The following is a 243,793-nucleotide window of genomic DNA, read 5'->3' as shown; positions in this document are numbered from 1 at the left end:
ACGTCTGGATTTGTAGGGTCATCTGCACACAGTAAGAACGCAATAGCCAGGTTTGTTTTTCTGCATTAATATCAAACGACTGAGGAAATGTACTGCGTCACCAATAATCACAGAGCCATAGAATCATTTCGTTTGGAACACGACTTTAGGACCATCAAGTTCAACCATTAACCCAGCACTGTCAAGTCCACCACTAAGCCATGTAAATCACTGTAAGGCTCCTTACAGGCAGTAGTGAGAAATACACTTTGAGGATGCAGTTCATCTGATCCCTGCTTTGCAGAAAGCCATCTTTAGTAGAAAATCCAAAGGCACCCCCTTTTTTCAACCCTAACAGCAAGAGCTTCCCAGAAGCGCACAACCTGCTGTGCTCAAGTGTGCAGGGTGATGTATCTGTATTTTTCATGTGTTCCCTGTTTGAAAGCCTTAAGAGGCTTGTTCCCACATTTTAATGTATCCAAACTGAAGCCAGTCATGTCAGCGATTTACATTTCTAAGAGCACACATATTAACTGTCCTTGCAAGCTAGGACAGGTAATTTCATTAAAGGTGGCAGAATAAAGGATAATCATCTCAGCTGCTGCATGGCAATAACTTGGAACAAATTTTTTCGATATGAATGCAAGAAAATACTGGTTTAAGTGCTTTCCCTGCAGCTTTGAATGACAATGAGATGGAGAGACTCTGAAACAGACGCATAACTTGAACTGCAAGCAGCAACTGATAAGGAAACTGGGGCAGAGGGAATGACTCAGTTGGCTGTGGTGCAGTCACAAATCCACATGGGGCTCTGGAAATGTTCATCCGTGCCAGTGATAATGCACCAACCACAGAGATGCTTATGACAGTCAGAGAAATTTGGAGAGCAGTAATGAAAAATAACCAACGCAATAAACCACTGGGAACTTCAGAGTCAAAGGGCACAAAGGACAACGTTTTGAAAATAAAAGGAAGAAAAGGGACTGAGAAGATCTTTGATCTAAAGGCTTCTTCCTGCAGGTTTTATCTCTCCAGACACAAAAATACAAGGCTTATGTCTATTCCCTTAAGAACTGAACAGCGTGTCAAAGAGGAAAGAAAGGGAGAGAAAGACTTCCAGTATAACATTTAATCATCTTAGAAATGCATACATGAATGTGACAAAGAGAAAAAATGCATATATCTTAAAAATCAATATGTAAAAGAAATCTAACCAAACAGAAAAAAATAAAAAAGTGCATTAATGTGTGCAGTGACTTGGACAGAATAGGATAGATAAATATACACTGCCAGCTGATCTCCTTTTGTAAGATAACTATTTCATATTTCTTTTTTCATCTAAGTAGCCCCTAATCCTGACAGATGACAAACCAATTCTTGCTTGTCCTGTTTTGGGGCTTCATGGAAGTATTTTTCATTCTCTCTTCTTTTTGATGGCTTTTCTCAATGTATTTGCTGTATACATAAAACAGGTCTTTAGGGACCCGTTATAGAAAGCAGCATTGAAACTAACTTCATTCTCGCATCTCATTTCACAGTTCTAGTGGCAATCACGTATTGCTCCCTACAGGGAAGGGGTGACTCTTAAATTGTGTCTAAGACCTTACTCAGAAAATCAGAAACCCTAACTCGGTTCCATTGCATCTCTGTCAGGGGCAGCAAAGATAGAGGCTGAAACCTTACCTGTCCCCTAGCTGATCTGACACCACCACCCAAACCAACGTACATTAGGTGTCAGGAACTCATATGGAAGCACAAGAAATGGAGAAATGTTGTGGGTCCTTCAAACTCCAGAAACCACACCCCTGCTCTTGGGATCAGACTAGAGGATCGTATTTCTTCACTAGCTACACATGTTCCCTAACACTGTCTGCTCTGCCATCATGGAAATTCAAGCTTGTCTTTGCATGCTTTGTCTCAGGTTTTCGGCAGCCACACACCTACAAGTTTCTCTCAGACCTGCTTAAACTAAGAGAGGCTTGAGGGTGTGGCTGGAGAGATTGGGCTGGAGTGACCGAGTGGGGCACTTCATGGGTCATTAGCTCCTGCAGCTAATTGGGAGCTAATGGGGTCTGGTGACCCCCAACCAAAGCCCTCTCCTACATGGTGTGTCCCCCACACATGCTACTGGCCTGTACCTGAGGATATGGTAACTGAGATTTAGCTCTGCAGAGCCTCACATGTGCTAAAACTCCCAAAAAAGATAGACTGGATCAAGCTGGGTGAGCTGAGAAAGTTCTTCAGTGTGTTCTGGCACCCTGAGAGCAAATACTGAGAGCTGCAGGACTTCCCTTCAGAGCAGAATTTAACCAAAACCCTGCAGAGAATGCAAGGTACATCCTTCCTCATCTGTGTGCTGAATGGAGGGAGTTCTGGCCCCCTCCCATTTCCTTAGCAGGAAGCAGCAGCAGGTTGGCCAGTGTATATCATGGATATACATGTGTATTTGTTTATGTATATATTATCACTCGTACCACTAGTCCAAATTCAACCTTGAAAAAATTCAACTGACCCTATGTGTTCTGCCTAACAGCTAGCGAATGACTGTGGAGCTAGGTCATTCCAGGGCACTGAGGGTTTCCCATCTGCAAGAGATGGTGATCTCACTGCACCTCTGGCTCTGCACTGGCCTTGCCTCCTCTTCAAAAGCAACATATAGAGGTTCAGAGAGACAAAGTGTTGACTGCATTCTCAGCGCTATTTAGGTGAGTAATGCTGCAGGCAGGTACTTAGTGGGGTGTCCAGGTGCATTTCTGTGGAGTTTATTCCTCCACCCACCTGGCTCTCATCCTTCCCAAAAGCACGTTTCAGGGCTCTGAGGCACTCATGGGCTATAACAACACTGAGCAGCCCCACCAGCCCTGGGCACCCACCTGAACTACACTCCTCTGCCACCTGGCTGGACCTGCTCCAAGCCCAGGTTGCAAACACATTAAAAAGAGCTGATTTTGATACAGCTCAAGAACTGTAGGGTGACCCTGCCAGACCCTTTCGGGCAGGGGATACCCCAGACATCACCTCTCTGCACCTGGTGCTTTGCAGAGGGAAGAGTTGCTCCAGCTCTCATACTCTATTTCTAGGCAGGCAGCATCTCCTGAGTCACCCTTGACCTAGGTCTGCTTCCCTGACTTACGTGTTGTGCACAACCTGATGGAAGCATTTATAATCAAATGCTTTCCTTTGGGACCGGTCTGATTTGTTTTTTACCTTCCATTAATATCATTTATGCACTTGCTAAGATTAAAAGGCAACATCAAGTGCTCCTTCGCTCCTGTACCAAGACAGCTTTAGGTCTTACCGTGTCAGGGACTTGGAAGTAATATAAAATCTGCTTGGCAAAAGGAAAGGATTTGCTATCTGATTTGAGTGGGAAGAAGAAAGATTTCACGCTGGTCTGGGGAGGGGCCAGCAGGGGGAGGGGTGTCACCTTCTCAGGTGGCCTCTAATTCAAATCTCTCATTTCTCTGACCAGACTGCAGATTTTAAAAGCTTTGGGGTTTTTTGTCTTCAATTGGTTTAAGAGCTTGACTAATGTATACGGTACAGTGCAAAGCAGCTCTGTGTTACACATGCAGTTATCTCACTGCTCTTTCCACAGGCTAAAATGAAAGAAAATAGCTCAGCTGATTACTGGCTTCAGCTACATGCTTTGCAGGTTTACATGCCTGGGAGCAGCTTGGGATCTATCTCTGTGCTTTATAAGTGCCGTTGTTTAGCTTTGTGCTTTGCAATAGATATAAAGCAGAAACCATTCCCAAGACCTCTCTGCTAGGAAGGTTTTCCTTGCCTATTATTAGCACTCTGCTTTTGCAGAAAATGCTCATGAGCCAATATGCAGAGTTCTAAAGGACTTCAAAGTGTCATTGGGAACCAAGTGATATGTGTGTTAAAAAGGGTTTAATGGAGCTGCAGTCGCTGTAGCAGTGTCTTTTTATAGCAAGTTTTTACAGCGTTAAGAAAAACATCCTGCAGATTTCAGTAGGATTGGCATATGGATAAGGTACTTTGCACTATGATTTTTGTTTATTTGCTACTAAAAAAAAAGAAAAAAGAAAACCAGCATTGCTAGCTATAGGGAGAATAATAAGCAGAAACAGTTCTGCAAAACTCAGGCAACAGTTATTACCTTCATTTTGGGTTTAATTATTTTTTATATTTTTCAAAGAAAAGCATATATTTGAAAATAAATGGCTTAGCTTAAAGAATGGAGATAGAGAGTGATTTATATTCACATTGAAGATTTTATAGTCTTTTTTTTTTTTTTTTTTTCCCCAGAGCCACTGGATTATATTATCGTTAGCACAAGGCAAATCCTCCTTATCAAAGTTGAGGCAAACTTTCTGGGACTGTCTTCAGAAGGTCATAGGGGAGGCTCCCAAGGAAGGAAGTGGTTTGCAAAAAACACATTAAATACTGAAGCAGGTCTGATCCATGTGTGATCGTGTTGGTCTGCAGGAATTGGCTGGGAATCACTGATTTTAATACATCCTCTAGTTTCCTTTTTACAACACTATTTGTAAGTCTCTTTTAGTTATTCCTGGGAAGCATGTGGGGAATACTTGATGAGACAGGCTCCTCATTGTCCTTTAGCAACCCATGTCAATGGCCTGCCCACTTCTGAAAGAGACAGACAGGGAATGGAAAGGAAAGATGAGTACCCATTGCCCACTGTGAGGGGGAGAGACTTGCGCTGGTTTATACAAAAAGGCAGAGGTGGAGGTGGGACACAGCTTTGTCCCTCCGGTGCCTCAGTCCTAGATCACCTCCTTGTAGCCATCCTTGCATCCACAGTGCCTGGGATGTAGCTGTTTGGACTTGTTCCACCTCTGAAGTCATGTCGTTTAAACATGTTTTACTCTCTGCTTTTGCTTCAGGCTGGGGAACGACTGGTTTATGCCTTGTCTGAGGGATTAAAAAAAACAGAGCCAGGGAAACCTTTAGTTGTTGTGACTGCAAAAGCAGGAACAGCTCAGGATTTCTCAAGGCGTACAGGCAGCTGGGGGCTGCAAGCGAATGTGCTCAAAGCTGATGGGAACGGGGGTTCAGCTCCCAGTGCTGCCTTCACACTGGCAGCTGTCCCCCATCCCTGTGGCTCGGTCCCAGCACAACTAAAGCCCTGGCAAAACCCCAGCACGGCAGCCCCGTCCCTCCTGCCCCTGCGGCTCCATCTTGAGCAGCTTCTTTCATTTTTCACACTCAATCCTCCTGAACGGAAACCCTGGTCAGAAATTGTACAGAAGCAGCTCAAGAGATTTTTTTTTTTTCTTTTCTGCGGAAGAGGGCAGAGGAGCAACGGCGCAGGGGGGAAGGGTTTGTGGAGTTGGTTTTTTTTTTTTCCCCTTTTTGCAACACTAGTTTTTCAGGGGAGTGTCTTGTGTTATTAATGCTGAGTGGCTCCGGCAGCTGCTGTGGTTCAAGGTCGTTAGTCATCTACTGCTACTGCAGGAGACACGGGAGCGCTGAGCCAGAGCTGTTCATCCAACCCTCTTGGTCCTCCCAGGCCAGCAGGTTGGGAAGAGCTGCACATGGGGCAGCGGGGTCGCGTGGGGGTGTGGAGAGCAGCCTGGGGCCACAGGGGCATCCTCCCAGCCTGGTCACAGTGTGCCCAGGTCTGTGGGACCTGCTGGGTTTAATGGGTGGCAGGGCCTGATAGGGGCTGAGGGGTTGGGAGAGCACCTGCAATGTGCGAGTGTGGGATCCTCCATGCACCCCATGAGAGGGCAGACATCTCTGTCCCCGCCTGGGAATCTGTCCCTGCATTACTTACAGCTGCACAGGCACGCCAGTCTCCTTTCTCCTCAAGCTGCACGGATGCAGGATACTCCCTCAGAGTTAAGGAAATATAGGTCCACATGCACCCTTCCCTCCTTATTTCTTCTTTCTTTTCTTCTTTAGGATGAAGGGGTCTAGGCAAACATGCCTTAATTTATTCTGCATCCTCTGGCTCTTGCTTCTGCTGAAGGCTGCTTCTTCCTCCCCTCTGCCCCGTGGAAAAGACCCACGACCCCCTTCGCTCCCCTTTGGGCTGTACAAAGGACACACCTGTGTTGGTATGTATCCAGGTTTTGTTTGCCTGCTGGACTAGTTCATTCCTTACTCCACTGGTGAGCTGAGAGTTGCTATTCACATCATAAATTGCTTCTTTATCTATTTCAACAGCTGTACTGCAAAATGCTTGTAGTCTTTGGTGAAACAGTCACTGAAGATTTTGCAAGGCCATCATGGGATCTGGAATTATTTTATGATTCTGTTTTTGACTGCTGCTTCCCAAAGTTCATGTTTTTGCTCTGTAGGGAATGGCATCTGAAAAGTTGGCTTTGATGTCGGTAGGTGTGGGATCAGGAAATAGGATGTTAGGAGGTCCTAGTGTTTCTTAGGGTTCACAATGCATTTTGCTTAACTGGCAGGAAGGTTCCCTTCAGGCTTGCCCAGGGTCTACTCATTGATTTCAGTGACTGGAAAACTGTTCTTAAGGATGGTCAGTCCATACTGGGGCCAGAGAAACTTTGTGGTCTGGATGATCGTGTCTGGATAGCCGGGTTGCAAAGGCTGCTTCCTCACATTTCCTTTCCTTTTTGTGAGCACACACGTCTGCATGACCCATACAGAAGTGGGGCAAGTTGGCAACCCCCTTCTCACGTGACTTCAGTGACTGTGGTGATCCCCACAGTACCTATAGCTGGGGATAGGTATCCTGCAGTCTCAGCTGGCTAAGTGATTCCCAGAGCAAGACTGGTAACACTGGAATCAGTGTAGACTGTGGATATCTCTGCACCAGAAATGCCCTTGGCATTACAATCCATATACCTAGGGAGATGTGGTAGGTTATATTTTTTAAGTGTGCAAATGGGTATGTCTTATGCATTACAGTCATATGCTTTATTTTGTCATCAGGGGGACTTGTTGATCTTACAGGCCTTTTTCAGCCTTAAAATTCTGCAGTTCTTCTAGCTTCCCAAGGCACCTTTGTGCTGGAAACATAAACCCTGTCACTGCTCTCCATCCTTCAGAAGGAAATAATTCTTTTCACTATGGCTCAGGGAATAGAGTTAGAAATAATAATCCTAAACTTGCTAAAAGCAGTTTTTTGCCCCACTTCTGAGCCACCCACAGTGCCCCTGACAGTTTTGGTGGGGCAGGGTGAATAGAAAGCAGAGTAGAGTCAGGGTGGTGAGGTGGTTCAGCCACCAGCCAGAACGTGAGAACAAGAGGTGAAAAACAGAAATGGCTGTGAGGCTGTCCTTGTTTGGGCTGGGAGCCATGCAGGCGGTGACCGAGCAGCTGCCAGAGCTAGGGGGAAGTGGTGTTGTTTAGTAGTGAGCTCTTAAGGCAATAACAGTTTTGATGGCACAGGAAAGGCAGTGATCATGCTCATCTGTGGGATTTTTACACTGGTGGTTTTTGGATGTCAGGTTGTGAGCATTGTCTGTCCTTTCCATCCTGTTGACCCAGAAAACTTTTAAATACCACATATTGCATTGAAGTTGCCTTGTGCAAGAGAACTTGTCCTTTTTTTCCTTCCTAAAGGGGGGGGAGCTGTACTAGCCCCATTGCTGGGACCACTGAGCATCTCTTTTTTCAGGGAGGAGACGAGAAAACCACTGCCTCCCACACCAGTTTCTCTTTCTGAGGTGTCCCTTCAGCTAAAAACATCCTTGTGAGCTTGACTCAGGACCAAAACAGACTGTGCCCATCTCTGTAAACCACAAGATAAAAATGAAGTGTGGATAGTGCTAAAAGGGGCATGAGCCAGGCCTGTCAGGGAGGGCTGTTGGCTGCTACCCCAGATGGCCAACTCTGGGCTTTTGCTGATTAGCTGCTCTTTCTACTAACTCTTGAAAATACTGTGTCCCTTCCTTTTCTCAAGCAGAAAGGGAACGCACAGAGGAATTGGTGGTTGCACTTGCCATGGCTTGGAGCAGGGGTAATGTCAGCTCTTGCATCTGATTTGGTGACCAGCCCTTTCAGGAGCACATCCTCCTAAAACTCAACCCCAGACTCTTAGTTGGCTTACCATCTGAGAAGGTAATGAGAAAGAGATATGAGTACTTCTGTGTCTTCTTGGCCTTACAGATCAAGGACAAGATGATTTCTTAGAATCAGAGAGAATAATAGAATAGTTTGGGTTGGAGGGCACATTAAAGTTCCTGTAGTTCATCCCCCCTAACATGGGCAGGGAAGCTTCCATTGCATCAGCTTGCTCAGAGCTCCATCCAACCTGGCCTTGAATAGTGGCAGGAATGGGGCATCCACAGCTTCTCTGAGCAACCTGTTCCAGTGCCTTCTCACCGTCACAGTGAAGAATTTCTTCCTTAAATCTTACCTAATTTTTAATGTGAGAAATTCCCATTGCTAAATGCATAGGAGATTTTCTTGAAGAAATGGGTTTTTTTCATGCAAGTTTGAATGTGTGGTCAGGTGTCTAATCTTTCAAAGTTATCTGCCTCACTTTTCTGAGGGAAATGAGGTGGCTACACACTGAATTTCTGATCACTCCTGTGTACCACCTGCTTGACTGAGATTGCTATGTTAGTAGCCAAATCCAGTCAGAAAGTGAATGCTCTTTCAGTAACAAAACCAAGAAAATATTTCCCATTAAGCCTTTCCACTGAAAGTATCACACTTCTTGAAGAAATACATGGAAATAATATGACAGGAGAGCAAAGTGCAGCTCTGGTACCTCTGTTAAATGTGCTACAACTTGGTTGCTTCCTCCTTCTGTTCCCCTTGCTTGCAACACTCCCTGGGTAGGCACCACCATCTGCCCCAGTATATTCCAGTCGTACTGGCAAAGAAGTTGGGTAATTCAAGGGGCTTCCCTGCCCTTAGCAGATCCTGGAAAATGTATTTTGGGTAGGCACCTATGTGCCAATATGGCATAGGGCTGGAGGAGAGGAGGGTGTGCCTCCAGTGAGATTTAGACAGAAGTTTTAATCACCCTTCCTAACTGTAGAAAAAATCACATCATTTTTTCTCCGTTTTCCTGAAAAATGTGGCTGCTTCATTCAGAGAAACTCTTTTCATAATTGACTTGGTGTAGAAACAAAACAACTGGAGTGTTGCAACCTAAAATGGGGTTTAATACTACTTCATTTTAGAGTTACGGCAAAGAGGGGGAAAAGCACCCAGTATTAACCCTCCCAACCACAGGATCAGATGTATACCTAAGCAATTCCTCACTAAGATAACTGGTCTGTAGCAGTACCTAACCACAGCCAGGTAAATGGTCTTTCTTTGGCCTTGTCACAAGAAAAACTTTCCCGACATCTGACAGTCCTTTTTCTCCATCAGTATTTCCTGTCTCCCCAGGCTGGTAAAATGCCACCCTTTTTGAATTCTGTGAAATCAGCTCAGGCCCTTCCTTTGGGCCTTCTGCACTCTTTGCATGTGATATATTCTTCTGGTTTTTCCTTATGGTAGGTGAAAGGGCTTTTGCAAGTTTTCCTACATGCAAAAGCCCACTAAGCTGTTTTTCCTCCTGCAAAGGCAGTGAGGTTTTGTTCTGTGCCCTGGTTTGGGAGCTGGATGCTGGGTCTGGCTTTCCTTTCTGGGTTTGTTACTCATGGGCAGTTTGGCTTAAGGGATTTTTTCAGGATGAGACCTGGAAATCCCTTTGCTGAGTGCAGCCTGACTGTTTCAGTGCGGCATTCTGAGAAGGAGATGCGGTGTACTTTTCTCTCAAAAATTAAGCATGAATGAATCCCTCATATACTCAGGTCTTTACTTTCCCAGCTGTTAAATGAGGAAAATGCTGCCTGTTTCATGGGGCAAGCAAAGTTTTACTTAAGTTAATGTTAAGGTACCCAAAGACAGTACAGCAAAACTGCTAAACTGTTGACACTGGTGTTAATGTTTCATCATTTTTCTACTGATTTTGAAAGCTTTCATTCAATTCCACCCTGAATTACAACAGAGCCCTTTAAGGGTTTTTGCAAATTGCTCTGTTCTCTAGCAAAGGTGACTTCATCCAGAGGTACCTGACGCAACCTCAGGAAAGGCAGAAGCTGCCCTGGAGGATGCAGAAAGTCGGGGAGACACTGAAAGGCAGAAGGGAACTTCTGTATTCATCTCACTTCAATATAGCAAGAAAAGGAATTTGGGGAATGGTAGATTAGTCAGTTAAACATCAAATCCTACAAAAATCCTGCAACAGTTAAAACTTTTTAAAAACAACTTTCAAAAGTAGCGTCAGATCAACCTAATTTTCTTTGCCAATGGGATAATGCCATGTAGACATGGAATAAGAAGTAGATATTATAGCTGGGCTTTCGTAAGTCTTTTAGCACCACCTCAGCACTAATCTTATGGTTGAGAGATGTGTGACATTGATTAAGCTTCTACAGGGCAGAACAAAACGGATGGGTAGTCTTGTTCAGAGAGTAATTACAAGTGTCTCATTCACTACGCAAATGGATGTACAAAATCATATATTTCTTGGACTTCTCTTTTGAACATACTATCATTCCATATTTTCTCTAGCCAGGATAATGAAATTTGTGCTATTAAATTAGCAGTTCTTGTAAAGCTGAAATTGTTTGCAAGTGAAATGGAGGGAAGAAATAAATTCAAAACAATCTTGACAACTTGGAATACTTGCATCTGAAAAGGTAATTTCAATATGGGAATATTGAAGGCACTTCAGCAGAAATAGTCAATGACACACACAGCAGATGAGGAACAATGGGCTGGGTAGCATCCCTAGGGGAGATCATCCGGGCTTGTAGTGGCACAGTGATGGCTTGCTGTCACAAAGCGCGCACATGCGGCACGCGCCGAGATGTGCGAACAGAAGTTAGCGTGCAAGACATGTGAAGCAACCTGTTACCTTTCTCAGCATTGACAAAGCCTCAGAGGGATTTCTGACTTCCCTTTTGGGGCTGTGCATCAAGAGTGATGCAGAGTGACAGGAGGTTTCAGAGAAAAACAAGCATAAGCTATAAAGAAAGAGTGAATAAATTAGAGTTAACTAGTCTAGAGAAGAAAAACTTGAGAAAAGACATATCTGTCCTTGAAAATATTAAAGGCGTGATCCATTCTCCAGGTTCATAAGAGCTATGGCAAGAAGTAACAGAAATGGGCACCAGTGGGGACATTCAGGTTAGGAGGAGGATTTTCTTATGACAATGATAAGTGAGCACAGTAATCTGTTCCTGAGAAATCTGTAGAAGACCTCATCAGAGATCTTTACAAACTGTGTCTGCCCTGTCCCTTCAGAACAGCCTAGATGGTATAGATCGTCTGCTAGGGCAGAGGTTGTGTAAGAGGACATACTCCAGGCCAGCATTTCGGGAGTTCTGTGCTGTGACTGCAAGAGCAGCATTTGCAAAGAGCAGCATTTATTTATTCCCCCCCCCCCCCCCCGCAGCAGACTGCTGTGCTCTATTGGCGATTAACTTTGGTTGCCCTTTATGGAACGAGGCGATTAGTCAGGGAGCCCTCAATAGGGCCGGACAGCAGCACTCTCCATCTTCTCTGCAAGTAAGCAGTAATCCTGTGGGTCAGCAGCCAGGGAAGCAAATTTCCCCATCTTTGTGCTCAATATAATGCCATTCTCAGCAACCTTTGCGGGTCACCACCTCCCTTCAGCCGGGAGCACACAATTCCTAGTGTATGAAGGAGCATGTTTTCGAAACATATTTCCAGCTCTGATTGCATTAAAGAACGGGTGTTTCTGAGCTACTGGCAGCATAAAATGCTGACCTTTACCTGTGTTGATTTGCGTGATAGTCATTGTCCTCAACAGTTTGCCTCTGTCTAGCTGTGCATGAGTGCAGGGATGAAATATGCCCTGTGGAGTGGCAGCAGGACGGGTGGCGTTCGGAGTTCCCGATAACTTCACACAATGGAACATGCCAAATGGGGTTGGAGGCTTCTAACAACTGCGCTCAGACAAAGTGGCTGTGCACATATTGTCTGGGGGGGCACCATGACAGAACGTATAATTTACAGCTCAGTGAGTTCTGTAAAAAAGCCATGCCCAATATCAGTGTAGCACCACAATGTATTTTACTCTAAAAGGTTGGGAATCGACTTTGATTACAGCAAAGTCAATTCCAAGCCACAGCAGCTCTGCTCACTTCACCAACATTGCTCCATTTAATCAGCAACAAAGTTTGACCTGATGATCAGCAATAAATACTAAATTTGACCATAACATTTTTCCTGTGATTATACTTTTGCTAGAATAAACACAGGCATGGGAATAGTACAGTAGAGATACCAGGGAAACTATTCAGCAGCTTTTCGGCAACTGATGGTAAAAATTTCTTTTCCAAAATCACCCCAAGTCTTAGTGAAAGCCTATGACTGTAAAAGGTATATATCTGTTGATCACAATAAAAAGATGTGCTCAGCATGCAAACACGTCCACATCTATGTGTGTGTAAATACACAGTCACATCCATGTGCATTTGTAGACATGGGTAGTCTTGTACATGTTACATTACTGATGGTTCTGTTGAGTATAATGATCTTATTTTATTGATTGTCTATTTGGATGCTGATTGCCACGTGTGGGCCTCTCACTCTTGTTCATGTGTTAACCCTGTAGAGATCTTCTGCTTATGTTTGAGGCAATCACTTTTACTGCTCTTAGGAACTGTATATCTGAAAAAAAGTTTCTCACATTCAGAATCCTAAAATGGTGAAGCCTTTGCAACAAGGATGAAGTTATTCACTTACATTAACTGCCCCTGACAGCATTTGGGCTTCAGTAAATTTTCAATACCCTTTCCTGGTTTTGGAAAGAGAAATGTGTTAATGTCACACATAAATACGCAGGGGGTTTTTTCCCTCTTAATTAATACAGAAAACATTTCTATTGGAAATGCCTGGGGTTATAGATTTTGTTAAATAGGGCTCTTTCAAGTGTAATGAAGGACACACTAGGGATACATTTGGCTGGCAGGTATGGATACCAGAGTCTTCCACTAGATGGAAAAAACTGAATTTTCTGTACTGTCATAGCTGTATCAGAGTCCTTGTTGGATGTCTTAATGAAATAAAAATGAATGATTGGGGCTCTGAATTAGGGGGCCTAAGGTGGCCCACTGCTTTTGCATGAGCAACAGAAATCATAACTGGTATTCCAGGAATTTGTTACAAATTCACTCAAAATGCTGCTATATTGATATTAATATTTTAAAAATGTCTTTAGCCACTATACTATGTGCAATTTAATGCCCAGTGACAGGTTTGTTAATAGTGTACCATTTAGTGTTTCCAAGATATTTCATAAGACTTAGCAAATTAAGGATGAAAGGATCTTGTATATGCCAACATATTTGAATATGGCTACCTATAATTGTATTCCATCACTTCAGTATCTCTGCAAAATACCTTAATACTGTAAATGAGATAGGAAACAAAGTCTGAATTAAAAGACTTTATCACTCAGATGCATTTCCAAATTACCTTTCAAAGCAACAAATCCTCTGGCTATATATGGGAAGATAACTGTCCTTACTTTGTATAAATGGTTATGTCATTTGAGCTGAATATTTCCGTGCTGGAATGAAATCTTGAGGTTGTTAAGGGCTGTTATTTGAAAGTATCAGCTCAGTAATGAGAAGCAGTGCAGGAAGGAAATATGGATATTGAGCACTGTTAGGAAAGGAATATATAGTGAGTGAGATGCTGGAACAGGTTGCTCAGAGAAATTGTGGCTGCCCCCATCCCTGGCAGTGTTCAAGGCCGAGTGGGATGGGGCTTTGAGCAACCTGGTGCAGTGGAAGGTGTCCATGCCCATGACAGGGGGCTTGGAACAAGATGATCTTTTAAGTCCCTCTCAACCTAAACCATTCTATGATTATATGAAAAAGAAAATATTCTCTGTGTTGTAACTTTGCATAGCCATGGTCTGCCTGCACCTAGAATACCCACATGGATGTCCCCATCTCAGAGGAGAAAGCCTTATTTCTTATTAGCACCCCATGTGAATGAGGAATGTCTTGTTGCAGGTTGAACTGGAACTGGATAAGATTAGTTTGGAAAGAGGTGTTTTTATGCCAGAACAACTGTATCAGCACAAAGCAATATCATCTTTTGTAGACAGGTTCTTGGGTCTTCCCACCTTTAGGCTTTAAGAGATGCCTTTGGAGCTTAGGATCATCTATAAATGGAAGAAGCAAAGACTGTTTTGGGAAAGCCTTCATCTTCTGTATAAAGCCAGGAATGTGATAAATGGCTTCTTGTGTGCAGAGCCTTGCTACAGCAGACAGATTTTTAGGCAGAGGTTTGCCATATCACCAAGCAAGGCACCAGTTCCTGCTCCATCAGGAGCGAGCAGAGTGGCCGCAGAGTAGCCACAGCCTGGCCAGCAGGGTTTTTATTGGTGTCCAAGGCCACTTTTTTGGACTTATGTCTTCCTTGTACTCTGTGGGTACATATACTTTATGACTGGAGGGGTGAGAAAGAAATTCATCATGCAGAGACATGAGCAAAGGATGGCAAAGGAGGATGTGCCAGGTGCCAGAAAACCTATTTAACAGAGTTTTACTCAGACAAATGTACCTACAAATCTGAAACTTAGGGAGGCAGCTTTCACTATCCAGATACTTTTTGACATCCCTAGGTAGAATTCTAATTATAGATCCTTTCAAACTTGTGTGGCAGAAGTGGATTAAGTTAAATAGTCTGCTCAAACTGCCAGAGGCTTCACAGCTAAGCACTGAATTCCTCTAGTTCTGATTTTATTAATGGGGTATGATTTTTTTTTTCCTGGGCTTGTTGGAAATGGCATTTTTTTTTATTACACACTACTTTCAAATACATGGAGAGAAGTATTTCCTGATGTATGAGTTTTCACCTTACTGCACCGAGCAAAATGGTTATGGTCTTGTCTTATCTCTTCAGAAATTAATAGCAGATGGGACAAACCATCGCTAAAAGCAACAGGCATTTATTAATACAAGAGTCTAGTTTCTAATGCCTAGTGAGTATTATAATGCCAATGAATTTCTTTCAGAGAAAACATCCTTCAGCCTGTCAAGGTATTGAAACCTATTATTGAAGTGAGACAGCAGAATCAACGTACTGAAAGTTGTTTCTAAAGAAAATCATGTGCAACTGTAAAAAAAGAAAAAAAATAAAAATTGAGCTTTATTTAATGATTAAGCCTATTTACATTGCCTTATATGTGCCCAGCTCATGATGAGAAATAAATCACATCTAAATATCTGGTAAATTAAAAGCAAGCAATAGTTGCTAATGACTGGCCAGATCTGGACGTGCTTTTCTACTGATGCTATAGTACTAAAAAGTTTATATTCTTGCACATGTCATAAGTAATTAAAGCAGTGAGATTTTTACAGTCAAAGATGTCTGATTTCCCCCTGTCCTTTTTAGCTAACTAATTATTTTCCATTTTTAGCCAGTGGAATTAAGACCTATTAAAAACTAGGATAACTGGTCAGCATTTCTTTTCCTGCCACTCAATCCAGAGGAAGATGATAAAAAGAGAGCAGGTTTGTAGTATAAGCAAGGATAGTCTGAGTTAACTTAAATTTATAGACACTCATCTCTTGAAGGTTTACCTATAGCCCAACACCAGAGATAGGTTCTCCTAGAGGATGAACCTGAATTACTGGGGAGGCATGTTTCCATGAAAAAGACACGGAGCTTAGGTAGATCAGGCTCCCTCTACCACTCTGAGTCCCCTTAGGACATTCCTCATCCCTCCTCGCAGGGTTCAACCTTTTTCATGAGTATTTTAGAATCTCCAGCCCAAAAACTGCTCCTGATGACATCAGCCTAAATGAAAGGCTTTGAGGCCAGCAGAATGCACACATAAGCAGGCATCCACCAGGGCACAGCTCACAGCAGCAGACCACAAGGAGTAAGGACAGGTTGACCAAGGGCAACTGATAAAAGCCCAGGTAGATGGGGAAGACAGAGAGCAGATCAGCCAATGGCACGTGTTCGTGGGATGTGTTCCTGGTGTGCACCCTTCCTACCAGAGGGCAGGGAGACGCTCCAAATTCAGGTCCAGAGATTTCAGCTGTGGTGCCTGAGGAACAGCAGATCCTTTTGAAAATCAGCCAAGACTTTGTCTATCAAGTTGTCCCATGGAGCGTGGCAATTCATGTGGAATAACTGCATTTGGATAACCAAGGTGTGGTCTGCAAGTGGCCAAGGTGGGAAGGGTGTAATAGCACGAGCAGAAACATCCTCTCTGTGAGAGTGAAGATGAGTTTATGAGAGCAAACATTTTGAAGTTCAGCTCTGTGTGTTTTTCCCAAGTAGTCAGGCTGTTGTTACTGTTATTTATATTCATATAGCATCTAGTAGCCTGAGGTACTGCATTAAGTACTGCTCAGACTCAGCGTTGGCTCCATTCATCCTCACGTGAAGCAGATTTGCCTTTGGGCCTGGTTCAATAGACGAAAAGGTGTCTATCTGACTTAATCAACACAAAAAATTTTCTTTTAATTGCTGTGAGACTGCTCCTTGAGTGGGGATACCTGCATGGTTGTGTTTGTGATTAAGAATTCTGTTTCTGTTTGGCAGAGCTGAACCAAAAATAGTTTTGGGTTTTTTTTCTCACTCCCTCTGTGGTACTTTGACAAACATGAAAGAGCAACTTACATCTTCAGTGAAGACTGTCTGTTGTATAACAGAGAAAAGGGAAATATCAATGGTATTTTTATCCTCGGCCCAACTTCTTGGATTTTGAGCTGTTTGTCCATAGTCCCTTTTTATTGCAGCCCCTGGCTGCAGGTGCAGGAGCACTGAGTTACACAGCACAGGCAAAATGAGCAACACTTCTCTCTGCTGCAGTAGGTGACACTGTCAACTCCAACCTAAACAATTCTATGATTCTGTAGATTCCTCAAGCTCATGATGCAAAAGAATGAGAGGTAAAACAACAAAAGCTGTGCACCTTGGAAAATATCAAAGGGCTAGCTTCTCCCTGTCTCTCTGCTTGGACTCCTTTTGTCTTTCTGACTTCTAGACAGCAAGATTGATAGATGAACATCTGACCTTGATAAGAGTAGAAAGGAAAGCACAGAAAGACTGTGTGGTTTTGTGGTTAAGTCATCATTTAGGTAATTTAATTTTTCTGAGCCTCCATCCTCATGAATAAAACAGACATAGAAGTCAGGGCAAGGGTAGTTCCTGTTGTCTGTAGGTTGTTCATGTATGTTAATAATGCAGCCTTATAAGAACTAAGTTACGTAATGCTGTAGATGTGTTATGATGTGTTTTCAGAATGTGCACTGCCATCTCAGTGCTACAGGATGGAGTCAGTCCAGCAAGGCTATTCCCACACTACCCTGGCAAAGGAGCCAGGGTCTGGTTTCTGTTCCTGAGGCCAGTGCAGGGCATGACTTGCACTAAAATAGCTGAAGTCTCTTGCATTCTTTAACTTCCACCCCTATCACTGTGGGAGTGCTGGATGTCTTATCCCTGGAAACATTTGAGATTGGGTTGAACAGGGCTCTGAGCAACCTCATCTAGGTGAAGATGGCCCTCCTCACTGCAGAGGGCTTGGACTGGAAAGGTCCCTTCCAATCCAAACTATTTCATGATGAGGCTGTGCTAAGGTTAAACCTGGGCCAGATGGCCCCTGGCCTGTTCTTTGAGACCAAGACCTGAACGTGCTATACCCTTCATCTTGGATGTCCCCCTTGCTTTTAGTTTGGCTCTCTATTATTAAACTTTTTTTTATTTTCAGCTATTAAGTTTTTAATTAGCTATTAATTCCTGGGACTAGTTAGCCTCTGGCTATTTGGGTAGTTGGGGAGGGGGGCAGGAAAGAAGGAATGTCTTGCTTCAGGGTTTTTCTTGGTCACATCTGTCTCCATTTATTCTTCAATTCTTTTAGGCTGACTGGAGGTAATGGTTCTTAGTATGCTTCATAAATCATTCTGCAGAGGATCTAGAGTGAGCCTTTTATTTAATAAGTATGTAGAAATGGACTTTTATCCCTGTAAAAGAGGTGACAAATTCACTGTAATTTCCACTGGATTACTGTATTTAGATAGAAGAAGTAATAGAAAACTCAAAAATATTGGTCTTATAGCAAGTTCCAGTTGCCCTACCTTCTCTTTTACTTGCCATAGAAGCATCAAAGTTATTTATGTTGAAGAACAGCACTTTGATTTAATAGCACATAGGTAAGGGTTCTTGGAAGGAATTTATAAGCTCACTTTGAAGAGTTTTGACAGTCTGAAAACCTGAACATTAATGTTCTTGAGCTTTGGAAAAAGATGAGTCTGCAGCCACATCAAATTACTGCAGTTCACCTCCATTTCTAGACTCTGCTAGAGCAAGTCTGTGAGACGAGATTTCTTGCATAGGAGAGGAAACACAGTTCAGTTACAGGGATTTCAAAGAGAAGTCTTTATTCAGGCTGCTGGAAATTGGCATCCTGGCTCCTTGTCTCCTGTCTGCCTGGGATACCTGCCTCTCTTGCACAGGTTCTGAGTCTAGGCAGTGATCTCACTCTGGCTAAGAGGTCTGACTACAGTGGGCAGACTTTGCATCACCGAAGATGTATTCCTCATAAAATTGTGAAGCCACTGCAGAGAAAGCACAATGCAGACCTGCAGCAATTTCAAATTGACTTGAAATGAATGCTCATTGTGGATTTTGAATGACTGTTCCATGGGGATCACATTGAATCTATTCAATCCCCAAAACAGCAGGAAACATGCTGCACATCTCAAGAAACTTCACTAGCCATGTTCACACCCAGATTAGTGATGAGAAATAACCAGAATTGTAGGTCATAGGAAGTGGTTTCTTTCCAACCACAGAAGCAGAGCAGAATGAACTGTGAAGACATTTTGGTTTTAACAAATGTGTAGCTGGGTTCAGCACCCCTGTGTGTGCTGAGCATTGCTGGGCTTCAGAGGAAGGTCTGTGAAGAAATGATGCAATGGATGCTCTGTCATGGTCAGCACATGTCAGTGGTGTGACATCTCTTCTGAAGGCAGTCACAAACATTTGGTTTCCTGTCTGAGCAGCTTTTGTGGAGAGATGTAAAAGTCCTGTCAAGTACAGACCTGTGCCTTTTTTCTTGTGAGATAAAACGACAGAGCAGGCGACCAAGCAGGCAGTTGTAACATTGGCTATCCCCTCAACTCCTCAATTTTCAACCGTGAAAGAATGGCGTCATTTTTCCAGGAGCATCATACAGTGCTGTAAAAGCCAGGCTGTTCTGTGTGCTCCTCTGGAATCAGCATCCTCTCTGTAATAACTTACAGGGTATGAATGAAGACAGAAATTAATTGATATTTTTTCCCCTTGAACACCTATCTGCCATGGAATACCTCAAAAAAATGAAATGCCCAAAGATGCCAGAAGTACTTCTGTGGTGCAGGGCACTTCCTCACATTTCACAGATAATGTTATTCCCTCTTTTTGGTTTCTTGTTTGCTTGAAGGATGCGTGCTTGTGGTGTCTGTCATCGAACAGCTTGCACAGTGGCACAACAGTACAGTAAAAGCAGCCGTGGAGAGACTGTGTGACTACATACCTGGTAAGTACCAAATAATACGCCATCTGTCGTGTTGGTGCTGATGTATTTCTCTGTTAATCAAAAACTCTCATATGAAGTCTGAGAAAACTTCATCCACCTCTCAAAGGTGTGTAGCTGGGAGATAGCAAGTGGCTATTTACAGGAAAGTCAGTGGCATGTCTTCACTTAGATTCAGAGCTGGGATTTCGTTCCAAACTTAGAGTGAATGGGGCTGTATTAAGCCCTGCACACATGTGAGCACCAACACATGCAGACCAGTTCCCTTCCTTTCTCTCCCCTTTGTGTCTTTGTTAGCAGCTTGAGAATAGATTCACTGTATGCCCCACTGCTCCTCCTTCTTGGCAATATGGGTCTTTATAGCAACGGTGAAGATGAAAATGTTTTCAGCAGGTATAGGAGCTGCTATTGTAAAATTTTCAAAATGAGATGAGGCTGACAGGTGTAAGATGTGAGCATTTGGTGTGCACAGAAAAGCCATTGAAATGTAACTGGTGATACAAATTTCAAAAGCAACAGCTATTCAATACAAATATATGTAAGACTCCCCTTTTTCTGCCCCTTATTTTATCTACCCAAAGGAGCTTGGAGCTCCACATGCACACCCCTAAATAGAGAACAGTTTGAATGCCAGAATAGCTTTGTGCCTCACAGACCAATCCTATAACTATTTAAGTTACTAGATCTCATATTCCTGATATCTTTTTGACGTTATTAATGTAAAAATATGGCTTAGAATTCTTCATTAAAATGTCATTTTTATATGATTTCACAAATTGTATCTCTGAGAAACCATCTCACTCTGTAGACCCTAGTTTCACAGAAGATATGTATAGAATATTAATTCCTTCCTTTCCAAGGGAGGATTTCCCAGTGCAGAATGGGGCAGGGAGCTAATTGCTAGGATTCATTCATTGATAGAAGACATTTATCTGATTTCTATTCCATAAGTCATATCCTCAGTGTTTTAAATTACAGGCACACAACCATGAAGTTGCAATTAGAAGCACTGATCCTGCTATTAAAATACAATTTTCTTCTTTAAATTATGACATGCTAGCTCTGCGTTCATGATTCACTCAGTGGACCTTGTTCTTCTGACATGTCAAGATATTTCTTTTCAGCTGCCATTCTTTACACACATAAAATCCTATTATCCCTTTAGTTGAATCTGTATAATCCAGTTACCTTCTGAGATGCATGGATATACCCAGTAGAAAAAAAAATGACCCTGAACTTGAAAGGAGTGAAAAATCCTATGGATTGTGTGGGAGCTACAGTGTAACCCGATTTATCCTCTCCTGGGAGGTGAACACTGCAGCCCAGCAGGAATCAGCAGCTTCTTCTTGCTGCTTTAAAGAGTAGAAAAGCTTTGGATGCTCGTGAGGAGCAAACCTACTAAAGCAGGTCATGCATTTCACCTGGAGAAACAATTTCATTATTATGCACATGCCTACAATCGATAACAAGAATAACAGCAACAAATTAATGGCAGCAGGGCTTTTCCTAAGGCATAAAAAGGAGTAGAAACTCCAAAAACCCCAGAAAGTGGGATTTTTTGAGGGCCTCCTATAATTCTGATTACAGTCAAGTCAGGTTTGGATCAAGCCTTCTGTAAAGTTATGTGATGTTCAAGAACAAAAAATGCTTAGAGAAAAAGAGAGAAAATTTCGGTACCTGTCGGTCCCACTCAATCTCACAGGCTGTGTAGAAAACAGAACCACATCCTCATTTATATGGAAATACTTGCAATGTATATGATTCAAGAGACATGGCAAATAAACCTATGAGAATAAGAACAGTAATGGCATGAGTGAGGAAGGCTCTTGAGCAGATAGAAAGGCCAGGTCCAGGGGAAGGGACAGTATTTACAGCGTAAGAGATGTTGTTAGCAAGAATTTATGTTTACCTGGATAATGACTGTCTGCTTGATGACACAGAGGTGTCTGATACCCAAAATGTGCTTTGGGAACCTCTGCCTCTGGCTTTGCCTCTGAGTCATGCTCTGCTTCTGTGTTGACCACTGCTGTGTAAACACCTTAGAGCTCAAGTGCAAATGGCAACATGATAATAGCATCTTTTTTGCAAATATTTGTCCTCTGGGATTCAGCCAGAGTTTGTGTTTCCAGGACTATGAAGCTATAGAGAAAAACCTTCTGGACTTGCTTCTACCTGAAGCAAGTCATACGATATATTTTCTCTAATTTTTCCAGCATTTAGTTTTGTTTAAGCTCTTTTCTTGCCCCTGAACACTCATAGTTATTTCTGTTTCTCTTCCCCTCTTTTCTGACTTACATTTCTTCCTAACAGAGATTTCTCTCTGCAATATCCTCTCTTTGTGTGTGTTAGCAGAGCTGGAGATTTGTGAACACATGAATGCAGGCTGGCTCCAATGGCAAGTCCTGTAAATCCTTTCTGTGGCTTTGGTCTTGGTGTTTTCTTGAAAGCCAAAGTCTGAATGGCATCTGAATCTTTCAAGAAGATTTTATGTGCTCAGTGATAATTTAACATTATTACTATTCTTTTTCCCTCCCATCATTTTTTACACTGTGTGGTAATTACACATTAAGCTTCCTATATGCATAAGGAAATCCGTGTGACCAGCAAAACACCTATATCAGCTTTCCAGAGCTGATGGGCAGCCAAATTCTCCTCTCTTCTCAGACACCAGGAAAGGTTGCAGCAGCCAACTGGCTCCTCCAGAGCCAGAAATGTTGTAGAAACCAACTGGTTTGGGAAAATCATAAGGAGATCATCACCTGCAATGCACTGGGGAGGTGTTGGGGAAGCCAGCCACCTTTGCCTGCAGGTTACTATAGGGAGCCAGGTACTGCACTGGCAAGCCTCATCAGAGGGTGTTCTAATCAGCAGAGATGCCAAACACAGGATTATTGATGTCTGCGACATCTTTCATTTTAGGTGAACAAGAATAAAATCTAATTCTAGTCAGGAGACCAATTTTTATTTGCAGATTGCTTCTAAAGAGCCAATAGTAAGGAGTTATGTGGCAAAGGAGGCAAAGAAATGAAGCTAATAACTTGATTGAAATAAAACACTTGTCATGGGATAAGAAAAATCAGCTACTGTAATTACAGAAGTTGCCTGCAACAGCATGAGTAGGAGGGTGTTGGGAAAACTCTCTTAATTCCCTGATATGCCTTCCTGGTGCCAGTCCTCCTTTCTCAGGTGCAGGTTGCCAGCCAAGATGCCAGCAGTCCTGGCAGGAGAGCAGCTGTGGGAGGAGGAGCACACCCATGCCTACCAATGGAGTCACTGCCACGAGGGTTTGTACCCTCCACGCAGCAGAACTACCCACCCTGTATGTAGTAGCCCCCCAGCCCTGGGCATATCCAGCCTGATGCTGGTTAAAATGGAATAGTCAGCCCAAAGTTGGAGGGGAAGTGACTGCTTTGGGTGTTTCCATGGCTTTTCTCCGGGAAAGATGAAGGATGAGAATACTCTGTGCTTTCTTCCTCAAGTACAGATCTGTCTGGGTAATGGAGGTGCAAGAGAATATGACAGCTCTAAGGAATTTGAGGAGCTGCAAGTTTGTTGTTGTCACGGCACTTGTGTGAACCTGTCTCTTATGACATTTCACAGCACCACCCCTGCTGGAGCAAGGCCTGACACCTTCTTTGCAGGATATGTGCATGGTTAACCAGCTCTAGTCTGTTCAGGCCAATAAACAGGCAGTTTTCCTTCATAGGAACTGTCACATCATTGCCCTGCTTGTATTCAACCCCCCCAGTCTTTCCCTCAGTGTCTTTGCTCAGGCACATGGATCACCTGTTTTTTTACAACAGTACCTTAAAGAAATCACTGATGAACTGTTGTATCGAGGACATGTTTCATACATATTAAGGAAATCACCTGAGCCAGCATCCCAAAAAAGCACATGGCTGTAGACTGTGAAAGGAAGCCAAATGAAAGGTGTCAACTATTTCTTTGAATGCAATTACTCCTGCACAACTCGTGCTCTACACAAAACATATTCTCTTAACTCCACAAGCCCCCAGATGCTCCCAGACAGTTCTAGGAGTAGAATCAAGCCCAACATCACTTTCTGTTCTTTGATATATGTGTTTGTTTTCTTTTTTCTTTGAAACCTACTGAGATGTTTGTTTAAACTGCTTAGAAGATGCTGTGGCATGCACAATTTCTTTTGACTTTTCCATTATGCTATATTCAGAAAAATTAACAAAATCTAGTTATTTTTTTTAATCATGTAACTTACCTAAAGCCAGAAGGGTTTTAGACAAGATTAGAAATTCAGGTTTTCCCATTCTCTGGTACTACACTGAGGTCAGAGATTCACATGCTTTCCCCTAAGGTAAATCAGCATTCACCTTAATGAGCCTAATGCTGCTGTATTTTGAGTGCTGTAAAACAAGTTTCACCATGCTCAATTACTTAAAATAAAAAACTATGTTTTCTAGAAAAACTGCAAGGTTTCTGTTACGTGCTTGCTGAACTTTATGGACCACACATAGCTGAACTGTAAGTATTGCTGTGTCCTCTCAAATTTTTGCTTTGTTTGCTGTTGATATGTACAGATATGCTATCAGGTTGAAGTGGAGGGATTTCACTCCTAAAATCACATTATTTTTAAAGCAGAGATGCTTCAAAGTGATTCTGGTTTGGCATTTGGCACAGCTATTCCTGAGTGATTAAACACAGGCTGCCACTGGTAACCATCTTGATATTCCATTTAAATCTCAGATCAGGCCCACCTGATGCAATTACCTTTTGAAATTCAGCTCATTTGACTGAGGGAGGAATTTGAATAACCCGTGTGTGAGAGACAGGTTCTATAAAATCACACTCTTGTTGCTTGGCTGTTGCTTTCCATTCTACCTTTAATCAGGCTTTCTAATTGTCAGCCCCTACATGCTCTCAGCCCCGACCTTGATGTGCACTCTTGGGGAAGCCTACTATTTAATCTAAGTGATTAAAAAAAAAAAATGTAGGTCATTTTATTCCTCTTTGAAAGTTCTTAGTTTAATTAACAGAGCTTTTACTAGACCTTCTTCTTCCCCAGGGCTTTTATTTTTGTTTTTAAAACTAGCCAAGGGACTGCAAAGTGCTTACAGGGCTAAGAAGTGATATAATGAAACATTTTAATTTAATTCCTGATTAGCCCAGAGGTATGTCCCAAAAAGAAAGAAACAATCCTAGCACTTATGCTTGGTGGTTAAAGGCTAAGAATCTTTGAAGGATTTCTGGTTATTTTGTTGAGTTAATGATTGAACATTCATATGTGCCAACTTGCATATGCATTAACTTTAACCTTTAAATCTTTGTCAGGCTTATGATTGATTAAAAAACCAGAATAGTTATAATGCATTTGATTCAGGTGCTGTATGTAAAGCACAGTCCTTTTTCATCATCCTGGGTTCCAATTTTAAATGCTGAGTAGGATGTCATGGCAGAAAATCATTAGAACCCAATGCAGTCCTGAGCAGCGGTTATGGGCCACGGTGAAGTGAGCTGAGATTATTGTGTGGTGTTGGGAAGATTTAGTTTCCCATGGAAATAGCTTCTACTTTCAAGAGCCCAGAAAAACATAATAGTCTTTGTTTATGCACCATTTCATTCAGCATAGACAGGGAAATGAATGCCGATGTGGTTTGCCATTCCTTGAGGCTGTGTAAACAGGATCCAGGACAACCGCTTTGTCATCTCTACTCTCCTCCAAAGGTGAGTTGGTTTCCCACTTTTCTTAAAACTACTGATTGTGGAATGTCCTTCAAGCTGGAACTGAGCAGTTCAGAGGCTTCCACAGCACATGCATTGTCTAGGAAATAAATTTCAACATTTAGAGCACGGACACTCCTAGAAAATATCTGTTTGAACAAAAGGTGCCTAACACATATTAGCTGTGTGGACCATCATCAACTGGGTTGAGGAAGCGTGGGAGTCACAGGGCCAAATTCTCAAGTACCAGTCTGGGTCAGAGAAGAAGAGTAGGGAAAAAAAAATACCCCTTTCTTCAGACTTTATTGGTCAGCAGTACGATAACCCCAAAGCAGATACTCAGCTGAGGTTCATCTATGCCACCACGTTACCACAGCGCGACAAGTGATCCCCGCATTGCCTGATCTGCTGTGAAAGCCTGCGTGGGCATAAGTTACCTGCTGCAAATGCAGGGCTATTTGACTTAGATTAGTCTGCAGTGCAAGAGGTTTAAGCTAATGTGCATTATCTTTTGCCACAGGCTGAAAACATATTTAATTACCACTGTTTCTTTGATATGCAGTTACTTGCTACAACACTTGCATGTCCTTGATTACACATCCTAGACCTTTGCTATACTCAAACATATACATATCTGCATAGGTGTCTAAATGTGCTGTTTGTTTTGGGATTCTTTTGGTTGTGAGTAATTTTTTCCTTCCCGGCCATCATGTATCTCCAGTCACACTAAAACCCGTGAGTGTGGGGGTTGTTTGGCAGTGTTGAAAAGCAAGCCATTCACTTCAGCATCTATTTTTGGAAACCTTTTTCTCTGCATCTGGATGGAGAAAGGCATGTTTGATTTCTGAAAGTCTGCATGAGATGTTTCACACAGGGTCTAGTCCGGCAATCATTGAAATCGGGTAATCTTTTTATGGGCTTCAATGGCCTGCGGTCCGTATCCAAGATGGATTTAGTTCTGCCAATATTAAGGTCTGGAGAAACACCTGCCTTCCAAGAATGACAGTAATGCTTGGTTTATAGCAGGTGTGAGTCTATGCTCCAGGATACGTCAACACAGAGATCTATCTATGGGTGTGCAGCTACACAGGGGTGAAAGAAGATGAGTGCAAGCAGCAGAGGGGGTCCACACTAACTCAACCAGAATATTGCCTAAACTTAATCAAACAGGTGTCCAAACGTCGTCAAACAGGTTTCATCAAAATCCCCCATCTTGAACTGGGTGTCAGAAGTGCAAGGCACCTCTTGAAGTCAAAGGGGATGCAGGCAATGAACTGCACTTAAAGAGAGGGATGGATTCTCCATGGCTGCACAGGGAGTTAGGTGTCTGGAGAGAGGGGCTGTTTAAATCAAGGTGGCTCCCTTGAAGAAATTAGAGCACCTGTGTTGAAATGCTCGGTTGATCAGACAGAGGGGAAAGGATGCCACTCGTGGGTTGCTGCCACATCTTTGTGAGCTCTTACCTATCTCCCAGATCAGGCGTAGAACCAAGGTGTTGACTCCTTCCACCTCCAGCGACAGCTTCAGTGAGTGCACTGTCCACAAGGAAAACAGCTGAATGTGCTGGAGTTTTGGGTTGGGCTTTTTGACAAAATTTGGAATCTTTTTTGCGTGGCCTGGAGACTGTCTGAGTGAGTGGTTCAAGCAAACCCTCTTCCCTTCCAAATGGTACTTAAATCCCTTTCTGTCAAGGCTTTTGTTTCTCATCAGGAGTAAGGGAACTCTACCAACAAAACAATTTTTTTACACTGACTCTGCCCTTCCTTTTGGCTTGCCTCGTGCCCTGAGAGAGCATGAGGAGATGGGAGGAGAAGAGCAGTGCTTAGAATTCATGCTCAAGTGGCTGATAAATTGCCCACAGTAACTCTGTGACAAGCCAGACTGAGTAAAAATGAATTATGGGTGAAAAAAATTAATATACAATCAGAGACACAGGTGCATAAAATGCAGTTTACCTCACATTTGCTTCTTTAGTTTGTAATTTGATCGATCACTTCGGTTTTATGAGTCTGCAAATGTTGGCGCAGTCCCCTGCTGAGTGTTTGAACAAGACTCTAATACTAATGACTGTTCTGTTCAACTCTATTGATTTTCAGGTACTTCACTTATTCATTTAGACTTTTGGATGCCCATTTTCCCAGAATTAGTATCATATTTGTACTGGCAAAGGGAATGAAAGAAATAGCATTACCTGTCCTTGGAAGGCAGTATAATGTCAAAGGTTTTAATTGCCTTTAAGGTGGAATATATCAACGTGTATCTGCTTTTTTCACCATTAGTTTATTTTTTTCTGTTTGTGCAATGTTGCTTTAGTGAGGTTGTTGTGTTTTGAGGGAGGAAGAGCCCCTGCTTCAGAGGCCTTTCAAACTATCTACTTAATAGAGACACTGCAATCCATTTAAATAATACGTGCATCATTTTACATACTTCCCTGGTCTCTGACAAATTAGCCCAAATTATTATTTTTTTTTGCCAAGCTGCCTGGAGCTATTAGCACTCCATGATTATTCTGGAAGACTTTGCTCTAATTATGAATAAAAAATGTTACTCCGTTCTCGTGGAGCTCAGTGCTCTCAGCATAGAGCTGGAGGACATCCAGCCTGGGCAAGGGCAGCCCCCTGTTGCTGGGGCTTGGCCAAGGTGGGCTGCTCTGCTGGGAGGCAGTTTCAGGAGCAGACCTCTGATGTTGCTGGGGAAGATTGGAAGGGGCCCTTGCAGCTCCTGGATCACCGGCATGACTGTGTGAAATTATGTCCCTTGTAATGGGTCCTGTGAGCCCCTTCTTGCCACCAGTGGCTTGTAGAGCAGAGCAGAGGTTCTCCTCTGCCCTTTAGTATGAGGGTGGCAACACTGGGGACTCCTTCAAGTAATGAGACAAACTAATAGGGCACATCAAAAGTGAAGGCTTACTAAAGCTGGCTGAAAACTGGACGGTATCTGAAGCTGCTGTAATATGCTTTGTGGTTTAAGCCACATCAACAGCAGATATTCTAATATGGGCTGCAGCATCACTGCAAAACACTGACAGGAGTACAGGCATCCAAGATAGCTGGTTTAGGATGACAGGATAATGTTTTAGCCAAAATGTTTATCAGCTCATATGTTGGAGGACTTTCTGCACTAGGTTGTGTAATGCAGGGATGTTCCTCTAGTGAGTGAAAAGGGCTGAAATAGGGTGACGGGTTTTAGGCACTGCCTACCAACTTTCCTTTCTGGCCCTGGGAACAAATAGATTTGCAGAAGATTAATATCAGCTTGTCTCTAGATTGTTTTAAGCCAGCTGGCCTGTTTGGTTAAATGGCAATACTTTAATTGATTTTTTTGGAGCTAGAATAATGGCTCGACGTCAGCACTGTGGTCATGCTCTAGCAATGACTAAAACAGTCTGTGTTGGAAGCAGTTTGTAGTCCTTCTTTATGCCTTTCAGGGTGCCTATTCTGCTTCCCATCACTTTTCTGCTCCAGATTATCAGAGACCTTTTGGCTGCATATTTTGGCTTAATCTCCATCAATAGGATTTTCGTGGAAGCCATTTTACATCAGTAAAAATATACATATTTATGTTCTTACCATTTTATCTTGCCAGAATAAGCATCACTGCCACAGGCATTCTTGCTCATTCATGTACTCTCTATCAGGTCTTTTCACTAACTTTGTAGAAAGCAGAAGCCACATCCTTCATGGACATTACTGTGGCCAGCATGCTGTTTGACAAAGTAGGAGCCAACCAATTCTGCGTAGAAAAAAGAAATCTTTTGGGGTTTAGTAAAATAAAAATACTCCTGCTGTTTTCTCTCATTTGTCTTTCTCTGTAAAAATGTGAGCTTCTTCCTGGGAGGTGAGACAGAACCAAACTCCAGGGTGGGAGTACTTCTGCGTTCCTGATTAAGAGCAGGTTTCCAGTCAAAGGTAGACCTTGTGACTGGGACCTGTTTCCTTCTTTTGAGACCACAAGCTGTGAAACAAGCATCTGGGAGGCAGACTAGGTCCTGTGGAGCAAGATGCCCTCCTTTTAGCCTTTGTTTTTGGAAACCCGTAAGATCTGCTGAAGTGTCAGTTTTTTCTGCTGCAGCCAGAACAAAGCCCTGAAGAAACTACTTATAGACAGGTAAGAGCAGAAGGCACATTTTGAGCACTAGTTCCTCCTCTTTTACTTGTTTCTCTGCATTTCCTCTGCTCCACTTCACTGGCAGAAAATAAAATAAAATAAAATAAACCCTACCTAAATTGAAAACGCAAACAACCCCAAAAAGTCAAATCGCACAACCCCAACATTCCACCACATAAATCCAAGGGAAATAGGGTGGCATAGGGTTTGCAGGGTAGTGTGTGCAGCTGTGCCATGCCAATGTAGAGGCTGTCTCAGGCAGAAGGACCCTTGAAAACAAGTATTGGGTGACCCACGGGCACAGAGATATTTGGTGTGGGAGGGTGGCAGACGTAACTGTGAGGACAAGGAAGTGTTGCTCGTGAACAAATCCCACTTTTATCTGTACTATTAGACAAGCTTTGCAGAATTTTGCTATCTTGGTACTCTTGGTTAAAGGATGATGACAATGAGTTAGAAGGGAAACTTGAAATGTTTTGTAAATATCCGGTCTCCTGGGAAAAAGCTGGCTAACAAGGATGATAAATGAGAGAGAGTTGGTTCGTGCATTTGTTTACAATGAGAAATACATCTGTTTGCCAAAAAATAAATCATTACTGGGAATGCATGGTCTCTGTGGAGAACACTGAAAGAAAGCAGTGAATGAAAAAGCAGTGATGCCCCACCCTCAGCCCCATCCATGGTTGGATATCTTGTGCGCACAGGGCAGCAGGGCTGCTCTAGTTGGGGTGGATGGTGCTGGCTGCTCCCCAGGAACTCATCCATCAGATGCTGAACCCTCCTTGGTGGTGTTCTCATGCTGTGAGAAAAAGAGGAGGCTCCTTGCTAGCCAAGATGCAGCAGGAGAGGTTGTATGGGCAGTATGGCCTTCGGTGGCAGGCTTGACGTGCTGGTGTCAGCCAGGGATTGCAGGTGACCCGTGAAACCAGGAGTGTTTTCTTCCCCATGGATGTTTCAGCTGCCAGTCTTCCGCAGCCCAGCCTGGAGTCTTGGCTGAAGTAAATTGTGAAGTGAGAGAAGGTATCAACTGTAGTGCTTCAGAGAGAGGATTTTCTACATGTAAGGCCAATCCAGCCTTTCCTCGCTTTTTTTCTGCGCTCCGAGTGCAATATTCCTGTAGCTGTTTCTCATGGGCTGCTGCATTTCTCATGTGCTGCTGCTGTGAACAAGAAAGGTCTCTCCTACCCTGCCCAGCAGAAAAGGATTGATAAGTCCTACCTCTCTGGGAATTTTCCTTCTATTATACTCAATTTCAAGCCATTTTTCACATCTGCCTGTCAAGTAATTTTATTGCAGAAATGACAGCAGCTGGTATTGTACAACACAACTATGGCAAATGTAAGATGCATGATTGGTTTTGGGGACAGCAGATGCCCAGGGGGAAGAAACTAGAAAACAATGTCTTGGCTCATTGCTAGCTTCTCTCATCTATTTGTCACATACCCTGATTTTTAGAAGATTATAGACACCATGAATTAAACATATACCTATATTAATGTGACACATATACTAAATCCCAGCAACTTAGAAGTCTGTGTTGCTTGCTGCTCATGCTTGTTCGTCTGTATCCCTTTGTGTTGTTCACCATAAATTTTTGACCCTTGGAAATCATGGTTAATTAATTTGCTTTGATCACTTCCTAAATCAATTATAATGACATGCTAAGTTTTATCCCCAGCACAAAAATGTTGGCAATGATTACTTTAAATAAAAATTAAATCTGCTTTAATATTCTAAGCTGGCATGCTGCTGTTCAGTAAGGTGCCATCACACGAGGGACTTTTTTTTTTTTCCAAATGCTATAATAATAGCACTTGCTGAAGCATACCTATTTTCCCCCTTGCTGAGTTCCTGTAGCTCTATCCAGATAAATACATATAAATTTGTGCTGACTTTACCTCAGAGCCCTCAGACCCAGTTGATGTTAGGCTGGCAGTAATGTCCTTAGGCTGGGCTGGAGGAGGGACTGATAGCAGGTCATTTTCAGACAGAACAGTTTGTCCCCACTAACAATTTTGAGCAGAAACCAGGTGGTGACATGTTTGTGATAGTCTAGATTTTTTTTTTTTTCCCATTTGAACCATTTTCAAAAATAATTTATTTTTATATCCTTTTTTATTTTAGGGTTGGGGTTTTTTTGCCAGTTCTCAAAGCCTACAGAACATAAGTAGTTATTCCTGTTGAAAGAGAGCAAACAGGCAGTGCTGTCAACCTTCCTCATGCTGAAGGGAAGGACAGAGGTCATCACATAAGTACTTCCTCACAGATATGGCTGTTTTCAAAAGTGGCCTAATAAATGCAGCACAACATATGGGAATTGTCATCACTGAGATACAAGAATATTGTCCTGAATTGAAAATGGAGCAGCAGGAGGGAGCACATTGGTGTTACGCTGACCCTCCCAGACTCCTCTGACTGTCTCTTCTCTTTTTTTTTTTCCTAAATTGAAGTTGTGAGAACTTCCTTTCTTACGGAAAAATGTGGCCAAATTTAGAAAGTGCTGTTCATCAGAGTTGGTAAATAGTTGTTAAATATTTCAGACTGCATGAGCATATCTGGGGCATCTCCTCATCTCCATGACTGGGAAGAGTCCTTGTGGCAGGAGGAGCAGTGTGATCTTTCTGGGCTGTGATACAAGACAAATTTCTTAAGGCCGAGGTCAACACTTAATAGCACGGTGCAGAAACATCCCCTGCCTGTTGCCTATGCCTCAACATTTAGGCAGGCAGCACCCAGGGCTGTGGATCTCATGGGCCGCAAAAATGTATTTGTTGAGGTTTTTGCAATGGCAGAGCCTTGAGCAAGGCCTGGAGAGCAGGGCCATGGCAGTGTTTGGCAGTTCCTGGCCATGGCAAAGCAGCCATCAGGGTGCACTTGACCACAGCCTTGCTGCAGCACACATGGCACATCTGTCCTCCTGCTGCCAGCAGAGCTGGTCCTTGGCTGTCCCTCACACTCGTGGATGGTGCCCCTTGCACAAAATTTCCCCTGCTCCTTTAAAGAGCTTGTGTGCAAAGGGATTTCAGGAATTTTTTGTGTATCACTAGTAGCTGACTTATTTGTAACCTGTGGCCTTATGATGGCCAACCTGATGATGCCTCTCCAAGATCTTTTCTTGGAATAGTTCTCCTACTCTTTCTTTCTACATAGGTATAAATATCCACGTTATGGAGGTATCCCAAAATGCCTCTTCAGCACAAGTTGGTATGCACCCAACAGAAAAACTATCTTGCCACTGTCAGCAAGAGCTTGGCCTCCAGGGCAGGTATTTCCAGAATAAAAAGCTAACCTTCCTAGATCCTAAGCAGGAGATTTTCCTTCCAAACTATTCCCTGCTTTGTACCTCCCTGCATGCCAGGTTCCCCTGCTGGGAAGAACCTCAGCTGAGTATAACCCTTATCCATGCAAGACCAAATATTTCCACTGTACCCTTCCACAGCAAGTCAGACTGACATTACATGAGTTATACCCTCTTTTAGTCTTCTAATGGATGAGCTTTCCTTCAGGAGGAGTCACTAGAGAAGTATGTCCTCTGCAGCTCAGGCTGTGCAGTCAGGATATGAATTTCAGCTGATCTGGACTTTTCCTTGGAAAATAAATGATGCCCTGGAGCAAAATAAATGAACTCTTGCAACTGGAGTTTCATAGAAGGTGACTGGATAATTGATTGTTAGTCCAATAAAAAGTAACTGATGAGGAGTATGTGGACTCATACATCATGTCTGTGCTGTGACTGATATTAAAAGAGAAAAAAAATGGTAGGAAATGGGGAGAAAAGTTGGTAGGATACTGTGAGGCTGATTTGGTTGTTTTTCATTTTGTTCTTGCTCTCCTAGGTGGGACTAAATACTGCAATAAGAAAAGCAAAAAGAATTATGAAGACTTCCAAGGACCTGGTAAGAAATAGATGGCATTAGAGTGTTTTACGCTGTACTGGCATTTTATCAGGAATGAGTCCTTGTTTGTTTTATCTGACTGTGAATCCTCCTGATCAGCATTGAACTGAATGCTGACTCACTCCCACTTGATACAGGATCTGCTCTATCAGGTGACACTGGAAGAAGGAGAGGGAGAAATAGAGAAAAAATATGAAAGTATGGGGAGGGCATTAAAAAAAAAAAATGAAAAATGCAGCTACCTTGTAGCTGTATGTAGGTGGGTGCCTCATGAGCTGACCCACTGCCTCAGAGCAGAGTGACTGCTTTGGGGCTGTCTGAAACTCAAGCAACGGCCTGCATGCAAATTCTGCGTGTTTTTCCTGTATTTGTGAGATGCTGCCTTTGCCTCTAAAATTTGAAAACTTGGATTTGAAATCTTTCTGCCTCCAGCAGTTTTTGGATTTGTAGAGGATCTCTGAAGAGTAGCAGAGAAGGGAAGGGCAGCTTTTATTCTGCTAGGTTCACTTAGGTGAGTCAGTGCAGTCCTTGTTTTCAGGCACTTAATGCAGAGGAAAGGCTTTAACTGTTTATGAAGAAATTCTTGATATTGCTTCTCCCTGAATCCTTACTATGATGCTGCTCACAAAAGGGAAAATTGAGGTGCCTGATTAGCCTTTGGGCAATTGCTAAATTGCCATGCCAGGGAAATAAACAAAGCACTAGAGAGATGGGCCTCAGCCCCACAGATCCCTGCAACCAGTAGGATCTCTTATTCATTTTCCTTCCTATTCGGTGCTGTGCTACTGATGGCCTGAAATTTCTGCTCAAATACATGAAATTTTTATTCCTCTTTCCCAGGAGCAAGTCCCTGTGTTAACACCTGTAACAAGATGCTCTGAGTCAAGCAGGTCCTCTCTGTGAGGCGGAGATGGGGCGCAGGCACGGGGCTGGAGAGGGACCAGTGTGGGGAGGCTGCCCCTTGGGACACAATTCCTTTGCTTCCTTGCACATACTGTACCCTTGGCATATTGGGCTGAGTTCCACACATGGCCAGCCACATCCCAGTTTCTTGTGGGTGCTACACCCTTGCAGGCTCTCCTGGGTAGGGTGCCATGGCGGGCATCATTTGCTGGGTGCAATAGGCTCTCCTATTTTGCCTCTGCTCTCCCGTGTCCTCAAAGCTGCTCAATGCCCCAATAGCTCTCTCAATCTCCATTGACCCTTGGCCCTTTCCTACTCCTAGCTGCCCATTTACCAGCAGGAAGGACAAGCAGACTGGAAGCAGAAAGGTCACAGTTGCATTTCAGTGTATTTTTTATTATTTTATATTCCTGCACAACGCAAAGTCAGCTCAAATTAAAACATGTATCATATGCTTGCTCAGGCCTCTCCTGCAATTATTCCTAGTGTGCTTCCTGTAATGACCCTGGATGAAACTTAATTTCAACCTGGAAAGTTGAAAATAACAACATTTCTAGAGGCATTACTTCAGCTTGCAATTTCCCCTTCACCCAGACTGAAGTTATTTTCAGATCCAGAAAAACAACACAGTAAGAAACACAAAGGAGAATCTCTAGGAGGGAGCCCAGTGAGAATCATACTTGTATAAGCCATGTATCCCAGAGCAGCAGTGTGTGATGAAATAGTAAGGAAATCACCTGCCCAGTCTCAAGGCTCCAAATCATGGTGTGTTACCTGCACAGGCAGATACATGTCAGTGAGAGTGGAGGTGCTCTAACTGCTTGGGGAGAAGGTTACCTGGCTGAATGTGTGGGTGAGGATCCAGAAACACCCCATCGGTGGTAGCACATCCCTGCTTCCATGTCAGTGAAGAAAGAAAAACATTCATCTGGCCTCTTTCATGCTCTGGCTCATGCTAGACCAAAACATCAAATTAGATCTGTTCTTTCTTCCCATATCTGCTCTTTTCATTGCTTTTGCTCCATTGCATGTTTGGGGAAAGCCTTCTGAAGTTCTTGCAAGTTAACTGTCCCCATCTTGGCTTGGCAGCTGTGTGTGACTGTGCATAAAAAAAGAAATGTGATTATGGCTGTTGTAATGAGAATGGGAGATCCATCTGGATCCCAGGATTTCACATTTACTTGGAATTTCTTAGGATCATTGTGAGTTTGGGAAAAAGAAAAGGTATTCACCAGGTACAGAGATGCGGTGAAAGCGACTACAACTCCAAAAAATTCTAATAAAAGTCTCCATTCATTAAAAGGAGTGAGCCATCTGTAAGGCACTGGCTTAAACCAAACACCAACAAGCATTAGGGGCTCATTGTTATTCTTTTTAGCAACACCAATTAAAATAATTACAGAAATGTCATTAGGGAATGTTAACAGGCAATTAATAGGATATTAGTGTTATCAATCTCTGTGAGCACCTCTAGCATTAACTTTTCTTGTGGGTGGAGAAGATACTAAGGGGCAATAGTGATTAGAGTTCTGGCTGTAACATTTAATGAGAACAGGCATGATTTGGACAATCCTGTTGTGTCTGTGAGGTCCCTGCAAGTCACAGCCTGGCAGTGGGACAAGTGGGAAGCCATGGAGCGAGCCCAAACGGAATTAACAGGCAGATGAGGGCATAAGCTGATCTCCTGCCCACCCACCCATGTTATACAGGGGCAAGTAGGCCATCTTCTCACAACAACTCATGCTGCAATCATAGCCTGTCTCTGCTGGGAAGGACACAAAAGTGCCTGCTCACACAAAGATTCCCTCTTTTTTTATACCTGTATTCCTTTTGAGAGTAGCCCAGGACACCCTCAAAGAGCAGATGAGCCACTCTCCTGCACAACCCCAAACAGAGCTAAAGCAGCACCTCCAGATCCCACTGTCCCACCTGCTGCAGGAATATGTAGGCTGGGGAGCCAGAGGCTGCTGGGCTTTGGAATGCTGCTGCAGCTGGTCTTCAGCAACACCCACACCACTGCCAGGCCATCATCATGCAACCGTTCCTACCAAAGTCAGGAAGTCTTTGGGACTGCAGAATAATCTTTCTTTGAAACCAACAGAGATCCAGTCAGCAAAAATCCTCGAATGACTAGCTGAGCAAAAGGCAGGAAAGATTTTATTAAGCTTACAGCAAAGGGTAAGCTTTTAGTGCAGTCTGTGAGCAGAATAAAAGGAGGTTTTATTTATGTATTTATTTCTTGCAAGCCCTGTAGTTTGTCTTTCTGATGCGGTTTTGGCTCCAGGTGCCTTAACTTCAGAGGCTTTGCATACTGTGACTTAGGCTGAAGTGAAAAGCTGACAGCTCAGATGAAGACCCAGCAAATCTTAGCCTGGTGGAAGGCCTAAAGAGCCTCTGGTGCTTCTGTTGGCAGGATTAGTCCTACAGGATGGGGGGGGGGGGGGGGGCAGGGGTGGGGAAGTGATTTCTTTCCTCTTTCCAGGAAGTGTAAATAGGTTTGCAAATCTCTTTGAGAAAAGCTGGTGTCTTGTCTGTGCACCTCTCACACTCTCTTCCCACCTGACCACACACAAAGAGCAAAAAGGGGGCCTGTGTCCCAGCCATGCTGCAGGACACAGCCCCAAGGCAGCCAACAGGTTGAATACAGAGGTGCAGAGGGATGGGGAAGAGCACAGGGCAACTGGAGGTGCAGCAGTGGGACCAAGTTGGCCTTTCAGCCTTAAGGAAAGGCTCTACTCCCCAGCTGCTTTTGGCTATTTCTCTGCACTTCTGTGGTTGTGTTCTGGTTTCTCCTTTCATTTCACCAGTACCTCCTCTCCTTCCAAGCCAGTGTGGCTAAAGCTTTGTCATTTGAGTGTGTTGGACAGAGCTGAAGAAAGTTAATTGGTGGCTTTTTTTCAGATTTCTTGTCTCCCTGATGTTCCTTTTTCTTTTGTCCTTGATTTCACTTTTGCGTCCCTTAGAAAGTGCACTGTTACAGCTCTACCTCCACTGCAGATCTATCCTCCTCTGTTTCAGGGATGGCTGAAAAGGGTACCACTCCTTTTCATCTTCATCTTGCTGCTTGGTCACTTCAGCCACCAGCACAAACGTTGGCTACAGTCTTTGTACTATGTGTTCTGTCCCCTCTCCACTACCCCAGTCCTCCTCTCCACACTGAGATCCTGGCTGTGGCATATTGCTGTGCCTAACCTCCTGCTCTGGGCAGCGGGAGACCCTTATCTCCATCTCCCCTTGATATCTGTCCAAGCAAACACCTTCCCTGGAGCTGCAAGGCAATGCCCTATGCTCCTTGACCTCACTGCCTTGCTGTGCTGCCTCAAAGTTCTCCTTTGTCACTCAGAGCTTTATACACTGGGGTTATGAACCCACGTGGTGTGTAATAACTTTCCATTGGCCTCTCCTGAGCTGTACCCAAACTTTACCTTCTGTTTCCCGTTGGGCATGGATTGTAATATCATTAGGTTGAGGACTACCTTACTCTTTTTTTTCTGTGTATATAAAGTATGTAACACAAGGCAGTTGGTCCAAGGACAGTGCTGTGTCTGTATAAACAGTTACCCTTCTTTGCATAAAGTTATGAGTGTGCCCATCTGCTCCTCTTCTCCATATTTACATGGTAAGTGTAGCCTCAGTGAATACAGCCAGTGAGGCTGTGCACCAGTTAGCCCTCTGCAGTGAGAGACCACTTGAGCACCCTCAGTGTTTCAAGACCAACTGAACTTACAGTGAAGCCACATGAGCAGCATGTTTGTGGGATTAATTGCCAGTGCAACACAATTCATTAGGAAGGTCTCTCCCAGCTGCTGAAGCTTCCTGGCTACCTGGAACATCAACTGGATTGGCCCATGACTATGGGCTACTAATGTTGAGAGAGTTTTTCTAGCAGCAGCTGTCTTCTACATCTTACAGGTTTGGCCAAGATAAAATCTAGATTTCCAGGTAGAAATCTCATTTAATAAAACCAAAGGAATTCTATGCACAGTCTGGATCCTCCCATTTCTTCTCTTCTTGGAGTTGTTCCTGACATTTGGCATGTAGAAACCGGACTCATGGCTCACAGTGTGTGGCTTTCACTAGTTTTGCACTGTGTCAAATGCCACCACGCCTATCGAACATGAGAACAGTAATTTTTACAAAGAATGAAAAAAAAATTGTTTGCATGAGAGAAGACAGCTTTACAGGAACCTTTTCCTTCCTTTTTGGGTTTTACAGGTCTTTGTAAACAAGAAAAATTGGTTTGTAAAATGCTTAGCCTTAATCCTTGACTGCTGTGTCACATCTAAATCCAAGGATGCATGTAGCATCCTTGTTGTCATCACTGGAGCTTTTTTATGTTTCTAGGCAGAAAATACATGGTTTAGCTCTGTAATTCACTGACACTGAATATCCCAAGCTACTCTACCTCTGTGAACTAATGCATCCATCTATTTTTATTTTTCTTCCTCTCCAGAAAATCTTCATGGGGTTCTCAAGTGTATGTGCATTTCCTCTTCTGGCTGACCTGTGTGAGAAGATTAAACAGTATGTATAAATTTTCAGTCCTTAACCAGAAACAGAACATGGTACATTTGCTTCCTTCAAAAGTCATCCTTAGCCAGCAGAGCTTCCCATACTTTACTTATGTTGGTTTCCTTTATAAAACCACTGTCTAAGTAGTACAGAGGGAGCTTTCACAGAGTTCAGGTAAGATTCCTTACAGAGATCCTTGTGGTTCCTTTAGTGCTTAAAACATTTGCTTAATTTTAGCACATCCCAGAGGTCAAATACGTGACACACTCACAGATGTGGCATCCCCAAGAGGAAGCCACCTTTCTCCTGAGATTTTCTGAGCCCAAGAAACTTCTCCATTTCATTTGTTCACCCAATTGCAGTGCCCATGGCTCAGCGCAGGAAGGCCACCAGCACCTGCATAACTCTGTGAGGAACCTGAATTTAGTATCAGTTGTGAAGCACAGAATAGTCCTGAGATGTTTCAGAAAGTCAGGCAGATGGCATCCAGGAAAAACTTCTCATGACAGTGCTGACTTTGAGTCAGTTTCTGAGAAAGGCCAAGGCCATGAGCTGGGGTATTACTTGTAATGTATATTTATCAATGTACTCCAATGACTTGGAGGAATACTCAAGGAAGTCTAAGAATAAATCAGGATTATCAGCTGTATATTTGACTGATTCAGCTGCCAAGACTAACTTGCTCACCTATTTCTGCTCATTTAATTGAAACTGCAAATATCAGGAATTTATTTGGAATGGGTTGATCAATATGAAAAATCTTGCAAGTATCTTTTGAAATGTTAGTCAGGACACATAAGCTGAGTTTGAGCCCTGCGAGTTCAGGCAGTGGAAGTGGGAATAAAATTGTATGTCATATGTTGGATTGCATGTGTTCAACTCATCTCTTCTGATCTCTCCCTCATGCACTCTGTCTCTCTCACTGTCTTTGCTTTTTTACTTTCCTCTTTCTGTAGCTACAAAAAAAAAAAAAAATATATATATATATATAAAAATAACTTTTGCCACAGATTTGATGTGTAGTTTGGTTTAGAGACTGCAGGTTTGACATTGAAGCCATACAGGAGTCCATCAGCCTCACCTCCGGAGCTCAATCAGCAGCTATTGAAATACAGGATTTGCTCTTTTGGGCAGGATCACTTTGCTGAAGTACAAGCACAGAGCTACAACTGAATATGGAGCAGTGAATATCATGCCAGTTATGACCTATTCTGTATGCTGCACTGTGGTTTTTACTTTTTGAATAGATTCCCTTTCATATCTAACACTATGGTTTTTGTTTTTGCTTTTTACAGTGTTCTAAGAAATAAACTGCCTTTTGAAGATTTTGATGGAGATAAATTTAGTACTTTCCCAGTAAGCAAAGCCTTTCCTTTGGTACAGTAATCCCTTGATAATGAGGATGTCTCTGGGATTCCTCCTACTTTCTGCAAAGCCTTATCCATTCATGTGAAAATAGGTATAGGAATAAAGTGAATGGAGGGGTTTTTGTCATAAAATGTCCCATTTCTTCCTGGATGAAAAAGCAATCATTCATGTGTGCCACCTGGGGAGATGCTCACATAAAGCTGTGCTCCCTGCAGAAGCAAATTGCTCTGCTGCTGAGTGGTTTGTTTACTGACTTAATAAGAGCTGAAGTAAAGTCATATTAAAAAAAAAAAAAAATAAAAACTTGTCTTATTTCTGCACCAAAGTATGCTAGGTGTCACTTACTAAAGCTTAGCAAAGGGACTCTGGAATACAACCTGTTTACTGGGTTTTATTCCTACACCTTGAGTTAGATATTTTAGATATTTTAAATTAAAAGTGCAAGAGTAAGAATGACTGTTCTATCTGCTGTTTCTCCTGGCCTTTAGACACTGAGGGGCTATCACTGGCGAGGCAGAGACTGCGATGACAAAAACATCACCGTGTACCCTGGCAGGCGGTAAGGATTTTAATTCTTTTAAGGGCTTCCTAATAATTGTGGCTTTGAGAAGAATGAGCTCCAGATTTTGCTTTGACCATACTCTTAGACAGCGCATCACTGCTTGTTGCTTGATTTCACTGTGAGTGAGACCAGAGGGATTGACCAAGACCAGGGATGGGGCTCATTTGCAGGGGTGGTGCACACATTTCTTTCCTTTCTCTGAAGCATCTGCAGCTAAAATTGGTCAGACAGACCAGAGGTGGAGAGGGAAACCATGCCAATGACTAAAAGGATGAGTTTCATTCAGCAACTTCCAGTATTACCTTTAAATTAATATTGCATTTTGCATTTGCATTTTGCTAGGAAAAATTGCCTCTCCTAGATCCAAAGGGGGAAAACCCCCACCCTTCCATGCAGAAAGGAATTTCAAATTCCTTTTTATTCTTAGTGAAAAATGGCACTAGGGCTCTGATTTCCTGACTTTTTTGGTGACATTGTTTATCCTTTTGTGTCTCTGTTTTAGTCCTGATAATTGGGATGCAAAAAGTGACTCTAACTGCAATGGCATATGGGTAGGTAAATGAAGTTGCACCTTCCTGATTTCTGCTTCTCTTTTGTCCTCTCTGGTCTTTGATTTAGTCTACAAAGGTTTCTTTTTTTTTTATTCTGGTTTTATTAGCTGATATTAACAATTTGTTTATTGATGCTTATGGTTGTTTAAATTATAGCTTATATGATTAATTTAAATGTACATATACTTACTAAAATAATGTGATGGAAAACTTCATTATTATGATGCAGTGCCTCCTGCAGGCAAGCATTCAAGAATAACTAAATTCTCAGCCTCTGTTTTGTACTACCATTCTTCAGGTGCTAGATAGATGTTATTATCTGCCCCTTCTCTTCTTCGACAGGGTGTAGATCCAAAAGATGGAATTCCCTATGAGGAGAAATTCTGCAAAGGTAAATCATTAGAGTCAATACAAGAAACCATGTGTCTTATGTATTAATTTTACAGATATTTCAACATTTGCACAGTCATTCACAAGGCAAGGAAAAGACAACAGGCTTTACAACGTCATGAGAAAGGCAAAATTATTGGATTTTTTAATCTTCAGGATGGGCAAAGATGAAACTTGAAAAACACAGGCTGCTGGTAATTTCCTGCTAGACGTCAGCTCAGTAATGAAGCTGAATACATAGATCAGGAACAGCAGCAAACAGAGATGTCACCTCTGCATTTTCTCTGGTGCTTGAAGACTGACCCAGAGTAATGGCCTTGGGATTTAGGGAAGCAGTTTAACATCTGCATTTGTCCAATTTTACCTCTTCCCATAAACACGTACATTTTTTCCAGAGAAGACTTTAAAGGGGTGAAGTGATGGCATCAGCTGATCTCCCTGACCACGATGTGGGTGGCTTCCTGTGTGTCCACATTGCACAAATAAAAATCTCACAAAGCAGCCATGACTGCAGCTGCCACTCACCTCACCTTACTCTGAAATCAGTATCCTGGGGATGAACCATTGCCTGGCAAGGCTCCTCAACATTTTTAGATGAAAGGCAATCTACAAATGTTAAGCGACATTAATTATAAACCAGACAGATTGTTCTAGCAGAAATACTCATATGAGTAGCACATCAACCACCCAGTTCTAAGAAGCTTTGTGCAATTTTCTGAGTAATCCGATTTCCCTGAATGTTTAAGTACTTTTTAATGCATAATCTATGGATAGTAAAAATAAACACTGTCTGCACAGCAGAACCTCTGCTGAAATAACACACCGTTGGAATACAACCAGGATACTTTTCCGATTAGCAAGACCTCCCCCTGGTTTTCTTGCCCAGGCCCCAGTTGTTTCTCTAGGGTTGTTGGCAAATGTCTGATAGATGGTTTTTGCTGCAGAAAATCCTATTGTAGTGTCTGAACATTGAAGCCAGGTGAAGAGAGGTGTAGTCAGTCACCCTGGGACTCCATCAGCTGCCACTGCTGTTCCTCTTTAAGTGCTCTCCAAGCTCAGTTTCAGTTTGCTCTTTCTGCCCATGTGACTAACAAAATGCATCCATCAGGTGCAGACTCGAAAGGGGTTGTGCTCTTGGGAGACTCGGCCGGCGCTCACTTCCACATCCCTCCCGAGTGGATGACCGTCACACAGATGTCAGCGGTGAGGAATCACGTTCAGGTTGCCAAAACCACTGATTGCCATTTGCTTTCTCTGCTGTGCTGCAGGTTGCCAAGGGGAAACAAGTGCAAAATGCTTCATTGCACTGGAATTTGTAGTTATGGTCTCATGTGTCAGTCCCCTCCTGCACCTGCTCCTACGAAGATAAAAAAGCACAGCCCTGTGCTACTGCTGCTCCTCCGACATCTGTGCAATTGGGTCAGGGAAGAGTTTGGCTGCAGTGTCCCAGTGCTGTGCCAGAGACACAAACCAGGACATCTGGCTTTCCGTGCACGTGCCTGCAGCTGAAGGAGACCCGTGCTGTCTGTAGGATCAGACCTGCCATTAGCAGACTGGTTGGGATGGCTCCTTGCTGTGAGAGTGTTTGCAGAAGTGACCCTGCTGACAGTCAGGGAACTTCTGCTTTAGGAATTTGGCTTTGAAATGACATGCCCTGGATTGTTTTCCCTCCTCCTGTGGCATATGTGAAATAGGTCTCATAACTCCAGTGTTCAGGATTTGAGGCTTGTTGAACAAATGCATCCGCAGGTATTTGAGGGTCATCCAAGTATTTACAATAGATTTGTCCTTAAGGGAAGAGTTCCTGTGACCGTAAAATATCACTGCCACACCGATGTCTATCCTTGGGTAGTATCCCAGCACTTCCTATTTTCAAACAAGAAAATGCACCTGACTGTGAGCTATACTGAACCTGGTGCAGGTCACTGGCATGTAATGAAATAACTGGGAGGAAAAGATCGTTCCAGCAAACTGCAATTATGGGGGTGGAGATAAATGCGCAGGTATGCTCCTGACCTTCATTGTCACTCCCTAGCGAGGGAGGACTGTACCTTGTCCTTCTCTGCACAAGGGTCTGTTGCACAGGGGTGAGCAGATAGATCATCATGGCCCACCTTTCCTGGTGAAAACCTGCTACTCCTCCACTGGTGTCTGTAGAATAAGGTTACGGACATTTTCTGGAGAAAAATTCTTTTTCCAGAATGTTAGTAGTTGCAGCGCTGTGGGAGGTCTGAGAGTTTCATGGGTTTTTTCCACTTTTGCTCCCAGAGCTGATTTAAATGTTGCAGATTAGCTACTGTTTTTCTTTGTTAAATGCTTATGAGCAACAATTAGAAGAATGACACTGATGACAGAACTGATGAAGAACATAATAAATTAGCACTAATGATAATTGAGATTATCTCATCTAATAAAGATGATCATAATACTGATAGAGATAATGATTCTGGCAGTAACACTGGTAGTAAAGCCATGTAAGCAAGACCAGTTTTAGACTGTGTCAGCATTTTATTATCACTGTAATGAAGATTTAGAAAGGATTTCTCTTGCTTGAAGCTTGCTGGTCAAGGTCTGGTAATAGCATGCCAGGCACAAGCTTCAAGGTTGGAAGCTGGAGTGCAGACTACAAAAGTGAGTTTTGGAAGCTCTCTGTTACTGTCTGATGAGTGTACAGCAGCTTGCATGGGAAGGGAACTGGTGCTCTCTGTGTAAGGCCCAAAAAATATATGTGAGGTTTGGGATAGGAAAGAGCATGTTTTTTCCTAGGACTATTTGCAAGCTTTCCTACCAACCTGGCAAAAATAGTTAAATATTAATGCAGACACATAGAGAGCTCAGTTGTATAAAAACTATTACCTGTGATTAAACTCGAGCAAAAGTAAAAAGTTATTTAATTTGGAGCTCGCCATGAGTGAGAAAGTTGTCACCTGAGCACGAAAGTTCTAGCAAAACCATTTCTGAACCAATTCAGACTTTATCACTGGCTCTGCCTCTTGCTTGTCCTCTAGGTCTTGCTTTCTCTGTGGAGAATGTCAGTAGCAGCAATTTAACTCCCTTGGGGTTGCGCAGGTGCAATACTCTTGTCTCTTGTGTTGTATTAAATGCCACTGGCAAATATCCTTCATCTCTAGGCTTAATTAACAAATTAACTGGCTTCAATTATTTTTCAGTGCAAGGCTTCCCTCGACGAGAATTTTTAAGCACATCCAGGGATGGTTTTGTGACCAGAGAGAGTGCAGAGGGTCTTTGTCCTAATCTTACAGAAAACATCTTTAATCTGTGACCACAGCAGGAATTTGAAGTTAGGCCTTGGAAAGGAGAGGATAAGGCATCAGCTTTGTGTTCCTGTTATTCCTTTGTGCTTTCTAACTCAAGACACTTTGCTTTGATTCTGTCAAAATTTCTTTGATAAGACACATAAAAATATTAGTTTGTCAAATGGTTTTATCCACAGTCAATAGTAGAGTAAGTTCAGAGCTTTAATTTCCATTTCAATAGACTCTCAGACCTCTACATGGATTTCCAAATAGCACTTCCTTGCCCCTGTCCAGATTTTTTATCGTGTACCGCAAAAAAGTTGTGTGCCTGTTAATTTAGGTTTATTCAGTGTATTATTTTATTATATTAATGTTTTTCTATATTTTTACATATCCACTTTATATGCTTTCTGTATTTCACATGTTTCTTATTTATCTTTATCCTTTTTTGTGTTTACATATACAAGTGTAAAGTAAAATTTACACTTGGTAACAATGCTGTGGGCCCATCTGCTAATCAGCACCACATTAGTGGCAGCTGTTAATTTAAAGCTAATTAGGTGCAGAAAAAATTTTTCAGGAAAGATGCTGAGTATTTCGTTAAGAGGTTCTGCAGAATGGTTGTTTTCCCTGATTTTGCTGCACATAGTGTACCATGCAAAGGAGAGGTTACGATGAGTAAGGGAAGAAAGAGAATGTGAATGAGGAATTCACTTCAGGATGTTGTTTGGGTAGCTGAATATTCAACACCAGGGTGACAAGATGGATATTTGGGCTGAACAACTTTGGAATTTGTATGTCCATGCCATTGACTTGAAGAGCATTGTTGGGAAGATGTTTTACCTTGGATTTTGGATTTTCTGGTCTAATTAGGAACTCACTGCCCTCTTAGCTTTGCCCTGTGAGGATCATAACCCCCAGTGTAATCCAGTGCAGGGGGACATGCTTCTGTGATACATCTCATGTCATATGGGATGCATCAAGTTGCATCACTCAGTTTTTCCAAATCAGGTCTTCTAGGCGTGCTCTGTATCAGACAGGGCACTCTTGTTTTACAGCGCTGTTTCCAAAGCCTTTACCTAGGAGCCACTCACATATACAGTTACCATCCTTCTCAGAGTATGTTCTTCCCACAAAGAGTATATGGAGACATTACTGCATGTGGAAAATACCCCTTATGAGGTGGACAGATCTTTGAAAACTGCAGCTCAGGCGTGTTATTTCTCCAGTTGAAACAAACAATCAAACACAGAAAACAACAAAAAACCCCACCACTCTTTCCTGTGTAGGGGAAGTCACAGGTACCTTACACAAAGAGAATTATACATCTGTAAAAAGGGGTCGAGTCAACTATACTTTGGCTTTCTGGTCATCAGTTGCTTTTGAGTTTGTCAGACTTTTCTTTTAAAAGTTTCAGCAAGAATAGAGCTGAATGTTCATTCCTTTAACCTGGAAATTTGGACACTAAAAATGAAGCGTAAAGCAGTAAACATGCACTTTATAAGGTTTAGCAAAGCAGAAGAAATACTGGGGAGTTTTTTGAGGTAGATGGTTTTTGCAGAAAGCTAATATTGAAAACACTGGTATGTCTAGCAATGGATATTGTGCTCCTGCTGCTCTGTCCATCTGCTTACAATTGACTTCCAAATAGCTACTAATTACAGCATTTTTCTGTTGTATGTCTGGAATAGAAGCAACTTTTATATCTCATTTTAGAGACATTTTTATTTTGAGGTAAAAGCACTATATTTATAAATGTGATGGAAATAATACCCTTTAGAAAGATGCATTTTAAAACTCTTGGATCTCTATTTTGTTGCTCATTGAAGAGAAAAATAAATCCTACATTTATCCATAGTCCAGTAAATACCTAATTGCCCGAAAACTCAAGGGTTTCTCAGGTATCATTAAAGTAACTGTTTTGTATTATTTATTTCTTGTTAGCAGAATTCAGAATTTCTTTAAGTATGGATTCAGGATATCCCGAACACTTATCCCACTGACTTCTTTTTTTTTTGCACTAGAAGAAAACCAAGAGTTTGATGTGTGAAATTCTTGTTAAAAACATTATCTAGCATTCCTCCAAGTCCAGTGAAACGCAGGCAGGTTTCTCCAAGCTAGTATTGTGATGACTAAGATACTGCATTTTGTGGGAAATAGGTAATAATTTTGCTAATTTCAAACCTCTGTCCATTGAAGATTTACAGAGCAGAAATGCAGTTCGTGCTTTTTAAAATGATAGGCTGTGCTTTTCTCAAGAGCTGTAAGGTTTGCTTATTTGTATACTTACAGAATAAGAAAGTTGTCTGTGGTACTTAATACTCTCACCAGGATTTGAACAGCACTAAAGTCATTATAAAAAGAAATACCCAACTTTCCTTCAAACTAAGGTATACATCAATGATTTCAGGATTTCCAGGACTGGCATTTCTAAAGATTTGTGTGAGTGTTAGGTTTCCAGTGCGCTTTTGTATTCTGATTTTGAAAATCTCTTGCCATAGCAACCCTGAACCTTCTTTCACTTAAGCACAGCTTGGCATGTGTGCGTTTAGCATCAGCCATGGCTTTGGCTGCTCCCTGCTTCAAGGTAGGACACATCTATGAGGGGAGGACATTTATTGAAATGAGACCCATCTAAAGCATTTGAGACTAAAATACAGCATTTGAAGCTAAGTTGGAATAATTTTCTACTGATTCTCTGCTAAAATCTGGCACGTGGGCTGAAGTAGGTTTCTCAGCCAGAATAGTCTAGAGAATGGTATTTAAACAAGGCTGTGCTCAAGAGAGTTTTATGCTAAAAGTCAACACAGTTTCACCTCTAGTGTGGGACACATTTGCATCTGAGACTAAGGAACACACAGTCTGTTAGGCTGTACTTTCCAAACTACATCAATGCAGAATTTAAGGTTCAGCATTATTCTGAATTTTCCATTAACTACTCATCTTCACCCTTTGAACCTGAAATATCTTCAAAAGCCTGGCCCTTGAGTGCTTTGTTGGAACAGTGTCAATGCTAAATGTATATACAGTTTTCAAATGCAGCTATAATTTTGGGCTCAAATGTTCCTCTTCAAATCAATTTGCAACTCAGGTTCTGGAAAATTCATATTTAAGCCAAGCTTGCGGGGGAAAAAAAACCCAAACAGTTAAAAATTATTGGGACTTGTCCAATGAAGATATTGTTTTGGAGTGCCAATGGGAAATAATGAGAGAACTGGTCATAAAACGATTTGTTTTAAAAATATTAAATCATTTTTATCTCTTTTTATGCACTTATATATGTGTGACTCATAAGAGATCATGTCTACAGGGTTTTTTTCCATGCTAAGTGACTGTTTCTGTCACCTTTAATACAAACCTACAAGGGGGGAAATATTGCAAATGGCCAAGCCATGCTGTTACCCTCCACTTCTGCTCATAGCTGTGCCCTTGGATTAAGTGCTTGTTTGCACACAAAACTAACAGATTTGAAGAAGGCAGATTTGAAGGTTCTCTCCAGCCCTAAAAAATAGATATTTTTTCTGTGTATATGTATGTACACATACACACAAGGACACATGTATGTACGTGAGAGAGAGAGAGAGAACAATCTGAAAGATAATTAAGACAGGCCCATTTTCGTCTTGGTAACTAAAGCAGATCTACTGTTAAGTGGGTCAAATGTGCTGTTACATGCTTTAAACTGGCATCTGCTGTGCATTAGACTGCTCAGAGCGTGGCTTCAGGATTTGTTTCCCCCACAACCCCCCCTTTATTTGCCTTTCCTCCCCTTTCTCTTCATCTCCCTCCATCCTCTTACAGCCAAAACTCTTAGACATATACTCAACCAATATACTCAAGTGTAGCTCCCATTCACCTAAACAATAATTTTCTGGGAATTAGAACTTGGTGGGGAGCACAAGATTTAGCTCTACTGTAGCTCCTCAGTTACTCTGACCCTCCTGGATAAAGAATTACCCACCTGCTTGTTGTTTATAGCAGTGAGGTCTTAAGGAAACCCCACAATTTCTTGAAGAGAAAATGAAGCTAATAAATTATATGGATTAAACCAGCCTGTAAGTTCTCTGATTTTATGTTTTGACCTTCTTTTGGTTATTACCTTTTTCATCAGCAGTTTTTCCTCTTTACGAGCACACTGGATTTATACATTTGTCTTTGCAAGCGTATCCCAGACTAGGAGAAGCTGGAAATTTACTCCATGTTCTTGTCCTCCTGAGGTGACACAATTTATCAAGGCTGTTTTCCTAACCTTCCATGATTTTTGGGACATTCAGAAAACAAAGTGGAACAGGACAGGGCACTGTGTTTTGAATGTGCAGCATGGCTTGCATCTGTAGAGAGGCTTTCACAGGGGCAATCACTTTAAAAAAGTGTTAGGGACTAATATCAGCAAAAGAGAGAAGGGCAAAAGATGCATGTATTTGCACAGGAAGGTTATGTCAGATGGTGTGTTTTCCTCCTTCGTCCCTGCCGTGCTCAGAGGCCTTTCTGACTCTGTTGCTGTAGTACCGTCCCCAAAATTTACAGTGAGGAGCAGGCAGAGGTTTTCAGGGCATTGGATATTCCCAGCTCATCCTGCTGTAGAGGGCAGGGGAGCTTTGAGAGAATTTGACATTATGCATTTACCATATTCTCTGGGGACATCAGGCTGTCATCTGTGCCCAAGGCTGACCCACCTTTGGGCAGGTCAGATGCTGGAGCAATCAGCTCCTGCCTTGGTGGTCTGCACCTGCAGTACATGCTTACATCAGGAGGATCTTTGGACTCTTTCAGGAAAAAAGGGTGCCAGGACCTGCAATTCAGATATCTCCTCTGCTTTTGCTTCCTCCATCTCTTCATATGCCTGTCTTACAAGAGTCAACTTTTTAAGTATATGCATACATAATTACCACTACTAGCTGTAGTTACAACTGCTGCTGTCTGGCTAATGCTCTGGCTAAGAAGTGTTCAAATTTGCTAAGAGGATTTTATGTCTGTGAGGGTGAAACTGTGTTGATTTAAAAACTTCTCTTTCAGAAATCATTTGCTAATCTTCCCATGGCTTTCAGTGACGAGCTTGACTGGCCCCAGTTCTCAGAGATCACTGGATTTCTGAATTCCACCATCGGGTAAGCCAACAGACAGGGTGGCCAAGTCATAGCGAGTCTCTAGGTCTCTCAGAGCACAGCAAGAAAAAACCAAAACCATGCTTGAAAGGAAAGAGAAAAATACTATTCAGCTCTGCATGTGCTCTTTCCAAAACCAAGATCAGCACTGAATCTAGGGTTTTTAAAATATACTGTAAATATATAAGCAAGTCTTCCTGAAATGCAGGGTAGATTTTAGAACTGATCAAACTGTAATTTAGAAGGAGAAAAACCCCAAAGAAATAAAAAATAAACAATTTTTTTTACAAAATTCAGGGGAAGGAGAGCATTGCTGAAACTAACAAAAATCAGCCTTTCTCTTTTCTTTTTTTTTTTTTTTTTAATCTTCCTCTCTCCCTCATGTTTCTTTTTGCTGCTGAAACAGTGGAATAAAGGGTATCCCCATGGTTATTTCGTAGTGTTCCCTACTGGGGGGAAATCTTTCTTCTCCCCCTCCCACACCTCTTTTTTTTATTTAACACATTTAGAGGGAAATAGCAAAAGGAGAACTTGAAAGAGTCTGTGACCTAATTTGCTGTGTTAGTTTGGCTCATGTGGATGGGGAAGGATGCAGGGATAGATGGGAAAAAAAGTATGTCTCCTGCCAGAAGGGAAGGAAAATAAAGTCCAAACACAAAACATCTTGAAATGCCTGCAATTCTAACTGTGAAGTTTAAAAAAAATCTTTTTATTAATCATCTCTCTGGCCAGCATTAAGAGGCCTTTGAATCCTGCAAGAGCCATAGGATACAATCATCAACCAGTGCCTGGTCTGACCTAAGTTTCAGATAATTTTTATTTTTTATGTCTAAGATAGGTCAGGCATACAGCTGAATGCCAAACCAAGCATGGGTCAAGCCTGAAGAGGCTTTCTACCAGCAGAATTTAAAAGTTGGCAGAATACATTTTTTTCCAGGAACAATACCTGTTGCACCATATACTTGGACTTTCGTTTCCCTTTTTTCTCCCTGTGCAAAATCCAGGCTCTCAGCCTCAGCTACATTCACACAGTATCTGCTTTAAGGCAGTTTGCTTCTTGACAAGCCAACAGGAAAGATCTATGCAGCCTTCTGTATCAGAGCCATAGCAAAACTGACCTTTAAAATCTGCTAAAATGCCCAGCCACTCAGTACACAGCATTAGTCTGGGCTCCAAAGAAACTGAGGCTCACAAGTGATCAGAGCTCAGAACTGCCCCTGAAGTTGTCAGTGATAAGCCTTGGTCCAGTGTTCAGTTTTTAATCTCTTCCACACCTGGAAGAAAAACAAACAAACAAACAACTGCAACTCAGATAGAAATGACTGTGTACTTTTGGCTGGGAGCTTGGTCTTCTCATCACCCTTTGGGCTGTTATCCTTTTCATTTTCTTTTTCATTTTTCTCAGCAGTGCAAAATAAAGGAGAGAACTAATAACAGTCAAACAAAACCTGTTTTCAGATTAATCTGTCCAAGATTTATGATGTTGGGAAACAATTGCCCTGCCAATGTTTCTTCTCTTTTACTTACTGTTCCATAACAACCAATTGAAAAGTCAATTTGTGAACGACCAACAGAATTGTTTTGATAAATGATGTACAACAAAAAGGTTTTTAAACACCTTATCTGAAAGACCAGGATAAAGGCATTGTTCCTGGATGGAACAATGTCAAAGAAACTCTTCATCGATTTATAGTTTCTAAGAAGATATCTTTGCTTTATTTAAGGCCACCCTGTTTGAGATTAAAAAGATTTATGACCACAAAAAAAGAGAGATGGTGAAATAGTAGCATATACATAACTGGGGTACTGAGTTTATGAGAGACAAGAACATACTTCATTTTTAATATCAGCTGTATTTTCATCATTATCATACGAGTTTAGCAGTTTGTATTTTCTCAATTTATTTCAGAGGCTGGACAGACTCTCTGTATCTACGTTTACGCAAGAGAAATCGCTGTAATCACAGAGACTTGCAGAACATTTCCCAAAATGGTATGTTACATTTTTAGAACTTTTTTATTATTATTTTTAACATTACCAATGCTGATAATTGATGCTGCATTAATGAATATCTGTCAGGAACAATGCAACACCTTCTTAGTTGCATGCATTTCTTATGGACAAATAGAGAACAGCACTTACTCAACTCAGCACCTTCTCTTCTGGCTCTGAGCAGGGAGGTGTGTGGCTTCATCCCTTTTACCTATGTACTAAGAATTTCCACTGAATTAAAACCAGTGTACTCCACTGTAACTCTGTGGAGGTTTTCTTGACCATGGCCAAAAGGGAAGATTTAGAGGGATGTCACTAGTGGTGACGGAGATAAAAGGGCTGCCCTTCGTCTCCTCCAGAGGCTGTGGCATGGTCCCTGCTTGCTTGCACAGCCCTGCTCTGTACTCCTGCAGGGAATCCTGGGGGGGCCCTACACTGCACCCGATGGTAGCACAGGGCACTCACTGAGCTGCCACACCAGCTGCCAGAGTGGGCACAAAGCGGCCATCAGTCTCACAGCAAGGGTGCCCATGACATCCTGAGACATCCTTTGGGGACCAGCAAGCAGAGATCCTCCTGAAAAACTGAGGAGGTCGGTGGTGCTGGCATCTTAATGTGCTCTGAGAACCAATTTTTAATAAGTAATCAAAGACATAAACAAAACTTAACACTGTTGGGTTTTGATTAATTAATTTTGTGGGGCTGGCACACATCATCTTTCTATGAAAAAGCATTATATATATATCTATAAAGGATGCACATAAATATATGGCAGATCTGATCTACCTAGAATTAAGGAAAGTGTCTTGCATGGTACCCCAGTGTGCAGTGAAGAAGAGGAAGATTAATACAAGAAATAAGAAGTGCATAGAGGAGCAACTAAGCAGGGAAGAGCAGTGAGTTTGAGAGCAAAGGCGTGTCCCTCCTGCGTCTCTCCTGAGGCTAATGCTGCTTAACATTTGGAATGGTGACCTTAGAGCAAAGACCAAGGTACATGCTTGATGGCTTCTGTGAATGATGCAAAATTGCAAAGTATTAACCATCCTGGAGCGGGACACATCCTTACACAGGAATAATTTAGATGAACTTGGGAACAACAGTGGCAGGAATTGCAGCAAATACCGTTGTACAAAACATGCATGACAGAAGTAATGATGAGACTTCTCTGTAAACTAGTGGCCCACCAGCCAGACGTGGTGGAGGGACAGAGGCTTTGGGGTGCAAAGAGAAATTCCAAGACAGCATCAAGACTGCAGGGTAGAAGTGGAAAGAGGCCAAGGAAGTTGCAAGATGCATCATGCATGACATTTTCTCTAGAGACAGGGAGACAGTCCTTTCTGATACAAGTCCTGATAAGACCTCAGATTTTGGTCCCATTTGTCTAGAGAGGGCTGACCTTGATGGGGATACAGGGAAAGGTTTTGGGGAGGATTAGGGCAATGGAGACTTCTGAAGGGATGATAAGACATGTTGACATTTGAACAAAGCAAAAATTAAAGGGTATTATCATTTTGAATTCTTTTGAGGCATAAACATCACAGAAGTGGAAGAATAGTTCTGGTACAAAAACATGGGTTTTCATTAATCTTACTTCTGCTTGGAGGGAAATTTTTTTTTAAAAATTTCACTATCAAGGAGTGAAAACCTAGAATAATCCTTAAACCAGAGGAATGAAGGCAAACAAGAAATCCTGAGTTGTCAGAGGGGTTGTGTGAAGGGGTAACAGTAGTCTTCCTTATAAATTGAGGTTTATGATGTTAGCTTTTGTGTCTTGGATTAGTTCATGTCCCCAACAGCATGTTTAAAAGATACTTGATTATGCTGTGATTATCCCTTTTTGTTTCTATTGTATTTAATTATGCTTCTATTGTATTTAAATATGCTTCAGAAGCTTGGGAAGATTTCTTTTCCTCTGGTAGAAAATTTGGCTATATGGGATGCTCTTCCTTTCCAGCAGATGGTTCATGTTGGCTACAAGTGAGGAGCACTGCTGCCTCTAGCGCTACTTAGAAACTTATTAAATGTTTGGAATTTCCTGAAAAATTTAGGAGCAGAATGGATCTGCCCCAGCCCTCCACCTCCAACAAACAGATACATATAAACATCTCTAAGGCAGGTGCCAAGAGGACAGTGCTGCACTGGTTTTGGTGGTGCCCAGTGACAGGATGAGGAGCAATGGCCATAAGATAAAATTCAAGAAGTTTCACCTCAACCTGAGGAAGAACTTTCCACTGAGGGTGGCAGAGCACTGAACAGGCTGCCCAGGGATGTTGTGGAGTGTCCCTCTCTGGAGACATTCCAAACCCACCTGGACATGTTCCTGTGCTCAAAGTGACCCTGCCTTGGCAGGGGGATTGGACCAAATGATCTCTTGAAGTGCCTCCCAACCCTAACAATTCTGGGATTCTGTGAGTCTGTGGTCTTACCAGGCAGAAGAGGTTGCACACACAGGTAGCATGATGCTCACTTCCAGGCTTAGGTGGGCATTTTCACCTTAAAAATTGCATTCTGGTGCCAGCACCAATGCCACTGGCAATGCCTCTCACATGCATTCCTCCTTCCTGTGGCACACGTGGTGTTCCTGAAGCTTTGAGGCTTCTGTGAAAGTGTTTTACAATATCTTTGGTGCCATCAGTCAGGTGCTTCCGACTTTCTTGCCTGTAACTTGCAGGGCACTAGAGTTGATGGTTCCCATCATTGCAGTCCCCCAGGTGGGCTTTCTGGTGAGAGAGAATTAAAAAAGGCCGAACTAGATGGTCAAGGATGACTAGTTGTCAATGGTTCTTCTCATTTATATCCAAATTGTCTCAGTACCTGATACCCTAATTATCTTGTTCTTCTTTTTTTACATTAATGGGAATGTGTCTTGGGGTGACTTTATGATGTATATCCCACATTGCTGCCCTATGCCCAGAAATTAATTTTTGTGCCGTTTTATGCCTTTAAACTGGGCCTGAGAGGGGGAAGGAAAACCTGAGAAAAACTTTCTCAAAGCATTTTGCAGCTTGTTCAAGGTCACACAGAGATAGCAACTTTTTTTCCCAGCTGCAGCAGGGGAGTGAGGAAGCACCCGGCTTGCTGTTTTCCAGTCAGCTTTTGGCCAGTTGTTTCAGTTTCTTTTATTCTGGAGAGAAACTGAGAGTTGAACTTTTTCCCTTCCCTGGAATTTCGGATTTTCTCCCTTTTTCTACTGGACTGCTTCAATATCAGAACACATCGGGAGGACTTTCCACCAAGTACAGAGGGCCTGGCCCTGGGCCAAGCCCCAGCTCTGAGGAGACCAAAGGGAGGACTTTTAACACTTACCCAGGTTTTTTCTCCACAGTGAGAGATTTTATTATTTAGCATTATTTTCCTTTTCCCGTGTGTTTGTCAAATAAATAGTTCTTATCTCTTTCACTTTCCTTTGAGGAAAATTTATTCTTTCCCAAACCTGGTGAGGGGAGGGTTGGTGACCTGCCTTCTCTCAGAGGATATATTTCTAAATTTGGCAAACCAGTACAGAGTGGTACTTCATGTGCTTCCTTTTTCCAATTCCCTCATAGATTTTTGTATAACCTCTCACTGCGTGCATCATTCATTTTTCTCTCCACGTATCTCCTTTCCACTTACACTACAGACACCTGTAGGATATGAAAAGAGGTGAGCCTGTGTCAGGGCAAAAGACTCTGCAGAAAATTAAGAAGTGAATTTAAAAAGGGAAAAATTACTAGTGAGAGAAGAATCTCAGGATATCTTCTCTAAATCGTCGCTCTGACACTACATTTTAAAGGTTCACTTTTATTGCCTCATTTGGTGTAATAGTTTCCCAGAATGGGAGGATTTAAGAAGCCACCCTCAGTGTCAGTAAAGCACACAGCTGGCCACCAGCCTGACCTAACCCCACCTGGGACAACTAAACCTTCCTCTGAAAATGATGCTTCATAGCCCCACATGAGTGCAAGGAAAGGATGCTGATCTGGTGTGGGAGGTGTGCAGCCAAGACCTAGAGCCCAGGGATGGCAAGCCAAGCCAATGTTCCTGTCCAGCTGTCCTGCAAAAGCACCAGCACTGTGTCAGACTCAGCACAAAGGGACATTCCCCCACTGCCCTTCTTAGGATATGCATCTTCACCATGGAGAAACGCTTCCCCAGCCTCCATGCTTACAGGAGTTCTGCCTTCCCTTTCTTAAGAAATCCCATTATCCTCTGGAGGTGGTGGACCCTTCCCTCACAACTGGAAGCAAATTGATTTCTCAACCAAAACTGAAAAAACCCCACTGGTCTGAGAATGTTTGGAAAGCAACAGAGAGAGAGAGGCAGGAAAGATCCAGGGATAGATTCCAGGACATTCAACAGTGTAAAGATAACTGTTCTGCTTCACCTCTTTTTCTCTCTTGAATGTTTTCACCACAGATTGCATCCTGTATCACAAAAGCTTCCTTGAAGATTCAATTTACCCATGAAAACTGTTTCCTAGAAAACCCCTTCATTTTCTTGATGTTTTGATTTGTAACTGTGCTAATGCTTTCCACAGAGCTGATTATAACTACCTATGCTTTTGGAGGTAATACATACCCAAGAACAGCTTATTGCCTTTTTCGCAAATACTTTTTAATTTCTAGAGGTCCCACTAGTTTATTTAGGCTGAAACTGCAGCCGCAGTCCAGGGGGCCTTGTGGCAGAATGGCTTAAACAGAGGGTGTTCAGTTCTAGCTGAAGAAGGGCTATTAAACAGAAAAAAACCAAACTTCTGGTAGCTATGTTCCAAGTCATATTTTCTAAGGTTTTTGTGGGGCTCTTATCCTGCTGAAAAGAGCTTCTCAGTAGAAGGCCTGGATTTTTCAATGGATCAGCAACCCCCAGGAGAGAAGCAGCAGATAGATGCACTCATTTTTAAAGTGGAAGAACTGGATTATTTAAAACATAAAGGATTCCTTGATATATGCGGTTGGCATCTCTGTGAGTGGTAATAACAAAGGCATCACTATTAAAATGCAAAGTGTATTATTGCTACCTTAGGGGTTTATCTCTTAGATCTCTTCCCCCATACCAATCCAGCAGGGATTTAATGATGTTCTGTCCACAAGTTTCCCCCCAAGAGCTGCAGGGAGGACAGGATTTACACCTCAAAGCAAGCTTCAGAGGCACAATGCAGAAAAGAGAAGAGAGAGTACCAGGGAAGAGTTGATCTGAGAATAGGAGGAGGATAAAACAAGAGGAGAAAGAATGAAAAAAGAGAGAGAAAAAATACTGCAAAGTAAGAGCAAGTACTACCTGTAGGATCTGCTTCTCTGAAGTTTGTTTCTGTACCTTGCTATGAGGTGAGCTTCTTGCAATCACAGCCCTAGTCTCATCTTGAACGAAGCATAAAGACTTTTTTGGCTCCTTGTTTGTTATGCCTCTTGTACTGCAGGTGATGGAGTTTGATTTTTGCGCTGGGGATGGTTGGGATCAATGTGCATAGCCTTTAAAGACCTGGTAGTAACTTTAATGCATAAAAACTTTACTAAATGGGAATACTCTTCTGATTCAAAGCATAAATGAAATATTACAGATGTTCACAGATGTTTAGGTGTAGCCAGCTCCTCTCCTCAAGGAGGAAAGGTTTTCGTCCAACCTTTTGGGTGAATCGCTATTGAAATGCAGAGCTTCTTGGGAGAACTGCAGCTGGCCTAATACTACTTTTTCTAAGTCTGACACTTGTGGGGAGAGCAATGAAGGAACCCAAACACTGGTGTCTACAGCTATTTAAGGTGCTTTGTGGTATCTTTCCCACCTCCAGCTGCCTCTCCAGAAGTGCACAATCTCTCACGCATCTTGTGATGTATCTGCCAGCCCTGCTGCAGCTGTCTTGGATACTCTGGGATGTCAAAAATGGCACTTGTGCCTATGTTTAGGACCTGAACCAGTCCCAATGTGGTATAGCTGTGAGACACTTACTCTCTCAGAAGAGTGAGAACAGTTCTCTTTGCAATTTATAGGGAAAGTTAAAATAGACCAACTGTTGACAAGTCAGGTTGGCTGGTTTACAGGAGACTACTACGTTCAACAGATGGGAAGAAGCTGCCAGATCTGGATTAAAAGCCAGATCCAAACAACCCTGCACTTCAAAGTATTTGATTTTCTACAGTCTGAAGTGTGGGACTCTTAAGAAAGCAGCAGGTCCCTGGATATAGCTTTACTTCTTAGTGCCAACACCTAAAAAGGTTACAGAGATGAATTGTTGCTCCTTTTTCACTTTTAGTGCTTCTACATTCTTGGAAATACGCAATGAAGTTTGGGTTTGCATTCAGGATTTTTTTGTCACTCTAACAATGCTGTACTATTTCTCTTGTTCCTCCTATGTGTGATCAGGTGGTTCTTCAGGAAACCTCCTCTCATTAATAAAAAGGTGAGTGTTTAATGGGATTCAAGACCTAACTTGAAGTACATAAGCACTGATGGAGTTCTACTTCTTTGACAGAAACAAGCAAAGCACTGTGAGGAATTTATTATCCATGAGTATTCTAAAATGCCCAGCTTCCCTTGACCAGCATGCTCTGAAGTGCTGGCTGTTTCTTCTCTGGTATAAACATCATTAAACGGAAGAAAAACTGGTTTTGAGTGTGGGTATCACCATCTCCAGGGCCTTGAACTTGGCTCAGTTAAGCCAGGGGACCATTTCCAGTGATTTTAGGGAAGAGACTAAGCCTTTCTGTAAATCTGTTCGTTGGGTCCCCTTAACTGCATGTAGCAGTGTAGATAGACATGGGCAGGTCCACTGTAATTTCCGTATGGGTATAACTGAGTAGCTGCTGGGTAGTGAGAGCAGCAGCTCTCCTTTTCAGATGAATTTGGGTGGGTTGTGATCATCTGGATTTGATTTAGTTTGCTTGACACTGATGTAGTTCACGTCCTAAAGGATTTATTTGTCTCTCCTCCAGAAAAAGTAATAATGAATCCTTGCCCTCTAGCACTGAGGTTCAAACTACATCCTGATTTGATCTTGAGTTCAATTCTACACATAGACTTAGCTGTCAGCCAAACCTAGTCTTCCTCTCCCATCTCTGATTTAAAAATTTCCATCTTGATTCATGTCTTTGCCCCAATTGATTTGGCTTCTGAATAACACAAAGAAAATAGAAAGCTAGCAGGAAAAACAGTGAAATAGACAAGTTCATGAGCAGCAAAAGGGAGAAATGAAAAAACTTTATTTAAGACACTTTACTAAAGTATAGAACTAGAGTGAAAAAAACCCAACCACCCAACAACAAAAAAAAACCCTCTCCCAAACATAAGAGCATAGTCTTTTGGGCATTGGCCATATCCAACCAGGATACTTCCAAATGTGATCTCACAAAAGCACAGTGTTCAATTCAGAGACTGAGAGTGTATTTCCCCATTAACATGGCTCCATATTTATCTTTTAGTTTGGCCAGAAACCAGCTGTTGGACAATCCAGCCATAGTTATCTATGCTACAATTGGGAATGATGTCTGCAATGGGTAAGGTGTAAACTAAATGAATGTTTATAGTAGCATAAATTTGACTTCTTTAGAATACTGCTGACTGCCTGGACATTTGTGTCTCACTGCTTTGCACTCTTCCATGGTGGCATTTTTCTTTGCTATTGGTCTTTATTTCTTAATTTTCTGCTGAAAATACTTGTTTCTTTACCTCTATTTGTCATAGGCACCTACCAATCCTCATTTGGACCTTGCCTTTCTTTCTTTCTTTTATAAGCCAGTCATAAAATGACCAATGGTATGTCTGAAGTAATTATTTCTAACTTAGCAAAGGAAATGAATAATAACAACAGGAGGGGGGGAAAAAAGTGTTTAAAAGCATGTATATCTGTCTTACCCAGTGTGCCACCTCCTGTCAGGAGGGTGAGCGTGACTGGTTTATCATTTCTGAGGAGTGACAAAATAATCCCCTGTAAAGGTCCGTTTTCACCCTGCCTCTGCTGCCTGCAGTCTTTGCTGTGCTCTCCTGACAAGGTGTTTTGTCTTTCTGGCTTTACTCACATCATAAGCTCTGCAGGAGAATGAACTGAAGCTTTCAAAACTAATAGTTGCGGTATTACATTAGCAATGCTCACAGGGACACCAAGAGTTCACTGGTTGGATGCTTCCCTTCCTCCTGGTAGTGGGAAGGCAGAAAACACCTTGCAACCAGGCCAGTGCACAGCACATCCATACTGCAGTTTTGGTTTTGCAGGAGGTCTGAGTGCTAGTGCAACATTATTTTCACCATGTTCAGTCTTCATCTTTTCTTGTACGTGGAAGAAATCAATCTGACTTACATACACAGAGACTTACACAGAGACTTACTTTGACAAATTCTGCACACTCAGCTAAGTTTCCTTCCAACGATTTTGAAAATTCTCACCTGCAGGTTGTATAATGAAGTTAGAGCTATTATGCAGGCTGTCAGACGTGGCCATGAAAATGGCCAAGGTTTGGTATCATAAAACTGCTTAAAAGGCAATTCATGGGTTGAAACTCTGCTTGACAGGGGTTGTGCTCCAGATGAGGATGTCCAAAGAGCCAGGCAGAGCTTTTCTTGGCACTGCAGCACCTGGGAGCCTTCAGCTGGGGCAGAAGTGGGACCACAGGAGCACCTTTTAGATGCTTTCCTGGCATCACCAGCGCCCTAGCCACAGGCAGGCAGCATGCAGAGATCACCTCCCGTGAAACCTCCACCCTCTGGTGCTTGTGCTCTCTCTGCTCCCCTGCCCAAAACTGCCAAATCTGCCCTCAGCATCCTGCTCCTGTTAGGGGAAAGATGCACAAATCCTCAAAAGCAATGCTACCATGCTCTGACAGAGTGGGAAAAGCAGTCACAGGCCTCCTGGTACTCGCTGACAAGACTGTCCTGGGGATCTGTTTACTGGGAAGCTAATGGAGATATCGTTGCATCCATTGCCAGGATGATAAAGCCCCTACTTCCCCCTCCACAAAAAATTAAAAATCCACCTTCGCTGAAGTCCATGCCTCCTGCCATGGAGACTTTCAAGGTGTCTTCTCGCAGGCTTGGCCCAGGCTCTGTTGTGCACATATTTCAATTCTGCTGTGTCACTGCCTTTGCTAAAAGCACCTCTTTTTCCTTTGTTTTATTCCTCATTCTGCAGGTTATTCCTTTTGCTTATCCTGTATCTAACACTGCTTTCTACTCTTGTCTGAAGTAAAAAGAAATTTTCAGAAATGTAAACCATTTTGACCTTGCCTCACCCATTTGTTTATTCCAAAACCTGCCAGAACAGTATTTAATACTTGTTTGAAACTCTGATATCTTTTTATCCTAGCATCCGCTATCGAGCAGAGAGACTTTTGTCTGCTCAAATTCTCGCTGCTGTTTTCTGTCTGTTTTCTTCCAAAACATTCACAGCATCAAAAGAGGCTATCAGGCTGTACTGATCCCTGTGACTCCTGCAAGGAAAGATGCTGCAGCTTCTGTAGCATCGTGCTGTTTCCATTGAGGGGGCTGGACAGCAGAGAGAGATTTTTTTCAGTGTCCTGTCACTATGTAGCTGCCCTGGCTCTGATGTACCTACAGAGGTTACAGAGGATGCAGAGCATCTGATGGGCTTGACTTCAAACCTAGGGCTTGGCAAATAAAAACCCCTTCAAGGACAGCTTTAAACTGCAGCAGTACAGCCTTCCTGGCCTTATTCTGCATTTTGGCTTCAAAAGAGGGCATAGTGCTGAGCATACTGTAGACACAGCTCTTCCCAAAGCACTGTTAAAATGTGAGTATTTCATCCCATGCGAAGAGTGGGGCAATGAGTAATGTGGATGTTTGTAGAGGGGAAAGATAGTGAAATTGGCAGCCTGTGTTACAGATTTCCAGTGGTCTCCACACCGTGGTGTCCAAACAGGGGGGTTAGAAAAATAAAGACAGATGGCAATGGTATCTCTCAGTCCACCAAGGTGTGAATGTGGGATACAGAAATCTAGAACAAAAAAAAAAGATCAGACAAGAAAATAATGAGCACCAGAAGTCTCAAATGCTGTACAATTACTGCAAATACTAATTGCATTTGGTGTATGGCACTGCTTCTCCAGCCTCTCCTTCACAGGTCTGCACTTACGGCATCTGCAACAAACAGCAAGGTGACAGCAGCAAAGCAGGCTGAGCAGGCACCCACCATGAAAGGACCTTGTACAAAGTGGCATCAGTGCCAGCAAGAGCATAATGCTCCTTTATTGTAAGACTGTCAGCACCAAAGAGCTGCTGCACCCTCAGGCCCTGAAAACAGTGTGTGAGCAGGCAACATTTCTAGCCCTCATGCCCTGGGCATACCAGCCTTACGCAGCAAGCCCAGGGGAATGAGGTGAGGGTACCACAACGGACCCTGGTGCTCACCCAGACACCTTGGAGTCTTTATGGCAGAGCCAAAATAGAATGTGCCTACAAGGTTGCTTTCTTCTCATTTGGTTTTAATTTCGTAGCCTGGCAAAGAAAGGAAATTTGAAGAAATAAACTAACATATCTGCATAACTTCAATACCATATGACAAGAGAAAGTGGAATTATGAATGTCATATTAATTTTGGTTTATACTGACATGTTTACTTGTGGTAGAGGCCTTACATCAGACCGGTATTTTGATATCAAGTGCTACAACACCTGTAGGCGAAATGAAGTAATTTCAGAGCAAATCCACAGTCTTATCTCAAAAGTAGCTTGACTGGGTGGCTGTCACAAGGATAAACCATAATCTTAATGCTGTTTTTCAGTTCTCCCTACTAGGAAGTCTCAAATACTTCAGCAGCACATACTGCATTAAGATAAATTTCTGGGCCCAGGAAACTCACCCAATTATTATTTTGTGTGCAAAATGCAGCTCACTGAAGAATCCCAAATCCTTCTAAGGGAACATGCTTCTCCCACACAGGACTCAGCACCCACTCCCCCCCTCTGAACCCAAGCATTTCTAACGCCTTGAGACAGAACAACAATGCCTTGGAAAGCTCCTGCTTCTATGGTGTTCACTGACAAGGAATCTGACCCAATTCACCAGCAGCTGGCTCAGCACTGCAAGCATCAAGTTTGCCCTTCTCTTACCCCTGGGAAGCCAAGAAAGAGATGAAAGGACTTTCCTAAGGAAAGGGCCTGGATGGAGCCTTCTGGCTGCTAAAGTGATTGCTTTTCTACAAGCAAAGAGAACAAGCAAGAGGAAAAAATGTGGGAACCACTAAAACAGTGAGGCTGGTCATTAGTGCAACCTTCCTGGTTGGAAGGACATCCCCTGTCTTACTTCTTAATCTTTCTCTCTTTACGCCTTCATCAGCTGAGCCACACCACCAAGATGGAAGGAAAACTGTCACAAGACCTTGCTTCCCAAGGTGGATGGATCCTCTCTTGTTGGGATGGGACTGCCTTCTGAGGGCTGTGTTCCCCACCTTGCTGTCAGCCCCTTTTGGGCGCGGGCACCATGAGAGTGCGGCAATAGGTCTCAGGCGCGAGAGCACGTGGACACTTTTTCTGTAATAAAGTGGTTGCTATAATAATGTAACTAGAACATTGTTCTCCAGGCAGCCTGGGGTGGTTTTGCTTGTTTGTTTTCCTTATATAAATTGAAATGTATTTCAACTTTAGGATTTCATTTCCCCCCACACTCCTGTGGCATTTACAGCTAAATACAAGAGGGGAAGGATAAACCCGAGCTGGGGAATCTGGCTTGAAGGGGTGCACGCCTGACAGTGAGTCACAAAATGTGGGCATTCAGTCCATGTGGAACACTGACACAGCTCCTGTACCCCAATGGACTATTTTAATCTTAGATATCGCCTCTCTCTAGGCTCACATGTTTGTCCAGACCCCTCTCCTGCCCTCCTGCAGAGCTCTGGTAAGAGGTGTAGGACATGTGAGAGACAAAGCTACCTTAGATATTCCTACCTTGCATAATCAAAGAGCATGTTGAATATAAGCTGTGCGCAGGAACCCATGGGGAAAGAAGTCCTACTTTCACCCAGCTGTGATGAGGGATTTGCTTTGCATCACTTCTTTGCTTGCTTTCTCTCTTGTGCTTCTTCCTCGCTTATTGAACAATAACTGGTTTGTTTTGGTTTTTCACCTAGACCCCCCCAAGTTTTCTTGCTTTTACTGTCTCTTCTTCCCCTGTCTCACTGGGGAGGAAGGGAAGGAAGGGAAGCAGATGAGCAGCTGTGTGATGCTTAGCTGCCCACTGGAGTTAGGTGTCCACTGTATAAAAAAGGGATGCATCTGTCTGTTGTAGCAGAGAGATGGGGCACACTGAGGGAGGGAGGTTTTTATATCACGTCTGATTTTGGCAATGACAAGTGAGAGACATCACAACGTTTTTCTAAGGTTTCATTCAGTTGACTTAATGTGGAAAAGCAGCAAACAGAGAAAGTGACACTGTTTCAGGTGCCTTTTTGGGGACACAGTATTCTTGACACCATGTCCTTTTGGCGTCCTCTTCTTTAGGGAACGTGACACGCTGGCCCACATGACCACACCCAAAGAAATGCTCTCCAATGTGGTGCAAGCTCTGCGATACCTGGACTCCCATCTTCCAAATGGCAGCCATGTGATTTTAACAGGCTTGGTAGATGGTCGCTTCCTCTGGGATAACCTGCATGACAGATACCATCCTCTAGGTAAATATGAGGTGTTGTGGGGTTCCTCCTGGTTATCTACCCATTCATGTTGCCTTCTCTCCCTAAAAAATCTACAAATCTATTAATGATTTCAAGCAAACCTGACAGAGTAGAGGAGATCTGAGAGATATGAGCCATATATTGGCTGTGCTGCAGAAGTAGGAATGACACCTCTTACCATCCCCAGTGCAGGACAGGTCAGACCCCTATTCTGCGTGGTTCCCCCACCAGCTCTACCCACCCAGCTCCAAACCCAGGCTCAACACATGTTGTGGTGGTGTAAACAAGCTGTTCTACCCCAGTTTTGGCCCAAAATTGTGGCCAACCTACTTGCACTTCATCCTGATTGTTGTTATAGGTGGAGTTGGACATTTAGTTGACACTCACTAATGGATGTTGACACTCACTAGTGGATGTTGTGGTAAAACTGGATGTGGACCAAGGCAGAAGATTAAGTCAGGGGGTTGTAAAAGACTGTTTTTATATTAGAGAAATTAATTTTCTGACAGTGCTGGGTGCCTGGCACCTCCTTCACTACCTGTGTGTGATGATTGCAACCTCACACCGTGTGCAGGCATGTTTTTGGGCATTCCCTAAGAGTGTAGTTACTGTAAAGTGCTTTGGGGCATTTTTTTCAGAGATTTGGAGGCTATCTGTGGGTGCCTGTCATCTCAGGGTGTGAATGACATGATACCTCTGACCATTAACAGATCACTTACTCCTCGATTTTCTAGACCAAAAGCATGCACTTATTTGTATTTTAGTAAAGGAATCTCTTTTGCATCTGACAAGGAGGAAGTTGTTGTCATAATAGTTCGCACCAGCATAGAGAGAGAGAAGCTAAATCACATTAAAATGGTAGATTACAGCTTCAGATGATTTTGGCAACCACCAGTAACCCAGCTTGCAGCACACCCTGTGCTGTATTTTCCCAGTGTTCCCTAGGGATTACCAATGAGCCCACATCTTCCCCATTTCCACTCCTATATTTTTCCTTCATAACCACTATACTAGTAACAGTGAAAAAAAAAAAGAAAAAAAGAGAAAAATCTTGCCCCTTTCAGGGCAGGGGGAACCTGTGATAATTAATTTTTAGTCACATAAACCCATTTCTTCCCCTGAATGTTTATCACAGCGACAGTTCCTCTAACTGGGTATCTAATTATCAGAAACAACACGTAGCCAAATCAGGAGTGATTAACTATAGGATCAGTTGGAAAAATTTCAGAGGGGTAATTTGCCTTGGAGGGACCCAATTAATCCTAAGCAACACGTTTTGCAGCAAGGGATCCCTTCTGGCACATCCTCCGACAGGCTGTGAGTAGGATTCCCCATTTGGCTGCCGGTCAGCCATGACCAGACATCAGTCTGGCTTTCTGCCAGATCCCTGGGCCCCACAACAGCCCATCCCAGGGCCTGATGCTTCAGGCTACAGGAATCTGGAACATCCAGATATCCAGAAGTGACGCTAGATCTTTGAACCCCCCACCTTTTGCTTCCTGGGCAGCTGGAACTGCTGCTGGGAGATGAGCAGCTGTGTGAAAGGCAGGAAGCACATCTGTATCAGGGAGCCACTGCAAAGCAACCTGAGAAGCCCTTTTAACTTGGGAGAGATTATACTTTGCAGTTCCTAAAAACAACAGTAAGAAATTCCTATTTCAGAACTGCAAAAATATCAAAGCCTGATGGGATGATCAGTGTACTACAAACAATAAAATAGCTGATACAAAAAAATGTGGCCATTTAATTCCCATCTTAGTTGTAGTTACCAAAGAAGCAAGAAGATTGAGAAAATGGGTAATTTTCTCAGCAAGTCAAGCTATTGCATAGTACAGTGAATTTTAGGGAATGTTAGCTGGATGTTTGACTTGGTGCATGAATTTCCTCACCCACACAAGCATATCCACCTCCCTCTATGACAGCAAAATTGTTTCTCCCTTTTAAGGCCAACCTCTGTGAGGTAAATGCAAAACTCAGACTGTATACAGGCACCCTTCAACTTTGCAAACCCTGCATTTCTTTGGCGGGTGAGAGACATGTTAATGGGAAAATATCAGTCACACACTTTGGAGGTTGGCATAGGCTGTGATGACTAACCCCACATGTGAGACAAATCACCTATGAAAGGCAGGAGAGGGCTGTTGGAGAAGCACGTGTGGGGCTGTGCACACTGTGGGGACATGGGCACCTCAGCAGCAAGGATGCCTTGGTGCTGCCACCTCTATTGCACCCCAGCTCTGGTGGTGGGAGGGTACCCTGGGGTTAGAGGGTGTGGTGGGGCTCCTGGGGTGCCTCTTCCCACTCAGGGGTGTAAGGCATGGGAATGCACAGATGTGCAGAATGAAGTCACATTTGGCCATCGGGCACATGAAATTCCGCTCTCTGTGCTTTGCAGGACAGCTGAACAAGGATGTCACGTACAGTCAACTCTACTCGTTCCTCGACTGCCTCCAGGTAAGGTCTGCAGCTGTAGCTTAGGAGCTCCCCATTCATCTTGGCCCACTGCTAAAGCCCCTCTCCTCATGCCTGCCCAGGTGAGCCCCTGCAGCGGCTGGCTGACCCCCAATGAAACCCTCAGGAATCTGACCTCGGAGGTAAGTCTCAATGGGGCTGCTGTGGGATCGCCCCAGTACACCGGCACTCTGCCCTGTGCCTGAGGAGAGAAGCCCAATTGCCTCAAAGGCAAGATGCCAGCACAGGTTTTTTTCTTTCCAAAGGCAAGGAGAAAATGTGGAAATATCCACAGCAATCCTTTCAAATGCTTCTCAGGCTCTGGGAGGCAGCATGCTCAAGTTAAGGGATTTGTGAAGGTATTCCTGTTACAACCTCTCAGCTACCCAAATTTATGCTCAAGGGATGTGATCTCCCCAAGACAAAACTGTTCAGGTTCTTGTTCTTTAAGAAGAAAATGTACCTGATAAGAAAGGCTTTTGAATCAAGCGAGCTGTTGGTATGACAAGCCAGCTGCATAGACTTTTCTGGCTGCGGGAGCAGATCCTGAGAGCAAGAGCCTTACCCTGTTCTCATTTGGGATTTGTGCTAATCTTCCTCTGACACATTTCTGTGGACTTAATCACCAGATGGTGCGACCAGGGAGTATCCAGGCTCAGTGCAGGAATGGGAACAGACAGAAAAGAGATGTCTTAAAACTGACCCTAAAAATCTGGCTGCAGAAGTAAATGACACATAATACCAGCCACTTATTTTCTTATGGTACAAGCTGATTTTTAATCCCAGAAGTCCCCTGCAGCCATGTAAAAGAGCCAGTAACCAACTATTATCAAAGGTCTCATCTCTGTGTATGGTTGTATTAATGTTTGCATTCACTAAACAAAAAAATATGGCCTTAATTTCACCAAAGCTTACATTTTATGCACTGTCCCTCTTGACTTCAGAGAAGGCCATTAAGCACATTCCTAAACCTTTGCAGGGTTGCAGCTTATGTATTCATACCAACAATACAGAACAGAGAGTACATGTAACGTCTGTCCATGAACAATGCATATGTCTTCAGGGTATGAATTAATCATTCTGAGTCCTTGTCTGAAACTAATTGTCTGTGTTATTATCCAAACTGCACAATTTATTTAGGAGATCCTGATCTCTGTTATGGCTGCAGAAATTACACTGGATGTATCAGGCAGACACTCAATGGTGGTAATTTACTCTTCTGAAAGTAAGGGCGGAATTTGGTCTGCATAGATAAGCATTATCACCTACAACGTAGTAGTGGGAAGGATAATAGGAAAAGAGGACATTTCTCTTGTAGAAAAGTTTTTCATTTCTTTAAGAGGAATGAAAATTACTGGGCTCCAAAAGCAAGAAACTTAGAATATTTATATAAGTGTAAGGACACTACTGAAAGAGGTCTCCAGTCAAATAAGCATATGCTGTATCAAACTTACGAAATCAGCTGAGGCCTCAGCGCAACCTGCGAGGATGAGCTGGGTAGTCCAAAGGCTGGTAGTGCTCATGCAAGTCCACGTTCTGATGAAGGGCTCCAGTTCACCTTCTGTCCCCCATCTGACAGAGCAACATTATCTTTCAAACTACTGCCTCTGTATCAGTGATAAAAGCTGGATCCGTGTAAAGCAACATGAATAGCAATGAATAGTCATTATATCGCTTGATTTTTGCAGAGAGCATTACAGCTTTCCAATGTCCTGAAAGAAATAGCAAGATCTGAGAAATTTGTCAACTTTGATATTTTCTACATGGATTTCCCACTGAGAAAAAGTAAGTTGTTTTTTACCCTGTCTTTCTCACAAAGCACTTACTCAAGTGCTGGGCTGCTGCTATGCTCCTCATATTTTGGCTCTGTACCAGGAGAAGGGCAGTATAGTCAGCCAGCCTAGGTGACCCTGCAGTCAGGGCTGTGGCCAAGGAGGAGGGATCCTTAATGCCAGTTTCTCCTAGCTTCCATGGCTGGGGTAACCAGGGATATTTCCTGAGACAAGATCCCATCACCCCTTGGGAACAACAGCCTCCCCGCTGGTCCCAGCTGCCGGCACCCACAAGCCCAGTAATGCACAGTACAGTGGCCACTTTCTCTTGGGTAGCAAGGTGACAGGGACAATAGATGTGCTTTTGCTAAGAAGGCCTCCTGCTTGTCCACTGCAGCTTTTCAGGCTGATGTAGAAAAAAAAGAAATCTCAAACCTATCCTGGTCTGTAAGATTTGGTTTTGGTTTTGAACATTGCTTTTCTAGCGGGTCATCTGGGCTGGAGATGCATACCTGCAGTGGTCAAAGTGGTCTTCGTGAGATGTAGTTTACTTCGTCACTGACTGGGCTTCATGCAGCCTCCTCTGGGCTGAGCAGTGCCTTGGGAAGGAGATCTTTCAGCAGCCATTTTCCTGCCTCAATAACACAGCTCCACTCTCACTGTTCCCAAAGTAGAAGCACCTCTCCCAGGAATAGCTGGCTTCTTTCCTATGTTTCTTTAAACACCTACATACTACTGTAACTTTTGACTTGAAAAGCTTACAAAACCTGTCCTTCTGTGATCTTTAGTGACATTAGGTAAGCACATTACCTAAATCACTTTCTTCTGCAACTGACACTTAAAAATAAATTAAAACATCCTGGAAACTTTTGTCATTACCTATGAGAGTGAGCAGACATAGTCCCTGTTGGGCTGGGGACAGACACCTGTCCCTGAATCCATCTCAGCTCTGTTTGCCTTGCAAGATGCACAGGGGTCCAGCTTGAGGCAACACCCAGCATCAGCTTGGATTCTTCACATGGAGAACCACACTTTTTCTTTTTAAAAATAGGGATCAGCATGAGATGAGGGATTGATTTTGGCAATGTATTTCAAGTAGTTAGATAGTGATGGGAAAGTAGGAAAACAGCTTTATATTTCTATATCCAGCCTGAATCTCCAGTGTTACAACTTGTCTCTCTCTCTCCTGTTGTGCGCTGCTGTGAAGAGAGTGGCCCCATCCTCATTGTCTTCCCACAGGCTCTTCCCCGGAATGGACCATCCCTGTCTCTCAACCTCCCTTCATGGGGCCAGAGCTCCAGCCCTGGCCACACTGGGGCCTCTCCAAAATAGCCTGAATGTTTACATTCAAAAAATAGTGTATAATAATTAAGGATAAAGCTTTATCTGCATTTCCTTGTTTTTATATTCACATAGAGAGGTAGTTCCATGTTGGTCCTTATTGAAAAATTTTATCTGGGGACTGTATTTTAAATCCGAGCATGCAGGCATCTAAATCCAAAGCCACGAGGGGACAGAAGCACCCTGTCAATACTTTAAAGTGTACTTCTCTAACACTTCTCCCCATTAGTGCTTGGCTGTCCTTGAAACCATGAAGCTGCCATCTCATTTTGCAGCCAAATCCTATCGAAATTCACAAACTTATTTTATCCTACATGACCCAATTCCAGAAGCTGGTTCTGGGTCTCATGAAGACCATATGGAGGAGGAGGAGGTAAAGAAATGAGGATGGGAGAGGCAGCCTTTCTGTCCAAAAGTTTCTGTCAGAGAGGTGGGCTCCACTGTCAAGCTCATTCTCATAGCACAGAGTTTCAGGGTGTCCAAGCCTCCTGGCAGCTTTTGCCTCAGCTACTTAATATTTAACAAGTCATTAGGACTTGGAATGAACTACCTGCTGGGTAGGCAAATTACTTTAATAAGTTAAATTACTAACTTTAGTTAATTTATTTGCTTTCACAAAAGGAAACATCTTAATATAATTTGCTGTTCTTGATTACATCGCATTAAATAAATGAAGTAAACAAAATCACACATGCATATACAAACATCAGCTTTGAAAGACACTTTGCAAAATTTCCTGCAGCCCTGGAGGCAAGGATTCGAACAAGCCGTCAGGAAAGCTGTCAGATCGCAAGTGTGCTCAAAAGCCAGCTAAGGCTACTGACCCACTTTTCTGGTCTCTTTCTGAAGCAAGCAGCAAATCCTCCCCGAAACTCTCCAGACATCAAATATTTAGCAGTGGTTAAACACTGTGATGAGTACATTGATTTCAGGCTGACCTGGGCATATTTATGTACATAGCAGCTCCCAGCTTTTTCCCAGTAAAATTTGAGCATATTAGCATTTATTCTAGGTTCAGATGGACACTCAAGCCCACATGTTGACCTTGACTGAAGAAATTAGTGGTTCCTTTATGAAGCAGTGCAATAAAGAGGAGGATAGGGGTTGCTTGTTATGCCTTTTCCTTGGTGTGGATAGAAGCAAGCTCTGGTGTCGTCCAGACAAGGCAACAGGCATTTCTAAGACAGACTCTGGACATACTCAGTTGGTGGTTATTTGCTCCACTATTCTAGGATTTTTTGAGGTCAGGTATAACAGTGTAAATTAACCTATCTTGATACAAATTTTACTTATCTTACTTACTCCTCTGCTATTTCTGGCACTGGAACAGTAGTCTCTCTACAAAGTAAAGCACAGTATACAGCCTCATACTCCATGTAGGATATCATCTACAAGGAGTTAGGTGAGTTCACTGTGCATCTATATGCGCACTGTATGGAGTAATCTAAGGTAAATATGTGTTGTCCCCAACATACTGTAAATTTGAAACAAACCTACAAGCCCCGTGTCTTGAAACAGGTTTTGGGCGCTGTCTGAAGCATCACAAGTGGGTTTTTATAGTCAAAGCAGGAATATCACCTCTTTGTGAATGAGAGTTAGCGTGGGGACCCAGACAGCACTTTTTGACACAATAACCAGGGTCCAAAAAACAGCAGTGAGCCCAGATCAAACTGTGGTGCTTGAATGGAGAACATTTTCCTCCTGACAGGATGCTTGCATAATGCTATTAAGAATTCTCAACCTGTCATTATAAAAGGAATTATTGAATTTACAGTCTGTTAATGCCATATCCACTAGTCCCATGTTTGATCACTCCACAGCCCTTTTTGAAGAGAGAAAGCTTTTTGCTTCTCTAATGGCTCCAGGGCTTACAGCACAGCATCATTTGCATTGAATGTCACGCTTATGCAATTCAAAAGGTTATTTTGTTGGAGTTGAAAAAGACCACTCAGAAGATAAGTAATCAAAAATGACAGTCTGTTCATGCAGACTTCAGCCCATGTGAATATTCTGTTACCATCTCTTTCCCTAAAAAGCACTGTTTTCTTCATCTCTATTTTTTCTTTTGCACTGCTGAAGATGCAACTAACATGGGAAATGCAAAAGTATTAAATCAGTATTAAATAATTTACAGCCTTACTTGCTACAGCATCCATCTTAGTTGGGAAGGAAAGTGAATTGTTTTACGATCATTTATGTTCAAAGCGCTTCCTTGCATAAATATAGCAGAGGAAAAAAATAACAATAAAGGCTTAAATACTGCCCCAAGGAGAGGGGATTGTACACACTATTGGCTCTGACAACTTTATGTGAATTATCATAATCTTCACGCAGAGCTGTTGTGTGCTTAAAAATACCAGCGATGCTTTGAGGAGGAGGGGGGTACATCTCTGGGTGGGCATCTCCGTGCTCACTGGTTGGTGATAACCCCTCTGCCTGTGCTCTTTGCAGCAGCTGAGGAGTGGCGCAAGATGGGAGGTGAGCCCTGGCAGCTGATCGAACCAGTTGATGGCTTCCACCCCAGCCAGGTAAAACCCAGCCCCAGGAGATGGGTGGGAGCAGGCGGGATGTGGGAGCAGGTGGGATGCTGGTGCCCGTTACTGCCCCTGGCACCCAGCTGGCATGCCACAGGCATGCAGGTTTGGGGAATCTGTCTTTTTTAAAAGAGAGAGAGTCATAGAATCATTTAGGTTGGAAAGATCTCTAAGATCATGGAGGCCAACCATTAACCTAACACTGCCAAGTCCACCAGTAAACCCTGTCCCTAAACAGCACATGTACAAGCCTGTTAAATACCTCCAGGGACAGTGATGCACCCATTTCCATTGGCAGCCTCTTCCAAGGCTTGGCAACCCTTTTTATTTCCCTGAAATAATTTTTCCTAATATCCAATCTATACCCTCTCTGGTGCAGTTTGAGGCCATTTCCTCATATCCTATTAATTGTTTCATGGGAGAAGAAACCAACCCCCACCTCATCACAACCTCTGATGATTTGTTAGATGATAGCATAAGAAGAATATTATTGTAGAGAGCACTAAGATCTCCCCTCAGTGTCCTTTTCTCCAGGCTAAAAAACTTCTTTTCCCTCAGCTGCTGCTCAATAAGTCTTGTGCTCCAGACTCTTCTCCAGCTCCATTGCTCTTCTCTGGACAAGCTTCAGGACCTCAATGTCTTTTTTGTAGAGAGGGGCCCAAAACTGAATACAGGATTCAAGGTGCAGCCTCACAGTTGCTGAGTACAGGATGACGGTCACTGTCCTGGCCCTGCTGGCCACACCATTGCTGATACAAGCCAAGGTGCCTTCTTAGGCCAGTCTAAATGACAGCTGTATCCCCAGAGCTGATATCTCCATTTCTGATGGCTGCACTCTGCTCTGACTCCTGCAAGGTCTTCTGCCTTTTCCCCTTACTGACCAGTATCGTGGCCAAACAGGTCTTAATGCGCAAAAACTGATCCTCACCACTTAGGCTGGCCAGCTGCCTGCCCAAACACCCGTGGGAGTTGTGCAGGATCAGGACAGTAAGGCAGCACTGCAAAAACCAGACAGGTCTCCTCCAGCCCTGCCCTTGCCCTGCAGCCTCTGAGGCTGCAGGTTTCCCTGTCACAGTCTGGAACAAAGATTCCTTTTTGAAGTTATACATTTAAATTGCTTATGCTCAGCAGCTACATATTATTACGTTTTCACTTGCTTGCTTGGCCTCCTAGAACAGGTGGCAGGAGAAGGTTTACAGTCTGCTTATTACAGAAATAAATAAAAGAAGGAGAAGCAGCTGCTCCACTGTAAGTCCTTGCTTGGGTTCAATAATCTAGTGTAAGCTTGCCTGGTTCCCACCATGCTCACTTCAAATTAGTTTTTTTCTGACCCTATAAAAAATGTGGAGAGAGCATGTTCTGCAGTCAGCTGCAAGCAAAACCAGTTTTCTATACACCACCTGCAGGTTTCAAACACATGTGCAGAGGAAAGCAGCAGTCAGTCTCCTTTGCAAGCAAACCCCACCACACTGCCCAGCCACTGGCAGTGCCACTTGGTAGCTCCAGATCATGGGAGGATTTTATGGGCCAGTTTTATGTTGTGAGCTAATGCCCTGCATGTGTTGACCCCCACAGCCCCATCTCCATATAACCCAATGTGAGGCCGCTTTCCACACCGGGAAAGAGCAGTCAGTGGAGAAGCACTTCAATGGGAGCGAGTTGCAAGCACTGATGGATTCCAGCACTGCAGCAGCTTCTCCATTGACTGTGCTTCAGTTCAGATAGGGGAGACCTGCCGGGAGAACTCCAAAGGCAAAATAGATGCTTTAGGTGCTATCTTTTACACCCATGTTAGTCACTCGGGCCAATACAGTGCCTTGCTTAGCCATGCCAAATTAAAAGATCCTCCTGTTTGAAGAGGGACTCCTTCATAGCAGAAATTCCTGCCTGTCTACCACACAAGTACCAGGAGACAGCTGCGTGAAAGTATGAACTCACAGCCTGGGGATGTGGAGAAAGTGTGCCTTGATTTTTGGCTGCAGGCCTTTCGCAAGGAAGCAATTAGAGAAAACTCAGCAAATGAAATGAGAGTGAAAACAGTGACAAAACAAACCCCATTCCCACCTCTGCCATCTGGGGAAACTGTGCAATATGAAGTCTGGAGTGCAATGGAAACTTTTGCATTATTTTCTTGGCATTATTTTCCTGTCATTATTTTCCTGTCTTTCCCTGAGGCTGGCCTTAGGTTTCTTATAACCCCCAGGACCAGGCCACAAAGGGAGCCAGGCTTGCCATATCACAGCTTTTCATCCAGCCTCCTGCCCACATCCTGTATCCCACCAGCAGCTGCAAGGTAGCACAGAGTTGAAGGCAGCAAATGTTTATCTTAACAGAATCCTTCCTTATCCAAAAGAAAATTACAAAAGGACACCGAAGGACAGCTGCAAACCCTACTTGCAGCCCCCAGAGTGCTGAGCTCCAGGATCCAGTCAAGCACTGCCATATTTCACTCCCTCTGGACCTGGCATCCTGCAGTGGTTATGATCTCTCCCTCCTGCTGTTAGGATGACGTTAATGCTTTTATAGGTACATTCTCCCTTACAGCCAAGGTGCCAGCTGTAGATATGCCTCACTTCAAGTGAGTTATTGTCCTCCTAGGATTTATTAATTAGCCTTATCCAAACATCCACCATTTTAAATCCATTTTTCTTTTCCTGTTGGAGTGGAGAAGTCCGTTATCAACATACCACTATTTGGAGTGAGACGCAGCACTCTGCCCCAAAAGAGTGACTCCTTTAGTAAATAGAAGGGGAAGTGTGGGCAGAGAACTGCTATTTTAGAGTATGCTTAAGGAAGATGATAAATAATTCACTCACTCCTCATACAAGTTTTATTTAAAGTTTTGCTTTCTCCTGACATGAATGCCTCTGGCCAGGTATGGTTTTTGTAGCAAATAGAGCTGCCTAGCGGGAGAGGATTGATTCCATGCAGCTTGTCAAGTGGACAGAGGCTCTTTCTTCCATCCCTGCAGCTATTCCCCCCACCTCAAAGGCATCTTGATAAATACAACAGATAAGATACCTAGCCAGGGCATTTCTGCTGAATTTTCCCTCTGTAGATCTTGAAGCACCTGACAAATACTGCCAAATTTTTGAATTGAGCAGCACTCCAAGGAAAGCATAAACACCTTAGCTCTTGCCTTCAATGCAGAGAAATTTTGAAGTTTGGGATGAAGGAACCACTCTCTGTGCCCCTTTCACCCCAAGGGTGAGCTGGCAAGTGTGATCACTAGGTGACCCCTAATCACTGTGGTACAGCAATGGGCAGGATAAGCTGGTGTCCACTGTAAGCCCCCAAATTTCACCTGCTGTTTATCCACTGTCTCTTTAATTAAAAAAAAAAAGGTTGTCCGCTGGTATAAACATGGCAGAAGCAGGTGTCAGTGTGTATATCCAGGAGTCCAGAGGTCCAGACATTCTGGAGGGGTGTGGGAGGGAATTGAACCTTTCTAACTGAAGCTTGCATACGTTGCAAGGAGAAGGAAAAGAGAAAAGAAAAAAGGCCACACTCACCCTGTGCCATCAGAGCTAGTGCAGTTTTTCATGCATTGCAGAAAGGTTAGGCAGGCAGGAAAAACTAGCCCACAGTCCCTACTCCAGGCAATATTTTATATTTAAAAATCTTGAAAGATGGGATAAACACCAAGTCCTAATTTGTTTCACTGTGCCCAGAACCACATTCCCTTCCTGTAAATTTCTTGTGAGGAAAGGGGTTTCCTGCATGTTTTTTTTTAAGTTTCGAAACAGGAGGGTGGAAACAAAACACTCATAATTGGCGTAACTGCATTCCACTAAAGTTTCAAAGTTAAAATTTGCCTCCATAAAGTGTTTTCCAAAACATGCAGCGCAGGATGGAGGCAGAAGAAATTCACGCTATTTACTTTTGACACTTAAAATCAAAGTGATTCACTCAGTCCTCCCAAGTTTCCTCTAGAGCTGTTTTTGAGACACCATTCCCCAAAGTTCAGCTTGGTTGTCCTTGGGAAAAAATCTGTCTCTCTCTTCCCAGTGACTATAGAGGGAGCCCAGGGAATTTCTTCAGCATCTCCTCCTTACTACAAAATTTCACTGCAAATCTTTATGAATGCCAGATGGCTTCAAGGACACCACTTCCCTCTAGAACAGTCGATTGCTTTGTTTGGATGACAGGGCCATGCATTTCAACAGGATCCTGCATAAATGGCTTCCTTTCTTGCTTTTATGAAGGTATCAGGGAGAATGCAAAAGCCCTGAGCATCACAAACTGGAACCTGAGACGCTTGGAAGATTCTTAATGTTTATATACAGGCAGGAAAGCACAGCTTGAGTGTGATTAGCTTCTCCCTTTTTCTTCCTTAAGTCATAGCAAAGCACATCCCAGGCAGAAATAAAGAGGAAAAGATGAAGTGACGCATATCAGATGAGTTGGGTATTTACACTTTGCTGAGAATCATGCCTATCACCTGTTTGCTGAAGACAAGGAAAACAGCCAGAAGCTGCTGAAATAACACAGCCACCTCCCAGTTGCAGTCACCCAGAGCACTGGGAGGAATGGATAATATCTCCTTTTAAAAACTTGCTTAGGGGTTGCCATCTTCACAACAACAAAAAAATAATTGCAAAGCTCATAAAAATTATAGCGCGTCTCAAAGCACAAGAATTTTGGAATTTAAAAAAGACCTGCAAGAAAGCAATTTCCAGAATCACAAACCCTTCTCTGTGCTAAACTACTCATCCAGAATAAATTATTGAAATCATTGGGACATCAAGAAACTATGCGTGGACAGAATCTAATTCAGATAAAAATATAGGGTAGTTTAAGTACATATACCCTAAATTACAGTTCAGCATTAGTCTGAACACTGTAGAGCATATGTCCAGTGATACCTTTGCAAAGGGTGCACCATGCAAAGACAGTAGGGTTTTTTAAACCAACCACCCAACCAGCCAATTAATCAACACCACCCATCCTGCTAAAACCCGTGGAAGGTGTAGGGAAGTTTATGAAGGAGGTCTGGAGACTAGCATGCCAACATGGACCACTCTGACAGGGATGGGTCTCAGCCTCCTGGCTGCCATAGGGTGTCCCAGAATAACATGTTTAGTCACAATACAAACTACAACCAGGAGAAAACCCTCTATTGCACAAATCTCTACTACCCCTCTCTCCTGCCCGTTCCTCCATTAGCTTAACAAGACTTTGAGTGACCAGAGTCTAAGAGCTTCCACCCCACAAATGCTTCTCTTTGTATGTGAGCCCTTAAAAAGAAGAAAGATTTTGTCTTCCAGGCCATCACTACAGCTTCTTTTAAAGCACAGGATTAAAAAAGCAGCACATAAAAATTCCCGAAAGGCTCCAGTATCTTCCCAAACTCTGAAACAACAGTATTCAAGTAGTTTGATTCCATAAACCCCCCTCGGCCCTTAAAAGCAACCAAAAAAAAAGCTTTTGTTAGCCTTATTTAATCCTCATAATTGCAGTCAATATCAGTGTGTTGAAAAGTTTGAGTTGAAAAGAAAGTTCCCATATAGGCCAAATATAACCGCAGGTCAGGAGTATAACAAAAATGCCTAGCAGGGTGTGAAAACTTGGATAAGGGAGAGTCAGGCTTTTCTCTCTGTCCCTTTCTGCTACCACTGATGTTTTTCGCCCTGCCAGTACAGCAGATAGGATTTCTCTTTGGCACATAACTTCTAGGGCAAAAACCTTTGTGAAAGCTGGAGTGAGACTGCTATTGAGGAGAAAAGCTATTCTACCATTTCTACAGGTCTCATGGGAAAAAACTCTGAAGACAACCCAGTAGCAGGTGCAAACTTAGAGCATCAGACACAGTTAGTTATGAAACTAGAAATAATTGGGCCTCTTTTTCCTCATCACCTGTGGTTTCCTCCCAGGAGAGCACAGAGAACATTTATTAGAAGTACCAAAAGCATTTGGGAGCATGAATTCCTTTGGACTTGCAAGAGCTTTATGCATTATACCCAAGCGGTGCTTTTGACATACTTTCAAAATGTTTCATGGGAGAAAAAAAATAAAAATCAGATTTCAGGGCCTTTGCATAGCAGTTTATGCACTAGACACCATAGGCATCTGGAAGTGGTTGGAGACAGACTATCATTATTAGACAAATGACGGGAGGTGCAGACATATGGCCCTAATACTATTTTTACTCTCAGAAGGATTTTGCCCTGGTCAAGCAGCTGGAATGTTTTTTTTCCTTTGGTTGTAGGCTACAGTCCATCCCATGGTTATACTGGGCAGTCCTTATGGTGGGGTCTTCTAAACTCTGGCATGAAATGACTGTATTGTAGAGGCACAAGGAATTGATAGCATTTGTGGTTTGCAGATTGCTGCAGCCCTTGGAACAGGCATTACCTGGCAGAAGGCACTACACGAGTGGCCTCAAGTGCTTGGCAAGGAGAATCCATTCAATGACCAGATTGAAGCCATATTCAAAGACCAAGGTGGACACTGACTTCCAAACTGCCGGAGCCCTCACGCAATTTATGGTGGCACTTCCACGAGTCAAGATGATTAAAGACACAAAAAAAAGGGCGGAGGGAAGTTATCAGAGCCAGTAGCAGCGGACATAACACAAGAGCATTCTTTCCAGTTTGTATCTCACCTGCACAAGTAGGCTATGCTTTTTCTGTGGAGCTACAAAAATAAAAATCAGAGGATAGCTGCCAGCTAGACCATTTGTTTGAAAATCTGTATTTCTTTTATCCGTATTTAGCAAACTCCTACCTCTAGCTAATTGTTTTTCCTTCTGCAGAACATTTCTAGGCTTTCTACTTGTACTGTTTCAACAGTTAATCTGATCCCAAAAGGAGAGGAGGGGACCCCAAACTCATTATGTTGCTATAAATTGTGTGTATGTAATTGCCTTGACTGTCAATACATTATTTAGCTGCTATTTGCTTATTAAAGTGTGCCAGGAATAACAAGGCACTACAGTTTTGATGTGCTTGGCAGCATCAGCACAGGCTGACTGAGCACAGGTTCTCTTCCCCCATTAATAAGATATTAAGTTGACAACACTTCATGTATTCAAAGCAGGTTGCTTTTTCAATCTGTAATGTATCTTTCCTTTTTTGCTTCCCGAGGAATACAATATGCCCAGTCCTATGTCTTTTACAGGCATGGCTGAGGGAATCACTGAAAATACTGGGCAGCCCGTACTTCACAGGCAGACTTGAAGATGGAGAATTACTGTGTTTTTTCACGAGCTTATCCCATGCTCTTAGAAAAATAAATAAATATTTAAAAATTATAGACAGCTCTACCCTACTTGCAACCTTACTGGTGATGGAGGGATCAGAGAGCATAAAAAGGCATTAATTACGGGCAGAAGAGATCTGGTAAATAGCAAGCATTGATATGACATGACTAAAACCCACCCCGGCAGCCCAAAGCTCAAGTAGAGTCACTCTGCCCCTTGTTCTGAGCACAGCCCTTGCACAAGGCTGTGTCACACATGAGGCAGCTCTTGGGCTGTGGTCCAAACCCAAGGAGAGGGCCTGGCTGTAGGACATGCAGCCACTCAGCATTTTGAACAGGCAGGGGATGACTTGGCTAATACTATTTTGATTGAAGCATGTATCCTTTCTTTCCTAAATCCTGTGCCTTTTTTAGAGCACAGTCTTTTATTAAGATATTAAGATAGAAATTAAGATAGAAATTCCTATGGGATGACTGCTAACACTTAAGTAAATATTAAGTCACCTACTTTAGGAAACCAACAGGGAATACATTCCTTAATTGAATGATACTTGTTAATAAGGCCCCAATTCATTCAAGGCATTTAGATGTTACCAAAATATCCAGTCTCCCAAGAAATATATTTTCAACTCCAGAGAGGCATGCCTGGGGAAGACTATTTAGCATTAGAAGGAAAAGGAAATCTCCCTGCTTCCTCTAGAAATTCTCTTCAAACAAAATAATATTCCATGTCCCCTGGCCAGGTAAAACACCTATTTTTTTATTACCTATTCAGGACTCTTATCTTTCATTAAATACAACACAAGAACAGAAACAAGTGCATCCACATGTTTTTACTACAGACCAAGTACAGCACAGGCAATAATTACAGAATATCAGATTATTTCCTCTACATCAACATACAGAAGCATAGCAATTAAAAGGGGGGAGAGAGTCATGTTTAGAAGCCTAATTTTCAAGGCAATTTCATTGCAAATTATTGTATTTCATTTGAGGTTGGGATTTAATAACACCAATTAGGAGTTTTACAAAGTAGTAAAACTGAAAATCTCCTCAGCTAAAATAAGCTTCATTGCCTAAAGCAAAGCATTTTTCTCTTACAGACTTTCTTACTAGTAAACTTCTTGAATTTGTGAACAATGGGATAAAATGATTTCTTAAAAAATTAGAACAACTTTTCAAAGACAACCTGAAACCTCCATAGCTGAATCCCAAAGCAAAACTCCCAAGTGTTCTCAGTAGAATTCCTCCATGCTAGATAAAGGGCCCCTGAGAAACACCAAGGAATGGGTTTGCCCCTGCTTGAAGGCACACTACCCAAAGCACGTGCCCTCATGCCTCAAGGTGAGCTCTGCAGCTCCAAACCAGGCTGCATGCAGAAACCTGATTTGTAACTAATGCAGTAACTATCAACCTGCAAAGAAAGATGAATTTCAGGACTATTAAGCCATCAGCTTTTACAACCACTAAATCTCTCTATTATTTCAAATGCAAAAAACAGCTGAAGATCTGCACCCCCACCATCAATCACTTACCCATACCACACTAAAAATACATGTCCTATATTTAAAAAATGCTGCAGAAAAAGCTTACTTATGCTAAAGCAGAGACAAAGTATGAATTCTAGTCTATTCCATTAGGTTAACTGTCTCCTGGTGCTTGGAGTGGTTGAAGGTGACAAATGCATGGGGAAAAGAGAAACAGAACGTTTCTCTTGGAAAGCTAATTATAATTCCATGCAATTCAAACTTAATAGCAGTATGTATTTCTAGAAGGAATGGTCTGTCAAGGTCTTTTCTGGGGAGAGTCAGAGCATGTGAAGATAGGAGGGATTATGTCACTAGCTGGGTCCAGCACTCTGCACATGGGAAGGTTCTCTTGATGTTACTCTGCAAACAGTTTTTACAAAACTTAAAGCTTTGCATGAAATCAGACAGTAGGAACTCTTTTTGAGGTATAGAACATCTAAAGTGACCTGAAGCTATTTGAATTCACACAGTCTGGCCTCTTCACAAAGGATCTGCTTCAAACATGGAAAAACTATGTCACCATTGTTGCAAACTCCTTCACTGCAAAGCCCTAAAAGAGCTGAGGAACATGGGAGGGGAGGAGGTGGCACCCAGCAGTGCCAGCCAGAAAAGCCATACATGCAGGCTTCCTGCTGAGCTTGCATCCCATGCTTCTGCTGGCTGCAGGAGCCCATGTCCTCACCACTCACAGCTTGTGCCCAGAACTCACCACACAGGTCAGCTTTTCTAACTTAACAACACCTGTTATACCTTTCCTTTATGAAGGGAACTTCATCTTGGGCAGTGAAAAACACAGACTGGTTTCTACAAGAGATAATAGCGCAATTAGCCTAAATAAAAATGTTCACTTGAATATCACCCAGTTCTGTTTGTAACATCTTTCTATGGACTCCTTTCATAATTCAAAATTTAATGACTTTTAACATCCACTTGGAAGTTTAGGAAGACAGCCTACCACACATCCACTGATGAAATTTGCTCTTGCACTGTCCCTGTTGCATTATTCTGCTGCCATGTCACTGTCACCAAAAAAAAAAAAAACCAAAAAAAACCCAAAACAAAACAAAAACAAAACAAAAACAAAAAAAAAAAACAACAAAAAAACAAACGAACCATCTCTCCTCTTCATATTTGAAGAGCTGCTGCACACGAACAATCTGGCCTCCCACTACAAAATTCAGTGCTAGCTACATGGAAGGCTTCACACACCATCAAGTGAAATTTTGGGATACCTGTACAGAATAGAATCCTTCCTTAAATACTGTGTGGAGTCCAGCTTTTCTTCAGCCTACAGACTAGTATCTCAAATGCATAGATAACATTATGAAAAAAGCAGGAAGGGTTTTATTTTTTATTTTAAATGAATAAAATAAATCTCAATACATAGTTTGGAAATATTTAAAGACATCAGAAAAGAAAACAAGACTTAAAAGCAAGTACAAAAGGGGTAGGATGAAAACAGTATAAGCTAACAGAATTTAGTGTTTCAAGTGTGAATATGTAAGAGTAATAGCAACCCTAAGTATTCCACTACTGCATTTCTAGTGAAGTAATGAGCTGGTATTTCAATATGCTCAATGAAAAGCTGTGAAATCTGCAAGTTTTAACTGAGAAATGTTGCCATTTTCATGATGGGTCTCTGAAGTACTGTTTTTATATGCATTTGTGGACACGTCTATCAAGGGGAGGAAGACCCATTCTTTCAGCCAGAGGAGTATTAGTTGGTACATAGCAGCTTTGTAAAGTCTTCTTATTAAACAAAACAAAAAAAAGGCACTTTTACAACCTATTAACCTATTCCTGGTTCTCAAATAGAGAATTCCAGCTTGTAAAAACCACAAGTCCCAGGAAATACTGATGTATACAACCCTAAACCTAAATTTTTCTGTTTGATTATTTTTTAGATAACAGTCCTAACAAAAATACTCAAGACCTTCCATTTCTATCAAAGTGCAATATACTGCATACGTAATTCCCCACCTGCAAATCACATAGTGTACATGCCATGCACCTATCCATACTAGTTTGTATGAGAAATTGCAAAAGTAGTATGAATATGTTGTGCATTTTGTTCTGACCACAAAGATGCTGTGTAAGCAGAAATATCTATACTGAATGTTGTAGAATAAAATTGACTAGTTACTTTTATGCCTGATCATTAAAAAAGAACCCCAACAAATGCTACAACATTAAATCTTGTGCTTCAGCAGCATCCTTGTTAGAGTATTTTGAGCTATTGTTTCTTTCAGGGAGCTGAGTTATCTAAAAAGCTTGTCTTTCACTAGCTAGTGCCTCCCTTACTGCCCTGAAGTGTGATTTCCTGCAATAATTTAGTTGTTTAAAGGAGAGAATGTAGCTAGCTAGAAGACTTCCAAAAAAGGAGTTATATAAATATTTAGCACATTTAGAAACAAATAATTGCTTCCTACCATACTCAAAACTAGAAAGTAAAAAGGTTTTAAAATTTTTTTAAGTGAAATAAAAATACTGCATAACATAGTCCTGTATAATGTTAAATACTCTCTCAAATTTAAAGCATAAGTGACCCAGAGGACTTCCCACATTTTCATTTCAATGCTTTCCTTGCGTAGTTCCCTTCCAGAGTTTAAAGCTTTCCAGTAGGTTTGTAGCAGGCATCAGGCTGCCACATGCGAAGGTCGACAAGGACTTGGTTGAGTTTTTGCATCCAAAGGTTACGCTCATCTTTAGTATCAGCAGACAGCCAGTTCCTAGAAGGCAAGGAACCCCATGGATTATTCTCCATCTCCAATTAGTTATTGTGATAAATCTCAAGCTGATCAACCATAGAAGCCCAAACAGCAGGGTTAAAAATGAAGTCAAACATTCCACAATCCTGCTACCAAGCCACGTGGCATTTCTACTTCTAGAAAGCAGTTTGGACTAAAAGTGAACAAAACAGTTCAAGTGCCACCCCAAAATCTTAGCATTTAAATGATCTCTGCATCATTATGACAAAGCTGTAAAGCTCTTACGTTACTAAAGCTATCACAGGAGGTAAAATACCCTTTCCCCACATGTCCCATAGCCTCCCACAACCTCCATGATTTTATGCACTCACTTTGTAACACAGAGTGTGTCTCTACATTGGCTGACAAGAGTCTCTCGGTCATCTTCTCTCTGAGGTCTGACAGTTATTAGTTCAAAAGTGTTGGGCCGAGCACAGAATTCCCTGTTGGCAGGTTCAATCTGATGATTAGTGCAGTTAGCCAAGTTTATCCGGCCCAAAGGATGCTGAAAGTGAGATCAGTTCATCAGTCAAGAACACTGCAATCAAGAGTCATTCTGAACAACATATGCTTGGACAGCTTTGACAATATTAAGTGAACGCACCTTCCCTTGGTCAGTTATTCCATGCAAAAGGATAACATATGTGCAGCTGTAAGAAATTTATTTAAAAAACCTTCCACAATTTAAAGTAATCATGGCCTTATGCAGATATTTACAAGCTACATCTATCTCTGCATGATGGAACAGATATAGTAGGGGTGAGGGGATGCATTTATTAAGTTTAATATTTCTGTAGATCACAAAAATACAGCTGGACCCTTTCTCAGAACAATAGTGAAACAAGTTAAGAAGATTTGCAAGAACAGAATCTGGAAAACAAACCAAAGCTTCTTCCTTGCAGACAAAAGCAGAATAGGAACCTTCTTCTTGCTTAACTTAACTTTTTTTTACTATCTTCTCTTACAGTAGGCAGAGATTTTTCCCTCTCTCCTGGCAGGGAGAGAAAGTACATTGATATATTTTGGCAATGTCAACTATCAGCATATGGTCTTCCTCTGTTAGCAGGGAAGAAACTAAACTCAGGCATCTGGATTGGCATAGAAGACCCAAAAGGACCAGAGTTTGCTGTGGAGTTTGGGAAAGAAAGTTCTGCCAATAAACAAGAAAGTGTTTAATGGTAAATAACTTCAGTGAGTCTGAAAAACCCTCTTGAAAGCAGTCTTTAAAAGAACCTGGGAACATTTTAGTACACTGCCGGAACACACTAAGGAGACAAGAAGGTTCACCTCAGTGACAGATGAACCTCTGATTTGTCCCATTAGCCCAACAAGAACTTAGGTTTCTGTGAGAACCACTTAAGCAGCACCAGTTCCAGCTACAATGTGGAGCAGCAAGAAGAAAATTACTTCAAATAAGATAGTCCATAATTACAGCTATGCTTCTGCAATATACAAGGATTGCCCACTCTAACTCTTTACCATACTAAGTGTTAGTCATCATTTTGTCTCAAACTTAAGGCAACTAGATAAGTCTGCTTATTAAGCTGGACAAGTCCAATCAATTTCAATTAAATAATTAGTGATTTGATGAGCACAATAGAAAACCTTAAGACTAAAGGGGAAATTAAATATGGATCTTCCATCACTTTTCCCCCTTTCCCACTAGACAGGGCAGTCAGTTTCTTAGTGTGCCCCGATTTAGGTCAGATTTATGAAGACGAGTCCCCTCCATTCCCCAAGGAAGCTTTATGAGCTTGAATCCCATGCTTTACCAGTTTTAAGCCTACACATTACAGTCCTTAAAAATGAACAGCTATTTGTGTAGGGTACAATAGAACTTTAGACTTAAGCTTTATAAAACAGCATTACCTTTCGTTTTTCATCATCTGGGTATGTCCAATAGGAGATACAATTTCCAGACAGCACACACCAGCGCCTATGCCATGCTCCAAACCCACTGACATCTTCAAACATAGTCTTAAAAAAAAAAAAAAAAAAAATTAAATGGGGTAATATTGGACCTTGAGCTTGGTCTGTACTTGACTATTTTTCTACCAGAACGGTTCTGTAAGCACAATCCTTCATAGGGCTAAAGGAAAGAGAAGGAAAAAAAAATTGTACTGGGAGAGGCTTCTAAGGACAGTATATTTATTTTCCAGATGGCATAGAAAATGAGCTCACACTATCATTCTCAGGTTTGCAGCCTTTTGCTAAAAGGCACCTATCACTGTTATTTAAAATGACCAGATTTTCATGTTGATGGTGGCAAGCATTCCCATTATTTTAAGATAAAGAAGGATTATTTATAGTATATACAGTATGAATGGTTCACAAAACATGTTCAAATAACAATTTATTATTATTAGATATTTGAGTAATTTTTGACTTACAAATCAGGATTAAAAAACCTGCAGCTATCCAAGAGGCCACACTCTGGAGAGTCCAGTCAGTTCAAAGGAAATTAGAAATTGATTTTCAAATGTTTGTGTTGGCAGTTCTTTTATTGGATGCTGGATTTTGTCAATTTCAAGGCCCATTTCCTTAGTACTGGAATGGACAGTTTAGTATCTGACTTCTATTCCTGATACCTCTTGAACTTGTACAGAACTTTTTTTCCAATTAATGTGTGTATTGTGATTCTCACTCTTCACAATTCAGATTATAATTTTCAATGGTGCAGAGAGTTTCCAAACCCTTACTCTGAACAAATTCAGTATGCAAGTACACCATTCTTCAGGTTTTACATATTGTGTAGTAGAAGAAAATATGGACTTTCTCAAACTAGTACAGAGAAACATGGGACAGCAAATACCATAAGCATGTGAAATGTTTGCATCTAATGAAATCTGTTCAACTTCAATTATGTAAAGGGAAAGGAGACATAAAACAGTGTTTGAAAAGAGCCTAAAAAAATCGTGATTTCTGGAAACACCAAATAACAGCAAACGTTAATGCTTCATTTTTGTAGCACATTTACTGCCATCTTGTGGACATTTCAACACTTCCAGCTCTTAGGCCCAAGTATAAGCTGCATTTTCTAGGCGCAGTTTTAGAGAGAACTGCCAAGATGTTTCTCAAAAAAAAAAATTACTGTTGCTTCTTCTTCATTTCGAAAGGCTGTGAACACAGTGGAAAAAACCCAATCTTTTGTTTTTATTAGACACACAAAGAGTTCTGTAACATTTTCTGCCATAGAAATTAAAATCTCATCCAACACCACAGATTTTAACAAGAGAAGGTTAACTGAAGTTCAAAATAACAAATAAATAGGTGCTTAAAAGAGAGATACACAAATTCTTAAAGGTAACTTTAACGTAGATATGTTTAGAGTATAGACTAAGAGACATTTGTGGTCTGGTTCAGAGATTTAAAAAAAAAAAAAAAAAAAATCAAGCCAGTTTTAAGCTTCAAACACAGGTCTGACATTAAAACATTACCACATTTAATAGGACCTGTAATTTCCAAGGCAGGAGTTTGAAGTGAATACAGTGAATACCTTACCAAGAACCCTTTCTCCTCCACCGAAGAGTCCACTTGGCATTTCAACTTCAAATATATATGACCTTCCAAAGGAGACAAAAAGGGAACCTGCAAAAAGTAAAACAATAATTTAATTTTGACACCTCTCAACTCAGTCTTACCAGTTCAAGCAAGCCACCTGCACCAAGATGTTAGCACTGTCTTGATCTTAGGATCTTCAGCTGGAAAGAAGCAGTCAGACTCAAGCGAGACAGTAATAATCACTTTTTGCTTCAAGTTCATTTAGAAGCTTTCCAAGAATTATTTATTAGTTTGCTCAGGACATATGCATAAACATGCACTCTAGCTATAAAAACAGGCACTCCAAGCATGGTTAGAAACAACAGAAGGCACCAGTCCACACCCTTCAAGCTTCTGCCTCAGTTTGATACCAAGTTGTTTGGAAAATATCAACGTGAGCTTAAACAGGAATGGTACTTGGATACCATAAGCATTTTTGGCAGATACTGATGTAGGAGTGCCTACTCAGATAAATCTTTGTATAAAAGAAAACCTAGAAAGCAGAAAAGTAATGAAAACAGTTCTTAACTGGCACTCAAGGTGTTAAAGACATGTGTTAAGTAATTTCTAACAGAAAAGGTTCCAAGTCCTATCTTCTGCCACTGGAAAAAGAAAATAGTAGATAACTACTGTACCAGAGGTCAGTTAAACAGTTATTTGATAGTCAAGAGTTTTGAGGAAGAGCATACAACAAGGTCTAGCCTTTGAGCTTCCCCCAGTCCCTCCACACTTAATGCCTCATTACCTTGACTACCCCCATGAAACCACATCCCTTCTTTTTTTCCCACCTCAAAGAAACTGAGGCAAACTGCTAATTCAACAAGCAAATGATGACCTGCAGGGCATTCTACATACAATATTTTTTTTAAAATTTGAATAAGCAACACTGTTAAGAATCTTGAAAAGAAATTGACAAAAAGTCAGAAACATTGGTCTTTTGTATTACTAGAAAAACCAGGAAGGTCAATGATGCTACTCAAATACAAATAAAGAACTGTTTGCCAGGGAATAGGCAAAGGCATGTGTACACAGTAACAAAATAGCTTTCAGAACCGTGGAATCAGTGCCAATCAAATGGAACTAAATTTTGCTAGTAGTTACAATGAACAGGAGTAACCCTCAAATTAAAAGTGCTCCTTTCTGTGGGCCTCAGTGAATCCTGCAGAGCACCAAAATAGGTGTTGTGGTTAGAAATTGATCACCTTTGAATTGCCAGCTTCCTGCAGCTTCCTCCCAGACATAAATACACATGCACAGGTAGGCGATCAAATAACTTTTACATGTTAGATGTACTCAACTAACTCAGCATGCATGGCTTGCTCCTGTACTCAACAGGAACTGTATAGCACTGAAAAATTCTAAGCATCGGGTAGGAGTCTCCATGACCACTTGAGAAGTAAAAAATAGTAAAACACTTCCACATAACAAAAATAAAGAATCCAGAACTGATGCAGCTTATCAGCAAAGACAGCTATTACCCTACATGCTACACACCAGGGAACAATACCATATGATCCTAGCAAAGCACAGTAAAACCCATTTGTGAATGAGGGCCTCAAGGACATCTGGCCATTCCCCACTTCAAGTTTATGGGTTTTGCATCCCCTTAAAGCTTTAAGTCAGAAAAGGAAGAATCCAGTTTATGAATTATCAAGTTTACCAGTGAAGAACTATGTGACAGGCAAAGCAAAGAGGTTGTTTAACAAACACAACACAGTTTTGCAGAGCCTACACCATTACTAATTACTAAAGCTATGTACTATGAGGAGGTGCTATGTGTACCCTCAAAACACCCTCCTGTATACATAATGACAAAATATTGAGTTCTAGTTAACAATACATCTCTTTCAAAGGCTTAAAGGTGATGGAAAGAAAGCAATTTGACAAATATCCAGCTAGATGAAGAAAAAACTAAAGCCCATGACTAGGCTATCTTACATTCTGGTGTGGTCATTCAGGTGCTTACCACAGAAAGACAGCTAAACTGTCATCCAATATTATTTGTAAAGGTACTCAAGATAACTCAAGAATTTGAAAAACTGGTTTCTTAGGAGACTTTTGATTAAAAATAGGAGATGATAGGTACTAAAATTATCGCTTGCCTAATTTTGAGAGACAACATGAAAATTCATCTAAAACACTTTCTTCTGCAGGACACAAACTATCAATTAGATGTAACTATTTTAGAGTTTAAGGACAAAATATTTCTGTTAAGGATGTAAATCCACATAGTTTCTAAAGCCAAAACCATATACACCAAAATATTTTAAGTGAACATCTGTGAACCAATAAGGACCTCACATTTTGACATTTTTAGTATTTTCAAAACTTTTTGCTTAAAAAACCAAATGTCTTGATACATCTTGTCAGAACAAGGTTTCAATAGAATAAGAAGCAAGATTATTTAGGTCCTGAGAGATTTTAATTTTCTTCAGCAGCAACAAGTTGAGTTAAACCAACATTTAGGCTGCCAGACATTTTTCTCTGGTTCTCTATCAGCACAGCAGCCGGTTCTATGTTCTGTGCAGTTCATCAAGAAGCTGGCTCAAATTTCCTGGCTAGAGATCTTTAAGAGACACAACAATTTGTTTTGAAGCAATAAACACCCTCCTCTAATGATCTAGGAAAACAAGAGACACATGTTAGTTAAGGAAAAACCCTAGGCAATGTAAATAACTGAGTTCTAGCAGCATGCTTATTATTGTGAAAGACAAGGGGTAGAATTCTGGAAGTCTGAAAGGCTCCTAACTTCTTGTGTTTAGTTAGTAAATCATTGTAGGCATTTTCTTAGAAGAATAAAAAAAAAAAAACTGCAAAAAGGCCAGACAGACACGAGCAACATGCACTAGGAAGCAGGTTCCTATTTTAAGTTATAAACTAAAGGATCATAGCAACCTTGTCCTGGAACATATAGCCAAACAGTTCTTTTTCCTCCCCTTCAAAATTTATCTAGGGAAAAAAGAAACATGCTCAATGCAATTAGTGTAAAGTTATGGTCTACAAGAAAAGGACACAGTTACACATGAGTATATTTTGGTCCTTTTTACCCTGAATTTTAACAGTACACATAAAAGAGAGGAATGAAACTAAAAAAAAACCACTGTGGCATGAGTTTGCTCCATATTAGAAATGCTTGAAGCAAGTTAAAAAGCAGCTGTTTGGTACAGCCATAGGCCAAGTCAAAACTGAAATTTTACTGAGGTAGTAATTTAACAAAAAAACCCAAAAAGTTACTAATAAGAATTCCCCTTTTTGCCTGATAACTGTAAGACTGCACCTGCAAAAAATTAACCAAGTAATAGTTTCCCTGGAATTCTTTTTGAACATTGTGCTTTTGCTACGTTACACTAGTCCAGTCCAGTGTCCTGTCATACAGTGTAAGCTAATGAAGTCCAAACCTAAAACGCTGAATATAATGCGAAAGCTGATTCCATTAACTCCAAGAACAAGGGGTTTCCAATAAGGAAGCTAAACATAGATTTCTAGGTATCATTCTGGGTAAGAGGAACATTTTTGCCAAAGCACCAAAGCTGCTACTTCTGAAATTCACATCGTCATAACAACAGTGCAATTTAACTATTAAGTTCTGCCAGCTGTTTCAGTAAAGGAATCTGCTTCTATCTACAAAAAGTAAAACTTCTAAAAAGCAAGTTGGGATTATTGGGATATTTTGTTTTAAGGCTTATACACAAACAACTAGTTCTTGTTTTCTCATCTCTCATCAGAAGCTGTAATTGCAATAACATTATCATCACAATAAGACTTGATTAGCCAAAAAAAAGAAAGTTACACTTACACTGCTGTTTGGGTAGCTAAAGCTGTGATTTAGTACCATAAACTGTAGTAACATTTGAATTAATTTAAGTTAGCTTAGGATAGCTGCTGGCACAAACACCTACTAAAATAGATTTTAGGTAATAGATATTACAAGGTACAAGATTACAGTGAATGTAAGAATGGATTTTTTTAAACTTCTCATAGCAAAAGCCAATAAACATTCTGTTTATACAAGGAACAAATTGTATAAAACTCAATAATAAAAAAAAACCTCTCTCTAAGAAAAATTGAGATAATTTGTTTCTACAAATTTAATTGGGAAATGAAAGGAAAACCTCATATTCCTAAATATATTCAAATGGCAATTTTTAGGTCAGTTAACTGCAGAAAACTTCAAATACTTCATTATCATTAAAACACACTTTAGTGATAACTGCAAGACTAGGAGCAACAATATGAAGACCACATACAGAGATGCCAACTGCATACATCAATTTTTTGTCAGTGAAAGCAAATCAATAATCAAATTCCTTCATTATCTTTGCATAACCATACCTTATTATTGAGCTAAGAAATGAAAGAGCATCAGGCATAATAATGTACATCTCTGTTGTATCTCACAAATGTATAATATCATATGAATTAAATGTAAAAGTAACAACTATGCAAAAAGTTTAAGTGCCTATATAAATATCTATAAACCTATACGTGTTTCATTTCTAGGATGGTACTTTCACCTGAAAAGTAAACCCAGACTCATTTATTTTTCTAGTAGTATGCAGTTACATTTGTATTAGTAACCAATAATTTCTATTACCTTGTCCAGTGCAAATTTGGTATTTCCTACAGAAGACAGTGATAACTTGTGGGATCCAACAAGGATGAAATTAGTACTGCGTATGGCATTTGGGCCACCTGGACTTGCCATGGCTGTGGAGAAAAGTTGAAGTGAGGTTGTAACAAAACACACAATCAGGATGCTGCAAGGCTTTAAAAAAGTACTTTATTTGCACTACTGTATGCATGCCCTACTCAGTACTCCAGGAGAGGCACTCTTTGCACAGCAGCCCAGCAGCACATTCAGAGACAATCTTGATACACACCATTCCTCCTCAGCAGATCTTTTCTTTCAGAAACAAGCTTTGAAAATATCCACAAAGGAGAAAACAAAGCATTTTACCTCTCAGGGGGATGGAGAGCATGCTGAGGCACACTACAAAGCACACATGCCCTGCAGTAGGAATGTGACTTTTCAATCTCGTAATGTCTTTTCAAGTGACACACTGCAATCTTCCAGAAATTGTACGCCTTTTCTTTGCGCTTACATCAACAGAAACACACACTATAGTTCAGGTTCAGGAATCTTACCAGTTGCAGCAGCATGGTAGACATTCCAGATTTAGTTCATGAGCTCCTAATTGCTGCAATTTCTGCTAAAGCTAGCTCAAGTATGCATACTTTAGTCAGAGATGTGTATAACATTTTTATATACTTAGAAAAACACTCAAAGATGCTGTCCTTCCCCATCAACAGTCAAATATAGAAACAAATTTAGTGTTTATTACTCACAAATTGTTGTATGTTACAAGTATTATTTATTGAGATACTAGTTTTGACAGCAAGTGTAGATTATTCATCCTGACATAAGATGTTTAGACTTTACTTACCTGGAGTAAGAAGGTTGCTTTTCTAAAAAGAGAGAGAAATAAAAGCTTAGTGAAAAAGTACTTCTGACAGTTTCTACAGAAGACAAAGCTAAGGTAGAAAGAAACTAGATTTGAAGTACTTTTAAAAATCCAACCAAATAGAAAAAAAAAATCAAAAAGAAAGTCCAAATAAATGTACAGTAACTGCATACTTTTGGCATTACATGTGTAACAGAGCTGTTTCTTGAGCTGATGACAGAAAATTTTGGCAGAAAACTGGACAATTTATGGAGTCTTACGTAAGGGATAGAAAGAACCTATTATGGGCACAGCCTTAATCCGTGTGAGAATACAGCCTTTGGAAGGGATCATAGTCAGATCTTGTTACAATATTACATTCATACTTACTGAGGTAATAGATGTTAATAATCTCTTTGGAGTAATAACCTACAAAAGAATACAAGAGGATAAATGCATTTGCTACTGAACTTGTCCACCACCTTAGCGTGAAAACTAGACAGTGAAACTACTGAAGGTTTATCTAAAATTTTGAATGGGTACTCATGGTGTTGAGTAAGTCTTGGGTTTTGACCGGATGTAATATAGCTCAGTGGAAGAAATGCTGCATATCAAAGAGATAATTACTGCAGAAAAGTTAAAGCATGCATTACCTTAGGATGAGCAGAATATTTTAAAAAAACCTATCTTGGTAGGCCTTTTTACCTATATAATGGGATTTCAAAGTTACATTTACTTACTAAAGGTAAGAGTTAACAATAAAAGTATGGGTATGTTCAATATACTGCTATTATATGTTGTTATTTTCAAATTAAAATCTCAAAGTTTAAATGAGACTATATTAAACATGAATTAGAATTATGTGCTCATCTCTTCTTGACGCTGAAAGACAAGTCTAAGCAGCTTGTCGAAAAGCAGATACAGGATGCCATTGGCAAACCTATAGCCTCATATCAGCAACTTACCTACAGTAGCACAAAACCATTCCATTTCAAGTAAAAGTTCCTTTAAACTACAGCACAGGAGGGAAGTAAGCCCTGGATTTGAAACTTTTATTAGAGAATGGGTGGAAGCTTTCACTATGGGAGGCTTTCATTGTGCCAAATCAAAGAATAAAGAAATTTCCTATTTCTGCTTGCAGACATGGGATTTAAGTACTCATTCCAACTGTTTTGAAAGACACTCAAGTTTCTTGTTTTTACTAAGTGACCGATATCTTGTCAAGGAGGAAATCAGACCTGAAGCCATTAATTCACTGTGTGCTCTAGCTATTAGAATGAAAAGAAGAAAAATACACACACCCTCTCCCCAAAAAAACCCAAAACAAACAAACCACCACAAAAAACCCAAACCACCTCCAGAAAGGCTTGTTTAGGGAAACATATCCTTAATAAAGCACAAACACTTGACATGTACACCCTTGTTAAAACAATGTTTGCTTTAAAAAGCAAGTGTCTAGGGCTTTTACTTAGTACTGGGGAGAAAGAGGAGTTTTTAGTCAATCAATAAAACCTTTAAGAAAAATCAAACTCGAGGGTAGGGCATAGTTTAAACTGGCGTAGTTTAAATGAAGTAGAGAAAACGGGCAATAAATCACTATTGGAGGCCCCACACCTAGTAAAATAAAGGTCTGCAAAGCATAGCATGTTGGAGAACTAGTAAGACTTCTCCTTCCTCTCCAATATATTTCAGATTCAACCAAGTGCTGCAAGTCCAATCTACTAATTCCTATAGGTCTCCATAATCCATCTGTCATTGCAGATGTTCCAAGAAGGGAGTAAAAGGAAGCAACAGATTGTCTAAGACTATTAGTCAGTTTTCCTAGTGCACCTTCTGTTGAAACAGCACACTGATTTTCAGGTTTCATTTACCTTAGATTTATTTGTCTTTTTCCTTTTATCCGTGCTTGTAACTTCTTTTCTCTGCACCTGTAAGGCAAAAAGGTATAAGAAAGTACAGCACATCATTCTCCCTTACACCTCCTCTTGACAGGAATTGATACATACCCAACTGTAAACTTCTATATTTATTTCAAAGTCATTTGACACATCATGCCTAAAAGGGATGAAATGAAAACAAGTTAAACTGAAGCAAAAAGGCTTTTGTTTTGGTTTGTGGCAGGGTTTTGGGGTTTTTTTATTTGTTTGTTTTGGTTGGTTTCGTTGGGTTTTAAGTTACTCTTTACTTCTTCCCTCCTTTTACTCCTTATAACTGTCCAAGGAGCAAGAAGGTTTTAGTGTATTACTATTTAAAAATACTTTCCAGAACTCAGAGAAGAAAAGGGGATGGGAGGACAAGGGGAGATAAAGTGCATCTACCATTTCTCAGATTGCACCCTTCAGCACACTGCTGGCACATGCTTCTAGAGACAGATTGGGTTTTTTGAGTAAATTTCTTTAAGTGAAAATTCCAGTTCAACTGAACTTTAAAAAGGGAGTTTGTTTATTTATTTTGAAGCCTTACTAACAAACAGCCATTTGAACTTAAAATACCTATTTAGCTGACATATGAGCATTGAAGTTATAATTGTAAGAGCACTGTTTTTCCAGATACCAAAACCAAATAGCTATATAAAATGTTAGTTGCTGCAAAAGAGAAAAACACATCTCAGGCACAGCAATCCATCTGTCATTGCAGGTGTTCCAGAAAAGAACAAAAGGTAGAAAAAACAAGAGCTAAAATAGCTGATGGATGGTAGAATAAGTCTAGGTTGCTCTTCTGAGAGAAGTGCCTTCCAGCTATTTTTTGAAGAAGGAAATAGCTATACCACAAAATCTCTCCAAACTTTTTTGCAGAATATGACATTCTTATGACTAAGACGTTAAACATTTTTATGCATGCTCCACCAGCAGAGTTCAAACTGGTTCAAAAGAGTTTCTTTATACTTACATAGTAAACGTTGTAGTAAAAGTAAGAGCATCTCCATTCAGAGAGCTGGCAGTACTTGCTAATGGAGTTGCAACCATGTTTTCTGCTCCAGATCTCAGTATTATTACATAATAGTAATTTCCCGCTTCTGTAAGTACACATCAGATTATCTGGTTAGCCAGAGGACTCCAAGTATCTAAAAAAAATCACCAAGTACTGCATTGCTATTAAGCACATCTGTTTCACCCCACTTAAAACATTTAGTTACAGTCAAGACTTGCTTATAAAATTACTCTTAAAACATTTTAATTTTCTTTATGCTACTAGCATAGCTGGCAAAATTGTCTCCATGGGATTCACAGCAACTGCTTTACTGCCTGGGGCATCTCAAGCCGGACCTACACGAACCAGTGCGTGAAAAGGGAGAGGAAGGACTTGCAGTCAGATCCAGCAGACAATCTTAGTTCTTTATACTCCTTAGGTCTGCCAGCTTAACCACACATCAGCTTTCACTGAAACACTGAAAAATTAGTCAGAAGCAGATGAACTGAATGTCATAGCTAAATTTTCATTACTCCTAGATTCCTGAGAACATCAACACAGAAGACAAAAAAAAAAAAAAAAAAAAAAAAAAAAAAAAACACCCACACAAAACCCAAGGAGAATGAACCAGAAATATATGTTGGGAGAATGAGGAAGGAGAAGAGAAATAAAGCTCGTTTGATAGTTTTACCTGGCTTTTGAACTGTACCACATACAAAGTCTGCTTTTAGAGGTAGACGCATTTCTGAAATGGAAACAGATCCCCTGGAGGGAGCAAATTCAGCAGATGTAGAAGCAGCTTTATTTCTTTTGTTATGTGGTCCCTCACTCTTCAGTTTATTCAATTCTTCCAATAAAGCAGTTCTCTTCTCAGCTGCATGAAGAAATTAATTATAGTTCAACAGAAAAAAAAGTACTGAACAATTTTTTTTCTGCCGTAAGTATGTAAAATGCAACTTAAATGTTAATCATTTTACAGCATAGTAGGAATATTACAGTCAAGAAAGATACTAAAAATGTCCTCTTGCCTATAAAAAGAGCTGAGACAAAACAGATGCTATCCTGTTCTTTTTTCCAGGTGAAGAACTATTAAAAAATGTCCACAATGTAACACAATAAATGCATGGGGAAGAAATTATGAACACTGTTGAAATGTTCATTACAAAGAATTGAACTTAGAATTGAGTACAAAAACCTACTTGCGAAGAGAAGAAGTCTCTCTGCTTCTGCTTCTTCTTGTGACCCTTTTCCATGTTCCTCATCAAAACAGCAGTTCAGAGCTTGACTGGCTTGATAAATCACTGTCTGTTGCATGTTGATCTCGTTGTTCAACTCCTAGAGTAAACCAGTAGTAAAAACACTTAACAAGAAGAGAGATTTAGTGTTGCATTCAAACAAGGAAATGCCTCCAGATGAGCATTTTTGGGGTCAATGCTTCAGAAGAAAATCAGATCCTTTAGATATCAAACTACAAAAACCTTGCAGTTTACTGTTACTTCAGCAAAAGAACATTGCAGCAGAAATTTTCTGATCTCAGAGGTATGGTGAAGAGAGAAAGACTAATATTTTATGTTCCATATCCAGTCTAGTCTTCCCTTCACCAGGGGAAGCAGCAGCTAACCAGAAATTCAGCAATATAGATGAACAAAGCACCAGTAAAGATCAGAGTATTACCTACTGAAAGATGTAGTTACAAATTCTACCTAATTCAAAGGCAGTAAGTGATAAGACACAGATTCTGTCTCCTTCTCAAAATAATGGCTTGTTCTCTCCAGACTTAATCTATAACACTAATCTTTTAAGAGAAGCATTACCTGTTCAAATTATGCATTATCATTCCCTACCACTACATAGTTATGTGAAACAACCTAATTTTGCAGTTCTAAGCAGTATGTTAATGTCCTGGACATTTACAGGGGCAATTAAATTTGGAAACAGTAGATAAGAAAAAGGATTTTAAGAGGCATATTATATACCTGCATTTTCTTTTTGATATTGACTTGATCAGATGGGCCTACCACTACATAGTTATGTGAAACAACCTAATTTTGCAGTTCTAAGCAGTATGTTAATGTACTGGACATTCACAGGGGCAATTAAATTTGGAAACAGTAGATAAGAAAAAGGATTTTAAGAGGCATATTATATACCTGCATTTTCTTTTTGATATTGACTTGATCAGATGGGCCATTTCTTCTCATTTCTAGTTTGGCAGCAACATCTTCTTTGCGAACAATGATTTGCTTTATTGAAGGACGAGCAGTTTCCTTAAATCTTTGGGATCTGTACGCATCGACACTTTTAAAAAAGGAAACCCCACAAAATGTTTCACAGGAGTGCCAAGCTTTTTTTTAATATATTCATGGATATGTATTACATATTGATGTTTTCCAACTTGCCAAAATGGCTTTAAAGAAAGCATTCTATGAGCTGATTTTAAGCAACATAAAAGACTACACAGTTCTTGATAAAAACTGAGATCTTGCAAAACAAGCTTAATTTGTAGTCTGAGTTTTGTAATTTGAGCAGTATGCATCATTAGATGAGTTAAAAAAGCCAGTGTCATAACTTGTACACAGAACCAGGGGCAGGGGGTTATATTTATTACCTATAAGGAAGGTTGCGATCTTCTGACATAGAGCCAATACTATCTCCAGATTCTGCCCTGGGAACTCTAGCCCTTTGGAACTTCTCAGACTTCAGACTTACATCACTGATACTGCTACCTTCCCCAGTTGACTTAGAAGGAGAGCCAAAGGCCTGAGGAAAAGAAAACATTGTGTTACAGATATCTGTTCACATTATTATTTGTTTTCTCTCTCCTTTACTTGTTCTGCACATAAACAGTAAATTTGCTTAATACTAGTTAACAGATGATATTTTACGAATATGGATATAGAGCAAGTTCATTTATTTATCTTAAGGACACCAACAGATTATTGAATTCGATGAGATGCCACCTTTAGTTTCCACATCAGTAGTTACATAAGTACTTCTCTTCAGATTTTTCATCTGTGGTCAACTCCATTGAATGCATGGATACCACTGCAAATCCAGTACTAGTAACAGATTTGATTTAGCAGAAGACCACTTGTTAAGCAGAGAATCCAATATGCTACACTGTTTTCAGAGAAAAATAATTTTGCCTCATTATGCTTTCATTAGCAAAATATAATTTGTAACTTTTTTTAGCCCACATATCCTAATACTACAAAATATCACTGCTCACAAGCAAATTGTACCTCTCTGTGTGATAAACAAGCCCTTCCCCACCCTCCTAATAATTCTCACCTCTGAACCAACAGATTCCACTAGAGGGGTTAACAGAGACATCGATGAAATATTCAGTGATTCTTCCTGCTCATCCTCATCACTTTCACCTTCCAGGCTCATGCTCATTTCTTTCTTCAGCTTTTCTATGTCTGGACCATCCTCTTGAAGAATTTCAAAAATCTCATTTATCACTTTTGAGCTATTCATCTCATCATCCACACGCATTTTGCCTTCATATACTTCATCTGAAGGGTGACATTTTTAAATATATTAGTAGCATCAAGACTCCCATTAAACAAACAGAAAAGCAAACTCGTTTTGCTTTTCAAGCAACCTTGATTAAAAAGCACTTCTTATAGTCGGGCATATAGAACCCCAAAGTACACTTCTGTGGCTATTTTAATATACTATTTTTACATATACTGCATAATCAATGTAGTAAGAGAATAAAAAGATGCACCTTTTAGGCAAATTTCAACCTTTTCATTTCAAATGCATCTGAAGCTTAACTGCAAGTCCAACAGCAGAGCAGTCATTTCTGTCCTTTCCCAATGAACTTTTAATATCAACTTTTTAATATTCCTTGATGACTTGAACATCAAGAGAGAAGGGTTATGTATGATAAAAGAACTTTCCTGATTTGTTTTATATAAACCTCATTACAAAACACATGGGGATCAGCATAGGGATGGTGAATTCATTATTCATACTTGAAGGATATCAACACTGTCCTAGACAAGTGGCAACAGAGACCTAAGTCATTAATACTCATCTACTCAATACAAACCTTTTGGTTTCTCATCAAGTTGTTCAAGTTTTGAGACAGACATCGCTTTTACAGGGCTCTTTGACTCAGCAATCTTCAGAGGACTGGGTTTATCAGCCTCTTCACATTTAGAAGTATCTAAGGGTTTTATAAAGAAAAGAAGTATTATGTCTAGCCTTTAAATTTTATTTTAGTTACTGAATTTTAGAAGTTTTACTAACAAAAAGACCAAGAGATTAAATATTCCAGTTAGCCACACATAAAAAAAACCCCATTAGAATACCCTCCACAACGTGTACATCTAGACTTCTATCTTATAATCAGAATCTTTATATATCTTTATATCTGAAACTTATACCACAAGAAATGATGCTGAGACCATAGTGGAGTGCAGCCACTCAAAAGCAAAAAGGGAGAATTTTAAAAAGACAAACAAAAAAAAATCCACTACACAGAAACCACTGCATGCAAACCCAATTATTCTAGAAGGACATTTGATAGACCTTACAAGTAAACAGGCTACCAAGAGTGTTAACTAAGTTCACACCTGTTTCACAGAGTTGAAGATTCTTCCACTCAGTAAACACCAGAAAGGATGTCAGGAGCACCTCAAAATTCTTTTCATGTGTCCTACCATAATAATTAATATCATAAAGGGATACTGACAAGGGAAATGTTCCCTCCACTAGATTCTTGTGGAAATTTGGATACTCAGGTACAGAATAGACAAAATCTGTAACTGATAATTGTCATTCACTTCCCTACACTTAACCTCCAATAAAGTTTGAAACACAGGTATACCCATTAAAAACCAAAGAGAATCTTGCCTTGCCATCCTTCCAAGTGGTATAGGAGTGCAGAGTACTACTATCATATGAGAAGACTTAGATAAGACAATCAGTAACCAAAGGAGGGTCCAGTTCCACACGTCGGTGTTACTGACCTTTTTCTCTGCTCATGAATATCTAGTGCAGTGCTCCAGTACAGCACTAGTCACAGGCAAACTGAGACTCACCTGAAGACTCCACACTGGGAGACTTTGCTGGCCTGTCACCTGCTGGTGTGTCTTCTGATGATGCAAGAGCAGAGGCATCTGAGCCAGGAGGATGTTTTGGACTAGTCTGAGATTGGCTTTCCTGGCAAGAATAAAAACAGAATGCATTCAGGTGGTAATGTTCAAAGTGACTAAAAAAAAAACCACCAGAAAAAAACCACATTTTAATACCTGCTAGGAAAAAGAGGTTGCCTATCCAGTATCCTATTTATTTATCTAAGATATTTAGCTGAAGTAGTAAATATTAAATGCTTGCATGAGGAGCTCTTTTGCTTTTGCAGTTATAGAACATAAAAACCCCCACACTTAATATTGTCAAGAAGTAAATAAATCAATTGGCTCAACGCAGTATCACTTGTCTTAGTTAATTCTACAAGAGGTAAAAAAATCTAGTAATTCTTTAATAATCATACAAATCACTTGACAAGTCATCTTGTGCACCCCAGGCATTCCCAAAGCATAGGTTTTTATCTCTTATGTACATTTCCACATCTAACCCTGTGTTCAGAACATGTTAAAGCAATCCAGACTATCTTATCTTGATTAATGAGGTAACACATTACCATTTTAGCTTCTGGAAGCTTCCTCTTTGAACTGTCACTTTTCTCTGCACTCCACAGATTGCCCCTATCAAATCGGCCACGAAGGCATGCAAGTTCTCGTTCACGTTCCTAAGGAAATGAAGGGAAATGGGAGAAAACCTGACAGCTTTAAGATGCGACAAAATTTCAGATTCTTCAGGTAGGTGCAGAACAGTAATAACCTTCCCCAAGCTTATAAGTTAGCTATGAATGTAACAACTCATACCTGTTTAAGTTGAAGGGCTAAACTGGCAGTAGAGGAATTTTCATTTTGTTTGAGAAGCCTCTCCTGGATTGTCCTTGTATTTGGGGTAACAATGGGTGTTCTGCACCCCGGAGTATTCGTAGCAGGGCTGCGTGCACTACGCTCTTCACAGCACTCCCCAAAGCGTTCCAGGAAGGGCTTAATTCCTGATCCCCCTACAAGAACAATTGTTTTGCCTTGAAAGAAACTCTCAAAAATAATCACTGCAACTTTGTATCCTGACAAAGGTTCCCAGAGAAGCAATTAAGCTGTCTCCTTTATAGCTCTTACTCCATTATACTTAATACAAACTGAACCTGAAGTGCAAATCATAACACTGATATTAATAAAACAGTAAATCAGAGCAAGAAGATGTCTGTCTCTTACTACAGTCCACATGTAACACACCAGTTATTTAAACTGATTTGCCTTTTCCAAATTTCCTCCACAACCAGCCCCACTTGTATCTCTCATGAAAATAAGCGATCTTGTATATGAGGCAGATATATTGTTTGGCATCCACCCTACTTGATTAAGCTTGTCTTTTATTGTCACCATATCTAAAGATGAACACTTGCTTTTCTGGCCATCACTTCAAAGAGTTCAAGCTGTTAGTCCAGATTTCTGACATAATAAGCGGTTGAATTTAAAACTGGGGATGTTCACTTGTTTTGACATCAGTGCTACCACTGAAAATAAAGACACCACAAAGTTAGAGCACCTATGTGGCACCAAGCTTTGATTTCTTCTAAATATGCTGGCTCTTAACATTATATTGAATGGATACATACAGTATCCAACAATCTGAAATAAACTTTGAAAAATTTCAGTTTACATGTTAGGCTGCTTTTGCTCTTAAGAGTTACTAAAACCATGTCCAAGAAAATGTCCCCTGCAAAATACAGAAGCTGTACAACTTACAACAATTATCACAGAACTCATCAGCATTTTATTCAAGTTACAGCTGGAAATAGGTATTATCTGGTATGGTACCTTAAATTCTTAAATATGTAGTTTTCAACACAGAACACATAGGCCTAATTTGAATGAATATTTACTGAAGCTGAAAAACAGCCTACCTGGTGTTGTGGGTTTACCCTTAGGTTCAAGTTGCACATGTGTTCCTTTGACTGGCTCTGCTTTGGACTGAACTGGTTGAGGCAAAGCTGACTTTGCTGTTTGCTGTTTATCTTCAGTTTTCCGAGGACTGCAGAGATTCTCTGTTGGCAGTTGTTGTACTTCAGATTCTTTAGAACAGGAAGCAGTGACTCTTGAGGATTGTGGTAAAAATTTGTTTGGATCCTCAACAAGGGAAAAAGGAAAAAAAAAAAAAAAAAAAAAAAAGAGACTTACATTCTTATTTTCTCAAGAGGAAAAAGGATGAAAGCACTCTGCATATCATACTATCACCTAATACATCTATTCCTTCAACAAAAGAAAAAGCCAGGTGTTAAGCTTTTAATAGATTTTTTTTATCCAGTATTTCAAATTGTTTCAGCATTTGATTCCAGGTGCTCTTGCCAGCTATTTCAGGTATATTCCCACATTTCTCTAAACATGAATGCACATGGCAGATACTGTCATTGCAGAAATGGCATAAATTGAACAATAGGTGTCTGGTACTAGTAATTTCATCATTCTGATTAAGTCTTTGTACAGCAATAATATTTACGATTTCAGACAATCAACTACATGAAGTTACAGAGTGAAAGCCAGTATCTCTGTAACAAGTCCCCCTTCTGATGGTCAAGAGCAGCAATCAAGTACATTGACACTGACAAAACACATAAGTACTCTCATCTTTAAGTCTCAATAAAAGGAATGCTAAGCTGTTTCATATCTGCTATTAAAAAAGGGCATGTGGGATTGCAATAAAGCAGAAGTTGTAAATAGACTAAGATGACTCACACCAAATCTTTAGATCCAGATTAAACAGTTATGTGCTAACATTCGTCCGCCCCAATACAATACTCAAATCAATTTTTAATCAGCAACTAAATCAGACACTCACCGCTCTCTTTGAGTTTGCTGGTTTATTAATAGAAGCCTCAACAAGCCTTTGAGAACAGGATGCAGCTTCCTGCTTTACACTGCTACTATTGATTCTAGCAGATGCTCCACTTGTAGTGGACAATTTGGATAAACAAGTAGTGCCAGGCTGTTCTTGTGCATTGTTTTGCTTTGCAGATGGATGACTTAGGTCATCTTCCCAGGAACCAATAGTAGCAGCAAGGTTAGCTAAACGGCCTCTTCTCCCAATAGGGGTTTCACTTGTCAGGGCATTAGATCTCTGCTTAGGTGGAGAAACAGACAGATCTTTTGACTGGAGAGGAGACAGAGGAACACATTCAGAGGGATCTGAAAAAAAGGAAAGCACATTTGTTTCGCTAACAAAATACATTGAGATATATTTGCGTCTTTTGCATTGTACTATATATTGAGTTTATCAACAATTAGATGTTCCTGCCATCAGCAGAATCAAACTACTATCCCTGGAGGCATTGAGACTAATCAAATTAAACATTTTTAATCAAGCAGTTTACTAGTTTTATGTCACTGTTGTGAGGAGCAAGGCATCAGACTAGTAGAGGAAAAAAAAGTTTAAAATTAAGCTGTAGACAACAGCTTCAATATTTCATGCCTGCCTTAGTGTTGTCTTAGAACTCTTTATGAAAACATTAACCTTCACACACACACAATTATCTTATTCTAGCCAACATAATCATCAATAAACACTGAGAGACACCAGTGGTGCTTAACAAGTGAAACATACCCTCACTATCCCAGCAGCGCCGCTGTTCTGCCAACTTCTGCATACGTGTTTTGACTGAAGGGGCTGCAGAAGTTTCTGACTTGGTGTTTGGTTTTACTTTCTCAAGAGGTTGGACCAATGAAGCTCTGTTAGAAGTAGTTTCATGTGATTCTGAAGTCATCTGAGGAGAATCATGGCTTGTGGAACTTGAAAGAACTGGTTGTATGTTCTCCGAACTAGAGGCCTGAGTCTCTGTATCATTTGAGCAGAGCCTCTTTGATGGTGATGGCTTTGTATCTGGTTTTACTGGATGGGTCAAGAGTATTCAAGCAAATTAGTATTCAAAAAATCTAAAATATTTTCCCGACAATACAAAACTGTAGTGCAAATAAAGTTGTGGTTTATGAATACCCTAATACGCTTCCCAAAAAAATGCCCTTCCCAAATCTACCAAGCACAAGGCACTCTCTTTGGCACTACACAATTATTTCTAAATAGCTTACTAATGACTTGGCACACCTGCTCTCAGGTCCAGCTAAACACGAGCTAGTCCTAGTGGCCAGGTAACTGCATCCATCACTGTTTAGTTTAAGATAAATGCTCAGTGGTTTCACTTTCCCTTTGGAAAGAAAATGGGACTTCTATCAAGACAATCTTTATTAAATATGTTGCAAAATACCTTCATCACCAGGAAGAGGTGTCTGGTTACCAGTGTCTGCCAAAGGCTCTCTGGCTCTCTTGGTCTGCATTGTGGGTCTCGCCCCCATCTTGGGCCGCTCCGCCATTTTCCTCTGCAGGTTCTCTCGCCTGGCACGGGTTCTTTCGAGGAGTTTCTGAGTGATCAATAAGTCATGTGTTACCACAGACTGCAGTGTGTTAACTAGTAATGGCTCAGAGTAAAAGACGGTGGAATTCTGTTTAGCATATATAGCTGGTAGGTTCCAAATTTCAGTCATTAAATCAACTATTGTCTCCAACTAGCTTGGCTCTGAAAGAAAATCAGGCTAGAGAGACACAAGCAATGGCAAAATTAAAGAGGAGGGGCTCCTATAGACCCCAAAGTCATCAGAAATGTTTGAAAGTAATTTTTTTTTTATCCTGAATCACCATATGACAGTCTTGATCTGTCAAGTCTTGCTAGTAGGGTTTTCTGACACATTGCTAAAGCATCTGGTCAAGTCACCTGACTGGCACTAGCCCTGTAACAAAATAAACAGCATTGAAGCAATTGTCAAGAGGTCGTAAAAAAGTTCAACAAATAAATGCATGGCAGTCAATATTTAAAAAAAAAAAAAATTGTTATTACACCCCCTAAATCAAAAGGTGAATTTCTTTGCCTCAAGCCTAAATTTTAAGAATAGACTGATGATATAGCTAGCTATATTATGATAAATAGCCTGTTTATTAAGCTATCTCTATGCAGAAAAACATATAAAGAGATACTAATAAAGCTATATAAAAACATTCTTTTTCATTTGCTGCCCACTGGAAATTTGAGTACTCTGATTATATTCAATACAAAATAGCTGTTTTAGTAAATGTTCCACACTAGTACAAAATGATTCCTTCCAGTATTCAAGTTTAAAATAGGCTGTGGTTTGTTTGTTTGTTTTAAATATAGCACTTGTAAGTCATTATCACATAGTTTGATCACACCTAAAGGATACTTAATTACTCTTTTGATCGAGGTTTTAAGGTCCTTTGAGACAAGAAATTGTGAGATTGAACTAATGGCCATTAAAGGGAAGCATATAAACTGCACTTGTTTGGTGGCACATAAATTATTGTGAGAACTGTGCCAGCTATTATCTGTCCTGTTGCACAGCAATTAAATACACATTTCACATTTTTAACTGTCTAAGGCTGAAGTGTTAAACAATGTTCCATTGTAGGGCAACACAGGACAAACAGAATGTCAATCTCAACAGTTTTTTTGTGAAAGCAAATCTCAGCTTTGCTAACTTTCACAGAAGAGAAGGAATTTGGAAAAAAAAAAAATCCCAAACCACACTGCATAAAATGCTATGAGTGCCTTCAATGCAGGTTCCATGTTAGTTGTGTTCCCAAGTCAGCTTTCCTTATTTCCAAAATGCAGAACTACAAAGCACACATAATACCCACATTAAAAAAAAAATCCCAAAGGCAAGTTAAATTAACAGTTCTTGCAAAAAGTTGACCATATCTTAGAACAGTATTCCTACAGTTCTATTCAAATAGAGTCACATTCCTTTCTGTTTTGTTAGTTGAGCAAAATAGAGTTTCAGTTGTTACAAATGAGATGTCACTTCCCAAGAATGCACGCCTCTGTTGTTCAGCTCCGGCTCCTATTGGCTTCTTGCATCTCGAATTTTCCATGCAACTGCCATTATTCCAACGGTGCTGTTAACACACGATGAGTAAGCCACACTCCACAACTAGAGGATTATTTTCCAAGTTCATCAACAGGGTAATCTCTCCAAGTACATTCTCCAACTGTTCTAATGACAAAGTTTCAGAGTATCATAGAAGTCTAAAATCCTAGAATATCCTGAGTTGGAAGGGACCCACTAGAAGTCCAGCTCCTGACCCTGCACAGAACAGCCCCAAGAACCACATGAAGTGCGTGAGAGCATTACCTACTTTATTACATCAAGGAATCTGAAGACTACTAAGTCAAAATCAGAGGATCACTGTGTTACAAAAGCACTTTTTAAAAATCAGAAAAAAACTTCAAATGTTAATGGACCACCTCAGTTTTACAAAAGTATGTTTTAAAGTACATATTCGAGAAGACACTCAGGCCCATATATGATTACAAGAATTTGTTCTAATTACCCTGCTTTACTAGCCGGATAGAGCAAAGGGAGCAATTGAAGGAACAGTTAACTTCAAACCTCACATTTGCAAATTTTCCCCAAACAACTGCATAGCTTATTTCTCTTTGCTCATCCCCCATGCTAGGGAACCATACTTGCCTCTAAGAATGGTAAAAACTACTTCAAAGTACAAAATAACCTAGACTACTTCTAACAAACCCTTCTGTGCAAGAAAGGTGAGTTACAAAATCAGCTATAAAGTCACAATCAGCATGTTCCTTGCGATCCTGAAAAAGCACCCACTGCACCATCTCCTCTGTGCAATCTGAATTAATAATTTGGTTGAAATTCAGAAGGTTATTAGCTTTTTCTTGCAAGATTAACCAAAAGAAACATTATTTCAGAACTCATTTGAAAGCATCCCACTGAATCTTACAGAAAGATTTATTTGAGCTTAAATTCACTGAGACACAGACAAAATTTGCTATGCCAAAGGGATCAGCATACACTGAATTAACAGTATGCTTCATCCAATTAAGGCTCAAATTACACTGTTTTACATAATCAACAGTTACAATGACTCACCAGGTCCCTGCAAGTAATAGAGCATGGTAATTTGTAGACAAAGATTATCTGAAAACAGTTAAACTAAGGCAAGATTATATTAAAAGAAAAAAAAATAGCAACACAAACCACAGAACATAAATAGGTGGTAAAAGGCTTTCTTTTCACAGAACTTTGGGGAAAGTGACTAAACTTCAATACTAGGACACTAACATTGGTCAGAACTTTACACAACAGTGGAATGTCCTCCACCGCAGAAGTATTCTTGATAAGGTGACTTTTTATGCACACTGCAATACCGGCTAGCACTTGAATGAAGTTTACTCTGGGGAGCGGCCTCACAGTTGGTCATTTTCAAAGCATTTCAAAGTTAGCTTATGTACAAGAAGGGCGTGTAGAGGTTGGAATATCTCCCAGTATGCAAAACCATTTTAAACTTGATTCAGTAGCCTGAACTTGAAGTTTATTTAAGACATGCTGGATCATGTCACTCACTACCAACTAAGGAAGAAGGTTTTAGATGTTTACACTTAGCAAAACTTTACATGGGGGTAGGGTAGAACTGCCTTGGCATAACACTTTTAGTAAATCTATTCAGATGAACACCTTACGTTCATCTTTTTAAAATCAGATCTGTGCAGTCACCTTTTTTGGGCATTCAAATTAGTTGAAGCATGTCAGTTTGATAAACAGATTGTTTAAAAGGGGAGGAGAGAGTATTTAATCACTGTATCTGATTTGAATTTTTTTTTTTTTACGTAGTTCAGGTTTTATTTACGCAGGCTGTGGATTGAAGGCCCTTGTTACTATGACATTTCTCAAAGCCGTCACAAGACAGCTTTAAAACTTTATACCTCTGACATGAAATCAGAAGTATAAAGCACAGCATCTTTAAGAAACCTTCAACCTTCAGACAGATTCAAGGTGATCAATTCCTCATTTTGCTACAATTTTGCATCTGTATAACTTAAGCACACACACAGCCAATGCACCCTAACAACTGATGGGCTTTTAAAAAAAAAAAAAAAAAAAAAAAAAGAGGAACTGTGCCTACCAACGAATATGACCAGTCGCAGGTGGCAACAGTGCCAAATAGGACGCATTTTTTTATCAGATGGTCTCCGCTTTGGGCAGACTTATGATCCGACCTTTAGGTATGGCAGGCACAGAGTGCGTCAACAGCGCTCCCATCTGCTCCCGGGGTCCCTCCCGTGCCCGCTGAAAATCTTATCTGCCAGACGCGCATGAAAGGCAGACGCCCGCCTTGGGAAGGGCCTCTCCTCCGCAAGCCCTTGCGCGAATCACCCATGCTCTGTCCTCTCCCGGCAGAATCTGACAGCGCCCGGGCGACTCCGGGAGAGGAGGCACCGGCAGGAGCAAGGCGGGGCGGGGCAGCGAGGGTCTCCCCGCTGCCGGGAAAGAGGGTCGCTGCAAGCCCGCAAATCCCCCCGCGAGCGAGGACGAGGGTGGCTGACAGCGCTCAGCCAGGAGCAACTATCCCGCCCGGAGAGCGCGGTGCAAGGAGCAGCTCCCTTCCCTTCGGACCCCAACCGGCTCCCTTCCCTGCGGTCCCCGACACTGACAACTCGCCGCCTCCCCAGCTGACGACCCAGGAGCGGAGCCGAGCCGAGCCGAGCCGAGCCGGGCCGGGCCGGGCCATGCCCTCACCTCAGTGAAGGGGTCCATCGCGGTGCCGCCGTTGCCGCCGCTCGCGCAGGGTCCGCTCGCCAAGGCCGCCCACGAAGAGCCGAACCCCCGCCCCAACCGCTACCGGGATTTGAATTTCAGCGCCCGCCGCGCGCGGGCACGACGGGAAGAGGGGGCGGTGCGCGCACGCGGGCGCTGATTGACAGGAGCACCGCCCAATCCGGCCCGCCCGCCCGCGCGGGGGGACCTGAGGGGCTGGCGGCGGCCGGAAGGGCGGGCGATCCCGCTTCCCTGGGCGTGGGGTCGCGGCTGGTCCCGCGGGCTGCGTCCCCGCGTTCTGCGTCTGACCCTGTGTGCGGGCCTGCCGCCCAGGGCTTCCTTGTGTTGCGTGCCCGGAGTCCATCCAGCCGTGGCTGCTCTGCCACGGAATTCGTTTGGAAAAGACTTCCGAGATCATCGAGCGCAACCTGTGACCGAACACCACTCTGTCGACCAGGCCATGGCACTGAGTGACACTTCCAGTCTTTCCGTAAACACCTCCAGGGACGGGGACTCCACCGACTCCCCCACCTCCCCGGGCAGCACATTCCGATATCTAATCATTCATTCTGTGAAAAGATTCCTCCTAATGTCCAACCTAAACCTCCGTTGGCACAGCTTAAAGACTATGTCCTCTTGTCCTCACCTTCCGTACTGGCAGTCCCTCTTCTAAAGAAAAGGCTTTCACCTGTTTTACAGGCAAGTAGAGCAATAGTGTCCAGTTGACCACACATCTTGGTGCAGCTGCTCAGTAGGAGTGTGCCCTGAGCCTGGAAGATGAATTTTTCACGTGGCATTGACATGGAGGTGTCAGTGGAAAACATGATTTTTATGTGACACAGTAAATGGAGAGGATACTTACCCAGTGCAGCTGTGAAACTTACTGGTCCTTCTCATGGTTTTTGAGTTTCTCTTCGTACTACAGCCGGTGGGTCTCAGGAAACCTCACCCACCACTTCCTACAGCTGTCCCTTGCACCATTTCACTGGCAGACCTTTCTCAGCGGAGAATTAGCAGAGACCCACTGGTTGATGAGGTTCACACCTTGCTATCCGTGCACCATCCCAAACTCCCTTCCCATACATGTTTTGAGCATAATCACAAATACAGCTTGGTTTTTTTCATATCTGCCATTCCCCTTGGGAGGCTGCTATAGGTTTGACTGCCCCAGTGAATAAACCTTGTCAAATTTCCAGTCTATCCATATGTATTGAGACCCCTTTATACTTTTTTGCTTGTATGCAAAAAGTGTTCATTACCTTGCATGAATGCCTTTCTTCACCAGTGCTGTGCTTCTTGCCTCTTTGATTGTTTATATGCAGCAGTCTTTTTGTCCAGCCTTTACTTTGCCTTGCTAAACAACACTCTTCTAACTGTCCCTCATTAAAAAATCCTTCCAATGTCTTATTTACAAACAGCATGGCATCAGTGCGCAGCGGAATCTAAAACTACAATATCAAATAATACTTTTCTGAAGAAATCTTCAATATTAGACACTCTGGCAAACAAACATCTCTGCACTGTTCTCAGGTAAACATGGGTTGGAGCAGTCTGAGGTCCAGCGTCAGAACTTGCTCACACACCAGGCAGAAAACTGGGACTTACCAGATGGGACTTGTCACTCATTCATAATCTATGAACCAGCCTGTTCAGTGGTAAGAAGGAACAGGCTTTATTTCCTTCAGGAAAAACCAGGTTTAGCTATCACTGGTAAACAACAGAAACATTCCTTTAATGGAGCAGTAGAGAATCAGTGCACGAAAACACCAGAAGACAAAATAGCCAATATGGAGCTCAAAGTCCTTGGCAGAAAATACATAGAATTACCATTAGATCCTTTCTTTCTCGTACTATCTCAAAGGAAGAAAAGTCATGCACAATTTGAGCCCTTTTAATAATACCAAATTACTGCAATTGAAACGTGCTTTCTGCTTTACATGTGAGTCTGTGGGATTTATATGGTGCAGCTCCATCTGTCCTTGGTGCATTTCCAAATGTGGCTTGGTGCATTTCCATTGCTGGTGTCTTTCAAATGACACAGTGTAGCACATGATGCTCAGCCTGGGGGCCGACAGAGTGGGGGCGGCTGCTCTGTTTGTGTACATAATGATGTGCACATAATACTGACATGTGCTAATCATTGTTAAAAAAGAGGAAAATAGTGATGTTTATTCTGTGCAATATATTTCTTGGAAAATATATTTCTCTACAGTTTACTCTGAAAAATGAAATGGAGACTCCTAGGAGTGTATAACTGCTTAAATCAATGCAGTATATATGTGACAAATGTCCTTTCCTTTTGCTCTCTACAGAGCCAATAAATTCTTCATCATTTCAATCCAGATTCATTGAGGTCCTGCTAGAAATAAATTGAATACTTAGTTTCTCATCTTGTCAAGGAGTTATGTCTGTCTTCCAGGAAACCAGTGGACAGTAAATGTATCCCTTTTATCACTCTAAGAAGCCAAAGAAAGTCAGTCATTTTCAAGAATTGTGCTATAGAAATGAGGTTTGTTGTCTGCCTAGTGGTGGGGGTACAGCCCTTAGCAATGGAATTTTCAGTTGGAGTTACATGTTTTTTAAATAAATGACTAAAACTATTTCTACAGCAACTTATGGGGAAAAAGAAATCCACTGATCTTTCGCAATGTGAAGGCATGAAGAAAAAGACGGAAAGAAAAGTATGCCAGGTGAAACCAGCAGAACAATGAGCCACCTCTGCCTGTTTAACAGCTTTATATTTTATGTCAGACTTTTGCATTCAAAAATTATGAATCACGCCCTTCACTGTCTCCTCCCCTCACGTGATATGGTTTAAGATGTCTTCTTGCCAGGCATAAGCTAATGAAAACAATTCTTTCTGTAACAAGAAGTAACACAATACGAAGCACTTTGGGAACAATTTTTGCTGGCTTGCAGTTTTCATGGGAGAACTTGTGCACTGCAGCCAGTCTTTTTTTTTTTTTTTTTTAACATGGCAAGAAGAACGTTTTTACTTTCCCAAATTTTCCTTCAAAAATTGTAATGCATATTGACTGTTTTCAGGGGTGTATTTCCATTTCAGAAGGCTACAGATGTTTGCACTAGCACTTTAATAAGAGTGGAGCACTTTTTAACTAGTAGGCAGAACACATGCCAGAGTGTTTTTATCTCTAGCTTCCTTATAATACCAGTACAATCAGAAATCTAAAATATTGACACTGAAAATGCTAATCCCAGTATAGCTCACTGTGTAGCTCCATTCTGTAATCCTTAGAGAATATTTCCTAAAACTTCCTTTCTGCTGAGAAACTGAATTCACAATTCTGATTCCAAAGGAAAGACGAGCAAGATGCTTCCTTTGATGCACAGAAAAATCCTGTCAATTAGAGAAAATTACTACTTTCCGTCTTCTAATTTCCTTTTATTCGCTGTTTAATAACTCAAAATGAAAGTCGATGCTCACCTATCTTGTCCTTGCAAGCAGATTCAATCTGTAGCATTGTAATACAGTGCATTAGAGTAGTGTAATATTCCTTGGTGTGTAAATTTACTTTCAGGAAGTGTTTTTTGCCAGAAAAAATCCACTCTTCCACTAATCAGCTGGAGAGCTGTCATGATTCTGATAGCCATTTCCCACCTAGTAGTAGGATTGCATGGCAATCCACAGAGAGGAGAAGCAAATGTGTGGCCTAGCACACTGTGCTGTGCATCAGAATTTCTGGACTATAGTCCCGTTAGAATTAATTCTTCCCCATGACTTCAAACAAAGGTGAAAGAACCTTGGGGAAGAGACAAGGAGACAGCCCTTGCAGAGCTTCTTGAAGACATCTCTTTCCCCTGGCCCACCTTCTTTTTTGCCTCCAGTGGATCCTGAAGGATGTGTGGTACAGGTTGGACTCTGTGTCTTCGTTATGTCTAAGTTGAAGTCAGGCTGTAAGAAATTCCCCTCTTCACAGGCCCCTCAGCAGGACCCCTGTAATAAGGGAATCCTGCACTACAGAAGAGCAGTACGAATATAATATCCATCCTTTCAGTGATTCTGAAATGAAGAGCAAATTGTGCTCTCAAATCCTCTTGAATATCCCAGCATGCCAGAGAGCTGGCCTGGAAAAGGCAATTTCACCTCCAAAGAGCGAATAGAAGGGCTGATCCATAGTCTGGCAAAACGCTGCAGTTTGGATTAATCTGTATTTTCTATTACAAATGTTTCATAATCAAAAACATTTTGATGGGCAGCATTTAGGATATGTTCTCTAAGCCAAGTCAAAGGTGATTATACTGCTTTTGTCAGCTCCTATGATAATCACAGAGGCAATTTAGGCTGACATTATCCAGTAAAGGAATATATTTACGTCAGGAACAAGACAGGTTTCATGAGTGAGTAACCCAATGTGTGACATGGATTTAAATTAGCAATGCTCAGACCACAAGTCTCTCTCCTAATAGTCTGAATATAGGAAATTCATAACCAGCTCACCCAGCCTAAAACAATGCAAGACCCCATAGCCGTTACAGTGTAATTTTACCTGGGACTGTGTTTTCCATTACCAAAAGGATTCATTCATTACTCTGCCTTGACAAGTGTATTTGGGGGAAAAATCCTTTGATGTGGACACTTGCTGAGGGAAAATATTACAGAAGCTCTCATATGAAGAGCAACTGAAGGAAAAATCGCACAAAAATCAAAGCTGTAGGGAAAAGCAAAAACATTAGAGGTTAATGGTTGAACTCGATGATCGTAGAGGTCTTTTCCCACCTTAATGATTCTATGATTATGGGGAGAAAGAAGTAAAACAAGATGAGTGAAAAATAGCAAATAACAAGGGATGATAAGAAAGAAACAGAAGAAAAGAAAGAAGATACATTAAAATTGAGAAGTAGTGAAACAAGGAATGAGACAAACATATTTCGTTAACAACAAAGTTGTCAAATGGACTCAGTTTCAGAAAAAGATCTCTGGGTGGTTGAACTCTGCTTTTTTACAAGGTTGTGGGAGTTAAGAAATATTTGCATGTCATGCACTCTCAAAAGATTTATTGTCTTCAGTCAGTATAATATTGCATTTGTATTGCTAAATCACAGAAAGTTTCTCACGACTGTTCATTTAGGTCTCCTAACTGATTTACACAGGAGAAGGAGAATGAGACTTCCTTCTTTTGTCTCAAGGTAAAATACCCCCTTTTCTTTATCCCTATGGTACAGATGTACCATTTGCTGACATAAAAATTCTGAACTGAAGCAAAGGACGTGAGAGTACTTAAGTGCCACGATGTTAATTTAGACCAGGATGTCTCAGTACCTGAGACTTGCTTGCAACTGCAGCATAGTGCAAATGGAGTAATCACATAATCACATCAGCAGTTTCACCAGCCAAATTGTATCACATTTTATATTCTTGAAATAATTTTCTGAACAATGGAAAAATTAGGAGATTCTTGTTAAGAAACCATTTTTCACTAAAAAAAAAAGTGTTCTATCAGCTCTAGCTTTTTTTAAGACTCAATAGGCTATAAGTTTAACAGGTGATAATTTTCTGACCTCTTTCCATCTTATTTTAAATAAATAAATGAAACTACAGGACACACATAAAAATAAATTATTTATAAGGAAGGCCAAGAATGTTACCTACAAAATCACCTGAAAGTTTTTAAAACCAAAATAGGTGCTTCAAATTAAGTGTATCCTATATGCTTTGCTCAATAGGGAAAGATCTAAGGATATGAAGTGGGTTTTACATGAGTTCACGGTAGTTTTTTTCACTTTCTATGTCAGTTCTTTAGAAAAAAACAGCCATAAAGTATCATGAAATCCTTTCTGCAAAAGTAGCATGTTTACACTAGAGGGTGCTACTTGGACAGGATTTTAGGCTGCTCAGTGTCTTGCTTTGGAAATCTCTTTTTCAACATTTGGAAAAAAAATGCATATCTGAAATAAGAAACAGATGTTTCTACTGAAATTTAAATAAAGGTAATTGAAATGATATTTTCCACACACATACTCATGAGGGACACTGGTCCCTTAGCTTCAGTACAAACTACATATATAATTACACTGAGGATGTGTTAGAGATGAGTAAGTATCCTTAATATTTCAATCTGCTTTTGCTTAACAAACTGCTATGACACAGAAAATAGGCTTACTAATGGAATATAAAAATAAGACCATGGCTCTTCGTTAATGAGAGGGACAGAAGCATCTGGTGGAATAAAACCTGAATTAGCAGTCTATAGTACAAACACAGTGTCACTGAATGCCTGGGTGTGATACAACGAAGGGTTGCCTCACCTTACAATAAAGCATGAAAGAAGATGAAGGGCATGGAAATGGCCAAGAGGTTAATTTAAATAATTCTTCTTTCATTCTTCCCGTGGTGATGAGAATTGTGAGAACTCTGAACACGTCTCTCTACATCTCCAGGGCCTTTGGCTGCCTCAAGCCAGAGCCCACATGGAGATGGTGCAGATCTTGGGCCATGGAGAGAGCTGCTGCTCCCTAACAGCTGTTTGCAAGCAGCTTGGTATGGGCAGCTTGTCTTCTTATATGTCTAATCTAAAAATCTCTTGAATTTGGCAGATCTGTAAGAAGGTAAGACAGTGTTTGCCGTGCACTGTCCCCATCTCAGAGATGCTGCAGCTCCAACTCTAGGACTCTACTAACACCATGATAAAGTGGTAGCCAGGGACTCTCCAAAAACAGGCAGAAGATGAAGGTGAATAAAGTCTGAAAATATCTCTGGTTTGGCTTATGCTTCTCCCCAACACTATTAAACCCTATTTCCATTGGCTGAACTTGTCACTGATACCACTTGGAAGGTGTTATTCCTCATGGAGTAAATAAAATATCCTCAGCTGTTTTACAGTCCCATTTAACATCACAAACTATGTGGGAATCTGCAAAGTAAGGCTCAGTAGCAGTGCCAGGCATGTACTTGGAAACTGGAAAAAGAGAGTGAGTTTATACCCTGGGTTCTGCCCCCCACTGAGTCTGTGGTTCTCCTTAAAAACAGAGTTTACCAGAAGACCATCTTCTCCAGATCAGGAAATGTCCCTTCTGGTCTACAAAATCTTCAGATCCTCAGATCCTGTCCTAAGTGTGAGAATCTGGATGTCCCATGAAATGAAATGCTTTGATGAAGAAGTACATCATGACTCTTTCCACAGCTACTGGGTCATTGCCCACTGATGTCAGCTATGAAGGGTCCCCTGCTACCAGCACTGGAGCTCCTGCTGTGGGAGAGTGCTGGGCCCAGCGTGCAGCTGAGAGCTGTCCCCGAAACTCCCTGTACTCACACTTACTACTGCACAACTTGCTTCTTCTAAAAAGCTGCTAAGGCAGTGTTTTGTGGGTTTTGGATATCCCCTTCTCATTTTATAAGTGTTGTATAGCTTGGACTAGCAAAAAATAGGATCAAATAAACAAAGTGGAAGAGGAAAAGATAAGGAAATGAATGGCAATAGAGAGAGGAACATTGTGCTTTTTTCAGGTTGTTTAAGGAAAGAGTGAACTGCTCACCTGATCAGCCAAAAAGGACAATGCATTACTAGGAAAACTGCTTTTCAACTGAAATTATCCCAGCACCACAAAAGAGTTGGCGAACTTCAAAAGGCACAAAGTACAAATGTTTAATACATTGTCATTTTGGTGCCATTTGTGGTTTAACTGCAGCCAGCAACCAAGCCCCATGCAGCTGGTTGCTCACTCCCCACCAGCAGGATCAGGGAGAGAATGAGAAGTGTAAAAGCTAGAAAAACTTGTGGGTTGAGATAAAGGCAGCATAATAGCAAAAGCAAAAGCTGCACACACAAGCAAAGCAAAACAAGGGAATAATTCAGTGCTTCCCATGGGTAGGCAGGTGTTCAGCCATCTCCAGCATCACACCTAAGAGTGACTTGGTAAGACAAACATCCCTCCAAACATCCCCCCATTCCTCCTTCTTCCCCCCACTTTATGCACTCAGCATGATGTCAGGTGGTCTGGAATGTCCCTTTGGTCAGTTTGGGTCACCTGTCCTGGCTGTGTCTCCTCCCAGCCTCCCACACACCCTGAACTTCCTGGCCAGCATGGCAGTAGGAAAAGCAGAAAAGGCCTTGGCTCTGCGTGAGCCCTGCTCAGCAATAACAAAACCTCTCTGTATTATCAACGCTGTGTTCAGCACAAATCCAAAATACAGCCCCACACCAGCCACTGTGAAGAACATTAACTCTACCCCAGCCAAAACCAGCACAGGGGCAAATTGTCTTGTGCTGCCTGTGCTGCCTGATACCTGGTATTTGTGTTGCCACAGCAAGGTACCTCTGATTCATCTGCTGGTGTTTGCAGTTCGGCAGGCAGCTTTTGCTCGGGCTGACTGCCAGTCCTGCCTGCCGCTGCCAAAGGCAACACCCTGCCTTTCTCAGAAGGACCCCTGTAGTGACAAGGCATTGCTGCAGAAGTGGACAGATGGCTAGAGGAGGAAAGGTCAAGAGGGGTGAGTTGGTCCATCAGTCCATACTGAAGGAGGTGCATGCTTTACTGTGACTATTATATTTTTATAGCCCACTTCTCTGCCATAGGAAAGCAGCCTCTTTTTCATTAGTAGGTATAAGTGCATTTGTGAGTATACAATAGATGCCCATATTTCTTTCCTCATATGGTAGCAGACAACAGTCAGCTGCACTCGTAGGTTGACGTCGCAAGGATCTTACGTTGCTTTCACTTCTCTGCCCTTTACTGCAAAGTTTGCCTATGTTTTGTTTGCCCTTGTTGGGTTGAGTGTATGGTCTTGAGCCTCCACAGCATAAAGCGTGAACAAATTCAGTGGATAAATCAATCTGAATACTGGAGCTCTATCAAGTTGTGCATCTTAAAATAGCAGTCCCATTGAATAAGTCTATGAGTAAGCAGCTCCCACAAGCATGTGCTGCATTTGCTGTGTACTAGGAGTGTAGGACCCAGCTGGAATCAGAAGGCAATGTCAGACATTTCTGAAGGAGTTTCTAGAAAGAATACATCTGGAAGGACGGTCAGTTGGAGTCACTTGATCAATGAAATTGTTTGGTCAGGAGATACTCAGCCAGCTAAGAGTCATTAAGCAGGGAGAGAAGGCTGACCTTGCCACTCTGAAGGGCCTGAAGCTGTGCCAAATTATGCGGAGTTAGTTAAGGACTCTCATTCTCAGCTTTCATAGCTCATCAGTGATTCTTTGCTGTCATAGGGAAGTAGCAGAAAGATGGTGTGAATATGAGGGAGGAACCAAATAAAACTGATGTTAAAACAAGTGTGCGTGTGTATATATATATATACACACACATTTAAAATCCAAATGCACATATACACATATATAGTTATATATGCATCTATACATATGCATTTATATATGCATGTATGTGTTGGAATTTTGCAGTGTTAGCTTCTGAGTGATACAGAGATCAATAAAATGTGTCACTGCTCTTCCAGACTGTACACATTGCAGAGCTTATTGGTGCTAATATTCCTATAAAGATACTCCTCTGCATGCAAGACATTGGAGTATTTTTAACTGGATGAATATAAAATTAACTCTGAAGGTATGACCAGGTAAATCTGAAATTATCTCTGGAAGTAATGTTACATTAAAGCTGAAATACAAGATGCGTGTCACCTTCAATTCTGGCTCCTTACAATAGATACAGATCCATTTGGACTGTGAAACTGTGTCATTTAAACTCTATTCCACAGTGTAGCTCATCTAAACATCACAATTTGTCCCTATGTTCCCTCATCTTGCTACAATGTGATCAGTGCCAGCTTCACTGATAGCCTCCAGGAAATTTTTCATGACAGAGTAGCTTTACTTTTTCCCCCGCTGTCCTTCCAGACAGACTTGCAAGCTAAGAAGTCTTTGAGGTCAGAACTGCTAGAGGTACACTATAGATACAGATAGATAGATAGATAGATAGAGATATAGAGATATAAATATAGATAAAAATAATTTTTTATAAATATATGTGTATGTGTAGCATTTTTGTCATGAGATACTCAGTAATGTTTTTCTCAACTGACCTCTCCATGTCACGCTTTTAATCAACAAAAGTGACAAAGTTTGCCCAGAGACAAAGCAGAAAGCAGGGACAGGTGGTCTTTTAGCATCCCTCCTCTGTGCCTTCTGCTGCTATTGCTTTTGGCATCCTCTTGCTACAGCCAGGAGCTAGTATGACCTAAAAAAACCTTCACACCATCCTGCAAAGGAAAAAGGCTAGCAGGGGAAGAAAAAAAAGCAAAGTGGAGGCAGCAGATTCAGGGGTCACTGAGTGCCCAAGCACTCAGGGAAAAAGGACTCTTGGACACCAGGGAGAAGCAGGCAGGAGATGAAAGAGATGGAGAGAAGGCATTCACTGGATGGAGCAAGGAGAGGGGGTAGATGTGTAAAATACATAAAAATATCTGTATAGTTACTGATTTCATTGCTATGGCTTCCAAAGAATAGCATCTCTAGAAGGAGAATCAGGGTCTATGCAGCAAAACCACTGGGAAGTTATGGTAAAATGGTACATTGACTTTATATTTTAGCAGTCGTCTATCATTTCTTCATCAGCTGTGCTGATTATTTGCAGTGCTTGAACCAATTCACTGGTTTTGAGGTTTTTTTCTGTAATTGCCATGTATCACAAGCAAACTCTAACCCATTAGGGATAGCTTTGTCTCTCTAAATTTAAAAGTGATTATTCAGTTCCTGCAATTTGAGATTTGGAGACAAGCCTACAAGTTCCAGATGCTACATTGTTAGCAAAATAGTTTAGAGGCTATTTTAGGTTAAACTTGGACATGTTGACAGAGTATATATCTTCTCGGTTCTTCAAATAATTTAAGTTAAAAGGGACATCAAATTTGTCAGCTAGGTAGAAGTGTGTTTCAGCACTGGCTCCTCATTAGCCGACTGAGAAAAATGACACCTCAGTCTTTTCATAGCTGGTCTTAAGAGTACCTGGTTTTGACTGTTTGTGAGGCAGTAGAAAATAAAATGAAAGTATTTGCTTTAAACCCTTATTTTTGTTTTTTAATTATTGCCTGTGAAGAATGATATGAAGCTCAGTAAAATTTTTCCAGCTAGGACACAGAAAGGGGTTCCCTAAATTATCAACAAGTTGTGATCTGTAGAACTTCCTCCACTGCTACTTGATGATACAGCCAGATCTTATTGGACAGTGCTATGGAGGGAGTCTTTGTGTAGAGACATTGCAGATATGGATTTATTGATGGGAGGGAAGGTGGCAGATATTTAAGATACTCAACTAAAGCAGCACACAACTTCCCTGCTCTCCGCTCCCTGGGAGATCACTACGCTCACATGATCTATGTTAAGCACTATTGTGCTGGTAAGTCACTTTCAATTAAATTGCTCACTCCAATAAGAGTTGGCTGTTTAAAAAAAGTAAATGCATCATTAACACAGTAAAAAGCTTTGATGTGTAATCCGACTTCAGTAATGCCCTTAAATCTGCATGAAGAGTACAGAATCTTCCTACACCGTGCCTACATCAATGGCTTACACAGCCATGATTGCTAAGATAAAATAATTTGTTCCTATTTGGTGTTCAATTTTAAAATGCACAGATTGTATTTCAAGGAGTGAAAGGTTTCACAAGCAAAGCAACAGATTGCACAACAAGTAAGGCGACAGGAGGGTGTAATATAAAGTCTGTCTTCTACTTTGAATTCTATTTACTACTTATCAATGTATGATAACCATCAGTTATCGCCCTAAACCGTTGCCCTGATGCAATTCCTCTTTTTCCATGGGATACCCCCGAGCATGAGACCCATCTCCCAGGGTGGCACATATCCTGCTAAGCACCCTTTGTCCCATGCAGTCTTTCCTCTGCTTGCCACAGATCCAGCAGATAATTACCAATCACACCAACTATTACCAATTGCAGCGATGATGGTAGCTGATAATTATCAGAGGACTGCAACGCTGCACTATGCGTGAGTTATGCTCGCTAGACTCCTGCAAATGCTGGCGCTATAGCCTCTCCGATGCTGCTGACACCTGGGGCCAGCCGTGCCGGTGGGATACGGCGGGCTGATGCTCCCTGCTGGCGTCAGCGGGGTGGCGCCCCGGGACACGGGCCGCTGCACTACAGATCCCAGGGTGCAGCGCCCCCCCGCCCCGCCCCCGCCAGCGCTCGGGCCGCGCGGAGCCCGCCGGAACTTGTAGTCTGCAGCGGCGGGCGAGCGGGCGGGGGCTCTGCCGGCGCGGCTCCCGCCTGCCGGCCCGGGGCCAGCCGCGCTCCCCGGATCCGCCGAGGCGGCGACGCGGGCACATCCCGCGGCGCCGGGCGCTGCCTCCCTGCCGCCTCCCCTCAGGGCTCCCCGCCCAGGAGCCCGCCGCGCAGGGGGCAGCCGGCGGGGCAGAGCGGCGGCGCTGCCGGGCGGAGCACCATGCTGGAGTCCATCTGTGTCACCGGTGAGTACCGGGAGCGGGGGAGGCGCGGTCCCCGCGGCGCCCGGGGCAGCCGGCGGGCCGCCAGCTCTTCTCTGCCGAGCGGGGAAGCATCGCCCGAGCGGCGCCGCGGGTGTCGGTGGGGTGTCACCTGGTCCCTGGGGACGAGGGTAGGGGCTCCACACCTGCCTGGCTCCAGGAGCGGGAGCCCCCCCGGTGAATATAAGGAGTGAGCGTGTTACCTGCTGACCCAGACCCTGCCCCGGGACACTGGGGAGTGCGGAGGTGACACCCGCTCCGCCGGAGCGAGGGACAGACCATGCAAGGAAGAATGCTAATAAAACTATTGCTGATTATATCTGGTGTCTTATACGCTTTGGCTCTACCCGTTGTTGTGTCCTCAGAGAAGTTAACAAATCCTTATAGTATGCGTGTATAAAAACCTTTATTATGACTATATAACGATGATATAGACAGGTGCCACACAAAACCGCTCCCCTCCGTGCTGTGTACATGTGGAATGCAGGAAAACCTACAATACAGTTGCTGCTTCAAAACAGATGTTCTCCTTGTTTAAATTTGACATCCTTTCATGTGTCATTACTTCAGCTGCTCAAGCCAATGTTACTTTGCCATGGGGAAATCTATCTACAAGCAATCTGCTGGAGGTGTCTTAGTGTGCCCTCGTTCAGTACCCTTGCAATCATAACTAAGATCTCTTACAGCTACTCTTTCTCTGCATAATTGATATGCTGTTCCATCTGGGCATGGATATGACTAGAGTGTTACTTCTGATAATGGAAACAGAAATACAGTTCATGGGATTGATCAGAGCATCCTTGGAGATGTGCAATAGCTACTGCAATCTTAAAGGATGAGATTTCATGAAAGATAGTTATTTTGAGTCAATATCCCTCCATCAAATATTCCTGACTGTGCCTGTGCTGCAGTAGAACAAGCCAGAGATCTGTTTGGATGAGAGTTTCGTCCTGTGCAAGTCTGCCTATAAATCAGTGTTCTGTGCTTATATCCTGAGTTTATTAAATCAGTGGGAGTTTGTTGCTTGATTTCATTAGAGCCAAGTCTTCACTTTTACTGATTATTACTGTGCCCATGTAATTTAATTTGAAGGACCCGAATTTGGAGTCAGTTACATAATACTGTATTTCAATATAGTAGAAGCAAACATGCAGGAAACTGTTCACAAGTCAGTCCATACTTTTTTTTTTTTAAAGGTAGAAAGAGTCCATCTCAAATAGCATTGTCATTTTAAAGAAGAAAATCCAAACTGCCAATCAGTCCTATAAAGTCCAGAGCTACTTACAAACCCCGGCAGCTAATGAATCAGATATACAAGTTGGCTGATAGGCTGAAACCTGCCCTTGGTTTTGAAGCTCAGAATTAAAAGCTGAATGACAGATAACACCTTTAAAGGAGGAAAGTAAATAGGTGGATATTTTTTGTGGAAAAAAAAAAGTCTTAGGTTAAATGTAGAAGTTCCCAATATACAGGGAAATAACTAAGTTAATAACTAAGATGTTTGTGAAAATAGAAAGTAACTCAGTGTCAGTGTTTTTACAAAACTCATTGCCTAATTCTACTGTTAAACCATTTTCAGTCATTATAGACAGAGCTTCCAGTACATTCTAGTTCAGGTGGCCTGACAGCTTCTGTTCAAAACTGGAGTGCTTTTAAACTTTAAAGGTGTTTGCAGCGGTGAGGAAATAGAGGATAGGACTCTGGTCAGATTATGTTATGCCACAAATATAAGCCTGTAGTGTTTGAGAGGCAGTGGAACATTACAGGTTTATGTTGCCTGCTTTTTTTCAGAATATTCTTTCTATAGCCCTCTGCACACACAAACCATACAGTCTAGAGCTCATAAACTACAAAGTGTTGTGAGTCTATTCTAATTGTCTGAATATTGGAGATAAATATTTCTTTGTAATGTAATTGTACCTTTGCACAGTGTGTCAAAGGAGGAATCTTACTTGTCACATCTGTGTAGTTCTTTCTCATCTCTCAGTTTCAGACTTAACTATTGCTTGTAGATAGATCACATACATTATTTGCCTTCTTATAAATTTGAAAATTCAAGTCAGCCTTGAAATAATTTCTGATTTTGAGCAAAAAGAAACTCAACCATATTCTAGCATGGTAATGGTAATCTGAAAAACAAAAGTAGTGGCTCAGACCATTACATTCCTAGGACAGGAGAAAGTCCTCCATGAAAATGTTTGCTAAGCTCCTTAGTCACACGTGCAGTTTGGAAAGGATTTGTTCATTGTGCATATATTACCTGAGTGACAGCTGCTCGGAAACTGCAGGAGCTGTCTGCTAGTTTAGAGTAAGGCTAGCCAGACAGAGAGATTTGTGCCCACAAATACCTGTCATTAACCTCATTCCACCTATGGAACAGGTATTTAGGAAGCTGTTTGGATAGTTGCTGCCCTGTAGCCTAGAGGAAGGTACTTATACAACACTCTCCAAAGTCTAGAAAAATGCATACACTGGGACTTTACCACGCGTATTATTGACTTATTAGCTCAATCCATCAGTTTCTAAAGGATGGAGACCAATAATCTGGCTCCTGAATATAACATAAAATCTAACATTTTTTCTAACAAATAATCTCTGACAAGATTAGGCAGTGTCTGCAATAGTGCAAGGTTCAAGGCTAGTGACTGGGATGCAATTTATACATGTGAAGTGTTTCATTAGTGCAGAATCATAATGAGATTTGTGGTTCCCACGTATTCACTGTTAGCAGTCTTGGACTCCATCCCTTTTCCAGTACTGCTGTGTCTCTGGAATAGCTACCTGTATATAAATGGAAGTTACAGGTAAAACTCCTCTTTTTGCAAAATCAAGCCTGTGGTATTTTGAATTGTTCTGTGACATGTAATACACTTGTGTCTGCAGGATGGAGTAAGTCCAGTACTGCCAGCTACAACTGATATCTTGACAAGGATGGGATTTTGGCTAGGGCACAACCTGCTGTCTTGTGAGATTCTTTAGACTCACAGGGGTGGTTGCCCTGCCAGCCCACCTTATGGGATAACAGGAGCTGAACACCATGGCTCTAAAGAGGGGTAGAGCCCCTCTTGGCCCAAGACAGACCAAATTGCCATTAACAGGAGGGTTTCCTGTTCTTTGGTACCCTAATTGTGACAAAAGGGGGACAAGCAGCCCTTCTGTCCCCTCCTTGCTTATGTCTACATCACCTTGCGCTGCAAATGTGGCAGATTGTTTCATGTAATACTTCACCGATGTCTCTAGGACCATGTTTTTATTAATGTGTTGTTGCAGAAAGGAACAAGATATAAATAAATGGAAGTAAACACGATGGAGAATCTTTAGGAAGAGACTGCATTAGTTTTGTTGTGGTTTTTCAGGGTTTTTTTAATTGCTGAAGGACTTGTGGCTTTCTGACTGTTGAGCGTCTGGAGGCAAGAACAATGAAAAGAATCTTTGTACATAAATTACATGAGGGAGGTTCTCAAAGGTAACTGGAGCCCTGGGCATATGTTCTTTGGCAGTTTTCTACTGCAAAACCAGAAATAAGTAAAGTCAGCAAATTCAGATTTGTACTTCTCAGAACACGTGTAACACCTGTGGATGAGATACAAAAGATAAAACCTCTGGGATCTGTAGCGTGATATCTGTATCCTGGTATGGAGGATGGTGTTACGTCATAGCATGGTGGTTTTCACTTTGCCTTTTTCATATCTTTTAGAAGTAATCTCCAGTCATCTGTTCAATGGTATCCAGAATTTAAAAGCTGGAAATCACTGCTAAGCAATCCAAGCAATTAATCCGGGTTGATAATCCATTACAACTGGCAACTTTTTAGCAGCATGGCATCTCAGTACTTTTTGAAATACTGAAGCAGCTTTTCAGGAGGTGCAATGAATTTGTTTTATATTCAGAATATTAGACCTCTTTTTCAATCACCAGGCATTGCTAATAATTGGAAACTCTTGGACATAGTAAGTCAAATTTGCTAGAAGACAGTATATTCCTAGTTTAGTTGATGCTGTCTGATTTACAGATGTGAGTTTAAAATATGTTATAGCTTAAACAAATGTTCTAGAGAAAGAACTTTAAATTTGGTGCTTTGCAACATAATTTGACAGTCTCAAATATTATTTTCTAATTTATTTCGTAATGATATTCAGAAGACTTTTACAAAATTTTAGAACAGCAGTTATATGACTTCTGTGAAAACTGCTTTGTTATCTATTATAATATTTCAGATTTGCTGGATTACCTGTTGATTCTAGGTTTCCAGCACAAATAGGCATGGAACGGTATCCTTTAATCAGAAGAAAATTAAGGACAGCAACACTTAGTTTGGCAGCTGAAAAATCACTTTGCTACAAGATTGCACTCGTAAAGTAACTACAGATTGGGGACAACTATTTTTGATACCAGCCATGTGCATGTAAAACCTGCCAGTGCATGTTCAGCACTCAACCACCATTTGTGACACTTCCAGCAGAATTCTGACTTACAACGTTGAGCAATTGTCTACATATAAATGCATTTATTACTGGCCGACTGTACCTCTTAGCTCTGACAGCTTGCTGTCATGAGTTTTTGGTATTAGATTGACACAAGCATTGGGGGAGGGAATAGGTGGTTTAAGGTCATTTTGAGTTGTTTCCTTGAATTCAGTTTCCATTTTTTTCTTTTCTATTTGTCACTTCATAGATACATGTGTGGTATTAGTTCAAATTATTCCATTATAGCAGCAATTTAAGGCTTCTATATTCTTTGTGGCTTTTAGAAGTTGATTAGTTGGAGAAGGTTGTGTTGGAGAAGGTGAAGTGTAAATGCCTCTAGTGTGATGTTATTTCTTTGTCTATATTTTAAGAAGTAGCTGTATAATTTCCAATTTCAGTTTTGTCTACCTAAGCAAAGTCATGTGCTCAGAAATTGAATATGTGTTCAAACATTCTGGAAACCTTAGTTTTCATTTACCCTTCTTAAAAGTAAGGATTCACATACTGTAATAGTTGATACAAGTCTGAAGTCAATCTCAAATACTTGCCAAGAAATATGAGAGTGGTCATCCTATTCTGTTGTCCAAAAAATGTATCTCTCTTATGTATTTAGTTTGATGTTGTTCTCCTTGTGATGGGGAGCTGTGGTTTCTCACCACGACAGCTCATGGGAAAGCAAGATAAGCCATGTAGGCAGGTTGTCATGTATGTGATGAGAATGATCTGACAGAATTTGAACAGGAATGCCAAGGAGCACGTTCTGTGCCAAGCATAGAAAGGGGATTTACAAACTTACCATGGAAGAAAACTGAGTTTCCACAGGATACACATGCTTTAGTGAAAGAGAATAATCTAATGCTTCTATCTCTCTTCTTTCCAGTGGAGGAAACACTCAGGCTGCAGATCACCCTTCATATGTTCATGCAAATAGGACCTCTAATCTGTTTTTAGGACAGGGTGTTCGGAAGAACTGAAGAGCACAGGTTGACATGGAACTGACAGAGGTCCAACAGCATGAAATGCGTTGGCATAGTGCTTATGTCGGGAGCAAACCCTAATTTTACTGTGAAAATAAAGCTGGAATTAAGCCACTGTGGATTTTTTCCCTGCCTTGGAGGCATTTTAATGATCTCTTGCTAGTGTTCCATTCAGAGTATAATTACTGTATGTAAAGCAATTACTGCTCAGCTATGTATAACTGTGGGATGATGCTCAAATGCCTTTTGCAGGCTTTAATCATGCTCCAGCCACATCTCCTCTTCCACAAATCCTTTTGTTTTAGGTACAGAAATAGGAAACATTTCTCCGTGACACGATATATTTGTACCTGTAGTCTCAGCTCACCTACTGTTCTAGGAGGAACTGGCTGTCAAGAGGAGGGGATGGTCAGAACCAGTGAAGCGCGGTCACGTCTCTCTAACAAGCCAGCACAAATGTTAAATGCAGTTTTAATCCTCAATGACTTTTCCGTGCAGCTCCTCTGCAACAGGGACCAGTCTCCCCCGAAGGCTATGCCAGGGGTCAGAGCAAGAAAGGAGGGTTCACTCATTAAAGAAACTTTGTTTGCTTTTTGCATTCATTTTAGTTTACAGTGTTTCTTCTAAAGTGGTTTTTTTTAAAGCCAGCAGTTACTGTAGAACAACTTTGATTAGATGAAATAACCAGTGTTGTCTTAAGGCTTTTCAGGAGTGTAACTAGCTGATCTCTCTTCTCTCTCCTCTTCAAACACAGCTTACTGTCTGTTTTAAGACTGAACACGTGAAACCGAAGTCTTTTAAACATATATTACTATCCATACGCTGTTGTAAATTGTTCACTGTGGCTGGCCCTTTCCAATGTTCTCACCCTTTTCTGAGAGTAAATTCTGTGAATCAGATTTTGCAGATGAGATCACACCAGACTGCTTGTATTGCAGCACAGATCCCTGTGGGACTTCACTGTAAACACTGCTCACATGCTCCTATACAGTTTCCCATGTTTTAAGTTATTCTTTATGCATACAGAAAGCCTTCCGTGCATGATAAAGATCAATCAGCTCAAAACTATACATTTTCTAATGTAGCAGTAAATGTTCGTGAAGCCCTGCAGAGTCTTTTTTTAAACAACTTAGTTCTTAGCTGCCAGCAATGTAGTTGTGCATGGAGATGCAAGCATAAAATATTTGTATAGCTGGACCTTACAAGTCCTCCCAGTCTAGTTGTTCAGAAGTGATATACACACTCAGTTCTCCCCTATGCCTAGAAGTCAAGATTAGTGTAATGTGACTGCAGTTAAGACATTTTGTGTTTCCTTTATGTTGCAGCTTTGAGTCCTTAAGATTAGTATCCCTGTGAAAATCAAGTTTGTCCTCATTTTTTTTCTTTTTTTCCCCCTAAATGCAGAAAAACTTCACTGGCCTAAGACAGAGCTTTCTAGGAAATCACTCCTGAGTCTGGAAGTTCATAAGCTGAACATTAATAATGAAAACAGCCTCCAGCATCCACCTTCTGGGATCCTTAAGGACATTTTCACAACAGGAACCAGTAGCTACAACGTCCTTCTGCAGAGCAAAGAGGAGAAGAAACACCACACACAAAAGCAGTCATCCGCCCACCACAAGAAACACAGGAAAACCACCCGGTGTTCGTCCACCTCGCGGGGCAGCGAGCACCGCAGAATCAAGGTGCCGCTGCCCTTGCTGGGCGGAGGGTGGTGCTGCCCCGGCCGGCAGCCGCCCCTCCTGGTCACTGGCCCCGGGGCCACCAGCGTGAGGCTTGCCGGCGGCGCCTCGGCCGCAGGGAGCGCCGCGGGGCTGCCCCCGCGGCCCAGAAGTCGAACTAAAAAGCATTCTAATCTGACAAAGCCAAAGCAATCCCAGTCCTCAAAAAGCCACGGGAAGGAAGGCGATGCCTCTGGCCAAAAACTCTGCTTGCTGACTGCAATCAAGCCCTCCAATGTGGAGAAAGAGAAGGTTAAATTTTTCAACTCAGATTTCACGTACAATCCTCAATTTCAGTATGAAAACCCTGCTCTGCCAAATGTGTTAGCTAAGCACAGCCATGCATCTGACAGATTCCTTAAGCAGGTATAGTTACTTCTTTTTCTCCCTCCTTTTCCACTGATTATTTTTTCCTATACCTACATGATATTTGGCTTTGTTTATAGCAAGTAATTCCTCCTTATCATTCTCCCCTGCTGTTTTAAAAATGCATCAAAGATGAGAATGCACTAGTAGAACTGAAATAAAATCATTCATTCTCCCCTGCTGTTTTAAAAATGCATCAAAGATGAGAATGCACTAGTAGAACTGAAATAAAATCTTTTTTATTAAAAAAATTTAAGCTTTCCTAAAATTTCCTAAAATTTACAGGATTTCAAAGGCATGGTTCCTTCTAAATGGGTTTACATGAAGCATAATTTAAATCAAGAAAGCTTTTTAGGCAATGAAGCAGAGTCCAGTACAGGAAAAATACAGTGCCTAAACAGGCAGAGGAAAAAGGCAGCACAGAAATCCTGCCAGTCCTCTAGGTGATGCAGGGATTGGGAGGGGATAGCAATTATTTGAGGTCATCGTTATTGAATAAGCATATGTTGATGTTCCTTGTTTTAATCAACTTTGAAAGGGTATTTGAATATACATTAGACTCAATCAAGCAACAGCCAAATTCCATTCCAGAGAGAGGTAAATTTTAAGAAGACAATTTTGGTTTTTCACAACATGCAGCCATACTGATAATATAGCTACAGACATTCCCAGTCTGTGTAACTGCCTTGGCTTCCTGTCTGAGTTACAAAAAAACCTCAACAGTGACAAAAGCCTTACTTTCAACTTTGACCTAAGTGACAAAACCCAGTGCTTACCTATATAGTAGCAGAAGCAGTATTCTTCCCACTTTTGCTATTTTTAAATGGTTTAGAGGATTTTTTGTTTTAGAATGGTTTCAATCTTATTTAAGTTTGACAAGCTTTTCTAAACAGAGAACTCTGCTTTTCTAAACTCTCATGTTTTCAAGTGGTACTTAACTTGGGAAGACATCTTGCCTTTACATGAGTTTGACTTCTTTGTGATATGAATATTTCACTTAAAACTAAAATTCCTGGCAGAAAAGATATGTGAATTAAAAGGACTAGGGATTTTAAGAACTGATTCCTGACTTGTAAGCAGACTAACTTTTTTTCTTTTTCTAAATCCAAGAATGCACAGAAGAGTTATTGCCCATTACTTCATTGTATCGATACTCTCCGTTTTCACATTGAAAATATCTGTATATTTTAACAACTCAGCTTCTGGGTTTTCATTAAAAATTTATTTTCTTTATGAGAAAAGAGAACAGCTGTTCTATTCTTAAAATATTCTTCCATACTTTTAAACAACGAACTAAATTGTAATGACATCAAGTAAAACTGCTCCTTGACTAGAGCTTTTTAATAGGCTTTCCTTTGATTTTTTTAGCAATATTAGCAACATAGATGACAGCAAATCAACAGCTACTTATTTGACAAGCCAAATTTAATACACATGATCCCTTTCAGTGTGGGCTAGCAGAGCCTTAAAAGTCCTTTTATGCATGATGATTTTCTGGAGCAAGGCTGTCTTTGGTTTACCCTTCTTTTAACAAAAACCCCTAAGACTAAATACTGAATATTTTAATAATGAATGATTCCTTAATATTATTCTGATTTGTAACTCTACCTTTTTTTCCTGTCCATAAAAAGTATGGGAAAAATAAAGGCTTTGTAACAACTTTATAAAAGGCAATAAAGGATTTAATATTCAATGAAGTATGGTATTTCTGACGATTAACAAGGAAGATGTAAATTGTTTCACAAGACTTAGTTTGAGTCACTAGAAAAGCATGTATTCAAAGTTTAGCTCCTAAAAATACCAAACAAAAATACCTTGCACTTAAAAATGCCCAAACCAGCAGCTTTAACACAGCTCCAAGCCCAGCAGGTGTCACTCTCTCTCTTTTATCTACAACTAGCTTTAGAAATTTTCATCTCCACGCAAATTTGAATTTAATTTCATGCAAATTTACTATCCAGAAAAAGCAGCATTAATCAAAATTTTAATCAGCAAGTATTGTAGGAGCACTTGCTTTTTCTTCGTTTCTGGTTTTTTTTCCACAAGGATTTTACTTGTCAGAAGAAACACGTAGGTATCTTAAAGGAAGTTAAGTTCAGAAAGGATGACTGCAGTTGCAAAAAAAGTACTCACAGTATCAAGAGCTGGGTCTGCAGTAAAAAAACCACAACTGTGTGTAGTCATCCTTTTTGCTACAAAAAGGATCAATTCAGTTTTGTTGGGGTTTTTTGAAACATTTTTGGCTTCTGTTTATTGCTCCACTTATTTTAGAAAGCCTTGGTATCTGTGAACAGAATTATTCCTATTTTTTTCTACAAAAGGTGCTCATGGCAACTGACGCTTGCTCTTTTAGGAGTAAAAAGCTGTAAACCCAGCTCTTACTGACTGAACCCACCATTTTTATAGGGGGCTTTTAGGATGCTTAAGTGAAATGAGCTCAAAACCTGACATTTCAGAATTTTAGAGAATTTTTCAGTCATGTCAAAAATATTTTTACCCACAGCTGTGCATAGCCTGCTAGGACATTAAAACAGATTGTGTTTACTTATTACCCTTTCTGCATTTGTGCATGTCTGTGAAATTGGTTAATATAGTGTTACTGAAATATGTCTGGAAGACAAACCACACTCTGCCCCATTTATTTATTTTTTTAAAGGCAAAGAGCAATGAGGGTTTGCAAACCACTAACTCAGCAATGCTGCAGTGGGGAACACACAGGTTTGTGAGCACCCACTTTACCCCATGCTTCTACTTAACTCAAAGCTTTTAAACCTTGGGCACAGTCCAACACTTTTATTGACTGACTTTTCACAGACATAGAGAAAACATTTTTGAGTTATTCATACATTTGAAAAATGCTAATTTTAGTGTCTTTCTTCTCGTACTTTACTCTGTTTGTTTCTCTCTTTCTACTTTGTGATATTTTCTTCATAATAAGGTTTTTCATGAGTCACACAATATGTGCCTTTAGGGAAATAAACTTGAGAATAGAAAGAAGCATGCAGATTTGCACTTTTCACATTGATTAACGTTATCTGATATTACCGAAGTTAATTCTCTTATCACCGTGTTTCAAGGTCACTGCAGCAACTGTGTGCTCTAAAAGTTTTCTGGCTCAAACTACTTGTCCTTCACTTCAGTTTCTTAACACTCAAAGTGTTTGTTATTTTTACTCAGATGCTAGAGGTGGCAATACTTGCTTAGAAGTAGTTGTTCCCAGTGTTTGCAGACCAGATGAACTTAGCAGTTTCAATTTGCTGAACCAAATCAGCAAGTTGCAATTTTAGGTAACCTGTTTCTTTGAATTGTACAAGGCAGCAAGAATTCTATTTCTACATATGTTAAAAAAAAACCCAACAAAAAACCCCCAACCATTTTGTTGAATGAGTGATCCCCCCATGAAAGAGTTATACATCCTCTTCCCTTGTACTCACAAGAGTATAGCAGTTTTGGCTTAATAAATTAACCAGTTATGCCACATTGCAAGTGTTTGTGTGACACCTTTTAAGGCAGTAATACAAGTAGCCTACAATTAGCAAATTTATCAGATGTTGGGAAGGAATTTAGGTGGAGCTGGAGGGCTAAACAACATGGGATTCAACACTGAGTAATCCCTTGCTGTGTCTAAGTGATGTCACAGTTTAGGCATGTGGAAGATTCAAGAACATGACACTGTCTGTAAAAACCACTTAATTGTAAACCACTTCATTCTCCACTAGCAACAAATTCCCTTCTTAACCAGGATTTATAGATAGGGTGTGCTAATACATAACACAAAGCATATCAGGCCATCCAAGTGGCATAAGTTCACAGGGTCTGACACAAACTTCTCTCTTCCCCTAGAGGAGACTATAGATCACTTCTCGTGGTACCACAGTAGGAAGATAGGTTTCAGAACACAGTCTTGTACAAAATCCCAGTGAGTATTAATTTTTAATTCTTTACAAAGTCATTCAAAAATTTTTAATTAAAAATATTTCTACCAGCTCTAAATTACTTTAAAGTGATCTTTGTACCACTAAGAACAAGCATGCAAAAGAAAAGCCCCTACAAACACTGAATAAAACTCAAAATACTACAGCCTGAGTAGACTAGCCTCAAAAATCTGCACTTATCTTCCTCCCTTCATTCCTCTTGACCCAAACAGCCACCATTTTATGGCTGTTGATTAAACTATCAAGCTCAGTCTTGTACTTCTTAGTGTTCTTCTTACCTAATGATGCACCCTGGACACTTCTTCCCCTCCAGCAGATAAGTTATGCAGGAAGAAGACCAATGGTGTGCATCTGCCTTGTCTGTCTTACAAATCTCAGCAGAGACTGAAACCCTTTTGCAGCAGAGCTGCTTCTGAATGTATGAGCTGACTGAAATAGGGGGCTGACTCCTAGATCACTGAGCCCCTTCTCTGACTTGCTTGCCTCTTCTCTGACTTGCTTGCCTCACACTACTCAGGAGAAGTCTCATCAGTACATATTTCTACAATAATTCTCAAGTAACTGAGCTGTGTTGCTGACCATGGGTGACTTGGGATTCAGAGACCTGCTTGGCTGTAAATAATTTGTTTTAAAAAGCCAACACCACCATAACCTAAACCAGTCAATGAAACAGGCTTGCCTTGTTCTTGTTAGCGCTTCTGAGTTATTGCTTTCTTGAGCATCAGGGGAGTTTGCTGTGCAGGGGGGCTTGTCTTGGGACTGCTACTTCTTCTGGCACTCTTTAGTAGTGATCAGAGGGATAGGCAGACCTTTAGGTAAGATTGAAAAGAACAGGAATTATTACTCCTAACCTGTAACCTGGTACAGCCACATAGTTCTTCTTTTCTTCCATTTTTTTACCTGTTGCTGAAGAGTTTCCAGTTTAGCTTTAGGAACTGCAGCAGTACCAGTGTTCTGCTGGCCTGGAGGCTGGAAAATAAGCTCACAGTTGGATGCTGCACTAGGCAGCAGCTGGCATGCTGGTCTGGATTTTCCCCTTTCCCATCAAGTTCTTGCAACACCTGACTGAGTCATCTCACCTTGGAGACAGGTGCAGAACCCCAAAATGAGGGCTTGGTGTTGTAGTCAGTGCCTGGAAACCAAACATTTCCCAAATCTTTTCCCCCCAGGGACCACTCCCAACTGGGATGGTTGTGGCAGTAAGTGTCAACACCAGGAACGTCACCGGGGATGGGGCTCCTCTCAGTGCCAGGGCCATCTGCCACTCCCCAGAGATTTGTGTGTGAGAGATGGCTCTCCCTGTTGTTTCAGTGCTTCCAGAGCCACACCTGCCCACTTGGAAGGAATTTTTGGGACGTTTTTCTGTTTCACTTGAAACAGAGTCAAGAGAAAAGGTGATAGGGGTGAGCACCCTTCTTAGTAATTTCTGAATATCTGTTCAGCAATGAGGAGGCTTAAACTTAATGGCTTTCTCAGTATGCAGGAGTTCAAACTTGCAACACCTATCTGGATGTGGCTGGAATGCCAGGATATGGGTTACCTAGCATGGCACATAAAGAAGTTTCCCCTTGAAGCTGTGAACTCTATCAGGTTGAAGTAGGAGAGGCCAGAGTGGGTATGTACTTTTTCAGGAGGTCCTATGTCTGAAAACCTGCTGCTTGTATTGTGCTGTTGATTCAAGTGTCTCACAGCATTTTAGGGAAATCCTGAACAGCCCAGGAAGGTGCCTACAGGCAGGCAGGAAGAGCTAGAACTTGGGTCTCCACTCCAGGGAGTTTGCTGCTACAGCCAGCCAAGCAGGAGGTTTGATGTGTACTCAGTGCTTGTTTTCTCACTGTTTTTTGTGATGAGATGGTTTTAGAAAACACCTGCACTCCAGCTAAGATAGGAGAGTCCTCTGGGATTTCATTTCGAATGAACTTAGGCATCCTAGAATTTGAGTGGGTACTTAGTGTTTAATCTTATAGACTTAATGGAAATTTAATATCAGCAAGTTGTGAAGACAAATTTCATGCTAGAAGATTGATTGAGAGATTACTTTTTCCAGAGTGAACAAATAAAGTTATTTATTTGTTCATAGAAACCTGATATACCAAACAACTAGTAGGTAACATAAATATCTTAAGGATCTGGCACCTGGCAAAGGAAACTGAAGAACTGTTACCATGAATTGTTCAGGCTGCTGGCTGAGGATAAAATTCCTGGGAAAGGGGTAGGAATATTTAGGTTATGGGCATCATGCTAAGCTTTGCACCTACAAGGGACTTCTTCTAGCAGCAATACATAAGAGAATCATTGATACCAGTCTATTTATTTCATGAAATAGGCCTTCATTTTGGGGGGTTATAAAGAACTACTGTAGTTTAAATGAAAAGTTTAAATGAAAGTTCTGTAAATAAAGTTCCTGCTCTCTCTCCTCCTTTCTGACACAGACACCCATGGTACAAGGGATACATTGTAAGGAGACATTTTTGGTAGAAGTATTATCATTAAAAATATTGTTACACATCTGCTTAATCATAGTTCATGAATCATGTTCCTAAATTAGAAAATGCCAAGAAATTAAGCAAGATGACAGTAATAGTTGATCTTTTTCAAATTATTTGGAAAAACATAAAAAGAAACATGCTGTCAAACTGCAAATGTCCTGGAGACCTGTTATGTCTGTTTTACAAGGCAGTTGTGCAACATTGCCAAAATTAAAGAGAAAATTGGTACTATTTCACTAGACTGATAATCATCTAATCATCACACTGGTGTATGTGGGTCTAAGATGAGTTGATCTGAACCTTTTTTCAGTACTTTGGCATTAATGTACGTCTGAAGATGGTATAAATTCATTGCAGAGTGTGTCAGCATGTATTAAATGAGTACAGCCTGATAGTGACTGCCAATGAGTTAAGAAAAAAGGATTTTAAACTGAAAAAAAAAAGGATTGAGAGGAGAGAAAGAATACACATGCCAGTCTGACATGGGGATCTTAGTGCGTTATTTGCTGTGCTTTTTCATTTCATAGTCCATTAATATTATGAAGCGGACATTGCAGAAATACGGAAGCTACGAAAAATTTGAACAGGCCACTGGAGGCAGCTTGCTGACCAAAAGTCGCATCTGGAATCATGTCAGGAAATACATGGTGAAAGAAGGCTGTCTTGGTGAGGTAAGGCATGCACTGCATCAGGGAAGAAACGCTTATGTAGACCTTAGACACTACACATGGATGGACCCAAGAGACCCTCTGGGAGGCCTTTCCTCCCTAATTCCAAGAATTTTCCTTACATCATGCTTTTCTCATGGCTATGCCCAGTCTAATATTTGAACAATTGAAACGACACAAATTCATTGTAAATGCTTCAGTCATCTCTCTGAGCCTGTTTCCTGATTCATATATGCTTGTTCTTAAATTCGCTTCTTTTGGGAGTACCCGAGAACGACACCCTTCCTTCCCTCCTTTTTTCAGCTACTTGGAGACCAGCACATTTCCATTTATTCATCAGTTCTGCCATCCGTTCTCCTGTATCAAATTATTTACACCAAAGGAAAGAGTTAAGAAAAGGCCAAAAAAAATAAGCAGCAGCCCAAGAGAGTGATTTATAAGAAGCAACACAAATGAAAGTGACATAAGTGAATAAAAATGTCTGAAAGAGGTTGGCTTGTTGAGTTCATTTGAGTGCTGTTTTTTCCTGGCTTTAACCATCTAATTTTTTAGAGCCCTGTGAAAAAAACTTATTTTCTATATTCAGGATTTTAAAAGACCAGTTTGATGAAGTTACATGACATTGCTTGGAAAAGTCAGATGAAATTGAATGTATAAAAAAGGGATTGATCCAAATGAAATCACCAGATGACAAAGACTTGGATGAGATCACTGGCAGTAAGCAAGAGGAGTCTGGAATCATGAAATAAAAATTAATTTCCCAGAAACTAGGTTTAATTGGTAAACATAATATTATTAGGAGAAACTGCTAAACTCATCACACATTTTTGCAAGACTATGATTTGACACTTGATAACCAGACTTTACCTGTGTTTCTAAGAGTGGGATTAATAAACTACAGTTTAGAGCAAGCAGAAAAAATTTCTATGTTTGGTGTGCTTCTATGTTTCCTGTGCTTCTATCTCCCTCTTCATTTTTGGCTTGGTTTGACTTCATGGAAGCTGGATCCTACACCCTCATCCAGCAGCCCATGTCCTTCTTAATGAAATGCTTTATTTTTCTGTGAAAATAGGGTTAATACAGGATAGTCTAAAATATGAAAATACTCTCTCCAGCTGAAGGGGTTTTAATAAAGCTAAGTGGCACCTGCCCTTTAAATCTAAATGCTTTGGGATTTACCTATTTTTCTTGCCTCTTAAATACAAGTTTTAGGGGACTGACCATTTGCTCTTGAACTTAAAGCTGAATGGTCAGTTTTGAATACAGGGAAGTGTTGTATTCATACCTTTGATCCCTGGGTCCTTTTTTTTGGATCTAAAAAAAGTGATCTTTCTTTTAAGTACTCTCCCTTGTACTCTACTGAGCAGTACTGTTTCTTTAGGCTTTACATGAAGAGGGTGCTTAATCTTCAAGAAAGAGAGTTTCACTTTTCCCTCTCAGTCACTGGTTTAAAAAGGGCTTTTTGAAGATAAAATATATCAATATGCATTAGTTTCCTTCTCTCCCAGTTTTTGTTTTGATTACCAATTTTCCAAGAGAGAACAGGAAAGCAAGTGCTATATTGTTGTATAGAATGAAACAATACCAGTATTTCAATAATCTTACTAAGTCTGCATCATGTAACAGGAAAAAAGTACACAGTGCTTCCCCCTCTCATTCAAGTGGATTTAAAATTGCAACTGAAATGGTTTCAGACAGCTAATTATATAGATGCCTAGTCAATTCATGTGTGCTTACCTAGTATTTTTCTGTTCTCAGTAATACTAAGATAATTCAACCCAGTTCAAGAACTGTAATTTTCTCTAATTTATTCTGCATGCAATTGCTCCCTGCCCTCTGAGTCTAGTCAGTGTTGCCATATTAAATTTTTGAGTCTTATGTTGGTCTGGCTTCACCCTCAGCCCACCCCACTGAGGTCTGAGGTTCTGTCTGTAGCACAGGTGAGTAGGATAAACTCAGCCAGCAGAGTCCCTCAAGTGATTGCTGATCGCAAGACAGAGTTATGGAGGGCAAGGGACCAAAGAGAAGTGAAATAATGGAAGGGCCAGAGGAAAAAGCAGGAACAGGAACGAGAAGAGAGCTCCTTCAGCTCTACCTGAACTCTCTCCTCTTCAGATTGTGGTCCATCTCACGGAGGACCTGCTGTCGCGAGCCTCCATGACCGTGGTGAACGGCCGCCCCACTCTCACTATCAATGTCTCCACTGCGCGAGAGCACTGGCTGGAGGGGATGCTGAGACACGAAATTGGTATGAGCACGACATCCCTTCTGCAGGCAAAGGGGAGTACTTGCATGCATTGTTACTTATTTCACAGTGATGGGCCAGGCACTGGACAGATACTGAAAGAGGGAACATCCCTATCCAAAGAACTCGTGCTGGAGGTGTGCTAAAGGGAAGGAGAAACCTTTTTATTACTGCAGCATGCAGTAAAAGGATTCCTAGGGTTCATGTACATTAGCATTTTAGGCCAGAGCAAGCTTTTGAAGTAAGCCTACCAGCTAGTCCCACTTACTGCACTGAGGTTCCCATGCCAAAGGAATCTTAGAGCAAGCAAAGAGTAATCCTTTCAGATGATGCTAGCCCAGAGGTTCTGCTCCAGGGCATACCTTCTGTGCTGTCACTGCTCAGGGACGTTTTGCTCACGAGAGCAATTTTTTTTTTTAACTACTCTGGAGTTAAAAAAAACCAAAAGAGGAAACAAAAATAGTGTGACCATTCAACTTTGGCTCCAGCCATGTCACTTTGCAAACCTGCTCCTGTCACGCTGCACTGCTTGCAAATGTAGGCATGCTTTAGCTATGAAGAATTTATCCAGTGATCCCTAAACTGAGATGTAAAATTGCTTTGGTTTTGCATTACACAAGGCTGGCCCAGCCCTGTGGAAAATTTCTACAAATTTTTCAGTGCATCTGTTTTAATGAAACACGTAAAAAATGGATAAACTTGGCTAGTGCCTGAATATTAACTGAAGAATAAGCCTTGCAATTGCCTAGAACTACTGTTAATCCCATTGTAAGGGACACAGCATCTTCCAAGGCTGCAGTAGTGCTGTTTAATCACCTTCAGGAGGCAACATTTCTGCCCTTTGACTTTGCTTTTCCTTCCTTCTGTTCCCTACTATGCCTATCCTATGCCAGAGACAATTCAGCTTGTAAGACACTTCTGAAAATTCCTTTCCACAGATTTAGAAAGTCAAGTTCTCCTGATAGTTGCATTCCTTAGGCATTTTCAAGAATTTCACTTGCAGTCAGCAGGTGAATATTTGCATGGTGTAAATATCTCTGTCAAAATTCTCTGTTGTAGACAAGGCTAAAGTTGTCACTTTCCCCAGTGCCCAGTCCTGCCAGCTCAGTGTTCTGAAATGGGTATCTCCTTATATATTTTATATTTTTTGTTAATCATTGGATGCTACTGTTCTAGGTGCCAAATTCCTTTTATTTTTTTTTTCAGGAACTCACTACTTTCGGGGTTTTAACAACAACAGCCAGCCTTGGTGCAACCGGAATGGTCGTAGAAAACACGGGTTAAAACCAATCAACCCTACAGAAGAGGGGCTAGCGAGCATTCACAGCGTCCTGTTCCGCAAAGACCCTTTTCTTTGGAGAGCTGCCCTGCTCTACTACACAGTGTACCAGGCCAGCCAAATGTCCTTCAGTCAGCTTTTCCAGGACGTGGGGAAATTTGTCAAGGACCCCAATACTAGGTGGGATTACTGCGTACGGGCCAAGAGAGGGTGGACTGACACTTCACAACCAGGTGAGTTCCCTATTTGTCTCCTCTGGTTCTGTACTTCAGGGAGGCTTTCAGAACACGCACAGAGCTCCTTAATCATGTCACACGGTAAAACCTTTGCCAAAGGGAGAAATGAGACTGCACACTTTCTGAAACGGGGTCTCAGGAAAATAAGGCTGAAAATGCTCATGAGTGAGACCTTCAAGCTGAATCAGTAAAGGATTCTTTTTTTTAGTGGAAGTGGAATGTAAATGCAAAACTTTGAAAAAATCCATATTCACAGTTTGACCTGCTTTCTACAGATGTAATGTTGCCTGTGGTTATTCACAGGCACTATCTTCTGTGTTTGGTTTCTTTTACTGGCTAGTGGGTTTTGTCTTCTAGCTAGTTTTTGGAAAGGTTTTCAAAGTCAGGGATATAAATATCTAGTTTTTAAAAATAAAATTGTTCTGCTCTTAATGGCTTCTGAGACCATGCCTTGACCAAACAGTGATAGAGTGCAACGTTTCTCCATTCCTTTCAGGCTGTTTCAATAAGGACCAGGTGTACTTGGATGGCATCCTCCGAATCCTGAGATACAGGGAGTCCATTGATTTCCATCTTCTGACAGCTCTTGGAAAGGTGACTGAACTCATTATTCCCAAGGGTACAGTTTTATTATTTCAGCAAGCCTGCCTGTAACAACCTATGAGTCATTGTGCTTGGTTTTACTTTGATCTAGAATTCTCTGCTCTGTATAGCACCTTCAATTACATTGTGCAAGTTGCAAGTATTTTGAAGTCCTAAAAATTTCTACCAGCTTGTCCTCATTCTTCACTTATCAGATTAAGATTTATGGTCATATTTCTCAGACTTTCCTCCCTTTATGGGTTACTACCTGACTTGAAGCACAACAGACTGCCTTGGCCAAACAAGACAGGTACTAGATAAGGTGGTGGTCCTACGAGAAAACAAAATGAACTATTTGACATTAATGCATCCCCCTTTCACCACAAAGAGTATTTCATCTCAAAGTTCTCTCACTGATGGCAGGTGTTTTTCAAAAATGAGGGTTTTTTTCCCCCAGAATAATGGTATTTCTACATTCACCGAACATATTTTCGGTCCATTCTAACTGTCATGGCTTGTTTGTTCTCCAAATCATCCTTAGAAGTGCAGAAATTTTGTCACACTTCCTGAACCAAATCCTTGGGTTGCTAAGCTTTCACAGTTCATAAAGCAGGATTCATACTCACATAAACAGGGAGCCAAATTGACAGTGAGCTTGAATTTAGAGCTGGTATACCAACATTTCTGCCTACTTAGCAATCAATGGGTGATAAAGGGAAGTGGCATATTATGATAGGGGGTTTTGGTCCACATTTAAGTTTTCCCTTTACTGTCAAAAACATCCTTGTTGATAAGCAAGAGCTACTTAGGTAACTGAACCAAGTCAGGAAGCTTTGAAAATAAAATCACACTGTCAAATAAGCCTGCAACTTTCTCTCTGAAGTTTCCTTTTGCTTTAAGCTTGCTTAACTCCACACACACACTGTTCCTTTGCTGCTTTATGCCTGTCTCTCTTCAGGGAGTCTGCAGGATTGTCAGGCCACTTGAAAAACATACTAAGTCATTCCTCATAAAATTACAGATTGCACTATGATCCACATTGCATGGCTCCCACATTAGGGGGTCTACAAGCAATTTATTTCTAGCAGCATGATAATTTATAAGTGCTTGACTTTACAACTTCTAAAATCAAGGGATCTTAAAATGTATTCTGAATGTTTTTGCTTCAGACATCTGCAGTCAAGCTGGAAATTTGTGTATCAGAACAGTGTCAGCTCTCAGCATCACAGATTAGCTGAGGTCTGCAGAGACCCCTCAGCATCATCCAGTCCAACTTCCATGCTTAAGCAGTGTCAGCTAGAGCAGTTTGCCCTGGACCACGTCCATCTGGGCTTTGAATATCTCCACTGATGGTGACTCCACAATCCCTCTGTGTGGCCTGTGCCAGTGTTTTTCCACCCTCACTGTACAAAAGTGTTTTGTGTTCAGATGGAATTTTGTGCATTTTAACAGGAGCCCATTGCCTCTTGCCCTGTCAGTATGCGCTGGTGAGAAGAGCCCCATTCCCATGCCGTCAGGTGTTTATACACACTGACAAGATTCCCATGAGCTTTCTTTTCTCCAGGCTAAACAGTTCCAGCTCTCTCAGCCTTTCCTCACAGGAGAGATGCTCCAGTGCCTTAATCATCTTAGTGACCCTTCACTGGGCCCGCTCCAATATCTCCCTATAGTCTCATGAAAGAGACAAGTATAAAACTTGCACTGGGATCCAGCCTAGTGGTTTATCACCACTTTAAATGGGGGATTTATTTGTTTTTTTTAGGGTGGAATAGGAGGATCAGGTTGTTCCAAAGGGAGTATTAAGCTTCGCTGGCACGTCCTCCAGGTCATGCCTTCCTGTTGCTTCTGACATTACTTACAGTGTAGAAGAGTGTGGTGTGGATACATGCAAGCTGTTCAACCTACCTAGAAGTGACTAAGGAAAACACTTGAAATGTGAGAAAAGATGCTTCTTAAAAGGAGCAGTTCTAAAACTTCACAGGAAATAATCAAATGTGGGAAGCACTGCAGAACATCCATGTGGTGACTGCATGCAAGTAATACTGAAGAGAAACAGAATGCAGATATTGGGTGCACTTCAGTACAGCATAACTACCGTAGTTTTATAAAGTAAAGCAGCGCAATACCACCCACTATTGTGTTTCCCAAGAAACATATGAGCACAAGTAAGCCTGTTTTAGCCTCAGAGTTTTTTATCTAGTGCAATGACTATTTACATGTGGTAAAGAAAACAACCCATTTCCACAATAGGATGAGATTATGTTTTTGATCTCCTCAGGATGTCAACTTTGGTCATTGTTTACCAATTGCAAGGACTGGGGAAACGCATCCCGTTGAAACCATACCTCAGATTACAGATATATGTTTCTTGTTTGCAGCAGGAACAGAAACCTCTGAGCATAAATATGAGGGGGGAAGGATCCTTTTTCTTTCTTTAGGGAGGAAAAGAGGTAGAATTTAATTGCATGTGATGCTATGTCTCCAGACTGAAAGGAGATGATTTGGTTTTGTACAGCTCCTCTGTATCCACTTCTAAGTAAGTTAATTAGGTGTAAAGCCACATGATTTCAATCAGCAGTAGCTTAGTGACTTGAATAAGCCTAGGCATAGGTGTATATTTGTTTCTTAATTGGGTGCATCTTGTCCTTGCAACTAGAAAAGCACACTTGTGTACGCAGATGCAAATTGATTTTCTTTGTGGACTTTGCTCCAATTATCATCGCTGAGATACGCACCTGTCTCTATGGATCAGGTTTAGCATCTGGATTTTTACACTGTCCTGTCTTTCCAGAAAGCCCTTCCAGGACCCTTGCACATTGGTGAATCCTTCATGTGCACTTTAAATGCTGCTGAATAGAAACCATCACCTGCCAAGAGGGCAGGCTGCCTCCAGGGAAGCCAGACTGTGCAGGGCTCAGCTCCTTAGAAGAAACATGGGTCAAAAAGGTTGGAAGGAGCAGGCTCCACTCAAGCCACCTGGCACAAACCTCCTGTGAAGAAATAGAACGTGCCAGTTAATAAGCACAGCAAGGCTGGTGGGCTTTGCCAGTGCATATGCTGCTGTCTGCAGGGTGCCCAGAACACACAGCTTGGAGACAAAGTGACAACCACACAAATTTCATCACACTGGACAGCTGCCCAAGGAGTCCTGTTCTGTGCTTCCATGGCAGCTTGTGCCGAGCCAAAGCATTCATCCTTTCTGGACTATCATTCATGAGCTACTGCAATTAGAAGTCCTAGCTTTTAGAATCATAAGACTATGAAGATAAAAATATCCATTTTCCTTAGAAAAAAAAGCTATCAGGTCCTGTAATAGCTGGAAAATGAGAGTTCAGCACCCATACCCAGAGGGCTCTGGTGCCATGAGGCAAACCCCGTCTCCAGCCTGCTACTGAATGGGGAAAACAAAAAAAACCCCTAAAATTGGGATGCTTAGGTATTGTTCATGTAGTTAGTTAGTAGAGATGCATTTTCATTTAGCTGTGCATAAGCACATTTACTAGTGAAAATGAAACAGCAGAGTTCAGGTCAGCTGGCACTATGCATTTCCCAAAGTCTGCTTCCTGTGCCATGCCTATTCTGCACTCCCTTTCTAGTTCCTTAGTCTTTTGCACAGTGTTGTTTCTATTCTCGTGTAAATCTTTCTGCCTTGTTGAGAAGACATTCCAGGACTTACATGTGCTCCATTCTTTCCTTCTCTATTCCTGCAGCTGCTGTAGATGATTCTCATTCACATTCCTACAAGTCTGTTTACTGAGGGAATCAAAAGCACAATCAGGAATTATGAAGGCATTTGCTAAAATTACACTTTTTTTGCATCTTTCACTGAAGCAGACAGTTGCTCATGTTTTGAAAGGCTTCTCCAAGATTTTAAATTTCCCTGCTCTGAAATATTTCCTCATTTACAGGAGAGAATTTATAGCAGCAGCAGAGAAGCAACGGGACTGTACTGCTAAATTGACCCGTGTCCTTCCTTACAGATCTCATATGAGGATGTGGATCGCCTGAAAGGATTAGCTGTGATTGAAAACATGAGGGTGCCACACTTCTTGCAAGACCATGCCCGGTACATGGAACACTTGAAAAAGATCATGGAAGTCAATGAGCTGACTGATGAGGAGCTCCAGGATCTCATAAATTAACAGTATTAGACCACTATTCACTTACTGTGCAACAATGTAGAGCTGAACTTCCCAGAGCTTGCAAGAAGGGACTTATGAGAGATGGGAGGGAAGAGTGGCCAGAATATGTGGAATTCAGAAAAAGCCCCTTTATGTCCTTCTGCATTGTGATTGTATACTGATTATTTTTAAAAGGGATTGTGCATTTTTGTAAAATTTGGCTTAGAAATTCCTCTGCAGTGATTTGTCCAATCATCTACTCTGTTTTGTATGCTTGGTATAGTGCTGAGTGCTGTCTCTTGTAATATACTGCCTTTTCCCACCCAGGTTCAGAGCTGGAGGAAAGGGGACAGAGGAGAAATTCCCCCTTAGTTCACTTTTGTTTGCCTTATCTTTGGTCATAGCTGTCACGGTTCATAGCAATAGAACTGGGGTAGATTATGTTGCATTGCTGTCTGCATAACTTTCCCATTTAGTCATCATTGCAATGAAAACAGAAAGTTTAAAAACAGTGCACAGAAGCAGGTCTTTGTGCCACAGCATCAAAGTCCATAATGTTACAAAAAGTTTCAGGGGTTTTTTTAAGGAGAGAATTATCATTTAAAAAAAAGAGAAAAAAAGTTAGGGGTTGCTGTTTTAATGACTGTAAACAGGTAGCAAAGCTTTCCCCTTCATTCCCATGAATTACACCATTCCACGTCTTTATGTGTATAGTACATGTTTCAGGAAGCTGAATTCTGGGAATGGCCTCCCTCCTTTGAGAGCAAGCATAGTCTGTCTAGGAAATTCAACATGGCAGCGTTTTGGAAGGAGGATTGAGCAAAACTGTGATTTCATGACCTATGGTTCAAAATAAATTCAGGAACACAGGGCCATGATCCAGCACAGCAGGCAACACTCACTTCTTCGTTGGGTCGCCTGAGCCTACAGAGGACCAGGTCACATTTTTGAGCAGTACCCCCACATTACAGCAAGCTTGAGCTTGCAGAGCTCATTTCAGAAACAAGATGTGACTGGGGGAGAGAAGACGACTCTCAAGTGCCCTATTCCTGTGTTCCAACAGAAGTGCTGCACCACTCTGAACCATCTTTACCTCTGTTCTAACTACTGGTGCTATATCCAAGACAAAGGAGAGAAAGCTCCTTACAGCAAGGAGCTTTCTCTAGTCACATGATGAATAATTTAGATGATGCAGGAGGACTTACTACATAAACTACATTTTCTGATTCTGGAGTATTAAGGAATTGTTGAGGCAAAGTATTTAAGTATTCTGACAAACGGTTTTGTTTTAGTAGACAGCATTTTACTAGGGCTCCTCTGAACTCCTGGGAAGCAGCTGTGGTTGGAGAGGCTGGGCAGGAACTAGTGGGAGCCTTTGGACAGGGCTTCTGCCCCTTCTTACCCTGCTGCTTTGCCCACTGGTAACAGGCCTGGCATAGGATAAGGTGAGTAGATGGAGCCAAGGCTTCCTCCACGCCATGTTTGCATGGACCTGAGCCACAGTATCCCCCCTCCCCTTATCCTGTTCTTTAATGAAACAAATGGAACCTTGTCTTACACCCAGGACATTACCAGACATTACAGTAAAATCCTGAGAACACATTTTCTGATCCATAGGAAAATCTGTGAGGAAAAACTGATGGTTGGCTAAGAAGTCTGAAGGTTTACGAATAATCCCATAAAAGCAGCTGCCTTTCAGATACTATTGCAGGTTGTTTGCAGTGGCTGGCTGATTGCTGCGAAAAAGAAAATGCATTCAACAAGCATAATTTACTAAATTTAGTTATTTTCAAGGCAGGGACTGAGAACTGCTTGCAGCAGCCTTAATTTTGTGTTGTCAGTATTGTTCAGGAGCTGAAAGCCTTTCAGCCTCTGTATGCTGTTTTCTCTCCTTCCCTCCTTCAGGCTGTCTAGTTTGATCACTGGGGACTTTGCCTGCCCAGCTTTGTTTTAGAGGTGTGCAGAGTACACACGGTGTTGCAGCAGCCTGACAGGAACCATTTGCAGTCAGTCATGCACACACATGCTCCAGGTTTTGGCTCCTTTGCCAGAAACAGCAAGAAAGCCACATGTGACTGAAGTCAAGCCAAGGATTACAGTCAAAAGCTGTCTTTGGAGTTAACTGGGCAGGGATCGTTTGAACTACACCATGGAAAAATCTGGCTCACTTTGCTGACCCTGGGGTATGCAAAAGGGACAGTCCTTGAAGAAAGGAACAGTTTTGGACTGATTTTATTCTGACAGGAGAGATCCCTGCCTTTCTCCCATGACTTCTACATAAGCAAAGTGGTTTTCCTCCTCCCACAGCAGTAGCATCTTATAATCTAAATGCACGCCCGTAATGTGTCCGCAAAACCAGGAGGCTGTGCCAGTCACTCTTTTACCACAAAATGCCATGCCTACAGGCCTGACTCTTTTACCACTCTGTAGCCCTAAACACTACTACAGGCCTTTTTGCTTCATTTGAAGACCTGCATCACCTTTTTTGCAAAGCAGTAGGTGCCATTAAACTTCCATTCTTCATTATTCTAGAAGTAGATTTGCCTGGTGCAAAGTTTGGAGTCTGGAAGTGGTCAGGATCAATATGTAGCAATAGGCGAAGCTATCAGCTTCTGTTTTTGGCATCAGACACGTCATTCCTCCTTCGTAAAAGTGTTTCAAATTTTGAAGTGTAGTTTTGTAAATTTTCCTGAATTTTTGTTTTTCACTGTGAAGAGGCTGGTTACTGAGTTGTGATACTGAAGTTCTGTGATAGAGTGTGTGAACAGCAGTGGTGAGCAGTGGTGAGCTCACATCACTGCACAGTTTCATGGTGTCAGTGCTGTGTTGGCAGCCCTTCCTGGCTGGCTGGCTTGGTTGCTTTGCTGTGTATCTATGTCTTGCTATGTTATTCCTATACAGAAACCTGGTCAGCATTGGAAAAGCCTCCCCGTTTCACCAGACCAATTTTGAAAGGCATTTTATACAACTTTTACAAATAAAGACAAAATAATGACAGATGAGAGTACTGAAGCGTTACATCCTGTTGTGTGAGGGGGTTACTCTCTCCAATGGCCTCGGCTCTACAGCAACTTGGACATGCTATGTTGTGTACAGAAGAGGTGCCTTTCTGACTGTTTTCAAAAACATCACTTAGGGTTGGAGTCACAAAGTGTCTATTGAAGTCTTACACTGGGTATGGCTCTCCCTGCTCAGTCAGAAGGCCTGGCTGCTCATGAGGAAATTATCTTCCTTTTTTCTAGGATATGGTCTGAGGCAGCGTTGGACCCTCTTTGCTGCGATGCAACTCTCAGCACCATCCATGCAGGAAATGGCAACTCCAAGTGTTCCACTTTAACACTTTAACCCACCCCCCCAAACCCCCTCTCCCCTGCTGCTTCATTCCAGCACTCCCCTCTCACTTTATAAAATGTGCTTACTTATCTCCAGGGAGTCCCATCGGCTCAGCTCCCTCATGCATAAGTAAGGATAACATTTAAGGGTTGTAGGTTCTTTTTAATGGAAATATTTTGGAAGTCAATTGCTGATTTGCCTTGCAAGACTGCTAAGTATTATCACACCATATTCCCCTTCCCTTCCTACAAAGCTTGGAAAACACAGCCTGAAATCTGTTCCCTTCATAGGCTCCCAGATTACCACCATTCTCCCTTGCATCCCAGATACCCCTTCTACAGTATCAGCAGGGTGAAACACAACACTCACCCATCACTGAGCAGGTGTATTTCAGTACTGAATAAATCTCACATTTGTCACAGGTGATCTGCAGGACCAATGCAGCTCTGAAAGCTTTTTTGCAGCACTTGCAAAAAAGTGCCAGGCTTATGAAGCTGGATGCCCTGCCAGCAGTTCCAGGAGCAACTTAAGCACCAAGGTTCTCTGAAAGGAGGGAAAGATGGAAATCATTTATGCTGGAAACCAGGATGGAAATCTGGCAACCCAGGAGTCGGAATGGAAGGTGAGTGAGACCTTATCTAAGCCAAGAGAAAGGCAAAAGGAAACAGCTGGAACAATTCTTTTCTTTGGGTTTGTTTGGGGTTTTTTTGTCCTTTATTTATTTTGTTGGTTTTTTTCAAGGTAATAGTCATTTAAAAGTGTCTTAATTTTCATAATATATTAACAAAAAATTTAATTAGAGGGTTTTTTCAGTATGCTGTTTAAAATGAGTTTGTCTGTCTTTAAGATACAGAAGGGAGAATCTATTTTGGCTTTGCTGACCAATTATGGACTTCTCACAGTCTATTTTAGATTAAATCCAGAAAATCTGGATATTGAATTTTAAACCTATTCCTTTACATTGATTCAATTACAGGAAGATGTCATCAGGATTACCTTCAAGGCATAGCCTTACCCTTCCCATAAAAGTTGTCTAAATTTTTTTATGCTGCTGCTGAAATATTTTGTATCTTCCCCAATCACACGGTGTCTCTGAGAGACTTTAAACATCTTTTCCTGAGGTGTCTATGGACATGCAGGGTGAAGTACAGCATTATTTCAGCTTTAGATAGTGAAGAAACTGAGGCTGAAGTTGGAACTGCACTGGCTACAGCGTGAAGAAGGAAAGAGCAGAGGTAGAGACCACACAGACAGGGCTCTCATGAATGAGCAGGGTCAGCTGGTATAGACATGGTTTTGAAAAGAAAAAATTCCTGAAAAAAATACCTAAAAAAATCAGTGGCGAGAGAGATGCAGATGGTGGCACAGGAGGGGCTGGCATGAGGCCACGGTACTCCTGCCATCCCACAGGGTCAGAGGGCGGTGGACACCTCCCACAGGGACCTTCTCCACTGGATCTGTGTGATTCCACTGCACAGCTAACTCCAATACAGCAAAGCTGGGCTCATTCAGGCATCCAACAGTGCCCTGAAACTGGCACTTGGAAGGTCTCACATTTATAGTTTAGGGCCCAGTTTCCATCCTGTGGCAGATTCCGAGCAAGGGAACTGTCAGGCTGTTTTCTTCAGGTTACTGGCTTATTTCTGTCCTGTTTGACTTTTGTCCTGGTCTCTAGCACTCATCCATCAGATGGCTTTTTTTAAATCCTAGTCCTTCACATCCCTTTTTATCTAAGGAATATATTCACTACTCTCTCATGAGTCTCTGAGCCTAGAAAGTAAATTCACTCCCACCCACTGAAAAAATCTGCAGGTGATCTGTAAGTCAACCTCTTCTTCCTCTCCTCCTGGCAGTATTTTAAAGCTAAGGTCCCCTGTATTTTTGATCTTATTTTACAGCTTTCAGCCAAGAAGCTTTTCCAGATATGGGCAAGATATGTCACCAGACACACAGGACCACGTGGAGAAGCCTCCAGCAGTGATTCACTCCTGCATCCGTTGTCTCATCTCCATCCCTCCTCATTTCCCAGCCTCTCTACCCCACACTCCTCCAGCTCTCAGCACCCTTGGTCAGTAAAAGGAACAACAGTCCTCCAGTTGAAGGAATCAGGTTAAGGTTTCTCCAAAGGAGGGTGTGGAAGAGTACCAAGGTGCCCAGCTAGGCACGTATGTGAGTGACCTTCGTGGGAGCCTGCTGAGAACTTCAGGCAGTAGGAATGGGGGAGATAAAGTGAGCACCCAGCTGCAAGGCAGCCCCTCTTGCCTACAGAGTGACAAGGGAGTAAGGAGGTCTGAAGGAAGAGCTTCCATGAAGGCCACTCCCTAAAAACTGGTGGGAAAATGCTCTGAGAGCCTGGTGCTGGTAGTACCCCTTGTGTTTTCACACAAAGTTTGAGCAATGTTGCAGTTCACGTCTGTGCACATTCCATTTTTTTTCTTTTTAAATGAGGCCTTTCACATAGCTGATATTTGGACATCCCTCAGGCTGGGAACATCACATCATGCCAGGTTATGAGATGGCCAGATGGATGGGTCATCAAAGGGTCATCCAGCAACATATTTCCTAAGTGTACATGTAACCTGTTGGTACTTTAGAGTAAATCCTTTTAGCTACTTCGATTTTACAAAGGAGCTTTTTTACTTCCAGATATGGAGGTAAAAGTTACTTAAGGCTTAAAAACCTAAAAAAAAGGTAAGCAGACAAGGGCTCTGTCTACGATTGTGGTCATGTCCTGCTGTGTGGCATGTGGGATACAACCCAGAACTGCTGAGTGGCAACAGTGAGAGCTGTGCAGTCTGCTGGCACGGCCCTCCCATCACCCTGAGAGCAGCCAACTCACAGGATCCCGCTGCTGCATCTCTTCTGGGGATGAAAAAAGCTGCTGCAGGCTGTTTCCCACAAGAGCCCTGATTCACAGTCAGTATGACTCCTCGCATGGGGGAGAATTTTGCATTTTGCTTAGGAAAAACAAAGAACATAAGCCTCCTATAAAGTTTTTCCCATCTAGAAACTCTGTACAAAAGTGTGAAAGTCAGAGGCCAGGAGATGCCTGCATGCCTTTGCCTTGCTTCCTGCAGCTAAGGAAAAGCTCAGAACCTAAACATGGGACATTTCCACCCAATTTCTGAGTGCTTAAATTTATGACCTGTTGTGCTCCCAGGGAACAGCAGCTGCTGTCCCAGGAGCTCTGCTTCCCATCACATCTGGCTCCTGCCCATGGCCAGCATGCTCCTTCAATACACCATTTTCAAGAACCAAAAATCAACTTGATCTCAGAAGGCAGCACTTAGAGGTCCAGGAAAACCTTGAACTCCCCTGGACTGACCCTTTTCTGTCATTTTCTAAGAATGCTGAGCACTGACTCCCATGAGGGCTCATAAGTGCCACAACCAAGGCTGATTAGCTTGTACAGTCAAGCCTCCACCCCTGCCTGCTGCATCAGGGTTTATCAACCTACTGCTGCCACAACCTGGTTCTTGGAAGTTCATCTCCAGGACAGTTATTTACTTGTGTTTGCTCCTCAGAGGTTTTTAGCAACTCTCCAAACTCCCTTATATCATACCTCCATTTTCTTAGATGGCTTGCAACACTGCAGTGCAACAACACTGCAAAGTCAAGTGACCAAATGGTCACTTGCCATGGAAGTTCTTTTAAGAAGCCCACAGCACAAAGCAGAGGCTTTTCCATAAAGCAAATGGGTCAGAGCAAATAGGAAAGGAGAATAATTTGGCTGAGAATAATTTAAAAGCTTTCATTGTGAGGAGCCAAGGGGCTAAACGCTAGACATGGCCACCTCAGCCTTGGTGAACTGGGTGCTGCTTTAAGCTTTTTCCAGAAGATGCTAAAAGGTAGAAACTCAAACATGTCCTTCCAGGAGCCACCCCTGCTGCCAGAAGGACCAGTGAGCTCCCTGCAGAAGCCACCACTGTGAGGTTTGACCAACCACAGCCACCGCAGGGACCATGTGCTGTGCATCAGCTGTCACCGTGTCCCTGGTCAGGCGAGGTCTGGGGCTGGCATGTGTCAGCAGGAGACAAGAGGCAGCACTTTGTTGTAAGGAAGTGGCCAAGGCTCCATGTGCAGTGGGCAGGAAAAATCCCCAAAAACCTTCACTTTGCACAGGCCTTACAAAAAATTAAACCTGGACCAAATCAGTCTGTAGCCATTGGTGAATGAAGCAGGACCCTGCCTCACAAAATTTGGGCTCCTGAAGGGACCCCAAGATGTGTAAGGTGTATCCAGCCTTCTGTAAGAAAGGCTCGCTGCTTCTGTACCCCCTCAGTTGCTGCCTTCCTTGGCACTGCCTGGGCATTAAAGTTCCAGCAAGCTGGGCCAGCAGAGCTTCCACTAGGAGCATCTTGAAATAAAATTGCTGTTCAGGTTTACTCCCGCAGGGGCAGCAGGAGCACAGCCACCACTTCAGCTTTTGAACAACCATGTTCAAACAACAGATGTTCTTGGGAACTCCAAAATCCATCAGACTCACAACCATCTCATCCTCCTACAAGGATACCACAAAGAGCAAACAAAGCAAGCTTTTTAAAACCAGTGAGACCACAGTGAGGCACTGCTGATAGCCAACATGAAGTAACCAGGCACATACCTCATACAGATGCTCTGTGCGAGGCAGAATTCCACCTATAGGCATCCAATTCCTCTATCTTCCTCACATCTTATCCCAAGGCATCTTTTTATCCACCAAGTAATAACCTTTTCAGAGCTCTCCACTGGGCTGAGGAACCTCTGAGCTACAGACTAGCCTCATTAACTTTCCCTACAGCTCCCACATGGGCTATGAAGGAGGCTCAGCTCATTTCCCACACCAGCAGTCCCTGTTAACACACAACTCATCAGCCAAAGCAAGGGCCCCTGCTGCAGCTGTGAGCACTATCACCTGCACAGGGGGCTGCTGGTGCTTCTCTAGGCTTTGGTGCCTCTGCACATACATCCACAGCAGAATAAATGCAATCTGGCCTTTCCAAGTTTTACTTCTAGAGCTATAAAATAATTACAGCCTCCAAACGTATTAGTAGCAGAGAAACACTAGCTGGTACAAGAGAGTGAGTGTGCTCTTGGGAATTTTACTGCCCCTCACCTCATGTAATATTCATTTGACTAAGGCAATTCTACTGCATCTTTGCCTAGATTTTGCAGTTATCCAGTGAGAGTTTCTTGGGGAATCTGGTGCTGGTCAAATTAAAAGAGGGCACCAAAATTGTGCCTGTTTGAAAAGGACAAAGCTGCAGCAAGGATCCAGAATGAAAGCTGGAGCCAAGATCTTCTGCTAGTTTCTTTAATTATCAGAGATAAATACCTGCACCTCCCATTTTCAACAGGGAATGTTGAGCAACTACAGATACATTTTTGATCTGATGCTCTGAGTTCTTAGTTATTCACTTAACCTCTTGAAACATCCATGAAGTCTCCCTGAGTCTGAGAGTCACTCCAGGCTATGCCAGCTTTTTCTGGGTTTAGTTTTGCATACTGACAGAAAAGCTGTTCAACTGCGTGTGTTTGCATGGAAATTTATTTAGTTGTTGAAAAATTAGTTATTTTTGAGTCGTTAGAAATGAGGTGATATCTGAGAAAGTTAAAATAATAAAAATACTGCAAGAATATGATACTGTTTTACTCTAAAACCCTCAGTTACAACATCTCCTTTGGTGTGGCATTGCTGTCAAGAGTAGTGAGCCATGCCACAGAATTTTCTTTTCCACTCAGCAGCAGAATGTGTGGTCATCTGCAGCCTGGAGCAGCAGGTGCTGGGTGAGTGGGCAGCTCAGCACCTTTCACACTCGAGCTGCTTCTTTTGCAGACGCTGAAGTCCTGATACGTTTCCCTTCTAGGTCACTGGTTATTAATTTCTGCATGAAAAAACTCATGTAGGTGGCAATTTCAATGCTCCATTCCCAGTGCTGCCGTGGTAGGGTGCTGCCTGAATTGCTCCCACCCAGGACACGCACAGAACCCAAACCCCCTTGGCAGCAGCCCCCATCCCTGCCATAGGCATGGTGACCACACGCTGTACTGTTGTGGTGAGAGAATCAGGCTTATGCAGCAGTGAGGCTCAGGAAAAGGATGCCTGGTCTGCCAGAGGGGGAAACTGACAGCCCCTAAAAAAGTCAATGGGCAGAGGTTGGTCCATCATGTGGGCCAGCCCCTGCAGTGATCACATGAAAATGGGCTCATCTATAGACCTCCCACTGATGCACAGCCCATTTCTCCCCGATGCAGAGCCCTGCGCAGAACACCAGCTCCTAGACAAAGACCCGTGGCTACATCTCACTGATGCCAGCTGCAGGGCCAGAGGACAAGGGCTGTTCCTGGGAAATCCCCAAAAGGGAGCAAGGCAAAGGGTACTGGAGAAATGGACCAGGCTATGCAGAGGGACAAGTTGGTGGTTTCCCAGCTCCTGAAAACTATTGTGTGGGAAGAAAACCCAACACTGAACGTTGCACCTAACAAAAAGACAAAGCCAAGCTCCAGGAAGCTCTTCTGGGGCACAATGACCCTGTCAGGAGCATAAGGAAGGAGGAAGGAAAGGATGAGAGGTGCCTATAAGGGGCTATGGAGGAATGATGTCTCTCCAGGCTGGGGCAGAGGGACCACTCAGGTCTCACTGCAGCTCACATAGGGACCAGCTCCAGCAGTTTTTACAAGTGTTGAATAGCATTTGCAATTTGCCAAGAATGTCCACCTTGTCCCTCTTTTTGGGGCCTCTCTTATTACCTCAATTTACAAAGAGGCAAAGGAAAATAACCATCACCTCCCCCTCACAGCAAAACCCTGCTCAGCTGCATTTTAGCAACAACCCTGTACAGTATTAAAAGTACACTTTATTTTCTGTACAATTCTCATCCAAATCTCCAGGTGTGGAAATGTCCACTGTGTCCCTGGAAAAAGTTGCAGATTGTTCTGCTGCCATGAGATTCCATCCAGAACTGTCCAGGAGGGGCACAAAGCCAGGACCACCAAAATCATATGCTGATGCTTTCTAGGTGCAGGGAAGAGAGCAGGAAGGAGGGAGAGGGGAAGGCAGTCCTGCTCTGCCATGGAGTCGTGAGCGACCAGAGCCTTCCCTGGGTGGCAGAAGAGGCACCCTCAAATTCACGTCATCGTTCGTGCTTAGTGTGGGAGTCGTTGCGTTCAACCGTCACCCCGTTCCCATTCCGCGTCACCTCCTTCCTGTTCCAGTCCTTTTCCAGGTAAAATTCAGCAAGCACAGGGCAGTGCTCTGAAGCCACCCCACCCCAGGACCAGTTATCGGGGATCCATGGGTTTGTAAGCCCTTCTCGCACGACAGCCCAGTGGCCTGCATCAAAGAGAATCACAGGGAAAAAGGTTGAGTGATACTGCCCAAACCGGACACACGACGCCAACCCAACTACAGGTTACACAGCCTCGCTCAAGCAACCCTACCTGTGAAGACCTTTTTCAAGCTCCGGCTGATCCAGATGTTATCCAGCGACTTGGACCCTTGTGGGTTCTTTGTGCTGATGTTGGTGAATGTGCTGGAAGGGACCAGGTGGTGGAACTTCTCCTTCCTCAGGATGTCATGGTCGCTGCTGTCTGGGGCCTGGTTAAAATCTCCAAGGATTATTACATCTTTTTCTCCTAGAAAACAGAAAAATAGAAAAGAATGGGAAGAATGGACATCCATCACTGAAGTACAAGAGGATAAATGGAAAGAGGAAAAATACAAATACTGAGTAACAAAAGTGATGGTACTCTGAACTCCTGAAAGAAATACTATTCAAAGCCTTTTTCACTGAGTAAATACTCATGGCCATTCTCCTCATGACAATAAAACCAGCCAGTACACATCTGACGCTTGTTTTTAAATATTATTTATCACAGAGTCATAGAATCATAGAAAATGTTGAGCTGGAAGGGACCCATAAGGATCATCAGTCCAACTCCTGGTCCTGCACAAGGCACCCCAAGAGTCACACACGCCATGTGCCTGAGAGTGTTGTCCACACGCTTCTTGAAACCTGTCAGGCTCAGTGCTGTGACCACTTCCCTGGGGAGCCTGTTCCAGTGCCCAACCACCCTCTGGGTGAGGAACCTCTTCCTAATACCCAACCTAAACCTCCTCTGAACTCAGCTTCGTGCCATTCCCCTCAGGTCCCGTCACTGGTCACGAAAAAATGAAGAGATCGGTACCTGCCCCTTCTCTTCCCCTCTTGAGGGTGTTGAAGACCACAATGAGGTTTCCCTCAGTCCCCTCCAGGCTGAACAGATCAAGTGACCTCATCTGCTTCTTCATATGGCTTCTCCTCCAGATCCTTCGTCATCCTCATGGCCCTCCTTTGGACACTCTCTAACATCTTAATGTACTTTTTGTATTGTGGCACCCAAAACTGCAGACAATACTCAAGGTGAGGCTGCCCCAGTGCAGAGCAGAGCAGGACAATCCCTTCCCTGGCTTGCAATGCTGTGCCCAAGGCCCCGCAGGACACGCTTGGCCCTCCTGGCTGCCAGGGCACTGCTGATTCACATTCAGCTTGCCATCAACCAGGAGCCACAGGTCTCTTTCCACAATGCTGCTCTCCGGCCCCTCATTCCCCAGTCTATGCACACAATCAAGACTGACCTATCCCAGGTGCAGGATTTGGCACTTGCCCTTATTAAAACTTTATATGATTGGTAACTTCCCACATCTCTAATATGTCGAGGTGTCTGCAGGACCTGTCTGCCCTCTAGGGAGTTGACAGATCCCCATGATTTAGTGTTGTCTTCAAACTTACTTAGTATTCCTTCAAGTCCCACATCCAAGACATTACTGAAGATGTTGAAGAGAACTGGGCCAAAGATGGAGCCCTGCAGAACCCCACTAGTGACCAGATGCCAGCCTGATGTCACCCCATTCACTGTGATTTTTGTGCCTGATCTGTGAACTGGTCGCTCACCCATCACGTAATGTGGTTGTCCAGCTGTGTGCTGGGCATTTTGTCCAGAAGGATGAGTCAGAGACAATATCAAAAGCTTTACTAAAGTCCAAATATTGGTGTCTTTTCCCTGCTATTCCCTAATAGTGACAAACTTAAAGACAAGCATTTGTAGTCTCAGAGGTTTTTAGAAATCTGTGCCTTTTTAAGATTTTTTTTTCTTTTTTTTTCTACAAGAAACACCTATTGGCTTTCACCTATGCTGACATTTTTTAAAACAGATTTTCTGTAAGAGTCAAGGACACTTTTGTGAGGAACCCAGGAAGACGCAGCCTTATGCTGGTATATACCACAGTCCCAAAAGTGCAGTGCTCATTCTAACCTCTGTATTTAAGAAATCCCAAGGAACAGGACCAAGGAGCAGACTGCAAGCCTGATGGCAGAAGATGAGTTGAGAAACCACGCGGACACTCCCTGACTACAGCAACTTTGTTTTGCCTGGCTGTCTGAAGGGATACTGCTCAACTTGGATCAGAAAATGACTTCAGTTACAATTTGTTTCCAACCCTAATGAATGAGGACAGAGACTCTGGACCCTAATTTCATATCCCCAACGTGTGCTCTCCTAGCCCCACAGATGTGGATGCAGACATGCCAGCTGTGCCCTGGGATAAGAGGACAAAGCACATGCCTCAGTGCCCATCTCAAACCACTGCCAGAAATATCTGAGAAGACAGCTGAAGAATGCTGACAGCTGCCCAGAGATGCTGCCACGTCACTACTTGGCACTGGAGAAGGAGAAGGATGGTGAAAGGAGGCACAAATGCACAAAAAAAATTATCCCAAAGCTGCCTTCAGAAAAGTGAACTATGAAGAGCCTATAAGCTTTTTCTTTCCTGGGATTGAAGTGTGAGAGGGGATGAGGTGGACAGATGGCATCCTCTGCCATACTTGGTGCTCTGGGTATACCTCCTCATTTTTTGCTGTTGCTGTAGAAGTCGCTATCCAGGAGAGGGAGCACAAGCTCAACGAAATCTACTCCTGTCTTGCATTGCAAGAAAGATGAATTGGGAAGGGGCAAGAGAGCAAGTGAGACTGAGGGCATATGACTTACTTCAAAACATGGTGCTTGCTAAGATGCAGAGGGGCAATGAATTCGTTTATTTGTGGTTTCTCTACCCTTTGTAGGACACAAATCATATTGTAAATAATGTGAAGTTTAAATATTCTTCCATAAAGCATTCATGATAGCAGTCTTCCCACCTTTGAAGGAAAAAAACCACCTGAATCTGAACCTGAGTTATTTTAAGCTCCATCAGAACCCAAAAAGAAAAGCCAGTTCTTGTCTAATGGGATGACCCTGCCTGCTGTGAGCTGGTGGTTTTGTGTGCATCTCATGACAAAGATCTCTTGCAAGATCTCTTGCTTGGCAAGACCAGGAAGCCTGAAATTTAACTTTGGTCCTTCAGTGCTAACACTTGCTAAATGGCCCAGGCACCACCTGGCTCCTTCCATGCTTTCATCTCCACCCTATATGGGAAAAGGCCATTACAGAAACCTCTGGAGCACATCCTTGGTGTTTAAAAATGACAGAGAGGCCAGGATCTTAACAGCAGCATCTTGATTATGCACAAAATCTATTCTATTTTATCCTGAACTACTCATGCTTCCTTAGCAAATCCTCAAGCCTATCTCCTGTACATGAAAAGTCTATGAAAAAACCCCACCATACTTACAAATGAAAATTTTAACTGACTGAAAATTTTAACCTTTCCATTCTGGACAGATTAGAAATAGCAGAGGATAAAAGACCCAGCACTTGGATGTGTGCCTGGAAGGAGGTAAGATGAGTCCCTGCCCAGGGAGGGAATCACTATATTCTTCACTCATTTAAACTTTTGCATGCAGAATAACAAAGCATAAAATCAAAGTGTAAAGTTGATAGACAGAATAGGCTGGAGCATGTTAAAGAAGCTGAAACCCAATTTGCCATTGGGGAGAGAAAGGAGTGTTTTTAGTTCCCCTCTGACAGGAGCTTCTAGGGTTCCTCCGACTGCAACAGAGTGGGAATACATCAGGCAGCCCTGTGCTAAGCAAGGAAGAGCAAGCAAACAGTTCTCTAGACAACCACCAACTTTATTTCCCCTTGTCCTGGCTCACTCTCAGCCCTGCTCCCACCTCTGCCAGCTCCTGCAACAACAACATCATGCACGTCATGCACTGCAGTTTCGTGTCTTGTCTGCCTCCCAAGACCCTGACAGACATCCAGCCGTGCAAGGGCAGGAAGCGAACCCGCCTGGATCCTGCCTGTCTAACTGGACACCCCTGGGCCTCCCAGCAGAGGCAGGGAGCAGAGCTGCCCACAGCAGCTGCAGCTCTCAGGGGTCTCGTGGATGAGCCCCAATGGCTCTCAGCCAAACTTAGCAAAAGTTCTGGAAGAAATGCCCTTACTCATAGTAAGGAATGATAACTGATCAAAAACTGCAGTCATGATTCCCATAGTCACAATCAGATGGAGGGAAAAACAGTAAATGAAGACAATGCTACTGGTGCTGTGCTGTGATTTTCCTCCTTTGGAGAAAATGAATTTAAGACTGGCAGGGCTTGATTCTCCTTTTCCCTAGGAGCCAGAGGCTCCTCAGCTGATGCAATCTGGTCCTCCTCCTCCTCAACAGACAGAGCAGCAGGAGCTCTCTTACCAACCAATCTTCTGCTGCAAAGGTCCCTGACACAGACTGTACTGTCCACAAGGACCCAGAGCCTCCATGTGTTAGGACATGGTGGCAAAGGACATGCTGGCAAAGCCCACAGCAGCCAGGCATGTGTCCCATTCATGACCTCTCAGCAGTGCTCCTACACACATTCACACCCTCTGGGCCCAAAGCAACCGTGTCCTTGTCAATGGAAAACTCCTCAGGTGAAAAAACAGTCTGGTCTGTTTGCAAATGCATCTTCAAATTCACTGAAGCACCAGTGAATTTTGGCAGTGCCTGTGGGTGGCTCTTGGCCAGCAAAGCAAAGCAGAGCCGTAACTCAGCCCTGTGCCGCAGTGGCTGAGCTCTGGTGTGCCAAGGCAATCAGCTGAGGGACTGATAGTGCCTGCAGAAAGTCTGCAGTGTTGAAATCTGCCTCTCTGCAGGAACCAGGAAACCCTCCTTTGCTTCATGGCAGGCCAAGGGGACATCTGTAGGACACACTCTGATTTTCCCATGCCCTGGATAATTTACCTCATGAATTAAGCAGACTCTTAAACACCCAAATCCTTCCTGGACAGAGTGACACACATATGATGAGAAGGATGTGATGTTACATTGGCTGCTAAGAGGATTCCTTACCATTTCTCAGAAGTCTTGTAAGCCCAGTGCCTGATGCATGGATAACCCATGGAATATGGCCAAGCCACATGGGACAAGGTATCACAGAATCACAGAATGGTTTGGGTTGGAAGGGACCTTTAAAGACCATCTAGTTCGAACCCCCCTGCCGTGGCCAGGGACACCTTACATTAAACCAGGTCACTTGAAGCCCCATCCAACTCGGCATTGAATACTGCAAGGGAGGAGCATCCACAGCTCCTCTGGGAAACCTGTACCAGTGCTTCACTACCCTCACAATAAAAAATATCTTCCTAATACCTAATCTGAACCTACCCTCTTTCAGTTTAAGGCCATTCCCCCTTGTTCCATCACTACATGTCCTTGTAAAAAGTCCCTCTTCAGCTTTCTTGTAGGCCCCCTTCAGGTGCTAGAAGACTGCAGTAAGATATTCCCTAAGTCTTCTCTTCTTCAGACTGAACAACCCCAGCTACCTTAGCCTTTCTTCACAGGAGAGGTGCTCTAGCCCTCTGATCATCTTCACAGACCATCTGTGGACTTGATCCAACAGGTCCATGTCCTTCCTATGTTGGGGATCCCAGAGCTGGATGCAGTTCTCCAGGTGGGGTCACTTGGGAGCAGATTAGAGAGACAGAATCCCCGCCCTCACCCTGCTGGCCACCCTGCTTTTGATGCAGCCCAGGATGAGGCTGACTTTCTGGGCTGCAAGTGCACATGGCTGGGTCATGTGCAGCTTTTCATCCACCAGCACTTGCAAATTCTTTTCCTCAGGACTCTCTCAATCCATCCAGCACCCTGGTCCCTGGATCCATCCACTAGCAGGGCATCCAGAATAACATCTGTGTGTTGCCCATGGACACCACACTGCAGACAAACTGGTGGAGTTCTTGAGAGAAGACAGAAGGGCTGCTGCAAAGAGTTGGCTATGAGCAGCCAACAGCAACTGTGTCTCTCCAGTACTAATGAAAGAAAAAAAGAGAGGGAAAAAGGAACCAGGACTACCAATCTAATGGGAGAAATGTGGGGTACTATGCCCTGTGTTACAGGAGGCTGTGGGTGGTAAACAATATTCCTCAAATGCTCACATGCCTCTTGGTAAGAATAAAAGGTAATAGAACAGGCATCTGTTAGCAAAATAAGAAGAGAAACTCAAATTTACTGCAGTACCCACAGACAAATCAGTCCTTACTGCCCATATTTTGTGGACTGATTTGGAAGAAATTGAAGGATGCTGGTAATTTTAAGCATGAAACTCCTTTTCAGGTAATTCAGTACTTCAAAGTCACATGTGTGCACTACCATTTGCTTAGGAGACCACACCTGCACCCCACAAGTTTGGAGGAATCTGAATTTCTTCTTTTGTGAAAGACTAAGCCAAGAACAAGCATGCTCCAGTAACGTGCCTGCCATATGAAAATTAAAACATGAAATAAAGAGAACACCAACAGTCTAAATTTAGATGCAGTGGAAGTGCAACTCAGTTGACTTCAGAAGAGCTACACATTTATCCCATGTTTCAGTTCAGCCTTTGGGGATTAAACAAATGATCCTTTTGTTTATCTTCATCCTTTCCAATTTTAAAGTACATGGACAAACACTTAAATCAGTAGCTCTTAAAATAGCTCTGACTGGCTTCTGCAACTCAAAAGGAACAACAACAGAACACGCAGAAAAACTGCAAATACCTCTTGAGTTATACAAGAGGGATATTAATGCTTCCAAGTGATCAACCTTGCTGAACTGGGCCAAGTTGAAAACCATCACATGTAAAACCTTGCAACCCTTTCACATCTTTCTTAAGTGGTAAATGAAGGGCTAGATTTTTCTGTTCCTTTAACAAGAGCAGCAACATTTAGAATCTAAAATGCTTTGTTCTGCTTCACAGGAAATTGACCGTAATTTGCAGGCTTCAAAGTAAGAAGCAAATTCATAGGAATGAAGTAAAGAAATCCAGCTGCCTACTACATTGCTCAGGCTCAGGTCTAAATTCTGGTGTCATTTCATCCCAGTGTAAAGCCAGAGCAACTTATTTGAAATCAACAAAACTATTCTGCATATTACATCCACGTACTAAGGCAGGATTTGGTCTCTTTTCTCATTAGCAATCATCTGCAGATTTGCATTGGGTTTTCCAAAGAGCTTCCAATTATCAAAAAATTAAATATATAGAACCTGTTTCTCTTGGAAGAAAAAAAATAATTAAGCTTTGCTCTGATATCAGGTAGGTGTTAGTTCCACAAAACACTTAAAATAGGTTCTCAGCTCTGGTGACTTTTCTTTCCTTTGGCAGAACTTGCTGTTACAGTAGCATAGAATCAGAAGGAACTTAATTTGAAAAAATGGTGTCAAAGCCAGTAGGATCTCCTGTGCTGTTTGTGTTAATTAGGAAAGACTGTAAAACAATGAGCGAGGGAAAAGCACATTTGTCACGCTATGCATTGCACAAATATGAGTAAAGACAATTGTGAGGGGATATTTCTGAAATGCTCACTGAGACTAATTTTACTCTTTTAAAAATTCCTTTGGATTAGATTGTGTGCATGTGATAGCTGGCAGGAACACCCCTGCCCTACCTTTCAGAGTCTCCTGCAAAGTCTGTGCACAGGCTGCCAGTTTGTGGCTGTCGTGGTTCTTCCCAGTATTGTCTCCTGCCGAGGGGGGCAAGGCCAGGTGAAGGTTAACCACAGTTAGATCATTCATTCCAACCTGGGGGAGCAAGGAGGAGAAATCAATGCCATGCATGCAGGGAATGGAAGGTCACAATGCAAAACCACGTGCCAGTTCCCAGTACTTTCAGCAGTACATCTGGGGCAGTAGGACTCACACAGCTGTGTATGTGGTGTGTCTTGGTATGTCTCCATGTGGGGAGGAAGAGGAAGAAGGCATTTTGCAGCTTTGTTTGCAATAACCTGATAACCTCTCAGTTCTGGGGAAACTGGTTTGCATTAGCAAACAGCTTCCTTTCACCACAGCTGCAGAAAGAAGTCAGCTGCTTATGAAAATTAGTTTATGCAAAACCAGTTGTTAATAAGCTACAAATAATGTCATGGTCATTACAGGGGCTAATTACTACTGCCTTGTGATTAGCCCCAGCTCGTTACAGAGACTAACCAAGAAACTTAATGTACCTTGAAAGGAGCTGTTGGCTCCCTGCAATCTCCTGTTTACCTTCTGGGAATCACTTGGACCTAATTGTATAATCAATTAATTACTAATACTTTATTCATTAATAATTATTTGATTAATGTTTCTCTCAAAGCATTACCAGAGATGTCAAGTTCCCCAAACTGGACCCCTTCATCACAGCCTGTGTGGAGATGGGCTCTCTCTGCTCATATGTTTGCTCCAGCATATGCCCAAGAACTGGTTCCAAAAGTGATGATGTTCTTTTAAATAGGTTTGGCCCCAGTGAAAAAGCTTTAAAATGGAAACTCTGAAGTGTGACAGCAACATAAGATAGGCCAGCCCAAGTCTCACTGGAGCACTGTGCCTCATACACACACTCATATACTCATAGATATATATCTGTAAAATCCATCTCCATTCTCCCTGCACTTATCCCTCTTTGTGGCACTGACAAGAATCCCAGCCCTGTGGCCTGGAGGCTGCTGGGTACACACCTCACCCTTGCTGTGTTAATTTGGCAAAAGCCAAACAAGGTGACTGGTGACTTCTGTCACACTCTCAATGGCTGTGAATGCTATTGAGAATCCACTGACCCTCAGGTTTTCAAATATTCCCTTGCACCAGGGTTTGCTCCCACGGGAGCAAGGGAAAGGACTGACTGTGATGAACTACCACATGTATTAAGGTGCATTAAGCACCTATCCATAACCAAGCCATGGGACAGCGATGAGGTGGGTCAGAGGCTCATGGAAATTTTTATCTCCTAGAAGGCGGTATCTCTTTTCATCTTAGCCAAATTCTTTTTAGTAAAAGTTCTGCAAGGCTGGACTGGTGCAGTGGCAGTTACCTTGAAATGTGCAAGATACGGATGAGGATATGAGTGCCTCCCGTTGCCATTAGTCTGTGCAGTCTCCTGTGATGAGGCATCTTTCAGCTCAATGCCAGCTGTTGTATCCCAGAGGAAACCAGAATATTCAACTCCCTGGAATTAAAAAAGAAAAAGAGAAATGCCAGTCATAAGATCGTAAAAACAAAACTTTCTGCCCAAATGTAGCCCCATATCTATACCTATATCTATATCTATATCTATATCTAGGCATGGTGCCTGCTGAGGGCAGGAAGCCCAATTGGCTGTGCCCAAGCATAAAGGAGAAACAGCTTCCTGGGCTATCAGTGGAAGATACAGAGGACAAGTGGAAAGACTTCTTCATCTCACCCCTGCCAAGACTCCCATCAGATGTGGGAGTAATGCTTCCTGGGAAGCTCCACTGGCTTCACTGAAGAGTGAGTGTGCCAAGCTGAAACACACATCACTCTGCTACTCCCAGCCCCTCACACCTGCACACTGGCTATTTGATACCCAGTTAAATCCAGCACTGCTCCAGTCAAGCCAAGGATTTAATAATCTGTTTCATCTCCTACAGGCAGAACATGTACAAGACCACTGCAGGGTGAAGGATGCTGCCTCTCGTGTGCGTGTTTGGGTGACGTGGTCCTCCCTTCCTCCTGCTCCAGGCACAGCATTGGATACCTCTGAGCATGGTCAGTAATGAGGTAGTTCTTTACCCCCACAATTAATTGTCTAACCATGAGCTTGGTGCCTTGAGGTCTCACTGGGTGACTGCTAGGGCTTGCAGTGGATGATGCTGTGCACAGTTGTTCATTCTCCCCAGGCTTGACACCATCTCACAGACTTTTTTCACCCACAACCTAAAAATATCCAGGCCCCTTCAGCCTCTTGGTGTGAAATCTGGTCTAGACCTCTCAGCCCTGTCAATTTCTCTGTTTCTTTTCCAGCTGGAATGTTTCATGCTCAGCTCTCTGCTCCTTTCAGCTCTGCTTCTGTGATCCTGAATGAGCTTTTTTTTGATTACTTCATGATGTGGAATTGGCATTTTCAGAAAGCTGTCTACGCTGGTCGCACCAGCAGCAGTATCTAATTCAAAGCCTGTCAGCCTCTTCTCCCATCACCCAGACACCATTTTCCTTGGCATCATTCAAACCCACTTCCCATAGCAAATCATACTTAAATCCATTGCAAGGAATAGTTTTCTCCATTTCAGCTGCAATAAAAAAGTGTTAACTGCTCCGCTGACTTCCCAAGAGCCTTGAAAGGATTAAGGTTGGTTAAAATTCTTTGGTAGCTCCTTTGATAACTCTCCTTTAAAATACTGACAAAATTATTCCACCAGTAAGGAGCCTAAGGTCTGAAAACTCCTACAGGAAAAGATTTGGAAGAATAAAACTGCTGTCAACAGCTGTTGGCTATTTCCAGGCTCCAGACTTCATACCAGCATGGTGGTCAAAAGTCATTGCCTGGTTGGAATGCTCAGAATGCATGGAAGCACAAGCTGGAAGCACCATCCACCATTTTGTGTTATTTAGCCCTACAGAGCATCCCGAAATCAGCTTGTGCCAAAGATGCTGTATTCTTGGGGTTACACTGTGTTAACCTCATGCATTTGTGTACATGGTGCCCAAACCTGACGGACTCACTAACTACCCCCAGGAATAGAAGAGACTTCTTGGCTTAGTGGAGGGTTCTCCAGCAGAGCCAGATTCCTGTTAAAGCAGCTAGAAGGAAGAGTCAAGTAGATAAAATTTCTATTCTTAGTTTGGCTGCACATTTCTCCCATAATTTTGAGAACCACTTGTCCTTACATCCCTATCTGTAAAACGAGGTGGAAGATCATTTTTATTTACTCAGCCTGTATTCAAAGCTGCCATTGTTATCTCTGGAAGTATAGCTCAAGAAAGAACTGACTAAAGACTCTGAATTTAACATAGGAACTCTGAGACATTTATTAATAATTCTTGGTAAAAAAAAAAAAAGGGGCAAGAACAACTTTGACAACTTTGCACAACTATTTATATTCAGTGTTTTAATGATCTGGCCTAACAAGAGATCCCAAAGGAAAACTCCAGCCAGGAATACAAACGTCCTGAAGGGCATTTGCACTCTGCACTGCAATTAAGTGTGAATTGTATTAAACTTTAGACACATTCAGACACTCTGTATCTTTCCAGACCCTTCTTGACCTTTGGTGTCTGTCTAGCTAGAGTACAATCCTTGTGCTGCTCAGGTGGTGGGTTTTGGTTTGTTTGGGTTTCTTTTTCCCTCATTCTTGGGTTTTTCTCAGAAGGGCAATAAAAGGAGGTGCACCTCCCAAAACATCAGTCCAAAACCAGTTAACAGTCATGCAACATGATTTGGAAAAGTCAAAATAAAGAAATGTGGATTCTAAGCAGCAGGACACAACTGCAGCCACATATTTAGTTACAACAGTGCTCAGAATAGATCATACTGGATCAATAAATTGTTAAAGACTGCCCCAGTACTGACAGGCACCACTTGGTACATGAGAGGTCTCAGATCCTGCTTCTACCCACAACAACGTCCACACTGCAATAACTGCACCACGAGAATGACCCTGTTCAGCAACAACAGGCTTGAGCTAGACGAGGACACTGTTCTGAAAACTCATTAGCACACTTAAGGGTGAAAAAGAGAGATTTCCCTTGGGAGAAACTGCTTTTGGGCACTGTTAGTGATGTCCAGCCCAGTGCAGCCCTACCTTGAATATTGTCAAGGGTAGCAGGTGCAGCTGTCACCACCGTAATAAATCAGTACCTCCCTGCAGTACATATATATATTTATATATATTTCCAGAGCAGAAGATGCTGCAGGGAAAAGCACACTGCAGCACGGTGCAGATTTCAGATGGAGTCCACAGCATTTCAAACACCTGTGCCGGGGACTCTGGGGAACACACAAGGTAAACTCTTCCAGGTGAGGATGGCAAGCTGCACAGCTCCTCTGCAGGCTCTTCACTTGCAAATGAGCAAAATGGGGAGCCCTCCCAAATGCCAGCCAGTGCAGCACCAGGGAGCAAGCTCAGGTGACTAGCACAAAAAATGTCAAAAGTACTGCAGCCTGAGAGGGGAAAAACTGAGGACTCTTTCCTTGTCAAAATGCGTGGCTTTTCATCTATATACCTGTACTGCTTTTATCCACTTCCCCCAAATACACACACACCAAATACGCACACACATCTTCCTCCTTGCAAGTGTGACACAATTCTTCCAAAACATAAGTCATATTAAAAGCTATAGGAACAGTCAGCTTAAAAAACAAGAAATGCAAACCTTGCCAGAAAGGATTTGCAAAAAGTGTTGCCTTAAACATTCAAAATATGTCCTTGGTTAGAAGGGGTAAAAAAAAGCAAAGCCAAAGTTCAGACTTGGGGATTAACGTACCTTGTGTAGCTGGCCTGAGGGTTTTTCGGAAACGACACCCTTCCAACATCCTCTAGGGCCCTTCCACTTGCGGATGTTTGGCAGCGTCGGCTGGTTCAGCTCCATACAAAACTAGAGAGAGAGGAAAGGGGAAAAAAATAACATCAGCTTGTAGGGATTTAAAAAAATTGCAAAATAAAGTGTGTAGTAAAGCACTGGTAAGAGGCACAGTGGAGCACAGCCTGTGCTCTCTGCCTTCCCTGAAGGTTCACAAATGAGGTGGTCTGAGCCACATCCCAGACTGACTCACCCCTGACTTGAAGATAAATAAAAACTAAAATAACTCAGTGCAAATGCTTCAAGTAGAACATTTCTCCCTCAGACCCTGTTCTTTTCCTCCAGACCTACTTGTTTGATTGGAAAGGGGTTTTCTCTCTGCAGTCTCCAAAGATGCTGACTGCACCATATCCCACCCCTGCCGGGGGCTTCACAAACAGCTGCCGAATCCTCCTGCAGGCAGGAGGCCCCAGTAGTGTGGCTGGTCCCACTCCAACGACACAGCCACTGGCACAACATGAGAGGAAGGGTGTAGGCCAAGCCCAATAGCTGGAGTTTAGGGGTTAAGTCTCCTCTGACTTTATGCCAGGGACACATACTTGATTTCCTCCGTGCATGAAGGAAGCAGCTGCACACTTGCACGCAGTTCTAGCACGTCCTTCTCATGCTTCCCAGAGGTGCTCTTCTTCCTGGTCACTGCTGAACAGCCACAGCACTTGGACACCATTATGTGTCCAAGCACATGGTCAGAGCTAGAGAGGCTGCATCCTAATGCCCAGCAGCTCAGGGATACCAGAACTGTGGACACTGTGGAGAGCCCCTGAGTCTGCCTGTTTAACACCTTGAGATTGAAATAAAAGTAAATAAATGACAAAAACCACCCTCGAAAATCTGGAATCTGAAACTCCTTGGTGAGGACAATATGGAACACTTTTTGTCAGGGGTTTCAAAATCAGGCTCAACAGGAGCTAGAGTCCTTTGCAAGACTGATGTCAGCTCCAGGCAGGCTCTGGCTGGACAGGCAGCAGTTGGGCACCCTGGTTGTGGCAGAGGTTCTGACTGCAGAGAAAGGGGCTAGTAAGAAGTCATCCCTGTGAAAGAGCAACAGGGACTTCCACCATGCATCATTTTCTTCTGATACTGGAGAAACTGGGTTGAAATGCAGAGGCTTTCACAGTGAAGAAAGATCCTCGGACAAAATCTTGGATCCAGAACACCCCTCCAGATCAAGCAGGAATTCAACAAAGGATTTTCAAGGCAAACAATAACCTCATGTGCACAGTGACTCTTTGCAGTGGGACGTGCCTAACATGGTTTGAAGAGCTATAGAGCTACATGGATATAAATATTTCCTACATGGATATCAGTAAAATGATAGGATAGTTATTCTCATGTTTATTTTATCTTTTGATTCAGAAATTAAAGTCAAATCCTGATCTTTCACTGACTCCCTCGTCTGCAAGTTCAGCATGCTGCAGGCTGAAGCTGTAAGCATTGATTCTCAGATACACACAACCCAGGCAGCCTTATTTGCCTCAGAAAACCAAGAGTCATTTTGGCCACACACCTGAAGCGAAAACGCTTGGCACAGCTTTTAGAACAGAGGTCGGCTGGGCGTTCTTATTCAAGATGCCACATTAACATACCACATTGTTGCCCATTATGTACCTCCAGGCAGTGCTGGGGCTGGGCTGATTTACAGAACAAGGAGGCAGGTAGGGTGTTTGCACAGCCTGGGAACGCAGCTCTGCTCTCAGCTGATCACCAGGTGCTACCCTAGCTAATATGATAAATCACGGTGGCAATAATTACCCACTTCTGATGCCATTCTGAAGTCTTCAAACAGAGGGGATTTGGTCAGTGAGTTTTCTAACACTTAAATTGCTTAAATCAGAAAAACAAAGATATTGTTGAAATTAGGAGTTCAACTGTAACCTGACAGAAAACTTATCTCTAGGTTGCAGCTGCCTGGAAAGTCCAGCCAGCACAAAGCATATGACAGGACTGAATAAATCCTACAGAAACCATCACTTTATTAAAAAGAGCATCTGCAGTCGACTAGTTTGAATAGTTTGTTTCCTTCAAATTGATTTTTTTTTAAGGCCTTGATTTGACTTCGTGCAAACAAAAAGACGACAAATAAGATTACACGGTTTGTTCAGAAAAAAAAGCCCATTCTGGGTACGGCTGCAGCTATGGAGAACTTGGCCTACAGCAGCTGATTTCAATCTGAACTCATTTTCCAAGGCTTACAGGCACACATATTTTGAAGCTGTGACAGCATACTTGCTGGGGTCATGTTTTTTTGCTGAAGTGAGAATGGCATTTTTCAAATCATTTTGTTCTGCCCACAAAACCCAACGTCAACCAACATTACACTTTCCCTCATGCAGCAAAAATACACAGACAAGCTCCTAGTCCACACTGGGAATGAAAAAAAATGCCTTTCCTCTTCTGCAAAGCTAAGTTAGAACTATGCCAACCCCTTTGAGAAGCAGTTCTTCAAGTGGTAAAGAAAAATCAAAATTAAAATCTCAATCAAAACAACTTATTTTCTTCCCCAAAAGAAGTCCTCCTAAGGAAAAAAGCTCTAGTTTTGTTTTTCTCTAGAGCCTTTCAGGCTGCAGGTTTCCTGAAATTCAATCAGCTTCTTCATTACAACCTACACATACCAAGTCAAAGCTCACACACACACCGTGAGACCAACAGCACCAGGGCTTATTTACACAGATGCCCTGTGGTCTCTCTTCTAGCTGGGTGCTGGTTTTTGTGGGATAGGCAGTGCTCCCAGGGAGCAGGAACATGGCAGCACCAGGCTCCAAGGCATACTCCAAACAAAGAGCAGCCTGTGCTTGTGAGGGGTCACCTTGTGCCAGGTAACTACCTGCCCACTGGATTCAATGATATTAAAGGTCTTCCCCAACTAAAAATGAGTATGCAGTTCTGTGACTGACCTCATTTGGCATGCAAGGCACCAAAAAGAGCCACTACCCCAGGAACTGGGACAAGCCCTGTCGAATTTGCTGATCAGCAACACGTCATTTTCCCAAGAAGGGAGGATCAAAAGATGCAATTGCTCTTTGTCCACCCTGATAAAGGGCTGGCACCTGTCCCTCCCTGCCTGTCCAGAAGCAGAGACAGGTACTTATGACTGACTTTGGAAAAGAAGAGAGGGCAGCTGGAAGAAGCTGGAGAAATGCACATTTAAGGAGTGACTGGAGAAGTTAAGGCAAGGGGCCTTGGACTAATTTGGGAGCAGGGAAAAAAACATGCTGGGCTGGCACATGCCGGAGACTGTAAGGGAGTTACAGTTTTCCTAACACACCTACCTGCCTCCCCAGGGTACTCCAAGCACTGCAAGAACATCTAATTTGTGCGTGAAGTTCGATCTCCTCCAGAGCAGTAACTCTGCCCACCAGCAGAGCTGCCAGAGAGCACTCTGCAGTTCTGCACACAAGCAGCTCCCATCATCTCTTTGTCAGGATGCCCTGTTTACTCTGTGTTTTATTTTGGGGTGCTATTTCTGCAGCCAGCCCCGGTTTTGCAGCAGGGTCATCCCTCCCAGATGATGACACCATTCCATGCTGAACATCTTGGTTTGCCAAGTGTTACACTCCTAATACCATCTCTGGGGACCACCCTGAGCCAGTGACCTCCCTCATGGTGAACACCTTTTGCTCAAAAAGAAGACGGGCTACTCCTAAACCCCAAGGAAACTAAATGTGAGCCAGGAAAACAATGCCTTCGGGTTTCATAAATTACATGTTTCTTATTAGCCAAGGGATTGGTCTTTGGAGGATACCTTTGTTTCAGACCTGGAGTCAGAGCAGAGGCTGTGAGAAGTGCAAGGGGAGAAAGAGCAGTGAGGAGGAGATTCCAGGGTGAGCCTGTTGTTGTGGCGTGGTACATCTAGGCACAGTAATCATCACCTGAACTTCAGAAAGGCACTCAAAACAAATGGCCATTTTGGTTAATTACCACAGATGCTGCCAGGCCAAAGGGGCACTGCAGTTGAGGTGAACAACTACATGCTTCATCAAAGCAAAGGTGATCTTCGTTCCCCTTAATGGAGAAGAGAGATGAGAGCAAGAGAATAAATATTCCCTTTCTAGACGTCACATATACACATTTACTTTTCTTTTAATAAGCACTAGAGGGAGCAGCTTTAGTGAGTACTAGAGATGAGTAAGAAACTTTATAAATTCCTTATCATCTCTGCTATGTGGAGGTGTCATATTAGCAAAGATTTGTCTTTCCGTGGGGAAAGATACTTGGACTTTAAGGTAAGGGCTGTTTTGTACTAAAGAACATCTCCCAGTATTGGACTTGGTGCATCTGGGAAGAGTAAACAGAGGAACTCTAAGATAGACCTTGTAAATTAAGCCGTGGCACTTGAGGAGAAGGCCCAAAACACTCCTCAATAAAAATCCCATCCTGAAACATGATGTAATATATTTCAGATAGAAGATACAACACAGTTGACAGTGGCTTCATGAGACCATCTGGCACTGCTCATTTTTAATCCATCCCTATGTACTGTATAAATTAAAAATTAAATTCACATTATCCTTTCTTTATTCATCCAACTGGACTGTACTTTTATTTCGAATTGAAAAAGCAGACTTGAACACCCATAATCCAAATCCAATCTACCATAGGACACAGCTACAGTTGGTGCACCCTAATGAAGCCTGACCCAGAAAGCCAGGAGCAGAAACACTGCAAATATTTCCAAGAATTTGAAATCAACACCTTTGGTTTTTGAGCAAAATTTTGATTTGACTTCCAGAAGAAGAATGTTTTGTTAGATCATGTTTGTGAGGAGGAAAAGCAGAGTTGGGGGATGAAGAGACTTGGGAGTGCTGTATTTTATTGTACTGGCTAGTGAGGTAGGTATAGGGAAAGGTCAGAGGCTTCAGGATTGTTGTCCTGGTGCAGGCACACGTGACAGTGCAAGGCAAGTCAAGAGGGGATCAAAGACACAGCAGGGCCAGGAGGCTCAGCACACTTTTGCAGCTGGGTAACACTGAATGCACTTCCCACAGGCTGGAGTAACTCAGGAAGGGGATACATAGGAGCATCAGGTGTTTCAGTGACATCTGGATTCTCCTATAACCAAATGTAAAATCATGGAAGGAAGGGTTATTATGGTTAAAGCCTGAAACTGAGACTCATCACTGGATCTCATTTCCCACTGACAAAAATGTTGTCTCAGGCCTCCATTGCTTGTTTGCCTTTCTCTCAAGCATATCCCTTTCCTGTTTGCAACACAGTTGAAAAACACACACACAAGAAGGAGATGCATCCCCTGCTGTGGGGGGTGCATTCACCAACTCCATTCCACATAAGTAGCATGTGAAAACTGGGGTGACCCTACGTTAAGTTATAACATCTTTCACATGCCCATTCAACTAGTCCCTTTCAGGAAGGCTTCAATAAAGACTGCATAATCTTTACTGCTTGTGTTGTTCATGTATTGATATTAGGCAAAGGCAGATGGGGGTCTGAAAGGCAGGTAATTATAAGTTTTCAAAGGAGAGCAACCCCCCTTCAGGGAATCACTTTCAGTCCTAGCCATATGTATGTATTTGTGATAGAAAACATTTTCTATTTCTCCATGTTGTACAAAATTCTACAATGATGTTACAGCTGAGAAAAAATAATTTTACAATATTTAAAAGTTTGGGAGAAAAATTCTAGGACAAAGAAGAAAAAAAAAAAAAAAGAATCAATTCACTGAACAGGCAAAGGCCATAGATTGACACCTGGAAAACTTATCTTCCCCTTTGGCCATGCCAGCATGTCCTATTTGTACTGGGTCATTGAGACCTGGGGCGATACCTTCCTGTCCTTTCTGTACTGGTTTGTTGTTCCTAGAACTAAACCAAAACATCCAGATTCATGACCAAATAAATTCTTGCTACCCTCCACATTCTTCACAAACATTATCTAATTCACCCTTCAAGAAGCTCTATATACTCATTGTGAGAGGTGAAAGCAAGGCAGAGCCCTTCAGCACAGACAAATATTAATCCCTTAACTTTCTTCAGAAATAATACAGGACCCACAGGCACAGTCACCACCTCTACATACCTTTGTGTGCTATGGACATGCAAAGATCATTTGTTGGGATAATGTGCAAATTGGGGTCCCAAAGCTTGGACCCTCTGAAGGCACCTATGGCTTCTTCCTCAACTCAAGAAGGACTCAATTTTTCCTGGAAAATGTGCTGCTTCTGCTTCTTAAAGAACACACCAGTCATTCAGACACCCACAGAGGAAGGATTTCTTTCCTCTGAAGATCAGATTCTCACTCAGCTCCTGAATGACAGCTCCAGACACTATGTTATGGACCACAGAGCAAACGCTTACCATACTGCAGCCTCACCCCCCTTAGCCTTGTGGTGACCTGAATTCCCAGCTTTGCTGCAAAAGCCACTTCTAAGCTTTGTACTTTTAAAAAAGGAAACTTCCAGGACTGAGCTTCTCAAAGGAGATAGGATGAGGAAGGATCATTTTTCAAGCCCATCTATACACAGGCTAGAAACTAAGTGGTCCAGTCCCTCTGCCTGCTTCAGAGGTGGGTAATTCCATGTCTGCAGAGAGGCACTGCTCAGCAAAGTGTCAGAGGAGCCTGTAATTTAAGACACCCCGGGGTTAGGCAGCAGCTAAATGATGCCTGGCAGGATTGGAAAGTTTTTCAAACTGAAGGCATTGTTTCCCACATCAGGTATCTGAGCCCCTTCATGAGCTTGACTCTCTTTTGAACCAGCCCATGGATGTGGATCCAGCTGGACACGTGCCCCTCTCCTGCCGCTGCTGTGTTCAATGTACCCATTGTACTGCGGGAATGGGCGGGAAATAATTGTGCTGATAAGCTTAACATTATCTCAGTTATCAAAAGTGTGTGACGGTTTGTTTCCTATATGAACTTGTTGGAATCAAATCTTTTTTTTTTTTTTTTCTTAAGTCAGGCTTTACAGGATCCACTGGGAAGTGGTAGGAGCCTAAGTGTGCACTCCCAAGTTACTTGCTTTCCCTTTTGAGTACTTATTTTGGAAAAGCTTAGCAGTGAATTATTACACTGCCCTCCCAGAAGAATTATAGCTCACCACAACCACCCAAATGCTTAATTTTCTGTAATATCTAAGAGGAAATTACTGTCTTAATCTTTGAATGTATGATTAAAAAAACAGATTGTAGCCCATAAACCCAGTTCTTTGGTTGCCTTTAAACACTGTGTTCCCAGGACAACAACGCAGATCATTCACTGGCCTGTTCTCCTACCTTCATCCGAAACAAAGGTGATTATTTATACAAACAACGTCTTCTTATAGATCTTCAAAAGGAAGACACAGAAGAACCTTTGGTGCAGAGCAGCAAAACAACAACTGAAAGAGGCAATACAATAACTCCACTAACACATTTTTAGTGCTGGGGGCACTAGTGAAGAATTATGGGATGTTCAGCTGCCTATTGTCAAAATTGAATACTCACTATGTTTCATCCAGTTTGCCATTTAATGGGAAGGTGTCTACATAGGTGCTTGGTAGAAATCTATGCTGCCCTTTCCCTATGGAAGAGGACAGCTGTATCTACCAGGCCTCCATGTAGAACATTAGTGGGCTCTTAATTTTTAATGTTCCCATTCACAAGCTGAGCTTGTTCCTTGTACTTCATGGGACAGACTCATTTGGCAGAAGACACTTCCTGACTACTTCTTTCCGTACTCCTAAAGACTTTTTTTATTTTAAACATAATTCAGAAATTAAGGCTCAAGAGGTCATCAAGGATGGTCACAAATTTATTCCTGAAGTCTTTTCAAGACAATGTTTTATACTTCATAAATAGGCACTATAATCATTAACAGCTATAATGACATGCCAAGGGGACTGACATGATATAAAGAAGAATAAAAAGAAGCCCTGGTGACTATGAGGACATCTTTTTTATAAAGCTGGTTTTATGAGAGTTGAGTGTTTGAGTTCTTGCACTATGCTGTCATAAAACAGTACCCAGCTCAACTGAGTAGCTGTGCTAAAATCACAGAATCACAAATTTCATCAACATCCATGCAGCAGTTGTTTGGAGACCTAAACTATGTGTTAATTTGGACTGGATATCAGGTACTGGGCAACCAGGAGTCAATGGCTTCCTAGGAACATCTTTTTTTTGGTTTTGTTTGTGTGGGTTTTGGGTGTTTGTTGGTTGTGGGGTTTTTGTGGGGTTTTGTTGGGGGTTTTTTTGTTTGTTTGTTTGGGAGGTTTTTTTGGGTTTTGTTAGGGGGTTGGGCTTTGGTTTTTTATGCTTAATCCTGGGTCGATTATTTTCCCAGGAATCGATTTCTGAGGTGCGGTGTAAAATGACACCACTGTGAGTACAACCTTACTCACCCAGTAACTACCAGGAGCGCAGGAGGTGACAACGAGTTTATCAGAACCTAGACCTTAATATAGAAAGCAAATAGAAAACCATCCAATGAAACATGAGATACAAAAGTGATATGAAACAGTATCTTATTCACTGATCAAAATCACCCCAAACAAACTGGCCAGTAAGCTATATTGATTTGCCATCATCTCAATCTCCTGATTCACACACCAGCTTCAGCCAGAGGAAAAGAGGAGGGGGGAAAATGTGCCAATACAAAAGAAGAACAAATAAAACTGAAAGAGAACAGGGAAATCACAATATTTGAATGTTATTAATCAAGGAAAGCTGCTTAAGCATGTAAAATAACTAGGTCTCCCTCCATTCTCCTGATAAAACTTCACTAATTTCTAGAGGTAATAGTAAGTGAGTTGGGTGTTTTGTGGCTTCATTTCTTTCCTACTGTTAGTGTTACTGTTTTCCCCAACTGATTTACATCTCTGCTTAGAGCAAGCATTCTTTCCCATGGTAAGAAGACAAAAACAAGGAAGAAAGAAACATCTAATATGACTCACAACCATTGCCAGCCTCAAATATTTATTCTTCCTTCAGGCATTGATTACACCACCCTACAGAACACTGTGCCACCTTCTGTAAAGTTATTTAAATCTGTCTCACCTCCTAGTTTCTTTTACCTTTTTTTAATGCTTATTATCTGGAGGATCTCTTCCAGGCTGCTAGCACTAGGCCATGTTATCTTACCTTTAAAAAAAAAAAAAATCTCATACTTCTTTTTTTTTTTTCCATAGCTCTAGCCCTTAATTTAAAGAGCCCAATTTGACACCGATTCCTCTCTGAAACAGCTCATTCTTTATTTATAAGTTTGCCTGATTAACAATAGATGTTTTTCTGCCCATACTTACTAGCATGACCTCCACAGAGTCTACAGGACTGTCCTTGAACCCTGACCAAAGTTCTGCTCTAATAGATGCCATGGATTCTGGCTTCCCATAGAGAGCACATGCATTACTATCAAAAATTATTTGGTATGACACTAAAACACCCTTGCTGCTTTGTCAATATATTAAAAAGGAAAAAAAATGCAACAAAACCAAACAACACTCTTCCCCAAATTGCTGATTATTTAAAACTGTTCCTGTTCTTTGAACTTGCTTTGCCTTCTACCATCTTTCAGAAGAAATCCAGGAAAAAGGACTGATTAGGTCCCCTCTTACTTCTACCATCCACAACCAAATCTTAACACATGCCAGCACTTGTAAACACGTATTTTCTGTTTCTCCCTGCTCTGGAAGTGAAGAGAATGGCTTCACTATTGGGTGAATTTGGCTTATGTTCAGAGATAAGACCAGACAATTTACAAGAAGTGCCAAGCTATTGTAACAAGGAATCTCCATACCACCACTGCTCAGAAAGGCAGAGCAGTGCTCTAGGGAAGAAGAGGGCACCTGTGGCGGTGCACCTCATAAAGGGCAGCATTTTAGAGAATTTGTGTTCTCTGTAGCTCCCTGTGGTGTCTGTAGCATGGCTTCTAGTGTTTTGTTTATTGAAGTCCACTGATCATCACAGAAGAGAAAACTACAGAGAAAAAAAAAAATCCAGCCAAGATCAAAGACACCAGAAATCCTAGTAGATGAAAGCCTGTGCTTCCAATGCTGCTGACCATGTGATGACAGTTCGCAGCTGAGGGGCCTGGAAAAGACAAAGTGGTCATAGGTCCTCCTGCAGAGAGCTACTGAAATCATCATGGACCTGGCTAGAACTGTAAGGTCCACCAATACATGTCCTTAAACTTCCAGCCATCTAGATCCCTTCTAGAGGACAAAAAGGAGGAAAATATGAAAGGCCAGAAGCAAACACAGTACAACTGCAGTGTTCCTAAGACAATTTAGTAGATAGGATAATACCAAAAAAGCCTCCCATTCAGTAAGAAATGTTACATCACTTGCAGCTCCACTCAGCCAAAAATTATTCCTTCCCAATTACACCTATTCTTCCCTTCACTCTGAGACTTCATGACCCCATGGGATGAAGTCTGAAAAAATGAATACTTTGTATTCCTGAGTATTACCTGCACTTAGGTAAACAAGCAACACAAGGGAGAGAGGGGGAAATACAGGGAAGGTGTGGGAAAGCAAAAGGGTAAAGTAATGGGGATTAAGGTGAGAAAAAGAATTAAAGCAAAATCAGTGGGATGATTTGGAATAATCTCCTTTTACTCTAAGTGGTCAATCATTAACTCCATGGTGGCTTTGAAGGAAGAGGGCAGGAGGACCTACATCAGCTGATGGACTATGCAGAAGTCCATCCCATAGCTCAGAGACTTGACTCCACCTATCCTCTAGAAATGGGGAGCAGAAAAATAAGGCACTGACAGGGCTGAAAGAAACTGATCAAATGTTCTGACTGAGTCAGTGGCCAAGCTGACATCTCCTTTTCCTGATCTCTGAAAGCAAGACTGCTGTTTCCTTATCTGACTCTAGAGGACATCCAAATGTACTTGATTTTCAAAGGGGCCAACTGCCTTCTGGAAAGGATAGGTTTAAGAACAGGCAGTAAATACAACTCCTTTACAGCAACTAATTCATTCATTGCAAATCGCCTTATGATCTTTTTTAACCAACAGCCCAAAGCAAGATTGCAAGATGGGGCTCACACTGTACAGAAGGATTATGGCAATTAAAAATATGCACACAAAGACTCAGTCCTGAACTAACTGCATTTCTGGGATACACATCTGCTACATTTAAAAAATAAAATCACATCAAATGCACACACAACCACATTTGTATCCATGCAAGCAATATGCAATGTGCCTATGCTTACCCCTGCAAATGAAAAACAGCACCTCTCTTTCAAACACTGAAAAGCTCCTAGGGATAACCTTTCACAAATAAACAACCTGCTCTGCTCGGAGAGGGATTTTATAAAGAACAGAGATTACAATGGGCTTAATCATGATTAAACACTGATCTGGCTCAATCTACTCAAAAGCAGACAAAAGATAAATAAAAACCTCCAGCAGATGCATTTCATACTGGAAATTCTGGAACCACAATTGACGTCATACTTTTAATGTTCTGATAATATCTGGAGGAAACAGTACACTGGATCAAGAAAACAAAAGCAAATTTTTAGTTAAAATTCTCTGTGTGCTGTGTAGAAAGAAGGTGGCTACAGCAGGGAACACACAGGGCAGCTCAGCATTTTACAAACCTGTTTTTGACTGCAGCTGAAATTGCACCAGCAGAGCGATGCCACAAAAAAGAAATGAGCACTCCCTTTTGCCCTCATCTCCTGTGTCTTACTCTGCAAAACTGTGCAACAGTAGTCACTGAATTTCTCCTCAGACAAAAGCTACTTCTGATCAATGGCAGGCATGTTAAATTTCTTTCAGTAAAATAACGCCACCTCATCATTATCATCCCAGTTGTGCTTCACTGATTCCTCATGCACAGTGTGAAAAGCCTGTGTGATGGAAAGGGGCTGTATTTAGCAACTATCTCCCAAATACAGACATCTGGTCTTTCCTATGGGTGAGGAAATCTGGGAAACTGATTCCACATCATGGGAGACAACTCTAGCTGTTAGTACTGCTGAGGGAGGTGGGAAAAGTCAAAACATGAGCACAGATTGTAGAGATTGTTTGCTTACAGTGCTAAGCTTTCCATTTAATGCAACAAGGTAAATATGAGGAAAGATAAATAGCTCTTTATATGGGGTGGGGGGAATCTACCTGGAGGAGTAGGCTGATCAGAGTTTTCTCATTCTATCATCTCCATCAGAAATTCCCAACGGAGGACCAAGTAAGGTTAGGCCAGCAGACAGGAGAGATCCCTTCCTGTACTGGCAAGGTACATCGCCGCCTGTCCTCATGTCCAGAGAATGTACTCTGTGCTTCAGAGGCACCACGTGAAAGACTTGAAATCCCTCTTGATTTGTGACCTCCAAAATTTCTCCAGTGAAGGTGAAAATCTCCACATCGACAGTGCAAGCCTACTGATAATTACTTTGTTCTTTTCACTTTCTTTTCACTGACCTCTTGGACATAGCTCACATAAATTTGCCATCACTGTTACAGGGAGACCTTAACAGTGAAACTTATGTTACTTACACTGATTTTGAGGCTGCAAGTTATCATCAACTTCAAGAACATCATCTCTACACAAAATCAAAATTCTCACCCCAATTCCTATTGTCCTTCAGCCCACCTAGTGTGTCTCATGGCAATCTAAATATATCTCTTCCAACTTCAGGCAGAATAACCATCACTTTGCAGATGAATTCCACACTTAACAAACTACAGATCAGAATCACAGATTTGCATTTCTCAGATGAGAAGCCAACAAACTTCTCTGTCTATGGAGTCAAGTGGACAGTACTTTGTCATCCTGGGTAACAGCAGATACATTTACTTTTTAATACACAAATAGCAAAATAATGGGCTACTGTTGCTTGTTCACAAAGCAGGCTTACCCTATAAAAAGCTGTCAGGGGATTATTAAATTGTACAAATTATTTAGCTTTCCTCTATAACCCACCTCTGAAGGAGAAATGAGCTCAAGAGCCCCTGTTAACACCTGAAAGATGCAGGAGGAAACACTTAGAATGCCAAGAATATTTTTATTTTTCTTGTAAGATGGATGACTCTTCCTGCACAATTTACTGGCGTCAAGTACGAATAAGAACAATTGCTTTGGTGTACATGCTTGCCTATGGAAAAGGACTACGAATTTAAATGCTAAAACAGTAACCAATGTGAAATGTCACCTGGCTAGGCAGTTCAACCTAATTACTTACATAGATTTATTTTTAAACTATAAAAACAGCATGTTCCTTGGGAGAATTATTTTTTCCCCTTCCCCAAATAAATACAATTAACATTTGCCAAGTAGAATTCTTCTTCTGCAATTAAGGACTTGCCAAAATTAGATAAAGTAAAGTACTCAAAAAACACACTGGGGCAAGAGTGGCGCTGGGAGTCTCTCCGAGAGCTGTGCTCCTGGAAGAGGAAGAGATGTTTCATACAGGACTCAGCACCAACAAGCCTGCGTGCCTGTGATACTTCTTTCTAAAGCCTGAGTGGCCTTGAACCCTTGTGGGGACGAGGCTGGCATGACTGGAAGCCCTCCCATGGCATCTCTCCATCTGCGTTCTTCCTGCCCTCGGCAAATGCCAGCAGCCCTTCTGAAGGGAAGGCATGTAAGTAACACAATCCCACAGCAGCAGGGCAAGCTCAGCAAGGGGACAGGGGGAAGCAAACACAACAGTTTGAAGGCTCAAGATAGGACAAAATACAGGTAAGCACGGGCTTGGTTTTAAGCCGCCTGTAAGAGCGCTCACGTGGAGCCTGTGCTGGAATGGGTCTGATTTGCTGTGGCCAAAACAAACGCAAACAAGCCCACCTCTGACCCAGAATTTTCTCCAGGTAAAAGCTCTTGTTGTTCTTATGTGACCTGGTTCACTGAGATAAATTATTTTCCCATTCCTCCTAACACCAGCAAGCATGGTGCTGCGGCTCAGCTCCACATGCAGCACCCTGTCTGTGGTGCTTACAGGACGTGGAACCTCAGAAAAACAAACCAGCTCATTAGCAGCATCTGCGGGTCAGTCAAGCTTGTCCCAATCCAGGACGGGCTGTAATTAAACCCTGCCAATCATCCCTTCTGTCTTGGCAACCCCAGGCATAAATGCTGCCAAGTGTGGTAGATCTTTGGCTTAAAGGGCCATTTAGGCCCAATTTGCCAAAACACTGGGGTTTAGGAAATTAAGCAAATAGAGTCTTTGCACAGCACAAAGCTTTGCAAAGTGTGTTCAGATCTTTCTCAATAGCCAAGGTGGGAGAAACATTTAAAGACACTTAAATACCTAAGATAGAATGGCATGAAATGCTTTTGCAGAAAGCAAGACCCCAACAGTTCAAGCAAGTTCTCTCAGCCTGCTCCAACAGTCCACTGCCTTCATGTGCCTCACCTCACATTCTGCCTGTGTTATTTATGGCCAGAATAATTTTATGACACCGTCTCGAGGCCCTGGTTCTCAAGAGACTCGCTACACACGCACTCGACTTCAATGTGGTTTGATTTCATAGAGCCAATCTGCAGCCCCTAAGTCTGTTCGGGGGGGCACTGCTGTTCAGCAGGCAGCTGCTGCTCACTCTGGGATTCTATGCAAGTATCAAAAATGTGTAAGAACACTTTGAAAGCTGGGCATCAAATTTTAGAAAGTTTCCAAAGTTCAAAACCATCTATGAAAGACTGAAAAGTGCCCTATAGGAAAAACAGTTCTAGGTTAGCATGTCCACAGATGCTTTAAAGAAAATTTCCCCTCAAGAACCAGAAAAACCCGTCTTAGAATAAATATTAAAATATTATCATTTAATAATATTCTGTATTCCTGCGGTATAATGATGATAAATAATGGCTTAAGAATACAAAACTCAGCACAGTGTTCTTAAAACCTGAGTCTGCAAGCAGGCTGGACAAGGGAAGTCTGTGGGTTTCTTTCCCCTCCTGTACTTAAAAAATAAAGACAGCAAATTTCTTTGAACTTACATCATTCAAGCCCGTTATTTTCCATAGGGCTAAACTGGCCTTTTAAATTCTTTAAGCTTGGCATTGTATGAAAGCAGATATCAAATATTCAGAGAGCTCAATTTAGAAAGATCATTTTTCTGAGGCTGAGCCTTTCTGAAGAGCTTCCTGCAGCTCTCCAGACAATGCCTCAAACAGCCACTCCCACCAGGCTGAGGTCACTTAACCTTGCCAGGCCATGTTTTTGGAGGCATCAGGCCAAAGGGAGGTACGGGTCCATTGGAAAGTTGGGAAATGTACAGGGTGTGAGGTGCCAGAGAATCCGACTGCTGCAAACGATGAAAATTTGCTAATATTAACCTGTTTTGCACAATGAGTGCTTGAGAGCCACGTTCACTTGTGAAAAACTACAGTGTCACCCGTGTGGTCCTTTGTCACTGCCTTTCATCAAAATCTACTTCTTCATGTCAAAATCCGAGTTCACAAAAGCCAGTGAAGAGATGCCCCGTGAGAATTAACTGGGGTGTACAGAGAGCCTCTGTGAAATGCATCTCCAGTCAGTGGCAAAGCTCAAGGCTGAAGCACCCACTGCTGCTATATTTCGTTTTACGCACTGTTTCTAGAGTACCCAGCAGATGCAGCCTGAACACAGAACTGCAGGACCTTCTCCTTCACATGTTCAAGGCAGGAGAAGGTTTGCTCCTTCCTCCCCAAGCCTTGCCACACCACTCGTAGCTACAGAGGGGCTGCTTGGGTCAGCACCAGCTCAGTGCCTGCGCTAAGACAGTGGCTTTTCCAACAGGGATTCAAATTCAGTTGTTTTATTTGCACCCTAACAAGTCTCTCATGCTGCCTCACAGCTGGATCCTTGCTCTTGTAGGTGAATGAGTTAGTGTAGGAAGTGAAGGGAAGCCACTGGTCCCAGCAGGGGCACTGGGAGTCCAGTCCTACCTGCCAGGTCAGAAGAATCATAAAGCAAAAGAAATACAAAATTTGGTTATTCATTCAGAAGAAGGCCATAACAGAATGGTCTGGGTTGGAAGGGGGCTTAAAAGATCATCCAGTTCCAACCCATCTGCCATGGTGCCAGGGACACCTTTCACTAGACCAGGTGGCTCAGAGCCCCATCCAACCTGGCCTTGAACACTTCCAAGGATGAGGCATCCACAGCTCTGAGGAACCTGTTCAAGTGTCTTCTCACCCTTGCGGTAAAGAATTTCTTCCATATATCTGACCTAACCCTGCTGTGCCTGCAATATCCTTGGCTAAAGAGCAACACTGGATTTTATTATTTACTGCTTATTATTAAGCATTGCTTACCCCAAGCTTGCTGTAAAATCAGAAAACACCAAAAGAACATGGTCAGCTTAGACAAAACATTGACCCTCTGCCTTCCTGCACTATGGAGCTAGGAAGATGTCCTATTTTATGCCACATGGTTTTCCATGAAGTTAGGAAGCACAACTAACACAGAGGGCTTTAAGAGCTTAAACACGTTACAATAGTTGCATTAGATGTATTTTAAATACCTTTTCCAGTGCTTCTCTGTCAGCCAGCTCCTGCACAGCCAAAAGCTTGATACTGTAAGAAAAAACAGAGAGAAAAAGAGAACTAATCACTCCACTGCAAGCATTACAGAAATCGAAGTAAGAGCAGAATTGAAACTCTCTTTTTATCTTCTTTCTTGACAAAATAAATACAAGAAATGCTCAGGATAAAACACACCAAAGCGAGAGAGACAGTGTCATTTTGTTTGCTTTGAATTAGTCATCACAAGCAGATTTTTTGGTTTCCAAATTACAAGCACATCTGAATTTGTCTTACAGAGAAACTGCATTAATCATTACTTTTGTAATATCCCAAGTTAACACCAAAGGATCTTCTGAATGACAAACACAGAAGAATATTCTAGACATTTCTATCAGTTGTAGTCAGCTTTGTTCCTCAGTGTCAACAGGTTTCTACGAGTCCCAAAACAGCCATTCCCATGGATTTACAATGTTATATATGAGGTGCAGTAATTAAGACAACCCAGCTCAAGAAATTTGAGGGAGAGATGACAGAAATGTGCACCACTGTTTAAAAGTGGGGTAGAAAGATAATCCACAATTATTATTCTTGTAATGCCCTTTACTACTCAGTCCCAAATTTCTTCACCTGCTGAATCTTTCTTCTGCACACTGAATTTCATTCACTTCAACAAGGTTATGAGAGTTACTCAAGCAGGATTCTACACCTGTATTGCAACTCCACATGCTCACTTCCCTTACCCATCTTAAACCTAGTCACTTAATGTATTATCCTTGGACTCCAGAGGATAATTTCCTTTACCCAGGGATACGAAAACATTTGCATGGCAGAAGAAGAATCAAATGATGCATATAAATATTGTTTAAGTTATTCTCACCACCCTGCACACAGACACAGTAAAAATCCAGTATAGTTAAAAGCTCATAGTCAAGAAGGTGTGAATAGTCCACACAGAAGTCTGCCAAAGGATATAACACAAAAAGGTTTATTAGCCTTTCAGAACCTCAGAGCAATATTGCATAACTCTTGAACATCCACCGGCACCTTATATGCTAATTATGTACATCCATCCTGCAACAGCAGCTGGCAAAGCACAGCTGTAGTCCTGTCCTTCTATGGCATTCCACTGCAGGTATTCACAGCCTAATCCCTAAACACCAATGTGCCTTCACTTTAATGGACTTCTAGCTTTCAGTGTCTTCAAGGCATCATAAAAAGCCTATATCCAATGAATTATAAAATAGCCACAGACAATACATTTCTAGTCTGTAGAGACTATTACTACTAAGACAGAGAGGGTGGAGATGGTTCAGAAAACAGTGGGATAATCAGGAAAATGAAAAAGGTATTCCATTAAAGCCCAACCACTATGGTAGCAGGGGACATGTGATTTGGTGTTAGGGTTTGGTAAACACACTAGGCTGCACACAAGCATTCAGCTGAACTGGAAGGCACTGAGGGAAAGTACAAAACCAACAATACCAAGGTATTTTTAATCATAATTTTCCTTGTAATTCAGCCAGCATGCAAAATAAAGATGGGATGGGCAACAAGCAAAGAAGGCACCTCCATTTAAAAAACACTGAAATACTGTGTCCAACTCAGAAGGAGCCTCAGCTGATGCACCTTGGAGAAGAATGTCCAACAACCCAGGCAGTATCAATGCAGCCACAGTCAAGACCTGTCTCTGAATTCAGGAGCCACCTCTTCATTTTGGATGACTCACTTCTGTTGCAGTGCACTTGAGAAAAACACGGGACGGGTGAGAGGGAGGTAGGCTAACACACACACGGATGCATTCAGGCTGCCCACAGCCAGCTGGGCTGCTGCACGGGGGACTTCAAGTCTGCGTGTACATGGGCTGCAGGTATGCAAATTACTTTTGTCTTTTTCTTTTTGAAGCTAGAGACTTTTTGATTACTTAATCAAATAAATCAAGGCTGCAGATGCTTCAAACAATTGACTGATTTATTTCTAGAACATTATTTGTGAATTATCTGACACTCAATAGCTGCAGAAGAAAGATGCAGACTGCCCCAAAAGCAAGTACCACTTTCACTAAAGATCATCATCTCACTGTAAAAACCTTCCTTCCTTCCTTCCCATTTATACCTGTAAAGCCCCACAAGAAGTTTTTCAACTGGTGTGTGTTTATTTAAAACAAGTAATACAGTTACACAGAAGCAAGTAACAAAACAGGAAGCAGGAATCATTTATTTTATTTCATTATATTATGGAAATGCTGTACCCTTGTTCAGAGGTGAAGAATCCATACAAAGGGTTTACATCTTGCAGAGATACTGCATACGCAGGGTCAGAATCAAATCTCATTTCAAAGTTGCTACATGATTTGCAGCAACACTGGTTTGATTCCTGGAGAGAAAAAGACTTCCTCTGCTCTTACAAATTGAGATATCAATGTTTGCCCGGTATTTTACTCTTTTCTCCTCAGGTGACACCTGAAAATACCTCAGGTATTTTTTCTTGGTTAAGAGGAATCCACAAGTGCAAGTATCAGCCTTTATACAACCAGCTGCAAGATCCTTCTTTCCTCAAAGCACCATCACAGATGCTGTCTCTGTCCACGGGATTACAGTCCATTACCTGGAAAACTGTTCTTAATAACCAATTATTTACTGCTATTTCTTCTAGCAGTTCCAAGTAACATTAGTATGTGCTACTTGATGCAATGTCAGCCTGGAAATGCAGCTTCTTTCAAGGCTGCTGCTTTGGGCATTTGATGCTTCAAAAAGAAATGAGGCTGCTTATTTAGGCACTACATCAGCAATCTTAAAACCACTAAGAGCAGCTCATAACTTCATTTGCTGTTTGTAGCTTTTGTGTTCACCAAGGATTTCAGAGTAGATGGGAATACAGTCAGTAACTGAGGGGAGGAGTAGGGGGGAAGTAAGTCTCCAATAAAAAAAATCTCAAATTAAATGCAAATAGAGTTACCAAAAGCCAATGCTGGAGCACAAGCTCTTGCAGTCTACAATACAACACTTAAGTATCCTGTTTATATATACCCTTGGCATTATTTCTTTCATCTTCACCCGTGTTGTGCAAACACTAACTCATGAATAAAGTCATAGAAAAATCCTATTTCCCCAAGAAACCTTATGGCTCCTGAAGAGGTTGCTCTAACCTATCAGCTTTAAAATATACTGGTTAAGAAAGCTGTAATATGAGTAACCATACTGAAAATGGCTCTGCTCGAATCTGAAACTCTATTAAAAATACTCACTGACTGAATTACTTACATGATCTATTTAAACAAAGCTATTGAAATTAATATCCTGGCACCCCAGGCACACTCAAAATACTTGAAAACATGCAGTGATCAGGATGAAGGACTCTCCTCCAGCAATGAAAATACGCAAACATGATGTGCTGTCAAGGAAACACATGACTCCCTCTCTTTTTGGCCATGGGTGACGCACAGCATTCTCCTCTAAGGGAATTCCTTTTGGTTTCCAGAAGATTAGTCACAGTGCTGAGCAAACGCCTATAGCTACAGCACATTTCTACACCTCAGGGTATCATTGCAATCCTTTCCTCAAAGTCTTCCTACTTAAAAACAAGTAGCATTGGGTTTCTCTTTCTAATCCCACATACCCAGGAGTAATTTAAATCTTTGGCAGTCTTTTGCAACACTGTGAACTTGCAGATAGGTCCCTTGCTGGCTGGTGCATTCCTGTTCACCATGAGCCATCACGACCGCGGTTAATTCGCGCTGAGCTTCACTTCCCAGCTTGAATTCACGTTGCCCACAAAATCCCATCTACTCTTGCAGTGGGGAATGTTGGGGTTTTCCTAAGAACCACTAGAGGGTCATCTGCCTGCAAACCAGTGAACCTATGGCTCTGCAGCAAGGCACATGGGATAGACCGAGACTGCCACACAAGGCAGATCCCAGATCCATCCATGGAGAATGCACCTGAGGTCTTCACCTGAGGAAGAGAAGCTGCTTCCTCCAAAACTAGCTTGAAGGGTGCTTTAGGGGTAGAAAGGTTTTTAGAATTACAGTCAGTTTCTGGACCACCCCTGCACAGAACTAGAACTGCAGCCACTGTGGACACAGGTCACCTGGCTGCCATGAGCAAGAGAGCATTGATGAGCACAGTGACCTCTCTGCTGAGCTGAGCACAGCATGGAACTGAGGCTTCCATTCAGTGCAGAACCCGGCAATTTTGAGGAAAAGGGAAAGAGGAGAAAGTGAAGAAAATGTAAAGCATTAAGTTCAGCAACCAGAGACTCAGTGAAGTGTTTAAGCCAAGGCTTGGCCTCACAACGGTGTCCTACAAAAGCTCAATTACATACCTTTGCTCGAGGCCTGAGTTTTTCCAAAAACCTCATACTTTCTACCAGCCAGCACATAAGCCTGAAGTTAACAACATTGAGAAATGCCATTTGACTTCTCTTGCTTTTCTGCCTCCTTCTTCAGCATACAGCTATACCAAATCTTGCTTCAGCTAGACTCAAAGACATTATTATGAATAGCCCATGCAAAAACCACTCAATCTCAAACTTGTCATTTCAAGCAGCATTAAATAATTCCTTTCTCCCTCCCTTTAGTCCACAAACTCTTCCTCTTTGTTCTTGAGATAAGATCCCACAAACATATTATGGCCCACAGGAAAGTGTTATGGATCACTTACATATCTAAGAGTAGAGCGTGAGTGCGTGTAACTGAAGTGCTTAATGACAGACGCACGTGTGACTTAGTTAACAAAAAGAACAGGACAAAACCACTTGGGCCACCAAATTTGTACACCAAAACTGTATTTGCAAATCTGTCCAAACAGCCTTACTCATAAATCTATTCTGCTCTAAGAGATGGGCACAAAACATGAGAGTTGGACTAAAAAAGGAAAAAAAAAAAAAATGCAGCTGAGCTGTGCTAGTAGTACCTGGGAGGGAGCACTCCCCATCAGCTGCCTGCTGTCGCTATCCCTCATCTTGGTTTCCAGCTCTGCTGCTGAAATCAATGCTCATCACCCTTCACACTGCAGCCCCTCTTTTTCCTTTGGCATTTGCTGGATGACAGAGTGAGTAACAATAAGGATGGGGAAGCTACCCACACGTGTATGTGTTCCCTGTGAGGGCTGTGGTGGTCCCTGTGCCTCAGCTGTCAACAGCCTGAGGGTAAGGGCTGTGATTAACTGTTTTCTAATTGTTTTAAGTATAGCCAGATGCTTAGGCATCAAGCACATGCTGCTTTGGGAAATACATGGAGAGTGGGGAAAGGTAACAGCCCAAAAATGACAAACGTGGAAAAACCCAGATCTTGTGGCTTAAACAAATGTGGGAAGACGTGGTGGGGGGTGGTGTGTATGGGGAGGAGGGGGTGTGGGGGGGGGAGTGTTGTTTGGCTGTTTAACTATAGAGCTGCTGCTGGAGTTGTCCCTTGCTGCTAATGCCTAATGGGACCCAAGACTTCTCTTTCTGGCTCTGTCTGCCGCTGTGATGATTACCTTGCACAAGAGTAGGTGAAAGAACAGCAGGCTCCCACCAATAGCATGGCAAACTGTTTAACACACTGAGATGATGGGGCACCAAGTCTGAGCATCCTGGGGCTGCAAAGGGATCTGTGCCACTCCTTTTTTGGGGCTGCCCACACTGACCAGGGCAATGGATCACCTAAGTGGGGTGCCTTTATAGTGAAGGAGCAACCTTTAAGACTCTCATCAATGCATGCACTGTAAAAAAACCATTTTTGCTGGCATATTCCATTTACAAAGTTGTCTTTCCCCCTCAAGACCCTGTTCACTCACACCCCCATAAAAATAAAAGCAGCAGGAGGAAAGAAAAGCAAGCTCAATGACTTTCAGCCTTGCACACTTCCTCCATTTAGCCCTATGAAGCTGGATGAAGAAAAAAAACCCCAGTTTCTCCTTTTCCAATAAAAGCATCTGCATCTTCTCAATCACTCCTCAAATGGAAGGAAAATCGGTGTCCACTGCCACATCTTAACAGCTGCTGGAAGCTACCAGAGAGTTTATGCAGTAAGCTGATGGGCTTGGATGGGAACACCATGCCATATTGCTTTGGGACTATCTGCCAGCTAATGACACAACAAAATGCATCGGAAGATTCTCAGGAAAAAATGTTATCTACAGTAAGAAGAAATTATGATAAAATCAAGGAGCTGCATTTCCTACATATTAAATGTATTTATATCTATCTATACATAGATAGATATAGATACACATAAAACAGATCATATCTGTGTTATATATAATTTTAAAACATTCATACATATACACAACTACATATAGATTAATTTATTTAGGGCTACTTTTTTTGCAGCTTCCTCATTGAAGAATGTCCGCTTTCATCCCAATGTCTAGTCATTGCTCATTTGCCTGCAGCATGGTCTGAAACCAAAAAGGAGATCAAGGCACCGCAGCTGGAAAGGGAACCAAGAGTAAATGGAAGGAGCAGGGAAGCTGAAATCCATCAAGCAAATTGGCAATGTAGTGCAGGCCACACAAACACTCCCACCCTGATGTTTGCATTCATGGATCCTATTACATTATGTGAGTGATTGAAGTATTTGTCATGGGGAGAAAGGAAACTGTAATGGAACTAGAAGAGGGAAAACATGAATTATGGATGGTTACTACTGAGAGCTGAAGGGGGAGAACAGCAGCATTGCAAGGCAGGAGGCAATTGAAATAGTTCATTTCTTTCCTTTCCTATTTCAGTGGTTCCCTGGGTTCAGGGATGCTCTCTACTTGCTGTCCTCTGTCCTAAACTTGTAGCAAAGCCATCATTTTGCAGGACCTGTGAACTTTGCACTGAGGATCTGATTTATGTTCAGCTGATGCTGTGGTTTCAGTGCAGCTGTATCATTGCAGGAACAGAACGATGATTCATAAACTCTGGGCATTGCATATTGCCAATGCACGAGAGCAAAACCAAAAAGGTTGCAAGACCAGCAGACTTCTTCCTAGAATTCTGGAAGGGAATAAAACATGCTCACAATGACCCAAACCACAACCAACTGCAGAAATCATGTGAATGCCCATGTATAATGAGACCTGGAAGCCTTGTTGACCACCTCCTTGGAAACACCCAACCCAAGCTATTTCCAAATGGATGAAATCCATGCTGCTGTGCATACAGACTTTCACTACATCAGTAAGCAGAGCAGGTCACACTCAGCAAAATTAAGAGGGGAACTGCTCAAAACTCACAGAATCTCTGTGATGCTAAGGAAACATCACTCTTGTCCATCTTCCCAGAAAAGGTGTCTCCTGAGCTGTGAGGCAGTGATGCTTTTTCAGGACACTTGTCCAAATTCTGGGGGGTTCTATAGTAGACAGGGGGTTAGGAGCAACAGGGAGGCATCCTATTTACCTCTTTCTCCACACAGAGGATCAGATCTTGGGCATAACTCCTTCCTTTTTTTAGGTAAGGGGGAAGAAGACAGGACATCATTTCTACTTGTATAAAGTCTCTCTGAAGATTCCTGCAAACTTTTACACTAGAGGAAGTCACACAGGGCTCATCCTTTGGATGCATGCAACACACACATAAATACTGTCCTTTCTTTCATTATTAGGTTCATGAATCTGCATTTGAGGTACAGAGTACTGAAGACTCAAGCACAGTGCTAACTGTACTTATTAGAAACTCTTGACTAAGTTAGAGCCCATCCTATGGCCTTTTCTTTTGATATCCTGCTATTATTTTTCACTGTCCTTCTCCAATTCTGTCTGTGCAAACTGGTGCAATGCCAAGAGAGTGGCAGCGTTTAGAAAAGTAAAAAAGTCAGGGAAGACTTCCAAGGTCCTGAGAAGCAATGCTGGTTATTAAGGGCTGGGATATACTGCACTTGATTGAACAGAATCAAAGCTGATTCCTGAGAGGCAAAGGTTAATTAGGCAAATGGCTCAAAAGGATCAATCTGTTCCAACCCATTATTTGTTGATATTTTTTTTTTCATTTTAAAAGAGAGTTTAAAATAGACTAGGCAGCTGAAAGTATGTCCCAAATTCCCAAACGCATGAGATGAAACCACAAAAGGCCTGGGACTGCCAGTAACATATTGACTCCAGAGTAGTAGTCTAATGAATAAAGAAGCAATAAATCAAATACCTATATTAAATTATACTGAACACAGCAATCTTGTCGATACATAAATATTAACAGCGACCAGGTACACGCAGGGGCAATGCAGCCAAACTCCCAAAGTCATTCAAAACTGACGGTGACAGTCCAGCAGGCTTCTCTGTCACCACTTCCACCTCCATCTTCACTGATTGCTCCTGTGACAAACACTTCACTACATGATAATTCAGGCAACAGAAGCGAGTACTACTGCAAGTGGTACGTGTGTGTATATGTGTGTTATATTTATGCACAAAAAATTACACCAGTTGTTGCAACTCACTTCTGACAGACGGCAAACCAAAATCAGTTGCCTGTATTAAAAAAAAAGAGGGGGGGAGCTGGCTTTGAGTTTAATTCATATAATGAGAAAATGCATTTTTCTTCCTCGGTATTTAATTTCTTACTATATTTATCTAAGAGCAATAATGTCTTCATTCAAACCAGTTCACCTTATGCTCAGTGGTTTTGAAGTTGGGCAAAACCCTCTGTATATGTCCACAGTAGTATAATTTTATTTTTTAGTTTTTCAAAAGAAGCCTGTTCCTCTGCAGGAAGAGAAAGACTCACGGAGAATGTTGTGTTTGTGACAACATTGATTTCTTCTGAGTCATTAAAACTGGACATGAGCAACATTTAACTTGCACTGAATTATTCAAATCTGTCCAACAAGGGAGGAGACCAAGACTGAAAACAAAAATTTAGAAGGTCATAAAAATCAAAGGTGACTTAGAGCTTCCAAATACAGGCATTATGTTATAGTGTACGCAGTCTCTGCCATTTGGCTCTTTTTCTGGATTTTCTGAATCACTCCCTGCTGGGGTAGAGTCTTAGTTCCAGAAACAGCACCTTCTCCCACCCAATCCTGCCCTACTGCAGCAGTGGAAAAACTGAGTAGTTGCTAGTTAAATTAAATGGATATGCTTGGGAAAGGGCACACCACCACACTACCATTCTGCCATGAATTACAAAGCTACCAGCAAAATTATGGGGCCTTGGGAGGCAAAGTGGTTAACAGGGACTCTACTTAAAAAATGTACCTCTGTGTCCCTGCAAAATAAAATGTGACTTGAAATAGCCTGCTTCCCTTTCTCCATTAGGAATGTGAACCATATGCTATCAAGCCCTTATGTGAAAGCTTGTCATGGCCCCTTATTCAGCCTCAGAAACTTAAGGCAGTATTACTCTGTCATACATGCACAGCCTCGTCTCAGAGAAATGAATTTACACAGATAAAATAATTACAAAGGAATACAGTGAAAGTCAGTTTGTTTTGTAAAATACTCGCTCAAGAGCAATGCTGAAGTTTTATGGTAGTACAACCACGATCAGCTGGTGACATCTGAGCACCACCAAGACTTAGCCTGGTGTTGTGCAAAGAGCATTGAAGCTTCCTGGCTGAATCTGGATGTAGAACTCTGAAGTTTTTTACAGCACACTTAAGAAAGAGATTGACCCTCAAGGGCTGGCTCCTACTTCGAAGAGGCTGGCAGAGCGCCACAGCCATTGTGCATTTCATATGAGCATCTTTTGCAGAAGACTTCGTGCCAAACTGGAATTGTTTAAGTGATGGAGGACGCTAAATACCAGGTATTAAAATAGAAGAACGTGCACAAGAAATGCTCCAAGAGACACTATGAAATCACTGAGGAGAGGCACTGTGATGGGGGAAAAGGAGCACTACAGAAACCAAGAGCAGTGCTTTGGTCAAGTGCACTTTTCTCCATGGCTCTTTCATGAGCAGCTTATGTTGTCTTACAAATTTAAGGACATTTTGACAAAAAGGCTATAATGAAGTGCATCATTATAACAGGTAGAAAACAAAGCAGAAACTATATTAGCAGACGGCCTGTATTTTAAGGACTTCCCACTCTGTGGCCAAAAGCCAGCCTACTCGTATTCCTGGAGTGGAGCTTGGGAAGCTGGTGACAAGACCTTGACACCACTGCTCTGCAGGGGCAAGGGGCAGGCATCCAAAAACTTTGTCAAGGTGACTGAGACCTTGCTGCCATGAGAGGGGGAAAGTGTGAGTTTAACAAGATAACACTCACGCATTACTACTCCAACAAAAGTCTCCAGTGCAGGCCTAGCCGAATACTATTGAGCCTGCATGTCAACAGAGTGGAGCATCAGTCAGCACAGTCATGTGCTGCTCCACGCACAGGAATGGCGTCAGGACCCCCCGCCAACAACTGGGTTGCTCTCTTTACAGCATCTATCCCATATGGTAAAGGGAAGGTCACAATAGATGAGAATTCCTCAAAACTGTCACTCAGCTTGCCCACTTGAAGGTTACTGAAAACAGAACAACCCAAGCTTTGAATGAATATGAACATTCATCCTCCAAAAACTGAGGTCAATTGCACAATCCAAAACACGCAGTGAAGAAATGGAAAACTGTGAAAAGAAGCAGGCCAGAGAGAGCAAAGGCACATAACTCAAGTTCTGCATATCAGTGAAGATGACACTCCTCTGTCTTGCATGCTCCCAAGTCTTTAAATGTCAGAAAAGCCACAGAAGACAACTTAGCCTTCTCGCAGTCTTCACCACTATTTACAAGTGGCGTTGATGTCAAGCCATGAAGAATTTTGTTTACACTGATGCAACACTCTCAGATTGCCAGAAATGCAAAGAATATTGTAGTCAGAAAACAACAGTCAGCCAGTTCTGAGGTTGCATCTGCAAGAGCCCACAGAAAGCACAAATTGGGTAAGAAAATTACCTGTTAAATAAGGGTAAGAAGTTAAAAGCCTTTTTTCCAAGAGCTAATTACAAAAGTATCCTATCAGCTTGTTCTACAACATCACATGATATTGCGTTAGAAAAGGGAATTTGGCTTAGGGGGCATTTGAAGTGCCATCTATACAACTTTAACCCAAATAACAGACCAGATGGTCTTTCTATCAGTCCAATTGTTTTGTACTTCAATAATGACTTTGAAGTGTGCTGAGGGTTACATGAAGCTTAAGCCTCCAGTTAGCCAAAAGCCACAACTGCATATAGCCTTTGCTCTGAGTATCAGAGTAACACAGAAAGGTTTTGATTTAAACCTCCACGGGATGCATCACATAACTGTAACTCTAATCCAGGAGCAAATGTAATCTGTCCTCAGTTCTCAAAGTCAGAAAAACTGGCTGAGTCGACGCTCTCCCAGCCAACAGCTGTCCTCAAACCAGCCTCTGCTCAGTTTGCTGGCAGAGATACACCAAGCAGAAGGGACAGACCACTCAAAAAGGAAGTATAAGCAACATAAACATGCAGCCAAGCAGACTGGCCTATTTCCACAGGCTGCTACCATTCCCTTTTGCTACTGCATCCCAGGAAATTCCTTGAGACTGTGTGTGGCAAAGAGAAGAATCCTCTACCAACCAAATCCTGTGTGCTTGTCTCTAGCAGTACTACAGTACCACAAACACAGAACATTGGTCAAAAGAGACCAAATTTGATGCAGCAGTGTCCTCAACATGGGGCTATCATGAGGTCAGCTGTAGCTTCATCCAGCTGAGTCTCGCAAGCCTCTACAACACTACGACACTATGACCTTGGGATAACATCTTCCAGTGCTGCACCAGCTTCTGAGTGAGGACGCTTCTTAAAATGTCTGTTACGAAGACCCCAAATGAACCAACTGCCCACTTGTACTAAAGCAGGGGGTTATTTTACCTGCACTGCTGGGCTATGGGCTTCTATTTGAGCTTCACAGGGCTTTGTTGACACAGCTGAGTTTCTTCAGGATCTTCTGGATTCAAGGGCTACCATCTGCCACAGTGGCCACTCCCTCAAATTACACACTGTTATAGAGCATATTAATTTATTACTCATCATAAAGGATAATTATCCTGTGTGGCAAATATATACTGCCACAATGGTCTTTGTTGGCAAAGGAAGAGGCTTATCTGCCTAGATACAGGGGTCAAGTAATGTTTTCTTTTCCCTCCCCCAACAGCAGCTTGTGCCAGATTCCTTGCAGGATGGAGCAAGACACACAGTAAAGAAGGCAAAGGGCTTCTCCGCTTTCCCTGCTGCTCTCATCTCACGTAATGGGATGCCACCACTGTCCATATAAGCATCTCACCTGGTGGTTCCCAGGCTTTCTGGGCTGCAGCCTGCTGTCAAGATTGAAGCTGCCCTCCACAGCAGATGACACGCTGTTGTGAAATATTTGACCAAAAGATACACAAAAGGGATGTCTCATCAACAATGAGACCACAGTCAAATCAGTCGCACCTCAGGAATGAGGTCGGTGAAAAGGAACTAATCCTTTATTTGAGCTTCTGCCTAGGTCTTAAACTCTGTGTAATTTTCTGGCATGGGTTTATTAATGTGCCATGTTAAAAATTTCCTTGAAGAAAGCACAGCAGAAGGTTTTTCCCCTTGTTCTATAATGTGCTTAGAAAATAGCACAGTTGAGTTACTTTACATGCTCTTATCACAGCAGCCTCTTTGTTCTAGTATCTTATGACTTTGAGATCAGGACAAACTTCATAGTTAAGGAGTCTTATTAAAGTGATCTATTTCTCCTACAGAAGCGGAAAAATCTTAAGTTTCTGTCACAGCAGTTATCACTGAGAATTTTAAACTGTGGAATACTTGGATATGTGGAACAGCAAGTTTCAAACCAAGGGTGTTATATGGGTACACACACAGAAGCTCGTATCGCCTGCAATAACTGGTACTGTCACAAAAGCAGATCTTTTGGTCAATGTCTGCAGAAACACTGCATACAGCAGCCTGCCTAGTCAATGCTTCCCTGCAGCTGAGGACAGTGCACAGGAGCACGACAGCTCATAGTTTCTCCTCAGTCCTAAGGAAAAGCCATGTGCTACAGAAGCTCAAGAAGAATGCCATCAAAGTGGAGCCTCCTGAAACTCCAGGTGAATGGGCAGAACAGCAACAAAGACAGGACCCCATGTAATTTCTAGAGCAATTCCTGCAATTTCAAGGGCATGAGTCGTGACTTTATGGCAAATAGAACCACTGCATTTGACAGAGAATTTCAAAAAAAAAGCAAACAAATGAGCATTAGTGTCAGTCTCCAAGTGCTCAGATTTGAGAAGGAGTAGTGCAGCACAGCTGAACAAGGTCAGGCAGAGCAGCATCATGCTGAAACACAACAGCACTGCTCCCAGTGCCAGCACCATGACCATGCTGGCCACATCCACCCTCCTGGGGTGGTCGTATGGCAGGGTTCTGTCTCCCTCAATGGGCAGCAGGACTGACCAAATGCCAGAGGTGACCCAGGAAACCTCTCCCCACACCATGTTCCTACCACACAGCAGCTCTCCTGCCTGTGTAATTTAAAGCTAATGTCTTCATACACCATTCCCTGTGGACTTACCCTGCTTTACAGAGGCAGCAGGTGGTGATGCCCCAAGCAGCCAGGGCATAGTCTGGCTGTCTCTTGCAACTGCAGACAACGTGGTCTGAGCAGTCACCACTCCTGCTCAGTGAGCTGTATTCAGCAGCTGTTTAAGTGAAGCCAATTTACTTGGCAGACAAGAAGCTCCCAGATTAACCTGGATCAGCTCTGGATGCTGAGGAAGAGTAACAAGCAGCTAGCAGGAGATCTCAGGAACACGTGCTGCCTCTTCAGGGATCAGAATGTGCCTGAAGCCACAGAGAAGTGATGGCAGTCATCCAGCATCGTGTCAGAGATGGAGGTGGGACAGACCCAGAGTGGCTACAGTTCCCAGCCATAGGCTACTCCACTTAGACCACCTCACTTTTTAGGAAGTTCCCCATGTAGACATTTTACAGTGCAGGGAAGCATACACATTATATAAGTGCTAATTATATAGTGCACAGGGCTCCTACTTCCGACTTAAGGACAGCATTAATAATTAATAATAATAATTCATTACTTCAGCATTTACTCTTCGCTGTTTGGATCATTCCCCTGATTTTTGTAGTAGCCCCCCTTCCTCCTCCCCTCCCCCCCCCCCCATTTAGTCAAATAGCTCCTAGCTATAATTTTGATTACAAATTGCAAGCACTGGTTTGTGGAGGATTAATTATGGAGGTGGAGGCAGAGGAAAAACCTGGAGGATGACAAGCAGTAGTTTAGAAGCACAGGACAGCAACAGGAAGCGTCAGAGTCTTCTCAGCAAGGCCCTGTTAAGCAACAGAAGTCCTCGGCTGTCTCTTTCTCAAAGGGCATCAAATAAATCCCCAAACACCGAACAGCTGCAGCTTAATCTTAAATGGCCATATGCTATTTAAAAAATAAGCCAAAATAAACAAAAATTCAAACCAAAAGCAGAGCACCTAAGAAACCACAAAGGCTGGGAGGATGGAAAGGGTCATTAATTTTATTTTAAAGCTCTCAATAAACACTGATGCCTGCAAATTGTCACAACTGCTGCAGTACACAGCCAGTGTGCAGCTATGTAACCAGTTACTATAGAAAGTTGTAGAAATTACTATTACATAAATTGCAGAGGACTGCATCCAGGGAGGAATTCTATTTAATCAGCCTGCTAGTATCCACGAAGAAAAAAAGGACAGATTTAAGGTCTAAAGAAAGGAGGACTTGTCATATCTGCTTTACCAGATGCATAATAGTGGACAACGAACACGATTCTGCTGTGTCAGCTCTGTCACCAAAGGTTTTTCTTTAGAGAGGGTACAGATAAACTTAAAAGCAAAATCCCGAATCCTTCTAATTTTAAAAGACTGTGAGCTTGTTGGGGATTTAAAAAAAAAAAGAAATCTTTTTAAAGCTCTTCAAAGAGCCATGGAAAGGAGATTTTGTTAAACACATGATTCTCAGCATCTTCTTATTTGTGCTACACAGCGTACGAAGGGCAAAGATTTAAGGTGCTCTGCCTGTGAGTAGATGCAGCCTGCCACGAGCTGCAGCAGCGTGCATTCCCTGAACTGAAGTAACCCTGCACAGGCAGGGATCCAGCCAGACATCTTAGGGGTTACTAGGATTCATATTGAAAGAGGAGAAACACTGACTCTCACTCTCTCTCTCACTCATAAAAATTGCCAAAGGCAGATGTCTCCACGTGCTTAAATTCAGTCGGATAGTATATGGCTGGGATTGCGTTGCCACAGGATTGAATAAGAGGAAGTTCTCTTATCTCCCCTGGTTAAGCAAAAACAACATGTCTTTTCTGCTTTAGAGAGAAAAGAGAAAAATAGCACACACACCACACAGCCTCTGTACTACTGTACAGGCAAGAAGTTCCTGATGTTATGCAAGTCCTAGCAGTGTAAGAAAGGTTATTAGCGTTTACTGAACTTTTAATAGGGTATAACTCTAGCATACCTGCACAGCATCAGAAAGGTGATTTCATTCCTTTTCCTGTTTATTGCTCCATGACTGAAGGCTCAGAAAGGAGAAGGGATTTGGAGGCAGAAGCCATTTACCAATTCCCCTTTCCATTCACCTTGGCTAAGAATTCCAGTTTTTTGCAGATGTGCAGCACACGTTAAGGGTACTGAAGCTTCCAGACACATTAATCACTTCAGTGGGACAGATTCTGGTTTGCAGTCCAGGTGGCCAGGATAACCAGCAAGAAGGAAAGCCTCCACATGTTCTCCTGATGAAGGTGAGTCCATGGAACAGGACCTTGGAAGGCACAGTCCCCCCATCGCGTTGGCTCCTCTCATGCATGGTGCCAATTAGGCACCTGGGGCTTCCTGAATCTTAATCTACAGCTGAACTGCCTGTGATCCCTTAGATGCTCACCAACTTCACTAGCTTAAGCAATAAAATACTAAGCAAATGATAACCCTAACTGTGACATACACATATAAGCTGGTAAGGAAAATCACAACTGCTCTCCCTGTGCCTGAAACCCCAATACTCAGGAAAAGACTGGCCATGTCACAGATGATGAAAAGAAAAGGCGTACGGCAGCATTCAGTCACTTCACTGAATAAAAAATCTGAGTGCAAGATGGCAATTTTGGCATCTCAATAAGGTCACTGTGAAGCAGCACCATCCTTGGAGATAGGAGCATGATGAAAGAAAAAGTGAGTCCTAATGGAGCAAAGAGGTAGGACAGGTCTCTGGGTGACACCGTAGGTCATAGCCAACCTCATACTGAGTCCACAGGATGCTCAGCAAGGCAATGATGGCAAGAATGAGTGGTCCCGCTTGGACAGTGCCAGACGCATAAATGACCATGTAGTGACACAGGAGGATGAGGAAAGAAGCAGTACCCTTGGGGAAGAAAGGCTTCAGAGGCTGCAATCGTGCCTTCCTCTTTTAGGACAACATCAGGAGGAGATGACAACATATGTAACATATCTCAAGACATAAACACAGAGAAAAATGCTAAGTACAGCCTTCCCAGAAAAGGAGGGTAGAAGAAGGGAGCAGAAAGGAGAATTTTAAATGGCCCTTCTCCTCTTCGGAGAAAAGCACAAGTAGTTCAGGCAAAAAAATGACACATTTTAGTAGTCAGCATGGCCAGAAAAAGAGCCTGAGCTACCACTGGAACAGATCTTCAGCAGTGATGCTCCTCCCTTCATTAAAAGGGCTGGATGCCAGGGTGCTCTTCCCAGAGCCTGGATCTCTACAAAACCTCCCACCAGCTGAAGTTTGCTGACCACACAAGAGGAGTGGGCACGCACAGGCAGCAAGCAGCCAATGGCACAACTTCTGCCTATGCAAGGAAATCCAGGTTCCTGGATACCAGTTGCTACTTCATGAGAGTCAAAAACAACTCAGCTTTTTTCCAGCCTTGTAAGAAGCCATTATCCCTGTGCATACACGGTAATGACAGTGGAGTTTCTGCGCAGTCACAGAACACCCAAATGAATGCTCATTGCCCTGACACACAGCAAAAGAGCCAGAACCAGAGAATCTGTTCTGATGAGCAAGCAGGGACAACTTGTGCGTGCATAGATACAAAGACAGCGTGCAAAGGAAGTTTGGTTACACTATGAGGAGAAGCCAACACTTTGCTGGAACCAGTCTGTCCCCCCTCTCCGGCAGGAAAATATGAATTAGTCAACAATGCCACAAACCACCACACCACCAGCTCTGCACTGAAAAAATCTCTCACGAGGCAAACCATCTGATTTCCTAAGTCAGCAGAGACAGCATGCTGGACTTTTGATTTCCTCTCTCCCCTACTCCCAACCCAAAGCACAATAATGCCTTAAAGCCCTCTTTCAAGAAGGGAAATACCCATCGTGTCTACAGGATGTGAGAGGTGAAAGGGATGCGGGTTAGCTGGAGGAGGTGCAGCAATGTGTCTCTGACTGCTGTGCCCCTTACGTCATACCAGGACGTGACCCAAAGCTCACAGCAGCAAACCATAAAATCATAGAAACATTTAGGTTGGAAAAGACCTCTAAGATCACCAGCTCCAACCATTAATCTGACACCAACAAGCCCACCACTAGACCGTGTCCCTAAGCACCACATCTACACGTCTTTTAAATACCTCCAGGGTTGGCAACTCAACCACTTCCCTTGTTAGCTTATTCCAACACTTGGCAACCCTTTCAGCGAAGAAATTTTTCCTAATATCCAATCTAGGAACATGCATATCATTGTGGGATCTGGCTGTGGAGCATTCTATCCACCTCCCATTTTAGCTGTCCTATCTCCCAGGAACACAGCCTCTTCTAGAGGACATGGCTCTAAGGGATGAAAGCAAAAAGCGTGAGATTACAGATCACAACAGATCTGCAAAATTTCTAAATGTAGCTCAAAGTTAACCCTGCTATTTTTTGTAGAAATGATCTTCACCATTTTTGAATGTTCAAAAGAGGAAAAACTGGAAAGCTAGAGCCTAACACTGCAAAGGAGGCTCCAACATCTATACAGCATTGATTTAGGGATCCTACTCACGCCGGCTGGTGCTCATGGCTATAGATGTTTCCAGGTTCTTGTCATTAGGGGAAACCCTGAAAAAAACCCAAACCTTCAAACTCTGTGTACAAACTCGTCTAGCACACCTCTGTGTGCCACAGACCACAGCTTTCATTCAATCCCAGTTTCCCTCTCCCCAAATATCTCTTTTAGCACTCCAAATACACACAGCTAATAACATCAGAAGGAACAGCAGAGCGAACAGCAGCACAGCCATATGTACCAGGAGAAGTTTTAACTTCGCCTGAGCTTCTGACCTGCTAAAAGGCAGGAAAAGGTGATGTAACTTAGCTGGAATAAATTTCCTTTACCTCCTTTACTTCCTCTGTCTCCTTGGGCCTGTGAATGCCTTGAGAGCTGTGCAAAGCCTTCTGGACCAGCACCTTCAGGTATCAGGTGGGTTGGCCTCAAGGCCACCATCTTATAAATGATACAATCCAAACCTCCAAGGTCAAATCCCTGCACTGAAAGATGTCCTTGTAAAGACATCTGAATATACCTATTTATTCATTACCTTGTTCTCTCTCTCTACTTGTATCTGGGTTTGGGAAGAAAAAAAGCCCGTTCAGTAGAAAGCACCCTCCTCCCTGTCCCATTAACCTGCTTTTAGTTCCCCAGGCTACCAGCACACAAAAAGAAACAGCAAACCAGTTGTGAATCATCCTCTGAGCAACTGCAGGAAGGGGGATGGGGGGACGGCATTTCTTCCTGCTGAAACCCAGCCCCACCAGTGTTAAACATTTGTGTTCCTTGTTGGCAGTCCAGCAAGCAGATAAATGGAGCACGGCCACAAGCCAGCCTGCCTAGCCAGGCATCCTCACTAACCACCACAGAGCCAAAGGCTCGTCCCACCATCACACCATGTAGCCGCCCTCCGCCTTGGCTCATCGCTAATTCAGGGTTACGTTATTCCCATGAACTGCCGCTTGTGCTCCCGCATGGAAAGCCAACAAGGGAACATGCTAGCCTTCCGAAAAACCATACTGTGTGAGAAGGAGGGGATTAGGAGGGAACAATGTCAGAGTGTCTTCAGTGAGCTGGAAGCAATCCCAGCTTCTAGCTGCACAATGACATGCAGGAAGGAGTTTTGAAAGCTTCCCAGTCACAGAGGACTCCTGCCTGCCAGGCTTGGAGATGTCTGTACATAAGAATGGCCTTTACAGCATAAGGATGCAAGAGGACTACAGAGCCCCACATGCAGACCAGCCCTGGCCAAGCAGGGAATGGTGGCTCAAGCTTAGCTTTTCCTTTCTTGGCACTGGGTGCTAATTGTGTGGCCCAGATCCTTAACCTTATTTAGGTCAGGGGCTTCAGCACAAAACAGTCTTAGAAACACCAGACTTCTGTGGGAATGAGAAAGTCTGCTTGTCCAGACTCAGAGCTCTCAAAATATTGGAGCTGAAGTGTAAATGTATCTTGGAAAGGGATGACAGGAAATCATGCTTGATGGGATCCACATAGTGGTGCAAAATTATGTCTCATGCAGCTTTTGGTATGATTTGCAGGTTTTGTAACAAGCTCCAAGGCAAACTCCCAACAAGCTCCAAGGCAAACAAGATCTAAACAAACTACATGCAGGGCATGAAACAGGATTATGTGGGTACACATGAAGACGTTCCCCAGAGGTTCTCCCTGACACCCTGGCCATCCACTGCGATGCCACACATGCCTTCAGTTTGCCATTGATCTTCTCAAACCTGAACACCCCAAAAACAGTGGAGAAACAGTGAAGCTGGCAGTGCAGATGCCCCCAGGGAGCGGGAGCGAGAACATTGAATGCTGAGCCCTGGAGACAATTTTATTGGATTCAATAGTGGACATAAAGCAACATAAACAGGGCACCAGTGATTCTTTTCAATGGTATTTACAACCTGCAGGTCTACAAAGTCCATGGAGGAGAATTATAAACCTTTTACAATGTTGATCCCACACCTATTTCTTGATTATTCTGAGGATGAAGTAATCATTGCTCCATGGAAAGCATTCCAGATTATTTGAAGAGGTGTGCCTCACACAGACTTTGTTAGTATGACTGCCTCCTAAAGTTGTGCTATAAATACAACCTATAAAAACAATCAAACCAGTAATTTAATACTTATGGACAATAACACAGTACTAAAATATATCTTGCCATTCATTGCACCAATAAGGCAAAATGCCAGTATGGAAAACAGGACATAAAAGTAGGGTGACAGGGAAACATGCAGAAGCGTTTGACTGGGTGAAGCATTCAGGACAATGAAAACAAGGTATAATCGAACTGTCCAAAATTTAACCACCAATTCAATGGGAAAAACTTCTAGATTTGACAGCATTTCCAACAGCATCCCAGTTTTGAGGAACAGACCTGGGAGGTCTATTGAAACTTGAGCCAAGCATAGGGAATAATAAAAATGAAAGCAACAATCTCTGTGCTTTTTGTGGATGGTGGATTCAAGCTGCTGTGTGACCCTTGCTCCTTGATAACATGAAACTGGCCTGCAGCAGATAAATACACAAGGAAATCTCAGCTCCAGAAGAACTGAAGTTTTTAGACCATCATAGTTAAATTCCTGGTGAAAAATACACTTAGGTATGAGTTAAGAGTGTACACACACTTCATGCTGGTCTGGCTGTAGACTCCAAAACATCCCACTAAGCACTCTAAAAACTGGGGCATAGGGAACCTTGTGTGGGCAACTCAGGCTTTCTCCTACTAATAGCAGGGATTAGCCAAATCAAATTGGCACTGATGACAAATGACACTGCTGTGACGAAGCTGATATTCCTCCAGTACTTTCTATTTTTAAGATATATTCTGAACAGCGTGCTGCGCTGAAGAGCTGCTAGACAAAAAGATTCTTCTGATATAAATTCATCAGTCTCTCCTCACAGAGCTGACATCTCCAGACACTATCTTCAGGAAGATAAGATGCATATGGAAGAGGAACCGTAAACTGTCAATGCAGCATGCACCCCCACAGCATGCTCAGATAGGAGAAACATACCGAGCACTCACGCTGCCAAGTGCCTAAGGTACATACAAACTCCTTTTAAACAACTGCTCTGGGAAGTTAAAAATAATTCCATGTCCAACACACCAGGAAGTTAACAAGTTATTTTTTGGCAGAGGTTTTAGGACCTCTGAGGATAAGAAATAGAAAATAAAAATACTTTTTTCCTTTAAAGCAATGGTACTAGAGCCTCCTCTAATTGCAAGAATTCCTAACACCCCCTGACATAAAAGGTGAGGCTGTAGTTTTCGGGAAGCTTTTGCCTGAAACTTGATATATCTTAAAAGGTACTGATTTTCAATCTGCCTGGCAAGAGGCCCCAGCAGAGAAAGAAATGCTGCAGCACATCTTGGAGCTAGAAGATGGCATTAGAATGATTTGAGAGAAGTATCACAGATGATCCAAGGAAACTGAAGTCCTTAGCCTTGTAGGTGAGAGATGATATCATTCAACCCTCATGGTGTGGAAAGCAAGGGCTTGATTAAGAAGCACTTGACATAACTGTAAGTGCTCAAGGCATGGCAAGACAAAAAGCCAAGTGAAACCAGTGAAAAGGCTTTAGATTCAGTAAGGGTGGAAAGAGGACATGGAAAGGGGGGGTCATGTTCAGGTTGCAAGAGCAAGCTTCAAAGATAAGATAGGAGCAAGTTTATGACGCAATTTCCTTTCAACCTATGGACAATCAATATACACATATCTGCTCAGTTTCTTACTTTCAGTTTCTTTTTGCCAAATTCCAGTGCTCAGCTGGGTAATATAGGTCACCATTACCCTTGCATACAGCTCCTCAAAAAATCTGCTGCTCACACACATACACACACACACACAAAAAAAAAAAAAAAAAAAGGGAAAAAATTGATAGGGAAGCAAGTCAAACCACATCCAAGTCCAAGTGCTCTCAGTTTAAAATAGAAATGGGAAACACCACATGCTTGCTTGGAGGTGGCTTTTGCACAGCTTCCATCCAGCAGCAATGCTTTCAGAACTTTTACTGACAACAGCTCAGAGTTGATTGACACTGTTGAAATATCTATCTATATCTACATCCATGAGCTGATGACTGAAACTTCATCTCATCCTTTAAGTCATGGCCTCTTTTTGTCCTGCTTGGCACTAGAGAACTCAGAAGCAATTAAAACAAGACATTGTGGGGGTATTTTGGTAACCAATTGGTAATCTTCACCAAGAGATCCCTCTGGGACGTGTTGGAAGTACCTCTGTGCTGCCAGCAGTACCAACCCCTTTGCCCTCACCCAGGCCACATGCTGTTCCTTGCTCAATGTCGTGTTTTCGGGAGAGAGGCCAGCATGGAGGGCAGTGGGCAGGGCTGGTAGTGTCCATTGATTATGAAAGGGGACTGTAAACACAGCTAGAGATAAAGGAAAGAGCTGTACAAAGCAGGAAAATATAGACAGAGAGATAACCAAATATTGCACTGTCATTGCTGCCAGAATCATAGGAAAACGTGGGCAGGCCAGAATAAAGGTTGCAAAGGGTAGTCAGGTACCACTGCAGCATTTTCTTGACAATAACATTTATTTTAGCTCTTAATTCAGCAGCAGCTCTGGTGTTTTGTGTATGGGGACAGAATCTCTTGCAGACACAGTGTACTTCCTCTCCTATGTATTGTGGTGCTGTTACGTGCCTCACCACCATCAGCCCCACACATCACAAGAAGGGAACAACTCAAAGATTTCCCTAAGGCAATCCTTATGGAAAGGGACCCCATTGTTGCCTCCAGTGGAAGAGCAATATCCGCCTATGTTAGCTTAAGATGGGATTACCACTGGAAATTTCCTGCCCTATTAGAAAAGCAGACTGTTTTAAAACAAGTCATACGAGTGTTCCCAGCTGAGACTATCCTCCCTGACAGGGGTTCACACTATTCCATATTTCTGTCTGCTTAAAAGCAGAAAAAAAGAGGAGTAAGGTCATCATTTTACATTCTACAGGCAGTAGGTTTGACAGCAAACCCGTAGAACTTGCCTTGCATGTATGAAAGAAAACCTTGCCTGACCGTTCATTTTTCAACACCAAATTAAGACCTGCTTTTGATGCAACACCCTGCAATTCAGTGGCATTGAGACGGAACCACACTTGGTCTTATTTAAATAGAATAAATAAAGAAACCAAATATAAGGTTTCTGAGTTAACATCCAGTGTGTATCCGAAAGCACACTGCTTCCAGTTCAGCAGAAAGGTGGCTAGCTTTTACTCCAGCCAAGCCTGAGCAAGAGAGGGTGGGCACTGACCAGCAATTACCTCAAGCGAGCCTGGAGCAAGCCCTTGGCAGCCGAGTGCCTGCGCCTCCGCACCCGCAGGGCTGTGACCGACAGAGCGACATGGAAGCAGAGGGGAACAACGGAGCTATAAATATCAGGGAGTCAAAGGATAAGTCTGAAGGCAAAAGCAACAGCCTCTTTATTCCCCCCTCCTTGTGAAGCAGAGGGAACAGCAGTTCTGCAGGACTGGCATGCAGCAAGCACAAGGGATTTAGGGCAGGGAGGCTGCCACCGCCTCACACAGCCAAAGCAGAGTTATCAATTAGCTGTTCAGTAACTCATTAAAAACCCGTTCAGCTGTGAATGGCTTGGACAGCTGTTGTAGCTAAATTTGCACAGGAGCTCGAGCACGTTACCTGAAACACCTATAAAAACAGGGAAAAAAATAGCCACGTAGAAGGAAATTTTCCAGTTCCTCCTCTTTATCCGTATCCATAAGCCTACAGTGAGAACTGCTCCCAGGTATAGCTTTGCCCATTGGGATGTTCTCCACAAAGAGCAGAAGGGCATTACTGTGCTCTCCCCCCAACTCCATGACAGACACAGGGACAGAACAGACAGACAGACAGCCTGCATAGCCATGAGGCTCCCTTTCAGACAGCCTCAGTCAGAGGGATTCCAATCCATTCCACACAAGCGGGCTGCATTGATTCCCCTGCACTCACAGTGCATCCACTAACCACTATGTTCTCAGCCATCCTCAGCACACACGACAATATAATCCCAAATGAATTTTTCCATAGGAATTAACTGTTTTTAAATTATATCTTTATACACAGTTGAACTTCTGGAACGTGCACGCACATGGGGCATATGCAGGGTAAACTTATTTCTCTTACTCACTGGCCTCTAATAATTTTACCACAGGCACTGAAAGTAACAGCTTGGTGCTGCTGCTGGGTTCCTTCCTGCACAAACCCCAGCAGCAGGGTTAGAAAGGAGGTCAGCGGCACTGAGCCTCTCCGACAGTGACCGAGCAGTTTAAAACATTCATGCCATTTGAAAATGCCACATGGTCTGATCAGGACACAGATATGCTGTATATGCCAGGGGTGAGATGAAACAGTTAATTGACAGAAAATATCCTTTTTTACCACAGGTACATATTTTTCCAGTTCCTCCTCTTCATCTGTATCCATAAGCCTGTGGTGAGAACTGCTCCCTTCTTATTTATCTACCACTGATATGATGCCCACCCTGGTCTCGGCACCTTACAAGGCATTTCAGAATCCGTTGTGGAGCACCCAGGCCTGAGATGAGGGAGAAGATCAACATGAGAAAGGAGATCTCTGGTAGGTCTCACCCTCCCCTCAGCAAAGCCATCATGCACTTTTATCCTCTGATAAATCAATGGGGATCGCCAGCTATTACTCAAACAAAGCACAGTACCTCTGTAAAATAATAATGAAAAAAATCTGGAAGTGAAGAAGCTACTGAGTTCCTATTTTTAAGCAGTGTTATTATTAATGTGCCATGGTTCTTGTCTCCATCAGCACACCATATAATAGTGTTGAGAAATTACTGCAGCATATTGTAATTATTTCAGTAAGGACACTGTGCTTCCATCTGTCAGCTTACACTTGCATCACAATGAAGAACAATGCGGCTTAAAAATAAGTTACATGCACACTGTAATCCATGACCTATCACCTCTTCTCTGCTCATCCAGTCAAATCTCAAAATCATGACTTGGGCAAGACTCCCAGAGAAACACTAATTAGACACTAAAGAAGCAGGGTCCTCCTAACAGTGAAGCTGTAGGAAACACACTGAAGCTCAACTCCATCAAGAAGGATGCAGCTAAATTTGAAAAAACCTGATTGTGTCCTAAACGTCCCCGTTTAACATTGCTGGAGACCCATGTTCACTGTGAGTTAGACCCACACTTGGTTGCAGAGACAGTGTTTTCCTCTAGTTAACAGTGACTGACCAAGTTTCTGCTTGCACCTTGTCAGGACCTTAGTAGCCCCTTGGTTCTGCTTTCCCAGTTAAGAAATGGGAATGGTCCTACTGCTCTTTCCAAAGACAAAGCTAGAAAACCACCCTTCCTGCAGCTGTACTGCAAGTTTCCAAACTGAAGAAAAATCACAAAGCATTAAGTATTTCTGTTTAGAGGACGAAACCCTATGTGTAGGTACCTAGTCTGCCTCCTACAGTCATGTGGCACAAGCTTTCTGAAAAGTCAAGCAGGACGAGGTTACAGTCTTATGGCCTCTGCCTGTGATTCAGGAACAGGCAGTACGACATTACTTAATAATTCACCAATTTATTACCATAAATCAGCCAACCCATTTAATCTTTGCCACATGGAATAAAGCAAACCTTGCAGGATCTGCAGGAATAAGCTGGCAGCTCTGGTTTACCAAAATACCTGTGATCTGTAACATGAATTCAGTGACACAAAATACATGTGCAGAACAGTCAAGCAGGCATGGATTGAAACTATGTGGCCATTAAGTGCTGCCAGATGTATCAATTAGACATGTCGGGAGAAAAAGAACAATGTATGAACCAACTCTTTCCCCACTAATCTGTTTCATTTTAGTCAAGCTTTTTGGCACAAGCAACAATGGCAGCGCACGGTTATAATTTTAAAAAGGAGAAAAATAATGTTTATTTTATATGGATAAACCAGCCTTTAACTATACTATTTTTCCAGCCACATTCTCAACTTCAAAGCAGATAAAAGTGACTGGTTAGATAGAGCTTTTGAACATTCAGGAAATATGCTGAAATTGCAGATGAGTGAAGTTAAAACAATGCCCAGATCTCCAATAAAACAGAAAATCCCTGAAAAGGCTACTGGGGTTATTTCAAGGGTCTGTCCTACGTTCCTATGTCTTGTTTGAGGAAGGAAGGCTGTGGGGGCTGTGGCAACAGAGAACAAGCAGGATCAAACAGCTCGGTGCATTCACCTCTGAGATCTCCTGCAGAGCACATGGCTCCAGATGCCTTCTCCACGTGTCTGGACACAGGGATAGCGTACACCCTTCATGGTCTTGCTGCAAGTCCACCCACTGCTTTTGATCTCTCCTGCAAAGACCCAGGACTTGCAAAGTACCTTGAACAAGCACTCCACCTCCTGCCAGAGGAGCAGGTGATGCCCTTGTAGAGGGGCTCAGTACTGCATCCATAGAAGCAGAAGTTTGGAAATGGAATTTAATTAACATATTATTTTATTACTTTGAAACCGACATCACCTGTTCCCCCAGCAGCAATCCTGAAAGGGTCTGGAACCCCTATCCAAGATGGGAGCAGTACCTCAGAGGAGCCCTAATCCCCAGGGAGATGGCAGTGCTCTTTAGCATTAAGCTTGGCAGCCTTCATGTGATTTTACATAGACAAAGGAATGGGCCAAATCCTGAACAGGAGTAAATCAGTCGAGTTTCAATTCACTGGAAAACTACGTAACTCAGGGTCTGTCCTGCTGCTTTCCCGTGCCAGATGGTATGCAGAAGGCAGTTCAAGGCTCCTATTAGTCTCCAGTAAGTGAAATATTGTTGGTCTCATGCAGGTGGAGGCCAAAAAAAAACCAACAAAAAAGCCAACCCCCAAAACAACAGCTCTTCCATCACCCCATTTTTTTTGTCCTCTGAGGTACCAGAAAGTGCAAATTACTGGTGGCTTTACATGCATCAATTTTTCTACTGCTCTTTAAAATCTCTTTGTGAAGTGCACATAGATGATATCATCTAACAATTCCTTTTTTCTCAAGTTTTCTCTGAAGTTGCAGGAGGCAGGATTTCCTCTCCATTACATAAGGAGAAGAGGGTGTATTTGTTCTTTTGCTGTTTAAGACTTATTAGCATGGTCAGGTTACTTGAGCCAGGCCCTCTTTCCTGATCTTTTCTTGCAGGGGAATTATTCTTGGCAAGGCTCCAGCCTAACCCAATGGAGGGAGAACCACGTAGCTTTACAAAGAAAGAGATATAAAACAGATGCACCTCAGGGCCTTGCCCGACCACTGAGAGCTTCAGCAACACATGGAAACAACAAATACGAGCTGGTGATGAGCCTCTAAAGCGTGCAAGTACAACCATCACTACTACCACAATAAGTCACTACAATGTCTATTCCATGGGGGTGCAGTCCTTTTCCATCATCTTGACAGGAAACACAGCTACAAGCCTGGACTCAAGGTACCACACCATACCCCTTCCCAAGCAAAGTAACAAGCCCCAGTAGCAAAGAATTGCGCCTTGTAAAACCCCACCTCTCAGCCCAGACTAAGACACTAGAGTGGAAAGTAAAAGCCCCACCCTGTTATTTAGTGTAGGGGAGCAATGGGAAAGCAATTATCTTGCTTTCAGCACCTAGCGCAGGACCTGAAAAAGATTAAGTTTTCCTTGTGTCTTAATAGGAAGATGCTGTTTCAGAGAGTGGCTCATAAACTTTTTATTAGGTGACAAGAGGATGTGCTTAAGGTGACCTGGGGTAGGTAAAGCTAAGAAGAGGAACTTTCAAGTATGGTGGCACAGCAAGGGCTACCCAAGGCTTGCCTGTCCATCCACTGCCTCCCAGGAAGCAATTTTGGGCTGAGGTTTACCTACTGTTCCCTCAGCTGGAACACTGATTTAAGTCTCAGACACAGAAATTGAGATTAATTTCTTGCCTTTGAGAGATCTCTATGCTTTTGTCTAGCCAAACTGAAAACAGCTAACTAGTTACCAACTTCGAGAAGAAAGAAGGACTGACTGACTGAAGGCTTACTGTATCCATGCCAAGAAAAAAAACCAACACCAGTGCTAAACACAAACCTTATATTGGTATTTGTTACTCTACAGGCATGCAAATAATAACTTTTTTACAGTGAAAAGAGTTAGTAACTCGAACAACCTCCCAGGGATGCAGACAAGCCACACTACTGGAAGTTTCTAAGTGTGTCTGGACACAGCGATAATTTCATCCAGGCTCCCCTTCCCAGGAAAGGCTGGATCAGATGATATTCTGAGGTCGCTTTCAACCTGGGCTCTTCTGTGGTTCTGCAGTTTTTGCAACAAGTGTTAAGGCTTAATTACTTATACCTTTTGCATCTAGAAGATGTAACCGCACCAAGAAGCTCACCAAAGAAAGCAGCAGAAGGAAACACCAGCTTGAACTGTTTCACATCAGAAGGAAAACAGAGCTGGGCTCTGTGGACCTTTGGACCCACCATCATCTGACTCACAGTCCCACTCCTTTAGACAGAGTGTAAGTTCAGGCCTTCAAACCCTCTATCAATTTTCATTCAGTCAACTGCAAAGTGTACTTACAAGAAAAAAAAAATAGTTAAGAGGTCTTCACAAAGTTGCTGCTCAGTATTATAAAGCATCATGAAAACCAGTTGGAAAACCTCCACTGAAAACCATGCTGGGGAAAGTGCACAACTAATTACTGCCCTCGGCTACTTGCAAACTTCTAAGCACACAGTTAAACTGGAGTTTGCACTTTTACGATGCCCTGTGTGTCGGTAGGTGGTGCACATGCCTGCCCCACACTTCTTCATGGGGTCGCCCAGCTGGCATCCCGACACCTGACAGCCAGAGAAAGCAGTCACAGAGTGTCACGGGAGCCATGAACTCAGTTTACAGCAAGGAGGGACAGGCCTGAGGCACATATGGATGAGGAGTGACAAAAGTACCCCTCTATGAATCTGGGGCACGGGACAGTTCTGGGGTACTTCCACTGACCTTGGCCAGAGGAAACATCCCCTGGGGTTGGAAACATGGGGCTACTTATTCTCCACAAAAACACTCATTGCCTTTGACCTGAACTTGCCCTTTTGATCATGCTGCTCTTACCCTGTATTTTTCTTTCTTTTTTTGGTGAGAAGAAGCGGTTTGTTCCTTTATCCCCCCTGCGAATGGGGAGGACATGGAGGTCAGATGCAGTGGATGACCTGCATCCCCAGAGACAGGCCAACTCTGACTCTCTGTCAATAAAACCCAGATTTTCTGAACAACACCTGCATGAAACACCACAGGTTCGGGCAAATTCACCCCAGACTTGATACTTCAATCCAATTATGTGTCATGCTCGCCTCCTCGTTCATCGTGTTAAGCTCTTCTAAAATTACCCTCTAGTCTTCTGAATGAAAACACCTTGCTCCTTCACTTCAAATGGTGGGATAAACATAGATCCTTGTAATATGAGAAAAGAGGGTGAGGACCTTGCTGCATTTCATTATTTTTGCACTACAGCAATGAATTTCAAAATAGCTTAGCAGTAGTAGTCATGCTTACTGATTTAGTGTACATTCCCTTCACCGCTCTTCAGAAATTTAGCACTTCTGGGAACAAGCGTGAAGACTTTGAATTAGGTTTTTTTTTCTCTCCTCCCTTCAGCAGGTTACAATATGACATTTTCTTGCTTTTTGTTTGGCTTGAATGAAGGTCTGGCCCTCTTTCCTTCCTGCACAACTGTTCCCTCAATGCAAAGGGCTGAAAGACAGGAGGAGCTTAGTCTTCTAGCCTCACCTGGAAATGAGCGGTACTTTTCCCTGTTGTTAACACCTGAAAGAACAAGCCCAAAGGGTTTTAAAGCTCCTTGCTGTGGATGGTTCATAAACAAAAAAACAATAAAAACCAAACCCCAAAGCAAGGCCCAAAGCAAGCCTTTTAAGCAGTGTAGAAGTCCCCAATACGTCAAATTAAGATTCTTTACTGCTCTTTAGACAGTTTTACTAGTCTTCTTGACTTGCTGTGTTTTATTTCTGGACTCAGAAAGCTAGCTGAGGCAGCTCCTCCAACTCTAAGTACCGCAACAAGACAGTAGTCCAGCTCCTGAGAGCCTCCTGGACTACCTGAGACCACCCCTGACTATAAGGGACCAGCATGAAGGAGCACATTTACTCATGTACATAAGCACAGCTGTGCACAAAGTGAAGCAGCAAGCAGCTGCCCATTAGCACAACTCGTGAGAGCACCTTCTGTCAGGCCAAACAGCCTTCAGATCAACCTCCAGCTTGGGTCATAGCTGAAGACTTGAGCAACACGTGTGGGACACCCACAGAGTACCCTGAAAACACAACCCGTGGATTTTGTGAGGCTGAAGTGCTGGTGAGCTCCATGCAGCAGTATATTCTTGCTTGGAGAAGCAAGAGGTGAACTTCTCCAGCTGACTGTCTACTGAAGTTGATTTACCTGGGCACAGATTAGTTTGCAAGGCATTTTGTTCATTCCCAGGGTATGAATGGAGCTGGGAGGGAGACCACAGAGCTCACAAGCAGAATGAAGGCAGTTTTGGGCCTCAGCTGAGGCTGTTTTACAGCTGCAAAGCTCCACCGACCCCAGCAATGCTCGCACAAGCAAGAGGAAATTCCTCCCTGAGTTGCTGAGTATGGCTTTTCCCAACATATATTTTTTTCCTGCATAGTGTTGCTTTTTTCTGTTCCCACGTTTATTTTCCCAGGAAAGTTTTGCAGGCTTCTCTGTGGATGCACATTGCTTTCTCATTTCTTTCCAGCTTCTCACATTATCACAAATTGGATCAAGTACAGAAAACAATTGCATCGTGCTCACTGTGTGTGATTGATGACACAGATATGTGCAATAAAACAGAACAAAAACAAGTACTTCTATCAGGCTTCTTTGAAACTTCAAAGTATCCAGGAGACCTTTCACAGCACCCAGCACGAGTGCCTGTTGGCTAAGCTGGACAGAAACTAAGCACCATGCAGTCTAAGGGCAAAAATAAAACAAACTGCTAGGGCCACACTCTGCATACACAGTGGCCAGCTTGGGCTAAGGCAGCTTTATTTTATAAGCCACTATCTCTGCCTAGCTTTTGTAATAGGTGGGCTGTCTTGTTTGGAACATTTTCCCCCAAAGTGCTGAAGATGCAGAAGTGACAGACAGTTAACACTTTACTGGATGAGGTCCTTAAAAATCCCACGTGTGTGTATATACATTTATAAAAAATACATAAATAAATCACCGAAGTCACTTTTCTTCCAAAACTGGATTATTAGAATAATTCTGAGACTAGTGATAATCTGAGTTTCTTTCCCCAGCAGCTCCACTCCAGCCAACCAGCTGTTTACGAAAAAAAAAAAAGAAAAAGAAAAAAAACCAGAGAGAGAGTGGAGACAAAGGGGAAAGCACAGTATACCTGAACTAGTGAAGCATAATACTGACAGATGTTAGGCTGAAGCCATCAGCCTAACATCTCAATGACCCTGCTGATCATCTTCATTTTGGGGATCAAGCAGTGGTGGCTGCGAGACGACAGATGTTTCCTGTGTGGGAGCATCAGGCTCCCAAGCAGTGCACAGCAGACATATCCCTGGCCACAAATACTGTACTGCAGCACAGGATTTCGTATCACTGTCACCATCCTGCTCACACACCTGACCTCTGCAACCACACTGACAAGATCTGTTATTCAGCATATTATTGGAAAAGGACAGAGAGAACAGTTCATCAGCACTACCCCCCCCACAACATCCCTTTCGCAGAAGCCCAAGAGTCCCCTGCCCCTATTCATTTCCTGCTGGAAGTCTGAATGGCAGCCAGAGAGAAAAGTTACTTTACCACTGTTGTAAACTAAATGCCAGATCAGCTTGGACAGATTTGACACATGAAAAGGAAAGGGCTAGAGTTATTTCAAGATGCTTCTTGCATTCTTACATTCCTGCATCAAGCAGAAAGTTTACTAAGACTGACATCCCCAGCACTCTTGCCCAGTTACAGACAAAAATCAAAACCCAAACTCTCAGCTTTTCATTAATACCTGAAGTACCATCCCATTGGCAACACCACCTTGTTCTGGGCCCTTAAACTCAGTGCCATCAGGGCACAAGGCCTGGCACAAGGACAGCACAGCCTCCCCAGGCAGGTGCTCCATGTCTCACACCCCCAAGGATGAGCAGTCCCTCCAGCTCAGCAGATGCCCCATGACCACTCATTAACAAGCTGTGTCACCCTTGCAGGATGAGCTGTGGCATTCCACGCCTGTTACACAGCCCTTTCCCCCCAGCTTCTGGCAGGAAACGCAGCTCTCCATGACTGGTTCAAAAGGCTCTTAATGGAGAAACAATCCTTGACCAAGCATTAACAGGCCTGTGGTGACTGACTGTAACAGCCCAGGCTTCCCTGCACAGATGTGTGTACACACAAACACCTCCTCAGGAGCTCCACTGCCTATCAAGGGTTATAGCAGCTTTATCGAGGGACAGCCACTACAGTCCCAGCATTATGACTCAAACAGAGTTTCATGCAAGAAGTGGAAAACCTCTAGTAATCCTGGGAAGGAGTGAATCCCACTAGGATCACAACAAGACTGTACTGTGCCCAAACCTCAACGGCATGAACCTACAATCCTGCATGGAGCTGGGCCTGCAGGTCAGGTGCTGCCTCTTACCTGTTCTCCAGCACCGTCATGCACACGACCTCCCGCACGCCCGGGTTGTTGGCCTTCTCAATGGAGCAGCTTTGCAGGTTCCACGTAGCCACCCTTAACACAGGTCTGCCATCTCTCACCCCCCCAAACATCTCCACAGAGGGGCGAGTGGATATGATCTGCGTTGGACCCCCAGGAGGAAAGTCCAAGTCCTCGCTCTGGAGGCTTAGAGAGGTGGGGCTGGGGTGAGGCTTGGCCATGAAGTTGAGGCCACCATTGGTGTTTGTTGAAGGGGGCCTGGAGCGCTCTGCAAAAATCTGGTGCCTGATTTTGTCCAGAAAGGAGGAATTGATGCAGTCCATCCTCACCAGGTCCTCAATACTTTTGAAGGGCCCATGCTCTCTACGGTAGTCCACAATGCTGTTAGCAATCTTCTCGGTGATGCCACGGATGCTCATGAGCTGTGCCGGGGTGGCAGTATTGATGTTGATCTTGGTGGCGGACAGGTAGTGCTCAGAGGCCGGGTCCTTGCGCAGGGAGCTGGGCGAGTGCTGCGCCGAGCTGCCCTTGCTGCTCACACAGATCTCGAACTTCACCTGCTCCAGCTTGGCCGCCCCCACCCCGCTCACCAGCGCCAGGTCCTCCACTTTCTTGAAGCCACCGATGTACTCGCGGTACTCCACGATGTTCTGGGCCACCACCCGGGTGACCCCGGGCAGGGTCATCAGCTCCTCCTCCGTGGCCGTGTTGATGTTGAGCCTCTCCTGGTTGACGAGGATGTTGCTGAAGTTGCACGCCGCGCTGAACTTGCGGCTGTGGCACAGGTCGGCCGGGTCGCGGGGGATGGAGCGGTGGCAGCCCAGGCTGCCCCCCATCTCACCGCCGCCACGGGCCGCTGCCGGAGCCGGGGGAGCGGGCGCGGGGCGCTGCCGGGGCTGCCCGCCCGCGACTCATGGACCTCCGCGGGAGGCCGGCGACGGAGGGGCACCTGCGGACAGACCCCGCACTGCCTCGTACGCCCGGTCAGCGGAACCCTGCGCCCCGCGGAGGGGCCCCCGCGCCTTTCCTCCTCCTCGGGCACCGCCGCTCCCCGGCGCCGGAGGAGCCTCCGCAGCCGCTGCCCGCCCGGCCCCGCTCCGGCCGCCGGCGCTCGCAGCCACCACTGCCACTGCCCCGCGCCCCGCCGGCGGTAGTAGTAGCTCTGCGGGAGCCCCCGCCCCTCGGCCGGGCGAGGCGGGGCCGCCGCCGCCGCCACCGCCCCCCGGGCGTCACCCGCGCCGCGCCCGCCCCCGCCCGGGCACCGCGGGCACCGGCCGGGCTGGGCGGGGAGCGGCGCCGCGCGGCTCCCTGAGGAGCGGTCCCGGCCCCGGGCCCAGCGCCGGCGGGGGGCGAGGAGGAGCAGGGTGACCACCTCCTCCCGGCGTGAGCACAGGGGACTAAGAACGTCCCCAGTGCTGTCGCCTGGCCGCTGAGGGCAGGCTTTTTCCGTCCCCAGGTGACAGGACACTGAGGTCTCAGGTGTTTAGACGCTCCCTGCAGCATTGCTGTCCCTGAAGTTCCCTAGTCTCGTCTCTGCAGCTGGTGGGGCATGGGTGTGTTTTCAGACCTCACGAAAGCCTCATCAATCATCTCCCTGGCTTTTTTATGCTCCTCCAGCCACCATGCTTTTATACATCGCGATAAAGTCTGCATTTTTTCCTTTTTTTTTTTTTTAACATCTCAAGCAATTGCAAGAGTGCTCAACAAACTGAAACTCCCCACGGAACGATGCTTTTGGACACCTTAGATCTGTATGCTAGGTCTGCCTCAGCCCATGGCCCCTGGTCTGCAGCATGCCTAGTCCTTCCCTGAGAGTAACCTCATCCTGCACCAAAATCGTGGCTGTGTATTGCCCATGTGCCTGAGCTGGCTTTAACATAGTTTGTTCATGCTCTGAGAGCCACAACAGCCCACCACAGCCCATTTTGGTAAATATTTCAGCCACTGAAATATTTACCCAGTTTCTACTGCATCCAGTCCCATGCTGCACTGTCTGCAATGCTATCTGTAGCCAAATTAGCTCATTTAAAACTAGCTTGACTGTGCCCACACAGGAGTGACTGCAATGTCAATGAATCGAAATATAATCAGTGGGTGTAATTGAAAGGAAGGGAGAATTGAAAGAAAGAGCAACATATGATTGCAGATGCCAGCTACGTGCCCTGATGCTGCCTAGTGCTGACAGTCTCTCTTATGTGCATTTCTTTAAGCTGGATAGAAGATGGTACATGTGTATTTTCAACATCAAAACTCTTGGTTGGCCCTCTAATGAAAATGAAACTGCTTGCAATAGCAGCTTATACATGTATTTTTCACGGCAAGCTAATAGAAATTATTTGGGCCCACCTGAAATAAAAAGTTGAATTTATTCAGCTTCTTGGCAAAGGAGAATGTTATGTGCTTAAGGGAGTGCAGGCAGCACCAGGCTTTACCAGGCTTTCAGACTGCACAGGGGCACTGGTGCTTTAACACTGGCTCTGGATACTCTGCTGCGCATCACACATTTCCCTTCTGTTCGCCTGAGAAGTAGAGTTAGCAAATTATCATTACGGGAATGGCACTGGCTGCATTAGGGCACTGGCTGCATTAGGGCACTCTGCTGACTGCTGGAGTGGAGAAAGTGCTCGCTTAGGTGATTAAATGCTTCCATGTCTGGAGAGTGCTCTGCGCGCTGCGATAACAGCGGCCAATGCAGCAGAAGTCATGCTGGGCCTATTCCTGCTGGGATGGTACCAGCACAGAGCTGGGAACAATTAACCATTGAAATGAGTATTTGCGAGGCAGTATTATTACAGTAATAGCTCCACAAGCTGTTATCTCGATGGAGAACACACTCTTTTGCTTTCTACAGCAGGTTGTTTTGCATTGGTCCAGGCTCATTAACTAAGTTTGGAAGCTGAAAAGCCCCAAAATCCATCTGAGGCATCATCTATGCTGCAGGCAGCACTAGGTTTTCTGTGTTTCAGAAAAAAAGGCGGGAGCATCTCTAGAAAGAAAACAGATGTCTCTTTTGTCCAGCACTTTCTGTTGACAGCAACTACTCAACATTTCTTGAATCTGCAGCACCAAAATAACCTGTGAGACTGGATGCAGCTGAGGATGCAGAGCTCAGAGGGATGTAACAAGTGTCCTATCACCTAATTCTGAGTATGACCTCATGCTAATGTAAAATGCAGGGGAGAGAATAAGGGGATTATCATTCCATTAGCCCCTTACCCAAATTTTTTTGTTGTTGAGAGTTACAGGAAGCTTACTGAGGTCTGAGTCAACCTTTGGCACATTTCAGGAAAGCACCAAAAGATGTGAAAAGGTACAGGGTTGGTTTATATCTTAAAAAGTTAAACAAAGAACAAACAAAAAAAAAGATTTATCAACTGGCCTGACATCAGTGTTAGGCAATCCATTAACTTGAGAGAGCTAAAACTGAGGTTCAGTCAGTAAATTATTGAAAAAACAATGGCAAAATTATTGAAAGCCAGTGTAGGCAACAGAAAATAAATCTTGTGAAACCCAGGTAGATACTAGATTTTATCTTTCATCCAATCCTGAGCTCACTGTATGTAAATATATTCAAGAAGAGATGGATTGATCATGGTCTCCTGATGATCACTGGCTGACAGGTAGCCTCCTCCCTGGTCTGCTTGGCACCTATCCTGGCAAGGGGCCATGAATCCAGGATTCCTGAATCTCCATCAGCCCCAACAGGTTTAGAGGGCTCTGAGACACCGTGGGTGGCTTATTCCTCAGGATCACCAGCTTGCTGCCTACTGAGCAGCTGGCTGCTGGCCAGGGATGGCTTAGAAATCTTTCGGTGACAGCAAAATTAAGTTTCGCTGCTCTAAGGGTGTGAATCTGGGGAGGACCTCACAGGGCCAGGCAGGCTCCAGCAGTGAGAGGTGTGGAGGGACACCCTCAAAAGGCCCTTGGGAGCAGCCATCACATTTCATGCAGAGTCTCTGTGTTTCACTGGACAGTGTTACAAAGCAAGGAGCTAGGGAACAATGGTTTTATCATTGCCCAGTGGCCATTTTTTGATCGTGGACTTGCTTTGCCACTGTCTACAGCCCTCCTCGACTGAATGTCTCACATCCTGTCCCCCTAAACTGGTAGTGAAACAAGTTTCAGGACAGCTGAGTGACACCAGGGCAAGCAGCTGGCCACATGAGAAACACAGGGGAAGGGTTGTGTCACATGCTTGTGAGCTCTGGCGGTCTCAAACTCCTCTTCCCTGCAGGAATTCTTCAAAGAGGAAAGAATAAAACCAAACTTTTTCCATCAGAAGGAGGTTCTGCAGTACTTAAGGCCTATAAATGCAATGTTTAAGGATGATATGGAAGTGCTTGAACCCAATGGAGTGGGAGCAGGTAGTGGTGAGCAATGCCTTTTGGCATAATTCATGCAAAAAATCAGCCTACAGGCCAATAAATTTTAAAGACTAACTTCATAGCATTTTAAGATGGTCTTAAAAGAATCTGTTAATCTATTTTTACTCTTTTTACCATCCCTCATCTACACTGCGAGGCTCTAAACAAACAAACTCGGTTTTATGATGGAGGATAGAAGGAGCCAGAAGATGTTACTCAACAGAAAAACATAGAGTTTGCCTTCAGTCTTCAGGCAGCAATTGCAGTTCCTACCAGCCTGCCATGTGATAGTAGCGCCTTTTCCAGCTCTCACGCAGCCTTAGGGGGCTTGGCAGTCACACTTTGAGAGCCTGTGTTTTCAGACCTGCTGCACTGGACTCTTAACGGGCAAGGGCTCGAAAAGGCAGCTGATTAACTGCAGAGCCTGTATTCTTACTTAAGGGAGCTATTAAAATAATTGTTTTCTCTCTGCAAGGACATCTTCAGTAACACTTGCAACAGATGCCCGAGGGAGAAGACAGGCAGTGTTTTTATGAAGACAAGTAATAACAAGTAGGAGTTAGCAATTTCATGAGCGGTGGGACTAACAAAGTCTGATTCCTGTTGGCTCTTTCCTTTTTTGATTTTCTGGTCTTTATTAATAAAACTGAGTCTCCATTAGTCTCTCAGTGGGGTCACTAATCTGGGTATCTGTGTTCTATGTGGCCGTCAATATTTGTGTCTCTTTCAGAAACTTTGTATTTTTGAGACATTTAACCTTTATCAAATTTGCTTGAAATTAGCCCACACTCTAATAAAATCCCTGGGGAAGGGATGAGGTGCAAAGTAGCAGAGTATACAATCACATGAGTTTTTCCTTAGGAATCCAATGTCTATGATGTGAGCTCTTTTTCCTGTAAGGCATTCTATGTAGCTGCCAAACTTGTTGCAAAAAAAGTGATGTCACCAGTGTGTTGCCAGGTTACGAGTGTCACATCCTACAGAGAAATACAGTCAGAAGGGTGAGCAGAAGTGAGTCATCCTTGTACCTTGATTAGGGCTTCACTTGGGTTGGGGTTGAGCCTGAAACCCAGACTTCTCCCTCCAAGAGGGGATCTCAACCACTGGCTCACCTGTGCACAGTAGGACAGCTCATCCTAGAGGGAAACAAGCTAGAGAAGATGTTCTCCAGCAGAGCATGGGATGCGTTTTCCAGTTTCCATAGACAGCCAGGGGGATTTGATTCTCATGCCCCACATCTGAGGGGACATTCAATTACCCAGATATTCCTTGAATCACAAGGATGGAAAAGAATTAAAAGATCTAGTATTTCCTTGACCCCAGGCAGACTCATCGAGGCCACGCTTACAGAAGCTTGCCTGCTCCAGGCCTCCAGTGGTGGCATCTTTAGAAATTCCCAGATGAGACACATGGGATGTGGTGGAGCTGTGTCCCAGCTAAGGCTTTCTTTGAGGCCTAGTCCGTCAAGCCTCTAGTAAAAATGCCCACAAATCACTACTGTGTGAATTTGGCACGGGGGAGAGTCAGAATTGGTGACTTGTGAGCCAGGTGCCTAAGCTCTCACCCAGGCCAAGCTTTCTGTGGTTGCACCCAAAGGCAAGCAGCAAGTGGGTTTTTATGAAAAAGATATGGGCAATGAGATTTTAGGCACCTTGAGAGCCAAGCAGGAGAAGAGGAAAGGTAAACCAATATGCTGGAAAGGGTTGTTGAGTATAGCTTTCAGCACTTCCCACTCCCACTTTGGTCATCAACAGTTGGACTGCCGGCCCCTCAGCTGAATAAATTATTATTTTGCATTATTTGTAATTTTATCCTTTACTTGTAGTTACTAGGTTACCACAATTAATTTTCTTGTTATCAGATTTTAGAGCAGTGTTTAAAAAATCCATTTCATGTTTACCTTTTACTTTTCAAAGAGTTTCATGGCCATTAGCTAACTGATGCATACAGCTTTTTAACTCAGTGATTCTGCAGTTACTGTAGCAGCTACTGCAATTCTGCCCAGACTTATATATTACTTATGACTTCCACTGTTTGGGGGGTTTGCTTTTGGTTTGTTTTTTGGGTTTGGTGGGGAGTTTATTTGTTATAAAAATTTAAGAGGTTAGTCTCTACTCCTTAAACAGTTGTGTTTCAGACCTTAAAATTATTCAGATAGACAAAACCTTAGTTCTCCAAATTTTCTCAGATATAAGGAGGGGTCAGTCAGGTCTTTGTGTGGTTTACTTGTGCCATGTTCGTTTTCTGTCCTTTCGCCTTCATGTATAAAATTCTGTTTGCTAAGAAGAAAATAAACCACAAAGTAGAGTGAAACTTTCCCTTAGCCCCAAATTCTCAGAGGAGATCTGCAGAGGATGGAGCCCCAGTATAAAACCAGAGCTCTGCTGAGGATCAGGTCATTGGTTTATGAAACAGAAAATGTATTGATTACACTTTTTACACAAAACAGCACATTGCATAAATGAACATCTCTGCAATGGTCTCCTGAGAAAGTCTGTCTCTCACATTTCAAGTTCTGCACCAACAATTAAAATGGTTTAATGGCTTCAACCACTCCCAGCAGACTTTGAACTTCTCTGAGGAGCCTCCCTGACAAGCAGCATAAGTTGCCTAGTTATTACAACACCTTCAGTGAAGGTTTGATCCGATTCCCATGAAGACAAAGGAAAAATGCCCAGAATGATTCAAAAGGTTGCTCTGCTCATTTAGGCAAGCAGGGGGACCTGTACTGTTGGTGGAATTGACTCCTGTGATTCTCCATCTGAGAGCCAGGTTTATTGACATGAAAGCATGAAGGAGGAAGACAAGCGGGACAGTATAGAGGTCTTGCTCTAGGACCAGGACCTGTGGGATGGCTGCTTGGAGGAGGCAGGAGAGATCAGGTCAGCAGCATCTGGGGGAATGGGCAGCAGAGCATCTGAGCAGTACTGGACCGGTGGAGGACAAGCAAGCCCCTGAGCACTTGGAACTGAACAGCACTGAGCTAATTAAAACCAAAAATGAAGGACTCATTAAAGCTAGCTTTGATCCCTGGAAAGACCCTGGCACAAATAAGGATTTTAAGTTCTTGGAAGATAATTAGCTGTTCAAAAAACCCCACCAGTATGGCTGTACCAAACTCACTTTTTTCTTTGATGGGATGACTGACTTGAAGGATAGGACAGAAAGAGCTAATTAATGACAGAGGGTGTGGAAGAGCATATACTTACGAAGCTTGTGGGTGGAGTCAGAAAGCCTGCAAGGACTTGGGTGGGTAAGACCAAAATTCAGAACAGTCTACACAGGTCAGAGGGACATTCCAAAACTGACAAGATGGGTTTTGGTAGAGACCTAGGGAGGAGAAATCAACATCATCCATTTAAACTGAGAATACTTGAGCCATAGATGGGGCAGCAAAGGCTCAAAAACGTAAATGAGAGTCAGCAGGGTGGCCCCATTAGGTAGAGACCAAAGTCTGTTTCTAGCTTATCTCATGAATCCCAACACCATGATTAGGGAGATAACTATGCATTGACGGAGCTGCAGTCAAAAACATGGCGTTTAGAGCCACCATGCCAAAGTATTGGTGAATTGCTGCCAGGTGTTATACAAGTTGCAAAAGCCAGACAGTTCACCCAAAACAAACCCCACAGCCCTGAAGTGCTTACTGTTTTAAGGCTAGAACCTAGTCTTTGCTTGTGCCAAGTAATATGTACTCTAATAATTGGAAACACAGGAGCTATGACGTACTGTTGGACAGGAATAAAGCTTGCATAGGAGTATGCTGCCTAAATAAGGGCTTAAAGTACGTAAGATGTTGGAGTGTTCTTTTTACTGTGTGTGAAGTTTTGGCTGAGGTCACATCCACAGCTCCAAACCTTGTTCTAGCCAATTAACATGTTTTGGAGAGACTTTTCCAAAGTTTGAAGAGACATGAGGAAAAGTAGCTGTCACCATGTTATGCAAGCTTTCGCCTTATTTCAGAGCACAAGTTGCCCACACTCTGCAGGCCATTCATTCCTGCTCACCTGGTATGTTCTCACCGCCATGACTCACCACAAAAACAACACAGCACGTATTGGTTGGCTGTAATTTGTATGCAAACATTGTTCTGAGTATTGTGGGATGTCTATTTTTCCTGTGATGGATTCTTAGACTTCCCTGTGGTTCAGGAATGGCTCCAGCACCTCCTGGAGGTGTATAGTCTTAACTAAGTAATCTCACTAGGTGTCCTGAAATCAGGTTTTCATCCTTCTCCCAAGTGTCTCGAAGCATGCAGTTGATTAATTCTGATTTCCCACCACGTATAGCCATGTCACACACACATTCTTGCCAGCCAGTAAACGAGCCACATTCTTCCTGTGTTAGTCATAGAGCATGTCTCCTTTAACCTGTGCACTTGCAATTATGGGACATGGGGTGCTCCTCCCATGACTCAGGAGATGTTCTTCTCACCTGACACTGCAAGGTGCTGGGCATCCCCATCCTGATACCTACCAAGTGACATCAGGGAATGCTAGTAACCCACCAGCATGACTCCTAAGACAGAACAGAAGGAAGACGGGACACTCAGTGGGGTCAAACTCAGGGGAATGGTTGGATGAATGTCTCACTTAAGCTGACTAAGGCCCATCCCAAAAGTGCCTGTTGCTGACTGACTGTTTCTCATGCGTGCATACGTGCAAACTGTGTCAATCAAACAACTTTGGAAAGACAACTGCTGCTCTTTCAGTTTATGTCTGTTTACTGCCATCCCAAACTGGATGAGAACTCACTCAACACTTCGTATAGGGCTGACTGCATGGTCGTGTTCTGTGGGTTGGTGCCTTGGCCCTCAGAGTTTCAGGTACCTACTTTGGATATGCAAATTCCCTTGGTCTGCCTGACATCCAGCATGCCTTGGCAAAGTCACGAGGCTGCCCACGCCACGGTTCACCTCTCAGACCATTAGATTTGCCAGGTATGGCTTACCCAAACTAAGTGAGCAGTTGTTGTTACCTGCACTGCCACCTCCATCCTGCACGGGGATGGGGAGACTGATTTTCAGCAAACTCCTGCTATTTATTTTTTTCACCTGTAGCTTTTTACGTTGCATTTCACTGCTTGCCGTTGTTACTTGTACTATATTAGGACAGTAGGGTTTTAGAAAAGCAGGTTAAAAGAGAACCAACAGTGGTCTCCATGTATTTAAGAGAACTTCAGTACAGTAATTATCCATCACAGAGTTTGCAGGTTTCTAGTGGCTGCTGGCCCAGCTCTACAAGGTCTTTGGATCTGAGCCTGCCATTTGCATGCTGTGCATGAGGATCTGCCATCTGCACTGCCCTCATTGACTCCAGACCTCTCCAGTGTGATTATGACTAGCTGGAGAGTGGGGGATTGCCCACTGTGAGAAAGGGTATCAGCACGTGGCCTTCGCAGGGGCTGTTTGAGCCAGGCAGCCATGCACACCAAAAGTTGGCAAGGACACTAAATTGCATCCCCATCAATCGATCTTGACACCATCTGGTTCTGAAAGAGCTGATTCTTCCAAAGACAAACACTCGAGGCTTCTCGCCACCTTTGTGATTGACTGAAAAGAAATAGGGAAGGAGTTTGCTCTGTCTGTATTCTCTCGTTCTCAATACTTTTAGGTAAGGTGACACAAACTTGCAGATTCCCTTTGGATTTAAGCTTGTCATTGTTTAAGGCACAATGATAACTCTGTATCACAAGAACAAGTCATGAAAGAAACATTGTTAGAGAAGAAATCCTTCGAATCAGGAAGGCACTGTGTTTTGTCTTTCATTAAGCTCTGAATTTCATTTCAGCTGGGCGGAGGCTGTGGCAGGGACAATATTGGCTGTACTGCCCAGCAAAAACATTCCACCAACTCACTGCAGCATCATAAGTCAAAGCAGACACCAGAGACAAATTCTCTGCAGTGTTTGCAAGTCCCTCAGCAGCGGCAGGGACATTCTTCCCCTTGGATTTCAGGATGGGTTAGAGATTCCCAGGAGATCAGGCCAGGCGTGGTGCATGAAAACAAAAAAGGCAAGACAAGAATTGCTGTTAGTATAAACCAAATGGGGAAAAAAAACAACCAAAAAAAAAAACCCACAAAAAAACAAACCAAAGAAAAAAAAAAAAACAACTCACCCAACCAGAAAACAATAAAAACCCTCTGGTTATATAAAGGTCCAGGCAGGTCTCTTTCACACGATTCAGGAATTTCACAGCGCTTCTCTAACTCACATTTTTAAATCAAAATATTCAAATAGATTTCATCAAGTAGTTTCAAATTCCAGAGCTGAAACATGCAATAAAAAGTCAACTATAATCTTGATTTGAAATGTTAAATTAAGCTTTAAAAAAAAAAAAAAATAGAAAATTGGAATATCCCAACAAAAATTCCTTGATTAGCTTAGTCACCTGCTAAAGTTTTGTGATGTTGAAAAATTGTTCTAAGCTCATTGTTAAAAACAAACAAAAACAAACCCCGAAATTTTAAGGATTTTTTTTTTTTTTCAAAACAGCTTGAAAAACCTGTAATATTTGACTGATTTACACTGCTAAAGGAACCAGCTGTAAGGGGCTTCACTCATTATAGTGTGTCACTCTGAAAGGGAAGATACTTGATGCTCACATATTGTATTCTCTTGACAAAGCACAGAGGCTGCTCGCAGATAAGATATCCAACACTCTCCATGTTGTCTTCCCAGTTGCCTATGACTTCATTTTACAGTTCCTTGACTCCTATGATGTCACCACAAGACACTTATACTCAGGCCCATTTAGTGTCGAGCAAATTATCCAGGAGAAACCATTTTCTTTGCTTTCCACCTTCTGTGCCACCAACTCACCTTTCTCTTGGCATCCACCCCTCATCCTTAGAGCTGTTTATGACCTGGAGCTAGCAGTGGTAGAGGAGCAGCAGCAAAGCTGAACTGGATGAGGAAGCATGGGATGGCACAAGGGTTTCTCTGGGAAGCCCAGCATGCTCCCACTTTTATCTCCTCTTCACAGCTCTGCTCATAAGGCTGTGCCAGCTCACTGCTGTCAGGTTTTTGCTCTCCCTGACAAACAAGAGACTCTTGCCTATGCCTCTGAAGCATTAAAGCCGTGTTAGGATTCAAATTCAGTGGTACAGATTCAGCTTGGATTGCTGAAATAGAGGAGACTCCCTTTTGCCTGGACACAAGAGGAGAAAATCCATTACTCCTAATCATGGCCTGGCTATTAAGAGTAATAAAACTAACTTTAATAACATTAAACTCTTGAAATGTATTCAATTTCAGCAGAAAATTTTGAGTGATCTTTCCCCTGCAAATATGCCCATGACAGTGTTGCAGCCCAAGGGCAGGGGTCCAGAGAAGCTGAGGAATCGCCATCCTTCAAGATACTTGAAACACAGCTAAATGTGGTCCCAAGTAACTTTGACCAGCAGGTCAGACTAGATGATCTCCCTTTCAACCTAAATTATTCTGCAGTTTTTTAGAAAATGGTGGTCTTGGACTTGTTGCCATGATAAATAGGAGCTGGGGGAGGATTTGATAAGCTGCAGAGAGCACAGCTATTGAGGGAGAGAAAAGGGAATAGAGGAGAGTGTGTATGGCATTGGTAGTTTCATATCCATGCTTTGCAGATCCGTGGGGATAACCATCCCATTCTAAACTATAAAGTAGCTTACAGCTGTACAGTTTGGGGGGTTTTTTGATAGTTAAAGAAGATATATGATCTAAGCTGGATCAAAAAAAAAAAAAAGAAGCAAAAAATCCTCATCCATCTGCTCTCAAATAATTAAGATTTGTTTCTTATTCTGCAGGAATGGATATAGTGGTTTGTTAATACCGTAAGAGTAAAATCCACAAGCCCTGAACCAAAGCTCCGTTGAAATGGTCCAGCAGAAAGACTCCCTAGTCAAGAGAGTCACCTTCTCTGGGAGGAGAGGCACCTTCTCTGGGAAAGGAAAAACAAGGCACCTTTCAACCAGCAACATCACAGAGCTTTTATTCTGCTGTCACTCTGCGTGTTATATGGGGTTAATTTTGGGAGAGAAAAAAAACTGCAGGGCTTCCTTAGCCAAACAGGGAGGAGTTTGATTGCTTCAGAACAATGGAAGCAAAGAGAACTCAAGGGAATTATTCATCTTGTAAATGGTATTTTATTTCTAATGCAAAGAGCAGGCTTTAGTTACAGCAAATTGAAACAATAGAACATTTCCTTACTAAAAAATTGGAGGGCTTTTTGTTGCTGTGATTACTATGTGAAAGGAATATTTGTGCTTAGAAGTCGTAGCAATTATAGGAAGGTTTAACTGCAGCCAACTACTTTGTAAAAGTTACCATAATTGGCAATGGGAATGTTTTCTCTTAAGGACCAAACACAAATACCATGATGTGTGATGTACTACATTGGGGCAGAAAGGAATGGATACCTCTGCATCAGGAAAGAAATCTTTCTTCATTGGAGAGCACGGCCCAGAAGAGAAGAAACACAAAAGGATCTCCACCTACCACAGCAAACAGGATTTCCCATCCCTCAGAAGAAAGATATCAAACACTTAAGTCACATTATAGTTCTGCCCAGTACTGGGTGAAACAGTCCTTGCTAGCTCATGGTCATTATATTTGTTAGCAGCTAAAAGAAATAATTTAGATTATTTTATTGTGTTTATTGTGACTAGTTGCATTAATGGGATAGCCCAGGGCTCAGTGCACATGATATGATATAACACCCTGGTACGTGTTCAGGTTTAAAATGTCCACAGTTTATTCCATAGCCACACTCCCATCATGTGCTGGGGCCACGTGTACTGGCATCACTTTTGGAAACAGAGGTTCCAAAACTTGAGGAAACTGAAGGAAAAGAAGAAAATCCCACACTACTGTGAGACTTTCTAAGTATGACAAAAATTTTTGCTGTGTTTCTTAGAGGCTGCAGTCACATTGGCGCTTAATTACATTAACATTTAATGCTTAAAAATGTCAGGAGAGGACTAGGGGGAAGAAAAATAAATCAGAACTCAGAGACAGATGAGATGCACACAAGTTTAAATACTAGATTTGGATAATGTTACCATTATTTTTGCCCCATGCCAAACTGTGAACAAAAACTTTGTGTGTTTAATCTTAAGATTGCTAAGCTAGTTGAAGCCAATCAAATTGAACTACCACTTAAAATTAATTTTGTTCCCTGAAATGTTGTTTCATAATGAAAATGGTGATGGGGATAAAACAGATCACGCTCTTCTGAGGTCTCAGGGCTATCAGCCACGCTCCATTTAACCTTAGCAGTCATCTGAGCAGGAACTTCAGTCTTTTTGTGGGGAGTAGATGCACTCAGAGCTGACTTGACAACTGATGCTGTGCCTGCATAACAAGGAGTGAGTCTAGAGAGCTGCTGCTCGTGTTCAGCACCTTGTTTCTTGAGCCATGTAGCTCAGAAGTGCACACCTTTGGGAGACTGGTGACGTGTCAGACTGAGAGGAGGCTAAACATGCAGTCAGTGCATTCAGCTGAGAGAATACAGAAGCTGTACATGGGCACAGTCCCTCCTAATGGAAGAAGTTCTATGCTGTCATTCTTTTAATCATGAGATTTCTCCTATCAGCAGCTGTACAGAAGACTGATCCTGATTATCTACTTCATAAAAGCCAGATGGAGTATTTTTCAAGCTGTTACTGAGGAATAGCTTGGGATTTTTTGTTTGATGTTTTTTCTTTTTTTAAATTATTATCCCCTCAAATATTAGTGAGGATTCCTACAAAGTATAAGTTTTGCAGTCCTAGAAAGTCCAGTAAAAGCCTGTGCTTTTGTGTTATTTGCTGAATGATACTCCAGTGGGATCACATTGCCAAGAACTTGGGGTTTCATAGCAAAGTGAAATTACACATTAGAAGAGAATGCTCATAAAATATGTTCATTTTTAATGAAGACATTAAAAAACCACTCAGAGCTTTGTCTCTTCACTTCTGTGCCCAGTCTACTGCTGCTGTAATGATCCCAAGGCTTGGAACCTTGAAGAAGAGAGATGCCTCAGTGTCTCTCTGTTAGCGAGATTTCAGGGTTTTGATCTCTTCATTTAAGAAATTATTTTACGTAATGGATAATAATGAAAGTAAAGTGCCTGAAAGATTTGAGCATAAATGGTTTTGAGTGGGGCCAAGGACTGTATGGCTCATGAGTCTTCTCACCACGCATAAAACCCTAAGAAGGTTCTCTCTCAGACTGTGGTAAGCAGGGCGGTGGCCAGAGGGCTGAGGCAAATAAAGCAAGGGATCATGGATCTCTGAATACAGCCAGAGGGGTTAGTAGAGCACCACACAGAGCATTTCATCTATCCTCTCTTCTAACCTCAAGGTTCAGACATAATGTGTGGGTCTCCTGAATTTCCAGGATAGGATATGCAGGGAGAAACCCTTTGGGAAACTACCAGTGAAGCTGTTTTCCTGGAGATTTCTGATGATCCCAAGTCTCATAACAAACAGCTCAGAGGCAGTTGCTCTGTGTGATCCAAAAGGAGCAGGTCTGAAAAATGAAAAACTAACCATGTGGGATTGGAAGTAATTTCCTGAGGTCCTTTCCCCAGTCTTTCTGATCTAAGTGCTTCAGGAACATCACAGAAATCTTTCCTCATAGCACCTTTGTTACAATGGAAGTGCCATTAAGCTCTTTTTACAACTGAAAAATCAGGGAATAAAATAAAATGCCTGAAGTCACAGAGCTTGATGTGTCCCAGGCTTTCCCCTTGCCTCTGGAACGTATGTGACATACAGACAATCCTGTAAAGTCAGGCTGGGCAGGATAGAAAACTGGGACAGCAATTTGTTTTGAGAAACACCATTCAGGCACTACATTTATCCTGCATGAGCCAAAGCAAATATTTTCTTCCTTCAGTATCCTCTCCTGCCAGCTCACCAATTTTTCAAGACAATATCCATAGAAAGGAATTTCTGTATACAAATGAAAATTAGACATCACTGTACTGTAATGGCTTGTGGCATGGACATATATTGCATTTGAATCCTTGCTCATGATGGTTTTATTTCTGGATTGTGAAATCTTGGCCACCTGACGCTTTGACTAATATATTAACAAGATAAAATTATATACCATAAGGCTTCTTAGATAAAAAGCTTAGCTATGCAAGGGCTTCTTACTATCCCTTTTATCCTTTGCTATGTCAGAATGAATTGTAGCATCTAACTTCAGCTAAACCCCCTATTCAATACTTAATGCTCAACAGATAGGATAACATTTATTTTATTTTGGAGTTTAACTTTAGATGAGGTGACATGCAACGGAGCACAGACACTGCAAAATGGTCCCCTGCTGTGGGATATGCCCAGCCACTGCCCTGGAGGGATGTCTGCTGAGATAAGAGATTTTGCAATCACCCAGCAGGACTCCCTGGAAAGGAAAGGACTTTGAGTCATGGTGAGGAAAAGTAGACCCACAATCCTTTGGGAGACCCTATGCAGATCATTCTGTAACCCATTGGTCTGTCCCAGACCCTCTGTAACCCATTGGTCCCCTTGCTGATCCCCTGTATCCCTATAAAAGAAGACAAGTTCTCCTCTGTGGAGAGAGCTCGTCACTGGCCTTCCCTTCGCCGGAGGGAACCCACAATAAAGCTACCTTCGTGCGGAACCAGCCATACGGGTCTGCTCGTCTCTCTCTCCGGTCTGGTTTGGCCTTAGAGGCAGCCCTGCAGAGCTGAGCTGAAATCACGAGCTGATAATCACTAAAGAGCTGATAGCTTCTGCAAGGGCTCCTCTGCCAGCAGCTGAGAGGAAGATACCAGACTTCGGGCAGGCGATTCCTTTCGGGACCATCTCCCCGGACCGGTCATATCTTCCTGGGTCGCAGCCACGGACCCCACCACCAGCTGTAATACCCTGCAGTGTGACAAATTACAAAGGAGTAATGCAGAGGCAATTCAAAATGGAATATACCCCTGGAAGCTGGCATGCCACAACCCCATGACTAAGTAGACAAGCTGAGTCTTCAGCTATGTTTGTGCAGTGTTCTGCTCACATCTAACTATATTGCAGAGTGTGAGGGGAAGAAGTCCAAACAAGGAGAACTCTGGTCTAGTTCTGTGGCAGTGGTTATTTTTCTGTACAACAAAAAAGGTCACCCTATACACCACCCTTCCCTTCCTGTGCCATTATTCATTAAGTCATTCAAAATCATGCAGTGCAGCTGAGTAAGTTGAAGACCTTGTGTGTGCTGAGACCTCCCTTTCCACGCAGTAAAGTTTCCAAGCAGCTGCTCATCTTGCAGTGTGTGCATAACCCCACTGGCTTTACTGGCCTAATGGTCCTGCATGCATGCTTGTGTTTCTTTGGCTGGAAGAGGGCCCCTTCAAATGTCCTATTTGCCTGGTTTCTAAGAGTCTGCTTGACCTCAGCACCATGACCTACAGACTTACAGGAGCTGGGATTTTCAGCAGTGTCCTATAAGCCAAGCAATGCACGCAGCAGTTGGCCCTGTCCTCTGGAAAAGATGCTCTATGCTGCAGCTACAAAAGGCAGTGCGAACAGGTGACAGGTGGATTGAAATAAATAAATTAAAACTTTAAAATCACCGTGATAATAGAGCAGGAAAAAATTTATACCTTCTCCTAGCTTAGACTGTAGGGTGGAAAAGACATTTGGCAAAGTCCATTTCAAAAACACGCTAAGACAAAGAGTTAAGATGGGCCTAACTCTGAGTTTCATATCTGTTACCAGGGCTTTGTATAGTCTTAACTAAGTTATCACACCAAGGCACTGAAATTAGTCACACAACAGAACACTATAATTCACACTGTTAAAGCTATTTTTATTCACTTGGAGCTGTTTTTACAGACTGACATAATTGGACAACAGGTATGACAAGCCTTTACTGTGATCTTATCTACACTGAGCCAGAGATTTTGTTGTAGGAGAGGTTGAAACACATGGCTCTGACAAACAAGACAGCATAGAGAAAGCCTACCTCACCCATGGAAACCAGGGGGCCACATTTTTCTTTCTCTGAAGCTAACACCAGTCCCACTGGAGCTATCTTATTGTAAGACAAGGACTGTAGCAATGTTTCATAATGGATATTTCCTGAAAACCAGTTATAAACAAAAGACATGGGCTATAGGGAAGAAGAAAGAGGAGAAGAAAATAAAGAAGAGAAAAAATAATATGACTTTTTTTTTCTAAATATTCACCTTTCTGCAAGTTTTTGCACTAGGCAGCTAGCTTTTGTTTCCCCATTCACCTTCAAAGTCCACCTGCAGACCTGACCATACACATCTTCAGAGCACATGTCATGTCACCACAACAGGATTCATTCATTCCTTTACCTTACCACATGTATGAGGTTGCCCAGAGAAGTTGTGGATGCTCCAGCCCTGGCACTGTTCAAGGCTGGGCTGGATAGGACTTTGAGCAACCTGATCTAGTGAAAGATGTCCCTGCCCATTGCGGGGGGTTGGAAATAGGTGGTCTTTAAGGTACCTTCCAACCCAACCATTCTGTGATTCTATGTTAGCCCACACAGCTCATCTTTACTGAGCCAAGCAGTACCCCAAAACAGCCAGAATTTGTCTGTACTTCATCATTATTAGTATGCTTAAAAAGTGACTTTTTCACAAGTTCTTCCCAACTTGCAGAGAGACCGACTTCTTGTATTGGCCTCGTCATGGAAATCATTGAGATTTAGCCTCGTTTCACTCAATGAGCAATTCTAGCTGAGAAATCAAACTAGAGCTCTGCAGCCGCACAAGACTACAAACTCTGCTGCTCAGCACAATAGACTGTGCCTCAGCAAAGCAGCACCTACATGGGCATAAAGTAACCAAAATGAAACAAAACATTTACTTTCTCCTGGTTTCAGCCTGGTCAGAAAAAGCAGAAAAGGAAGCCTTTGCCAACCACTCCCAGCTTTTCTGTGAGAGGCTCTGCTCAAAAGCAGCTGGCAGCTGAGGGTTAAAACCCACATTGATTAGAGCTGACCTGTGCCGAGTTAGAAAACCTGGTGCTTAAAAAGGCACCTAGTAGCTGCATCCCATGTCATTAGGAGATGTTTTCCCCATAGAGCACTAATGAGCTGGCACAGCTTTGGCTTTCAATGGGAGCTCCTCATCTTCCTGAGATTGCCTGACAAACTTCCCCCGGGCACAGGCTACTTCTTTGTCATCCTTCCTGCAGTGTTTAGCCCTAGCTAGGAATAACACAGGCTGCTATAACATGAATAAGGGAAAAAAAAAATCCCACTGTGCTGCTGACACCGGGCGAGCTCACAGCCTTGTGACAAACAAGGCAATAATAATTCTACCAGTCCTGATGGGGATCACCGAAATGTCAAGGCTGATAGCTGCCCTTTCCCTTCTGACATGATCATTAGCTTCTGGGAAGGAAATAAATTACTGAGCCACTTAACACCTCATTAGGAGTTAAAACTATATATTCAGCATCTCCAAGTCAAGTTTTAAAGCAGTTTGGGAGTTTAACAGCAAGCTGTGAAGTTAGCTCTGATAGTATACAGCACTGTTTCCTTAAGGGAAGCTTTCCCTTTAAGTGTCTCTAAATCCCAGGCAAATAATTTTTTCCATTCTCCCTGCTTAGCTGTACTGGTTTGGGATGTATAGTCTCTCTGTATTTATAAATAACCCACTTTGTTTACCGATTATTTTAAGTATTTTCAGGAAAGGGAAGGAAGAAAACTCTAGGAAAATTGCAATTGCCTGTCTGCCCTCATTAGCCCAGTAATTATTGCATTGTAATTAAATTATTTCTTGTACTCAGTTCCAGATAAGAAGACTGCAGAGGCAATAATAGCTTAAGAAGTTTCCTCTTCTCTCTCTTTTTTTTTTTTTTTTTTTGCTTTGTTCTCCATGGCAAAGGCTTTGGTTTTGTTCTTCCCTGCCTCTGCATCATTCCTCCCTCCTCATTATGATATAGAGTGCTTGCTGCTGTGCATTGAATCAGAGCTAAAAATAATTATCTTCCTTTCTTTTTTGTAGCTTTGTATTGTTTTTAAGCTCAGATCAGTTGGCATTTGCATGGTGCATACACTCTGAAAGCTAAATAAGTTTTATCTTATTTTATCCAAGTTAATAAAATCTGCAAACACGTTGTGACCTCTTGCTGGAAACTATAATGCTTTAATGCCCAAATCTGTGAAGACTCAAGACTGTGTCAAAACAAATGCTTTGAACTGTGAACCAGCTTTTGATGCTCTTTGCTGTAGCAGTGGAAGTAGGAGACACAAATGCAGGTCCCGTGTATGGAACTCGTTCTACCAGAAGTATGAACGGTGCAAAATGGTCATGTGAGGCTCGGGTTTCTAGATGGGACCAGGTTCCTTAGGCCTAGGGCAAAAATTGATTGTCAATCTGGGCTGCTCTGTGGAGGTGCATGGTTTTAGGCTGAAGATCACCTGTCATCTTTGTGGGTTTGTTGTGACCAGAGGTGCAACCACAGTGGCAGCTTTGAGGGCGAGGGCACAGAGCTCTTCCTTGCTGTGGCTTCACTGCAGTGTCTCATCTGTCCTCTCCTGTAACCCCAAGGCTTTGGCTTGGTTATGAAAACACAGTTGTCATCCACCACAGGGTGTTTTTCTGTCACCCACAGCATTCCCTGGCTCAAGAGGGTGTCATTTGTTCTCCATTTAACTTCACATGCAAGTTGGATCATATCCAAAGACTGTCACCTAGTTTGTTTGCTAAGGGGGTCTTCTTCTGCTGACAGATACAAGAACAGACTCAAGTTGAAGAAAAGTGACTTTATCCTACTACTACAAAGGGGGGTGGGATGTGGTGTTTAAATACAGCTCTTCCTTTGTAAAAAAGCAAGCCTCAGTCTTGGTTGCTGCAATTTCCTCAGTCAGTGTATGTTGGATCAAACTGGTTTAGAATTGTACCTTTAGCCCAGCTCTAAAGCAAAAATGATTAATCCTTCCACTGCTTGACCCAGAACTGCATTTCAGAGCTTAAGAGCTTTCCTAACTTTGGGAAGAGCTGTATATTCCTCCTTATGACACACTCACTCCCACGTAGCTCATCAGAGCAACACTGCCTCACCAGAATCCTGCTTTCTAAACCAAATGGCAGCCACCATTCTTCTTCTGCTTGGTGTTCAATTCCATGTCATTTAGGTTTGGCAAGCTCCAGTGAGATCTGTGCATGCCTGATCCCACCACAACAGCCAGGTACTGAGATTGGCATGTAAAGGGCCATGCACCAGAGCAGATGGAGCATCATGGTCCACAGATCAGCTCTAAAATGGGGAAAATAGATCTGGTTTCACCCAGATGAGCTACCTATAATGTCCATGCATTTATCTTGTTCATAAGCATGCCCCTTCTCAGAGAAGCCAGGATGTTTTGGGACTTGCACTAGAAGGGGGAACTTCCCACCTGATCCCATTGATCTCTCTCAGGCGGGAGCAACATGCATTTGGGTGGCCCTTTAGGGCTTCTTGATCGGCCAAATGTCTACTGCCTTACCTCCTGTGAACACTCCAGATCCAAATGGGAGGAGGAAGAAAAAGATGAAGAAGCAGTTTTTAAAAATTGCCAAAAAGAAGCCTGGGAGAACTCTCCAGCTCCAAAGAATGATTAAGTACTGGTTTACAACAACCAGTCTTAAAGCCAGATCTTCCATTAGCCTCCCTCTCCCCAGAGGCTTTTCTGAGGGATTATTTTTGGCTCCCATCCTAGTTATGAATGGATAACCCATGTCCTCGCAAGCAGTTACCTGCCCCAGCAGGAGGGCATGGGGGAAGCATAATGTGGAAGAGGAGGAGGGGGTGGTTGATTCTGTTGAGCTTGGCTTAAACAGGCTGAGTCACCAGGAGCAATGGCCAAAAGCAGATGGAAATGCCTCTTTCAGAAAGTTTTTGGAAACTACCAGGGTCCTCTGAGACAGCCTCAGGCCTAACTCTGTGTCTGAATCCAAGGTCTGTTTCAGCCAGTGCACGTCTTTGGGTGCAATGTGAAGTTCTCCTCAGTGTCATGTTTTTTCTTAAGGGAAGCACAGGACCATGTTAGCATACTGGCAAATGTCCTTTGACATCATGTCTCCAGAAGGATTTAACCCCCAGCATCAGGAATGGGAATGGCTTATCTTGCAAAGGAACAAGAGGGACAGGCGCCTGCTGCTGCCCTTGGGATGGGGAGGAGTCAGTGCTGTTCAGCTCCTTGCCTTTAGTCCTGCCTTGGCAGCAGCGAAGGAAATTATTTTTCATGTTCTGAAACTGCAAACATTGACTAACTTTGTAGATTTTCCTTCATGCTTGGCAGTAAGCACCGAGGCCCAGCATGAAGAGGAGAAACTAGCTCTGGTGGCAGCCTGAGCCTTTGAAGTGGTGAGAGCTGCTTTTCCCAGAAACTCACTGGTGACTTTCTAAATGACCTTGGCATGCAGCAGTGTGACAACCATTAAGACCCAGCTGACTGTTTTGCTACAGCGATGCCATTTCCAGATTTACTGCAAGGAAATCAGAGAAGTCCAACACGACATTCTTCCCAGAGAGGGGATGGCCGAACAGGACTTCTGCTCGTTTTCCTGTGCATGGACTGTCTCCATTTAATACACCCCCAGCTCTCTTGTCAGTCCTGCAAGTGTGTCTGTAGCATTTGCAGTACATCCAGCAATGCTGTAGAGCAGCAGGATTATCCTGTAGGGATGGATGAATTTTTCTGACCTCATTTCAGATCCCGTCAGGTATTATGGATTGGAAAGTTTGTCTTAGATTCATGCATTTCTAGGTATGGAGTAAAAAAATGGTAAACAGGAAGAAAGTGTTGCAGGGGAGATATGGTAGTCAGCCTATGAAGCCAACAATATAAAAATTATTATGAAATTAGAAGCTGAGAGGGGAAAGAGAAACAGTCTAATAAGTCCCTAACAGCCTGTGCTTTGTGGAAAATATACTGGCTCTCAGAAGGAAGAGGGAAGATTACTTCATCCCTGGATCATCATCTGTTCCCTAGCTAGAGCACGCTTTCAATCCAGATTAACGGACCACCCTAGAAACCCTAATGTAGCATTTTGAAAGGTAGGTAGATTTGCAAACATCTTCAAAAAGCATACTGAGCAGTTTGTAAAGATCTGTGTTCCTCAATATCTACTTTCACTACCAGAATTTTGGGAAACCACAGCAAATGGCACCATGCTGTCATCATGGAAGACTCAAACCTTTTTTTCTTTTTATTATGTTATTTTTTTAGAGTCCTTCTGAGATGACTGCTCACCAATATCTGCAGTCCTGGGCCAGCTTGCTTCCTCAAGGTGTGCTGACCCATGGCAATGTTGGCTCCCTACCTGCTCTAAAGTCACATGTACCTTCTGGACAGTTCTTCACCCTGACCAGGGAAAGCAAAACTCAGGCAGATAGGTTTTTCAAGTGGAAAACTGAGTTGTGGGGAAGTGAAACATCTTGATTAAGGATATTCAGCTGGTCAGAGGCAGAAGTGAATGTCAAATCCCAGGCTTTTCAAGACCAGGTCAGTGTTTTCTGCTCTGAAATGGAATTTGCTTCAGGAGAGCTAGTTGTACTCATCCCTCTGCACGGGACCCTTCAGCAGCACAGCTCTTCCCATTTCACACCAATCCTAGGGCCACACAGGCCACACAGGGATGGAGAGGGACCCCAGACCTGCTTCTTTCTCCCAAACTCACAATCTAGCATCCGGTGAGTCCCTGACACAAAACCCCTCTCACCCATCAAAAGAAGAAAAATGCTGATTTACGTTCCTGGATAGCAGGAAATGAGCATGCTGCCCAAATCACTGGTATGGTACAGCACCAGCCCAGGAGGCAGCCAGCTCCTATCAGGGGAGGTCCTCTGCAGACAGAGAGGGATGTGCTGCCCAGGATTGCATGGTGGCTTTTGGCAAGGCTATGATGATGGGCTTTCCAAAGCGATTTCCCAAAGCTCCTCCTCTGAGGAGTGAGCTGAGAAAAAAACTCTCATTCTGTTCAAAGATATCCATTAAATTCCCATTTAAAAATGTCATTGGATGTAATTCAGCATTAACTGTAAACATGGATTCCTGACTATGTGAATATTTTATTATTTCAATTAGTCATCTCTATTTTTAGAAACATAGGACATAAAAGATTGAAGTAATTCTGCTTCAGTTTTCCGTGCCAGAGATCTTTTTCTCCAAAATACATTTTGTTAGAGCCTCATGTTTCTGATGAAAGAAAATAGAGTGAAGTTAAAAGGAAGATCTGCTCTCTAACACTTGCCTGAAATATGGGTCTACCTGGGCAGATGGCAGTGTATAAAGTTTCATTTAGGCAGGTAGGAAATTCTTCTCTCCAGGTCTCCTCCCAGCACTGACTGTCCTAAATTCCTCCCTTATCACACAATTCATTTCCCCAGGGCTTACCCTTTCCTAGATAAAAGCATACCTTTTAATTTTAAGCCACACGACATTTGTGCTCCACTATATTTAAAGTCCTACTTGCCTTTCTAATGACCTATGGTGCTCTGATGGCTAAATCCTGCAGACACCCATATCCTTATGCATGCCCAAGGGCTCCTGATGCTGCTTCAGCCTCAAGGATCCTACTCAAATACAATTCATCGTGTTATAAAAGATTATCATTTACAGAGAGTTATAAAATTTGGTGCTTTTTTGCCATTGGTGATCTGCTCAGTGGGATTTTTAAATTCCTTTATCCCCCCCATGCCAGAGCCATTGCTCTTTAAGTAGGGTTTGGTAACGTGTGGCTGTACATTTTCAGTGCATCCTGCTGAGTTCCAGCTGGTCCCTGGCTTGTAAATAAAATTTTGGAGCTGCTGTAATTCATACCATAGCTGTTCAAAAGCATGGTGCCACCACAGGCAGGCTGGAACCCATTAGGCCAGGTTTTTTCCCATATAATGTTATTTCTCACAGCTGCTGGGGGAGCACACACACTCTAAATATAGAGAGCTGGGTATCTTCCACCTCACTCCCATTTTTCCACAGCTTGTTTTATATCTTCCAGACATGCATTCTTCTTTGAGCTTTACATGAGTTTCTGAACCCAACTGAAAGACCCAGGAGGTCCATGATGAAAAGTCACCACTTCTTAAGCTCAGCACATGCAAGGTAATGGAAGACTCAAACTACTGTCAGTTATTCCCCTGGAGTGCTCCTATTCTTTTTGTTTGGCACTGGTAGTCCAGTGAAAGTGGCTGAAAGGGAAAATGTTTAACATAGAGGCAAAAGGAAATAAGTCTTTGCAGGCTTTGCCCAACTTGGCAGATTCTGTCCTTTTTAAAACTCTTTACAGCTTACACTGTTTTAAAGAGAACCTGATCTACAAACTGTGGAATCACAGGCTGTAGACCTTGACCTCAGGGTGCAGCATGAGGGGATGAAAGACAGCCCAGAGATATGCATAGCTGAAGATTACTAACCATGCATTTCTCCCTCCTGCAGCTCCAAGAACCAGACTCAGAAATGTGCCAAAAGGTGGAAACCTCTATACTGCTGACATCCTTACAGCCCTTTTTTCTATGAAGCCATATCAAGTGACCTCTCCAGGCAGATATTGGTCCCTTTGTACTACCTCAGCAGCCAAAGAAGAAGGAGGAAAGTAATTTGGTCATTGATATCAACACTGTGGAACAGATACTGTGGGACCAACCTCACAAGCCTGGGTGCCTATTTCAACTCTCTCCCTGCTCTCCCATTGCACATCTTTGTAGTCACAAGAGATACAGGACAAGAAAGCTACTCTGATTTTTTTTTTTTTTTTTTTAATTTTAAAGTCCTCAGTACTTCCCCATGCATCCATGAATTAGATTTTAAAAATTCCCTTGCATCTGACAGAAACTACACAAAAAATATTCCAGTGCTTAATGAGGTGCCTGAATGCTGCTTTCACATCAGAGCTGAAAAGTATCTGCTGGGTTCAGTGTGCTGAAGTTTACTCCCCTAATTGGTGTCCAATGTCTAGTTTCAAGCCATTCAGGTTAGCTGGTCAAAGTCATGGGGTCATTTCTTACAGCCTCTGTCACTCCAGCACACTGAATCTCTGCCAGGAAAGGTCAGTTTGATAACAGGGTTTCTCCACATTGTCCTTCTTTTCATCATAGTTTTGCTGGTGGCCCAAAACATTTGTGCGTCAGCTTTGAATTAAAAAAAAACAACCAAAAAAAAAACAACCAAAAAACCACCACAAAAAAATCACACACACCAAAAAACAAAACTGAGGGGCAGCCTTAGGGAAGAATTACACCAAGGGCTCAGCTCTCTGAGTAAGTGTTGCCACTTCTATTAAATATGCTTAATTTTTATGATAAGTATTTTACTCTTATTACTGTGAAAGAACACTTATTCCATGTATTTCAGAACAGCCCATGGTTTATGGGCTACCCCGTTTGGGCTGATGGAGTGACCCTTCTCCCCCCAAACATTTTACTCCTTGAATCAGGGACCTTTCTAAATTACTGGAGACAATGACCAAGCCCGTGACATGGCAAAGTGCTGCTCTTAGGAGGCTGAAAACTCAGAGCTTTTCTCTTCCAAATCTGTCCATTGGAATATTTTGGTGTATGCTGGATGTGTCCCATACCCAGAGCTCCCATGTATTACATGGTATCCTGTGTCCTACCTGGCATGAGGGTCAGGAGGGACCAGTAAGCCCTGCAACATCTGGCCCAAGGCTATATTTTCCAGATGCACGTGATAGTCCTTTTTGTGCCTGTGGGACTGTCCTTATTCTTAGCTTTCTTTCAGTGTCTCAGAAAGCTGCACAATGGAAGTAAGAAGAATCTAGCAGAGCTGTAGCTGCTTTGTTGGCCTCACTAAAACCATCTGGAAGACCTTGGCCAAAAATCATTGCCTTGTCCTGCTTAAAAGGAGAAAGTATCAGGGAATACACCTGTTCCCAATTCTGCTCCATGACCTTAGCAAAGGCATTTCACCTTTTACTGACTCTATGTCCACATCTGTAAAGATAAATTGTGAAGAAACACATGGCATATGAACATGGAGAGCTGTAGGAAACTGAAATAACCCGTCAGGGAAGCACTAGTGGTACCAATCAGCAAATGAAGGCTGAACAAAACTGTCTCTGCAGGACTGCTGTATTTTGCAATGCTGCTATGTCATTTTTCTTCTCTTTTCCCTGCATTTTCTCTCCCAGGTGGTTCCACTTCTATAAGGGAAGTTTGCGGCCCTCCCCCTCCTCCCCTTTCCCAGAGAGAAATTACATGTCTCCCGCAGCAGCCCAGAGCTGCAACTGGCAGGATGCTCATATTTCACTCTGTGCCTGTGTGACCTTTAAAAATATAACCTGCCAGTGATAGGAAACAGGTAAAGGAGGAATGTGTTCAGCTTGAAGCACAGGTTTTCATAGCAGCACAGCCTTGTGAGGCACACGTGGTGTCCAAGCATGGAAGGGC

General features: G+C 42.6%; 4 protein-coding genes across 4 annotated transcripts; 2 read left to right on the top strand and 2 right to left on the bottom strand.

The window, feature by feature from the left end:
- Positions 1-5,362: 5,362 nt before the first annotated feature.
- On the top strand, positions 5,363-78,937 carry AOAH (acyloxyacyl hydrolase; the record flags this gene model as incomplete). The annotated part of the gene is made up of 22 exons (XM_082278646.1): positions 5,363-5,487; positions 5,875-6,029; positions 19,367-19,462; positions 23,896-23,956; positions 25,057-25,156; positions 33,097-33,156; positions 38,513-38,583; positions 39,867-39,927; positions 40,428-40,498; positions 41,004-41,052; positions 41,395-41,443; positions 42,551-42,645; positions 49,716-49,807; positions 51,714-51,796; positions 58,133-58,169; positions 59,188-59,262; positions 64,213-64,385; positions 66,781-66,839; positions 66,920-66,979; positions 68,525-68,621; positions 72,401-72,477; positions 78,809-78,937. 22 exons carry the CDS (start codon positions 5,363-5,365, stop codon positions 78,935-78,937), a joined length of 1,875 nt encoding a protein of 624 aa, XP_082134772.1.
- A 4,880-nt stretch (positions 78,938-83,817) lies between these two features.
- ANLN (anillin, actin binding protein) lies at positions 83,818-109,633 on the bottom strand (the record flags this gene model as incomplete). The annotated part of the gene is made up of 25 exons (XM_082299182.1): positions 109,548-109,633; positions 105,200-105,353; positions 104,542-104,826; positions 103,780-104,126; positions 102,848-103,070; positions 101,751-101,944; positions 101,507-101,614; positions 100,905-101,025; positions 99,911-100,027; positions 99,142-99,368; positions 98,459-98,610; positions 98,001-98,148; positions 97,050-97,185; positions 96,542-96,724; positions 95,830-95,956; positions 94,947-94,995; positions 94,812-94,868; positions 93,331-93,369; positions 92,944-92,965; positions 92,094-92,206; positions 90,395-90,448; positions 87,461-87,547; positions 85,829-85,936; positions 84,292-84,464; positions 83,818-83,941 (listed from the first exon to the last, which is right to left on the bottom strand). The coding sequence occupies exons 1-25, from the start codon at positions 109,563-109,565 to the stop codon at positions 83,818-83,820; spliced, it is 3,366 nt and encodes a 1,121-aa protein (XP_082155308.1). The 5' UTR covers positions 109,566-109,633.
- Positions 109,634-121,749: 12,116 nt separating this feature from the next.
- On the top strand, positions 121,750-145,476 carry MATCAP2 (microtubule associated tyrosine carboxypeptidase 2). The gene is made up of 7 exons (XM_082280772.1): positions 121,750-121,971; positions 128,834-129,516; positions 136,468-136,611; positions 138,724-138,856; positions 140,060-140,365; positions 140,865-140,962; positions 144,931-145,476. Exons 1-7 carry the CDS (start codon positions 121,947-121,949, stop codon positions 145,090-145,092), a joined length of 1,551 nt encoding a protein of 516 aa, XP_082136898.1. The 5' UTR covers positions 121,750-121,946; the 3' UTR covers positions 145,093-145,476.
- Positions 145,477-155,220: 9,744 nt separating this feature from the next.
- On the bottom strand, positions 155,221-218,212 carry EEPD1 (endonuclease/exonuclease/phosphatase family domain containing 1). Its single transcript, XM_082285904.1, has 7 exons — positions 217,064-218,212; positions 184,499-184,550; positions 168,014-168,124; positions 164,604-164,738; positions 163,204-163,336; positions 155,824-156,018; positions 155,221-155,716 (listed from the first exon to the last, which is right to left on the bottom strand). The coding sequence occupies exons 1-7, from the start codon at positions 217,915-217,917 to the stop codon at positions 155,517-155,519; spliced, it is 1,680 nt and encodes a 559-aa protein (XP_082142030.1). The 5' UTR covers positions 217,918-218,212; the 3' UTR covers positions 155,221-155,516.
- Between the last annotated feature and the right edge of the window lie 25,581 nt (positions 218,213-243,793).

This window comes from Coloeus monedula, assembly GCF_965178545.1.
Source record: "Coloeus monedula genome assembly, chromosome: 1".
NCBI classification, from domain to species: domain Eukaryota; kingdom Metazoa; phylum Chordata; class Aves; order Passeriformes; family Corvidae; genus Coloeus; species Coloeus monedula.
The sequence above is the reverse complement of the archived record's forward strand: the minus strand, read 5'-3'. Positions and strand labels throughout refer to the sequence as shown.

Bases quoted from the DNA above. Each gene is read 5' to 3' on its own strand.
- EEPD1 (XM_082285904.1), bottom strand. From the start codon at position 217,917: ATGGGGGGCAGCCTGGGCTGCCACCGCTCCATCCCCCGCGACCCGGCC. The intron at 164,739-168,013 runs GTACGTTAATCC...TTTTAATTCCAG, and splicing joins CCTCAGGCCAGCTACACAAG to GGAGTTGAATATTCTGGTTT. The intron at 155,717-155,823 runs GTAGGGTTGCTT...TCTTTGATGCAG, and splicing joins CTTGAAAAAGGTCTTCACAG to GCCACTGGGCTGTCGTGCGA.
- MATCAP2 (XM_082280772.1), top strand. From the start codon at position 121,947: ATGCTGGAGTCCATCTGTGTCACCG. The intron at 121,972-128,833 runs GTGAGTACCGGG...CCCTAAATGCAG, and splicing joins GGAGTCCATCTGTGTCACCG to AAAAACTTCACTGGCCTAAG. The intron at 136,612-138,723 runs GTAAGGCATGCA...TCTCCTCTTCAG, and splicing joins AAGAAGGCTGTCTTGGTGAG to ATTGTGGTCCATCTCACGGA.